Raw genomic sequence first — 287,648 nt, 5'->3', positions numbered from 1 at the left:
TGTTCAGCGTCGCTCCTTATCAGGGAAATACAAATCAAAACCACACTCAGGTATCACCTCACGCCAGTCAGAGTGGCCAAAATGAACAAATCAGGAGACTATAGGTGCTGGTGAGGATGTGGAGAAACAGGAACCCTCTTGCACTGTTGGTGGGAATGCAAACTGGTGCAGCCGCTCTGGAAAGCAGTGTGGAGGTTCCTCAGAAAATTAAAAATAGACCTACCCTATGACCCAGCAATAGCACTGCTAGGAATTTATCCAAGGGATACAGGAGTACTGATGCATAGGGCCACGTGTACCCCAATGTTCATAGCAGCACTCTCAACAATAGCCAAATTATGGAAAGAGCCTAAATGTCCATCAACTGATGAATGGATAAAGAAATTGTGGGGGCGCCTGGGTGGCTCAGTCGGCTGAGTGTCTGACTTCAGCTCAGGTCATGATCTCCCAGCTCGTGAGTTCGAGCCCCGCGTCGGGCTCCGGGCTGACAGCTTGGAGCCTGCTTCAAATTCTATGTCTCTCTCTCTCTCTGCTCCTCCCCTGCTCATGCTCGGTCTCTCTCTCCTTCAAAAATAAATAAAAACATTAAAAAAAAAAAAAAGAAATTGTGGTTTATATACACAATGGAATTCTGCGTGGCAATGAGAAAAAATGAAGTATAGCCTTTTGTAGCAACGTGGATGGAACTGGAGAGTGTGATGCTAAGTGAAATAAGCCATACAGAGAAAGATACCATATGGTTTCACTCTTATGTGGATCCTGAGAAACTTAACAGGAACCCATGGGGGAGGGGAAGGAAAAAAAAAAAAAAAGAGGTTAGAGTGGGAGAGAGCCAAAGCATAAGAGACTGTTAAAAACTGAGAACAAACTGAGGGTTGATGGGGGGTGGGAGGGAGGAGAGGGTGGGTGATGGGTATTGAGGAGGGCACCTTTTGGGATGAGCACTGGGTGATGTATGGAAACCAATTTGTCAATAAATTTCATATATATATAAAAAAAGAGCATACCTGTATCCCTTGGATAAATACCTCGTAGTGCAATTGCTGGGTCATAGGGTAGTTCTGTTTTTCACTTTGTGAGGAACCTCCATACTGTTTTCCAGAGTGGCTGCACCAGCTTGCATTCCCACCAACAATGCAAAAGAGATTGTCTTTCTCCGCATCCTCACCAACATCTGTTGTTGCCTGAGTTGTTAATGTTAGCCATTCTGACAGGGGTGAGGTGGTATCTCATTATGGTTTTGATTTGTATTTCCCTGAGGATAAGTGACTTTTAGCCTTTTTTTCATGTGTCAGTTGGCCATCTGGGTGTCTTCTTTGGAGAAGTGTCTATTCATGTCCTTTGCCCATTTCTTCACTGGATTATTTGTTTTTTGGGTGTTGAGTTTGATAAGTTCTTTATAGATGTTGGATACTAACCCTTTATCTGATATGTCATTTGCAGATATCTTCTCCCATTCTGTCGGTTGCCTTTTAGTTTTGCTGATTGTTTCCTTCGCTGTGCAGAAGCTTTTTATTTTGATGAGGTCCCAGTAGATCATTTTTGCTTTTGTTTCCCTTGCCTCCAGAGATGTGTTGAGTAAGAAGCTGCTGAGGCCAAGGTCAAAGAGGTTTTTGCCTGCCTTCTCCTCAAGGATTTTGATGGCTTCCTGTCTTACATTTAGGTTTTTCATCCATTTTGAGTTTATTTTTGTGTATGGGGTAAGAAAGTGGTCCAGGTTCATTCTTCTGCATGTTGCTGTCCAGTATTCCCAGCACCACTTGCTGAAGAGACTGCCTTTTTCCATTGGATATTCCTTCCTGCTTTGTCAAAGATGAGTTGGCCATACGTTTGTGGGTCCATTTCTGGGTTCTCTATTCTGTTCCATTGATCTGAGTGTCTGTTCTTGTGCCATGGTGATGAAAATTTTTAAGCCTTTTTAATCCCCCCACCTTAAGAGAATTGCCACAATAGCCTTCAGAGCCACCCACTGTGTTGTAGATGAACCTTGAGTTTAATTTATTATTTTTCTCCCATCCCACCCTCAATACCTTGCTTATTATATGTAATTATATAAATAATAGATATTAATTGTACAGAATTGGAACAATTCATTAAAATGTAAACAGAGTAAAGGTCATCCAGATGTCACTGTCCTGAGACAACTGCCATTAACAATTCCCCTCCCACATTCTCCTGGTTCACAGGATTGACTGGGCTCAGCTGGGTGGTTCTCACATGGGGTCTCTTCTGCATTTGCAACCATATATTGCCTGGATCTGTGGTCATCAGAATGCTCATCTGGGCCGGAAGTCCAAATTGGCTCTCTGTCCTGGCTAGAGGTTGCTTAGCTGGGGGTGTTGGTTGGAACACCTTGGGCTCCTCAAAGCAAGAAACCAAGGTTCTGTGAAGGAGCCAGCTAGGAGTAGGAGCTCCGAATGACTGAGCTTCAGAGGTCTCAGGAGCCACCCTGCCACATTCTGTTGGTGGGTCCAGCAAGTCCATAAGGCAAACCTGGATTTGGAGTGTGGGCCATTACACTCCCCTTTCAGTGGGATAATTAGCAAAGGATCCGTGGCCATCTTTAACTTCCCACAATCATTATACGATAAATACGTGTTGAGCACCTGCTACATTCTAGGTGCTATTGTAAATGCCGGGGACACAGGGGCACCTGGGGGTTCAGTCGGTTAAGCTTCTGACTCTTGATTGCAGCTCAGGTCATGATCCCAGGGTCATGAGATCAAGCCTGCTGTTAGGCTCCAGGCTGACAGTGAAGAGCCTGCTTGGGATTCATTCATTTTCCCTTTCTCTCTCCCTCCCTCCCTCCCTCCCTCCCTCCCTCCCTCCCTCCCTCCCTCCCTCCCTCTCTCCCTCTCTCCCTCTCTCCCTCTCTCCCCCTCTCCCCCTCCCTCACACTCTCTAAATAAATAAATAAACTTAAAAAAATTTAAATAGGTGCTGGGGATACAGTGGTGACAAGACAAAGTTCCTGCTCATATGGAAATTATTTTTTTAAGTTTATTTGTTTTATTTTGAGAGAGAACACATGCACATGAGCAGGGGAGGGGGAGTGTTGTGCTGACAGCACAGAGCCTGGAGCCTGCTTTGGATTCTGTGTGTGTGTGTGTGTGTGTGTGTGTGTGTGTCTCTCTCTCTCTCTCTCTCTCTCTCTCTCTCTCTCTCTGCCCTTCCCCCACTCATGCTCTCTCTCTGTCTCTCAAAAATAACATGAAAAAAAAGAACATGAGGGTGTTGAAGACGTGATATGGGTTCAAGTCCCTGCCCTGCCAACCCGCTCCCTGTGTGACCTTGGCCAGTAACTTCATTTCTCTGTGCCTCAGTTTTCCCATCTGTAAACTGAGGAACTGAGGCCAATAATAGAACCTACTTCCTAGTGCCATGAGAACTAGCCCTTGTGAGCCTCTTGCTACAGTGCCCGGCACACAGTAGGTGCTTTATCCGTGTTTGTTGAACGAATGGACGTCTCCTCGAGCCCCTGCCGCAAGGAGTCGGCTCTTCTGTTGCAGGCGGTCCAGCCACCAAGTGCAGCCCTGGGGCACCCCCACCGCCCCAGGCTGGCCTGAACCAGTTTGCACGGGAGCCAAGCTGAAGCGGGTTCGCAAGCTGGCTGGTTCGCAAGCCAGGCTTCGAGGTGGTGAAAAGCAGGCCCGTGCCGCCTGTCGTCTGGGGAAAACTAAACGGACCTTCCCCTCGGGGGCCACAGCGATGCCTGCTCGTTCAGGAGCTCGGCCCCAGGAAGGCAGGCTCAGAAATAATTAACGTCTCACAGCCTGGACCTGAGCTTCCCACAGTCAGAGCTTCATGGTGACGTGTCAGCACCCACCCCCCGGGGCCGCGCAGCCTGGGCCTGGCTGGCCCGTGAAACAGGACCACCAGCCCCCACCCTTCCAGGCGGTTTGTGCTGGTGACAGCCCCTGGCCACTCTGCTGTTCAGCCAAGTGGCTTCCCTCCTGTGCCGTCCAGCCCCGGGGAAGTAGGCCAAGGCCAGCCTGGGAAGATTATTTGCAGGGAATTAGAGCAGGAGGGAGCAGGCTTCCGGCAGCCTTCCAACCGGTGGCTCGTCTGTAACGGCCATCTGCAAAGGACGGGGGCCACCTTTCGCTGAGAGCGAGCACTGACTGTGGGAAGAGGCTGTGAGGGCAGCCACCGTCACAGCCTCCCCCTGTGCCTCCCCCAGGACGGCTGACCAGTTCTGGGAGTGAGGAGATCTGAGTACTCCTGTCATCGCTCCCCGTGTGGCCTGGGGGAGCCACCTCCCCTTTCTGGGCCTCCTTTCCCTCCCCCGTGAGAAGAGCATGCTGGACCCGCCTACCTCTCCTCCTTGGGACGCCACCATTCAAATGGCAGGGGGTGGGTGTGGGAGCAAAGACCCGTTTGGGATTCCTGCCGGGTTGGAAGGCAACAGCACGGAAAGAGACCAAACTGTCACCGGTGGGGTGACAGGATTCAATGTGGAAGGAAGGCACGAACGAAACGTAGACGTGGATGACCTACGTGACCGTTACAGGACAAGAGTCTCCTCCCAGAGACGCGGAACACGTGTAACTAAACTGACTTCTAAGCGTAAATTATATAATCCCATAAAACAGATAAAATCAGAATTAATTAGATGCTTTGAATAATACGTATAGCTAGCATTTACTGAACGCTTATTCACCAGACATTGTTCTTTGTGTTTTACAATTATAAATTCACTGAATCCTCACAATGATACAAAGGCGGTAATGTCATAAGCCCCAATTTACAGATGGAGAAACTGAGGGGCGGAAAAGGTCCCAGGCTGACCGCGTAGTGGGGCTTCGGGGCCCACGGGCTAGTATGGCCCACTTCCGCCTCGGAGTAGCCAGAGTGACTCTTAGGCCAGAGCAAGCCTTGGCCACGGCGTCACTAAGGCTGGAACTGCTGAGCTGGCGCCCGCCTCTGTCACCCCTTCAGGGGGAAGAGTCGTCCACACCGAGGAGGGCAGGAAGTCCGAGCTTCGGACTGCCTAGCCTGTCTAGTTAGAAACGGAGGTTCTCCGGTGTCCTGTGCCAGCCCTGCCTGACCGACAACTCAGCTGTTGCCTGCTGGAGCCTAGAACCCAGGCCACGGCGCTTCCTCCCCGATACCCGTGGGGTCAGGCTGTGGGGGCTCCCCCAAGCCCTCTGTCCCCGTGTCGCACGCAGACCTGGTCCGACTCCAGGATCCTCACCCCACCTCCAACAGCACGTTTCCTCAAGACCCAGTAACCAGGGGCCAGTACCGGGCCGGCCGCGCGATGATCCCATTGGCGAGACGTCAACTCCTGCACGATGCAGGGGCCTCGAGGTTTGGGGGAGAGATTGTGGTGGGCACAGGTACTTAGGTTGGTTCCACGACTCAAAACTGACTTCAGGGGTGCCCGGGTGGCTCGGTGGGCTGGGCGTCCAACTCTCGATCCCGGTTCAGGTCACAATCTCGCAGTTCGAGGGATCGAGCCCCGCATCGGGCTCTGCACTGACAGTGCTCGGGATTCTCTCTCACTCCCTCTCTGTCTCTGCCCCTCCCCTGCTTGTGCACCCTCTCTCTCAAAATAAATACATAAGAAACTTTTAAAAAACTGACTTCAAGGAGGTCATGGCCTTTACCTGATTACCAAGACAGAGAGGACTGAACAACAGATGAATCGTTTCTCTGCCTCACACATGTGATTGCCAGTCCACACAGTAGTCTAGAACCTAAACACACTACCATTTGCATCAACTCTAAGGCTCTCTATTCTGCTAAGAAAGTGATGGGGGGGTGGGGAGGGGCAGGTAATAGTACTGGTGGAACTTTGACGTGCAAACCATTTTAAGACTCATCCTGATTTAGGCACGTGTATCCCAATGTTTATAGCAGCGCTTTTGACAACAGCCAAATTATGGAAAGAACCTAAATGTCCATCAACTGGTGAACGGATAAAGAAGATGTGATTTATATATACAATGGAATACTACTTGGCAACGAGAAAGAATGAGATCATGCCATTTGCAACAATGTGGATGGAACTGGAAGGTATTATACTGAGTGAAATAAGTCAGAGAAAGAGATACCATATGTTTTCACTCTTACGTGGATCCTGAGAAACTTAACAGAAGACCATGGGGGAGAGAAAGGGGGAAAAAAATAGTTACAAAGAGAGAGGGAGGGAGGCAAACCATAAGAGACTCTTAAATATAGAGAACAAATTGAGGGTGGATGGGGGGGTCGGGGAGAGGGGAAAATGGGTGATGGGCATCGCAGAAGGCACTTGTTGGGATGAGCCCTGGGTGTTGTATGGAAGCCAATTAGACAATAAATTATATTAATAAAAAAGACTCATCCTGATTTGCATGTGGGCTTCTTGGAATGGATGAAATATATAACCCCATTTTACAGATTAGGAAATCATGACCTTGTTGTAAGTTATGCACTCAAGGTCACATGGAAAATGAGGACAAGGGATTTCAGACACCTGTCCTGACAGCAAATCCTGCGTGTCTTCTACTCTGTGCCCCACCTCCCTGGGGGGGTGTAAGGAGAGGAAGTGGAAGGGCCAGCCTTGCAGACGGAGCTGCACAGAGATCAAGACCAGTGGCAGTTAACGGTGCAGCAGATATTTGCTGGCACCCCTTAGGAACCTCCCACCACAGTGACCTCAGATGGCCGACAGGAGGGGTGGTCACTGTGCGGCAGGCATGGTAAGGAAGGAATGCTCGAAAGGCAGGGCTGCAGGGCAGGACGAGGAGGGTGGACAACCCCTTCATCTTAACCTTCGCACTTACCGGCTGAGCGATCCCTGCCCTGCGCCCCATTAACGACTGAGGAAGCCACCTCTGGGGCAGATCGTCAAGGAGATGCTGAAAAACAACGCACTTGAAATATCATGAGGCACTCTACGAATTCAGGTTTCTTAATATTACAGGTACAAACACACAAACCTGGGCTTCTGTGTAGGGGCCATCTAGGCACGCAATCACGTTCAAAAGAAACCCCAGAACCAACTGGAGAGCTGTTTAAATCTTTATTCTCTTGAAAAATCCCAAAAAGGGATTCCCTGTCTGCCTTACTTGTCCTGAATGATGCAAGTTGTATCTATCACTCTTTTCCTTTTGTTTCCATGAATTCCCAAAACTTGAAAGAAAGGAAAGGGTGGGGCGCATGGATGGCTCAGTCGGTTGAGCGTCCGACTTCAGCTCCAGTCGTGATCTCCCGTTCCTGGGTTTGAGCCCCGGGTCGGGCTCTGTGCTGACAGCTCAGAGCCTGGAGCCTGCTTTGGATTCAATATCCCCCTCTCGCTCTGTCTCTCGAATGAATGAATGAATGAATGAATGAATGAATGAATGAAAAGAAGAAAGGGAAAGAAAACCTACCCAGCCCAATGGCTTTTCTCCTTTGTCTCAATTCCTCCCATTTCAGGATCTTACCTTTTTTTCTTGCATGCAGAATGCATGCATTCTCTGCCCTTGCAAATAACTGAGTCTTTGTTTTCTTTACCCTTAAAAAGTATGCAGTTCTATGGGGCTCCTGGGTGGCTCAGTCGGTTAAGCATCCAACTTCGGCTCAGGTCATGATCTCGCAGCTGTGTCCATGGGTTTGAGCCCCGTGTTGAGCTCTGTGCTGACCGCTCAGAGCCTGGAGCCTGCTTCAGTTTCTGTGTCTCCCCCTCTCTCTGCCCCTCCCCTGCTCACTCTCTCTCTCTCTCTCTCAAAAATAAACAGTAAAAAAATCTGCAGTTCTATCCCCATCAAAATTGGCACACAACTCCTAGGCCTGGAAGTCAAAGGATCCTTTCTTGTGGGGGAGTGGGGAGCATGTTAATACTTTTTGTTGTGGACATATAAATCATCATCCATGATCTCTTGACCTATCACATAATAACTGTGGGACTTGTGTTTGTAGAGTAAATATGATGGAAAGTATAAGTTCCTCTGGTGACTGAGGTATATTATATACATACAATCATATATGACGGGATTCCCTCCAAATTCTCCCTCACTAAAAAAAGTTGCCTTGTAACCAGGCCTTTACAAAATGTAGCGCGTTATAGGAAAATCTATTCTAGCTGTTGTTATTCCGAATGCTAAAATACCGTTTTGAGAAGATACATCAGCCTGAAAAAATAATCAGTTGATGCTAATTTGGGATGCTTATAAAGATCACCTGACAGAAACAAAAGAGGAGTGAAAGAGATTCAAATTTTTTTAATGTTTATTTTTGAAAGAAAGAGACACAGTGTGCACAGGGGACGGGCAGAGAGAGAAGGAGACACAGCATCCGAAGCAGGCTCTAGGCTCTGAGCGGTGAGCACAGAGCCCGAGGTGGGCTCGAACCCACGAACCGTGAGATCGTGACCTGGGCCAAAATCAGACGCTTAACCGACTGAGCCACCCAGGTGTCCTGGAGCCAAAGACATTTAACACAGATTTAATAGCCTTTAAGGGGAAGGGTCTTACAACTGTGTGAGATGTTGCTTTAAAAAGAAAACAAAACACACAACTTTAAAGGCCACTAAGAAGTAACGCATGTCACTGGGCACCTGCCCAGTCTCCACGAAGCTGTGGCAATCGGAACACTTGTCTCCACCCACCTTGGGCCTTCAGACCCAATTCAACATCACGCTGGGGAATGAGCTCAACCAGAGAGCCTCTGCTGAGGTACCGCAGCCCCTACACTCCGTCTCTGTCATGAGAACAACGGTCCCCCAAGATGTCCCTGTCCTGGTCCCCGGAGCCGGTGAACATGGGACCTTACGTGGCAAAAGGGATGTCACAGGGGTGATGGAGGATCCCGAGAAGGGGAGATGATCCTGGATCGTCCAGGTGGACCCAGGTCATCACAAGGGTCCTCGTAAGAGGGAGGTCGGAGGTCAGGGGAGAGGTGACAACGGAAGCAGAGACTGCAGTGACGCAGCGTAGCCGGGGACCACGGGCCCGGGAAGGCAGCAGCCTCTGGAAGGAAAGCAGACTTGCCGACACTTTGATTTTAAGCCAGTGACAGCTTGTGGAGCCTCTGACCTCCAGAACTCTAACCAGCGTGTGTTATTTTAAGCCCAAAAAGAGCAATGCAGCCAGTACTTACCATGTGGACGTCATGAATATGTATCCACAAGAGGAATTGCTCCCCGAGTCTCCGATGACCGGGTCATGCACGGTCTCAAAAGAGCCTGGGTCTCTTACCGGTGCCGGCTGAGGCAGTGAGCTCCCAGAAGATTCAGAGGAGAGAGAACAGAGACACCGATGTCCAGGGACTCCCCGCAGAACCTGAATAAAATGGCTCCATGAAACCTGAGTGGAAAAAGAGCAAATTTCTAAATCAGTATCACCTTTTTCATAATATGCTACTTTAGATGTAGGTGTGAACATTTAAAAAATATTACAAACCGGGGCTCCTGGGTGGCTCAGTCGGTTAAGCGTCCGACTTCAGCTCAGATCTTGATCTCACAGTTCGTGAGTTCGAGCCTCATGTCGGGCTCTGTGTTGACAGCTCAGAGCCTGGAGCCTGCTTCAGATTGTGACTCCCTCTCTCTCTGCCCTTCCCCAGGTTGCGCGCGCGCTCTCTCTCTCTCTCTCTCTCTCTCAAAAACAAACATTAAAAAAATAAAAATAAAAAATACTACAAACCTTTGACTATTTCTCTACAAATTTATATATTCAAGTTGGCCAAAAACATTGGCTTTTGGCTGGTTAGTTGCCTGGTTTTGTTTGAGGGAGTATTTTCACTCCTTTCACTGGAAAAAGGGGAAATTGCTTTCCATTTAGAGTTGCATATACGAACTGGGGCACCTACGGGCATAGCAGGAGCAGAATTGAAAGCCTAGAGTTTATGCGTTAGTGTGAAGGGGACTCAAACCTGTACCCGTCTGCCGTTTCAGGACGATGAATCCATCAGGCTTCTAGTGTTAGAGGCCTTCCCCATACCCAGGCCAGCCTCTCTGCATGTTTGTTCTTTTCGTGACTTGGAAGGCAGTAGTTGGAACATTCGAGATGGACCGGGGCGAGGTAAGCCCCTTAACAGTGTCATGAGAAGCATGAAGTTGTGAATTCCTTCTCTAGATCTTGAGAAGATTGTGTTGATTTTAAGAGGTGGGAGGGGTGAGAGGGGCCAGTTCAACTAGCATTGTCCTTTTCCTTCGGAGGTTGAACCTAGAGAGAAAATGTCCTAGCTTGACATAAAAGCCCGGCTTCCCCCAATGTCCTTCAGAGATGAAACTAGCAGAGCAGGGTGGGGCGGGGGGACCAGGGAAGACAGGCCCAACCCAGCTCCCCAGGTCCTGCATGGCCCCTGCCTTCACGGGAGTAACCAATGACGTTCTCTCTCTTGGGATTCAGCGTCCGAAGAATTTTCCAGATCAAGCATCAGCAAATCCTAATCTAACTTAAAGCCTGCCTCCATCCAATGATTCATTTTCTCTAACAGTCGGAAACCTTTAGGAACCCAAACTCCATTTGCTGTGCTCCCCACGGGGCCAGCTTAGCGTTTCTCTTATAGGAAAAGAAAAAAATTTTTAAAGGAATTTCATGTTGTATTTTGAAAAACTAAAAAAGGAAAAAGGAAAACCTCTGATTTGGCAACATTTCTGGCAACAATTCCCCAGAGAGGGGCCCCTGGGTAGCTCAGTCAGTTGTGACCAACTTTGGCTCAGGTCATGAACTCACTGTTGGTGACTTTGAGCCCCATATCGGGCTCTCTGCTGTCAGCACAGAGCCTGCTTCGGATCCTCTGTCTCCCTCTCTCTCTCCCTGCCCTCCCCCCACTGTGTTCGTTCTCTCTCTCTCTCTCTCTCTCTCTCTCTCTCTCTCTGTTTCTCTCAAAAATAAATAAGCATTAAAAAAAAAGTCTTTAGCGGTACCTGGGTGGCTTGGTCGGTTAAGTGTCCGACTTCGGCTCAGGTCATGATCTCGCGGTCCGTGAGTTCGAGCCCCGCGTAGGGCTCTGTGCTGACCGCTCAGAGCCTGGAGCCTGTTTGGAATTCTGTGTCTGCCTCTCTCTCTGCCCCTCCCCTGTTCATTCTCTGTCTCTCTCTGTCTCAAAAATAAATAAACGTTAAAAAAAAAAAAAGTCTTTAAAGAATTCCCCAGACAGTCTAGATTTGCCAGCACAGTTGACTAAGAATCATTTGGTTAAAAAAAAAAAATCCTTTGGTTGGCACAGGTGCGTGGCCTTTTGATTTTCAAGGGGCTTGTCCGTCTGTCCTATTCGATCCCACCCAACAGCACGGCCAGGTAGGCCTGTGGATCCATTGGCAGGCCTTCGAGTGGTGGCACTGATACCGGTCCACCTCCCGTTTGGCTCTAAATCATGCTGTCTGTCGCAAATGCCAGCTTGTCCTCACCTCACTGTGCCTCACACTGCTAGCTCCTCTCCCTCCCTCCCTGCAAAGCAGCACCTTTCATTTAGAAGAAAGTGTTCTTGGGGACACCGTCAGTCAACGGTCGGCCTCCTCGTGTCTTTCCTTCAGATCTCCTGGGGGGCGAAGGAAAGCCGTCTGGGCCCCAGGCTCCATTTCTCCTTCCAGGGTTGGCCCTGCCCTGGTCACCTGGCCGGTAGGAGGTGCTCAGTGATGTTCCCTCATGTCCCTCTTTCCATCCACCCCCCTGCTCCTGGGCATCTGTCTAATCAACGGTGTTCTGATCTATTTAAGAGACTGCCGTATCTATGTTCTTAAACATATATGATGTTCTTTGTATGTTTATTTTTGAGAGAGAGAGTGCAAGTAGGGGAGGGGCACAGAGAGAAGGAGACAGAGAATCTGAAGCTGGGGGGCTCGAAATCACTCACCGTGAGATCATGACCTGAGCCAAAGTCGGAGGCTCAACCGACTGAGCCACCCAGCTGCCCCAGATGTATAGGACATTCTTAAATGAATAATGACAGGGACTGGGCTTTATTTTCTCCCCCAGAGTGACCAGTCCAGCACTGCATATAGTCAGCCTTCAGTAAAAGAATGATTTGCTAGTGATTTACAGTAGACCCATTTTTGGGGGGACTGGAGGGTTAATATTTAGTAGACTAAGAGAAGACACAGTGTATGTTATAGGCTTTACTCATTTGCATTTCTAAGTTTTCTGACCACAGATTATTCCAGAAGCCACAGATTGTTCCAGAGTGGATAGGAGCAATTCCATAACATTACATAAGGTATGAATTGGTCTTAGGGTTATTTTTCTTTCTTTTTTTTTTAAATTTTTTAATGTTTATTTATTTTTGAGAGAGAGACAGAGCATGATTGAGGGAGGGGCAGAGAGAGAGGGAGACCCAGAATCCGAAGCAGGCTCCAGGCTCTGAGCTGTCCGCACAGAGCCCGATGCGGGGCTCAAACTCACAAACAGGGAGATAGTGACCTGAGTCTAAGTCAGATGCTTAACCGACAGAGCCACCCAGGCACCCCATTAGGGTTATTTTTCTAATCAAAGCGTCTTTCACTTGCTTTAGAAAGTAATTTCTCCCAATGGTGTCCTTTCTTGTTCCTCACAATTAACAAAAAAAAAAAAATCTGCTCTTTTATATTTCTCTTTTCATTCTTTGGGACACTCACTTTTCTATAGATAGTTATAGATGAATTAATATATTTCATTTCCCTCAAATTTTAATGTGTCTTCTTTAGATTCTATCCCCTACTTGAGGCTGAGAATAGGGAGTTAGATTACCCAGAGCATTAAAGATTTATCACCTCCATCACTCTTTATAGGACTTTTCTTATTTCTAAGGAATAACTCATTTGCTTAGGTTATTTTGCAGAAGAAAAGGGAATTATGGTTTTCTGAAGCCCTGCATGAATTTTCAAAACTCTGTAGGATGGTGAGTTTTTAATAACTCCAACTAATTACCCATTTAAAGATTAGAGGTGAGGTTGAAGCCTTTAAGCTTACCACCATTGAAAATGACTAATAAAACCAACTTATTATGAACAAAATGTGGTTTCAATACGAAGCAGGGGGGGGGACAGCCATTTGTATAAGCAAGATTTTCCCCAGTTCAGGTTTGAGATCTATAGTAAATCCACCTAACTAAGGGATGTTGGTTGCAAATGCTAAAATTACGTGAGTAGTTTTCCCCTTTGCTGAGAGCAGTGAGCTGAATTGATGTAATATTTGTTTTCTACCCACTGGGTTATAATGGTAATGAGGAAGGGGAGGGCCGTGAGGAGGATGAGAGCTATAGGGACCCAGAAAGGCATTCATTTTCCAGGTCTTGCTTTTATTACCTATCCCCCACGGTGTTTTCGATCCAAAAAAAAAATGGAATGTCATACCCTAAGTGCCACAAAATATTTGACATGGATGATAGAATCATAATGTAGAACAGGGTCTCATAACCCCACCCCAGGACCATTTCACAGATAAATGAGGATCAGGGAGGACTAGAGACTTGGCCAAGATCCCATAGAAAGTGGCAGTTTCAAGCCTTCCAAATCTCCAGTGTTCCTTCTACACTGACACTCCTCTGTTCTCACTCATCATACCTGTCATTCGTCTTGGGGCAGCCAAAGGGGGGATAAGACCCAAATGGTTGTGCTGAACCAGGTGTACATGTTCTTAAACATCTCAGTCAAAGCCATATTTAACATCAGAATTTGTCCAGACTTTATTATTTTTTTTTAATGTTTATTTATTTTTGAGAGAGTGCGAGCAAGGGAGAATCAGGCGGGGGGGTGGGGAGGGGGTGGAAACAGAGGATCTGAAGCCAGCTCTGCGGTGACAGCTGAGAACCGTGATCGTGACCTGAGCCGAAGTCGGATGCTCAACAGACTGAGCCAACCAGGTGCCACCAGACTTTATAGTTTTTTAAAAGGTGATGGATCTATACTCTGGTTTCTCTTCAGATCGTATAAATCTTTCGCCTTTTACTAAAAGGTGATGGATCCTATGTCGGAAATGAGATGGACAGTGACTACACTGTGAAGCCTTCAAAGACAGGGGTCCAGTTGTGGCGAGGGTAGGCAGTGGGGGAGAAATGAAAGCCAAGGGCGCTGATGCTCTGGAGGTGGATGCTCTGCGGTGGATGCTTCCACGCAGCTCTCTCTGCCTCCCTGCTCCTTCTCCCTCCTGCCACAACCTGTCTCGCCCCTCTGAAGCTCTGTTGCACACTGCACCAAGGGTTGCTGAGAAGAGAGGAGGTGAGACTTTACAGGTAACATCCATCACGGTTTCCCACCTAATTTTCTTTTATTAAAGATTTTATTTTTAGTTAATCTCGACACCCAAAGTGGGGCTCGAACTTATAACCCCGAGATGGAGAGTCATGCACTCCACTGACGGAGCCAGCCAGGTGCCCCCTCCCTCCTGCTTCAGACTAATTACTCGTTGAGGCAGAAATAAAAGCCTTAGTAAAATTCATTAACTGAACACTGGGAAAAATTTCATCTTTAATGCAAACCTGAGTTAGAATCTTCCCTTAACCGTCTGCATATACAGCTTCACCAAAATGGCACCATACCTTCTATATTACTCTGAAATTTATTTTTTGTCATTTTAGTATAACACAAACATCTTTCCAGGTCAGTATGTATCAACCTATCAATCAAAAAAAATTTTTTAAGTAGGTGTTTAGGGGTGCCTAGGTGGCTCCGTCGGCTAAGTGTCCGACTTCAGCTCGGGTCATGATCTCAGTTTGTGGGTTCTAGCCCCACATTGGGCTCTCTGCTGACAGCTCGGAGCCCGGAGCCTGCTTTGGATTCTGTATCTCCCTCTCTCTCTGCCCCTCCCCTGCTCACACTCGCTCCCTCTCTCTCTCAAAAATAATCAAACATTAAAAAGAAAATAGGTATTACCTAGTGTGTCTACACTGTGATCAGCTACTACTCCCTACCCACGAATGTTCAATGTCAACCAGGTTTACAATGCAAAAAATGTCCTAATAAAGTGCCTAGCCCAGTGCCTGTGGTATAGTGAGTCCGTGTGTCAGGGTCCCTATCTTCCTTTGCTATTGGTGCCTTCACAGTCAGAGTGTTAGAATGGAAGTTAGGGTTAGCAACTCCAAAGACCTGTTTAACATTTTGTGCATCTCAGCTTGCTGAGGTTGTAGGTTTTCCTTAGTTTCTGAATTTGCATTTGACACTAGTCCTTTCCCTACTTTCTCTCAAAGGTGGAGATCTCAAAATGTCGAATCTGTCTGGAGAGGCTCTATCAACAGCAGAAATGTGCTCCCGAAGTGGGACAGGTGAAGCAGCATGTTGCTGTGAAAGCATTTACAACAGGGAAAACATCACGTGAGTCCCGATTACGCACTAAGATGACCACTGTTTCTATTTTGAAGTGGTGGGGAGGAGGGCAAGTTGAAGCCCTGGGAATATACAGATCCTGGAGTTTCAACAACAGACAGAGAAGCATGGAGATTTCCTTCTCTGAAAGATAGGAAATAACACTTGTTTCGTGAACATCTCGACATCCGTGAATGTTCTCTACTCAATCCACGCAGCTGGTTCCTTCCTCTTTCCCGAACACCTATTTGTGGCTGCATCAGGACAGGACTCCATCCAATGGTAGTCACTCTTGTTGAAGTCTCAAATCTGTCCAAGAGGGGAATACTTTGAATATTCCAATCTGGATGCATATCCTGGATACGGTTCTTATTTACTAGCAATTGACACCCGGAGAGACTTAGGGGAGGCTTCACTTTCTCACCTACAGAGCGGGGATGACTGACTTGTTAGGTCGGCATAGTCGGCTGTGAGGATTCAATACAAGTAACTCAAGGCACGTAAGTGTGTGATACACAGGAAGTGTTCGCTACGAATCCTCTTTAGTCTGGGTCAGCAACTAAACAGAAACACAGATCCTCTCTCCCTAGTGTGCTAAGCAGTGCATAGCATACTCTTATCACTAGTTTGTTTCTGTTGCCCTTCATCAACTTCCATAGGATTGCCAATAGAAATTAATCCTTTCGGAGCACATGAGGGCTAAATATGCTGGTATTGGTCTCACTTTTTAGGAAGCTGAGGTCATGGAATGAAGAACTCACCTTGGGATGGCTGCTGGAGGATGATGTCCGTGGCTGAGTTCTGTACAGTTGCCACAATGGTTGTTTTTACCCACTGTGAAACGTATTTTAATAATTACTAGTAATGAGGTCATGAGAATGATGGCTCTAACAAACCTTTTTTAAAAATTTGTTCTGGCTCCCTTGGGTTGGTCAGGGTCAAATGTGATGTCACAAGATTGGAGAGAGAAAATTTAAAAAGAAAAAAAGTATTGTGCTAAGCGAAATAAGTCAGAGAAAGACAAATACTATATGATTTCACTCATATGTGGAATTTAAGAAACAAAACAGATGAACGTGGGGTGGGGGGAGGGAAGAGAGGCAAACCAGAAAACAGACTCTTAACTGTAGAGAACACACTGAGGGTTGATGGAGGGCAGGTGGGCGGAGAGATGGGCTACGCGGGTGATGGGCATTAAGGAGGGCTCTTGTGATGAGCACTGGGCGTTTTATGTAAGTGATGAATCACTAAATTCTACTCCTGAAACCAATATCGCACTGTATGTTAAAAAAAAAAAAACAAAAAACAGCAAGACAAAAATATACATACAATTCACCCAACACTGGAAACAACTTGGATCCATTCTGTTTAGGGGTTGGTAGTGGGTACTGACGCTCTCATTTAGTGGTTGAATGTTGAAAACTTAACTCCTCTTTTCCAAAGAGGCTTTACTGCACGTCGAGTACATAAAGCTGGGTCACTTTTGGGAACCTGAAGAGTGGCATCTTACCTGACAGCTTCTTGGATGCTTGTTGCCTTGTATTTTCCCAGTAATAAGCGCTACTGCAGGTTCCAACCTATACCCTTAGTTCCTATTTGCTATGGTTCCCAGGCTATTCAACAAGCTGATTACTAGGGTCTTAACTCAAGAGGTTACTGTCCTTAAAAAGTGGTATTTTGTAATCGTAGCTCTTTGCCGCTATATGCTAGTGTTAATATCACCATGATGCACGGTTTTATGAATTAATCTGTCTGCACTCCAGATTACAGAGAAAAATTGGAAACCATCCAACAGTTGGGAAGAGCTAAACAAATAATGATACAGCCATATGACGGACTATCTATAGCCATTAAAAAGATATTTATAAAAGGGGAAGTTTTCTCTAAAGGCACAGTGAAAACTTGTATACATATCAATTATATAAACATTTCATCTTTAAAAAGATGGAAAGAGGCCAAACTAATAAAAGTACTATATTTTGTAAAAGATTTTTTTCCCTCTGTGCTTTTCTATACCCTCTAAGCTTTCTATAATATGCATTTATTCCTTATTACAGAAGAGAGTTAAAAGTGTAGTGGGGGGTGCTGAATGAAGGCCTCTAAGCAAGCTTTTACCAGAATGTAGCAGGACATCACCATCTTTATTTTGAACAGTATATTAGCAATTGGAGAGTCCATTAGTCTATTAGTAATATGGCCCTAAGCCACTACCCTTTTTGGCAGCCATCTTTATACTCAATTTAGAGTCTAATAAAATGCCTTTTTTTTTTTTTTTTAACCTAGAATTCTAGGCTTTTTCTCTCCCTTATATATTTATGCACCTGGTTTACAAACACAGGTGAAAGTCCATTTTGTTAGATTTTGCCCATGGTCCAAATTGTCAAGATCCCCGCTGGTACCTATTCTCTGTTTTCTCATACAAGAGCTAGTACTTCAGGCAGCAGGTCATTTGCAAAGTTTCTTAACCTGCTGCCAATATCCTCAACCAGGAAATTTACAAAACGTCAAGGTAAGGTGAGGACAGAGTCTGCTAATTCGGACTGGCACATATCCATCAATGACCCTTTGCAAATAGCTTTGGAAGGGTTAGAAACCCACTTGACGAAATCCCAACCCAACCCCCATATCTCCCTCTTGTAAGTATTAGGTGACTTTTCAGAATCAATATATAAGCATTCCTGGATAAATATGTTCCAAGTTTCTCATGCTCATTTTTGACCAAGGGATGCCTGTTTTCTGTAATTCCATGGGGAATAGCATAAAGTTGGCAAAAAAGACAAGAAAAGATTCAGTATCTCTAGATGAATGCATTATCACTTTGACCAAACCAGAAAGGTTGCCTTATTTAAATTAACCTTAGTAAATGTCTAAAAATGTCTTAGCTCTACATTAGGTCCTATGGTATAAACCACACCGTTGTTTACAGGAAACTGTAAAACATCAGAAGTTCTTTTTGTTGCTGTTGATTTATTGAGAGAGACAAAGACAATCCCAAACAGGCTTCACACTGTGAGAGCAGAGCCCAATGTGGGGCTCAGTCTCACAAACCGTGAGATCATGACTTGAGCCAGAATTAAGAGTTGGAAGGTTACCTGAGCCACCCAGGCACCCCAACATTAGAAGTTACTTTAAAGGAGTCTCATCTAGAAGCCGAAAGGATAAATATTAGAGAACCTTTTTGTAGTTCAAGTGACATGGTAGAAGAACCCAATTCACTACTGATCAGGTATGTGGCTTTGAATAAGCCATTTAGGAACCCCTCCCCCAGAGCCGGTTTCTGTATTTGTAAAAACAGAGGTGATGCGAACATTTAGGGTTGTAATAAAAGAGTAAACAAGGCAATATATGTGAAAGCGACATTAAAAATTGTTAAAACATATTAAGGTGCTTACTATGTGCCAGGCACTCTGAGTGCTTTGCCTGGTTCATATCACTTAATCCTCCTACAACCCTTAGAAACAGCATCATTCCCATTTGGGCTCAGAGATACTGCAGGTTTGCATGTAGACAACTACAATAAAGCGAATATTGCAACAGAGCAAGTCAGATGAATATTTTGGTTTCCCAGTGCACATAAAAGTTACGTTTACACCATACTGTAGTCTATTAAGTGTGCAAGAGCATTATGTCTAAAAAAACGTACATACCTTAATTAAAAAACACGTTATTGCTGAAAAAAATACTAACCATCATCTGAGCTTTCAGCAAGCTGTCATCTTTTTGCTGGTGCAAGGTCTTGCCTCAGTGTTGCTGGCTGCTGACTGATCGGGGCTGGGGGATGCTAAAGGTGGCTGTGGCAATTTCTTACAAAAAGACAATGAAGTTTGGCACATCAATGGACTCTTCCTTTCCCTGGAACACTTAGAGGCCACTGTAGGGTTATTAATTGGCCTAATTTCAAAATTGTTGTCTCTCAGGGAATAAGGAAGCCCACGCACACAGAAAGAGATGGGGGAATGGCCAACTGGTGAGGCGGTCAAAACACACAAAACATGTAACATATATTACATGTGCACTCCTATATGGATGCCATTCATGGTGCCCCCAAAAGAATCACAATGGTAACATCCAAGATCACTGATCACAGATGACCATAACAAACTGAACAGAAAAGTTAGAAATATTGCTAGGATTACTGACATGTGACACAGACACAAAGTGAGCAGATTCTATTGGGAAAATGGCCCCGAGAGACTAGCTTGATGTAGGGTTGCCACAAACCTTTCATTTGTAAAAACACAGTTAACGGCAAAGTGCAATTAAGTGAAGCACGATAAAACGGGGTATGCCTGTATAGTTTGTTCCAATATAAACCGACTGGCCCAATCCACACAGGAAGTTGTGCCATAGGCATTTGAAGCCCTGGACTTTGGAGCCTGTGCGCTTAACTACCCCTTCCACAGGGTGGGGATTTGTTGTGTTTTGCCTACCACGATCCATTCTTCTACCTTGTGGTTAACAGCCCTTAGACTCTTGTGGAGAAGTCTCCCCCTGTGTCTCACTCGGTTAAAACTGACAACCAGGGTGCCCCTGTCTAGCCATAGAGTCTGAATGTAACCAAAGCCAGGCCAGCGATGGATTTCCCTCATGACTTTGTGTGGTGAGGGGCCCAAATTGTAGCTGACTCATGCCCTTAGTGGTGCCTTGAAAGACTATTGGGTCTGTTGCCTGGACCCTAGAGCTATCTGGGGTTTTTGTCCCAACAAACTGTTTTCTTAAGGTAGCCAGAGAGTTTCTTTTGCTCATAACCAAGAACTCTGATAATAGATCAAAACCAGCACATACTATAATGCCTGTTATGTGTGAGACTGGAGGACTATGGCTTCAGTTTCCTTATCTGTAAAATGGGGTCGTAACAGGGCCACTGCACCCGTAATCATCATGATTAAATGGGACAATGCATGGAAGGTTCTCACTCGGCAAGGTATCTGGTACATAGAAAATAGTGTCAGCAAGCTACTATTGCTTGTTTTTTTGTAAAACAAAAGCAAAACAAAAAAACCTCTTGAGCAATTATTCCCATTAGGGGAACTAGATCTCTAAAATGGAAATAATTATGCCCATAGACTCCATCTTCCCACAGGTAGGAATAAGTTCTAATAATTATTATACAGGCTCCCACGTTTGTTACATAACTGGACTCCATCCTGAGCTTACTAAGGAATCATTTGTCCAGGGGCACAATATTATTCCTCCTACTACGGATTGTGAAGATTGAAAAATAACTGACTTTAATAAAAGAACACCTCAGCACTCAGTATAGTGAACTTGGTCCTGACACTCCTAAAGCTTAAGAGTTAAGGGGGTGGATGATCCAAATGACGAACTGACAGGCAGGTTTTTTTTTTTGCAAGGACAGGTATAAAACAATATGAACACAGAAATGAAGATCTTTAACTGCTAACGTGTTTTAGCTCTGAGGGCATTTGGATTCGCTACCGTGTGGTACCCTCCCCGCCACATCCATTGTCCCCCTCAAGACTGCGGCCCGACTTTCTTCTTCCTCACTCTCCTCCACTGACCCCACGCCACAGCAGTCATCACTCTGACTTAACCAGCGTAGAAAGTAATGCGGAAAATATTGTAGCAGAACAACAAAGACAAAACAGCCGAACTAACCAGTGCTATTCAAAGTAGAAAACTTTATCTGTGTTTCTTTCCCTGTCACTAGACCACCGTGGGAACTGGAGGGCAAGATCTGCAGTGGCAGTGCCATCTGGGCCAAAGGTGCCTTCTTTAAAATCCCTACCATGGGGTTCAATCAGCAGGAGCCACCACAGACTTGGAAGGGAGGAAACTCAAGGCGCAGCAGCCCTGTGCAGGGGAGCAGGGGGTGGGGTGGCTCGGAGGAAGGCAGCCAGCCCTGTGGTCAGGAGATTGGCTAATCCCAGGGGGCAGTGAATCTAGTGAGGATTATGGGATCCCCATTTTTTACTACAGGGTAAAGGAGGTATAAATATGGAAAGGGGGAAACCAGAACAGACCTCGTGGGAGAGCAGAATACATACAGATGGGCGGATGGGGAAAAAACATAGATGTATATTTTCCCTACTCTCTGCTCAGGGGACCTAGTAGCAATGACAGCACAGTGAGTGGCAATGAGCACAAGTCAGCACCCAGCCTTGTTCCTAAATACGATTCTCCACTAAACTAAAACAGGACTCTGGAGAAACAGCCGATCGCCGATCACAGGATGGGGTAGGAATAATACAAGATAGGAAGTACTTCAAAGAACCACAGGGAAAACAATTATGGAGCCATTATGGAAAACAACTGGAAGTTCCTCAAAAACTTAAAAATAGAATCACCATATGGCCCAGCAATCCCACTGGACACGTTATCAGAAAGAACTGAAAGCAGGATCTCGAAGCGATATTTGCATGCCCATGCTCATCACAGCCATGAGTCACAGCAGCAAAGTGGCAGGAGCAACCCAAACACCCGCTGATGGATGAGGGGATGGAGAAAATGTGGTATATCCGTACAATGAAGTGTGCAGCCTTAAAAAGGAAAAGGAAGGAAGGGAGGGAGGGAGGGAGGGAATCCTGTCACATGCTATAGCATGGATGAACCCTGATGACACTATGTTCACTATGCTAAGTGAAATTAGTACCAAAAAAGACAAATATTTTATGATTCCACTCACACTCTAAAGCAGTCAAAATCACAAAAACAAAGTAGAAAGGTGGTTATCAAGGGCTGGGGGGAGGGGGTGGAGCTAGTGCTCAGTGGGAACGGAGATTCACTGCTGCAAGATGAAAAAGTTCTAGAATCTGTTGCACAACAATGTGAATATACTCAACACTACTGAACGGTACACTGAAAAGTGGTTACGATGGCTAATTTAATGTTTTCTCTAACTCTCTAACTCTCTCTCTCTCTCTCTCACACACACACACACACACACACACACACACACACAAAACCTGAGACTGTGTCAAAGAACACAAGAGCCAGCTTGAAAGTGCTCCCACCAGCCAAATCTAGGGCAACTAGAGGATCAGAATAAATCAAGATAGTTTGTAAATTACAAAACAGAATCCATGTTCCATACTAATATAATAAATAAAGAGACGAATGAATGGATGCTAAGTAAATACATAAACAGGGAGAAGATCAGGTGCTTATACCAGAATGCCAATTTCCTGAAGATGCAGGAGTCTGATTAGAAAGCCGCCATTTGGCAAGGCCTGATTCAGCCAAGAGGCATCAATGGATGCTAAAACCAGAGGATAAAAATGTATACAAAACAGGTATTGATATAGTCTCAAAGTGGCTCCCCACAAGACACTAATTCCTCATTAACTAAGTACAAATACTTATTAACTTCACAGTGAAAAAACCTTGCACACATAACAAACTATTAAAAACTAACATCCCTGGTAACGGCAAAAATTGACATGAAGCGCCTCCTGATATTACAAAGAGAACACAGAATCGCCTCTCTGGTATCCTTGCCAAAAATTTGGAATCCGATTCTAATCACGAGACACCAGACAAACCCAATGTGAGGTTTATCCTACAAAGTAACTGGCCATCACTCTTCGAAAAATTTCAAGGTCCTAAAACAATTTTGTTAAAAAAGGAAAAACTGACGAAGTACTCCAAACTGAGGAAAGCTGGAGGGAAAACCTAACTGAATCCATGCATCGTCACGGACTGGACCCTGGGGCGAAAAGGAAAGGATTACGATAAGGACATTTTTAGCGTAACTGGTAACATTTGAATGGGGTTTGTGGATTAAATGGTAGAACTTTATCAATATTGCTGTCCTGGTGCTGACAGAAGTACTGTAGTTACGGCTAAAGAGACATCGTAACTGCAACTTAGTATAATAACAATTAAAAAATTAATATGTATATATAAATAGAATAAGGTAAATACTGCAAAATGTTAACGGGAGAATCTAGAAGAGGGATATGTGGGATCTTTTAAATTATTCTTGTAACTTTTCCATCAGTTTAAAATTATTCCAAAATAAGTGAAATAAAATATATACAAGTGATCTTTCAGCTATTAGAGATGTATTACACTGGTTTTTATACTACTAGAGATATCTCTGTTTAATGCTTTCATTATCTCAGGTAAAAACTACTTTAAAAAATGGCTGAAATAAATGTGAAAGAAGCTTTTTTTAATGGGCAATAATGTAGATATGAAATTCTACTCGACAGTTAAAAACTCAGAATACTCTGAATCCCCTTACCTCATTAAACATGCTTCTTTCTTCCTATAATAGTTTATCTCCTTGAAAAAAAAAAAGTCACATATATGAGATACTGAAAAACCTTGAGAATTTGAATCCTGTACATTTAGGATAAGTAATTTTTTCTCATAACTGATAAAGGATTTACAGTCTCATTAAAGACTTATGTCCTTTGATATTTAAATATGAAATTTAACCTGAACCATGACTTACATTGGAAATTAGAGTATCTTTATGATTTCTGATATATTCTACTAGTTTTAATTAGAGTTTGGGGTTAAATGACTGTTTAATATAAAAAAAAAATCTCCTATGGTAGCAAATGTCTGTCTAGACAAGGCATTTTTTTAATCTTTTTTTTTTTTTTTTTTTTCCCCCATCATTTAGAGTCAAGTGGTAATGTCATTTGGGCCAAGACTGCAAGTTGTTTCTAAAATAATTTACATTTCTCATAAGCTTGGTAAATGAATCCAAAAAGAAATGAGAGCTCCCAAAATATTAAACACAAGACCAGCAGCAGCACCCTTGGAATACGAACACTTTCCCACAGAGATCTGTTCAAAGGGCTTCACTAGGGGCAAACACACAATTTAGCAGTGCCTTAAAAAAATTGTTAGAGGGAGAAAAGGAAATACGATGAATTGGATATTGGACATTACCATCAACAAAACCTCAGAAAATGATGTTAGGTCTTCATGAATCCTTCATATATTCTCCACTGGAGATTATCAGGCAGAATCAAAAATTTGAGCAGGACCCGTGGAATCCATGAACAATTTCATGAAAAAAGCGTATATACTTTTGGTTCTATTCAACTACAATGAAGAGAAAGTTAAAACCCTCCAAACTTCTATTTTGCTCCTTGACATCATATTTTGACTTCAAGAATTAAAATGAAACAGTCTTGAGCAACAAACGAAAAGCACCAAGAAAGAGAGGGGTTGGGGGCGGGGGGAGGAGGAGGAAAAGGACAAAAGCAAAGCTACCCTCGCTTCCAGCAAAGTCCTAGGTTTATTTATTTTGGTCATTTTGGTATTTTCTCATAGACACAACTGAGGTGGTCAAAAGTGAGAGACAATCAAAAGAAGAAGAAACACACCCTCCTCCATCCATGCTCAGGGAGGCAGATCTGAACGTTCCTTCTTGCTCCCACCCCATCTGCACTTACACATTCATTCTGTAGTTACCAAATGGCTAAAAGAGGGGGCTTGGGGGTGGCCAGGAACAACCACCACCAAGACAATTAACCTCTCAATCACTGGATTGCTAGTCATAAGTGGTCATCGGTTCATCAATATTTAAAGGACGATAACCCTGAGATAAGCCACCAGAAACTTACAACCAAAGAAGAGTATAGAAGGTAACACCCCCCTCCCCTTTACTGGCCATCATATAGAATGAAAATGAAGCTCTCCCTCAGCATGCTACTGTCCTAGGTTAACAGGTGCTGGGCGCTGTTCTCAGAGCAGATCAACTGAACATATTAACCCAAAGCAAAGTGAACATACACGAAGGAACTGAAACACAGCAATGCAGAAGAAAAAAAGTAGTTGAAATTTACAGCTTGCCATCTCATAGTGTTATGGTTGGGACTGTGGAATTCGTCTAGTTCAACACACTTATTTTACTGTTGAATGGGTTCTAGATCCATTCATTTAGTACTGAATGAATAGACTCTGTAAGGCTGGGTCCCACTCCCTCTCTGGCCTGCTATGAGGCTCTCAAGCAAATCCCTTCCCTTCCCTTCCCTTCCCGAGGCCCATTCATTCAATACTAAAATAAGTGAATTGAACTAGATGAATTCCACAGTCTCTCTCAGCCATAACAGTTAAGATTTTAAGTTATAAATTTCAACTACTTTTTCTCTCCCTATGGCTTTTCTGCAGACATTGATAAGCTGATTCTAAATTCACACTGACACACAAGAGCACCAGAAAAGCCAAAACAATCTTCAAAGAGAACAAAGTTGGAGGACTCACACTTGCCAATCTCAAAACTTAATACAAAGCTATAAAAATTCAGACAATGTGGTACCAGAATAAGGATATATACAGATCAGTGAGATAGAATTCAGAGTCCCAGAACACACTCATACATTTACGAGCAACTGATTTTCAACAATGGTGATAATTTGATGAGGAATTGGTCTTTTCAACAATTGATGCTGGGACAACTAGATAGCCATGTGCAAAAGAATGAAATTGAACCCCTACCTCACACAACGTATAAAAATTAGCTGAAAATGAATCAAAGATGTCAATTTAAGAGTTTAAACTATGAAATGCTTAGGAAAATAATAAGTATCAATCTTTGTGACCTTGGATGAAACGACGGTTTCTAAGATATGACACCAACAGTACATGGAACCAAAAGGAAAAAAACAAAAACAAAAACATAAATCACAATTCATCAAAATTAAATAAAAAATTTTGTGCTTCAAAAGGACACAATCAAGAAAGTGAAAAAGAGAATAGGAGCAAATGTTTGCAAATCACAAATCCGATAAGGATTTCGTATCCAAACTATATTTAAAAACTTATAACTCAACAATAAAAAAGAAATAACTCAACTAAAAACTAGACAAAGAATCTGAACAGACATTTCTCTAGAGAAGACATACAAATGGCCAATAAGTACAGAAAAGATAGTCAACATCATTAGTCATTAAAGAAATGCAAATCGAAACCACAATGAGACACCTCTTCACACACCCTAGAACGATTAAAACAAAAAATAAGGTGAGTAACAAGTGTTGCTGAGGATGTAGAAGAATTGGAATCCTCACACCCTGCTGGTAGGAATGTTAAATAGTACAGGCACTTCGGAAAATTGTTTGGAAATACAGTTTGGAAAACTGACAGTTTCTCAAAAGAGTCACCTATCATTTATCTAGCGATTCTACTTTTAGGTATCTACCCCCCAAAACTGAAAACACATCTCCACACAAAAAAACTTGTATAGGAACGCTTATAGCAGCATTATTTATAATAGCCAAAAAGTAGAAACCACCCAAATGTCCACCAATTCGTGAATGGATCAACAAAATGTGGTGTACCCACACAATGGAATATTATTCAACCATATAAAAAATGCTGATACATGCTACAGTATCAATGAATCTTGAAAATATGCTAAGTGAAAGAAGTCAGACACAAAAGGCCACATTTTGTATGATACCATTTTTATGAAATATTCAGAATAGGCAAATCCACAGAGGCAGGAAAGAGATTGATGGTTGCCTAGGACTAGGGTGAAGGAAAAAACGGGAAGTGACTGCTAAGGAATGGGTATAGAGTTTCTTTTGAGGGAGAGGAGAATGTTCTGGAATGAGCTAGTGGTAATGGTTGTACAACACTAAATATACTAAATGCCAATTAATTATATACTTTAAAAGAGTATATTTTACGGTACGTGAATTAGATCTCAATTTTTTTTTAAAGGCCCTCGTTAGAAAATTGACCTCTACACTTCTGTTTCAGAACACCTACTGGTTCATGAAAACAAAACAAAAAAACTGTAATGAAACTTGACATTTATAATCTCATTGTAACAAATGCTACAATAAAATTTCTTTTAACCAAATTATCTATACATATAAGCTGATGGTCCACTTGTATTTATTTTGCCTTTAAACAAAGATCTGAAAAAGTTCTCTGCGTTCATGATATATCTACAGTCCTTTTTAAAATTTATACTTTTCTTAAGTAACCAAGGCTGAACAAATGTCTTCATTTTAGAAAGTTTAGTAATACTGTCATCTAGAAACAGGTCAAAGTCTTGCTCTTGCAATGACATTAGTTAGCATAGCCATCTTCAAGCAGTATTTTAAAATTTAATTCCTTTTCAAAGGACAATAAAAAGGCTAAAGCAAGAAACAATTTTTCAATATCGGGAATGCAATGTAATATGTATAACCAGATGCTTCAAGCCATGTAACGAATGCAGACTTTTTTTCCCCTGGAATATAACTAGGATTCTAGGCTTACTCTCTTCAGTAACAAGAATTTAAGTGAAAATTTTTCAAAGCTCTACAAAGAAAACATACTCTTCACCGTCATCTTCTGTAATGTTGTTCTGCATATCTGGTTTTCAGGATCAGAAAACTATAACTTTGCGTTAGTTAGCACTATAATCCACAGTAAATTTTTTGTAAGCTTTGAATGAAATTTTAATTCTAGTCTGGTATCACTGGGTGGTACTATACATAGATCCATATAAGTTAAACAAGAATGATCCTTCTAAAAACGCTAAGTATGAAGAGGAGGGCTTAAAGACTTAGGAAGTAAAGATCAAGGACTGCCATGATCAAGTTACGCACTGAAAAAGCATCAACACGTTACAATCGGGCAACACGATTTTCATTTTTAAGTTCAATGAGAATTGCATATATTCAGCTTTTACTCTTAAACACAAGTGGTTTATACTACGTGAGGGCTGCTAGCCCGAAGAAAGACAGGAACACGAGAAAGGATGACCTTATCCAACTTCAGTATTATTTTCGTAGCAAGGTTATAAAATCCAGCCACTGCTTCAGCAACCCTAGGGAGGAGCAAGCCTAAGAGATGAAAACATTTACACCTTTTGATTAAATTATACTATTACCTTATAAAAATAGGTGGTTCAGCATTTGTTTCCTTAAAAACAGAGCACTCAACAGTTTCCGATAAAGTAACCTAGCTGAGAGCTAAGATGTATCTAAATGCATACATCAAGGATTTCTTTTGCATTATATATATTCAAATGATGCTGTTATAATTCATACCGAACAACAAAATCTTGATAAAACAGGAAATGGGAGAAATAAAAATTGATTCCTGACCCAAATGTGTACCAGCTCAGACTTGAGTGAATACCCAGGAAATATAGGCAGGGATAAGGAGATATGCCCCAACTGCATATCAGAATTCCAAAGAAAAGTCTGAGCGTACACTCTTTGTTTTTTTTTTTTTTTTTAAACACATAGGCCTCAAAAAACCGTTTCATCAGTTTTTTTTATATAGCACACATCTTTTCTAAATAATTCTCACTTTTCATTCCAGAAAACATAAGAAACTGTTTGCAACAGCTCATGCAAACATGTTTCTCTAAGGCCATGAGCTGGTTTGCTAAGTTGCATTGTTTTAGTCAAGTAAAAAGCCCTTCTAGAATAAGGGGTCTATAGAGGAAACCAATCATCTTCAACTCTCCGGCCTGCACACTTGTTAGAATCTCTATCATTCTGAAAGTCAAAAGGTAGAATGCTCATTTGACCATTAGCAAAACGAACTCTATTTACATTTTTAAAAAATCTAATGCATGTTAAATTTTTCTGGCATTTCTTTTTTGTATGTTACAAAACAAAAAAGCAAAAGCTTAGAATAAGAACCCTTTTCTCTTAGAAAGGTCAAACAGACACTTCTTGACATCACGTTCTTTACACAATGGCATACTGTTCATATAAAAGGTCTCTTATCCTATAAAAATCTTGACAAAGGCAGCCTTCTAATCCAATGCGGCCAGTTTCCGTCTAGAAAGTTAAAAAAAAAAAAAAAACCTTTAGTACATTTCCTATTCATTAATATGCAGATATAATAACCAAAATATATTAATTAGATTATTTGATGCTTGGTCTGGAAATGGGTTGCTCTGATTCACAGAATATGGATCTCACATTCAAGTCATGAATTTTACATAGACATGTAAATGTCAGAGGATTCAAATAAAAATTTACAATGAAACTATATATCATTTCTTTGAGAGCCACTTTTATAAGCCTTCAAGGTCATCATTCATAATGAATATAAATTATGGATCTCCAGTTTGTGAAATTACCAATCAAGAATTACAGAATTCAAAAGGGCAACACATCAGAAGGCAGCATTTCTTCAATTCATCCCTTATTAAAAACACACTTACCCTGCGGACTGCTACTTGATTGTTGCAAACAAGCACGCCCCCTACAAATTCAGCTTGAATCCCCTCCCGTAAAAGAACTTGTTTGAAGTCTGACAGTCTTGGTTCGTTCATAAAAACTGACTGGTGTCCAGGAACCTTAGATAAGGTTAAAGGGAAAAGAATAACCTCAAAAAAAACACCAGACACACAGTGGTACCGAATAAAGTGAGATTTAACACATGATCTCTAAGATATTTTCTATGTTTCCCTGAAGACCTTTGACAGATCGTATCAAGGCTGTAAGTCCCATTCCAAGTTGTTATTCTGAATTTTCCCTCATTATTTTACTTAACATCACAAAGCCCTTCACATTTTCTGAATGTTTCCCAATCGATTTTATTAGTCATGCCTCACAGTAACAGAGAGACATCTGGTAAAGTTATGTTCGTCACTCACCCACTTGCCTGAGGGGGTCAAGGAGAGTGCCAGGAGGCAGAACTGAACCAAAAAATTCATTTGCCAGATCCTCCTCCTTCATTTAGTGCAGAGGAGAGTTCTCCCCTGACCCCAGCCTCACCTTCCCTTCTCCCTTGAGGCGAATGCAGGGTATGCCAGGGGCTTTGGACTCAGAAAAACAAGCGGTTCAACCTAACGCTGCTACTTGGAAACTGCCTTGATGAGCACTAGCATTAGCACAGTAAAAAGATTCGAGTTCTTGCCCCAATCTCAAGAGCATTACTAGAAGGGAGTCCAACAACAGAGGCTGTGTTCTATTCTTTATTGCACAGAAAGGCTAAAGAGGCCCCTGCATGAACACGGGCCTCTTACTACACAGTTTTCACACCGCTGTAAGTTAATTACCTGAGATCTCTGCTAACTGGATTATCTCTTGAGAACACGTAAACACTAGATTAAAATTATAGCCATACTTAATAAAAGATTTCTAACTACATCGAAACCAAAAGAGATTTCAGCGGAATTGACAACACACGAAAATAGGAGTACAGGAGTTCCACCGTCTTAGAAAACTACAGCTCTCCTGACCGGAAGCAGGTATGCGACGTAATCCTCACAACCAAAATTTAAATACTGAGGGGCGCCTGTGTGGCCCAGCTGGTGAAGCGTCAGGTTCAGGTTGAGATCTCACGGTCATGGGATCGAGCCCCACGTCTGGCTCTGCCCTGAGCGTGGAGCCTGCTTGGGATTCTCTCTCTCCCTCTCTCTCAAAATAAAAAATAAACGTTTAAAAAAAAAACAAAACAAAATTTAAATACTGAAAAAAATCAGTTACAAAGCAATCATGGATCTTACAGTATTTGTTAAACATTTCCTTTAAATTGTTATCAAGCCCTTGCCGTCTAGGACACACACACACACACACACACACACACACACACGCTCAGGCATGCAAACATATAACCATATCTTGAGTCATCTTATTTTTAAAATTCCAAAATTAGCCTACATTGGACACATATTGTAAAGAGTCAGAAACATAAAAGCGCAATCCAAAGGGAGACAAATCAAGGAAGAGGCCGAAGCAGGACGTGCTTGTTACCTCATGGGGGGGTAAGGGCTCCAAAGTCGGAATGATCTCACTTTCTTCACCCGTTTCTTTTTCATCATCCCCAAACAGGCTCTTCATGGCCTTCTGTTGTGCCAGAACGCTGGAGTCCGAAGGAGCGTCCACCTGCATTTCCGAGTCTTCTCCATCATCCTTCAGTTCTCCTTCTTCTAAGATAACTCCTGTGTCCACTTTGGAAACTCTCATGTCTAAGACTCCATCTATCCAAGCTAATTCAGCATCTTTTGCCTTACAAAACTGAAGGGAGCTGACAAGTGAGTCTTTCAATCTCACCTACACATCATGCAAAGGGGAGGGAGACACATAAAATCCTCAGAGTATAAATTAACAACAAAATATAACCTGTTATAATTATTTCCTGACTCTGGTAATGTGTGTTAAGATTCAAAAATCTTTCACTCACCTGATCTTCACCGTGACTGGTAAGGAACTAGTGACCCATGAGATCATTAAGACCCCTGTCTACTTTCCAAAGTAGACACACTAGGCCCTTGACTGCACACTAGGACCACATGGCAATTTCTTAACATACGTGTTAATGCCAGGGTCCCACCTCCAGTGATTCTAACATAACTGATGAGACTAAAACCAGAGCACTGAGTCCCCCTAACACCCCCAAAGCTCCCTAGATGGTTCTCATGTGTGGCCAAGGTTGAGAACCACTGACAAGTCTCACCCATCAGCCCTTGCTGCTGCATCAAGAACACTGAATTACTTCTGTTTCCTCCATTACCACGAACCTCACACATCCATATTCTTGGACTGCTGCTTCCTCTTGTTTTGTCCAGAGTAACTTTTCTGCCTGGTGAATTCCAATCCATTTTTTCCAACTAAATCTAGACATCATCCCTGCTTTAACTGACACCAACTCCTGCTACCAGAAAAAAGCTAATCTCTCCTCTGTGCTATTCTCGTTTTTTGTTTTTGTTTCTGTTTTTCTGTATCTGCTTCCATTTTTTTCAAGTATGAATAGAACCTTGACATCAGTGAATTTTTATAAAACTTCTGAATTCTTGAATACTCCCCATTCCCGTCACCTCTATACTTTTGCAAATGTTCCCTCTGCCTGGAATACCCTTTCTCTCTTTCCCTTCTCTACATTACCCTGACAACCCATCAAAACATGTTAGGATTCAGCTTAGTTATCACTTCCTCTGGAAAATCTTTTCTAAACCTCCAAATCTGGGGCAGTGTCTCCCTCTTTATTCACAACATCCTGTGCTTTCTCTATCAGAGGCATAACAATGTGATAAATGCTCTTTCCTTGTTATAAGCCCCTAACACCTTAAAGACTAGAAGACCTCCTAAGACAGGGGACCACGTCTATCGCACTCACCCCTGTACTCCTAATGTACCTGTCCTAATCTGCAACAATAATGTATTTATTTCACATGGCTCGGGTGCCAGCACACTTACCTGGTAGATGTGAGTTTCACTAGTGGCATCAACTGTTTCGTGTAGCTTTGGCATGTACACCTTAATATCTTTCCCACCAAATGCACGGCAGCACTCGGCAAGATCTTGACTGGCCTCTGGTGGTCCGTGGACAATGATCAACTGTCGTGGTTTCATCTGATTAATGATCTTTTTAATGGAATCTCCATCAGAGCGTCCTTCATAGTCTATGTAAGTAACCCTAGCTCTGTAATTAGACAGAATTATCCGAGCTTATTTTTCTGATAATTTTAAAACCAAGTTATTAATGGCTTTTATAATCAGGAAAGAAATGTACACAATACATAAAATGAGGATTTGAGGAACACACATGTTACAGTGTTAATATGTATGTGAGGGGGAAGGGTTATGGATTTTTCAGTAGGTATTATTAGAAAAAGTGGCTCACTATATAAAGAAAAATAAAACCGATTGCTGACCTAATGCCACAAACAACAGCAGGTGAGCTGAAGCCATAAAAGAAAAATGTGAAGATTTAAATTCAATAGAATAAAATGTAAGAATTATGTTTATGACCAGGGACAGGGAGGGACTTCATTATATACAATTCCAAACACGATAATGAAAATATTTTATTTTATTATTTCATTACATCAAAATTAAAAATTTTTTTTTTAAACAAGGTAGACCCTGGACCACTCATATAAACAGATAACAGAATGGGAGAGGCTATCTGCATTGTCTGAAACCAAGCAGGGGTAACATCCAAAATGTACAACGAACCCCTGCACATCAGTAACATAAGGGCAACAACCCCTAGAGAAAAAGACATGAAGGCCATAAACATGGGACTTCATAGACAAGAAAACAAAAAAGGTCCCAAGCATTTGAAGAAGATAATCAAACTAATAATCACTGTAAGACAAACTTAAACAGTAGTGATATGTTATTACTCTATACCTACTGGGCTGGAAAATGTTAAAGAGTTCAACAATGCCAATGTTGGTAAGGAAACAGGGTTGAAAGAAGCCTTCTGCTCTGCTAGTGAAAGTATAAACTGATACAGCCATTCTGCAGAGAATTTTGTGACACTGTTAACATGCATTATTTAGATAACAACCATAGCCCATAATATATGCTAAATATCACTGGACAAATAAACTGCTTTGCTATCTAAAGACTTAAAGAAAAATCCAAAATGATGAATTACTGGTGTTACTAACTGTACCAAATAGAAAAGGAAAAAGGTATATTAACCACTTCAGATTATAATAACATTTTTCAGACATTAGGGCACTAGAAATGTTTAAGTCAAGGAGTATATTTTACAAAACAAACACTTCGAAAAATTAAACATGTGCTACTAGACTTACAAAGTTCAGAATGTTTCTTCATATAAATGTAGAGTTTAATGTTAAACCCCTACCTCAATACCAATTCAATTGCATTGGCTTTCAAATACCATTAATGAAAACAAAATGCCACCATGCTTCACAGACCTTTGCAGGGAAAAAGAAATTAAATTTTAAAAGCAACAACTTACTAGAGGATATTCAGAAATTTCACATTTGAAACAACGTAAATTATATAATTCAAGTTCTTGAAATTTTATCTCGTAACCTAGTTTCAAAACGCGACAAAAAGCACTTACTTTATTTCAATAGACTCTGTTGTAGAAATACACTTAGTGGGAACATCAGATAGATCCTGATCCATGGGTTCATCTCCATTTGTCAAGCCAGATTCCAATTTGCTTTTCTCTTCTTCAGTTGCTTGAAGTTCTGGCACTAAGAAATCCTCTGGTCTAAATTATATAAGTCTCTAATTAGAGCACTAACAAGCAAGCTAATATTAGATAATATATGTACTTAGTAAATGGCATTAAGTTTTAGGCTCCTCACATATCTCAAGATTTAAATACACAATTGATCCAAAGCTAATGCAACTTTGTAGTATCAATTACCAAATGACTGCATCTATTGTGTTTTTCCTGACCACTGAGGAATGCTCTTCAGAGCGTGCTTTTGGGCTAGTTAAGAGTCCTAGATAGACCATTAGGAGAGCTTCATGGTTATCAAAAGTACTATTACAACCTGGCCTTGCATTTATTTCGATCATCCTTTTTCTGTTTCTGTGGTTTCTCTTCCCAAGTCCCACTTCTTATAAATCTCAGGCCTCTTTTGATTTCCTTAAGAGCCCCAGTTATCCTATCCCTGCCCAAAGATGACTCCCCACTGGCACATTACCAAGAAGACTGAGATACAAAATCATGAGCTCCCTCAAAAGCCTTTGCCTTTATTTCAACAAAGCACAAATGCATCTATCTTCCCATGTTCACTTCCAGTATCAGAGAGAGTTGTATGTTAAAATTTAAAAACAAACTTAAAAATGTTCTCTCTAACCCCCTGATTGTCTACGCCCCACCCCCCAAATCTGCTCCCACTCCTGAGAATCCAGGCCCCTGTTACCCAACACCTAGACTATTATAGGAGCTTCTCAGACCCTGGAGTCCAACTTCTCCACCTATAATCCACATAATAACAATAGTAGTAGCAACCACTTAGAGCACGCTCACTAGGAGTCATGAGTCACAAGTCAGATTCTATGCTAAATGCCTTAAAAACACAATCCCATTTCATTCTTACCCCCACTTTTCAGATAAGGAAATTGAAAACTGAATATTGGACACTAATTAAGTAGAATAAGTAGAATGGTAAACAAACTCACCAATGTTATTTAGATCGTTATTTTTCCTCTCCACTATTTTAGAGGACCAAGTAGACAGGGGAATTTTCCTAAGTAAGTCCAAGAATGACCTAGAATCCACTATATGCTTAAGAGAGCATTACGGGAAGTACAAAGAAGGCACCAGGGAGGGACCTAGACTGTACTGGGGTGGCAAGGAAGAAACAGGAAAGGCTTCCAGAAATTTGTAAGGCCAGATTCAACCGCCTGGAGACCTGGGACGGGAAGATGGAACAAAGCTGAGGGAGGAGCATGTGCAGGAGCACGACGTGGAGAAGCCAAGCAGAAGGAAACGGAGAAGGCTGGTACCACGACAGCAGAAAATGCTCAATGGCATGACAGAAATATACAGAAACATAACAGAAAAGTCGGGAGAAACCAGATTATGAAGGACACCATGCGTCACGCTAAGGCATTTGACATTTGCCTGCAGAGCAATGGGAACTATGAGGGACCTTTACACAGGATAGCAGTGTTTTCAAACTTGGATGTGAACACGTAATTTCAGTTGTCTTCCAGTAGTGGCTGTAAATTTGGTAGACTTCCCATGATTCCACCCATGCTATCTCACATCCCTCTTGGAACTAAAATGTGTACAAAACTGCTTGAGATGTAACCCATTTCCCAAACTTCACACATCACAATCTATCAAAAATTCTCCCTATCCTATGTCTTTCTCCAATGCATGTCCCTTACCCTTTCTTTTTAAGGGGCAGGGGAGGGATTTTGGTCATCTTTTTGAACGTTTCACATACCTAAGTAATAAACCTGACAGTTTGCCTTTAATATTAATTCTCTAGGGGCAACTGGGTAGCTCAGTTGGTTAAGCACCTGACTCTTGATTTCGGCTCAGGTCATGATCTCACAGTTCATGAGTTCAAGCCCCTGTCGGGCTCTGTGCTGAGATCCCTCAGAATTCTCTCCCTCTGTCCCTCCCCCACTTGCATGCACTCTCATGCTCACGTGTGCATGCTCTCTTTCACTCTCTCAAACTTTAAAATACATATATAGGGGCGCCTGGGTGGCGCAGTCGGTTAAGCATCCGACTTCAGCCAGGTCACGATCTTGCGGTCCGGGAGTTCGAGCCCCGCGTCAGGCTCTGGGCTGATGGCTCGGAGCCTGGAGCCTGTTTCCGATTCTGTGTCTCCCTCTCTCTCTGCCCCTCCCCCGTTCATGCTCTGTCTCTCTCTGTCCCAAAAATAAATAAACTTGAAAAAAAAAATTTTTAAATACATATATATTTATTCTCTAGATGTTCCTCATCCTTTCTATTTTTATGTTTCAAACTATACAAATCCTCTGTGGAGTACTCAGAAACTATCAAAGCACATGACATGACCAGAAAGGCCAAATTTATCGAGTTCTAATGATACAGAGAGTTATACACCAAACAGTCTAATCTAGAAGAAAGAAAAACTTATTCACGTACTTGATAATTTCTCCATATTCATCCCATTTAATTCTTTCTTCTGGGGCAGGAAACATAGGATAAGACTTTTTAGCCTGTTTGAAGAAACTTCCTTTACGACTACCTTCACCTTTCATCATCAGGTCATGCTTGGTTTTATGAGCTGAGGGCTGGTCAATATCTTCCTCAACGTCACTCTCATCACTAGAATCTATGTCTGCCCTAAGAGGATTGTGAAACAGAGAAAGGTCATAAAGTCCCCAAAAGATTTTGAATTAATGTTTAGAAAATTATTATTCAATTAATTCAATGATAATATTATTGGATTGATAGTTTGTAAAACATTAACTGACAGTTAATAAATACTCATTAATACTAGCACTGAAAGCATCAACTACATGCAATTAAAAAAATTTTTTTAAATAACATAGTCACACTAAGGTAGATCATAATCAACGGAGAAAAACACACACACACAATACAGAGGAACAAAGGGAACAATGACAGCATTGTCTGAAACTGCCTGCCAGAAACAATGGAATGAAGTCTGTAAATTGCTAATTCACATTCCCAGTACATGTATCATTCAAATATAAATATAAAATAAAAAGAAATCTGACAGACCAAAAAAAAAAAAAAAAAAAAAAAAAAAACAACCCAGAAAAATCTGATGGAACTTATTGCCTGCAGATATGCAGCAGTCCATGAAACAAAAATCAGGGAGAAGGAAAGATGTACCATGGGGTAATATGTCTATACAAGGGAGGAACAAGAAATTAGAAATATGTGAGCAATATGGGGCGCCTGTGTGGCTCAGTCGGTTGAGCATCTGACTTCAGCTCAGATCATGATCTCACGGTTCATGAGTTCGGGCCCTGCATCGGGCTCTGTGCTGACGGCTTGGAGCCTGGAGCCTGCTTCTGATTGTGTTTCCCTCTCTCTCTGTCCCTCTCCCCCTCACGCTCTCTTTCTCTCAAAAATAAAAGAAACATTAAAAAAAAAATTTAAAAAAAAAGAAATATGTGAGCGATATAAGTCATTTAAAAAATCTCTTTAGGGGCACCTGGGTAGCTCAGTTGGTTGAGTATCCGACTCTTGAGTTTGGCGCAGGTCTTGATCCCAGGGTCATGAGACTGAGCCTTGAATTGGGCTCCAGGCTGAGTGTGGAGCACTGCTTAAGATTCTCTCTCTTCCTCTGCCCCTCCCCTGCTCATGCTTGCTCTCTTTCTCAAATTAAAAAAAAAAAAAAAAAAAAGCTCTTTAAAAACTAAAACTGATTTTTTCTTTTTTAACTGTGTTTTTTTGAGAGAGAGGGTGTGAGCATGGGGTGGGGAGTGGGGGGGGGGTGAGGTGAGGGAGGGAAAGAGAGAGAATCCCAAGCAGGCTTGGCGGGGTCAGCGTGGAGCCTGACACGGGGCTCCAACTCACAACCATGAGATCATGACCTGAGGTGAAATCAAGAGCCACCCTGGTACCTCGATTTTTTTAAAAACAAAACAAAATATTAGCACTGAAAGCACCCGGCATTCTAGCACCATTTAAAGATGTAACAAAAGTAACAAAGTCGACATAAAATTTAAATATTTTCAATTAAAATTTATCTTAGAAATAAGTTCTTAAGTTATATACAATTAACCATAAGCTTTTAATCTGTTTGAAAACAACTCACTCTTTTGACTGCTCAAGTTTTTTCGCAGCTTCTTTCTTTAGTTTCTCCTTTTCCAAGTATTCTTCAAGTTCTTTCCCTTCAAGCTTCACACGCTTCCTTAACTAAAGAAAAATAGCAAACAAAAGGAAATACCGTTATCAGGGGGTTCAGGCAGTGGGGTGTGAGACACAGTATATCTAGAAATTTATCATCTTACATTTGAAACCATTCAAGTTTCCATTACATGCAATGACAGATCCTATTCAGATTAGTACTAAAATTGAGCTGTTACATTTCTAGGATGGGTTTAATTTAAACTAGTTAAAAATCACCAATCGGGGGGACGCCTGGGTGGCTCAGTCGGTTGAGTGCCTGACTTCAGCTCAGGTCACAATCTCGCGGTTTGTGCGTTCAAGCCCCGTGTTGGGCTCTGTGCTGACAGCTCAGAGCCTGGAGCCTGCTTCGGATTCTGTGTCTCCTTCTCTCTCTGCCCCCCCTCACTTGTGCTCTATCTCTGTCTCTCAAAAATAAATGTAAAAAAAAAAAATTTAAATCACCAATCGGGGGGCGCGTGGGTGGCGCAGTCGGTTAAGCGTCCGACTTCAGCCAGGTCACGATCTCGCGGTCCGTGAGTTCGAGCCCCGCGTCGGGCTCTGGGCTGATGGCTCAGAGCCTGGAGCCTGTTTCCGATTCTGTGTCTCCCTCTCTCTCTGCCCCTCCCCCGTTCATGCTCTGTCTCTCTCTGTCCCAAAAATAAATAAACGTTGTAAAATCACCAACTGGAAAAAAAATATAGATAATATTTTTATAATTTTGATATAGGCCTACACAAGACATAAAACCCAATAGCCATAAAGGAAAAAATACAGCAACATGGAAAAAAAATACCTCACTGACATTTAAAATCTCGTAAAATTATAAGAAACTGAGAAAATTATTTGCAGCACTACATGACTATCAGAAGCTCTTTTTCCTAACAGCTCTTCCAAATCAGTTAAGATGATCAACATGTCAAAAAAAGGACAAATCCATATATAAGCAATTGACAAAATAAGAAAAATAGCTATGAAAAGATGTCTAATTTCACTAATGATTTCTGAAAAATGCAAAATTTTAAGAAATGTACACTACCATTTTTAAACCTATTAGACCTTAAATCTATTAGTGCTAATTACTATGTGGGAAAAGGGCACCTTCACCCACTATTACAGGAAAAGTTAGATAAACTATGTTAGAAGGCAATCTGCCAATGTCTAAACATAAAAATGTGTTTGTCATTTGACATAACACTTCTAGGAATTTATCTTACTGAAACAATCACAAGCGTGAGAAAAAAAGCACATTGCAGCAATGTTTGGAATGGTAAAAAACCAGACTCAACTTTAAAATCCATCAGCATAGGATGATTACATCCGTAGGTCTCTCAAACTTTTTGATCTCAGGATTTGCCTCAGACTCTTAAAAATTACTGAGAACCCCAAAGATATTTTGCTGTTGTTTTTTGGTTTTTGGTAGAGTACATTTATTAATGTCTACCAAATCAGAAATTAAAAGTGAGAAAATTTTTAAAAATTCATCTTTTCACTAAAAAGTAATAAAATCATTACACATTAACAGCCTATTTTTACAAGAGATAATTACACTTTCCAAAGACCCCCCACCCACCCCCCGCCGCACAAAAAAATTAGTAAAAAGCATGGCATTATTTTACATTTTTACAAGTCTATTTTGTAGCCCAATATAAGACAGCTGGATGCTCACATCTGCTGAATTCATTCTCTTGCAATATGTTGTTTTGGTTAAAGCATATGAAGAAAATGCAGCCTCACACAGATGTATAGTTGGAAAAGGAAAATATATTTAAATAGTGTTTCCAGGAATATTCTTTGATGTTACGTTAAAACTCTAACACTGCATCTGGGTGGCTCAGTCAGTTAGCATCCGCCTCTTGATTTCGGCTCAGGTCACAATCTCCTGGTTCATGGGATCAAACCCCATGTTGGGCTCTGCACTGACAGCATGGAGCCTGCCTGGGATTCTCTCTCTCCCTCTCTCTCTCTGCCCCTCTCCAACTCGTGCATGCACCCTCTCTCTCAAAAATAAATAAAAACTTAAAAAAAAAAAGGTTTTAAAAAAAATTTTTTTAATGTTTATTTTTGAGAGAAAAAGACAGAGCACTAATAGGGGAGGGGCAGAGACAGAGGGAGACACAGAATCCGAAGCAGTCTCCAGGCTCTGAGCTGTCAGCACAAAGCCTGAATCGGGGCTGGAACTCACAAACCACGAGATCATGACCTGAGCTGAAGTAAGATGCTTAACAAACTGAGCCACCCAGGCACCCCAAAACACTGGTTGTTTCTTAAAAATTAGGCGTAATGTGGAATCTGAAAGATACCGATAACTTTTTATAGTGTTACATATTAAAAGTGATTGATTTATCTTGCACTTTGAATGGATCTTTTATTTGTGTGCAATTTTGTACCTACAAGCTTTGGTTATTTGCAAAATACAGGTTCACCAAGTTACACGAATCTTATAAACCTTGACAATATTTTAAATATCACGTTTGCAAATATCACTACCAATCCTATCAGCAAAGCCTTCTAAGTTTACGTTGTCCATCTCCTGGTGATAAGCACAGCTTTCCAAAATTCTAATTTTCACTTGAAAGTTTGAGTTTTATTGTATTTAGGCAACAAACGCTGTCAATTATTTTCCTCAGAGTGACAAGCTCACCTCGCTCATCTCTGCTGGATACCCAAGTCTGAAGAGCTGTGTCATTATTTCAAGGAAAAAATGGCGTTCCAAGAAGAAAGCGGCCAGTGTAACTCACAACTCAGTTCCCCAACTAGCTTTCTTCAAGACAAACATCACGTATCAGCGTGCGGCATACCTGCTTTATGCACACTTCCCAGCCTGCCACCCAGAGTTTTAAAAACCTTTTACTGAAAGGGTTTAATAAAATTCATAACTTTTACTGCTTCATCGAGGCTATTCTTAAGTGAAACGGACTCTTCTTTGGAACTTCGGGCGTGTGGCAATGCGAAATGCGGTGACTGCTGTCGACTGGCGCCACTGCCTGAGTTTATGCTACGGCACCAGCACCTTTCCCGCCACCATTTTCACTTGGCAACATTAAATGTAGGCACAGTGAAAAGGCAAATAGCATCTTACCATTACTATGAGAAGTGGGGACTCCCTGAAAGGATCTCAGGCCCCCGTCCCAGGAGTCCTCACACCATACTTCTGAGAACCGCCAGATTCAATAATCACAGTACATATATACGCCTGCATTATTATGGAGTTACTAAAATGGATTAAATTATTCAAAAACATCTGGATGTTTATAATACACCCATCTATGCATCAGAAGTCAAGATAGTGGTTACCCTGGGGAGGGGACAGGAAGGATCGGGAAGGGAACGTCTAGGGTACTGGTGATATTTCTTGGTCTGGGTACAGGCTAGAGAACACGTACACCCTTAACATTATGTTGTACACCAATGGACATTTAAAAAACCTGTACTTTCCTGGCAAGAGTCAATATGTGGAAAGTGCCGCTATTATGCTGAGATGGGGAAGACTCAGAAAAGAGTAAGTGTGGGACTGGGAGCAGGAAGAACAGTAAGTGTTTCGGATATGCCCAAGTAGAGGGGAAAACTAACAGGAAACAGAGAGAGAAGAAATAGTCCTACAAGGGAGAAAGGAAAGAAGCCTGAGCATTAGTACCACTTACTAAAAAGTCAAAAACCTAACATTTCACGTTACAGCTCCAAATGTCCCCTTCTACGTTTTCCAAACTCAAACCGCTTTTAATATTTTTATTAATTCCTCAAATGGCACATCAGCCTTAATTGAATTTCTAGTAATTATTATTTTCAGATTCAGTATTTCTTATCTGAAGAAACTATTTCAAGTATTTCTGAGCCCTTTTAAACTTTTTTTTAAAAACCTTTGTGTTTCTAAGCTATTAAATAACCCAAAGGACTGTGTGTACTTTGATTTGCTTGTTCTGACTCCTTCCTCACCGATTCCGTATTGATAGTGAATGTATATGAGATTTTCGTTACTATTTTCGTACTTTCTTAAGTAGAGTTAAAGACTAAGGTACCCTTATCACTCAGCTTTTATCAAACTAAACATTCCTTAAAATGGTTACTAGGAAGGAAAAATAAAGTGTCATGTAAAACACTGCACAGCTTTGGCAGTTATCAACCCCTTCAGTATCAACTGCTATAAACTTTAGAGCTAATGATACTAGTTTTGGAAAACTGATAGATTTGATGAGTTGGTTATGAAGCAAAATAGCCTTTGGTCATTCGGCCAATTGTCTTGCTCCCATAACAGGAGATAAAGCAGCAAGTGCAGATACAGAAACAAGTTAGGCTATTCAGTGGGGAGAAGATAAGGGACTCTTGTCTGCTTCTACTTCTTAGCTAAGTTTGAAACAAGTTCCTGTGCTATGAGTGAGGGCTGAGATGGGCTGTGGGATATTTGGGGAGAAAGAAGGTGTGTAGCTATCTTACTGGAGTAGGACAAGGAATATCCTACAACATGTTGGGCTGGTGGTTAAGTGTCGGTCTGAGATGTGAGGTCATGAATGTGAAGGGAAATCTATCCACCCAGTGGTGCATTAACACTAGTAACAAACATAAGGTTGCCTGGGTAGAGGCATGGCCAAGCAAATGGTTTAACCAGAGTCACCGCTTTGCCAGGTGGTTACAATAAACAAGAGGCTAACAGAGTTAAAGGTGTTTATAAAGTAACAATGGACCATTAACTAGAAGCTGGAGCAATGGATAGTCAAAGTGGCAAGGTTCACAAACTGAAAGTCCCAATGGGACCAAAAAATTGCTAGCATGGAGTATTAGAGCAAGTCAGCTGTAAGATCAGAGTGGGATGCTTGAGGTAGAGATCTTTAAAGATAACCCGTAACAAGGTAAAGGGTATGACCACAAGAGTAGACAGCATGGTTGCGGGAAGGGATGGCTAAGGTGGATTGGAGGAAAAGATCATTAAGAAACGAGGTGTCAAGGAACTGAGAGGGCCAAGGACTTGGACAGATCACACATACGGAAGCTAGAGTCATCAAGAAGGCAGTCCTGAGTGAGTGGACAGGAAGACTGTGACCCAGGTTAAAGCCACCAATGAATAACAGAGAATGACCAAGAGATCAGGAAATATCAGAAGGGGTCAGTATACTGTCAAGTCTGATGGCATAACCCAGAGGGAAGAGAAATGGCTTGAAAGCTTTGAGGAAAAAGGACACCTACCCCACCCAAAGCGCATAAGGCGTGAAAGAGAAACAAAGAGCACCTACTTGGGAGGCCCACAGGCAAAGGAGCATATTAGGAAACAGCCAGATTTCAATTTCAATTAGGGAAAGGATGCGGACGGAACTTTTTTCACAGAGAGATTAAAAACGCAGCATATGTGCTACCTTCCGGGCACGGTTCCAGAGGATACCACGTAAGGGCTAAAGAATGACAATTTCCAATTAAGGAGCTCTGAAATTTGTGCTGGGAAAGGCTCTCAACTCATAAAAATCTGGAAACAACTTCAAGCTTAATTTCTGGTCACTGATTTTTATAAGCATCGTGCATAACGTGTCCCCCAAACGGTTTTACGACAAAAGTTCACATACAAGCGCTTACCTCTATTTCTGTTATTTTTTCGGAAGGATTATCAATTAGGAAACGTGCTAAAGTCCCAGGAGTAGTTCTGTAGGTTAGAATGATTGAGTTTTTAGGGTCCTGACACCACTGAATAAAGAGATCCCTTGAAAATCCACATTCCAGGTCGGGCTGGCTGGCAAGCACCACTTTAGGGCTCGGTACCCGGGCCAGGTCAGAAAGACCGTGGCACAGAGAGAGGTGGCGGAACTGAAATGGATTATTTCTTTTGTCTTCAAAACATCTCATCAATTTGTCACTCATCCATTCTACCTGGTATGGGGGGAAAGGATGACAAGAAGTAGAGAATACTAGACTGTAACTTCAGTGTCTTCTACAAAGCCGAAGAGTTCACGTTCTGCCTTTTTTTAAGTCTTTCCCACCAGTGGTTGCTTAAACTTGAACCATTTTGATAAGCAGCTTATTTTCTGCTCTGTTCCCCACGACGACATCCTCCCACCCCACAGTTCATCCCTAAAAATCCAATTCTGCATTATATCTCAGTTACACGTCACCTTAAATCTTACTGAGAAAGCAGAGTACAAGTTCTAAATAAATCTCTTACCCAAAATTTCTAGTTCAAGGGAAAGAGTTCATTCAGAAAGAAGGGAAAAATGGATTCTACCATTTATATCCTAGGAGGTATGTGTCCCCATTTCACAGAATGTGATACCACGCATTAGAGGAGAAACAACTTACCCAATCTGTAAGATGGGGACAAAAACAGAAGCTACTTCACAGGGTACATGAGGATTACATGAAATATTCCACATGAACACACAGTACAAGTGGTTCTTTTTTAGCTTTTAGTACCATTATCACCACCATCATCATCAACCTCTTTCACAGAAAAATAAAATCCAAAGGACAACTAAAACATTGCTTTCCATAAGCCCAATTTCTGTAGCAACCTTCTTTATTACAAAGGACAATATGGAAACAAACCTGGGACTTAGAAAACTCCACCACATTGTAGCTGACATTATTCAGGAGTGCCAGTGAGTAGACACCTAGCCCTGCATCTTTAGTTCTCCAGATCTGATCAAGGAGTTGAGCAAGTTCCAAAACTCTGCCTGCAGTGTCTACTGCTATTAACACATTTCCATCACCTCGAAGCGTTTCCAGGACATTTGCTAGAAAACAAGAATATACATTCTGTATCAAGCATAATAATACCTTGCTACAAAATTGAAGATGACTTCATCTCCACGTTTTTAGTATAAAGACTATAAGTTATAAATGAGCATTCAGGCCAAGTGCAAAATTAAAATTCCATTCACGTTATTACAACTACTTTTTTGTACATCCTGTGAATGTATCCTCATAGGAGTGAAGGACATTGCCATTAACTCTACTTTTTTTCACTGAAAAAACTGTAAATCAGTGGTCCCCAACCCTCTCCACCGAGAGTACACATGAACAATGACATTCAAGGGGTGCCTGAGTGGCTCAGTCAGTTAACAGTCAGACTTTGGGGGCGCATGGGTGGCTCAGTTGGTTAAGCATACGACTTAGGTCATGATCTTGCGGTCCGTGAGTTCGAGCCCTGCATCGGGCTCTGTGCTGACAGCTCAGAGCCTGGAACCTGTTTCAAATTCTGTGTCTCCCTCTCTCTCTGACCCTCCCCCCATTCATGCTCTGTCTCTGTCTCAAAACTAAATAAACGTTTAAAAACAAAATTTAAAAAGAAAAAGAGTCAGACTTTGCCTCAGGTCATGATCTCACAGTTCGTGAGTTCGAGCCCCATGTCAGGCTCTGCACTGGTGGTACAGATCCTGCTTGGGATTCTCTCTCTCTGCCTCTCCCCTGCTTGTGTGCTCTCTCTCTCTCTCTCTCAAAATAAATAAACTTAAAAAAATTTTTTTAAAAAGAAAGAAAATGACATTCGTACTCTACACCAGGGTCAATTATTTATAACTTTGTTATAAATGATTCCCAAATGTATACACACACATGCACACATTTATACTTTATGTTTAGACTTTAATCTAGAGCATGGAAATCCACTTTGAGATATTTGGTAAAAACAAACTCTAGCAAAAACAAACAAAAAGACATAAGAATTGAATAGGTGACTAAAACATAGGACACAGATTATGTTTTTAAGTAGGGCATGGAGCCCAACATGGGGTCTGAACTCACAACCCTGAGATCAAGACCTGAGCAGAGGTCAAGAGTCAGATGCCCAATCGACTGAGCCACCCAGGTGCCCCCACAAGTTATGCTTTTTAAATGGAGAGATGAAAACAGTGATTTCAAACGTGTAAAAGCAGAATCCATTTTTCTTGTTGAAATCTCATGCAGCTTATAAAAAAAGAATAAAAGGCAAAGCAGCTAGAGCCAAATCAGAAGCAACCAGGGATGGTCCGGAGGCTCCTCTTTAGAACCAAGACTACTAGAATGTAAGATACCCAACACCAAAATCAGTGGACTATTTCCACCCTCGTGTATCTCCTTGGTTCATTTTTTTAGAGTGTAAATGTTTTTCTAAATGATTTCTGTGAGCTCTTTATACATTCTGGCATTCCCCAGACACATACCAGTGAGTGCCAAATAGAGCTAGCTATGTGCTGAAGGGCAGGGAGAGGTCAATCTTTATAACTATCTCACAAAAGCTAAATTCAAAGGAACTAAAGCATCTTTTTGTACAAAATAATGATAAGATCACATAATATTTTTCCAAAAATACTAGAGTTAACCAAGCTCATATGACAAGAAAAGTGTTAAACAAAATAGAAAAAACAGTATTTCACACTACCATGCACTTCCACAGAGGACATTAGGTAATACATACTCAGAAGCTGTTCATCTCTCTGTTTCCTCCGAGGCTGCACATACGTAGCATTAAATGAATCTGTGATAAGCAGGGAGGGTCTGCTTAGCATTTCCAGGGAACATCCATTTAAATGGCTATAACAAAGTTGAAGAAGAGAAATATTTTATATCACCTCAAATAAACAGTAGCTTATCTCACCTAAAAAAAAGCAACTTTCTTTTATAAGATTTTCCTCTAACTATAAAAGTACACATGCTCATTGATAAGAAATCTAATATATTAAAAAAAAATTTTTTTTAAGGAAAATTAAGATCTTCCAGCGTACCACCACTCAGAGAAATCGATATATTATTCTGGCATATATCCTTCTAAGCATATAAACACAGTTTTCTATGCATATATGTGTGAACGTATTTTTTAAAAGTGTCTATATATTCAGTTCTATACCCTGGTTTTCTCCCATGACGTTGGTTTCTAAATCTATTTTTCTAACAACTGTAAGAACTTCCTACTGTGTGTTTTATTTGATCACTTCCCTTTATTATTTAGGTTACTTTTGTTGTCATTATAAATAATCTCAAAGAACATTTTGGCAAAAAGTTTCAATTGCATTTCTGATGGTTTCTTTAGGACACATTCCTAGAGATGTATTTACTACAATATACAATTGCTAACTGGCTTGCAGAAAGATTTAACCTTTTCTAGAAAGCTCTCCCTTTTCCAGAAAAGTTCAACCAGAAAGAATGAGCAACTCACACAATATTTCCTGGAAGAATATTACCATTTAAGAGTCATTTTAATGGTATGTAATTTTAAAAAGAATTATCATTTTAATTTTACATTATAACTTTTGTCCATTTTGTCACTGGCATCTTTTTGATTGGTTAATATCTGGTCTTCTACATATAAATGTCTTTAGCCAACTTGCTGCAAATATTTTCTCTATTTTATTGGTCTTATTTCAGACATTTTGAATCTGTATATAACTAAATCTATCAAAGTTTTCTGTTGTAACCTGGTCTGGTAAATTTACACTTACAAACGCTTTTCCAAATCAGAGATTAGACTCATGAATATTGTTTCATTTTCTATTTAATTTTAATCCATCTAAAATAGATTTGATAAGCAGTAAAAAAAAAAAAAAAAAAAAAAAAAGACACAAACTTTCCCCAAAAATGTCTGAATACCATTACTCAAAAATCCATCCTTTACTCATTAATCTGTGACTACAAAAGCCTAAAATTCATTACTTATATATCTCTAAATAGAAGATCCAGAAGATCTTGAGGCTTTTGTAATCTAATACAAAATAACTATAAACTTAATGTACAGAAATTACAAAAGAAGCCTCTACAAAACAATTTTATTGTAATGTGAATACAAAATGAAATATTTAAACTTACAACTACTATGTTCCCTTTTAAAGGGAGTCTGACTTCATTTTTTTTTTTTTAAGGGAGTCTGACTTCAAATGTAGTTATATGATAATTACTAACTTTATTAAAAAAAAAAAACACCCATCCACAAAGTTCCTTTAAATAGCAGGTGAAGTAGCATATAAGATATAATTTTATGTACAAAAATTAATCTCCTTTCCAACATCTCCAGGGAGATACCTGTTTTATAGAGTGGATATTTACGTGTAAATTTGTAAAATATATTTTATCTCTTATATCAAAGTTTTCCCTTACAGTGAAAATAATTAAGTTTGAAAACGTTCACTACTTGAGGCTTTTAAATAGTTCTAGATTTCTGGTTAAAAAAAATAATAACTTTTTAAGCTTCCCCCCAAAGAATGAAACACCACCAACTGCATCTCCGTTAGCCTTTGTCTTGATATACCTACATCTCCCTCTTGTGGTTAAAGTCAACTGCATAGACAATTTCTTCTTCTCCATCTTTGACTATTTTCCATATTGTTCCACCTATCATATGACCAGCTGGCAGAGGTGTGATAGACAAGCCATGTCCTTTACCTGTGTCAAAAAAATAATGACAATACTCAGATTTCTTTTACAATCCTAAAGAAAGCTCATTTACTTGTAAACTATTTTTAATAGCTAATATATACAGTGATACAACATTCCAAAGTAACAAGGCATACAATGAAAATGCAAGTCTCACTCTCCTGTCCCCCAGCTACTCCACTCCTTCACTATAGACAAACACTCTTGTCATATTGTTATGAATTCTTGCAGACCTATTGGTGCTTATAAAAAGTAGTATATAGAAATCAAGTTTAAAAGCCAATACACTATTAATTACTTAGTATGAATGAATACATTTGAATATTTTTTGTTTTTACTTATTTATTTTGAGAGAGAGAGAGAGCAAGTTAAGAGTGAGGAAGAGGCAGAGGGGGTGGGGGGAGAGGGAGGGAAAAAGAGGGAGGGTGGAGAGAGAGACAGAGACAGAGACAGACTCCCACGCAGGCTCTGCACTGTCAGTGCAGAACCCAATGAGGGGCTCGATCTCACGAACTGTGAGATCATGACCTGAGCCGAAATCAAGATTCAGACACTTAACCAAGTAAGTCATCCAGGCACTCCAAATACATTTGAATATTTACACTGTACACACAATCATCAAATGTTTCTCCTTCTGCTAACCTCTAAACTCACAGAGTAACCATTCAGATCTCATTATGGTAAAAAATCTATCCTACAGAAAAATTAAGCACAAGTAAAACTGTTGTGACCATTGTTATTTCTTGACTAAATCACCAGAGTCCACTGTTATGCCATTTTTTCAATTTCATTGCCAGGCTTCATACTTATGACAATCTTTAATACCTATCTCTCCACAGAGGAGAAATGTGTACTTAAGAGAGGACTTCCTGACCTAGTTACATAATAAACTTCTTAATATCCGATTCTAGAATTCAGTTATCTGCTACTATGCCGCCAAGGGACTGCATCTCCTTCAAGGCCTGAACACCACCTCCAGTCACCAGAGCGGCTTTAGCCCCTCAACCCCACTGTGAAGTCCTAGGAGGAGGATGCGGCCACATCGCCTTTGTGCACCATACACAGGAAACACTAAGTTTTCCCCGGCTGCATATGAAAAGGCTTGAGCTATTAACGTTTTGTTGCTATTTAGCCTGGACTATTTTAAAATCCAAACGACTTGGGAGAAGTTCAGCATCCATATCAGAACTAATCAGATGCTAATCTTTGCTTTTTCAGACCACAGGCCCTAGGATATTTACTACAAGTTCTCCCTGGACTTGTCAGCAGCTTAAACCCTGTTAGTCCAATTACTACTGCAGACATTCTTTTACCTTTCAAATTCACAATCTGAGAGAATTTTAACTGCTGTATTTTATCAAAGGCTGCATCCACATCGTCTAATGTAAAGAGCGTAAAGTCCTCTGTGTTGTGTCGAGACTAAAAGAAAAACACAAATAAAAGGTTAAAAATGATCACTGCAGGAGTATAAAAAGCTTTTTTTGACCGCTTCACTTACCTGGTAAAGATCATACATGAACATCTGTCCCATTTTATAAACAGGAATGGTCGCGTAGATCGCACAATTCAGCCCCAGCTTCCCGACAGCAGACGGGAGGGCACCAAGATGGAGAGGATCAGGATGGGACAACAGCACTGCATCAATCTGGTGAACATGCCTACAAGAACAGGATCAAAACGCTCTCTCCATTTCTCCAGACTTGTTTTGAAGAGTAAAGACTATGCTGGGGTCAAAGAGGAAAACTAAGAGCTAAAGTTACGACACCAATCAAGTTCAGTTATTACTACCCCCATGTTGCATAGATATCACAAGTATGGAATATGTTGCACAGAAACAGGTGATGTCTATACACATCTTTTTTAAAAAAAGGAAAAAGAGGCGCGCCTGGGTGGCTCGCTCAGTCGGTTAAGTGTCCGACTTCAGCTCAGGTCACGATCTCACGGTTCCTGAGTTCGAGCCCCGCGTCGGGCTCTGTGCTGACAGCTCGGAGCCTGGAGCCTGCTTGGGATTCTGTGTCTCCCTCTCTCCCTCCCCCATTCACACTCTGTTTCTCTGTCTCTCAAAAAATAATAAACATTAAAAAAAATTAAAAAAGGAAAAAGAGAACCAGTAGACACACCACACAGAAGCTGATTTTCATTGGTTATCTTATATGCCATTAATTTAGGTTGAAGAACTCAACTTGAAATTTCAGAAATTGTTCATTCAGAAATGGCCACACGTTTATTATGGATTTTTGCCTCCGCTTTTTAGCATGGTGCCTGATAGCACATTCTCTACAGTGAAACTTCAATTAATCAATAAAGCACATACTCTCACTGACAGAGAAAATTAGGAAAAAAAAATGTTTTGCTACAAGTTCTAGTTTCCAAATATTTCAGTCCCCTTTCCTTCCATAATTAATATAACTGAAAACATAACTGAATTTTTCTTTGATGGATCAGTATTGTTTTATATCACATGGTCAGTATTCTGGGCACCAATTCTCAGTGTAGAGCCTCAAAACACATAGAAAGTAAGCAAATGTGATCTGATGGCAGACCTTCCACAGGGAAGGTTTTTTCCTCTTCAAATTCTTCTAAACCTAATCTTCTCTAAAATTAGGGTGCAAAGATCTCTACTGGGACCCATTAGCCAAGTAACAATTAACCTTTTACTGAATCTCAATAAACATAGCTCATAATACAATCAAAACTTTAAAAATGAAAACAGTCGCTTTTTGGCTCTTTGGCATGCAAAATCAGGTCTTTTAGTATAAATCAGAGCAAAGAGAACATACACTGGGTCACATCAAAATGGTATCATGGTGTAGAAAAGAGAAGTTGATTTAACTGAAGTCTAAAAATAGGAGAAGTAACTTACTTCCTCAGGGAGTCTATAATATCCATAGAAAAGTGCTCATCCCAGCCACAGTCCAGGAGAAACCTAAACTCGTCAACTTGCAGAAGATAGCAAAGAGCAGACTCTTCCTGAACCCCCGAGAGGGTAGTTAATTTGATAATAGATGTCATTTTTGGTCCCAAAACAACAATCTAAAAAGTTCTTTTAAAAGAAATAAAAATATAATTAAACACACATCATAGTCTAACACACGTAATAGACAAATTAACATTGTATCAAGTTTCTAAGTGATTAAAAATTCCATAAAGAGAGAAAGCAAACACATTAAAGACCTACTTCCATCACTGCTAAATTTGAAAGCACAAACATGACGTTACACACTCTTGTTGACAACGAGTCCTTCAGTGGCTCCTCAGTGTGGCTTAATGAAAAGCAGTGAACTTTAGAACCAGTTTCAGGTCTGAAGCTACTACTATGTGGGTCTAAGCAATTAATTAACCTCTCCTCACTTATGTATGCCAGTCTAGAAACATGAGTATTAATAATTCACATAAAAACGATGTGGAAAGATTTCAAATAATGTGTGAATTACACAGACTAGAGAACACCAAGTTCCCCAATAAATGAATGTATAATGAATTAACGAACTCATCCTCCAAGGTGACTTTGTGCTTCCTTTATTTTGCTCTGTGATGGCAATGATTTCACTGCATTACAATTAGTTTCCATGTCTTTCTCTCCTATTAGACCAGTGGTCCTTAAATAAACAGGCATGCTTGAGGATCTGATAAAAGTTTTGCACTCTTTCTTCTCCCCTCAGTCGTCAGGGAACAAACAAACAAGGCACACATACTCAAAGAAATCCACGTACTTTTCAGGGAGTTTAACGTTAAGAACACTTGCACTGGAGAGTCAGCAACTACAAAAGACAGATGTAGAATCTTAAGCTTGCAATTCCTGAGAGAACCTGACACACAGTAAGCGCTCAACATATATTCGATGGAATTTACGTCGAGATGCCTACCGTATGAATTTCAAGGTGTAACATGAACACATCTATTGGGATTTCAGACCTAGAACTGCATGCTATTAAACACATGTGACAGAAACACTGATTAGCAAAGTACAGCTCCACGGCAACATTTCAGATCTTAGCTCCTCACACTACATTAGTCTTCCCTGGCCAACTGTGCAAGTTAGGAGAGGTCACGCATACCTGATGGCCTCTTACCAGCTGCCCAAGGTCCTATCAACACACTAAGGTAAACTGACTGTCACCTTTCGTGACAGGCTGTCAGGAGGCTAATCCCACCTCATGTCATCTTTCCTCTCGTCAGTCTCAGCCAAAGATCCAAGACTCCTGGGTCATCCATGATCACTGACGTGCGCATCTGCCTGTCAGATCCAATCCCCTACTTTCTATCCCTCCCAGGTCCTTCCAGTACGTTCTCTGGGACGATGCCGCTCACACTCATCTGTCACCGCAGCTTTCTCTGAAGGTCCTCTTCACCGGGTAACCTTCACAGAAACCGGTTCTCCTGCCACCTCCCCGCAGGGTTTTCTTCTTCTTCTTGCACCCCCTGTGCCTCGAAAGCAGGAAGTATGCGTTCCTTGCTCCTCGCTGCAGCTCAAACCAGGTCTCCTCCTTCCTCCTTCAAATACTCCAGTCCCACGGAGCCTCACGCCTCCCAGCGGGCTATGAGCCTTCCCTCTCTCCTCCTCGCTGCTGACATCCGTTAACCTGACCTCATTCACAGACGACTTTCATTCCTGACTTGGTCTTCTTAGTAACTTCACTCCTGAATCTGGTGCCTGCCCTTCTCCACTCCCATAACCCTGTGTCACGTCAGCCACCCACCACTAAAGGTATGCCCTAGACCTCTTCACCCGTGAGCTGCACCATTTCCAAAATCTGACCTTCCAGCATCTCCCTCTCTCACTACTGCTTCGCTCACTCAGCAATCCCACTGCAGAAATCCTTCGGCCTCACCGAATCCCTCATCATCCACCAACCATGGTTTCACCCCCTCCAGTCTCCATTCACATCCCTACCATCAATCCACGACCCATCATGAGTATCTTGCAAATACCATCACATATCTCACTGCTCTAGTCCTTCTTGGTACCAACCTGGCAAAACCCCAACCCCGACCGACTCCAATCATTTGCTCTGCCTATTCCAGGAACTATATGTTGCCGGGGGGGCGGGGAGGGGATGGGGGTCAATCCCACAACCGTGCTACCTGCTCTTTCAGTTCATGGACAAAGGTCCCAAGGAGGCACTAAGCACTACCCGCCAACCTGAGTTTTCTTAGCTGGCTGACCACCTCTGAGACTGCCATTTGACATCTGCTCAAGCATCATGCACTGCCCCCTCCGCTCTACTATCAGTTCATAATCCCACTTCATTCTTCAATTAGAAAATAGAAGTCATCAGACAAGAATTCGTTTTCCAATACCAAATCTATTAATGTATCTGCACGTACACTGTTGTCTCCCATTACGTGAACTCAATAGCCCTGCTCCCTATGAGTAGTCTGGCTGCCATTCTCATTTACCTTCTAGAGGACCGAACTTCTTCAGCCATTCCCTTTTCCCCACATCAAACCATGTATCACTGATGTGCCACTCTTATTAGCACACACAGATCCTCTAGAATTTCCCAATTTAAAAGAGCCCTCTCTTAATCCTACTATCCCCGCAAGTAGTCCATCATTTCTATGTTCCCCTTTCATCGCAAAAGTTCTCAGAGGATTTGTCCACATGTGTCTCCACTTTCTTGCCTCCCATTCAGACTACCAAACCTGGCATCTTTGTCTACCAGCCCACTACTAGTGTGTTCATCAAGGTCACTGGCAAACCTCTACGCAATTTAAGCCAATGGCATTTCTCGGGCTTCCACTGACAGAAACTGTGGCAGCATGCGATAAACATAAGTGCTCCAGCCTCCCTGAAATGCTCTCCTCCCTCTGCTTCTGTGTCACCTCCATCCTGGTTCTCCTTGTATCTAACTGGCCACTCTCCAATCTCCTTTGCTATTTATTTTCTTCCACCTCAAATGTGGCAGTGTGCTTCAGCAGGACTTTTTTTTTTCCAGGTAATCTCACCAGTTCCACAGCCATAAATATCACCTGATCTCTGATGGCCTCGTCCTTGAGTCCTTCCTTTACTTTGTATCCCACATCCGATCTATCACTAAGTGCTGCATTTTTACCTCCATTCTATTTCTCAAACTTCCCTTCTGTCTCCACTGTCACTAAGACCTCTAACTAGTTTGTACGTTTTCCCAGTCTCAAATTTATTCTGAGATGGTTTTTTAACAACCCTAAAGTCCTTCCCCAACTCAGTTATACCCTGTGACATCACTCTACTTCCCTCAAAATGCTTACTGCTCTCTATGCCTGCTAGTTATTTATTTACTTGCTTTGCCCATCCCTGTCTGTCCTCCTCATCCCCGCACTAGACTATGAATTCCATGAAAAAACAGACCTTGTCAGTTCTGGTCACAGTTATCCTCCAATGTGTCCACAGTGCCTAACACATGGGGGGTAGGGGGTCAACAAAAGCTTAAATGAATGAAGTATGGCTAGTGTTAAATGAGCTTAGTGAACTGGCTACACCATCAACAGTTATCTATTCTTATGCATTTCCCCTTGCTTGGGAAAGCTCTTTGAGGCTCGATCCTTTTTTGTGTCCTTACTATATATTATCAGCACATGTCTTAAACACATAGTGGTTGTTCCATAAAGAATTGATGGAACAAATAAGTTAAAATTAAAAATATGTGGACTTAGCATGTTCCTATTTGTAAGGCATGAGAAGTACAAAGACATTTATTCTCCATTTGATGAAAAACATTTATAAATACAATTTGGGGAAGGAAATAAAAAAGTTCTCCCTGCCAAAAAGCTTCCTGTACCGCAAGTATATTAGTGGCCTAAGAGAAACTCTTTTTCTACTCAAATCCACCTTCACTTACACTTTATTTAGATTACAAAGTGGAAATAAAGTAGCTTGCAGACAGAAGTGAATGAGTTCATGTGAAAGCTTTTTGCAGACAGACCCAGGTTTCAACAGGTGAAAAGGTATTTTTAATACAATTGCTTATACTGTGGCTATATCTTTACTAGAGACATTCATCACTTACTATATGATATCTCAGTCGCATATAAGATGAAACACCATGAATTCACGGGAAGAGTTCTTCATAAATCTAAAAAATAAAGAGAGTCTGCTAAATGTGGTGTAACAGATTTACTTCTGTTTTTAATTATGGTGTTTACCTTCTATGTCATGCCCTAAGGTGAACACATGAGCAGCAGCAAGTAGCATAAGAAATGATCCTGTTTTTAAAAAGAAAACCTGTCCTAATTTTTGGAAGCTGAAGCTTACATAAAACAAACAGAGATAATAAAAGTCAAAAATATTGTACCAAATCGGTCACAATCAGGGGCTAAAATACGCAGTTTAGGAAATAAGATTTTAAAAACTGACATTAGCTTATGTTAATGAGAATCATAAAAGAGGTGAGATCTTAAATTACTCGTTAAGGATGGGCAGGCCCCGAGAGACAAAAACAAAAGGTATTTCAAACAGGGGAATAACATGACCAAAGGCACAAAAAATGTACAGAGTGTTAGTGGAAAAAGCAGCTGGGCACACTTTCATATAAGCAAAAAAATGAAAGAAAAATTCTAATGAACAGAAAAGGGCCAGATAAAGGCCTTGGACTCTGGATCTAGTTCTTCAGGCAACAGAGAAACATGTTAAGATCCATTATCAAGTAAGAGGACATAATACAGGAAATTCTGTATTTTAGGAAAATCAGTTGGTATGGATGATTGATTAGGTAAGATACAGAGAGCAAGGAGATGAAAAGGAAGAGTATTTAGCAAACTACTTCCTCCTTTCGACTTTGCTGGTTCTATTTTGAGACTAAATGCCTTTGGTCTCAAATGTACTTTGTGACTATATGACCTGAATTCATTAGTTCTTATCTAAGTAACCAAGGCTTGAAATTCTACATGTTTGATTCCTTCCTTTACTTTTTTTGAACAGTCTGTTACCAACTCCTGATTATTTTTCTTAGCCTCAAAATGCTTTCAAATGTATTTCAAATCCCTTTCCATCCCTACCACCAGTACCTTAAAGCAGGGCCTCATTACCTTACATTTGGGTTTCTCTGTTTCTCTGCCTCCAGCCTTTGCTCCCTTTCATCTCAACCTAAACGTTACTGCCAAGTTAATTACCCTTTGCTCAGAAACCTTGGAAGGCTTCTTACTGCTTGAAAAAACAAAAACCTGAATGCCTTAACCGGCAGTGGAGGGCGCCAGCTCACCACTGTGTCAAGACCCAGTTCAAATCCCACCTCCTTACAAATTCCTCTATCATTAGTCTAGACTGCATCGGCTCTGCCCAACAAAAATATCATGCAAGCCATAAATGTAATTAAAAATTTTATTCACAGCCACGTTGAAAAGTTGTGGGTGAAATTACTTTTAATGTATTTTATTTAACCCAATATATTCAAAATATTATCATTTCAGCAGGTAATCATTATTAATAAATTATTGAGATATTCTACATCGTTTTTCTTACCAAGTCTTTGAAATTCAGTATGTATTTTATATTTACAGCATATTTCAAATCAATCTAACCACAATTTCAAGTGCTCAACAGCCACATGTAGCTCGCGGCTGCAGTAACAGCACCAGGTCTAGACTCTAAAACCCATGCTTTCGTCTGTAGAGCACTGTGCTCTGCCACTCCTTAAGGTGCAGGCTGGCACCATTCTATTCTGATGTACATGTCTTAGGCTTGTTTTTTTTTTTTTTAATGTTTATTTATCTTTGAGAGAGAGACAGAAAGCGCACAAGCAGGGGAGGGGCAGAAAGAGGGAGACAGAGAATCTGAAGCAGACTCCAGGCTCTGAGCCGTCAGCACAGAGCCTGATGCAGGACTCAAACTCACCAACTGCGAGATCATGACCTAAGCTGAAGCTGGAGGCTTAACCGACCTAGCCACCCAGGTGCCCCATCTTAGGCTTGACTTTAATGGTATCACCAACCATTTAGTCCCTTGGCCCAAAACCTCTGGAGTCACCCTCCCTCCACCAAATTGCTGCCACCAGTTGAATCCTATTCAGAAAGGTCTCTCCAGGCACCTAGGTGGCTCAGTCGGTGAAGCGTCCAACTCTTGATTTTGGCTCAGGTCACCATCTCACAATTCGTGAGATCAAGCCCCATATTGGGCTCTGAGTAAATAGCATGGAGCCTACTTGGGATTCTATCTCCCTCTGCCCCCGCCCCCCCGTGAGCTCTCTCCCTCTCTCAAAATAAATAAACTTTTAAAAAAATTGTTTCTTTCACACGCATTACTATCCTACTTCAATTGAGGCACACATTACCTTACCTGAATGACTGCAATTTCCTCTTACCTAGTTTTCCTATTCCAAGTTGATTCTCTATACAGCTGTCAGAGACCACCGTGTGTGTGCGTGTGTGTGTGTGTGTGTGTACACACACACACACACACTCACGCCCTTTCCTTGTGCAAAGTACGTGCACTGGCTCCCCTCTAACTACAGGATAAAGCCTGAACTCCTTAGCTGGAAATCAAGGTCCTTCACAAGTGGCTCTCAATCTCACTCTTCCTTCGCCAACCACCCTTGCACTGCATGTTCCGGCACATTTATCTTCCCACACTCCCTCAGCGCGCCAAAACTTCTCAAATCTCTGCATCCAGGAATGATCTCCTCCGGAGCCTAGTAAATTCCTTGTGACCCTTCATGACCCAGCTCAAATAGCTATTCCTTTGTGAAGCCTTTTTGGTGGCCTCGGGCGGTTTATTTTCATTTAGCACAAACAGCACTAAGAATGTTTGTTGAATGGACGTTGAATGTATAGGCGAAGAGCAAAACTGATCATCTTTGTATCGCCAGTATCAAGCACAGCACTCAAATCCTAACCTAACCACAGTACCCTAACCAGGTCATAAATTGCTTCCTTGAGTCTGACGGACTCATTCATCCCAATTACCAATTACAGTTACTTGCTCTCTCAATAACGACCTTGCATGTTGATGACAACCAAAAGGAACTACACAAAATCCAAGGGAAAACGAAGGAATCTGGGTTGGCCTTTGAACTCACGTGGTACAAAAAAGCCTCTTCCTGGTTAGTTCAGAAAAAGAAGCGGCTTCTTAAAAAAAAAAAAAAAATCACAAGGGTTGCAAAATAAAAAAATTGGGGATGGGTAATTGATAACTCAGGTTCGGCAGGTGGCAGGAGGCCACACTTGCCAGTGTTAAGGCCGGTGTGACCTCCAGTTTACTTAAGAGCTAGTAAAACAGTGACGGTGGAAGCGCTCGAGGGCAAAGCGAGGGCTGGGAGGCTGGGGAGGCTGGGGGGCGCGAGGCGCGGAAGGCCAAGACAATTTTAATAAAGCATGGTTAACATCTTAAAAGGTCCCCGGAGTCGATTAACTAAAAAGGACGCCTACTTCGTGCCCAGTGCTTAGCAGTCTCGTGGCCTTTGAACCCGAGGCCACGGGAAGACCCCCAGCGAGGAGTCCAAGAACACGGTAACCACGAAGCCAAAGCTGGCGTCAGATTAACTCCTCCAACGCCGAAAAACAGGGCAGAGGAAAACAGCAAAAAACAAAAAAAGGGGGGGGGGGGGCAAATAGGAGTGAATCGTACGGACTGCCACAAAGACCGGGAGCTCTAGACCCCTGGAGAAATCACTTCTCTTTCCCTCACTGAGCACTTCTGCCAGGTCTGGCCAAGACAATCGCAACCGAAACCCCAGGAGCACGTCCCCAGCAGAGACCCGGCCGGAGTTGGAGCCAGGGTCTCCCCTGAGGGCCGAGGGCGCCCCCTCCCCCACCAAAGGGCTCACTCCTTTCCTCCGCCCTCACTTGCCTCGTCAGTCCTCCCCCAACGCCGTCCACTGCCCTTCCCAACCCCTAGTCGAATCCAGGTTCAAGAGCGAGAAAAGCTGATGCTCGCTCAGCAGCACCCGTGACGATCAGCCAGCAGAAGGCCCCCCGATGGCGGCCGCCATTTTGAAACTGGAGGCGAGCCGCTAAGGCGGGGAAGGCCCAGGGCGATACCATCTTCGAGGGGTAGAGACGAAGCTGTGGGAAGGAGATGGCGCTTTACCCCAACAAGTCCCGTCATCTTGCACCGAAGGTGTAGTTTTATAAAATTTATAATGTGTGAAAAGCTAAAATAAATACGAGAAGAGTCAAACATGAAAAGGAAGAAGGGGTTAGGTTTCCCACCGCCACCCCTCTCTTCGAGCGGGCGTGGCGAATGGCAGGTCCCAAGGCCGCAGCTTCCGCCGGCGCCGGTGGCTGGGCTCGCCTCTGCCCTGGGTCGTGGGGTCCTTTTTGGCACCAAGGCCGCAGGTGGGTCCCGGGTCCAGGAGCGCTGAGGCGCCCCGTTGTGTAGGCAGGGAAGGTCCACCTCTAGGAAAGCCCTCGGCGGCGGTACGTGTAGGCGGGGGGGGGGGGGGGGGGGGGGGGAGGAGAGGTGGCTCGGGGCTTGCGAGCGGTGGAGACGGGGAAGGGAAATGGGGGTTTCTTCCCGGGGACGGCTGGGCTTCCGTTTTGCGCCTGGCGGCTTTTGGAAAGGGTAGTGGGAGGCTGTCATTATTGGAAAACGTCTTTAAGGGATAACCCGGTGACCGCCCTTGGCTGGGCCGCAGAGGTTACAGGCCGGGGTCGTACTCCAGGCTCAAGGAGGGAAGCCGCTGCTTCTCTGCCAGCATCACATATTCGTCCAGGTTTCAGCGTTCTGTCTCCTCGTTTGCTCTAGATCGGAAACCTCGTTCTCTTCCAAATCGCAAACCTTCTTGAGCCGGCCATTGCGCGCGCGTACACACACACACACACACACATACACACATACACACATATATCACTTAAAAAATGTAATACTGCATTTGTGTTTGGTTTCCAGGGTGGATATGTCATTAAGACGTTTCCAGATCTCAAGCAGTTCAGTTTCTCCATGCATCCCGCACTGCTTTTCATCATATATATGGTTCAAAAAAATGTCGATCTAAAGTGCTGTGGGGACCTATTAGAGATTAGGATTTCATTTTTGAAATACCTATTCATTTATATTTTTACAACGTAAATTGGCTTACAAAAATGCATACCAGATTCAGTTTTCTTTTTGGAAGTTACGCGAGAAAAATTGGGTTGAAGAAAAAGTAATGTTAAGAAAAATAAGATAATCCTGAGTGAGGTCGGTCTAAATGTTTACCTCTAGAGTTACCTTAACGGACAATAAAGCACAAGTAGCTTGAACCAAGGAGCCACCCTGCCTGAGTATTAATCCCAGCTCTACCACTTAACTGCGTTTGTCACATTATGCAAGTTGATTGTCCCTGGATTTCCTCATGAAAAAAAATGTGCCTCCTACATCGGGGACATTAGTGCAGACACGCATAGTGTTGTGAAGATTACATGAGGTTAGTGATGGTGAAAAGCAGTAAGAACCGTACCTGACAGTGCTATATGAGTCTGCTCTTTCTAGAGGTAGGGCAAAAAATTTGGAACATTGGTAACAGAGGACAGGTGATAAGTTAATGATTCCTTGAGTCTGTAAGAGAAAAAACAATTCGTTTTTCTTAGGAATACCATAGCAAGTCCCAGTTCTAAAGTAAAAGCAGAATTTTTCATGAGTCTTCCGTGGAAAGAAGACAGTACTAAGTGCAGTGTTCTCTTGGTCACCCATGTGGATGTCACTCTTCATCCAAACCTAGGCTTGTTTCATTGGAGTCTGTCCCAGGACCTCACTGCTGTTTGTCCATCACTGAAAGCCCTCTGTGGTCTTGGGCCCATGACCAGAGCCTGTCTATACTCCACCTTCTAGCCATTCTTCCGGGAATCATTCTAGCTCACTCTTAGGTCCATAAATCTTTGTCCTCCCTGGTCATCCACTCACAGTGAAATACAGAGGACAAATTATGTTCAGTGCCACTGCTCCCAAAGTCCATTAGATAGATGATACAGGTGTAATATGAAATGCCTGTGGGACTAAGATTTGTCATTTACCTCCTAGCAATAGAATCATGGTGGCTGGACCCAGTTCTGTATTTTGAACATACAGAATCCTTCCATCGACCAGTCTTCACCTGTGGAATATATGTGAGAGCCTATATGGAGCCAGGGCCTCAGAGGCTTGTCTCAGAATCTTCTCAGATTCTCAGAGTAGAGCCAGACAAAATACCTACTTGCCCTGTTGGAAGAATGCCAACAATAATGGCTTATAGCCCACGGGTGGCCATGGGCTTATTTAAAACAGGCTCGGACTGAGTCATCAGGCATTTTTTAAAATGCAAACACTATCTCGGGGTGCCTGGGTGGCTCAGTGGGTTGAGTGTCTGACTTCAGCGCAGGTCATGATCTCGCGGTTGACGAATTTGAGCCCCAGTTGGGCTCTGTGCTGACAGCTCAGAGCCTGGAGCCTGCTTCAGATGCTGTGTCTCCCTCTCTATGCCCCTCCCCCACTCATGCTCTGTCTCTCTCTGTCTCAAAAATAAAATAAACATTAAAAAAAAATTAAAGGGGCGCCTGGGTGGCGCAGTCGGTTAAGCGTCTGACTTCAGCCAGGTCACAATCTCGCGGTCCGTGAGTTCGAGCCCCGCATCGGGCTCTGGGCTGATGGCTCAGAGCCTGGAGCCTGTTTCCGATTCTGTGTCCCCTCTCTCTCTCTGCCCCTCCCCCGTTCATGCTCTGTCTCTCTCTGTCCCAAAAATAAAAAAAAAAAATTAAATGCAAACACTATCTGACTCTGCTGTGCTGTTAGGCTTGACCCCTGTTAAGAAATTTGAGGCATCTGTAGCAACAGGTGACAATACATGAGAGCTTGATTTTTACAGAGGCCTATCTTGTCTGGTATTCTGCATTTTCCTGCTTTCAAAGTTACATTGTTTGATTAAGGCATGTATTATTCCCATATTTGATTGGCTCAAGTTTATAAAACAAGGGGCTATAATTTGGTGGGCACTTGGTCAGATTCACAAAAAGTGCTTTGTATCTAAATGCAAATAATGTTACTTAAGGCACAATGCTAAGAGAGCCACCATCTTCTAGAAAATAAGATGAGGTTACCCAAGAACTATTTGCATCAAATTAGCTAACTAAATCAATTCTTTACAGGTTTTTCCAACCCCACCCAGAAGGAGGACCAAGGAGTCTCTATTTTTGATAAAGACTCCCAGATGGTTTTTAGTTTTTTTTTTTTTAATATTTGTTTATTTTTGAGAGAGCATGAGCTGGGGAGAGGCAGAGAGAGAGAGAGGGAGACACAGAATCCGAAGCAGGCTCCAGGCTCCGAGCTGTCAGCACAGACCCCGACGCAGGGCTCGAACCCAAAAACCATGAGATCATGATTGGAACCAAAGTCGGACACTTAACCGACTGAACCACCCAGGAGCCCCAGGGCTCCCCAGGTGCTTTTGATGTGCAGGCAAGTTTGAGAATAACAGCTGTAGACAATAGACTAAAACTTTAATGCCTAAACTATATATATTTTAAATACCTCATTTACTTTACATAATTTTCCAGATTGGTGATATTCAGACTGGAACCTGCTATATGTAATATTACACCTTATTAAATAGAGTATATAGTAATTGTGCAGCTTTTACTTCATGGCCATTTTCTAGCCCAGTGCCTTTAGATAGTGATTAAGTTTGAGAAATATAGTAATAGAATGTGTAAGTATGAGAAACGGTGTCCTAGGAGGAGAGGCAGGATCCAGTCTACCTAATCCTAGCAGTTTCGTGCTAAGTACTTTTGTTGGCAGTAACGTGTTCTCTTACTAGGGTATTGTCCTATGCCTTCTCTGCCATTGTATATTATTTATTCATTTTAGATTCATATATAGGCTATTTTGAGTTCATCTTTAGGTACACATTTTTACAGAAAACTGACAATGCAACTATGTTTTTATGGAATTAATGCAAATTTATTTTCCATTTAGTAGCTTCTAGTTCTATTCTTCCTCTTCTACCTTTTAGGAACTCTTAGAACTTAAAATCCCTTAAGTGCCATGAATGTCAGTTCAGGAAGAGATCAGGAATGTCAATTCAGGAAGAGAGGCATTGTGATCTAATAGAATACAGAGCTTTGGAGCAAACCTGAATTTGAATTCCAGCTCTGTACTCAATTTTAGGTTAAGGTGTTTTCTAATCTGTAAAATTAGGATAATAATAGTTATTTCATGTTATATATAAGACTATATGATGGCTCCGGTACCTAGTAGTCGTTCTCTGAAAGTAAATTCCCTCCTGCCCATATCTTTTATAAAATCACTGATTGATATTGAGATCTACCATGACATTTTTTTAAATGTTTATTCATTTTAGAGAGAGTGGGGGAGCGGCAGAGACAGAGGGAGACAGAATCCAAAGCAGGCTCCAGGCTCTGGGCTGTCAGCATAGAGCCCGATGCAGGGCTCAAATTTAGGAACGGCAAGATCATGATCCAAGCCGCAGTTGGACACACAACCAGCTGAGCCACCCAGGCGCCCCTAGCATGGCATTGTTGAATGTGGTTATTTTTTTTAATTTCTCTTATATCTTCATTTACTTTCAAAAATTAGTTTCAGCTTTGTGCTGTAGCAGTATCGCAGCTAATGGGGTTTATCCGAGTCACAATTACTGCTAAGTCAAAAATTAGTCTTCAATATTTATAGCTTTATCTAAAGAATTTGGTTTTTGGCATAATAGTATAATTATATCTTAGTATTGTAAGAGGTCCTAAAAGATTTTTTTTGGTCTTAAAAAGATTTTACACATGTGTAAAAGTTTTAAGTTTTAAGTTAACAGTAGGAGGATGCAAATACTCAGCTTTTACAGGTGGAATTTTTTGTACTCTCCATTTCTCTGCACGGTACCATATCAGATCACTAGTGGAACTAGAAAAAAAGTTAATAAGTTGATTTTAGTGCAATGCAATTCTTAAACTTTTTTTTTTTTAAGTTTATTTTTGAGAGAGAGAGACAGAGTGTGAGCGGGCAAGGGGTAGAAAGAGAGAGGGAGACAGAGAATCCAAAGCAGGTTCCAGGCTCTGAGCTGTCCCCACAGACCCCGTCAGGACTTGAATTCATGAACTGTGAGATTATGACCTGAGCCGAAGTCGGACCTTTAACCGACTGAACCACCCAGGCACCGCATAGTGCAATGCAATTTTTATATTAACCATTGTCACCTATATAATCGTCGAGTAGATTTTAAGTTGTATACTGCATTCTGATGCTGAGCAAATTTGAAGAGGCTTATTATGCTTTTAACATTTACTAAATTCAGGATTAGCTCTCTGTTTCAGATGCAATTAAAAAAAATTTTTTTTTAATGTATTTATTTTGGGAGAGAGACAGAGGGTGTGTGCACGAGTGGGAGAGGGGCAGAGAGAGAGGGAGAGAGAGGATGCAAGCAGGCCCTGAGCTGTCCGCACAGAGCCCAAAGTGGGGCTCGACCACACCAACAGTGAGATCATGACCTGAGCTGAAATGGAGTCAGAAGCTTAACCGGCTGAGCCACCCATGTGCCCCAAAATGCAATTTTTCAAGATATTTCAAAGGCAGTTATATTTCTGCTCATTCTTCTTTTTTGTTGTTGTTTGGTTTTTTTTAGCATTCATGATGAACGTAATTCAGATTGTTCGTGACCACTGGGTACATATACTTGTGCCTGTGGGATTTGTCCTTGGATGTTATCTAGACAAAAAGAACGATGAAAAGCTAACTGCCTTCCGGAACAAGAGTTTGTTGTTTAAAAGGTTAGTTTGTACGTTTGTTTTAAACCAACAATTGGCCAGCTTTTGGTAATACTCTTTTTAATACCATGTGTGCCAAAAATAAGCAGAAAGGGTAAATTTTCCCCCAAGAACTTATATTCAAATGCTATCATTTTGTAGTATTATTTGTCGTTTAATCTTTGGATAAAACTGAGTGATTACCTTTCGAATAACAGATCTTCAGTTTATGAACAGGGTATTTCCGATGTTTGATTTTTTTTTTTTTTTTTTTTTTTTGGCATTCAGGGTACATTTGTAATATAGAAACGAAGTTTTAAACTAGCTCACCAAAGCCTACTTTAATGTGGCTTTCACATACATTATCAGACAGCATTTTACATAAACCAGAATGTAGCTGAAATATATGATACCAATAGTGGTTTGGTGCTGTGTTTGCAGCAACACTGCTGGAGAGCTCTAGACACGGTGGCCAAGTGATCAGAAGGCAGCTGACTGCTGCCTGGTCCCGTTGTGTCTCTGGAGATGGCTTTTTTGGCAGCAGAGAGGTAGTTAGCAAGGCAAGGTGCCTGCCACTGGGTGTCACCTAGGTGGGAAGAAGCTCCGGGGACCAGAGGCTTGAGCAGCGTTCACAGTCCCTATGTAGAGGGGGTCTATGGTTAGGGATTTCAAGAACGATCACATACATGAATTAGAAAGGGTTTAGAAAACCTCAAGTGAACAGAGGATAAAAGCTTTCATACAGACTAAGAAATTACGTTTCCTACATCTAGAAAAATGAAATTGAAGGGCTGGTAAAAGTTTAAAATCATGAGAGAACAGAATGGCTCTGTTGAGTCTATATAAAAACTTGAATGGGTCAGTTTAATAGAATATAAAATATTGAACTCATACTCTTCTTTTTCTCCCCCATGAAAGTTTAATTTATACCTTTTCCTTTCCTTCCTTTCTAATTTCCACACAGAGAATTGAGACCCAATGAAGAAGTCACCTGGAAGTAAAGGCTGTGACTGAAATACAGAATGTTCACATTTTAAAAATTGGGAGAGAAATAAAAACACATTCATTATTTAATTTAAAGTGTGATTCTTTTTATGTTGGAGTAATCTTCCACATTTCAAGTAATAGGCACACATAGCTTAAAAATAATTATTGAGCGCTTGATTATGCACATTGATGTTAAATTTACAGTCAGCATTTCATTTTCTTTTCCCCATTTTAGACCATAGCACTATTAAAACACATAGCAATTTTTTCCTCAGGTATTTTTCAGAAAAATGTTTTCAAATTATGTGCTTTAGAAGGATGACACTAGCTGAAAATTTTGGTGACCTTGAGTTTGGCAAAGACTTCTTAAATACAACACATAAAGCATGAACTAGTTTTAAAAAGTTTTGCTCTTCAAAAAATACTGTTCCAAAAATGAAAATGCAGCCATAAATTGGGAGAAACGTAATGTACAACAACTTATTATCTAGAATATGTAAAGAACCCTTCTACCTTAATAATAAGACAACCCAGTTTTTTAAAACAATTCACTTATTTTTTTAAGTAATCTCTACACCCAGTGTGAAGCTCAAACTCAACAACCCCCAGATCAAGAGTTGCACGCCCCACTAACTGAGCCAGCCAGACACTCCCAGCCCAATTTTTTTAAATGAGCAAAAGATTTTAATAGACACTTTACCAAAAAAGATAAGAGGATGGCAAATAAAGTACATGAAAAGACTCCCAACATCAGCAGTCATTAGGGAAATGCAAATTTAAGCCACAATGGTACCGTGACACACCTATTTGAATGGTTCAAGTTAAAAGATTGATGTATTTACCAGTGTTGGCAAGGAACTGGACCTCACACACTGCTGGCAGGAGCGTAACCTGGAGTTGCCAGTTGTAGCACTTTGGAAATCCAGTTGTGTGGTTTCAAATGAGAAAAACACCTACCATATGCCCCAGCCATTCCGCTCTGAGATACTCCTCCATAAAGGAGAGCCTACTTTCACACAAAGACTTCCATGAATGTGCATAGTCCAATATTAAAGATAACCCAAATGTCAATCAAGTCAATACGCTGTGTTAAACCCATACAATGGAATACCACTTGGCATTAAAAAAAGGAATGATCTAGAGTGCCTGGGTGGCTTAAGTTGGTTGGGCCACTGACTTCGGCTCAGGTCCTGAACTCACGGCTCATGAGTTCAAGCCCCATGTTGGGCTCTGTACTGACAGCTCAGACCCTGGAGCCTGCCTCGGAGTCTGTGTCTCCCTCTCTGCCTCTGCCCCACTCCCTCCCCCCCCCGACCCTCCCCCACTCATGCTCTAAGGTAAATAAACATTAATAATTTTTAGAAAGGAATGATCTAATGCTTCAACATTAATGAATTTCAAATTAATTATCCAGGATGAAAGAAGCCAGACAAAAAGCCTACGCTTTAGGGTTCCACTTATATGAAATGTTAGAAACTGTAAACTATAGTAACAAAGCAGATCACTGATTGCCTGGAGGCACAAAGTCCAGAAAAGGGTTAGAGGTAAGAATGACCAGGGAGGGGCAGCACCTGAGTGGCTTGGTCCATTGAGTGTCTGACTCTTGGTTTTGGCTCAGGTCATGATCTCACAATTCGTGAGTTCAAGCCCTGTGTGTCGGGCCCTGTGCTGATGATATGAAGCCTGCTTGGGATTCTCTGTCTCCTCTCTCTCTGCCCTTGCCCTGCTCTCTCCATCTCTCTCAAAAAATAAACATTAAAAAAAATAATATGAATTACAAGGGGGCACAAGGAAACTTTGAGGAAACTTTGCTTCGGATGGTTCCATGGATGTATACATGTCATCTGTTGTATTCAACTACCTCTTCTCAGAAAACATTTTGTTTTAGATAATACTGGATTTAGGAGAAGTAATATTACAATGAAATGATACTCCCTAATTAGCAATGATTCTTGTCAGGACTCAGGACACTGAATCTGACACACCTTCAATTTTAAAATGTGAAATGGTTAAAATTCCGTTAAGCTATTTGGTCTTCAGTAACAACAAAATGAACACCAGATTAAATTTAGAATATACGGTGTTCAAGAAGATAGAAATATCTGTGCAATCTCACTTGTTGACATAAAACTCCAATGAAGTAGATCAGAGACAATCTGAGTGGCCCAAGGTGGCATAAGAAGTCTACTAGTAGTGAGTCTGGTCTGCTGTCACACCAGCAACCCTCCTGATTAGCTCAGTAACTTCTCTCTCCCACTGAATTATCGTAATACTTTCCTTTGCCAATCAGTCAAAAAGAATTCATGCATTTATTCACTGCTCTGTACCAACCCTTGATACAAAGACTAAGACTCCTCTGCCCCTCAAAAGCTAATAGTTCAGTAGCATATAAAGTAATAGGTCCAGTATGGCGTAATGAGTGCATTCCTATAGGCATGTGCAAGGTATAGTGGCACAAAAGACTTCATTAGAAGACTCTGGAAATCAAGGGAAGCAGCTAGTGTGATGAGCAGGGGGAATTCTGGGAGATACAGCTGGACAGGTAGTTGGTCCAGGTCATTAAGTGCTTTTTAAGCCAGCAATGGGAAGCCACTGAAGGATTTTAGAGTAAGATTTGTGTAATTAGTATTTAAAGATCCCTCCCAATATAAGCTCCATGAAGATAGGACTGTTTGTTTCACGGTTACGGTCCTAGTGCCTGACACATAGTAGTATTCCATTTGTTAAAAGGAAGAAAAACTGATGAGATTTGCATGTTTGAGAGATCATTGACAGTACTATGAATCTTACCTATTGAGACTGGAATTAGAAGACCAATTCAGAAATCCTCAAACCAGGCTGGCTACACAACAGACCAAGAGGGCTTGAACTACCAGGAGCAATGAAGAAAGAGGGGAGACGGTGAATACACAACATTTGAGGACTGACCAATGCAAGGAGTGAGGGGGAAGAGTTAGGGAATCATGAATCATTCCCAGACACTTGGCTTCATTAATTCATTTGAAAGACATCAACGACCAAATGGTCATAAGACATGGGCCCTGCCATCATGACATTTATAGGATGTTGGGGAAGATGTATGGTTAAACCAACTATTATGATACTGTGTAAAAGTGACTGTGTATGATAGAGGCACATACAGGAGCTCAGAAGGGGGAGAGGGACTTCTAAATTCAGTGGAAAGCAGGGAACATTTTCTATAGGGTATAGTCATTGAGTTTTGAAGGATGATATGAGTTATCTTACAAAGTTAAAAGTTTAGGATGTGCTGAATAACAAGTAGAATTATAAGAATAGGAAATGCAACACATTTAATATGCAGATCATACACTGTTTCAATGGCAAAGCCAAAACCAGAACTTTCATTCTGACTCCCAGGCATCAGTCTTTTCACTTTACAATGTTCCCTATTAATCACATGCTCAACAGGTGGGGAAGCCCTAATGAAATGATTAGTATTAATTCAACATCACTGAATATTGCCGGGAGGATTTAAGAGGGAACGAAACAATGAGTCCTTCAGCATATTGTTCATCCTAGTAAGCAGTTACTCACTAGAGAGAGTTAAAGCATGTCCTTCCAAAACTCAAGTCCACCCAGAACCAAAGACCTTGTTTGGAAGTAGGTTCTTTGCCAATGAAATTAGTTAAAGATTGCAGCGTGAATTAAGGTAAGACCTAAATCCAATCATTGGTATCTTATGAGAGGACAGAGACACACAGAAGGAAGATGGCCACGTAAAGACGAAAGCCAAGGTTGGAATTCTGCAACTGCAAGCCAACTAATTAATAATGCTAGGAGCCTTTAGAAGCTGGAAGAAGGAAGGATTTCTCCCTGTGGCTTTGGAGCATGGGCCTGCTGACAGCTTTGTTTCAGACATCTGGCCTCAAGAACAACGAGAGAATACATTTCTGTTTATAGCCACCAAGTTTGTGATGATTTGCTGCAGTAGCCATATAAAATGAATATAATCACATTTTTTTTCTGAATAAGTAATACAATATAGTTCAAAAATCAAGAATAAAATTGTATACTGTGAAAAGTCTCCCTCCCACCCCTGCCTATTTGCCTAGTTCCCTTCCCATCTCAAACATGTAGGTAACCTCTGTGTCTCCTATATAGTCTTCCAGAGATTTGTAATGTATATAAGCAAAAAAGCAAACACATGTTTCTGTGCATAGACACAAACTTTCTTTTAAAAAAAAATCAGGAAAAAAAGTGGTTTGCATATTTTTTCACTTCGTGAGATCATGATTTGTTTCCCCAGTCAGTCCACAGTTCCTTAAGAACATACATGGACTGTTTCCCCAATATGGGATTGTGGACTGTGCACACAGCATCATCTGATAAATGGTAACTAAATCCTATCCCAGAGCACCTGGTCCTCACTGGACTCTCCATTTCCTTACCTCCTGCTGCCCCTTGTGTTCCTCTGAACCTGCACTCACCAAAGTCAACAATAGTCTCCATAGCAACACAATTTAGTGGAATCTTGCTAAGTCCTGATGTTGCCGGACCTCTTGGCAGCAACTGATACTGACTGCTCCTTGAAACGTTCCCTTCTCAGGGCTTTGATAACTTTACACTCCCCTGCTTTTTCCTCCCTTCTCTTCCACTACTCCTTCTCTACCCTCAAGATTCTGCTTTAGATCCTCGTCTCAAGCTCTTCCTTCTCTCCTAGATGATTTTATTCACTCCTGTGAATAACTCCCTGCTCTATAGCAAAACCAAACCCCTGAACTCCAGACTATCTATCTTTTAAAAAATACTTATTTATTGGAAGAGTGCAAGCGGGGGAGGGGCAGAGAGAGGGGACAGAGGATCCAAAGCAGGTTCTGCACTTACAGGCTGACATCAGCAAGCCCAAAGTGGGGCTCCAACAAGATCATGACCTGAGCTCAACCAACGGAGCCACCCAGGTGCCTCTATCTATCTATCTATCTATCTATCTATCTATCTATCTATCATCTATGTGCCCACCCATTACTTTTCTCATGGATCATAGGTTTGTCAAATTTAACATCTCTAAGAGGTAACCTCTATCTTCTCTTTCCCAAACCTTGCCCTTCCTCCTGCTCCTGCCACAGTGGCTGCCTAGGGCAGAAACCCAGACATCATCCCTAATGTTTCTATGTCCCTCACTTCCCACGGTTACCAAGTTCTGTTGAGTCTCCACGATTCCTCATAACAGTCTCCTCTCGACTGCAGGTCAGTACTTTAGTCCAAACACCATCATCTCTCCTAAGACTCCCTCAACAGCATCAGCTCTTTTCTGTAGCTAGTGATCTTTATAAAATGCAAATCTGAGCATGTCTCTTCTCCTTTAAAAACTGTATATAACTCCCTAACTGCCTTTAAAAGGCATACCTTCGGGGCGCCTGGGTGGCGCAGTCGGTTAAGCGTCCGACTTCAGCCAGGTCACGATCTCGCGGTCCGTGAGTTCGAGCCCCGCGTCAGGCTCTGGGCTGATGGCTCAGAGCCTGGAGCCTGTTTCCGATTCTGTGTCTCCCTCTCTCTCTGCCCCTCCCCCGTTCATGCTCTGTCTCTCTCTGTCCCAAAAATAAATAAACGTTGAAAAAAAAATTAAAAAAAAAAAAAAAAGGCATACCTTCCTGGGAGCACCTGGGTGGCCCACATTGGGTTCTCTGTTGTCAGTACGGAGTCGGCTTCAGATCCTCTGTCCCCCTCTCTCTGCCCCTCGCCCACTCTCTCTCTCAAAAATAAATAAACGTTAAAAAAATTTTTTTAAAGCATACCTTTCTTAATTTCAAGGTGCAAAATCTGCTTCTTCCCTACTCCTTCAGTTTCCTCAAATACCTTCCCCCCATTTTACTGGATTTTTCAGTTCCTCCAACTCATGCTTCCTCTTCAGGGCCAGAACACAGACACTAATAACAAGGTGTATGGATTTGGACCCCAGCGCAGCAACTTACCAGTTGACTTTGTTCACCCCTCTTTTCTTAATCTCCCTGTGCATCAGTGTCCTCATAGGTAAAATAGGGATCATAACAACACCTACATCAAAGGTTGTATTAAATTCGTTAATATATGCAAAAGTAGTTTAAGGAGAATAATGCCTACCCTACAGTAAGCTCTGTATAAGTATTAACTACATTTTTACACAAGTGCTAGGTGTTGGGGGATGCAATGATGTCTTTTTCTTAATCCGGCTTTCAGTGGGGGAGAACGAGAAAGATGTTAAATAATTAAATGCAAATATGATAAGCATAAAATACAAAGTGGAAAACATAAAAGAACATAGAACCCAGGTGTTCCTTGTCCAGACCCCTAATAGCCTAAAAATCCATAGCAATGGGTGGGAAGCGGAGATCCTCCAGACCCTAGGTGGCGCTGCAACACCCCCACTCCCCCGCAAGCTGGCCAGATAAAGGGAGATCGCAGGACGCGCTACACAGGTCACGTGCCCTCGCATTTACCGCCCCGGCGTTCACTAGCTCTTCGCTCCACGTGACTCACTTCCTCGGAGATGATTGGTCTGTGAGAGGCACGTGGGCAGGGGCGGCTCGAGGCGGGGCGGGACAGGGTGGGCGGAGGGGTGGGGCCGAGGGGCGGGGCTGGAGGGGGGTGGTTCGGCGCGGGGGCCGTTGGCTCCAGACAAATAAACATGGAGTCCATCTTCCACGAGAAAGTGAGTGTCCGCGTTCGGTGGGGAGCTGTCTGTTGTGCCGTGGCTGCGGTAGGGCGCGGTACAGCCTCCTCCCGCAGAGCTGGCGGGGGCCCGATCGCCCCCATCCCAGCCTCGCCGGGCGGGGGAACTTCGTAGGGATGGCAGCTTCACCGACGCCCCCACCGCACCCTCTGCCAAAGAGGCCGGTGCCCGAGGTGTCCGGGGCCCGGGACGCCCGGGCAGCTGGGAGGGAGTGAGGGCAGGGCCGGGGACACCGTGGGGGCACGGGAGTGCGGTGGCACCGAATGGGTTAGCTTCCGCGCTTCCCTTCCACTTTCCGTGGGCTTCACTCTCCATTCCCTTCTCCCCCAGTCTCTCTAGGTTCTAGTTAGTCACCTCTTGGACCCTTCCCTCGACCCTCCCCAACTCCACCCCACTCCCTCAGTCCCACTTCTGGCAGAATTAACTTTTCCTCCTCTGGGCTCCTCTGTTCTATATTGGAACCTCCCATACACTTAGATCTCCGGGGTTGTGTTCTTGTCCTCCTGCACCGGGTCCCTGAGCCTCCCTAGGGCGGGGACCTTGGCTCGTCCCACGTAGGGCCTGACACTTGGGGAAGTGAGGTAGGAAATCCTGAGCGCCCCTGAACAGGGAAGTCGTCACAGGAGTTTTTGTTACGGGATGTCTAGGTTTCGTTTCTTTTGGTAGTTGCATCTTTCCGGATCAGGAGGCCAGCTTCCTTATTAGTTATCAGGACTAGACTAGAATAATTTTGTTGTCGTTCACCTAGCCTGTTTTGCTTTTATTCTTTACGACCACGCACTTGAAGATACGATTGGTGGCATGTGGAGAAACAAGCTATTTGGGTGTGAGTGAAACCTTCCCCAGGACAACTTTGGCACATGATAGATACATTGTTTCATAATAGTTTCGTGTTTGGAAAGGATGGTCGGGGAGGCTTTTGTTTAGTAGGAGCAGCAGGGTTTGGTTTTGTTAAATACTTGTAAACGATCATTTATCCATTCACACAAAGCCATCAAAGACAAAAGAGACACAGGATGGATCTAAACAAGTTGTTCAATGGAATGCTTTTCTTTATAGAAAACATTTTAGAACGTTTTGGCACTGGAGTAGACCAGTTTTTATGTTGGGGGGGGGGGGGGGGAGGAAGGACTCCTGTAGTTACCACTAATCTTTTGACTTGATTGACGTGGTTGATGAATCTTGGACAAGAGAAAGTTAGTTGCCTGGCTAAGGAGATTGAATGAAGAGAACCCTCCATATACATATTTTTATTCCTAATTTTCAAAAGCTTTGGTATAGGACCAGATGTTTCAAATGGAAGACTTTAAACTTTTTCCACACCACCTCTTGAGAGTTACATATTTTTACAGATATTGATTGACAGCCATTGGCACTGTTGGGATAGATTTCAGTGAAGGTAACTACTAAACCTAGGTGGTTTAGTAGCTGGGTGCTAGCCTCATAAAGGTCTACTTTTCCTGAAAGAAGTCAGTCTCGATTATCAACATCTGTGTAGGCTTAAAGGTACTTACAGAATACATTTATCCTTATCAACTTATATGTACTTAACAGATGAGGGCTTTTGAAGTTTTTTAGGCATATTTCAAGAGTATGGAAAATACCTATAACCACAGGGCCCGTCGTGAATCTCATACACAGTCCATTCTGGGAATGTTTGAGCTTAATATGCCGTTTTTCAGCACCCTCCTTTCCCCGTCTGCCGCATACATATGACCTTTGTCAGAGCACCAGCGTTGGCCGTAAGGAAGCTGTGTATGTAGAGATGCCTGCCTTGCAACTACTTCCTCTGGGAATGTTGGTTTCCCCATTTTCACAGTGGCGCCACCTTGAGTGCCCTTTGTTAAGTTAGGATGTAAACTTAACAGTTGTCCTGTGGTATATCCCCAGTGCCTAAGATGGTGCCTAGCACATAGTTGCTCAATAAATATTTAAGTGAATTAAGAGAGTTTCTTGAGCTTCTAAGATGTGTATGGTGGTAGTTATCTAAAAGAAACCATTTTTCTGTAAGTATTTTAGGCTTTGCAGGTCACATACTGCCTCTCACATGTTCTTGTTTGTGTGTGGGTGTGTTACCCAACCATCTCAAATCATAAAAACCACTCTTAGCCACCGGAGCAGGTTGTATTTGGCCTATTGGCTAGAGTTTGCCAAGCCCTAACAAACCCTCGTACTAAATGGCCACTAACTGCCCGGTGTTTTGGTGTTTGTTTTAGTTCTGATGTCTGCTTTCTGTCATTTCTGTTACCATTTCTATTGCTAACTGCTCTTGGTGTGGGCACAGTGCCATCCAAATTGGTACTTTTAATGTAAATTGAGAGTGTAGCCACACTTGTTGGGATTGTGTTTAAAATTAACGAAAATGCCAGAAGATGCTGAGCTTTGACTTGATGCTATTCATTTGGCCTTTTTGTGATTGTTGGTTTCTAGCTGTCTTTAGGATAGTGGAGGTCTAGGGACAACCCAATTCCAAATGAGTGGCTCGAGGAAGTAATAATAGCACAGACTTCACTTCTGCCTGAGTTTGAATCCCGGCTCTGCTATTTACAATCCATACGATCCTGAGCAAGTTACTCATTATCTCTCCGTGCTCCAGTTTCCTCCTCTGTGGTGTGAGGATAATGAAGTGTCCACCTCAGTTATAAACACTTGGAATGCTTCCTGGCACATGTACTATGGAAGTGCCGGCCGTTGTTGTTACTCAGATACTTGTGTTTGCTGGACCTCGCCATAGGGGGTGAGAGCTTAAGCATCACTGAGATGAGATGAAGAAGTAGTCATAGGTTGATTGTGTGGGCACTTTAGGCCGATCCTGAGTGCACCTGAAGGTTTGTGCCTGGTTTCCGTTGTAATCAGTAGTGTCTGTGGGAATTTGAACTCGTTGCACGTTGGTCCTGAAGACTTTAAGGACGGTGAGAGAATGATTTGGTTACACTTACCCTCTGTGTAAGTGTATTTTATAAAACCCTCTGTGGTTTTGTAAAATACCTCGGTAAAGCTGAACATACAGATTGTTCATCCTCTGATCCCAATACAAGAAGTCTGGGCCTAAAATCATGGCATTTCAATGCTACTGAACTTTGACCATAGCACATATGAACTTCTATCCAACTTTGGTTAAAGCTCCACGAGGAGGTGGGTGGGGATAAATTGGTGGGCTGGGAATGGATAATATTAGGTGGGGCACTTGTACAATTTTTTTTTTTGGTTCATGTAGAATTTGATTCACCTTGTTTAAAAAGTGATTTTAAATTTGGACTGAACAATTTGTTTTCTTCTATTAAATCATATTAGAAGTACAGAACTTGCTATTTCCTGTGACAGTTTACTTAGACAAAGTTTGATATCAAGTGCTTATTTTTTTGTACTTCAAAGCTAGGTTTTTAAATTATTTTACGGAGATCGAGCGGAGAATCGAGGCAGAGGGAGAGAGAGTTTTCCAAGCGTGGGACTCAATCCCACAACCCAAGCCAAAACCAAGAGTCAGCTGCCCAAGTGACTGAGCTACCCAGGCACCCCAAAGCGAGTTTTTTAGAGAGAGAATTTTTTATTAAATAGCTGGCTTCACTATTTCAATATATGTGTTAAATGTGACGACCATAGTTTGAGAGCACCAAACTGAGGCATGTAACCTGACAGCCAGACAGAAAATTTGCATTAGGACTTTTCCCAGAAAATCGGGTGTCTGGTGACCATAGTAGGAAGTTTTTGGGGCTCCTGGGTGGCTCAGTCGGTTAAGCGTCTGACTTCAGCTCAGGTCATGATCTGACAGTTGGTAAGTTCTAGCCCCACATCAGACTCTCTCTGTGCTGGTAGCACGGAGCCCCCTTTGGAACCTCTGTCTCCTTCTCTCTGACCCTCTCCTGCTTGCATGAGTTCTCTCTCTCTCTCTCAAAAATAAATAAACATGGGGTGCTCGGGTGGCTCAGTCATTTAAGGGACCAACTCTTAGTTTCAGCTCAGGTCATGATCTCACAGTTCATGAGTTTGAGCCCCACAACTGCACTGTACTGACAGTGCAGAGCCTACTTGGGATTCATTCTCCCTCTCTCTCTCTCTCTTTCTCTCTCTCTCTCTCTTTCTCTCTCTCTCTCTCTCTCTCTCTCTCTCTCTCTCTCTGCCCCTCCCCTACTCATGCGTGTGTGGCCTTTCTTTCTCTCTCTCTCTCTCAAAATAAATAAACTTTTAAAAAGTTAAGTACATAAATAAACGTAAAAAAAGGAAGCTCTTGATATGTGAAATACCTGTATCTTAGCAGAGTTGTTGTGGTTGTTATTTGAACTTTTTTAACTGTAACAAACACACGTTAAGGGTACACACACCATAAGAGTACCGCTCAGTGAGGTCTCACAAAGTGAACACATGTGTAAATAATTCTTAGATCAGGTAACAGAATATTTATTTGCTCCGCTTAGGCCTTCCTCCAGATACTGTCCCTCCACCCCACCTTCACCCTTGTGAGGGTGATCACTGTCCTGAATTCTAACGTCATAGATGAGTTTGGCCTGTTTTTGAGCTTTTATAAATGGCATCGTACAGCGGCTGCTCTTTGAATCTATCTTCTTTAACGTTGATTCGTCTGTGTTGTTGCAGGTCGTTGTAGTGAATTCATTCTCATCGTCATGTAGTTTTCCCTTGTGAAAAGAGCACAGTTTACCCATTCTGTGATGGGCATCTGGATGGTTCAGGGTGGGGCATTTCCAGTAGTAGTGCTAGGAACATTTTATATGTGTTTTGATGAATGTACGTTTACATTTCTGTTGTTGGCATTATGTACCTAAGAGTGGAATTGCTAGACCACAGGGTTCGTATATGTTAAGCTTTAGTAGATACTCCAAATAGTTTTCCAGAGGGGTTGTACTAATTTGCATGTCCACAAGTGGTATTTTGATGTCTTTAATCTCCAACATTTTAGCCATTTTGGAGAGCGTATAGTAGTAACATACTGCAGTTTTAATATATCATTCCCTGATGGTTGATGACGTTGAGCATCTTTTTGTCTGTTTGTGAATACTTGTTTGTCTTGCCCGTTTTTCGGTAGAATATAAGTAGGATGGCCGTGTATTCCTTCAGTTCACGTTGTAGTGTTCAGAGGAAGTTTCTTTCTAGAGGTAGGAATACAGTAGAAGGAAAAAGAGGTGGAGACACTTTCTCTTGCACTATGTGGCTGTGACTTCAGGGATACTGTCTTCAGCTTCAAGATACTTCTATACCAAAATATGAAGATAAGCTTATCTTGGCCCCCTCCCTATCTTGCGCTCAGACTCTCTCAATGCTGCCTTCTTATTCCATTGCATACATATACCCTGTATCATTTTCTGAAGCTAAATTTTGTTCCTAGAACCAGGAGAAATATGTGTCTCACCAGGTGTTGCTCTTTGGAGTCACCAAAGAGTTCTGTGTCACTCTTGAGTGACAGAGCAAATCGTACAAGGTAAGACAGGCTGGGTTAAGGCATAGACTTTAGTGGAGGAAAGGAGAACTTAGAGGGTCAGGGTTAGTGGGAGAAGAAAGTATTCTCATCTTCTGCCATCATTCCACAGAGGCGTCTGTGTTCACCCGAAGGGATCTCCTTCACCAGTGAGTTTCCCTTCTTCCAGGGCAAGTGTGGGAAAGTGACATTGTTGTGGGGAGCAGGATGATAAGCAGACTGTTCAGGGCCAGGCAGCCGGGATTTATTTGTTTTTTTAATTTTTTTTAATGTTTATTTATTATTGAGAGACAGAGAGACAGAGCATGAGCGGAGAGGGGCAGAGACAGAGGGAGACACGGAATCCAAAGCAGGCTCCAGGTGCTGAGCTGTCCGCACAGAGCCCAACGCGGGGCTCGAACTCACCAACTGTGAGATCATGACCTAAGCCAAAGTCGGACGCTTAACCGACTGAGCCCCCCAGGCGCCCGAGGCAGCTCGGATTTACATTTGGGGTGCCAACTGTGTGAGGGCCAGCTGCCCAGCAGCTGAAGACCCTGGGGCCCATGGGAAGTTGTACTCCCTCCACCCCCCCAAGGATACGAAGCCAGTGATGCCTCCTTGGATGCAGCCCTCCTTGCTGGCTCGTTCAGAAACGAGCTCCAGGTGTGGTTTGGGGAAGTTTTGCTTGTTGTACATACTGCATAGACATTTTGTGCAGAGCTCCCCGAAGAGAACCTTGGTTCGGTTGGCTACAGGTCTTCATTAACGTCGAGCGGGATCTTTCCTACCTGTATCAATTCTTGAGATACTTTTGTTCATTGATTTGAAACTCCTTGAATAAGCATTTAGATCGATAGATTATCTTCAAAAAAAATTTTTTTTAATGTTTATTTATTTTTGAAGGAGAGAGAGACAGAGCGTGAGCGGGGCACCAGCAGAGAGACAGGGAGACACAGAATCCGAAGCAGGCTCCAGGCCCTGAGCTGTCAGCGCAGAGCCTGACATGGGGCTCGGACTCAAGCCGTGAGATCGTGACCTGAGCCGAAGTCAGAGGCTTAATCGACTGAGCCACTCAGGCCTCTTGATCGAGTAGATTATCTTGCTAAAAGAACACACATGTTCTAGGGATTAAAATTTCACTTACAGTGTTAGTAATTTTCCATGGAACCTCCAAAGAGATATATTTTAGGTACTGAAAATGAGAGGTGCTAATGTTTTTATAGAGTAGTTTCTAGTGAAATGTGAAATTGGGCATATTTGTAGAGAATGCTGTTTGTTTATATAAGTCATTCTCAAGTTTTTGATCATAGAGCTAAATAATTGTAGTTTCCTTAATGGTAAAATTATAAAACAAGTGTTAAATGAAAATTCAGGTACTTCCATAAATCATTGCTGTTGAAAGCCAAAAAGGCTCGGTTTGGCTGCGTTAGTGATTAAATTCCTCTTGAGAGGAAGATACCGTACAAGTCTGTTCAGCAAATCACATTTGAATTTTTTCTTTTGAAAATATTAGCAAGAAGGCTCACTTTGTGCTCAACATTGCTTGAATAACCTATTGCAAGGAGAATATTTTAGCCCTGTGGAGCTGTCTTCCATTGCCCATCAGCTGGACGAAGAGGAAAGAATGAGAATGGCAGAAGGAGGAGTCACCAGTGAGGACTATCGCACTTTTTTACAGGTACTGACTTTCAACTCACCGAATCAGGTTCTGAAAAAATGTGGGTACCCTTTAGAAAAGGATGAAGCCTTCTTCCTATGGGGATCTCACTTGTCGGTTATAACTATGCTCTTGACTTCATAAACGGGACCGCGCAAGATGTTATTTTAAATATGCACACCAATGACGGTTTCTATCCTTCTCTCCCCACCCTCCACCCCCGCCTCAACGACCCATCCGAAATAAACAGCAGCCCTCGGGAAATATGGACGACAGTGGTTTTTTCTCTATTCAAGTAAGTGGTTAGAAGCATGTACTAAGGGCTGTTGATGTCCGGGCACTGATCGCGCTGAGGATGTGGTCGATACGCATCTCTTCTCACAGCATCTCTTTTCACGGTCACTGTAATGATGTGACCTTCAGCGGTCCTTCTAGTAGATTGTGTCTAAGAGTGTAAGATTATTAAAAAATAAAAATAAAGCCATAGAACACAAGGAAAAAACTGGGGGGAAAAAGTGTAAGATCACACTCTAGAACACTAGATTTTTATAGAGATAAACATGAAAATTAAGATTGTAGAACCTTCATTTTAGAGTAGGGCGTTTTGAAAGAAGACTATGTAATTTACATTTGGATGCTGTTAGCCGTAGTTCCAATAAGAGTATTTCAGACTTGCTACATCTTGGATAAATTTGAGAAAATGCAGCACCTCACTACCTTCCATTTAAATCCGCGTACCAGGACTGGAGTCCTTTATAATGGTCTGTGGCTTTTGCTTTCTTTCTTTTTTTAAACTTTCGGCTCCCCTTGAATTCTGTGGGTGAATGTGTATGTACTTGTGAGATTCTTTTGCCTTATCCATGGGTCTTTCATTCTAACAGCCGGGAGGTATATCCAGAGTTCTTCCAGAAGCTCTCTCGAGGAACCTGTTCCGTCCCCCTGTATTGTCCTCCTGGACCCCTCATTCAGTAGCCTCTCCGTCCAGCACTGCTCCACACGGGCGGTACCTGGTGAGAGCTGCCACAGCGCTAGAGGAGGCTCGAGCGGGCCCTGCGCTTGCTGTGGCCTGTTTGTGCGACACTGGGACGCTGGTCTTGGTGCCTGTTCACGTCTGCCCCCTGCGTTGTGTTCACTGTTTATCTGTGCTAGCTGGCACCTGGTTCACTTGCTGCTCTGTTGGCTGCCTCGGAGGGCGGAGAGTGAATTTTCAGAAATGTCCTTTTTTTCCCCCCAGACAGTTGGAAGTAATCAGGCTTATTTATTTATTTTTTTCCTACAAATTACAAACCCATGATGATAGTTCAAAGTCTGAAAGCTTCAGTTTAAATTCCCAGGAAGAATCCATTTTTAATAGACAAAATTTTCATCACTACTGACATACCAGATAGTGAGTTGAATATAACTTTTCTAAAGCAGGACCCGGAGCAGCCAGATTATTGTGTGTATATAGTGGACTACTTTTAAGAATAATACTTAGGGGCACCTGGGTGGCTCAGTCACTTAGGCGTCCGACTTTGGCTCAGGTCATGATCTCACGGCTCATGGGTTCGAGCCCCACGTCGGGCTCTGTGCTGACAGCTCAGAGCCTGGAGCCTGCTTCGGATTCTGTGTCTCCCTCTCTCTCTCTCCGCTCCTCCCCTGCTCATGCTTTGTCCCTCTCTTTCTGTCAAAAATAAATAAACATTGAAAAAAAAAAAAAGAAGAATACTGAGTAGAATATACATCTGGATTTTTGAGACAGTTTTATCTTGGAATTATGTGGTTCTCTGGAATGTTCCAGAAACCTAGTGTAAAAAGGACTCTTTTATAGGTACTTTTTTCTTTTATGGATTCAGTGATGTATTTATACACATACTTTTTAAAAAGCATAGCCTTCTAGGGAAAATTATGAAGTACAGTTGTTTATGCAACTAACATGGCTGTGCTACTTAATTTGGAATTGAATGGTTTAGCTCATGAAAAGTTGCTTTTTTTTTTTTTAAACAGGTTATAAGCAATGCCTTGAAGGTTTGGGGTTTAGAACTAATTCTCTTCAACAGTCCAGAGTATCAGAGGCTCAGGATCGATCCCATGTAAGCTTTTATTTTGCTCTTCCACATTGCTTTTTCTAAACTTGATTTTTAAAGTTATAATTTCTTAAAGAAGCAAAGCATATTTTGAATGCTTTTGTCTTGCTTTATGTTCCCTGTTTCATTCCCTCAGAGTTCGCTGTGACACCTTTTGGGGATGTCCGTGCACATCTGCCCATTAACTCCCCTCCTCCCTTCGGTGTCAGGCAGCACAGGACTGATCCTTAAAGGGTGTGTGGTGCCATCATTCTTGCATGTGGCATCACTAACCTGCAGAGAGATTTCTACTGTTTGGGTTTTGGTTTTGGCTTTGTTTTTAATGCTATTTTGTAATTTCTCAAAATCTGTGATGCTTCACTGTAAGCACAATCCTAAACTATCATGTTTTATATAATACTTGCTAGTAGATAAACTAAATGAATGTGAACTCTGTTATTTCAACTTAATATTGTGTATGCATTTTTTTCCTTTTCTAGAAATGAAAGGTCATTCATATGCAATTACAAAGAACACTGGTTTACAGTTCGAAAATTAGGAAAACAGGTAATGTTTCTCCTTTTGTCTTTTTTCTCATTTTGCCCTCCATTTGCAACTAAAATGTAAAGGATCGATACCTCACGGATGAAGAAATTTACCAGTAACGTGTGTGTATGGTACGGTTTTAATCTTAATGGAAATTTTCTCTTTTCAAAGACAGTAGCAGTTTCCCTTATAGGTTTATTTGTAACAACCATGCACAGTTGATGCTTGAACGACATGGGTTTGAACTACATGGGTCCACTTATCCGTGGATTGTTTTTTACAGTACAGTACTATAAATGTATTTTCCTTCTGATCTTCCTTTTATTTTTATGGTTTTCTTAGTAACATTTTCTTTCCTCTAGCTTTATTGTGAAAGTAAGTATATCATAGGTGCCTGATTGGTCGATAGAACATGCAACTCTTAATTTCAGGGTTGTGAGTTCAAGCCCCACGTTGGGCATGGAGCCTACTTAAAAAAAAAGTATACAGTACATATGCGAAATGTGTGTTAACTGTTTACATTAGCAGTAAAGCCTCCAGTCAACGGTAGGCTATTAGTACTGAGTTTTTTGAAGAGTCAAGCTATACGTGGATTTTCAGCTGTGCCAGGGGCCAGCACCCTTAACCCCCACGTTGTTCAAGGGTCAACTGTACAATTTAACTACATAAGAAAAGCTTTCTATTTAATACAGTACAGAAGGGGTCACTTTTAGTGAGTTTTTATGGGATAAAAATGTTCTTCCAGTTAACTATGACTTTATAGATTTGTTCTCGGCATACAGTAGCGTCATGAAGCCTGAAATAGCATCCAGCATGAATAAAAAGTTTTCAGTCATGTTTGCTTTAGCATATCAAGATTATCCACATTCCAAAATGTCATGTAATACATAAGGCTTCATAAAATCTATGTGGATATGATACGTACATTTACATAAAACTCTAATTTTTTTAAAAGAACACGGAATGTGTCTTGAACAAGCCTTTCTTAAGATCAAGAAACGTACCTAAGGTGTTATTTTTTAAGATAATTACCAAAGATCTTTGGATACATGACACTATTTTGAAACAATTATGTAAAGTCCTTTTTAGGGGCGGCTGGGTGGCTCAGTTGGTTAAACATCTGACTCTATTTTGGCTCAGGTCACGGTCTCGCTTGTGTGGGTCTGAACCCCACATCGGGCTCTCCACCGATGATAGTGTGGAGTCTGTTTGGGATTCTCTCTCTCTGCGCCTCCCACCCATACACCCTTTCTGTCTCTCAAAAATAAATAAACTTAAGAAAAAGCCCTTTTTATTAGAATTTTGAATCTTGGGGCGCCTGGGAGGCTCAGTCAGTTAAAGGGCCTACCTACCAAGGGCCAACCTGAGCTTGGTTTCAGCTCAGGTCATGATCTCTCGGTTTCGTGAGTTGGAGCCCCTCGTCAGGCTCTGTACTGACAGTGCGGAGCCTGCTTGGGATTCTCGCTCTCTCCCTCTCTCCCTCTCCCTCTCCCTCTCTCTCTGCCCCTCCCCCACTCACACCGTCTGTGTCTCTCTCAAAATAAATAAACTTAAAAAAAATGTTTTGAATCTTGGAAAGAGGAATATTAGAAATGGTCCAATATAAAAAGAAATGAACTTATTGATACGTTCAGCAACGTGGGTGAACCTAAAAATAATTATGCTGAGTGAAGGAAACCAGATACAAAATACTATGTACTGTAAGGTTCCATTTGTATACAAGTCTAGAAATTGCAGACTAATCTGTAATGACAGCAGATTAACCAGCTGTTGCCTGGGGATGAGGAAGGTGAGGAGCAGCGAGAGAGGAGGATCACAAGGGCCCTGGAAACTCTCGGTGGTGGTGATGGTTTCTTGGGTGTACACATATGTTAAAGCTTCAAATTGAACACTTTTAAGTATGTGCAGTTTCTCGCATGTCAGTTATAGCTCCACAAAACTTTTGGAAAATAAAATAATACGAAGCAAAAAGGAAAATGAAATCAAGAATGAGTGCACTGATTAAATCAATAAAAGATAATTCAAAAATAGAAACCCTGCTATTATGTTTTAAGTCCTTTTAAGTCCTGTGACCCGATTATTTCTAAAGGTCCCTCCTGAGTTGTACAAAGAGCAAGTAAGGAGGTGCATTGCAGTAGAGGCTGACCTGAGTGGGGGTCAGCTCCAAGGAAAAAACAGAGAGGACACTGCCGAGATTATTTAACCTTCGGCTTTTATTTATATCTTTAAAAAATTATGATCAAGTATTCTTTACCTTTCCTGTATAATCATTGGATTTTTTTTTTTAAGATCTGAAGACTTAGGTTCCAGAAGTTCCTTTGGTGATTTGCATGTAAACTTGCATCATTATTTTGAGAGATTTTACAAATTTTAGTTTAAAATTGAATTTTCACATTTTAAATTACTTAATCTTTTATAAATACAAGAAATGTCCAATTTTAACTTATTATATTTGGCTCTAATTTATATTTTTGTTTACAGTTATGTTTTTCACTGTACACTCTTTTGTTAGAGGTCCTTGTATTATGAAAAAGATGACTGGAAACTTTTTTTTCCTATTTATATTTTTTAAAATTCCAGTATAGTTAACATACAATGCTATATTAGTTTCAGATGTACGTGTAAGTGATTCAGCAGCTCTGTACATGACTCAGTGCTCATTACAGTGAGTGCACTCTTGGTCCCCTTCACCCATATAACCTGTCCTCTACCCACCTTCCTCTGATAACCACCAGTTTGTTTTCTGTAGTTAAGAGTCTGTTTTTTGGGGCGCCTGGGTGGCTCAGTCGGTTAAGCATCCAACTTCGGCTCAGGTCCCGAGCTCACAGTTTGTGAGTTCGAGCTCCGTGTCAGGCTCTATGCTGACAGCTCAGAGCCTGGTGCCTGCTTTGGATTCTGTGTCTGTCTCTCTCTATCCCTTGCCTTCTCACACTCTGTCTCTCTCTCCCTCAAAAATAAATAAACATTAAAAAAAATTTTTTTTTAAAAAGAGTCTGTTTTTTGGTTTGTCTCTTTTCCCTTTGTTCCTTAAATTCCACATATGAGTGAAATCCTATGGTATCTGTCTTTCTCTGAGTTACTTCACTTAGCCTTATACTCTCTAGATCCATCCGTGTTGTTGCAAATGGCAAAATTTAATTCTTGTTTACGGTTGAATAATATTCCGTTGAGAAAGAGAGAGTGAGAGTGTGTGTGTGTATCTCCTGTCTTCTTTATCCATTCATCTATTGGTGGACACTTGGGCTGCTTCCATAATTTGGCTGTTGTAAATAATGCTGCAATAAACATAGAGGTGCATGTGTCTTTTCGAATTAGTGCTTTTATTCTTTGGGAAAATACCCAAGTAGTGGAGTTACTGGATCGAAATGTAGTTTTATTTTTAAGTTTTTTGAGGAAACCCCATACTGTTTCCGTACTCCATACTGTTTGCATTCCCACCCACGGTGCAGGAAGGTTTCTCTTTCTCCACATCCTTGTCAACACCTGAGTCTTATGTTTTTGATGTCAGCCATTCTGGCAGCTGGGAGGTGATATCTCATTGTAGTTTTGATTTGCATTTCCCTGATGGTGAGTGATGTTGAGCATCTTTTCATGTGTCTATTGGCCATCTGGGATGTCTTCTTTGGAGAAATGGGTGACTGGAAAAGTACTATATAATCTCTGTCAAAATCCAGGAAAAGTAGTTGGTCATGATGTTGACAGTAACTTTGGAAACTTTTGTATCTTGTGGGTTACATTAGGAATCCTATAAAATAGTGACTAAGTGATTTTAATTACATGTGACAGTGGCTCAGTGATCCTTGTAAAATCATTTGGCGGTTTTGAATTCCCTTCCTGGAATGTCTACTTTTCTCACAATTGGAATCTTTTGGCCAAAATTACCAGTAGTGGGAAGACTTTGTGTTGGTTTCATTTTTCTTCAGTATAATGTGATTAGGGTTTTGTTGGGCTGATACTTTGAAAAAAGATTTGATTATACCTATCAATAAAGATACTTTAAAGTAGTATCAATTTCTGTACTCTTTTTTGGGGTGGGAGATACAAAGTTTATGACTTAAAGCAAAATTTTATTTTATTTTATTTTGTTTTTTAAATTTTTTAATGTTTTATTTATTTTTGAGACAGAGAAACAGAGCATGAGTAGGGGAGGGGCAGAGGGAGAGGGAGACACAGAATCTGAAGCAGGCTCCAGGCTCTGAGCTATCAGCACAGAGCCCGACGCGGGACTCGAACTCACAAACCGTGAGATCAGGACCTGAGCCGAAGTCGGCCACCCAACCAACTGAGCCACTCAGGCACCCCAAGCAAAACTTTATTTTTAATTAAAAAAAATTTTTTTTAATGTTTATTTATTTTTTGAGAGAGAAACACACAGTATCCGAAGCAGGCTCCAGGCTCTAAGCTGTCAGCGCAGAGCCCAATGCAGGGCTCAAACCCACGAACCATGAGATCAGGACCTGAGCCGAAGTCGGATGCTTAACTGACTGAGCCACCCAGGCACCCTGCAAAATTTTATTTTTAAAACATTTAATACTGGTAAATCTGCAACATTTATTTCAGTTTTTAAAAATCATATTATTAAATTACTTTTTAAAAATCTTGGTTTGACATGTTTTCAGCGTTTAGATAGCCTTAGTAAGTTTAGATGGGTTGTATTTATTCTTAACATATGGAACTTCCCTATTACTTATAATGTACATTAACTTAAATACTTAAAATTTTTTTCCAGTGGTTCAACTTGAATTCTCTCTTGACGGGTCCAGAATTGATATCAGACACATACCTTGCACTTTTCTTGGCTCAATTACAACAGGAAGGTAAATAAAGACTGAAATTTTTATAATATTGTCTTTCAAAGTAGCTTAATAAAACCAGCTCTATTAGATGTAAGTATAACAATACTGTTTTTATGGCAGGGGCAGTGAAATCATCTTTATGTTTTTCTTGGTGAACTGTAATCTGTGATTTGGATGATACTATCCATCCAGTTAGAGTTTTCACTGACACTTGGCCCTCCCCTGAGGTTGCTCCTGCCTTAGCAACCCCACTAAGTAATGGCTCTTGTTCCTTCCAGACCCCACGGACTCCATGGCCAGGCGTGGTGGGTGGGGGTATTCTTCTTGCTTCTTGCTTCTTGCTTCTTGCTTCTTGCTTCTTCAGGCCACTGTTCTTGCCTAAAGACTCCAGCTTCTCTAAAATACCTGGCACGAGAGTAAACTCTACCTCCTGCTCTTTTCCATTCACCTGTGATCCTCTTTTTCCATGGAATATTTTAGGGTCTGACTCACTGTTTTCTCTCAACTTGAACTCTTCATCATTGTTAGTGATTTCTACACAAAAATCCATCCGATTCCGTACATTTTTATTTTCAAAGACCAGTTTTTTCATCTTGCCTTTGCCATTACCAGCAACGGTATCACCTTCAAATCCCAATTGCAAGCATTTTAGTCTTTGACAATTGCCTATTTTTATACCATATTTTCTCCGTTTTCTGCATCCAACAATTCTTTAAACCCTACCCAAACATTCCCCTTATATCCTTGCTTCCTGTCTGACCCTGCTTATTTCTGTAACCCATCATTATAATCAATCTGATGCGTTTCTCCACTCCTCTTTCCTTCCCTCTATTATACTTTCATGACAAAATGCCAGCCCTGGTTAAAACTAGATCTTGGGCTTGTCCATTCCTGCATCAGAGCAGCTGAACATGGCTACGTAAAATGGGGTGACTGATTTTGCTTTAAATTTATGATGACAAATTTCAAATGATCCTTTAGGGCTACTTGACCTTGCTACTGTGTTTTCATAGTAAGGTCACTTGCCACTCTCCAAGATGGTTATTTTCCAGTTCCTCTCTTCAAATCTCTAACCACTCACCTCTTCCTGACCCCTAGCTATGACCTTCCTTTGTATTCTGACAAAACAGAAACAATGAAAAGAGGGGCACCTGTGTGGCTCAGTTGGTTGAGCATCCGACTTCAGCTCAGGTCATGATCTCAAGGTCTGTGAGTTCAAGCCCGGCGTCGGGCTCTGTGCTGACAGCTCGGAGCCTGGAGCCTGCTTTGGATTCTGTGCCTTCCCCTCTCTCTGCCCCAACCCACCTGCATTCTGTCTCTGTCTCTCTCAAAAATAAATAAACATTAAAAAAAATTTTTTTTAAATAAGCAACGAAAAGAGAACTCCATCTTTATGGCAATCTATCGATGTGCCTGTATCCCAGCCTGTGCATCGAGCCTATTAAAATAGGTGAATTGTCCCCTGCTCCTGACCAAGACCAGCCTGTCCACTTTGGGGCTATATCCCAATTCCTCTCACCTATTCAGGATCTTTGCTCTTGCTTTTGTCTTTTCTACTTGCCTGCATGGTCACTGTCCCCCTCTTTCTGTATTACTCCTATCAGCAGAGAAATAAGAAAAAGCTTCTCTTTACTCCAGGAAAGAAAGGCCAGCTGCCTCCCATTTTTATGTTCTCCTTAGAGTCCCCTCTAGTGTGTTGTCTCCTGTTCTTGAACTCATTCCAGTTACATTGTCATAGCCAACATTTCACCAAAAAGTTGCCTTCTCAATTCATCAGTGACCTCCACATTTGTATTCGGTTCTCAGTCTTCTTTTTATTTGACCTCATCTTGAGGGTGGAGTTGAGTATACCCTCATGTAGAATAGAACAAAACTTTTTCATTGAAAATTTCAAACAAATAAAAAGTAGAGAAAATAATGTGATGAATTCTCATGTACCCTTTACCCAGCTTGAACAGTTATCTCATGGTCAATCTTATTATACACATTTTCTTCCCCTGCTAATTTTGAGCATCTTATTTTCTCTGCAAATTTTTTAAAATTAAATTTTTAAAAGCAAACACTCTTAAATATATATATGTGTGTGTGTGTGTGTGTATATATATATATATATATGTGTGTGTGTGTGTGTGTGTATACAAATATATGTATATCCACAGTACTATAAGCATGCAAAAAATTGAGCCACAGTGCTTTAATAACATCAAATACCCAGTCTGTTCAAATCTCCAGTCTCCTTGGTTGTGTCTTAGGATTTTTACAGTTTAACTAGGTTGAAATGAGTTTCACTAATTGCATTCATTGATTGATATGTTTTCCAAGTCTAACTGTAGGTTTCCTTACATCTTTTTTTCCCCTTGATTTTATTTATTTATTTATTTATTTATTTATTTATTTATTTATTTATTTATTTATTTTGAAGAAAATGGGTTGGGGTGCCTGAGTGGCTTGGTCAGTTGAGCGTCCAACCCTTGATTTTGGCTCAGGTCATGATACCATGGTTAGTGGGTTCGAGCCCTGCCTTGGGCTCTGCACTGATGGTATGAAGCCTATCTGGGATCTTCTCTCTCCCTCTCTCTCTCTCAAAATAAATAAACTTATAAAAAAAAAAAAACAAAACTGGGTCATTTGTTCTTCCCCACACTCTGAATTTTGCTGATTACATCTTTATTTTGCTCTGAGCCCTGAATACCCAACAATCTGGTCTTTAGAACTGAGGCTTAATCAGATTCAGGTTGATTTGGGGGCAGGGTGGGGAGACCTTGGAAAACTTCACAGATGGGGTGACACTTGACATCTGGTTGGCTCTCTTTTTGTGTTTTGAGCAACCACTGATGATCGGTGCCTGGATCAATTATTTCATTCAGGGTTGCAAAATAGTGGTGTTAGATTCCCATGATGTCTTCACATATTCGCTGCATACTTTTATACAAATAAACTTTCATCAGTTATTTGGTTCTCCTGAAGTATAGTTCATATAGGAAAAGCAGAATAAATATTCTTCCATTTTATAGGTTTTTAAGATGAGTTGGTTTCATAGTGCACTTCCTCCAAAGATAACCAGTTAGCAAAATAAAAAAGGGGGAGGCGCATGCGTGGCCCAGTCAGTTGAGTGTCCGACTTCCGTTCAGGTCATGGTCTCGCAGTTGGTGGGATGCAGTCAGTGGGTCCGAGCCCCACATCAGGCTCACTGCTGTCTGCACGGAGCCCGCTTTGGATCCTCTGTCCCCATCTCTTTACCCCTCGCCCATGCACGTGCGCTCGTGCTCTCTCAAAAAAAGTTAAAAAACATTCAGAGATAACCTGTTAGTTTGGAGGTTTTGATTTGTGATGGTAAACTAATCCATCAAAACGTAGTTCGTGTGTTTCAGTCCATTGTGATTATTCATATCGATACTCAAATTGTGCCACTTGCATGAGGGGGTACCTTTTGAAATTGACTCCTCAGTTTCTGAAATGACCACTGTAGCTTTTTGAAGGCTTTTTTTCTCATAAGACAAGATGTTTCAGGCTTACCTTGTATGTTTCTTGCCTTAACTTTTAATAATGATGTGTAAAGCTCAGTCTGGGTACTAGCGTGCTTATTGCTGCCGGGTCGGTTGTCTGTCATGTTGTTCTTTCCAATTCACATTCAGGGTGATAGTAGTTTTACTTCTTTGATATCACATTCTAATATGTTTTTTCTTTCATGCCTAAACTTCTGTTCCTAAGTATATCCTTCCTTTTTGAAACACTATCCACACTTGGCTTCCAGGCCACTATGCTCTGGTTTTCCTCCTATCTCACTGGCTTCTTCTTTCAGATTTCCTTCTGTGGATCGTACTCTTGCCAATTTCTTATGGTTGGAAGTGACCTAGAGACAATCCTTGGACAATTTCTTGATTATGAGCTGTCCTATTATTATTTTTATTTTGCTGTCCTGTTATTTTAAATATCATCTCTAGGGGTGTCTGGGTGGCTCAGTCGGTTAAGCGTCCGCCTTTGGCTCAAGTCATGATCTCACGGTCCGTGGGTTCAAGCCCCGTGTCAGGCTCTATGCTGACAGCTCAGAGCCTGGAGCCTGCTTCAGATTCTGTGTCTCCCTCTCTCTCTGATCCTCCCCCATTCATGCTCTGTCTCTCTCTGTCTCAAAAATAAATAAACATTAAAAAAAATTTAAATATCATCTTTAAATAAAATCTACGTGCCCATAATTCCTAAACTTTTATCCTCTGCCTACACATCTACCCTGAACGCCAGACTCCTGGCTTTGATGTCTCCACTTGGGAAGCATTTCAAACTGAACATGTCTGGAAAAAATTTATGTCTCTTTTCCCTATATATGTTGTCCCTCAGGTTTTCTGTTTTGGTAAGGTTCTGTCTTCTTGCACTCTGGTTCCTATACGTTATATTGATAAAGCAGCCCAGAGTGCTTTTTAAAAAGTGTAACGCATATTACAGCACACCCTCTTACCACCCTTTGGTGTCTTCCCCGGCATATGTCTCAAATAAAACCAGAGGTATTTACTGTGCCACCTAACCAAGACTGAGTGTCTGTTCTTCATGACGCTCCTCACGGACTGCCATGGTGCTGGCACATTTACTTTAGGGTCTAGAAACAATTTTACTGGCGTACAACGTTCTAGACCATCTGAACTCTGAGCACATTTGTTCTTGTTTAAATAAAGTATATTAATCGTATTATGTCTTGTTGAAAAAATAAATATTAATGTGCTGTTTTGTATTTTTTCCATTAATAGTTCTTTTGTTCTTTGTTTCATTATCTTTTAATACTCACAAAAGATATCCAGTAATAAGTACCAAAGCTTAAGAAAAATTTATGGTAGAAAAGCATAAATTGATCAGAATGACTTAGGTATAGTCTACCCATGTTCATTTTTTGTGTAGAAGATTTAGCTGGGAAAACTCTGGCTTTCTAGGATGACATTTATAAAAAATTCACTGAATCAGTATAATTCTTTGAAAATATGAACCACATCATCAATACTTTGGCTAGATTTTGAGCATTGGTTTCCCAGCTCCTATAATCAGCAAGGAGGTGTGTGTGTGTGTGTGTGTGTGTGTGTGTGTGTGTGTGTGAGAGAGAGAGAGAGAGAGAGAGAGAGAGAGAGTATGTGTCGGCGGGGCAGCTATTTCTATAGATTGTTCGTTTTACCAGAGACCATGCTTGGTCTTGGAATTGGAAGAGCTAGGACCAAAACCCTGACAATCTGATTCCGAATTCCTTGCTCTTCCCCACTCCTTCACCCGCCTCTCCGATACCGTTTAGTGAGCAGAGTATGTGGTCACAGGCTGTTTTGGTAGGGGCCCTTTGTGGACATTATGCCATTTATTTCTCACAGTCACCCTGTGAGGTGGCTGTTCCCATCTTACAGACGAAGGAAGTGGCCCAGAGGCTTTCAGTAGTTTGTCTGAGATCAGCGAGAGTCGGGATTTGAACCCAGGTCTTCCTCACTCTTGAACTTGTGTTCTTCCCACTAGACTGTGCTGCCTTTCTATCTGCTATCATTTTAAATCTATTTTTAATCTCTTACTGGCTGTTTTCATTTATTTTTGCCTTTTTTTTTCTTTTTAGGTTATTCTATATTTGTTGTGAAGGGTGATCTGCCAGATTGTGAAGCTGACCAACTTCTACAGATGATCAGGGTCCAACAGATGCACAGACCAAAACTCATTGGAGAAGAGTTAGCACAGCTGAAAGAACAGAGGTGAGATGAACCCTGCAGTAGGGAGTATATGATAGTAGTTCATATTTCATTATAAGAATTACATTTTCTTCCTTCCTTCCTTCCTTCCTTCCTTCCTTCCTTCCTTCCTTCCTTCCTTCCTTTTCTTCAAGACTTTATTTTTTTAAGCAATCTCTATACCCAGCATGGGGCTCGAACTCACAATCCCAAGATCAAGATCATGCTCTACTGACTGAGCCAGCCAAGTGCCCCAAGAATAACGTTTTCCTGCTTACATTGAATGTGTGGTCCTTTTATTGTTGGTGATTTTTTTTAGACCTTTTATATTTTTAGTGACGTTTATTGGTCCAAACTTGAATTGACTATTTGAATTTACTTAGATGCACAGCACAGCACAGTCTTTAGGTTGTTAGATTATCTGCCAGAAAATGTGTAATTTTTGACTTCTATAAAATCTTTGGGGACCCCTTTGGCTCAGTTGGTGCAGCATGCGATTCTTGATTTTGGGGTTGTAAGTTCAAGCCCCACGTTGGATATAGAGGTTACTTAAAAATAAAATCTTTTTTAAAAAATTATTTTAAAAATGTTTTGGTTTATAAATATTTCTGTTTTATCTAAAATAGAAGACTGGTCTGCAGTTACCATCAGTGTTATTGTTCTTTAGAGTTCAGAAAACAGATCTGGAACGAGTCTTAGAAGCAAATGATGGGTCAGGCATGTTAGACGAAGATGAGGAAGATTTGCAGAGGGCTCTGGCACTGAGTCGCCAGGAAATCGACATGGAAGATGAAGAAGCAGATCTCCGCAGGGCTATTCAGCTCAGTATGCAAGGTACAGACATTCGGCCGCACCTTCATTTGTTGTTGAAGGATTGAGTCAGATCATCTTTAGTTCCCCCGGAAGTCAATGTACTGTTGGTAGAAGTTCTTTGACAATTACTCTAGAAGCAGTGACTATGGACATACGACAATCAGCTGTTTGTTTAGTTTTCTTGTAATGTAAATACCTTTTAACAACCTAAGTTATATTAGGATTGGATATGTTTTTAGTCTGGTTTTTCCGTTTGGTCAAAAAACTATAGTAACAGAACAATAATAACCTGGGGTTAATCTTTGTGGGCAAAAGTGGGGGGGGGGATGGGAGGGGGGCTGGGGGGGCTGGGGGGGGGCTCTTACCCAGACTTGCTATTTTGTAAATGTATGCTGTTGGATACAAAAGGCCTGGGCAGAAAATATTTCACAAGTGTAACACTTAGTGGCCATGTACCTTACAGCATAAGCCCACTTCATGGACCCACCGTGATAGTGACATAAACTCACTAGCAGAGGAGAGTGAAGATGTCTCCCCTCGGGAATCCAGGCAGCGGGAGTTGTCTGGCAGGTAGCTCAAAGAGCTTACTGAAAAGTATGTGTGGGTTTTTGGCAGTTTTGTTTTCATCTAATTAATGTGGAAATTTGCCTTCTATTTTCTTTCTTTTTTTTTTTTAACCTTTATTTATTTTTGAGAGAGTGAGAGAGAGACAGAGTGAGCGCAGGGGAGGACCAGAGAGAGGGAGACGCAGAATCTGAAATAGGTTCCGGGCTCTGAGCTGTCAGCACAGAGCCCAGTGCGGGGCTTGAACCCACCAACTGTGAGATCATGACCTGAGCCGAAGTCGGACACTTAACCGACTGAGCCACCCAGGCGCCCCAAGCCTTCTATTTTCTTAATGAGATGATTCAATGGGATTTCTTAAATACCTAAATAAAATTGAGGTTCCATTACTATGAAGGTTATCCTTTTTATCTTGTGTGTTGTCCTGAACTTCTCACACCTCCTGGCACAGCTCGGAGTGCTTCATCTGTGCGGTCCCATTTTTGATTAGTAGAGTCCTGCTGGATTAGCCCAGTAATGGACAGACAACAGCTCTTTATAATTTTAGATATTTTTGTGTCATTTGCTTTTCTTCCCACCTTATTTCACAATCTTGGCAGGATCTCTGGGACACACACTTGAGCTGTTACAGCATGCAAATATCGTAGGAGATCGGAATATAGAGAATGGGTTTACAGTCACCCACTTCTCGTTGCTTCTCGTGGAAAGTGCTGGGGCATTTCTAGTAAGTTAAAGAGGGCAACACAAGTGTGGTGTTGATGGCTGTCCCTAATGGGTTGGCTGTTGGACTCACATCCTTACGTCCACTGTGTCACAGATGGGTGTGGACACAGGTTATATTTGAACTGCCTTATTCAGATTTGTCCATGAGACTTTCTTCTAGTTACAACATAGCACAATATTTTTAAGAAAAAAACTTTTGTGAAAGCTTGCTCAAAAAGCATAAACATAGCATCGCTTGAATTGGTAAATAAAATGATTGCTTTTTTTGTTCTGTTTTCTTTTCAGGTAGTTCCAGAAATGTGTCCCAAGATATTCCACAGACATCAGGTACACATCTTACTTCAGAAGAGCTACGGAAGAGAAGAGAAGCCTACTTTGAAAAGTAAAGTAGTTGGTACAATATTAAAATTGCATATTTAACGTGTACTTTGTCTGTTTTGTCTGCAATCTCTACATATAGAGCTTTGGCTTGAACTATTTTACTTAAGATTCTCTCCTTTTAAAAGATTGGTTACTACCTGAACCCTGTGAACATCTGAGTTTTGTTTTTAATTTAGAGCAAATAAACTGAAATGATACGTAGTTTTAGGGAAAGTCTTTGCCTCAATACTAATTATAGGGTTTATATGAAATAGGGTGAAGGAAACCCAGTCAAATGTAAGTCATCATACGAAAATGGAATTGGACCAAAGCAAGAACAATGCCTTTGGATGTGCTTCTTGGTGACCTGAGCAACCTCGCAAAGTTCTGCTGTCAGTTAACAGGGAAAACAGCACTGTGGTCGGGGAGCACACGCCCAGATACAGACGGTGGTTAATTGTTCTTCTTACTGCCACTTCAGGGGTTACTGCGGGCCTGTCCGCATCAGGGACATGGGGCAAACCATAAATCCTAAAACCTAAATCTGTCAGTGCTCTCAAACTAGAAAATAAAAATTATCATCCTTTCCAGTAACTACCATTCACAACTCGTCTTCCCTTTTTCTTTTTTTAATGGGGAAAAAAAAAAGAGGTTACAAGGTAGTATTTAAAGAGACTGTGCAGATCCTCGGATCCCAGGTCAGATACCAAAAGTCCAGCAGCTGAATCTGGCCTGTTCACTGTATTTCATCAATTCTGAGATGTATGTATTTTCCCAGTTCAACATCTCTATAATTGAGAAGCATCTCACAATCATAATTGGCAGTATTAGTGGGAGCTGAAATGGTGGAGCATTATGATGGTGTAATGAAGATAATATTTACCTTGTTTTCTGTTTTGTTTTGTTTGTTTAAGTTACAACTCAGAAGTATATGAAGGAAAGTTCTGATCAACTGACATCCTCTTAATGTGAGATATTTCTAGTCTTTATTCAGCAATATGTTAATGGATTTAATTATATATAAAATTTCAAAATTGTGCTTATTAGTGCTTTTCACTTCCTTTCAAATTTTATTTTATTTTTTTTTTAATTTTTTTTTCAACATTTTTATTTATTTTTGGGACAGAGAGAGACAGAGCATGAATGGGGGAGGGGCAGAGAGAGAGGGAGACACAGAATCGGAAACAGGCTCCAGGCTCCGAGCCATCAGCCCTGAGACTGACGTGGGGCTCGAACTCACGGACCATGAGATCGTGACCTGGCTGAAGTCGGACGCCCAACCGACTGCGCCACCCAGGCGCCCCTCCTTTCAAATTTTAAAGTGAACTTTTAAATTCTTTAATTATGATAAACTTCAAATATCTATAAACGTAGAGAAACCAGCATAATGAACCCGTTTACCCATTGCTCGTGTTTAACAAATGCCAGCACGTGGCCAGGCTTGGTTTTCTGTGACCCCATCTCTCATGCATTCCACTCTCCCACCCCCAAGCTGGGATTATTTGGGAACAGATCTAAATTATTGTATCATTTCATCCATTTTTTTTTAAATATTGCCAAATGCTGTCGTCACACTGTTAATAATTGTCATATGATAATTATTAATCATTCTGTAATGTCATCAAATGTCTAGTTAGTGTTAAAAAATAACCTAAGGGGTGCCTGGCTGGCTCAGTCAGTGGAGTATGCGACTCCCATGTTCGAGTCCCATGTTGGGTGTACAGATTACTTAAAAATAAAATCTTAAAAAAAAAAAAGTGAAACTAATTAGATAAAAACTTACATTTGAGAAAATTTATTTTAAGATATATCAAAATCAAACAATCCTAACTTTTGGTGTGCCTGGGTGGCTCAGTCGGTTGAGCATCTGGCTCTTGGTTTCAGCTCAGGTCATGATCTCATGGTTTGTGAGTTCAGGCCGCACATTGGGCTCTGTGCTGACAGCTCAGAGCCTGGAGCCTGTTTCAGCTTCTGTGTCTTCCTCTCTCTCTGCCCCTCCCTCCCCTGCTCATGTTCTGTCTCTGTCTCTCTCTCAACAATAAATAAATGTTAAAAAAAAGTTATATAATTAATAGTGCAGTGAACAATCCTGTACTGATGCCATGCCTCAAATTTCTCACCATTTCTTCCAGTTATTCTGAGGTTTTTGGGTTAAAGGACAGAAATATTTTTTAAGGTCTTGGTATGGATTTCTAAACTGCTTTCCAGAATGGTTCTCAAATGGTACTTCTATCATGCGTATTTCACATTCTATTTTTTGCCAGAACAAATTGGTCCAAACAGACGTACCTTATAGACAAACTGCAAGATTCACAAGTAGATCTAAGAAAAGGAAGACATCTTTAAAGTAGAAAAACAAATCCCTTCTTTACTTAAAAAATTATTTTAGGTTGGAGAAGCCTGGGTCACTCAGTCGGTTGAGCATCCAATTCTTAATTTAGGCTCAGGTCGTGATTCCAGGGTCATGGGATCGAGCCGTGCGTGTGGGGCTCTGTGCTGAGCATGGAGCTTACTTAAGATTTTCTCTCTGTCTGCCCCTCTCCCCCATCATGTGCGCATGCTCTCTCTCTGTGTCTCAAAATTAAAAAAAAAAAATTTATTTCTTTAAATGTTTGAGCATCAGTGGGGCTCCTTCCTGGTTGGAGGACAGTGGATTGGGAAGGAACGTGGGCAGTGATGGTTTCCAGCTCCAGCGGCATCCTCTGAGCCTGGCCTGACCTTCGAAATATCGGTGGGAATTTGAGAACTAGAGAATATCTTATAGAGTCACAAGTTGCTGAGAAGAGTTCAGAACGAACTTCTTGGTGTTTCTGTCCACCATTGCGTAGCATCCAGAGTCTTGTTAGACTCAGTAGTAAAGGAGCTGAGGAACAGCTGTAGTTTCAAATATTAGGCCTTTCACCAGAATTCCCGATTATTAGGCCTACAGGTTCTCTCTAGCTTCTGTCTCTGGGAACTTGTCTCTAAGGTTATCGCGCTCTTCCCTCTGACCCTCTCCAAACTGACCCTGGTGCTAACTGTTATTCAAACAAATTTTGAATTCAAATTCAGGGTTTTGGTTTTTTTTTTATTATTCAAATAGTTTATTTTGTTACACATTCTAATAGTTTTTTTTTCTTATAGACTGTTTGAAGCTTCATGCCTAATGTAGTAACCGCCATATTCGTGCTTGATCAAACAAAAATACTGTTTAAAAATCTACCTGTTACAAAGTCATAGTTTATGAATGAGTGTCAGGCAATGTTTTCACAGCCGTATTTTTTTTTCCAGTAGTAATCTCTCAATCCATTTTACCTATTATAAAAGCCCAAGTGAATCTCTTACTACACCAGCAGTGTCAGTATAAAACCTACCGCATTCACAAGTTGAATTAGTGCGTGTACAACTGTTGTGTAAACCGTAAAGTATTCCACAAATGTGTTAGCATCATCGTCTTCTCTAAGTGTAGCTCTGAAATGATGCAGATTCTCTCCTTCTGTTACTAAAAAAGTGTTACCCAACAAAGAGGCAGTTACTGGGCATTGTTTCCATGGTCGCGGATTGCTATGATTTTTTTAATTGTCTAACACCTGAGCCACTGCTTCGGTGGCACGGCATAATGCGATTCACTTTAAGAAACAAGATGCTAGAGGTATTTTGAGCAGAAAAGGTTTTAATACAGAGACTCAGGGCTTACGCAGTCTTAGGAAGAGCAAGCGGGCGGTGCGGGCCGTAGCCAGGCTTCCAGAATTCCACAGACCAGCCTGTTGGAAGAGTGCAACCAACCGCCCCGGTTGGGAGGATGGGAAATCAGGACACGGAGTTCAAGAACACGTTGCCATAGCTGTGATCCTAGGGTCTGGAAGCTTGCCACCACGGTTGCCTAGACATGGAAACAGGAAGTCAGCCCCCACTGCGGCTGCCGGGAAGCCGCATCCTGGGACCGGCTCCATGACTTGACTTGCCCGCAGAGAACCACCAAAGCAGCAGGAAGATGGTCGTGCCTCATTTCTGCGAGCGCTCGGTTGATTACCAGCATCCTAGCTGTACAGTGACCTCCGGTGGTGTTTTTAGCTTTCTAGCCTCTGATTCTGAGGGCACATTCGAAGACACAGAGGGAGTGGGTACTGATTTGCTGTTTGAACATGTTGCATCTTATTGTGTCAGCAAATATGAGAGGGGTCAGGACTGTTTCAAGGCTGGCAATTCCTTTACTTCTCACTTTTCATAAATTTAAAGTAGATGAAGACTGTCCCTCTAAAGCTGCTGTCTCACCCACCACTCTCTTGTGTTCTGACATGTTGGCTTGGCCGGAGGGGGAAAAGGGCGGGCGGAGAGATCTGATGTGCCAGGATTGATTCCTCCTGCCTTGCAGAGGCGGACCCCGTTACCGGGACGGACTGCTTTCTCGTGCACACCCTGTTGTCGGGATGGGCTGCTGGGAACCTGCCCTCTTGTGCACTGTTAGCCACGCACGCCTGAGAGTAAACTGAGGCAGACGGCAATATGCTTGGGTTTTCTTTGTTGCTCATATTTAAAACAGAAGACTGAGACTCTGGAAGACATCGTGTGCTATTCTATTTGTAGAGTTGCTGGCAAATTTAAAATTCTGGTTCCTTTAAAAATCCTTCTATGCATTTTTTGAAAGCTGTGGCTTCTCACTGCAGAGTGTCAGCTGTTTATGTTTTTTTTTTAATTTTAAACATATTATGTATGTATTATGTGAAATAATTTTGAATTTACTTAAAAGCAGAACTAGTTCCCAGAACTCCTTATACTCACCCAAATTCCCTAACTGTGGACATTTCTGAGGAATTTGAGAATAACTTGCAGACATGACTTGCCATTACATTTCAGTACTTTAGTGTATATTCTTTAAGTACAAGGGCACTGCCCTACATATTTACATCATAACTATCGTGTTTAAATGTTTTCAAACGTGGATTTTTCTGACGTCGTTCTCCCTTCTGCAAAAAATCCAGGGAAAATTTATTTTAATATAATAGATGGTACTGCAACTTGATAACGCATCTTAAAAAGTTATTTTAACTTCTTTCCCTTTATCAAGTATTTGGTGGATGCGTACTGTGTGACGGGCAGTGTTTTAGGCACTTGGGAAGTGAGATAAGGTTTGTGCTCTTGTTAGCTTGAAGAGGGAGACAAACAAGAGTATCAGATGGTGCTAAGATGACGCCAAAATTGAAAGGAAGTGAGGAGATAGTGAGAATGGCTGCTGGCGGCTGTATGTGGGCTGGTCAGCAACGGTGTCTCTGAGGACATGCTGAAGCTCGGAGCTGGACAGCAAGAAGAAGGCAGCCGTGGGAAGGTCATGTTAACTGGCATGGTAATTTGAGATGCTTAATGTTCTCAAAGGTGCTTATTTCCAGCGACTTCCAACAATACTAAGGATCTGTAAGTCAAAACACCTACCTGCCAGCGAATGCTTTTGCTTATGTGTTATTTCGCGGTGAAAATCTTTACCTATTAATTTGATAATTCAGATTTTATATCTGGGTCTCCTAGGATCAGCACTGTGCTACTTTTAAGTAATGTATATCAGAACGATTGCTCTGGCCTTCTTTTGTGGAGGTCATGACAGGGACTCTTGTTTCGTGGAACCATTTAGTTTCCATGCACAGTTTTTCTCGTGCCATATTTATTCTTCGGGTTTGGGTTTTAACATACACTCACCTTCACATGTTTCAGGCAGCAGCAGCAGCAGCATCCACCAGCACAGCTTTCCCACCCACGCGAGAGGCCAACCACAAGTTCAGGTGCACTGGGCAGCGATCCAGGTATGCCTCCCTGACTGTGCTGTGTTTGACACGGGCTCCATGTGGTTTTTGGCTTGACAGGCTTTTTTCTCCCCTCTTGAATTACACTGAAATTCATGTATGAATTTGGAATCTACTAAATTTCCTCAGATTAAGAAGCAGGCAGACGAGAGCATTCAGTGGATATGTTGCTTTAAAATTCGAAACAATACTTGCGACTTCACAGTAATTAATACACCCTCCAAAAGTTCCTCGGAGCTAAAGAATATTGGTAGGGGGAAGATACGCTTTACCACCTGGAAAACTGAAAACGCCCAAATGTAGTCTAAATAATAGGAAATCGAGAGTTAGTGATCAGGCCTTGGTTTAATAGGTCTTAAACTTTGGTCAGTTCCTGGTAGTACCAGTTGAGTAAAAAAGCAACTATGTGACAAAGGCCTTGTAAGCAGAACATGTGAAGAATTCTCAAAACTGAAATAAGAAAACTCAAGGGGCAAAGGATTTGAACAGATACTTCACCATGGGTGACAAATAAGCATGTGAAAATACGATCAATATTAATAATCGTTAGGGAGATGCAAATTAAAAAAATTTTAATGTTTATTTACTTTTGAGAGAGAGCGAGCGAGCGAGCGGGCATGAGCAGGGGAGGGGCAGAGACAGAGGGAGACACAAAATCTGAAGCAGGCTCCAGGGTCTGAGCTGTCAGCAACACAGCCCAAAGTAGGGCTTGAACTCACAAACCATGAGATCATGACCTGAGCTGAAGTCGGACATCTGACCGACTGAGCCCCCCAGGTTTCCCTGGGGAAATGCAAATCCTTATTATAAGAATGGCTTCATAAAACCATAAAAGTGACAATACCAGGTGTTAACTAGGATCAGGGTTGCCATGACACTCCTATACTGTTAGTAGGAATGTAAAAGTTTGAAAAATAGTTTAGTATTTTCTTATAAACTTAAATGTGCACTTAACCATGTGATTCAAAGGTCCCGCTCGAGGTATGTAAGCAAAAAAAAAAGTAAACTTAGGTTCACAGGAAAACTTGTATGTGAATGCTTAGAGCAGCTTCCTACTTGTCAAAAACTGGGAGCTACCCAAAAGTTGTCCTTCGGCTGGTGAATGGATGCATGTCTGTGGTACTTGGAAACCACGGACTACTATTTAACAATAAAAAGGGACGAACTGGTGCTTTTCCCGATTCCTCCTGCTATTTACAGCTAACAACCACGGACACTTACATCAAAAGAACATAAGAAAATTCTGAAAGCTAGAGGAGAGACAGACTGCTTAGGGGGCTCAGGACCAGAGGGATCACATAGTGGCATGTGGCCTGGGTTCTCTCTGCTTCACACACCCTGGATTTGGTGAAGAAGCTATGGCACAGACCCAGTAAGCCTGCTCTGTGTAGTCAAAAGGGACTGTGGAGCAAGTAGAATCTTTTATATAATCTTTTATATAATAAATACTCTAGTCCAGCCAAAGAGGATCATAAACTGGCCTTATCGTCACCCCACCACATCAGCACGGGCCAGGTGGGAGCATAGACTGGCATCCCCAGCTGGCAGGCACGAGCTGAATGTCCCACTTGCCTGGCCAGGATGGTGTGGCCAAGTGAGGAACTGGGATTTTCATTTCCTCCAGGAGAGAATGAGGGGCCCCTTCCCATGGGGTCTGTGGTCACAGGGAGCCTAGACTTCCACCCAGCCATATGAGGCGTCCCTCTGGTTTCCCGCAGGGTAGTTTCAGGGGGACCTAGTGGAGAATCCGGAGGCAGTGATTTGAGGCAGTAACGAGGCCACACCCACAGTGTCGCTGAGAAGCAGTCCGGAGGCATTCCTACCCTTCCAGTCAGGGAGATCTTAATGGAGGACAGTGGGGAGCCAGAAGTCCCACGTGTGCACAGCAGTCGTGATCGCACACACGCTCCCCCTCTCTGGCCATAGCAAGGCAGCAGCACCCTCTCCCCCACTGGTACTGTGTCAGAAGAGGCCTGCTGGAAGAGAAGACCCAGTCTTGTAACATGCAACATAGCAGATGTCTAGGATTTGATCGGAAGTATTTATCATACCAAGAGCCAGGAAAGATTCAGTTTGAGAAAAGACCATTCATCGACACCACCACCCAGATGACACTGACGTTAGAATTCATTAATCTCACAAGAAGTTTTATTTTATTTTTTAATTTTACTTATTCTGAGAAAGGAGAGAGCATGAGTGAGAGAGGGGCAGACAGACTGGGAGGGAGAGAATCCCAAGCAGGCTATGTACTGTCAGTGCACAGCCTGACATGGGGCTAGATCTCACAAACCAGGAGATCATGACCTGAGCTGAAACCAAGAGCTGGACACCTAACCGACTGAGCCACCCAGGTGCCCCTCACAAGGATTTTTAAAGCGGCTATCATAAAAATATTATACTGAGCAATTGTGAACATGCTTAAATGAAAAAATAGCTTCAAGAAGGAAGATATAAAGATGAACTAAATGGAAAGTTTAGAACTGAAAAATAACAGTACCTAAAATTTAAAAATGTAATGGGTGGGGCGCCTGGGTGGCCCAGTCCGTTAAGCGTCCGACTTCGGCTCAGGTCGTGATCTCGCGGTCCATGAGTTCGAGCCCCGCATCCGGCTCTGGGCTGATGGCTCAGAGCCTGGAGCCTGCTTCCGATTCTGTGTCTCCCTCTCTCTCTGCCCCTTCCCCATTCATGCTCTGTCTCTCCCTGTCTCAAAAATAAATAAACGTTAAAAAAAAAATTTAGGAAAAAAAAAAGGCTTTATTATAAAAAAATAAATAAATAAAAATAAAAATGTAATGGGTGGGTCCAAAGGTAAATGGAAGGACAGAGAATCCATGAACTTGAAGACGGAACAATAGAAAGTACCCATTCTGAGCAACAGAGAGAATTAGACTGGACAAAACAAACAAAGCCTTGGACACCCGTGGGACCATAGTGGAAAGATCTAAGGTGTGCATCATGGGAATCTCGGGAGATAAGGAGGGTGGGCTGAAAAATGAAAAAGTATTTGAAGAAATGATGGCTAAAAACCCCAGCTTGGGCAAAAGATCTAAAACTCCAGATTTAACTGAGAAAACCTCTAACAGTTAAGCCCAAAGAAATTTATGCCAAGACATGATAATCTAGCTTTTGCAAACTGAAACAAAAGGAGAAAATCTTGAAACCAGCTAGAGACATCTTGCCTGCAGCAGTTTGCATGACAGCAGATTTCTCATCTGAAATCATGGAGATCAGTAGGAAGTGGCATAACATTTTTCAAGTGCTGAAAAGACACTCTCAACCAAGAATTCCCAGTGAAAATTTCCTTCAGGAATGAAGAGAAAAATTAAGAGAATTTCTCACCAGCAGACCCACCCTACAATAATGGCTAAAGGAAGCTTTCTAAACAGAAATGATAAGAGAATTCATCTGGGAACCTCAGAAAGGAAAAGAACAGTAGAAAGAGTAAAAATATGGGTAAACAATAGATGTTCCTCTCCTTTTGAGTTTTCTAAATTATGTTTAATGATTGAAGCAAGAATTAGAACATTGATTTGGTGTTTGGTGTATATGTAGAAAATACTGGGAGAGTAAAGGATGTAAAAGGAGGTGAAGTTTCTACATTTCAACTATTCCAGCCAGTCTGGAAAATAATTTGTCAATTTCTTTAAAAACTGAACAAGTACTAACCATACAACCTGGCAGTTAGACTCCTGGGCGTTTATCCCAGAGATATGACAACCGTCCATGTAAAAACCTGTACACAAATGTTCATAGAAGCAGCTTTATTTCTTACAATCAAAAACCGGAAACAATCACACTGTGCTACAGGAAGATGAATGGTCAAACAAACAGTAGTACACCGTGGAATACCACTCAGGACTAAAAACAAACCTGCCGTTGATACATGCACCAACTTGGATGAGTCTCAAGGGCATTATGCTGAGTGCAGAAGAAAATCTCAAAAGATCTCATTACAGTGTGATTCAATTTGTGTAACATTCTAAAAACGACAAATGTGTAGAGGTGGAGAACAAATTAGTTGGCTGCCTGCAGTTAGGGAAGGTCGGGGCAGAGAAGTGGAGAGCAGGAAAGAGATCTTTGTGACACTTGAACAGTTCTCCATCCTGATAGTGGTGCTGGTGGTGACACAAAATCTTACACGTATGATGAAATAGCACGGCACGACACACAACTTTGTACCGATGGCATATCCAAGTTTGGGTTTGAGCTGTAGTTACATAGGATTTAATTATTGAGTTTAATTGTTGAGTTAAAAATTGAGCTGAAGTGTACACGGGACCGCTCTGAACTATCTTTGCAACTTCCTGTAAATAAACAATCATTTCAAAACAAAGTTTAAGGAACAGATTACGTATATATACAGCTAAGTTCAATTTTCTTTCACAGCATAATGCCCTTGTTTTGAAATATAGAATAAATGTATTTTGGGGATTGACCACACAGGGGCAGCATAAGCAAATTTTGGAGGGCAATGGAACAGTTCTGCGCCTGGGTGGTGATGGCGGTTATACAGCTTTGTGTACTTGTCAGAACTCGTAAAACAGTAAATGAATGCATCTGACTTTATGCAACTATTACAAATCAAAATAGGCAGTTGTAGTGGTCAGACCGAAATACATTTTCTAGGAGCTTACCTTTTTTTTTTTTTTTTTAACGTTTATTTATTTTTGAGACAGAGACAGAGCATGAACAGGGGAGGGTCAGAGAGAGAGGGAGACACAGAATCTGAAACAGGCTCCAGGCTCTGAGCTGTCAGCACAGAGCCTGACGCGGGGCTCGAACTCACGGGCCGCGAGATCATGACCTGAGCCGAAGTCGGACACTTAACCGACTGAGCCACCCAGGCGCCCCTAGGAGCTTACCTTTTGATGACTTTGAGAATTTTCCCGAAATGTCTAAGAGATAACACTTGTTTTCTTTCCCAGCAGGAGATGCTATGAGCGAAGAAGACATGCTTCAGGCAGCTGTGACCATGTCTTTAGAAGTTGTTAGAAATAACTTCAAAACGGAAGGGAAAAAATAATAGCTTTTACAAATCATTTAGACCTTCGTACTTTCCAGCATTATCCTGGGTGATTACAGCATAGACGGTCCATTTTAGTAATGTGTCCAAGGAACAACGTTCAACAGAGGAAATAAGGCTTTAGGCGGTTTGCAACAAAAAGATGAGAAAATGGAAAAATGTGTCAGTTGTAGGACTAAATAACGATCCTCCAAACACTAGCCAAAGAGGCATTTAGCAATTAAAGACATTGAAAATGGTTTTCTAGAGGTTCCTTTTCTTTTTGAGTGTGCAATATCCAACATGTCTAAAGTTAGGGCGTTTTTCTTGGATCTTTTTGCAGACCAGCTAATTAGCTCTTGCCACAGAACTTTTTCCGTTCGTTTTCTTTTCATCCTTTCTGGTCTGGTCGGTTGGCTCGCTTTTCATCATCTCTTAGTTGCTTTTATTTCTCATTAACCAAGTTAACCTTTTAGGAGTGTCTTTTCTATGTTGATAGGAGTAACGGTTCCAGAAGGATTAGCTGCTTTCCCTCCAATCACGTGGCGTGCCCTTGGATGTTTTCTCCTGTTACTTTCTCTGATCACGATTTCTTTGGGACGTGGTTGTCCTTACTTTTCTACAACTCTTTTGAAAGCTGGTCATCTTTCTTGAGGTTTTGCTTCCTAAGCCCTCTAAGATGGGATCATTGTTTCGTGATTCTGATGCATTCCTCAACTCTGAAATCAACTCTGCACGAATATTTGAGAAGAAATGAGAATTTTTTAAATATGTGAGCACATCCTTTTCCAGATGCTTTATGAATGTCTTCTCAATTATGTCAGACCTTTGCAGCTTTGCTGTAACCCTTTCTCTGGCACCTTGATATTTCCTTGTGTTCTCCAATTGAGAAAAATAGGAGAAGCACGGTATGCAAGCAAGTTTCATTCTGTGTATGATTTAACAAATAATACCCACCATGAATGTATGAGAGACAAAGTCTGGCTTTTGATTTACTTGCAGTTTCATTTTCTTCTCTTTTGTGCCCGGAGCTCTCCGTTCTGTTTACAGTGGAGTCACGGAGCGTAGATGTCTGCTTCTGATGTACATCTTGTAGCAGGATAGATAGCTTGCCAGAGATGATGGTCTGGAACATGAAAATAATCTACTAACAAAAATACATTTAAATTTATACTGTGATTTGACACTTGCATCTTGTTTAAGTAGCTAAAGAATTACAGAAGTCACACAGTACTTACTGGGTCTGTAAATACGAAAGTCTTTAGTTTTGATAAACATTTTGATTGGGATGCACAGAGTTTGTTTCTGGGTCAATATAGTGGTATGATTTTGGTGGAAATTAATTGTCTGTCTGAAGTGGACATTTCGGATTCCGTCACTTATTCCCCATCCCTCATTCTCCATCCCCCTTTTGAAGCTCTTTTGAATGTTGAGTTGTTCATAAGCTAAAAGTTAGGAAATTTCAGCCGACGGCTTGGAAAATTAAAGGATGATATGTTGCCATGACTAGTGTATGGCTGTACACATTTTATCAGGGACATTTTTTTGATCTAGGATTTATGGCTGAGTTGAAAAGAGACGGGAAAATGACTTTTTATGATTATGAAGTAGCTTTTTTTTTTTTTTTTTTTGGATAGAGACAGGTTTTCTTTTTAGTCATTATTTTGTGCCAAATAAAGTTTTCTGAAGTTTCCCTTGCAAAATTAGACACTTTTACTTTAAAATCTAAAGTTTTCTTTTGAGAATCGAAACGTTTTCAGAAGAGTTATGAAACTTTAGAACTGTAAGAGACATTGGAGTTTAGTACTGCTCTCTCAAGATCTACAAACCAAAATATTTTAAGAGTGACCATTTCTGCCATTATCCCCAGTATGCTTGTCCTGTTTTCCATGGATATTTGGCTTTTATGTTTTCCCATTGAAAAATTACATTCGACTTTTCATACGCTTAAATGGATGAGCTACCTAATATAAAAATGAGTAAAGAAATATGCAGAAAGTTTTAACCTTAGAGTTTATAAAGTTCTTATATTACACACCTTTATTAAAGCACTTAAGGAGATATAGCATGTTGATCTTCATTTAGGGATTTTTTTTCTTTTTTTTTTTTTTAAGCAGAGCTGAGCACACACTGGATACATTTGTGAATGTGTTTATTTAGTTAGTTTCTTATGAATGTTATACTCGGCAGGCAGATCCAGAATGACTAGGGAACTGCCAATTTGTTTGAATTGGCTTAAACTTAATTTAGATTCCGTTTCTTAATCGATTGGCCAGTATGAAAAAGATGCCAATGCCTGTAACTACAGTATCAGAAAACTTAGTTATACAAAAGTATAGTTCACACATCAGGAACTGCTATTTACCGGAATCATCCTGCAAGAAAGTCAGAAACAATGAAATTCACAAAAACTGTCCTGCTAAGAACTCTATATAAAGCTTTCCATTCTGTTTTGCCAATTGGGAACACCTTAATGTTTAATATTTAAACTATTGGTATCATTTTTCTAATGTATAAGTTGCATTACCAGGATAAAATACCTACAGTGGCTATGCTAGTGTTTAAAGTTTAAACAAGTTTTGGAAACACCACTTTCATATTTTGAGAGGTTATGGATTTAATAAGTAGTTATTTATGTTTTTAAAATCACAGTAGTTAAAAAAAATTCACAGCAGTTAACCTCTGATCTAAAACCATCAGTAAACACTTTTTGCAGTAATTAACATAACAAATATGTCAATAATGTACATTGTTTGAAAAGATTTCTGCAGGTAAACTCTATTTTAACTTTTAAGATCTTGGTCAAATAATTTACAATTCACAGAATATGTAAGGAGGTGCTTTTTTTTTTCTTTAAAACTTGATTTTTCTTAATTAAGACTTTATTCATGCCAAAGTTAATACGGAAAAAAGCTCAAAACTGGTTGAAGATCATTATAGGTAAAACTACCAATAGTCTGTGTTATTTCACTTAAGTTGAATAAAGTAATTTTTATTCCTGTCAGAGCCTCAATTACATTTTTAATGTCTGCATGTTTGATACTCCTTAAATAGTATCATGCGAGTGCCAAGATTTATTAAATGTCTTAAAATTGGCCCATTGGATCCATGCAGATTCAAAAAAGATTGAGTCAGTGCATAAGCAAAGTATAGTGATAGAAATTAAAATGTCTCCAGTTGAAATAAATCTATGTTTTTAAATTCTCGAGAGGACTCAATAATCAATATTATGATGATTTCCTATTAACTTTATTTGCAACTGGGAAGCCCAGCGGCCACTATTCTAAATTGTTGTATCTGAGCCCTAACAAGTATGGAGATATTGTATATGTGATCTTAATTAAGAAAAACCAGATTGGATCAACTAATCATTTCACCAGTGTCGATCATTTTTTCATATTTTCAAAAAGAAAACTTTATTCCTGGTCTCTTCATAAACCAGTGTTTTTTGCTAAAGAAAGGAACTGGCTTCTATTTTAAAGTCTTACGTTAACAAAAATATTTTGTTCATTTTGCTTTCATGAATGAAAACATTGATATGGCTGGTTAATTCTTGAATTTTTATTTATTTTTTTTTTTTGAAGAAAATCTGTGCTATTTTTGTTCCCCCCAAATGTTCTGGTATTTTAAGAATTAATGCTAGTAACATCACTTCTAAATTTACAGTTATTTGGCTCGCATGTTTAATTAATAATAGTGTATCAGTAAATATCTTAAGACCGGATTCATAGACAAGGAATGGGAAGCAATAGTGAAATATATGTGGAAATTTCTGATTCATTTAGGAAGCGCTTCACTTGTTTCTTGCATAGTTCAAAGGTGAATGTTTCCAGGAATTTTTTAAAGTTTTTTTTTAAAAGAGAAAAACGTACATTTGAATGTGAAAAATAGAATTTCTACAACACTGGACTACTAGAAATAACTTTTTAAAAATTACTGTTGTGTATAAATTATTTGAAATTCAAGTACAAAACACCCCCGAAAAAGCATTGTCTTTTGGCCGTGACACAAGTGCACTGAGGCACTGCCGTTTGCTCAGGACCCAACTCTGCGGCCCTCGGGGTGTGTTCCTCCCTCTTGAGCTCTCTTGCGGTTACTAGACACACACAGGCCTTCCTCTCTGGTCCTCGGAAAAGCCGGGCTTCCAAAGCACTGTTGAACACTGACGGTTCTCTTGTTAATGTGGATGTTCAATGAGTTGTATTTTAAATATCAAAGATTATTAAATAAAGATAATGTTTGCTTTTTTATTTCTGCTTCCGTTTGTGCTGATTGTTAATTCCCAGTCTCGCTATGCAAAGTGTGGCCAAGGGACCAGCAGCTTCTGTACGCCTGAGGGCTTTTTGGAAATGCAGAGCTTCAGGCCGCAGCTACTGGGTCAGAACCTGCGGGTCACAAGATCCCCCAGGGAATTCACAGAGATTCAACTTCGAGAGGAGCTGTTTTGTGGGCTGCTTGGCACTGACGCTCAGTTCCAGCTAACTGCTGCCGAAGGGCCCGTTATTACGGGATCCTCTGGTCTTTTCCAAGGGATGCTAAGAATTCCAAATTTTTACTTGAAATCTGATTTTTAAGTGGTTTCTCAATTGTTTTTTAACCTTGAGGGCCAAACAAAGCACATTAAGAACAGTTTTTAAGAGTACTGTTTTTTCTTCATTTTATCCAATTCTAGACACCAGAATCCAGCTGTAGTGATGGGAATCCCCTTAGACCTATGAAGAATTCTAGAATCCTCAAATCATAATGAGGGCGGTATATCCATTTCATCCTTAATTACGGTTGGGTGCAAATGTTGAAATATAAAAGTTTCAAATTGATCACGTACATCTTAGCAAAACTTCATAGCTTAATGCTTAGAAGGACCATTTCATTGAATTTGGATGCCACCAAATGGCTCTGATCTCACCAACACCTACTTGTGGGCTCTAAGAAATACGTTGATTCAAAGCTAAAACTTTATATATCAGCTAAAAACTTTATCTTTTAGGGGCGCCTGGGTGGTTCAGTCAGTTAAGTGGCGACTTTGGCTCAGGTCATGATCTCACAGCACATGGGTTCGAGCCCCGCATCAGGCTCTGTGCTGACAACTCAGAGCCTCTGGAGCCTGCTTCGGATTCTGTTGTCTCCCTCTCTCTCTGCCCCTCCCCTGCTCACACTCTGTGTCTCTCTCCCCCCAAAATAAATAAACATTAAAAAAAATTTTTTAACTTTATCTTTTATAAAGGGAATGTGAGGGTTGTCTTTATCCTGAAGATTTGCATGTTTGAGGACCCTTTAACCATTTTATATCTATGTCACCAAATGCTCACAAGTTCATTTTTTTTTTTAATTTTTTTTTAAACGTTTTTATTTATTTTTGGGACAGAGAGAGACAAAGCATGCACAGGGGAGGGGCAGAGAGAGAGGGAAACACAGAATCGGAAACAGGCTCCAGGCTCTGAGCCATCAGCCCAGAGCCCGACGCGGGGCTCGAACTCATGGACTGCGAGATCGTGACCTGGCTGAAGTCGGCCGCTTAACCGACTGCGCCACCCAGGCGCCCCTCACAAGTTCATTTTTTAAGTAATTTGGGTCAGGCTGACCTCTGGACATTCCCCCTTTCCACACTGTGGTTCTAGCAGGCCTCCTTATGGGTCTTCAAATAATCTGTGCTCTCCCCACCCTCCTCCGCCCCCAGGGCTCTACAACATTCTCCTTGCCCCCTTCCCTTTGCTGTTTTCATATTCCTGCCCCTGAAGTGTGTTGGCCATCCCCTGCTATGAGGACTCTTTCAACTGGGACTACCCACCTTTGCTGTGCCATGCTCTCCCCCAAGATTGTTCCAGTTCTTTCTGTGTCAGGAACCACCGCTACCCTTTGTCTCTGGCTGCTAGAGAGAAATAATTGCTGTGGCATTCATTCACCCATTCAACAAAACATTTGTGCACTTCCCATGTGCCAGGCATGGTTCTGAGTTCTGGAAACAGTCATGAACAAGACACTGTGCCCTCATGGTTCTTGCATTCCGATTGGCTGTTAGGCAGAGGAAATCTTGACCATCTCAGAGCTGTCACAACACGGGCAGGGGATCTGCGTCATTTTACATACTACTAAACAAGGTTGTTCCAGCTCTCTGGGCACACACGCGGTGGGGGCTCTGGCAGCTTGGAGGCAATCCTCTCTGACAGACAGAAATGGGTGCTGGTTGTTGGGAGCAAAAGCAGCCCAGGAAGAAGTACGCACAGAAGCGGTAAAGGGGTGAAAGGACCAGGAGGGGCCACTGGCGATCTTCTGCGATGGCATCTATCCAGGCAAAAAGTTAGGGTCTGATAACCACGCACGAAGGGGAGAACAGACTTTGAGGAACAATTAGCAGTCACTGCCAGGTGAGGCAACAGCAAAAGCAAGATGTAGCATTTTGGGGGAAGATGGAAAGTTGATACAGGAATGAGCATAGCCAAGGAAAGGAAATAAGGAAGTTAAATACGATTTGTTAAAGAGAAGCACACCCAACAGTACACACTAAAGAAACAACTATCTTGAAAGGTGGGGGTAGGATGTGGACTGAAATCAGGAGGATTAATTAAAGGTCTCTGAAAATAGATTCCCCAAAAAGAAGGCATTCATCAATTAAAACAAAACAAAACAAAAAACCTTTTAAAAACTGGCAGAACTAAAGACATGGCTTTTGAAAGGGTCTGCCGAATGCCCGACATAATGAACGACACTACAAACAAACTCATCATTAATTTCAGAGCATCAGAGGTAAAAAACAAGGCACAGAGAATAATCAGAGAAAAATAGAGCAGGAAAACACAGAGCTCTAGGTAGAGAGATTGAGTCTAAGCAAATAGAATTCTTGATGCTTTCTTGCACATGGAATTAGGAGCATGTTTTACAATGCTCCTGATGCGTTCTAGAAGGACTTGCAATTCTGTAGTAACAGAAAAATGTGCAAATTAAAAATAAGGAACCTGATGGGGAAGGGCACCTGGCTGGCTCAGTCAGAAAATTATGCAACTCTTGATCTTGGGGTCATGAGTTCAAGCCCCATGCTGAGGGTAGAGATGACTAAAATAAATAAATAAATAACTTAAAAAAATATGGAGGGGCACCTGGTTGGCTCGGTCAGTTGAGTGGCTGGGTCTTGATTTCGGCTCAGGTCATGATCTCAGGGTTCATGAGATGGAGCCCCACCTCAGGCTCTGTGCTGACAGCGTGGAACCTACTTAGGATTCTCTCTCTCCCTCTCTTTCTCTGACACTCCCCTGCTCATGCTTGTTCTTTCTCCCTCTCAAAATAAATAAATAAACATTTTAAAAAATATGGAACCTGTTAACCTCAGAAAAATAGAGAGTTGAAAAAATTTTTTAAATGTAATCTTTTAAAAATTTTATTTATTTTTATTTATTTTTGAGAGAGACAGAGACCGAGTGTGAGCAGGGAAGGGCAGAGAGAGAGACACACACACACAGAATCCGAAGCCCGCTCTAGGCTCTGAGCTATCAGCACAGAGCCTGACGCGGGGCTTGAAGTCACGAATTGTTAAGATCATGACCTGAGCCGAAGTTGGACGCTTAACCGACCGAGCCACCCAGGTAGGTGCCCCATCTTTCTTTTGTTTCTTTTTTTTTTTTTTTTAAGAAATGTAATCTTAATACAACCACTTGGCTCAGTGATGAACAATGCTGATGTGGTTACATAAGGTAAACATCAGTTACCAATTTACCGATAATTACCTTATCACTGTCTTCGAGCTCAAAGGAAATCAGAGGTAGAGGCTAGTACAAAAGTACTAAATCTCTTACTTCCCATAATAGAAAGTCAGTAGACAATGTCTAAAATTAATGAGAAAGTGGCAATTTTAAGCATCATTTATTTAGAAATTCAGAGGGAAAGATCAGACTGATACTTAAAAGTCTGCTTTAAAATGTGCTTTTGTGGGGTGCCTGCATGGTGCAGGCGGTGATGCGTCCGACCTTGATTTCAGCTCAGGTCATGGTCTTGATGAGAACAAAGACAAGAAAAGTGTATTTTTTTTCAACGTTTTTTATTTATTTTTGGGACAGAGAGAGACAGAGCATGAACGGGGGAGGGGCGGAGAGAGAGGGAGACACAGAATCGGAAACAGGCTCCAGGCTCCGAGCCATCAGCCCAGAGCCTGACGCGGGGCTCGAACTCACGGACCGCGAGATCGTGACCTGAGCTGAAGTCGGACGCTTAACCGACTGCGCCACCCAGGCGCCCCAAGAAAAGTGTATTTTAAAGTAAATCTCCTTACAGCTTGTGGCCCCCTGATACCTGAGACACACAGTGCGTGACATTCCTCAAGAAGTTCACGGCTGCCTTACTGTCTTAATGTTTACACTTCACTAAAAACTAAAAGGTCCTGTAAGACCCTGACTTCAGCATACAAAAATTCCTTAGTAACCTACGTTACCTCTACCCCCCTCCCTCCACAAATTAAACTACATCATCAGCCACCCCTCCCACTTGCAAGTACAGCTCTTTCTGCCCACGGGTCCTGTCCCTGTGCTTGAATAAAATCACGTCTTTGCACCAAAAACGTCTCAAGAATTCTTTCTTAGCCATTTGCCCATGAACCTCAGTTTATAATTTCATCATTTTGGTGCCTTTACATGGGGCTTCGAGTCTTTTTATCTGGACTCTGAGTCTCAGTGCGAACTTGGTGAGTATTTTCTCTCCTCTTCCTTTACTCTCACTTCAGGGGCTTTTCAAGGAGTGTGGTCTCATTGGAACACTTTCAAGTCGAGTGCTCAGGCTGCAATCCTCCAGCCTGTGGCTACTTACTGTATGGGGAGGAGAAAGCCTGCTTTTTGGCTGGACGTTAGTACCCTGGCCAGAATGGTAGTAAGACCCAGAAACTTGATGCCCCCTCTTTCTCCCTGTCCTTATACAAAGCTGTCTGTCTTTTGGGCACGGGACGGCCACCTAAGTCACTAGGACGGCTGCTAATCTTAAAGACTCCCTTGTGAGGTTTCCTCCTCATTGGCCTAACGTGATCCCCTCCACCTCTGGTCTAGCGGCTTCTGGCCGAGGGGCCTCCACCGGGAGCCTGCTGAAACCCGTACCGGACTGAATTAAAACCCAATCGGGGACCATTTCGTAGGGAAGTTGGCTGTACAGACTACATGTGTTGGAATGTCACTTAGAAGTCCACATGATGGACTTCTAACTTTACTATTTTTCATCAGTGTCCCCTACTCACTACTGAGGTTACCAAATTGGATAATTTCCTCTTGTAAAACTTTGAGTGTTTTTTATGGGTTAAAAACAGCACGGCCTTCACGGCAAGGCATGGCATAGCCTTCAAGGCAAGGCAAGGCACGATATTTCACTCCATTCACCAGGCACCCATTTGTAGCCCAGGATGCAATGGGGCAGGGTAGGGGGGACGCCGGCATCCCTCCTGTGGGGTCTTTATGTTGGAATGGTGATCAGTAGCAATTATATTCGAAGGACACCTCTGATTGCCTTTGACAGCTGGAACCTCTAAATATCCTGTGTGGGATGCTACCTGGGAATCAGGGGGGATTTTTTGGTCATGGACATTTTCCGCTTTTCTAGGAATATGAGATCTTCTTCAGTCCCCAAGGACTCTCCCTTGGGATGCCTTTTAACCCACTGGAATCAATTTGGATTGCAAGATCCAAGGGAAAAAAACAAACCCTGATCTTCTTTAGTAATATTGCCTGGCCTCAGTACTCCTTAGAAGATGAGGGAAATGGCCCATTAATGGAACATTAAACCTTAATACAATCTATCAGTTACATCTCTTCTGCAAGAAACAGGGCAAATGGACTGAGGTACCCTATGTCCAGGCTTTCATGGCCCTACATCAGGATCCAGACCTGCCTCCTGCAGAATGCGTCTATCCACTAGCGAGGTTAACAAACCCCCATCTGGACATACTGGATGATGAATATCTAAACAGACCCATGCCACCTAACAAATCTGGAGGAATTACTGGCCAGTCCAAACAAACAGGACACTGGCCCTGTCACTAGCCCCCTTCTTTATAAGCCCCAAGACCCCTCTGCTCCCAGCCCAGCTGGACACACTAGGAGTGGAACTCCCTGTCTCCCAGGAGCTTCACTAAATTTGGATCGTATCTTCTTAGGGAGGTTGTTAATAGAGAAATGGGCACAATTAGAGTCCAGGTCTCATTCTCGATGGCCAATCTGGCTCAGATAAAACAACAATTAGGACAATATTCCGAAAGCCCTTCTCAATTTATTGAGGGCTGAGCATTTATTATATTTGATCTGACTTGACAAGATATATATATCATATTAACTTGTTGTTGGACCTGGGAGTAAAAAAAAAAAACAAAACAAAAAAAAAAAAAACCCATATCTGGACAGGGGCTCAAATGCAAGCTGGTGCAGCCACTCTGGAAACCAGTATGGAGGTTCCTCAAAAAACTAAAAATACCTACCTATGACCCACCAATTGGACTACTAGGCATTTATTCACGGGATACAGATGTGCCGTTTCGAAGGGACACAGGCACCCCCATGTTTATAGCAGCACTATCAACAATAGCCAAAGTATGGAAAGAGCCCATATGTCCATCAATGGATGAATGGATAAAGAAGATGTGGTATACATATATAATGGAGGATTACTCAGCAATCAAAAAGAAGGAAATCTTGCCATTTGCAACTACGTGGATGGAACTGGAGGGTATCATGCTAAGTGAAATTAGAGAAAGACATAAATCATATGACTTCACTCATATGAGGACTTTAAGAGACCAAACAGATGAAAACAAGGAAAGGGAAACAAAAATAATATAAAAACAGCGAGGGGGACAAAACAGAAGAGACTCATAAATATGGAGAACAAACTGAGGGTTGCTGGAGGGGTTGTGGGAGGGGGGATGGGCTAAAGGGGTAAGGGGCACTAAGGAATCTACTCCTGAAATAATTGTTGCACTAGATGCTAACTGATTGGGATGTAAATTTAAAAAATAATAATAATAAAACAAGTTAAAAGAAAAAAAATGTTCACTGATGAACTGGCAAATGAGAGACAGGGAACGTTATCCAATAGGTGGCGCTGCTGTCCAAAACACCGAGCCACACTGGAAATACCAAGAGAGTAGACTGGGAAGGGAGAGATGAGATCATATGATCACTTGTTTAACAGAAGGAATGAAAGAAGGATTCTTTAAACCTGTAAACCATGATAAAATTCAAGAAGTTACTCAAGGAACTGATGAGGATCCAGCTCTATCTCAGGGCCATTTAATAGAAGCCATCCATAAATAAACAAATCTGGATCCAACCTCACCTGAAGGAACAGCTATACTAAACACGCATTTTATGTCAGTTGGCACCTGACATCTGCTGAACACGGACTAAAATGGCTCTCAGCCCTCAGACCCCCACCCAGTGCCTACTAGGGGTGGCCACCGGAGTCTTTAGTAATAGAGATGTGGTCTTAAAGCAAGAAAGGACCAGAGAGCTAAACTGCAGGGTAAGTACAGGCTCAAATATTGGTTGCCACTATCGCATATTCCCTACAACATCAGACTAACCAGGGGTCAAAGAAAAAACCGGTATCAGACAAAGAATCAGGTAAGTTCCCATGCTATGGGTGTGGCCAGACTGGACATTGGAGTAAAGAATGTTCCAACAGGGGCACCTGGGTAGCTCAGTCAGGGAAGCATCTAACTCTTGATTTTGGCTCAGGTCACGCATGATCTCGGTTTGTGAGTCTGAGCCCTGTCATAGTTTGTGAGTTCAAGTCCGGCATCAGGCTCTGTGCTGACAGCACGGAGCCTGTATGGGATTCTCTCTCTTTGCCCCTCCCCTGCTCCTGCACTGTAGCCGTCTCTCTCAAAATAAGTAAATAAACTTAAAGAAAAACAAAAAACAAACAAACAAAAAGAATGTCCAAACAAAGGCTCTCCCCCGGGGCCATGTCTTATCTGTAAAAAAACAAAAACAAAAACAAAACAAAAATAAAATAAAAAAACAAAAAAAACAGTGACATTGGAAGAGAGGAAGGCAGGAACTCGCTTCCCTGCCTGAGAGCAGGAACCAGAGGAGGAGGCATGATGGGGCCCTGGGGCTGGTCTGGCTCCCTTTGACATCAAGATGACTGTGCCCCGGGTTACCCTGGATGTGGAAGGTAAGTTTGTCAATTTTCTTATTGATATAGGAGCCACTTTACTGTGTTCTTATTCAGCACTCTGGCTCTACCTGTTTTTCTAGCCATAAAATTGTTGGCATAGAGGGGGAAACTAAAACATGCCGCCAAACAATGCCTTTGACTCGTAAGTAGAAGACTGTCACTTGGTAGCTCATGTTTTTCAGTCCTTCCATCTTGTCCCACTCCATTACTTGGATGAGACTTACTGTATAAACTAGGAAGCAGGTTTGCTCTTACTAAAGAAGAGGACAGCTTGTTCTTTTTTACATCTGGGGAATTAAAACCTTATTCTGGTATCCCTTCTAATATCTGGAAGGAAGTAAATTCACAGGTCTGGGATTGCGATGTCCCAGGATGGGCTCTTAAAGCCCAGCCAGTTAAAGTGACCTTAAAGGACCCAGGCATTATACCTCTTAAAAAAGCAATACCCATTAAAACCTGAGGCAAAAGCTGGGTTACAACCACCTATTGACAAATTTCTCAAACATGGTATTCTCAAACACCTTGTCAATTTCCTTATCACACTCCAGTTTTACCAGTAAAAGAAGCCAAGTGGTACAAGATTTAAAAGCCATTCATCCCAAAGTACCAAATCCATATACCATTCTCACCCAGGTCCCTGGTGATCCCAACTGGTTTACAGTACTTGGTTTAAAAGACGCCTTCTTGTGCATCCCTCTAAGTGAGCAAACACAGCCACCATTTGCTTTGGAACGGGCTTCACCTTCAAACCCAAAGGCTGCTCCATTAACTTGGACAGATTTGCCCCAGGGGTTTAGAAAAAATTCTCCTTTGTTCAGGGCCACACTTGGCAAAGACCTCCGTGGAACCTCCTCACCACGAGGGACTATAATTCAATATGTGGATGACATTTTAATCTGTAGTCCCAGTAAAGAAACGTCTGATAGTAATTCTACAACTTTACCTAACTTCTTAGCAGACAGAGGGTATTGGGTCTCCCCTAAAAAGACACAAATATCTAGACAAAAATTGCAATATTTGGGATATGAACTAACACCAGGACATCGTACCTTGTCTACTGACAGAAAAAATCTATATTAGTAGCTATATTAGATCTTGGACCCCCCCAGCTACAAAGAAACAGTTCTGCACTTCCCTGGGTATGGCAGGCTTTTATCACCTGTGGACTCCTGGATTTGGGGTCTTAGCCAAACGATCATATGATTCAATTAAAGGCCCCGAGGAAGAACCTTTACTCTGGACAAAAGCCCAGCAGACGGCCTTTCAAACACTAAAAACTAAACTTTCAACAGCCCTGGCTTTGGCTCTACCAAATTTAGAAGAACCTTTCACTTTATAAGTAGCAGAAAAACAGAGACAAGCTTTGCGAATTCCTACTCAAAAATTAGGAAATGAGAGGGCGCCTGGGTGGCTCAGTCGGTTAAGAGTCCAACTTCGGCTCAGGTCATGATCTCACAGTTTGTGGGTTCAAACCTCGTATCGGGCTCTGTGCTGACAGCTCAGAGCCTGGAGCCTGCTTCGGATTCTGTGTTTCCCTGTCTTTCTGCCCCTCCCCTGCTTGTGTTCTCTCTCTCTCTCTCTCTCTCTCTCTCTCTCTCTCTCTCTCTCTCTCTCAAAAATAAATAAACATTTAAAAAGTTAGGAAATGAAACAAGGCCAGTGGGATATTTTGCAAAGTCACTTGGTAGTGGAGCTCAAGAGTGGCTGATTTCGAGCAATATCTGCCACAGTCCTCCTGGTAGAAGGAGCTTCAAAACTTACTATAAGACAGTCCTTGACAATGATGACTCCACATCGGGTTCAAAGTGTTCAGAGACCAAAGGCCACCAATGGATGACGGGAGGCCAACTTACTAAACAGGAGGCTATACGTTTAGACACACTGGAAATAGTACTTAAAACCTCTCAGACTTTAAATCCAGCTACCCTTAAGCCTGGACCTGACCATCATACTTCTCTGTTAGAACATAATTGCTCAGAAATTACTGATCTTATTTATTCTGGCAGACCTGAATTAAAAGATTCCCCTATTGAAAATGCAGATGACAATTAGTTGACTGATGGCAGTAGCATCCTGGATAATGGAGAAGGAAAAGCTGGATATGCTATAGTTAGTTTAATCAAGACCATTAAGGCAGAAGCCCTTCCAATAAATACTTCTGCTCAAAAGGCTGAATTAACAGCACTTACCTGTGCTCTTCAAGGAGCAAAAGGCCTCTGAATATGCTTCCCCAATACTACATGCCCATGGGGCAATCTGGAAAGAAAGGGATTATTATCAAGCCATAACTACCCAATCAAATATGGGCCTGAAATCATTACTCTCTGTGAGGCAGTACACCTACTTTAGAATCTAGAGGAAATAATTTGGCAGACCATGCAGCCAAGCAGGCAGCACAAAATAAATATTAAGTCTTATACCAGTTTTGACTCCAGTAAAGTCCATAGTTCCAGCCTACTCAGACCAAGAGGCTCACATAGTACAGGAATGGGGATATCCAAAAATGCACAGGATTGGCTTGTTAAAAGGAAAAATCTTTTTTTTTTTTTTAATTTTTTTTTAATGTTTATTTATTTTTGAGAGAGAGACAGAGCATGAACAGGGGAGGGGCAGAGAGAGAGGGAGACACAGAATCTGAAACAGGCTCCAGGCTCTGAGCTGTCAGCACAGAGCCTGATGTGGGGCTCAAACTCACGGACCGTGAGATCATGACCTGAGCCGAAGTCGGACACTTAACCGACCGAGCCACCCAGGCGCCCCAGGAAAAATCTTTATATTCAAAAATAACCAATGGAAGGTAATAGAGGGTTTACACCAGGCTACTCATTTGGGCAAAAATGCCTTAGAACATATAATTTTAAATATATGTATTTAAAAATTTTTTAAATGTGTATTTAATTTTGAGAGAGAGAGAGAAACAGAGAGAGAATGAGACACAGCATGAGCAGGGGTGGGGCAGAGAGAGAGGGAGACACAGAATCCCAAGCAGGCTCCAGGCTCTGAACTGTCAGCACAGAGCCCGATGTGGGGCTTGAACTCACAGACTGTGAGATCATCGCCTGAGCTGAAGTCGGATGCTTAACCAACTGAGCTACCCAGGCACCCCTAATTAAAAATATATTTGATGGGGTAAATTTAACAACCACAATTAAACAGGTCTGCCGATCCTGTATTGTTTGTGCACAAGTAAATCCAGAAAGCGCAGCTCACCCTCCTCCACTTTTGAAACTGGTCCAAAGGCGTGGAACATATCCAGGAGAGGACCGGCAGCCTGATTTTATACAAATTCCTCCTTGCAAAGGCTCTAAGTTTCCACTAGTGTTTGTTGATACTTCCACTGGATGGATCAAGGCCTTTCCTTGTAAAAGAAAAGGCCATGGAAGTAATCAAAGTTTTGTTGCGAGAAGTTATTCCTAGATTTGGCTTTCCACAATCCTTGCAAAGTGGCAATGGTCCTACTTTTACTGCACAAATAACTCAACAAAAAGCACAGGCTTTAAAAATTAAATATTTTCTATATTCAGCCCGGCATCCACAATCCTATGGGAAGGCAGAATAAGCTGATCATGCTTTAAAACAGGGCGCCTGGGGGTGCCTGGGTGGCTCAGTCGGCTGAGCGTCTGACTTTGGCCCAGGTCATGATCTCGCGGTCCGTGAGTTCAAGCCCTGCGTCGGGCTCCGTGCTGACAGCTCGAGAGTCTGGAGCCTCCTTTGGATTCTGTGTCTCCCTCTCTCCCTCTCAAAAATAAATAAACATTAAAAAAAAAATTTTTTTTTTAAAAAAACAGGGCGCCTGGGTGGCTCAGACAGTTAAGCGTCCAACTTTGGCTCAGGTCATGATCTCCTAGTTTGTGGGTTCAGGCCCTGCATTGGGCTCTGTGGTGACAGCTCAGAGCCTGGAGCCTGCTTCAGATTCTGCGTCTCCCTCTCTCTCTCTCTCTCTCTGCTCCTCCCCCTCTCAAGCTCTCTCTCTCAAAAATAAATAAACATTGAAAAAAAATGTAAATGACACCATAACTAAACTTAGTTTACAGAATGAGGAAAATTGGGTTATTCTCTTGCCACAATAGGACTTCTCAGAATGAGAGCTGCTCCAAGGACTTAGCCCTTCTGAGTTATACAGAAAGCCACTTCTCACAGTGGACTTGTTAGATGAGGATTACCATGCTCTATTAAACTCTTCACTCGAGGGGCTGGTCTAATTCATAAGTTACTTAATGAATATACCTAACACATGCCTCCAAAACCTGACTCAACTGTAACTGAAAGTCCACCCGTGTAAGCTCCAGAGACATACATGGTTTATTTAAAAAACTGGAAATCGAGGACAGCAGGGGACTTAAATCCAAAATGGAAAGGTCCATATTGGGTCATATGTATTTGCGCTGCAGTAAAATTAGAAGGACACCCTTCCCAGAGTCCTATACCTAGAAGAAAAGCTGTACCTCCTTCGCAGGAAACCAATGAGCCAACTAACATGCCTTCTTACTCCCGTGAACCTGTAGGAGACCTCAAGCTCCTCTTCAAATGACAAGGAAGGCTGTATATTTTCTCTTTGTTCTCTGTTCACCTATTTGAACTGACAATTCCTTTCTACAATGGACACAGCATTACGATGAGCTACAAAATCAAACCACTTATTGGCTATGTGGAGCCTTGCCCGTGTCAAGTACATCCAGGTTACCCTGGTGGGTTTCCCCATTACAGGGCACTGATTGGCACTCTCTACATACTTATACTTCAGAAATAATATAGAATGATACCCTGTTTAGTGATAAATCTATCACTGATGGGAATGTTTCTCCTTGGCTCATGATCAGTAAGACATGGAATTTACCAGGACGTTCCCAGATTTTCTCAGACCCTCAAACTATTAAAATATTAACTGACTTTGCAAGCCCACAAATTGATGCCTGCCAGTGAGTGTCTTAAGTTATGAAATCCTACTTATTGCTATAACTGAGGAGGGTATATATCAAATTTGGGATACATATTTATGGCTCACACCCACTACTGGACAGCTCAGTCAAAAGGCACTTTTATGCTGGGGACAAAGAAATCATACCCATGACACCTGGGCAAACGGCACATGACATCTAGCGTGGCTATCTCTAGAAACATGCTCTTGGACCATTATACTCCAGGCTGACTGGTTTGCTTCTGTTTGAATACAGCCACCTGGAGTCAGATGGCTAGCTCCAAACAGAACCCACTGGTTATGTGGAACTAATCAATGGCCTTGGCTTTCTCCGGGGTGTATAGGTCATCGTACCTTGGTTTTTGCCTGGATTCATGGGCATGTTAATAAAACCATCACTACCCTGGCTAATCTTCCCAATTTAAAACAAAGATGGATATGGTCTGTTTTTCATTGGCATGATCACTAGCATCCACATTTGCACCATCTGCAGGGTTAGAAAGTATAATTTGGCATGTGGCAGCCCTTAACAAATATACCATAAAGGCACCCAATGATTCACAAACCAGCATCTCCTTACTCAACACTGAAGTTGCACAAATGTGCAAAGCAGCTCTGCAAAACAAATGGCACAGGGAGGCACATGTGCCATTATTAAAACAGAATGTTGTGTATACATCCCAGATTATCATAAAAATGTCACAGGACTACTAAAAGATATGAATACTCAAATTGAGGCTCTACAAAATCCTTCCCTTTCTCTTAATGACTGGTTAAGTTTCTGGTTTGGAGGGAGGACTAAGGTAAACTATTAAGGGTCTCTTCGTTGGACTTCTCATTCTTATAGCCACTTTATTATTTTTTCTAATATTTGTTTATTTTTGAGAGAGAGAGAGAGAGAGAGACAGAGTGCGAGCCAGGGAGGGGCAGAGAGAGAGGGAAACACAGAATCTGAAGCAGGTTCCAGGCTCTGAGCTGTCAGCACAGAGCTCGATGCAGGGCTTGAACTCACAAACCACGATCATGACCTGGGCCAAAGTCAGACGCTTAACCAACTGAGACCCAGGGGCCTCAACTGCTTTAATTCTAATATGCTGTTTTCTTCAATGTTTTTTTTGTTTTGTTTTGTTTTGTTTTTTGCTTGGTCCCAAGACTCCATCACTACAAAAACTGCAAGTCAACAGATGATCCTTTCTACTCAAGGAGATTCATGTATCCAATCCACCTTGGATTTGGCTGCCTCTCCCTTTCTTAACTCCCACATCCTTAACTGACCAATGTTGACCCATAGGTAGGAACATCTCTACGCCCCTATTCAGCAGGAAGAAGTTACAGAAGATAAGGCCTTCCACCCCCAGCAACCTTAAAGATTTAAGGGTCAAAATTGTTCAGTGGGGGAAATGATGAGGAGAAGAAAGGCAAGAAAAATGTATTTTAGGTAAATCTCCTAACAGCTTGCAGCCCACTGATACCTGAGACGCGCAGCGTGTGACATTCTTTGAGAAGTTCATGGCTGCCTTAATGCCTTAATGTTTATACTTCACTAAAAACTGAAAATAATGGTATCTTGACAAAAGCCAAATATTCAAGGTCCTGTAAGACCCTGACTTCAGCATATAAAAATTCCTTAGTAACCTGCGTTACCTCTACCCCTCTCCCTCCACAAATTAAACTACATCATCAGCCACCCCTCCGACTTGCACGTACAGCTCTTTCTGCCCACGGGTCCTGTCCCTGTGCTTGAATAAAATCACGTCTTTGCACCAAAAACGTCTCAAGAATTCTTTCTTAGCCATTTGCCCATGAACCCCACTTTAAATTTCATAGTTTGGGTAAATCAAGCCCCACTTCAAGCCCTGAGTCGGGCTCTGCACTGACAGCACGGAGCCTGCTTGGGATTCTCTCTCTCTCCCTCTCTCTCTGCCCCTCCCCCACTCACACACACACTAATGTTCTCTCTCTCTCTCTCTCTCTCTCAAAATAAAAAAAAAAACTTAAAAAAAAAACCTCAGGGGCAAGATAAATAATATTTTAAAAACATTAAAAAATCAAATGGGTTTTTGCTTTACGCTTGCATAAATAAACTCATTTAGATGGTTTCTCACAACAAAGGAACTGTTATTTCTAGAGAAGTATCGATGATCCCACCTCTTGAGAAACAGAAACCAGGTTTCAGCTGATAGTGTTTTCATTTGCTTTTTTTGTTGCTAGCCATTGAGGTTTCAAAAATCCAAGGTTCAGGGGCGCCTGCGTGGCTCAGTCAATTAAGCATCCGACTTTTGATTTCGGCACAGGTCATGGTCTCACAGTTTGTGAGTTCGAGCCCCACATCCGGTTCTGTGCTGATATTGCAGACTCTGCTTGGGATTTTCTCTTTCCCTTTCTCTCTGCTCCTCCCCGATCATGTTTTCTCTCTGTCTCTCTGCAAAAGAAATAAACATTTTTAAAAATGAAAAAAGAAAATCCTAGGTTCAGAATTTCAGCTGAGCAGCCTAGACCTCATTGCCTGGAGCCACTCACATTTATGGGCTCCTGTGTGGGGTTGGTTTTGCTACTCAGTTGTGTGTTAGCTCCAGGGATATTTGGCAGGAAAAGGAAGCGACATCGTCAGTCCAAACTTCATCAAACTTGGATGTCTTTTGACTTTTTATGATAAAACATTTCAAACGTATGCAAAGTAAAAGACTAGTATAGTGAACCTCTATGTACTCATCACCCAGCTTCAGCGATGATCAATTCCTGACAATTCTTATTTCATCTGCCCTGCTCCCATTATACTGAAGCAAGATCCCAAACATCATATCATGTTATTTATCAGAATCATTCTTAAAGTCTCTTGGGCCATAGTTCACCCCACAGGAAAAAAAAAAATCCCCCATAAGAAACTTTTAGAAGATAGCTTTTTGTGTTAATTACTTAATAAATGATGTAAAAACATGTTCATTAATTGCACTCTTTCATTAATGGCAGTGTCTTTATGGCATGACATGAATTTACAGGACAGCGCTCCAGAGAATTTACAGCTGTAGGAAACACAGGCTTGATTGACACTAGCTAAACTTTTCGGTTGTCCAGAAACCCACTTAGGTCCTATGTTCATGTGACTCATCTCAAAGCAGTTTCCCACTTCAATAATGGCGCCCCATCCCACTCAGTAAAAGCTAGAGTCCTTACAATGGCCTACCAGGCCCTATGTGATCTCTGTCCTCCCACTCCTACTTCTTGGTCCTCATCCCTTATCATCCTTCCCCACCCCACTCTGCTCCAGCCATCCTTGCCTTTTTGGTAATCCTCTAACCTGCCAAGGATTCTCCTGCCTTAGGACCTTTGCATCAGTTGTTTCTTTCTGCCTGTACTGCTCTTTCCCAGATACCCACATATTTCACTTTGTTTTTCCTTAAGTAAGCTCTAGGCCCAATGTGGGGCTTGAACTCACAACCCTGAGATCAACAGTCGCATGCTCTACTGACTGAGTCAGCTAGGCACCCGGATATATGTCATTCTCTTAATTACTTCAAGTATCTGTTTAAGTATCACCCTATCAGTGAAGCCTTTCCTGACTGCCTTCTATAACATTACGAGTGTCCCCTCTCCTCATATCTTTTCCATATTATCCTTACCCTGTGTGTGTGTGTGTGTGTGTGTTTTCTTCAAGCAGTCACCTGTCTTATATTTACTACATTTTGTTTATCAGCTCTCCCTTCCCAATGGAATGCAAGCTCCAGAGACCAGGGACTACGTATGTCTTCTCCTGCTGTATCCCCAGTGCCCAGAATAATGGTAGACATACCAACTCTCAGGTCATCTGTGTGCTACATTTTTGAAACTTTACATACACTTAAAGAGAACTCACCAGGCACCAGGCACTGTTCCGAGCACTTAAAAACTATTACCTTATTTAATCATTCTAACAACCCCATCATTCTCCATTTTACAAACGAGAAACTGACGCACTGAGAGGTTAAGTAACCTACCCACGCTCATACAGCTAGTGACAGATCCAGGCAGTCAGGTCCCAGAGTCTGCATACCTAGCTCTTCAGCACTGATGTCTTCCAAAAAAAAAAAAAAAATACACGGAAAACATTTGATAAACACCTCCGGAATGGGATGCAAATTCTTCATTTAACAGCTTTTAAGGTGGTCTGCGTTTTAAACTTCATGGGTTAAATCGGCTTCTTGAACAAAGCTCTTGGTATATTCAAGAACGCAGGGTTTCAACTACGAGCTGTAAAGCTACCAGGGAAAATCACTACTATAGAAAGTAACCAACATGTTTTTCCTGCACGAACAAGAGTTCGCAACCCATCCTTTTTACTTGTGTATCCTTAACTCCTACCCTAGTGTCCGGTACAGAGCAGCCCGACAAGCTGTAGAAGAAGCGACACAGTAACCGATAAGTAAAGCCTCTTGCTGCACAGTGAGCGACCCCGCAAGTGCCCTTGCGATGCTGAATTCGTGGTACAGTTAAAATTAAACACTCAGGTTTCACCGACACGGGGGGGGGGGGTCCAGGAGCTTTCCGGGCCGCTCTGGCTTCGAAAGGCACCACTCGCAGAGGGCTCTGCCTGAAGCTCAGGTGCAGGGAGCAGCCGCCACTGCGTCATCCCTTGTTCATGAGACCACACCCCCAGCGGCCAAAGCCTGTGCGCTACGTGGAGGCTGACCTTGCCCTGGCCGGCCGCTTTCGGTCCTCCGCGATCCCACGCTCCCTTGCGCCAAGGACGCGTCCGGCGGCTCCGCAGAGCCCTTCTATGCCACCGCGGCTCCTCTCTATGATCCATTGCCGCGTTTAGAGTGGGTGTCATGGCGGTCGGCGTCGAGTTGGCAGGAGTTGCCTTCGGAACTGGGGAAAGTCGCTAAAGCAGAGGAAGAAGTGGCCCAACCCGGACGGTGGGAAGTCGTAGGAATGAGCAGAGGCCTCGCGGGGTTGACTATGGCACTGGAGGCGGGCCCCTGTTAACGTCCCAGGCCAGGCCTCTGCGTTTCTAGGCAGAGTCGGGCCGTTGGTGGGAGCCCCCCGAAGCCGGCGTTGCTTAGGAACCCCTCATTGTGTTGTCGAATCTTGAGTGTTTTGATATGGACTAGCCTCGCGAAGGCGGTGGTTCGAGGACATCTGGCGGGGTCGTCCGACGACGCTGGACCCTTTGCTCGGAGCGGACCGGGTCGTTCTCTAACCTGCAGCGATGTCGTCCTGGCTTGGGGGCCTCGGCTCCGGCTTGGGCCAGTCTCTGGGTCAAGTCGGAGGCAGCCTGGCTTCCCTCACTGGCCAGATTTCAAACTTTACGAAGGATATGCTGATGGAGGGCACGGAGGAAGTGGAAGGTAACAGCTGGAGCGATGGGAGGGAGGGTTTTCCTGGGACCGTGGGAGCTCCCGTTTGGTTCCCGCTTCCATCCGTCAGGAGTGTCACTCCCTTTTTTCTTTACACTTTTGCCTCTTCTTAACCGATTTTCTCTGATGAAAGACCACTGGGGTCTGGGGAAGAGTTCTGGTTGAATACTCTGTATACCTCAGAATGAAACTGTTCCTGCATCGAGTAGTTTATTTTTGTTTGGTTCTTCCACGCCCACCGCTTACTTTGCCTTTAACTTGGGGGCGGATCTGATCTTGATCCTTTTCCTTTGTATTGACTCGGTTAAAAAGTATCTGTGCCTCACACATAGTCACTGTATTCCTTCGATTTTTAACAGTTGAAGCAACTCATTAAAATATTCACAGAGTCTTAAGCCCTTTCTGACTTGAACGTGTTGTTAAAACGTTCCAGCTGAAATGTATTTTTGTGCCTACTGACCATTCCACCCATATTTCGACAGTAAAATGAGGAAGATAGCCCATTTGGGCAACTTTCGCTCATTTTTGAAGTCCTTATTTCGCTTTACTAATGAAGAGTGACCCAGAGTTACGTGGTGATCGATAGTTATGTTAACTAATATTTTGATTTCTTGGTATTCTTTCCGAAAGTAGTATTTAGATCTAAAGAGTACTTTAATTTCAGTGTAGGTCTGCCTCCAGAGAGAGGATGGGCTGGTTTTTTGGATGAGAGCACTTCCTTGGATAATTTTATTTCTTATAAATTAATAAACTAGCATTCTGGTTTAACTTTTTATCCTGATTTAATCGAGCCTTTGTGTTTATTGGGTTGAAATAAACCCAATTTTGATAAATTGATAAAAAGAAAGTATATTTAGAATTTCTGCCTTTCTACAAGGGAGAAATTTTGGAGAGCTGCAGAAATCATTTTACTGCTTGGAGTACACTTTGGGTGGGAGGTACATTAGGTGGGACAGGTTGGGGATGAAAGGGAAAGGAAAGGGTCATGTGACTTTGAAATTTAGAACCGAAAAGGGCTGGATAACAAGGGAAACGACTCTCATTGTATCCTAGTTAGGGGAAAACAGCTGGCTATTCCTAGAAAATAGCATCCCCTCTGACATGACTGTCCTGTAGGCTTAAGGCGGAATTCATTTTGTTCTTCCTACCAGATGTGGTTCTGTATTCTCAATTTTAATGGTTTCATCATCTGCCCAATCTCCTACACACGAAGTCTTTGTCACTTTTATTTTGCCTTTCTTTTCCATCTCCTGTTTCTAGTTGGTCATCAAATCTTGTTCATCCTGTGCCAGAATTGTTTCTTATATTTGTCCTTTCCTTAATTCTCCCTTTTTCTCTATTTCGGTAGCGCTTTTCTCTCCCTTGTACTTTGTCCTTCCCATCCCGTCACCCGTTTCTCCCTCCTCCACTCCTATTTTCTGCGTGTTGCCAGTTTTCTAAAACATTAAGTGCTTTAAAATCTTTTAGCTCTGTTCCTTACAGGATAAAATCCAAACCTCTTAGTCTTGGGACACTGGAAACCTAGCCTCGCTATGATCAACGTCCCTTTTCTAGTCCTAGCTGTTACGTCCTCTTCTCTTCACATTGCTGTACGTGTGCACGCTTACATACACATGCGCGGTTTGCTTGCTTGCACCCAGAGCGTTTGCCACATGGAACTTTGTGAACTACCTGCACAACTCCAAGCCTCTGCCTGGAAAGCCCTTCCTTTTCTACTTCCTCCTCTACCCTCCTTTGCCTGGAAAACACTTTTTTCCGGTATGACTCTGCTCATGTGCCCGGTACTTGGTGAAACCATTTTCAGTCCATGGCAGGTAGGCGGAGTTGATTGCATGCCATCTGTGTTTCAACATAACTTTGTGGATCTCTCTTGGAGAGCACTTACCACTTTGGGTTATGATTTACCTCTTTCCTTGATGCCCAGGGTACGGATTATATTTTATTTACCCTTATATTACTAGTATTTGGCTCCTTCCTTGGTACATAGTAGATGCTTAGTAAAAAAAAAAATTGCTGAGTGATTAAAAATCTGCCAAGTTGCTTAATGCTTCTCTTATTTTCCCTTTCTATTAAAATAGGACTTGCTTGGACCTAATTTACTGATTTTGTAAATCATTTAAAAACAGGGCCAGTTCACGTATCCATTTAACAAGTAATTATCTACCTTGTGCCAGCAGTGAACAAGATAACAGTTCGACAATAGCACTGTTGGTACAGCTTGAAAATCCTCCGTATTTACAATATCAGAAAGTTGCTATTGTACCAAAAACTGTACTGATTTATTGAGGCTTAGGAGTTGGGCTTTTAAATTAGACATGGATAAATTCCATTTTCATGCATTTCAAATTGTGGGATCTTTAGCAAATTATTAAATACTGTAAAACCTTGGATTGCGAGTAACTTGTTCTGAGTGTTCGCAAGACGAGCAAACATTTGTAATAAATTTTAACTTGATAAAAAAGCAATGTCCTGCACCACGAGTAGTACGTGACGCTGGATGTCACATGATCACAACTGAGCCATTGGTTCTTGAAATTCACTGACATACAAGTGCTTTGGATTACAGGCATGTTTCTGGAATGAATTATGCTTGCAAACCAAGGTTTTACTTACTTAACCTCTGTAGGCAGAGTTTCCTTATCTGCTAAATAGATAAAATCATACCTACTATGAGGTTAGGAGGATTAAGTGAAATGAGTGTAAAATGCCTAGCAGATGGTAAGCATTAATAAACAGTAACTGTTATTTTTGTTTTCCCTCAGCAAGGAAGAATTTTTTGATCTGCACAACGTCTCCCCTTTATTCTTAAAAAGGCCATGATTTTTTTTTTTTTTGTGGGTGGAAGGGGAGGAGGGCTGCATAAACCTTTTTTTATCCCTCTTTGAAACAATTGCTGCTTCTAACAATGACCTTCCTAAACAGACTAGATTATAATTTGTTCTCTTCTGAGTAGCAATTAGACAGTCCTGTCAGAGTTTCAAGCAAGATGTATAAACAACCACAGAAGCAACCGCACCTGGTGATTTTCAAAACAAGAAAAGTGGGTTTGTCATTGTTTATTGGATGTCACTTGTATTTTCTTTTGATTTAAACTGTAAATCAGAGAAGTTATTTCTATAGTATTGAAGTGCTGTGGCTGATGAAAAACCTTACTGCCTAGGAAAAAATCTTAACTGTGTGGATGGTGAATTTTTGGGAGCATCAACAGTGCCATTTTGATACTGCTGGCCTCTGACTCCCTGTAAAGAAAAATTTTTTTCTTCATTAAAACTTTTTTTTAAAGTAAACTCTATGCCCAGTGTGGGGCTTGAACTCAGCGACCCCAAGATCAAGAGTTGCATGCTCTACCGACTGAGCCAGCCAGGCTCCATCTCTGACTCTCCTTTTAAACGAAAATGTACAAAAGCAGACTGAGCTCCTTTGCATTTTAAATAAATTGTGCCCGTTTTAGTTGAAATGAGTGTTTTAGTGCATTTTTATTCTTCATTTATAGGTCATTATTGTTTTTACAGTGTTGGGAGCAGAAGTTGGAAATAAGGCCTAAACCCTAGTTGTGTAAGTTTCATCTAAAATTATACTAAGCCGGGCGCCTGGGTGGCGCAGTCGGTTAAGCGTCCAACTTCAGCCAGGTCACGATCTCGCGGTCCGTGAGTTCGAGCCCCGTGTCGGGCTCTGGGCTGATGGCTCAGAGCCTGGAGCCTGTTTCCGATTCTGTGTCTCCCTCTCTCTCTGCCCCTCCCCCGTTCATGCTCTGTCTCTCTCTGTCCCAAAAATAAATAAACGTTGAAAAAAAAATTTAAAATTATACTAAGCCAACAGAGAGAGATTGAATTTGTCAAACTCAATTATCCATATAAAATTTTAATGAATACCTCCAAGGGGGAAATGTAGGTGTTCTACCTAGGTGCAGACAATAGGCGAAAAGAGTAACTTACATGACGATAAAGAACATTTGTGACAGTAGGAAGTTGTGGTAAAAATCAAGTGATATTTGTCTTTTGAATTTGATCCCAGATCATACCATTCTGATGAAAGCTCAGTGAAATCTCTGTACTTTAAAATGCCTGTTTATTCACATGGTGTTGATCATATATTCAGTGTATGCTGTTTCTTTCGTAGCAGAATTACCTAATGCTAGGAGAAAGGAAATTGAAGCCATTCATGCAATCTTAAGATCAGAGGTAAGGAAAATTAAAGACTATTATTGAACTTAGGTTTTTCTTTTTTGAAGGCATGACAGTGACTCATACTGTATTTCAGTTCTTTTTACTGCACTGCTTACCACTTTTATCTCTTCCCCTTTATCTCAGGTGTTTTTCAGTGTTATCTTCTTTTAGATGAAGAATGTATGTTGCTGCACTTTGCTATTTTATATTCCTGTCTCTGCTTCTCTATGCTGGATGTAGGAAAACAGCCACGTGTAGACATCATGGTGGCAACAATTGATCAAGGAGTTACCATGTTCTCATAGCGTGCTCAGTTACAGTAGTGCATTTGTTCAAGTATCATGCAAAGAATGCAATTCTGTTCGTTCTAGACTTCTCTAATTTGCTAACATTAAAAGAAGTGTGATATCTGTATACAAAGAAGTTACGGGTATAGGTATACCAAATTAATCTCACCATTTCTTTTCCTGTTGTTAGTGCCTCATGGTGACTACCTCCGGACATTATACTTAATGCGGATGAGGACAACTTGGGAAGGGTTCAAAGGAAAGCCATAAAGAAAGTGAAATGATTTAAAATGGGATCTATTGTAAAGTACTAATGACACTCAGCCTTTGGATAAGAATGGTGAGGGGTGAGGGTGTTAAGCACGTTTTCCTCTTTGCTGAGTCCATAAACAGAGAAAATTGAATTTAAAATATCAGAAAATATTTACTGACAAGCACTAGTAAATTCTGGCCCAGGATACCGAGGCGAGACTGTGGAATTTGGAGGTAGAGAGATGTCTCAAGAGGGACTATCGTGGTATTCTGTCTCAATAGAATATGGCAGTTTGGTGACACCTGAGTCCTTAGCTATAATTGCCTAATAAGTAGATGCTTCGGTGACAGATGAACTTAATAGCTTCTTTCTTTGTACGGCCAAGATAGGAAAGTGTTACTGTAATCCCTGAAGAAATCCTTACGAAGGCACTCATTAGTACTGGCCCACCCAGAAAAATTAAATGGTAGAGTTGTGTTTAGTGGCATTAATTTAGGTAAATTCACCCATGTACATTTGGGGGAAAAAGTAAATATAGTTAACCTGCTTAGTGAATGTCTGCTCTTTATTCAGCTTGAGATCAGAGAGAGAAAGATCTTGTGTCGCTCTGTCAATCTAAATTCTAATCTCTCATAGGGTTATCGCTGGACTATGGCGAGCATGATTCTAACATTCAGAAATATTTTTGAACAGGGAGGGGAACAAAACATAAGAGACTCTTAAATGTGGAGATTAAACAGAGGGTTATTGAAGGGGGTGTTGGAGAGGGGAATGGGCTAAATGGGGAAGGGGCACTAAGGAATCTACTCGTGAAATCATTGTTGCACTATATGCTAACTGATTTGGATGTAAATTAAAAAAATAAAAAAAATATTTTTTATATAACGCATCCCCAGATGAAAGCCACCTTCCTCATTTGCTGCTTATTCACAGTAGCATGAGCTGCTCAAATACTAGAGGAAAAGAGACTGTTGGAATTCCCAAGGGCTTTGTTTTCTGAGGTGATTTTGATCCTTGCCATGTGTCAGCACAAAAGAGCTTCATACTCTAACCCCTTACTTGATTGTGCAATAAGAGATTAAGGTGGAACTATGATTGAAGCCAGCAGGAAACTAAAAATACAAAATTCTATTTAGAAAGTTTTAGTATAGACAGAGGGTGTTGTGTTTTCCAGAGGAAATTAGATTTGCTTACAGACATTAATACTTAAAGTGGACTGAATTAGTTAGATTTCTTCAATTTAATTCTCTGAGCCAAGAAAAATAGGCATCACAATTCCCATCTGGATCCAGTGAACTCTTTATTTTTTATATTAAATTATTTTGTGAGTAATTTACAGAAGTAGGAATAAGGTGATAATGAAAAACTTTATTACAAAAAATCAAAAAAAATTTTTTATGTTTATTTTTGAGAGAGAGAGAGAGACAGAGTGTGAACAGGGAGTGGCGGAAAAGGAGGGGGCACAGAATCCGAAGCAGGCTCCAGGATCCACACTGTCAGCACAGAGCCCGACATGGGGCTTGAACCCACGAACTGTGAGATCATGACCTGAACTTAACCGACTGAGCCACCCAGGCGCCCCAATTAGAAATTTTTTATTTTTATTTTTATTTTTTTAATGTTTATTTATGTTTGAGACAATGCGAGAGACAGAGTGCAAGCAGTGGAGGGGCAGACAGAGGGAGACACAGAATCTGAAGCGGGCTCCAGGCTCTGAGCTGTCAGCACAGAGCCCGACGCGGGGCTCGAACTCAGGAACCATGAGATCACGACCTAAGCCGAAGTCGGATGCTTAACCGACTGAGCTGCTCAGGAGTCCCCCTGATTAGAAATTTTAATAAGAATATAGCAAATCGATATTTTCCATATGTTTCTGGTTTTGAAAATATATACTCAAAATAGGCAGTGTTTTTTGAATGTAGTCGGCTGCTTATTAACTCTTGTGCATGAACTGAAATGCATCTTATTTGTAAATACTGGTTCCAGATTTCAGTTGTATCTGTAATAGAGTTTAGTTGATCATGACTTCTGGTTCTTCTTGACTTGTGTCATTAAAACCAGTTTTTTGTTTTTTGTTTTTAATTTTATTTTAAAGAGAGCAAGAACCCGAGTGGAGGAGAGGGATAAGGGGGGGGGGGAGAGAGAGAGGAGAGAGATCGAGAATCTCAAGCGGGTTCCATGCTCGGTACAAAGTCCAACATGGGGCTCTCGGTCCCACGACCCTGGGATTGTGACTTGAGCCAAAATCAAGAGCCGGATGCTCAACGGCGCCACCCAGGTGCCCCCAAAACCAATATTTTTGACGACTTTGATGGCTCATGATTTTGTTGAAGAGACGATAGCTATCATCTTTGCTCCATAATTACAAAGCCAATTTATAAATACTAATTAGATTTATAAATACCAATTAGAATGATCAGGCTACTGAATTTTTTCCATTTTTATGTCTTTTTCTTCCCAGTCACCTTTGTATACACACTTGCCTGCAGCATTTATCAGTGTATGAACTATATCAAGTAAACTTCAGTGTACAAATATCATGTATAATGAAAGAATTTGGTCACATATCCATTTAGCAAAGTGGGATGGCTCAGGTCCTTGTCACAAAATATTGGGAGATAAAATCATTTCCTATTGAATGACTAACTTGCTGAGAACACCATGTTTCTTTTTTGTTCTTAGAAATATATTGTTCACTCATCAGTTCTGGGGTTTGAGAAAATTGTTCTAGGATATTGTTATTTGAAGACTTGGTTGGGATTTTGCCTCTACAACCTGTTCACAACCATTAGACTCTGGAGAGCTATTTTCTGTCTCTTCACATTTATCTTCTGTGTTGTCTTAATAATTGTGAAACGTTTTCCTCTGTCAGTTTTCTTCTCTTTTTTGAAATGAAAATTCTGAATTTGCAGCTATGTTCAATGAAAGCAAAACACAACAGAATAAAAGAGACACCACAAAGTTGGTGTCTCTAGCTTTTTCTTTTTAAAAGATGATGTAATGCTTTGGACACTGCAGTCAGAAAACTGGTTATTTCACTAATCACTGGGTGATTCTGTCAGTCTTCTCTTTTCCTATTACATAAGACTTTTTTAACCTAGTTGAGAATAATTGATGAATAATGATAAAGAAAAGTTTTAGGATGATAAAAAAATCAAAATGTTTCAAGTACAGAAAAAACAAGGTCATTACAATCTCATGAATGTTGTTAGATTTTTAAAGGGCCCGATATCCCCTTATGATAATGACAAGATAGAATGAGATTTAGTTAGTTATAGATTTTATTTTTAAGTAAACTCTGTACCAGTGTGGGGCTCGAACCCACAACCTCGTGATCGATAGTTGCACACTCCACCAACTGAGCCAGCCAGGTGCCCCAAGTTTTGTTTTATTTAAAAAATAAGTGGGGCGCCTGGGTGACTCAATGATGTTATGGTTCACAAGATCAAGCCCCATATTGGGCTCTGTGCTGACATTGTGCGCCTGCTTGGGATTCCGTCTCTCCCGCTGCTCCTCCCCAGCTCGCTCTCTGTCTCTCTCTCAAAATAAATAGATAAACTTAAGAAAAAAATAAGTAAATTTTCTCTCTTTGTTGGCGGACATCTAAGAAAGAGTAAAAGTCATAAATATCTGTCCTTACGCATAGTTAGGACTGCTCAACAAAGAAACTCACTGAGTAAAGTTGGTTCCGACCTTGATGGTGTAACAAGGGTTGATCAGGATGGAATAATTTAAGGATATGAGAATGTCGTAGATTTCAAGGGCAGAAATCATAGCCAGACTTTAGAAAGGGGCTGCAGACAGAACTGCAGACCACCAGGGATTTGTCTCTTATTTTTACTCCTCTTTGTTCTTCTTTGCATGTGTTTATTCTTCATCCTTTCAGACCAGCCCTCTTGGTTCCATATTCCATATTCTAGAAAATATGGCCACTGACAAGTGATATGTTACAGATCAGCTGCATGAAGAGAATCTGTCCTTCATGTACTCTGTCCGTCTTTGTGACTCTCATATGGACAGGGAGATGAGGGCAGAAACACAACTATTGGCCAAATTGGAAGTTTTCAAGTTCTCATTCTCACCAGAGTGCAACAAATAGCCTGAATTATTTTTATCTGAAAAATCCTGGAGTGGACTGTTATGAATAGATTTTGACTTCAGTATATTGTGTTGCTTTAACTACGCATGGTGTTTTCATGTTAAAAGATTACAGAAAGTCACACGAAAGCAGCCAATAGAATAGAAGGTAATTAGTTGTGTGACTTTGGGGCCTGTGTCTTAAATTTCTTCAAGATAACCAAGATTTATATTAGATTTCTAGAGACAGACTCTCAAACTAGGGTTTGTGTGTGTTGTAATTTTTCCGTTGATTTACTCCTTTGATTTTCTCTGCGAATTCATCCAATCTCCCTGGATCATAATTTTCACATCTGTTGATGTAAGAAATTCCTAGACTCTAAGAAAACAGGTGACCTTCTCAAAGTGAAAAAGTCTTCACCTTCTATCACGAGCTTTTTTTTTCCCTACCACATCATTCACCTTTTTCTCCGTTATCATTGTTAACCCGTGTTTGTAGGTATTAGTAGAATTCTTAGAAAGTTATCTGTGATAATTTGTAAATTCTTTTGCAAAAAGTTTTAGTGTCCATTTATCTTGCTCCATTTATGTGCTTATTCATTCAAATTCAAGGAATGATAATATATAATGGTAATTTAATATTTGAGTACCCAAAATTTAATTAATTTTTTAAACATGTTTTCCAAAATCTTAAAAGACTATAACGTCTGGATTCATTGAATTAGAATATTTCATGTACTTTTAACTTTTCTTTTTTTTTAAGTTTATTTATTTATTTTGAGGGAGACAGAAATAGCACAAGCAGTGGAGGGGCACAGAGAACGAGAGAGAGAATCTCAAGCAGGCTCTGCACTGTCAGCACAGGGCCTAATGTGGGGCTGGAACCTGTGAGATCATGACCTGAGTCGAAACCAAGAGTCAGACGCTTAACTGACGGAGCCACCCAGGTGTCCCAGCTTCTAACTAGTTTTTGAACTGAGTCTCAGTATGCTTTTCAAATTGTTTTTTTCAGAAGTGCCTCAGGAACCTGGGGGACAGGCAGACAAGTAATAAGGTGCTTTGGCCTCCTGCCTGTACTTCAGCAACAAGTCTTTTTTGAAATGATTTCTATTAAAAAGTTCTATTTGGGGAGAAACCAGAAGTTGAGACGTGTAATCCAGTTTATTCGTTAACTTGACATATATTGTGTACTGTAGGCTAGACCCTGGATATGCAGAGATGGGGGAAGCATTGATCATTGGCTTTTTATTAGCAGAAAATCAAATAAGCAGCATTTTTTTTTTTTTTTTTACTTTGGTTCAGAATTTTGCATAATCTCTATTAACATGGCTATTGCACTTGTAGCTTTAACTGAAAGTGTACTTTAAAAGCCAGAATTCTGGGGGCACCTGGGTGGCTCAGTCAGTTAAGTGGCTGGCTCTGAGTTTCGGCTCAGGTCAGGATCTCACAGTTTGTGTGTTCGAGCCTTGTGTCAGCACGGAGCCTGTTTGGGATTCTCTCTCTTTCTCTCTCTGCCCCTCCCCTGCTCATGCTTACTCGTGCTCTCTCTCTCTCTCTCTCTCTCTCTCTTTCTCTCTCTTTCAAAATAAATAAACTTTAAAAAAATAAAAAAGCCCAGAATTCTGAGAACTTTTATATTTTATATCATTTTCTGTGTGAAGCAATATATTTTTCATGATGCCATTCACATAACTGTTACTAACATGTTTTACTTTAGTCTTTTTGTTGAAAATACTTTTTTCTTTGCTTCTAGAATGAGAGACTCAAAAAACTTTGTACTGATCTAGAAGAGAAACATGAAGCATCAGAACTTCAAATAAAGCAGCAATCTACAATTTACCGAAATCAGCTACAGCAGAAGGAGGTAAAATTTATTACAATTACTTCATATTTATTTCACTCTAATGTATTTAGGAGGGTTTTTGAGAGTTATAAATCAAGCTATATACAGATCGAAAAACATATTGAAACGGTGATGAAGTTAATAATCCCCAACTCAGTTTGATACCAGTAATTTAACAGGAACTCTAAGCTTTTCTGTTGTATTTATATTTTATAAGCTAGTCTTTAATTTCTACTTTCCCAAAGAGGAAAACTCTTTCAATAAAATATCTTTAGGCATCTGTTGCTTATAATTTCTGATTTTATGAAACCTAATTTCTCATCTATTTACTTTAAGTTGTCAATCAGCGTGATAATTGCTAATGACATTTTTTAAAAATGATTTTGACTACTAGTGTTAATATATATTGAATTGGCATTTGCTTGATTTTCCATGGGAAAATAGAATATTAAGTATGTTAAGTTGACTTTACATTGTTCTATAAATATTTTTTCCCTTTAGTTTGTTAGAAATGTTTATTTTGGAATTGGCTTATCTTTTCTTCGCAGTGCTGGTAATAGATATTCTGTAATTTAACCAGTGTTATCATGAATCCTTAAAATATAGATGATGTTTCCATATTTCATTCTGTTGAATTTTCTTCAGTGTTTAGTATGTAAATGGAATTCAGTAAATGCTCCTATTGAATTGAACTGTTTCTTGTTTTATCCAGATCATTTGGGCTCTCTTCAGTCTGTTGAGTAAATGTTCATTTCTACCATAATTTCACTGTATGAGTTTTTAAAATTTAAATACATTGTTTTTTAGTTCTTTTAGTGACATACTAGATGAAAAATGAAAGTAAGCCACATTAAAGATAATTATAAACATTTAAAGAAGAGGTTAAATTTCCAATCTGTTGGGAATTGATTTCATAAAATACAATAAAATTACTTCAAAAATAAAATGAATATAAAAAGGCAGAGTTACAGCTTCGAGTTAGAGCTGAAGGCCCACTTATTAAAAAGATTTAACAGATTATAAAATTACTCTGTCAAATTGCTTTAAAAGACTTTAGGCCTTACTCTTTCTATTCCTGTACCTGTCATGGACTGGTAGTAAACATTCATGCCTGTAGTCCACAGACCACACTTTGAGCAGCAGTGACTTCTAGGTATTACAGTAGAGCAGTGGTTCCCACCCAGGGGTTTACAGCTGAATCATCCATGACACCTTAAAAAAATACACATGTTTATGCCCTCCAGGAGATTCTGATTTTAGTGTCCTGGGAAGGGACCCTGGTATTGGCATTTTTCAAAAACTTTATAGGTGATTCTGATACTCACATCCTAATTGAAAACACTGCTGTGGAAAATTCAGCATTTAATTTTCTACTTAACTGAATATTAGAGGGCAAATTAGGCATTTAAGTTTAGAAATGCCTCTTTGTTAGAGCTTGCATTTTTTAACTCTACAACTTGATATGTGTCCATTTTATAGTCAGAACTTGCTTTGTGTTAAAGCTATGCTTGAAAAAATTATGAATTTCCATACTTTTTACCAGAATGAAAGATAATATGTGACTATACTTAAGATCTGCTGTTTTCTGCCATCATTATGATGTTCATAATCCCTAAAGATGCAATTCATGTCATGACATTTATGGAAAAATGAATGAAATACGTGCACTGCTATAAATTTCTATTAGAGAAGAGGCTCTGATGAGAAACGTGTTTGTTAATATATTTGACGTCATTGTGTTTGGTTTTTGTTTGTCTAATTGCTTGGCTTTACGTGCATAGAAATATTGTTGGCTGACTCCCAGTATCAGATTCTCCTCTTTCGTGGCGGGGTGTCTTCTGGAGTAGGTATTTTATAGAAAGCTTATCTCAATTCTCCCTATCTTACTCACTTTTATATTTTGAGTAATCTCTCACCCAAAATGGATCTGGCATTATGGTATGTCCCGTAATTTCTTTTGGACAGTGAGGTGGTATTGCCAACCCTCAGTCAAAACTCCTCTGTAGGTTTCAGTATTTTTGTACTATTCTTTCCCTGAGTAAAGTCAAATTTTCACCGGCTCTTTTTTGCCAAGGCTAAAGCAAAGGCCTCTTTCAATGTATGTTTTCCTAAGACTCACGGGCTAATAACCACAGGCTCACTGTGCTATCTAAGATTAGATTAATAAAGCATTCTTCCAGCTGTTGTACAGACCAGTAGAAAGTTACCTCTGATTCATGGTGCATTTTAAGTCTAAATTCAGCCATGATCAGTTATATAAGACTGTTCCAAAGATGCTCTAAGGAAACTTCTGATACGTAGGCTGATGCAGCTTTCATTTTCTCTTCACTTAGAGTTTGATAATACAAATAGAACCCTCGGAAATTGCCTGTACTACCGGATACATCGACAATAGTAAACCCGTGTTTAATTGAGAATTTAATTGCTTCAGTTAACATACGAGTGAGATTCTGATCTTCGCACTATTTGAAATATTATCTGTGCTTTAACTGGTAATCATGTTGGGTTTTTTTTTCATGTTTGGTTTTTAAATCAAAATGTGTGGTTAGGCTATTATAAAATACTAGGATTCAGTTGGTAGAGTTACCATCATTGGATAGTTTTAAATCATTATAACTTTTAATGTTATGAATCTGTAAAAAGATCAATGTGGTTATTTTAAAGTATGTTCTCTAAAACGCAGATTATAAATGTATAGGTAGAAATCAGCCATCTTAAAGCAAGACAGATCGCACTACAGGATCAGGTGCTGAAGCTTCAGTCAGCTGCCCAGTCAGTAAATTCAGAAGCTGGCCGAGTACCAGCAGCGCCTGCATCGTCTTCATTTGGTTATGGCATCAGTCGTCATGCTGCTGCTTTCCATGATGACGACATGGACTTTGGTGACATAATTTCATCACAACAAGAAATAAACAGATTGTCAAATGAAGTTTCAAGACTGGAGTCTGAAGTTGGCCACTGGAGGCATATTGCTCAGGTTGGTAAAATTGCCATGAGTTTTTGAACATTCTTAGTAAAGAGAGTGGTTCTGAATGTAGAACTTTTGGTATCAGAAAGAACCCCAGACTAGGAAATTGAAAACCTGTATTCTAATCCTGCCAGTGATTTTCTGAGTGATTTTGATCAGATCATCTTTCTTTCTCATCTTAGTTTTTTCCTCCCTCTATAAAATATTTGGAAGAAATTCTCAAAAAAGTTTAGAGCAACAGAACTATGTTTTAGAATAAAATAAAGGCACGTCGGGGTGTCTCAGTTGGTTGAGCGTCTGGCTCTTGATTTCAGCTCAGGTCATGATCCAAGGGTAGTAAGATCAAGCTCTGCATCGGGCTCCTTGCTGGGCGTGTAGCCTGCTTAGGATTCTCTCTTGTTCTGTCTGTCTCTTTATCTCTGTCTCTCCTTCCCTCCCTCCCCCCCTCCCTCCCTCCCTCTCTCCTTCCCCCACTCTCTCTGTCCCTCTCTCCCCCTCTGTTTCTCTCCCTGCTTGCACGCACCTCTCTCCATAATTAAAATTTTTTTTTTTCTTTTAAATAAAAAGTTACAAGTCCAGGACTTAAAAGAGATAAAAATGGAGTTGCTATGGTTGAACTAGCCATCTTTTCCCTGGGAGTCCCTGAGGCTTCTTTGACAGCAATGCCAGGGCTCCGAGATACCAGATTGAAACTACTTGCAGAGATGTTCTCTGAAGTTCCTTTATCGTTAGTTACGTGTAAGGTGAAAATTTGATCATTGGTATCATAAAATACATTAAACTATTTTGTATTATTTTTTGTGCAGTAGAAATTAAATCTTTGCTATTTGGACAGTAAACTTGCTTTTAAGGAACACTTTCCATCTTATATATCAAATTTTATATACTATTGATATTGTCAATAGACGTGAGACCCGAAGTAAACGCGAACATTGCACATTTGGATTTAATTTCCTCAATGTAGAGAAAAAGTATAAAAGTAAAGAAATTGTTTCTTTTTGTGAGTGTGATCTAGTTATATAAAGGAGAAACCCTACCAATTATTTTTTTGCTTCTCAAGTTGCTAGACATTTCCCATACCCAAAATACATCTTAGGATGATCAGCTTGTCCATTTTATCTTTAAAAATGTAGTAGCTCTTAAGCTACTATAACACTGTAGATTCCCTGTCCTACCTTCAGAGATTAGGATTTTGTAGCTTATTTTAGGGCCTTGGAAATTGCATTCAAACTGTAAATACCCCAGGTGATTCTGATACGTATTTTAAGAAACATAAGATTTCATAGGGAAGAGGTGTTTTTTGAGTATGTATATATAAGCATATCTTGAATGTTTACTATATTACCTATAGTAGGATATCATGGTGGAAAAGGCATAATTGGGATCTTTCACAGGACTTAATTTTTCAGCAAGGCATAGTAAAACTTGTGTTATATTTTACAAGATGTTTGTATATATGCTATCCTAATATATATTAATCTTAGTAACTGTGTGAGGTATTTATTACCTCTGTTTTACAGGTAAACAGAGTAAACGTTTAATACACATATTGTCACAGTGAGTAAGTTGTGACTCAACCAGACATCTTTTGACTCTGAATCCTGGAGTTTCTGGTATACTTTGTTCCTTTTTTTATCCAGAGAGCAGCTTTTTGTTCCCTAACACACTGTATAGTAAATGTTAAAAAGATAAATGAACAACATTCAGCTTTGAATGAGAAGAGAAAAATCCAAAAGTTCTTTTAATTGTTAAACTAAAGGTTGTTCTGTATTGGGGTAGAGATCCAGGTAAAATCATTTTAGAAAGATTTTTGCTGGGTTGTGATTAGAATTAATGTTGGATAACTTTCCATTTTGAAACATTTTCTTCTAGGAAGCTGTTTGATTATCAAATTTACATTTTGTTAAGCTAAGTAAAATATTCTCTGGTGTTCTCCTTCTTAACAGTTATTTTGTAAAAGTGTCTCCCTAATTAGTTGACAGACTCTTGAAAATTATCTTTTATTTGTTGTGTATTACAATTGGACTGGGTTCTTCAAAAGTGCTTGGCATTCTTTAATCAGAATTTGGGAAATGCTCCCTTTTTTGAAAGATGTCATTTAATAAAATTAATTTGTGACTTTCTCTTTTACAAGAAAATCAATACAATTATTTTCTAATTCTGTTTTTCTGATCTAGACTTCTAAACCACAAGGATCAAATAGCTCTGATCAAAGTGAAATCTGCAAACTGCAAAGTATCATTAAGGTAAGACAGGTTGTTGGAACAATGGCTATTATACATCTAAAATTGGCTTATTAAAAATATATGTCTAAATTAATGGAAGGCTCAGTTATAAAGCTAATTATATAGAGTATGATTGTTTCTTTTCCATTTCGTATCTTCTTTCTTTATGACAGTAAGGTGTATAAAAATGTCTCTTCAAAATTGTTTGGTTTTGAACATTTATTTTTTTTAAGTATATTTCATTAGTCTGTACTAGTTACTATATCTTGTAAAATGGTCTTTATTAAAACAATTCCAAGGTTGCTGAAGTTTTCAGGGTTTAAAGGATATTGACAAAATAAAATGCTAATACTATTCACTGTAACTAATTATTTTCCTTTAATGGTGGAATTTTGCTAGTTTGTGTCCATTATTATTTCATTCAAGAAAAATTTTAGTTACATAAAATTATCATATGGCACTGAATTGTTTTTAGTGTATAAATTATTGTCAGATATAGAATTTTTTAGTTTTTGGTTTTATTATTATTGTAATACTAACATGGGTGGGTTCCCAAGTCAGACCTGTGTTTGAATCCTGCCTCTACTATTTACCAGCTGTTCTACTTTGGTCAAGTTACTTAATCTTCCCAAGCTTCCATTGGATCCTTAGTACAGTAGATTTCATAATACCTTCCCTGTAGGATTGTGTTAAAGTTTAAACGTAAAGCTCCTTGCCAAGTGCTGGCACTGAAGTAAGCGCACAGGATTAAGGAACAACCTTACTTGTCTTCTCAGGAAGTAGAAGCTAATTTATAGATTAGGATTCTTGGGTCACAAGCAACAGAAGTCATTACTGGCAAAGTAAAGCAAAAGAGGATTTACTGGAAGGACCCAGGTTAGTCTGTCCACAGGATTGAAAGAAGTATTGAGCGTTTTGGTCTTAGGATGGACAGGATTGGGAATAGCATTGGGGATGGACAGGATTGGGAATAACATTGGGGATCTAGAGAGTGGGACACAGTGGACCAACTTTTCTGGGTGTAGCTATCACAGTGCTTCTGGTCCAAATAATTTCCGTCTTTGAAGGACTCTGCTCAAGATCTGGATTCCTAGGAGAGAGACTGGTGGTCTCAACTTGGGTAGCAACATGCCTTGGTTAACAGTTTGGGAGTCCCATCAAGACTGGTGGAAGGAAGGGCTGAGCAAGAGATGGGATAATAGGACACCAGCTACAGACTGAAGGTTGGCACTGGCATCGATGGGATATGTCACTAGCAAGAGAAGCTCATGGTCACAGATATGAAGAAAAAAAGATATTCAAATTGTTCTTAAGACCCAAGAAAGGCAAGGGTAGAGTCAGAATTGTCCAAATTTGGAGGCTGTGTTTAAATTCTCTTCAACCATAGTGTGTTCAGAGAATTATTCTTAATACACACTTCTGCACAATGAGATAGCTTAGGTGTATCATTGATTATAAATGGGGTTAACCTTGTTTTTATTTTTTAAGGAACTTAAACAGAACCGAAGTCAGGAAATTGATGACCACCAACATGAAATGTCAGTGTTACAGAATGCACATCAACAGAAATTGACAGAAATAAGTCGTCGGCATCGAGAAGAATTAAGTGACTATGAAGAACGAATTGAAGAACTGGAAAAGCTGTTACAACAAGGTTGTTAGTTTTTATTAACTTAATGTATTAGATGATATAATTAAAAGACCAGCCTAGTAATGTGTGATCAAGTCACTGACGTAAGCTTGGACTAAGTTCTAAAGAATGAGTGAATGACTAGTTCTGTTCACCTGCCGGAAATTTGCAGTGGCATCGCTATTATCAGGATTATGTGGAAATTGGGCCACCTGCATGGCTCAGTCGGTTAAGTGTCCGACTTCAGCTCAGGTCATGATCTGATCTCAGATTCATGAGTTCAAGCCCTGTGTCGGGCTCTGTGCTGACAGCTCAGAGCATGAGTCTGCTTCAGATTTCGTGTGTGTGTGTGTGTGTCTCCTCTGCCCCTCCCAAATAAGTAAACATTTAAAAAAATTTTAAAAAGGAAAGATTATGCAGAAATGGAAAGGTCCATTTGCCTTTGTGACAGATAGTTACAATACATAGATTTCTTTGTATTGTTTGGTGGTGTTACTTTGGTAATAAATGATTAGAAGTATTTTCACTCTGGGGCACCTGGGTGGCTCAGTTGGTTGAGCATCCGATTTCGGCTCAGGTCATGATCTTGCAGTTCGTGGGTTCAGGCCCTGAGCTGACAGCTCAGAGCCTGGAGCCTGTTTCGGATTCTGTGTCTTCCTCTCTCTCTGTCCTTTCCCTGCTGACACTGTCTCTATCTCTCAAAAAATTAATAAATGTTAAAAAAAAACTTAAAAACCAATAGAACTATTTTCACTCTCTTTTAAATTCATATACATAGGCTTTTTAGTAGTTCATTCAAATAATATTTTTCCTCGACTGTTTATTTTTAAAAAGCTTTATTATGAGGGCAGCTGGCTGTCTCAGTCAGTGGAGCATGTGACTCTTGATCTCAGGGTCATCAGTTTGAGTCCCATGTTGGGAGTAGAGATTACAGGGGAAAAAAATCTAAAATAAAGATGCTTTATTATGGTAATTTTTAAAAAAAGTTTATTCATTTTTGAGAGGGGGGGAGGGGCAGAGAGGGAGACAGAGAATCCCAAGCAGCCTCCACACTGTCAGCACAGAGCCCAACGCAGGGCTTGAGCCCACAAACTGTGAGATCACGAACTGAGCCAAAAGCAAGTCGGATGCTCAACTGACTGAGCCACCCAGGCGTCCCTATTGTAATTTTTTAAGACTTTGTTTTTATAACAAAATTGAGAAGGAAGTACAGAGATTTCCCACATACCCCTGCCCCCAAACGCATGCCATCCCTACTATCACCATCACTTAGCAGAATGGCACATTTGCCACCAAAGATGAACCTACATTGACACATCACGATCCCTCAAAGTGCATAGTTTACCTTAGGGTTGACTCTTGGTGTTGTACATTCTGTGGGTTTGGACAAACTTATGCACATATTCATCATAATATACAGAGTAGTTTCAGTGCCCTAAAATCCTTTCTCCTCTGCCTACTCACCCCCCACTTGCCCTCCCCACCAGTCTTTTTATTGTCTCTATAGTTTTGCCTTTTCTAGAATGTCACATAGTTGAAATCATACAGTATGTAACCTTTTGAGATTGATTTCTTTCACTTAGTAATGTGCATTTAAAGTTCCTCCATGTTGGGGCGCCTGGGTGGCTCAGTCGGTTGGGCGTCCGACTTCGGCTCAGGTCACGATCTCACGGTCCGTGAGTTCGAGCCCCACTTCAGGCTCTGGGCTGATGGCTCAGAGCCTGGAGCCTGCTTCCGATTCTGTGTCTCCCTCTCTCTCTGCCCCTCCCCCGTTCATGCTCTGTCTCTCTCTGTCTCAAAAATAAATAAATGTTAAAAAAAAAAAAAAAAGTTCCTCCATGTTTTTTCATGGCTTGATCCCTCACTTCTTTTTAGTGCTGAATAGTATCACATTGCCTGGATGTACCACAGTTTATCCATTCACCTCCTGAAGGACCTCTTTGCTTCCAGGTTTTTGTAGTTATGCATAAAGCTGCTATAAACATCATTGTTCAGGTGTTCATGTGGGTAAGAGTTTTCAGTTCCTTTGAGTAAATACCAGGGAGTGCAGTTGCTAACCATATGGTAAGGGTATGTTTCATTCTGTTAGAAACTGCCAAACTGTCCTCCAAAGTGGCCCTCCTGTTTTGCATTCCCACCAAGAGTGAACGAGAGCTCTTTTCCACATCCTCATCAGCATCTGGTGTTGTCCATGTTCTGAACTTCGGCCGTTCTAATGGGAGTGTGATGGTATCTCGTTGTCTTAACTTCCAAAGATTTTCAGGTTCTCACGTCTGTTCAATCTCGTAGCTGTATATAGCAAGCTACTAATCTCTTGGTAGCTGACATTTGCTGTCCTTGATTTTCTGTTCATGTTCTAGGTGGCTCAGGAATTGCAGTCACTGATCACTTGAAAATCCATGAGATGCAAAAAACTATTCAGGATCTACAAACTGAGAAAGTAGCGTCTACAAAAAAAATTGAAGAACTTGAGGATAAACTAAAGGACATAAATACAAAATTATCTTCTGCAGAAAATGACAGAGATGTTTTGAAGAAGGAACAAGAACGCCTGCACATTGAAAACAGACAGATAAGGGAAGAGTGTGAAAACTTGAAACGGGAATGTAGTAAATTGCAGCCTGATGCCGTGAGGCAGGGCGATGCTGTGACAGGAAGAGAAGGAATCCTGTCGCAGGGTGAATCGGTGCAAGAGGAAGTGCTCAAACTGCAGCGGGCACTGTCTGGTATAAAATGTTTGGAACTTATTGATGATGGGTGTTTTATTGCGTACCAGTTGTTTTAGAGGCACACTGAGTACTGTATGGGAATGGAGGAGTCATGGAAATGACTGTGTAGAATTTGAATCCAATTGTTGGTTTCGCTTCAGTGCCATAATTAACGGACAACAAATAGGAATTTTCTACTAAAAAGGCTTCATTCCCTGCCTCATCCTTAAGTATTTACAGGGGACTCATTGCTCTAGGAGGCAGTGTAGATTTTTGGGAAATGTTTAGTAGCTGTTTATTGGGAGGAGGTGTGGGTGTATTTCTGTTAATCTGTGTAGAACCAAATACTTTCTGGAACTCATTAGGGTCCAGACCCTCCAGTTAGGGAATGCAGCCTTCCTTTTTTAAAATTCTGTATCACCTTTTGAAATGATGTCCTGTATCTAAGCAGACACAAGAGTGATAACCATAGGTCTTTTATCATTTTCCATGCTGAAGCTGGTACTTCGTTACCATACCTGTGTTCTGTGTTAGAAAAAATAAGTTATTGAATGAAATAGGCCAAACACCAGTATTCGTTCATGCCAGGAAAACATAATAGGAGCTCTTTAGCTGCAAAGATGTGTTTTATTTTGCATTTTTGTCTTCTCACAGTATAAACTCTCACATTATGAACTGATTGATTCTTGCTCTGGAGGGTGTTTCTAGCCCTTGGGTGCTCTGCTCCCCGGATCCCCGCCTCCAATCTGTCTCACTTGCCTAGTTGTTTATCCTGAGTGCCTGACCTGGATGACCAACTCTATAAATTCATATTAAAGTTAGGTTCAGGGTCACCGTGTCATCGTCTTCCTCCTCCTCCTCCTCCCCCTCCTCCCCCTCCCCCTCCCCCTCCCCCTCCTCCCCCTCCTCCTCCTCCTCCTCCTCCTCCTCCCCCTCCTCCTCCTCCCCCCCTCTTCCTCCTCCTCCTCCTCCTCCTCTCCCAGCCTTAGTGATTGGTGGCATTTACCAGTTCGCCAAAACAGAGAATTTGAAGTCATCACCTAGCATATCCTGAAGGTTCTATTTCCTTAGCATCTCTGGCTTGGTACTCTTTCAGAGGCATTCTAGGGTTTCTCACAAGTGCCTCCATTCTAGGAGCTGCCAGGAAGGCAAAGAGAAGGCTGTTGACTAGGGATCTAGACTTCTTTCTTGTTTGACTTCAGAGTATCTCTGCTCTTTTCAAAATAAATGTATCTGTTTATTCCACATATTGGGTGACTCAGATGAATTCATTTGCTTTAAAAACAAACCTACTGCCCTAGTCCTTCCTCTTTTTCCAGTTTCCATGCCACTGAATAACTTCAGCCGATCAATTTTCTTTTGCCTGATTAACTGTAGTAGTTTCTTCATGGAGCAGAATAGCACAGTAGTTAAGTACATGACTGTGCTAGAATCCAGCTCTGTCACTAATTCAGTGACGTTGGGCAATTTAATTACCATCTCTATGCTTTTGTTTTTCCATCTGTGTAGTTGGGATAATGATACTATTTTCCATAGTTACAGTAGTAGTAATGGGGATTCTCTGAGTTACTACCTGCAGAGTTCTCTCTAGAACAGTGGCTATCCCGTAGTAAGCATTACAGAAGTGTTAGCTGTTATTATTTTCTGGTCTCCATGATTCCTTGAATCAGTTTTTTTTCTTTCTGCAGCAAGGATGGTTTTTCAGAAACTCAAAACAGTTTACTTCCCTGATTGCAATACTTTGTGGCTCCCTTGTGAACTTCAGGATAAAGTCTAAACCTCATACTTGACATAAAATGCCTTTCATGATCTGGTCCCTGTCTCCCCCTTTAATTTCAGTTCTTCCCATTCTCCTCACGTGCTAAGCGTTAGCCGTACTGAACTTTCTATACATCTCCTTAAGCCGATGATGTTATTGTCTATTAGGTCTGTCGCCTTTGCATTTGCTGCTCTGTGGAGTGTCTCTGTTTCTCTCTGCTAATTCTTAAGTACATTACAACTCATTGCAGGTATCGTATCTACTGGGAGATACTATGCTGCTGCTTTCCTAGCCCTCCTCACCCCTCTCCCACCCCCAGATCGAGCAGGTGTTTGTCCTTTCTGCTCCCTGTAGCACCTTGCGCTCCCTGTATCATACTGTACTGTGGTCACGTGTTTACTTGTTTGTCTTTCCTCTGAATAGAAAGCTCCCTGAGGGCAAGCAAGGACTAAAGGTTTTCATCTGGTTGTCTAGCAACTGACCTCACAGTAAACGTTCAGTATTATCTGAGTGAACATTGAATAAATCACTTCAGCTGGACTTAAAGTATTCTGTCTTTGTGTTCTTCCAGAACTATTTCTATATATGGATCTATCCATAATACCAGCTTGAACGGCCTTTCTGTCTGTTGTCATGTCCAAGTCACTTTATTTATGTTTTTACTGTTTGTTTATTTTTGAGAGAGAGCGTGCGCCACATGAGCAGGGGAAGGGCAGAGAAAGAGTGAGACAGAGGATCTGAAGTGGACTCTGTGCTGACAGCAGAGAGCCTGACATGGGGCTTGAACTCAAGAACCATGAGATCATGACTTGAGCCAAAGTCAGGTTTTTAAATGGCTGAGCCACCCAGGCTCCCCTGTCATTTCTAAGTCACTGTAAACATTGAGAATTGGGGCACCTGGGTCGTTTAGTTGGTTGAATGTCAAACTCTTGATTTCGGCTAGGTCGTAATCTCACGGTTTGTGGGTTCAAGCCCCATGTCGGGCTTTGTGCTGACAGTGGAATTCTCTCTCTGCCACTCCCCTGCTCACTCTTGCGCTCTCTTGCGCTCTCTCTCTCAAAATAAATAAGTAAATTTTAAAAAATAAAGAATTGAGAGATTATTGTATTATTGTGGTATAAATATGTATTCTTATTTTTAGCCATTTCCCCTCAATCTCAGTCCTTTTACTCTTTCCTGTACAAAAGCTAATCAACTCATTTTGAAACATTGTTATTAGTGTTTTTATCAAGGCAATAACTTATGACTCATCCAGATATGATTATACTTATTTCTTGTACTGTTTCATAGAATTACATTTTAATGGAGCTTCTAACTGGCATTTATGTTATGAATTCTATAGTATAGTCAAATAGAAATGTAAAACAACAAAAATACATTTCAGTAAGTACCATTAGGGTTTGCTGATTGTGCTTATAAATACACTTTATTTTAAATGAGCTTTATTTCTGAGTTTATTACATAGGAGGTAAGAAGTTGAAGTATTTTAATGTCAGATTCTTTGTTTTTGCAGATGCTGAAAATGAAATTATGAGACTGAGTATTTTAAACCAGGTAAACTAATGCTAAGAGAAAAACCTTCTGGCTTTTATCGAGAAAAAGTATTTTGATTATTGTAGTTGCTTGTTTTGTGTTTTTTACAAATTCACGTGAACTTATCCTGGGAACTTGCATCTTAGTAATTTTACGTTTGTTGATAACGGTAATTTTTTGAATCATAAATTGTCATCATTTTAAAGTTACATAATTGGAAAATGCAGGTATATCACTTTCAAGATTAATTTGACAGACATTATATTACATATATGAGTGGAAGCAGATTTCCCACCAACCGAGGAATGCATTTTGATTTCCCTTAAGGAATTTAGAGTTGTTTCTAGTGCTAATGATTCCAGGTTAATTTGTAAATGTATTTATGTATTATGTATATTTTTGTATGCTTTTAAATTAATTAAAAAATATCTATAAGAATGTTTGTAAAATGAGTGACTGACTTTAGATGGTCTAGTGTTGTATGCTTATAATTTTTATATATCACTAGAGAAATGCTGAGTTGAAATGCACACTTGTATGGCTTGCCTACTTTTTTATAAACTTGAAATTTATCTGAAAACTCTGTTTTAACATTTTGTAGGATAACAATCTCACTGAAGACAATTTGAAACTTAAAATGCATGTTGAAATTTTAGAAAAAGAGAAGTCCTTATTGAGTCAAGAAAAGGTGGGTGCGATAAAAATGGGACCAGAATTAAAATATTGTGTGTATTACAGATCAAGCCAAGGGCCAGTTTATATAAATGGAGCATTTAGGTCTTGAGAGGCCTTAGAATAAAGCTGATCTCATTGATGCTTGTCAGACCAGGTTCAAGTACTTGGGCAAGGTTCAGAGTATGAGGGCTGGCCAGGGTTTACGTTTACACACAGATAAGCCAGTAGGCATACAGATATGAGCAGAAAAGATAAAGGCTCTGTTTTGGTTTCTGATGAAGTCCTGATAGCAGCAACATACACAGGTGGGTCGCGAGCTTGGACTGGCATCTTACGGAAACCGTAGCTGCAGATACGTCCCAGAACGTATCTGTTGTGGACAGGAGTTTCTTAGTGGTGAGAGATAAAGGGGATATAATCTCACTGGTAGAAATAAGGTCTTTGTGTATATTGGAAGCAAGGTTGGAACGAGGTTCTATAATGAACTGTTGGGTATCGGGAGAGGTATTTTTATGTTTGTACTACTTGGGGGTAGTTCCTTGGCTAAGGTAGGTGTTTAAACAGAGGATAGTTGTCGGCTGGTATTAATTTATAGGCTAGTGTCTTAACTCAATTTAAAATCTTAATTTTTAAAAGGTAACACATACTCACTGATGTACAAATATGGTAATTCATACCAAAAAACTTTAGACAGTACAAAGGGAATATCCTTTCCACCTCCCTTGGTTGGCCTGTTTTCCAAAGGAAGTCTTTCTTAACAGTTTCTCATATGTCCATCCTTTCAGACTACACCTAAGTATGTATGATTATTTAAATGGATTTGAAAAAACTGTTAGCATGCTATACATACATTCATGTATACCTTAACATGTTTTCAGCGTCCTTCCACATTAGTGTATAGGCAGTGTTTCTCAAAGGGACGTTTTGGCATGTAGACAGGAAAATTTTTAGCTCTGTGTACTGTCGTATGCATTGTGGGGTCCTTGTCCCCCCCGCTCTTTCTACCCACTAAGAGCCAGTAGTGTCTCCCAGTCTTTTTTTATTTCTGTATTATATATATAATTTGTTTGCTCTTTTCTCCTCCCTTTGCATTCTGTTCTTTCAGTTACTCCTTTCTCTAATTGGCCCAGGTATACTTTGTAGTTTGCAGATCTCTGCACATACCTGATAGGGTCTGTGACCTTCTCTTGATATTTTCGGATTCTGCAGCCGTTCCTGGTCCCTCTTGCTCCTTTCTTTCGATGTTAAGTAATCCTTCATAATATTTCCTTTCATTATCTCTGATAGGGATCAACTCACTGCTTAAGAATGCTAGGCCAGGGGCGCCTGGGTGGCTAGGTCGGTTGGGCGTCCGACTTCGGCTCAGGTCATGATCTCACGGTCCGTGAGTTCAAGCCCCGCGTTGGGCTCTGTGCTGACCGCTCGGAACCTGGAGCCTGTTTCAGATTCTGTGTCTCCCTCTCTCTCTGCCCCTCCCCTGTTCATGCTCTGTCTCGCTCTGCCTCAAAAATAAATAAACGTTAAAAAAAAAAAAAATTAAAAAGAATGCTAGGCCATACTGGGGCGCCTGGGTGGCTCAGCTGGTTAAGCATCCAGCTCTTGATTTCGGCTCAGGTCATGAATTTACAGTTCATGAATTTGAGCCCTGCATCAGGCTCTGTGCTGACAGTGCAGAGCCTGCTTAGGGTTCGCTCTCTCTCTGTCTCTGCCCCTACCCACTGGCTCTTGTACTCGTTCTCTCTCTCTCCCTCCCCCCCCCAAAATAAATAAATAAGTAAATAAACGAAGAAACAAACTTTAAGTTAAAAAAAATTTTTTTTTAATTGCTAAGAAAGAAAAAAAGAATGCCAAATGTAACTGCAAGGCTGTGTATGTTCATAACGTCTACCTAAAAAAACTTTTTGTGGTTCTCCTGATTGACATATAAATCTAGAAAGACAAGAGAATGCTATTTTCATCAACTATAGTTCAGAATAAACTTTTGAATTGGAAGAGAAATGGGAATCATGAGGCAGCTGTTCTAGTCTAGTTTTCGCTGAACTCCTGGTAAGGTATGTATAGTCTATTTGTAGAATTTTGAGATTCTTACTTTAAAGTAGATTCCATAGAAGTTTTATTTTTCTTGGGTGCCTAGGTGGCTCATTGGGTTAAGCGTCCAGCTCTTGATTTTGGCTCAGGTCACGAACTCACAGGGTTCATGAGTTTGGGCTCAGGTCACGAACTCACGGGGTTCGTGAGTTTGAGCTCAGGTCATGAACTCACGGGGTTCATGAGTTTGGGCCCTGCGTCAGACTCCATGCTGACAGTACAGAGTCTTCTTGGGATTCTCTCTCCCTCTCTGTCTTCTCCTCCCCTGCTTGTTCTCGCTCTCTCAAAATAAATAAGTAAACCTTAAAAAAAAGAAGTTTGAGTTTTCTCTATCAATGAAAGAAGATTCTAAAGTTGTTGTACCACAGATATCATAATCTAAGGTTGAAAGTGTTGAAGCGAAGAGAACTGTTCCACTTCTGGAGTTTGGGAGAAAAGCATTAAATACCAGTAGAACAGAATACAAGATATAGTTTAAAAATTGTAGATAGATCTTTAGGGATGTTAGGCTTGCAAGAGGGGAACCTAGTCTGTGTTCAAGTTAGATGGGAAAAGAAGGAAGGAGTCTACTTTCTTGGATGATACAAAAGTTTCATGTTCTGACAGGACCCCTTAATAAGGGTAATTCCTTTTATGAGGCAAAAGAAGCCTTTTGTGTTCTAATTAGAGAGGACAAACTTTAGGACGAATGAGCATTGAATTTTATAGATGTTTATGTAGTTTGTGGCTATTGGTGATTGGCCGCTAGGGGAAGGAAGTGCAGAGGCCCAGAAGATGTGGGACGTTTTAAAAACTGTGTGTGGTGGGAGGGAAGGAGCAGACAGAAGAGAAGACAGCAGTGGGGGGTGGAATCAGGAAGGCTCCCAAATGGGAAAGTTTTTGGGTAAAGAGGAAGCCGGAACTGGAAACTTAAACAGCCATTCCATCTTGTCCGATGTTATTTCTGATCTTATAGAAATATCGGCCTGAAGGTGCACATAAAATTGCACGTGAGGGAAGTCTGGTTTGTTGAATTTTCTATATCATTGCTGAAGTGTTATTCAGTAATGTTTCTGACACAGGCATCTGGGAATAGATTCCCAAGGGTGGGTGTGTGTGTGTGTGTGTGTGTGTGTGTGTGTGCGCGTGCGCGTGTATGTAGATAGGTAGATATAGATGCATAGATAGAAGTAATCTTTTGGTGTTTTCTTCCAACTGACAGTGTATGTTGTTTTTTTCCCTTCTTGTCATTTAAGGAAGAACTTCAGGCATCACTTCTAAAATTGAACAATGAATATGAAGTAATTAAAAGTACAACTGGAAGAGACATGGATTTGGATTCCACATTACACAATTTAAGGCTGACTTTGGAGGCAAAAGAACAGGAACTGAGTCAGAGTCTTACCGAGAAGGAAACACTGCTAGCTGAGCTAGAGGAATTAGACAGACAGAACCAAGAAGCCACACAGGTACATGATGTTAGAAACAACGTGCTAGCACATTGTTCTCAGTAGACTGAACACTGGGGTAACAGGCAAAAGCGATGGGTGTGATTTAAATTTGTGATTTAATCGGTATTTTGCTTCATTGATAATCTAGTCATAGCGGTTGGCAAACTTTTTCTGGAAAGGGTTAGATAGTGAATATTTTTGGTGTTGCAGGCCATTTAGTGCTCTCGGTCGTGCTCCGCTCTGCCCTTGTGGTATGTAAACAATGAATGTGGCTGTGTTTCAATAAGACTTGATTTACAAAACCAGGTGACAGGCCTGATTTGGGCCCTGGGCTGTAGTTTATTGACTCCTGCTTCAGTGTTTTACGAGTTGAAGATGAACAACATATACCATTTACCTTTGTTGAGATTTTTTTAAAAAGTATTGTTTTAAGAAGGATTAGAAATATCTGAAGATTATTCTTCTATTATTTATGACATTTTACAAAATTTTCTTTAGGTGACCAAAATGAGAGAATGCCATAACGTTACCATGCAAATTATTTTTTTTTCAGCACGTGATTCTGATGAAAGATCAGCTATCAAAACAACAAAATGAGGAAGACAACATCATTAGTAAACTGAAAAAAGATCTAAATGATGAAAAAAAGAGAGTCCATCAACTTGAAGTTGATAAAAGGAACATGACTAAAGAGTTGGATGTGCAGAAAGAAAAGTTAGTTCAAAGTGAACTGGTCCTGAATGATCTGCACTTAGCCAAACAGAAGCTTGAGGATAAAGTAGAAGATTTAGTAGATCAGCTAAATAAATCACAAAAAAGTAATTTAAATATGCAGAAGGAGAACTTTGGACTTAAGGAGCATATTAAACAAAACGAGGAAGAGCTTTCCAGAGTCAGGAATGAGTTAACTCAATCTCTAAATCGAGACTCTGGCAGTGATTTTAAGGTTGACTTACTTAAAGAAAGGGAAGCTGAAGTCAGAAGCTTAAAGCAAAGTCTTTCAGAAATAGAGCAGCTCAATGACAATTTAAACAAAGTTGCCTTTGATCTCAAAATGGAAAATGAAAAGTTGGCTTTAGCGTGTGAGGATGTAAGACGTCAGTTGGAGGAATCCATTGCTGGTAGCAATCAGATTTCTCTGGAAAGAAACACTATTGTGGAGGTTCTAAAAATGGAAAAAGGACAGTTAGAAGCAGAATTGAGTCGGGCTGAAGAGAGGCGGTTGGAAGAAGCCGATAAGTGTGAGCAGATGATTAAAGAACTATCAAAGGCACGTGATGTGAGTACCTCTGCTTTGCAGCTGGAACAGCAGCAGTTAATGAAACTCAGTCAAGAGAAAGACTTTGAAATAGCAGAACTCAAAAAGAACCTTGAACAGACGGATGCTGATTGTAAGGAAACGAAGGCAATTTTGTCATCTAGTCTAGAAGAGCGGAAGCAATTGACACAGCTTCTAAGCGAGAAGGAAATTTTTATTGAAAAACTTAAAGAAAGAGGTTCAGAGCTTCAGGAGGAATTAGATAAACATACTGAGGCCTTAAGAAAAAATGAAGTTTTAAAGCAAACCATAGAGGAAAAAGACAGAAGCCTTGGGTCCATGAAAGAAGAAAACAATCATCTGAAAGAGGAACTGGAACGACTCCGGGACCAGCAGAGTCGAGCTGCACCTGTGGCGGAGCCTAAGCCCCTCGATAGCGTCACAGAGCTCGAGTCGGAAGTGTTGCAGCTGAATGTGATAAAGGGTAATCTCGAGGAGGAAATAAAACATCATCAAAAGGTAATTGAAGATCAAAACCAGAGTAAACTGCAGCTGCTTCAGTCTTTAGAGGAACAGAAGAAGGAAATGGATGAGTTTAAATGCCAGCACGAGCAAATGACTGTCACACACACCCAGCTCTTTTTGGAGAAAGATGAGGAGATTAGGAATTTGCACAAAACAATTGAACACATCAAAACCCAGTTGCATGAAGAAAGGCAGGATGTTCAAACAGAGAATTCTGATCTGTTTCAAGAAACAAAAGTACGGAGCCTCAATATAGAAAATGGCGGCGAAAAGCATGATTTATCTAAAGCTGAAACGGAGAGATTAGTGAAAGGAATAAAAGAACGAGAATTGGAGATTAAGCTCCTAAATGAAAAGAACATATCCTTAACGAAACAGATCGATCAGCTGTCCAAAGATGAGGTGGGGAAGCTAACGCAGATCATCCAGCAGAAGGACGTGGAGATACAAGCTCTTCACGCTAGAATTTCTTCGGCTTCCTACACCCAGGATGTCGTTTACCTTCAGCAGCAGCTGCAGGCCTATGCTATGGAGCGGGAACAAGTGTTAGCTGTTTTGAGCGAGAAGACCAGGGAAAACAGCCAGCTGAAAACAGAATACCACAAAATGATGGATATAGTTGCTGCCAAAGAAGCAGCTCTTGTGAAGCTGCAAGATGAAAATAAAAAACTGGCCGCTCGATCTGAAGGTGGTGGTCAAGACATGTTCAGAGAAACCGTGCAGAATTTATCACGTATCATTCGAGAAAAAGACATTGAAATAGATGCCTTGAGTCAGAAATGCCAGACCCTGTTGACGGTTTTACAAACATCCAGCGCTGGTAACGAGGTCGGAGGTGTCAATAGTAACCAGTTCGAGGAGCTCCTACAGGAACGCGACAAATTGAAACAGCAAGTCAAGAAAATGGAAGAGTGGAAACAGCAGGTGATGACCACGGTCCAGAATATGCAGCACGAGTCCGCCCAACTTCAGGAAGAACTGCATCAGCTTCAGGCACAAGTTTTGGTTGACAGCGATAATAATTCTAAGTTACAAGTGGACTACACTGGCCTGATCCAGAGTTACGAACAGAATGAAACCAAACTCAAAAGTTTTGGGCAGGAATTAGCACAAGTTCAGCACAGCATAGGGCAGCTTTGCAACACCAAAGATCTTCTTTTAGGGAAACTTGATATTATTTCGCCTCAGCTGTCCTCGGGATCATCGCTCTCTTCCCAGTCAGCAGAGTCTCTTCGAACAGTCAAGCCCGACCCATCGAGCGAGGCTTCTACACGAGAGCTGGAAGAACTAAGAAAATCACTGCAGGAAAAAGATGCGACAATCAAAACGCTCCAGGAAAATAATCACAGGTTGTCCGATTCGATTGCTGCCTCCTCAGAGCTGGAAAGAAAAGAACACGAACAGACTGATTCAGAAATTAAGCAGCTAAAGGAGAAACAAGATGTTTTACAAAAGTCCCTTAAGGAGAAAGACCTCTTAATCAAAGCCAAAAGCGATCAGTTACTTTCATTGAATGAAAATTTCACTAACAAAGTGAATGAAAATGAACTTTTGAGGCAGGCGGTAACAAACCTGAAGGAGCGCATGCTGATTTTAGAAATGGACATTTGTAAACTGAAAGAGGAAAATGAAAAAATAGTGGAAACAACCAGGGAAAAGGAAATGGAGTATCAAGCTTTACAGGAGACTAACATGAAGTTCTCCATGATGCTTCGAGAAAAAGAGTTTGAGTGCCATTCAATGAAGGAAAAGGCTCTTGCTTTTGAGCAGCTACTGAAAGAAAAAGAGCAGGTGTGTTGGGGGTGGAGTTTTGTAGGAGAGAATTGGGGGGGAGGAGGGGTTCCAGCGGGTCAATTGGCTTCATTGATAATTGTCTTTGAAGGGGAATGTGAAGTTGTTGATTGAGAAATACTCCTCTCAAGCTCTTGTGATTCGTTCTAAATGAATTTTTCTCACAGGTACCTGGAGGGTTTCTCCCCCAAATTACTGTGTCTCTCCAAATATGTTTTAGCAACAGGTGAATTTAAGTAGGAAAAAAAAGAGCTTAGTAGCAATTAATAATTTTCTTCAGAAACCAGAACTGTGGAAATGACTTTCCCATCTCTTCACCGCCAGTGACTCGTGCTTTCTCTACTGACGGGTGTGTGTGCCCAGTGAATGAGCATACACGCACATACTCATCCTCTCTTGAGGGATTTTGGGATCTGGGAACACTTTGTTGTTCACGGGGTAAATTTGAAGAGATTGTGTCTTTTGAATTCTTTTAAAAACATTTCTGATAAACTTCTTCTTTCAGAATACCTTGATTATTTGAGAAGTTGCCAAGATAGTAGAGTCCCGTATGCCTCAAACCCGGTTTCCGTATTTGTTAACATCTTGAGTTACCATGATACATTTGTAACAACTAAGTAACCAATTTGATGTATTATTACCAACTAAAGTTCATACTTCATTAGAATTTTTTTCCCAAAGTCTTTTTTCTCTTCATGATGCCACCCAGGCACCGCATTATGTCTAGAGTCACGCCTCCTCAGGCCCCTCTAGACGGTGACAGTTCTCAGACTCTGTTTTTTGATGACCTTGACATGGTTAACTATATTTCAGAATTATTTAATGAAGAAAATGTCTCTGTATTTTTCTTAAAGTGAAAGTTACTTTCTTTCCAAAAGGGCAAGACTGGGGAGTTAAATCAGCTTTTAAATGCAGTTAAGTCGATGCAAGAGAAGACCGTTAAGTTTCAACAGGAGAGAGACCAGGTCATGTTGGCCCTGAAGCAGAAACAAATGGAAAACACTGCTTTACAGAACGAGGTATGCTTTCTCTTTAAGGAAACCGTGATTTAAGCAATAAGCTTAATAACTTTTAAGTAAGAAAAGCAGCTAAAGCAGCATGATTTATCCATTAAAATTAATTTCTCTCTTAGATGATTCTTTTCTAAGTCTTCCTCTGATGTGCTATGGTCTGATTTTGATCTCCCGGAGTGCATTTTATTTCAGTTTCCAAAAGTGAAAACCATGGCATATCTTGGATATAAAATAAAATTTTCCCATTGGTGCAACCACTGTGGCAAACAGTACGGAGGTTCCTCAAAAAGCTAAAAATAGAAATACCATACGATCCAGTAGTCCACTACTGGTTATTTACCCAAAGAAAATGAAAACACAAATTCAGAAAAGATACATGCACCCTTATGTTTATTGCAGCATTATTTACAATAGCCAAGGTACGGAAGCAGCCCTAGTGTGTCCACCGATAGATGAGTGGATAAAGAAGATGTGATACAACACACACACACACACACACACACACACACACAGTTGAATATTACCCATAAAAAGGAATGTGATCTTGATATTTGCAACAGTGTGGATGGACCTAGAGAGTATAATGATAAGAGAAATAGGTCAGATGCAGAAAAGAAAGTACCATGTGATTTCACTTATGTAGAATCAAAAAAACAAAGCAGTGAAACAGAGTCATAAATATGGGAAACAAACTGGTGGTTTTTAGAGGGGAGGGACGAATTAGGTGAAGTGGATTAAGAGGTAAAATTTTCTAGTTGTAAATAAGTCACAGGGATGTAAAATACATCATAGGGAGTATTGTCAATAATATTGTAATGTATGGTGTCAGATAAGTACACTTACGGTGAGCAGAGTAGAATGTAGAGTTGTTGAATCGCTGAATTATACACTTGAAACTAGTATAACATTGTTAAATACACTTCAGTGTAAAAAAATTAAAAATTTCTCACCCAAAAGGTATGTAAAAATGAGATTTTTACTGAAAAGGCGATCTGTCACAAAGAACCCAGTACTTTGCACAATTCCATTTCCATTATAGCCACAGGGGATGAGATCTTACAAAGTAAAACTTCCAGATGAGTTTTCAAGGTGAATTTAGACTTTTTTCTAATACAAATACATCTTACAGTATGAGAAGTTAGTATATAATTGATAGACTGCAGTAATGGGCAGAAGATCTGATAACAAAGTGGCTTGTAGAGGGGAAAGGGGAACATTTTATAGAAGAAAAATAAAGACATGTCCTCTGCCTAGGTTCAACATTTACGCGACAAAGAATTACGCTTAAACCAGGAGCTAGAGAGATTGCGTAACCATCTTTTAGAATCAGAGGATTCTTACACCCGTGAAGCTTTGGCTGCAGAAGATAGAGAGGCCAAACTGAGAAAAAAAGTCACAGTATTGGAGGAAAAGCTAGTTTCATCTTCTAATGCGATGGAAAATGCAAGGTAACTTTTCCCCTTCATAGCACTCACGTTAACTGAACACTTCTTGAGCGTCAGGATTAGTAAGCATTTTCCCTAGCTTACCTAATTTTGTTCATACAGAGACATTATCTCCATTTTACAGATGAAGATACAGAGGGTAGAGAGGTTTAGTAACCTGCCCAAGGTCAGGCTCAGAGTATGTGTGTGGGTTTTACACTAAGGTGTGGAACTCTTGACCGTATCTGGCATTCAGACCGCTCTCTCTGAATCTTTCTTTCCCCCTTTTTTTTAAAAAAAAAAAAACAACCAAAAAACCAAAACATTTTATTTTTTTTATCATGATAAGTGTACTAGCTCTCTCTGAATCTAACTATTGAGATAATTGCCTCTCATCATTTTAGGAGTTTAGACTTAAATTCTGACTGATTTTAATTAGCTTTGTCAGGCTCCCAAAGAACTAATTTGATTTGTGTGATTTTATTCTTAATCAAATGATCTAAGGTTGAGCAGGTTTTGGATATTAGAAGGGAGAGAGTGAAAGAAGTAGCAGGGTGAAGAAGTAGGTCAGTATGAATTAACTCTTGGTTTGTTAGAAATTTTCAGTTACTAGGTCCCTCCGTACTTCTGTTTTTATCCAAAATTTTATTTTTGCTAGAATGCCGTTTATTATAAAAGGTTTTAACTCAGAAGCTGCCAGGTGGAAGAGATCTGTAGGGTAAGGCCTGGTTTCTCTTGGGAGAGACCTTCTAGCTCTCTCCCAACAAGCACCTCTCTCCACATCTCCCACCGCTCATCAGCCCTCTCTTTGTGAGTTTTTACGTAGGCCTCATTACATCCGCATGATTGATTCCCTGCTTAACATATTTTAAAATGTTCTTTCTCTCAGTGAAGTGTGGGTTGTTTTTTTTTTTTGTTTTTTTTTTTCTTCCTGCTTATTACCAAAACATATTTTCCACTTCAGGGAAATCTCATAAACCAAAAAGATCATAAAGTCACTGTCCCACCCACCCAGAGATCATCCTTTTTTTATGCTTTCGCATGCTTCTTGTACATGTGTGTACATATTATATATGTATTTTTAAAACAAAGTTGAGATCATACTATTCATACTGTTTTGTAACCGTTGCACTTAATAATATGAGTTAAACCTTGTTTCACAAAGCACATGTTTCTGCAATACCATTTTATGGCTACATCATATACCATTATTTGGATTTTCCATAATTTCTTTAATCCAGTCATTTATTATTGGACACTTAGAAATGTTTCAACTTTTCAAAATTGCTAAGAGTGCTGCCATGATATCCCAAGATAGGTATTTTTGTGTTGATGACAAATGAGTTCCTTAGCATAAATTTTGAGAACTGGCAGTTCTGGTTCAAAGGGCGTTTTTAAAATTTTTGAGATGTACTGGCAAATAATCTTCCAGAAAATCATGTCCATGTATATTTCCATTAGTGGTAAATACATCTTCCTTCCTTCCTTCCTTCCTTCCTCCCTCCCTCCCTCCCTCCCTCCCTCCCTCCCTCCCTCCCTTCCTTCCTTCCTTCCTTCCTTCCTTCCTTCCGTGTATGATGCTGAGGGAGATCTAAGGAAATCACAGATTACCTCTGTCTGTGAAGAGATTGTAGGCCAGTAGAGGCAACGCTTTGAGACGAACTCCCCACCTTTGTAGGGAATACTATTGTACTTTTAGTTTCAGAAAGACTTACTTCAGATGAAAACTAAAACAATGAGTGAACATTTGTGCATGTGTTTCACATTGGCAGAAATGGGAAAACATCCTCAGACTATAAAATGGATAATCTTTGAATTTTCGGGCCCTTATTTTTCTCTAATTAAAATAGTTTTGAGGGCATGTGGGTGGCTCAGTCAGTTAAGTGTCTGGCTCTTGATTTCGGCTCAAGTCATGACCTCACAGGTTGTAAAATTAAGTTCCCCCCTTTGGGCTCTGCACTGGGCTTGGAGCCTGCTTAGGATTGTCTCTCCCTCAGGGCTCCTGGGTGGCTAAGTCGGTTAAGCATCTGACTTCAGCTCAGGTCACGATCTCATGGTTTGTAAGTTCGGGACCCATGTCGGGTTCTGTGCTGACAGCTCAGAGCCTGGAACCTGCTTCGGATTCTGTCTCCCTGTCTCTCTCTGCCTCTCCCCTACTCACGCACGCACATACATGCGTTCTCTGTCTCTCTCTTTCTCTCAAAAATAAATATTAAAAAAAAAGTTCCTGAATGTTTAAAAAAAAAAAAAAAGATTCTCTCTCCCTCTACTGCTTGTGCACGTGCACGCTGTCTCTGGGCTGTCTGCCACCTTAGCCTAATTTCGCACTGTCATCTCCATGCAGCCAAAGTGTCTTAGTCCTTTAGTTAGGGCTACCGTTTTCCTGTTTCTTCTGCTTTTTCGTTTCCTGTTCCTCCACCTGAAGAGCGGGCCTGATTCCTAACACTTCTGTTAATCCCACCTCTTCAAATGGCATTTCCTTCATGAAAAATGCTTCATTTAGCATCCCACTCCTCCAATTCAAAACCAAACCCTGGTGTGATGTTTTTCTTTTGAATCGGCATAGTGCTTCGTTTGAGTCTTTGGTAGCACACTTGTATTTTACTTTAGGGTACAGGTCATTGTTGACCCATCTTCTGTCTTCACCCATCCAGTGGAATGTTAGGTCACTGGGAGTAAGGATGATGCCCTTTATTTTGTACCTTCCCGCAGCACATGTTCTTACATGTAGTTTAATAGATGTTCAGTAGTACTTGTTGAATGAGTGACTCAGATCTATAAACCAGATTGTAGTATTTTGAGCCCTTACCTAACTATAGTAACACCTGGTATTTATTAACTTTTTGAGTGACATCATGGCTCATCTCATCCTTAAAATCACTGTTGAGTGATATGCTAACCAGCAACGTTGCATAAAGTCCGGGAACATCTGAGGGTAGAGTTCAGTCTCCTAATTATTAATTTACTACTCTTCCCACAAGGGGGTGCAGTTGTGTAAAGTGGGCTCTAAGGGACTGCTCTTGAATAAGAATTTTTTAACTGGATATTAAAACCCCAGGAAAGGCTATTGCAGTGTTTTGTTTTTGTTTTCGTTTTTTTGTAATCATTATACGTCGAGGAAGTACATCAATGACCTAAGCCTGGGGTAGGTGCTACATAAATCTCTTCAGAATCTCCGATTGATTATTTGTGGCGGGGGTAGGAGTTGTTTTATTTAACGTAAGGAGAAAGAAAGACGATAGTAAAGGGAATTAACTCGTAATCAGAAAATTTTGTCAATGGGATAGCCTTTGGGAAGTTGTGAGTTTACCATAAGTGCAAGTGTCAAAAGCCAAGGAGGTGTCAGAATCCATTGCTTGTTGGGTTGGAAGCTGGACAAAATAACTTCCAAGGCCCCCTGCAACTTACAATTTTATGGTAAATTACATCTTAGAGTTTTAGCCTGGAAACATGAAAGTTGCAGGCTATTTGTAAATTCTTATTATGCTGGTGTTTCTTGTTTAGTCCAGCTTATTTGTAAACTTTTATTATACTGACGCTTCTTGTTTAGTCCAGCTTCTAATCTTTAAAATGACTGCCATTTGTTCAAAGTCATTTTCATGGGAAGAATGAGTGAATGAACAAAACAGGGAGAACAAAGATCAGAGGGACTCTTCAAGTTTCTTTGAAATCTAACATGAGTTTAATGCAATAAGATGTCAGGAGGGTCAGATTCATAGAGACAAAGTGGAATGATCGTTGCTGGGAGTGGAGAGTTACTGTTTAACGGATGTGGAGCGTCCCCTGGGGAAATGAAGTTCTAGAGATGGTGGTGGTGATGGTTGCCTAACAGTGCGAATATACTTAGTGCCACTGAACTGCACGTTTAAAAATGGTTAGGGGCGCCTGGGTGGCGCAGTCGGTTAAGCGTCCGACTTCAGCCAGGTCACGATCTCATGGTCCGTGGGTTCGTGCCCCACGTCGGGCTCTGGGCTGATGGCTCAGAGCCTGGAGCCTGTTTCCGATTCTGTGTCTCCCTCTCTGTCTGCCCCTCCCCCGTTCATGCTCTGTCTCGCTCTGTCCCAAAAATAAATAAAAAACGTTGAAAAAAAAAATTAAAAAAAAAAAATGGTTAAAATGGAGGCACTTGGGTGGCTCGGTTGGAAGTAGGGAAGCTGTTTTATGTGGTTAAACAGAAACAACTTGACTTGCATTCTTTTTGTTTGAAGCCATCAAGCCAGTTTGCAGGTAGAGTCCTTGCAGGAGCAGCTGAATGTGGTCTCCAAGCAAAGGGACGAAACCGCCCTGCAGCTGTCTGTCTCTCGGGAGCAAGTGAAGCAGTACGCCCTGTCGCTCTCCAACCTGCAGATGGTGCTAGAGCATTTCCAGCAAGGTGAGTTGTGCGGTCAGGCTTTCAGTGAAGATAAATTATTGTAGTTCCTGGGAATTTGGGCTTATTTTGGTGCTATTTTAAAATAGGCATGGGGAAGTCTTTGAAAGGTTACCCACTTGTAGGAGGAAAAAATAAGTAGCCGTCAACAAGTCAATGTAGACTTTTTACGGTTAGGCCTGGAGAACATGAACTCCATATGGTAATTATTAAAAACATGTTTTGGTATCATATCCGTGAAGGTGAGAGTTGGGGAAGGATGAAGTCACATAGGAAGGATGATCATGTGATGAAGAAAGGATCACTAGAAACAATGCTTAAGCCTTGAAATACTGGTCAGAGGTTAAATATGCTTCAGAGAATTAATCATTGGGAATCACTGATTAGCTTGTTCTCAGTCATTCATCTCGACTTTGAGGTAACTACAGTTTCTAGTCCGGGTGGAAAATACTTTTCTGGAGACACGATAGCTATGACCAGAGAGCAGTTTTATGCTGATAACCAAATATGCTGTTTCATATCTACCCACCATCCTCAAATGTACCTCCTTTAGGTCCTTCATTGTACCCATCCGTTTGTTTATTCATACATTCAGCAGTGATTGGCAGTGAATTAACTGCTAGTGAGGGGCAGGTGACTAGGGGATATGAGGCTTATGAAGTAACAGGGGTTATAATTTTGTGCCTAAGTACACCTTTAAATTCATACATATGTAGATCTTCAGGCTTACTCATGGTTGAAATCTTGAATTTTATTTTTTTATTTAAAAAAAAAATTTTTTTTAACATTTATTTATTTTTGAGAGACAGAGAGAGACAGAGAACGAGCAGGGGAAGAACAGAGAGAGAGGGAGACACAGAACCCGAAGCAGGCTCCAGGCTCTGAGCTGTCAGCACAGAGCCCGATGCGGGGCTCGAACCCACGAACTGTGAGATCACGACCTGAGCTGAAGTCAGTTGCTTAACCCACTGAGTCACCCAGGCGCCCCGAAATCTTGAATTTTAAAATAAGAAGTATCTAGGCCGGCTATACCTAACTAGAATGGACATGTGTACAGAGTTACATGGCCATAGAGAAGGCTTTGCCAAGGAGAAGGTATTTGAGTGGCGTTCTGAAAAGAGGGAAGAGTTTGCATGATGGACAAAGTGGAGAAGGATTTATGGCAGAGTAAAAACTAGGGCATATATAATTTTCTTGTTGAGACATTTGAACTGTTTTTGTTGAACTGTTAAAATTGCAAGTGGTTTGGGGGCACCTGGGTGGCTCAGTCGGTTAATCGTTTGCCTTCAGCTCTGGTCATGATGTCACGGTTCATGAGTTCAAGCCTCGCATTGGCTTCTTCGCCGTCAGCACGGAGCCCACTTCAAATTCTCTGTCACGCTCTCTCAAAGATAAATAAAAGTATATATGTTAAAAAAAAACTTTTCAAGTGGTTTAAAATGCTAATTTTATCACATAATTGCCAAATACTAATGTAACTTGTTTTTCTCCTTAGAGGAAAAAGCTATGTATTCTGCCGAACTAGAAAAGCACAAACAGCTTGTAGCTGAATGGAAGAAAAAGGCAGAACATTTAGAAGGAAAACTGATGTCATTACAGGTTGGTCAAAATAATTTTCTCTTGTATGTATTATTATTCATGAACAATTGTAGAGTTTTTGTTTTAGAAATAATCTCCTAAACAGTTAATTTTAGTAAATGTTGTTTGAGTGGCTACTTGTTACCCTATGTTTTGGCCTAATGATGGATGGGCTATTCAGGGTTTTCTCCGTGTGACTTAGAGTTTAGAGGAGACAAAACACATGTAAGATGATGGGAATTTTTATTTGTATTTATTTTTACTTTTATTTATTTATTTACGTTTATTTATTTTTGAGAGGGAGAGAGAGAGTGAACATGCAGGGGTGGGGCGGAGAGAGAATCCCAAGCAAGCTCCGTGCACTGTCATTGCAGAGCCTGATGAAGGACTTGAATTCACGAACCATGAGATCATGACCTGAGCCGAAGTCAAGAGTCAGATGTTTAACCAACTGAGCCATGCAGGCACCCCAAGATGGTGGAAATTTTAATTTTTTTAGCATAGATGAATGTTTTAGGGGACGCTAAAAAAATTAATCTACACTTGTAACTATAATTTTCTTTTTTCAACTAGATGCATTGAGCACTTTATTTCACATGGATTAAAATAATGTAGATTATCCTTTAGATCTTTTTCTTTTGCAGCATAATCCTTTAAAATGTCTTTTTTTTGGGTGCCTGGGTGTCTCAGTCAGTTTAGCATCCGACTCTTGATTTTGGCTCAGGTCACGATCCCAGGGTCGTGGGACTGAGCCCACATTGGGCTCTACTTTGAGCGTGGATGGAGCCTGCTTAAGATTCTCTCTCTCTCTCTCTCTCTCTCTCTCTCTCTCTCTCTCTCTCTCTCTCTCTCTTTCTCTCTCTCTGTCTCTCTCTCTCTTTTTTTCTCCCTCTGTCCCTCTCACCTGCTCACATGCATGTGTGCATTCTCTAAAATAAAAAAATAACAATAAAGTATCTTTATTAGATTTCATATGTACAAGAATCATATATAAAATATAGATAAAATGAACCCCCATGAAGAGAGATGACATGAAAGTGATTTACTTTAAGAATTTAAGGTGAACTTTTCTAAGTTATAAGTAGACTTTGTTGATAGCTGGTGGAAAGTAATAAGATTTGTTTACCTGTTATTAGTAGTAAATATGTTGTTCAGGTCTATTAAATTCCTAATAAAAGAAGACATAAAGTTTTGAAATTTTTATTAATTACCGAGTGGCTGCAGAACAGTATTTAGATAATACATATACAATATCAGAATAGCAATACTGCAGATAACCCCTTGCCACCCGGTAGAAGGAAAGAAATGTTGTCCTTGGAAGTTCCTGATGCGTCCTCCGTATCTCCTCCCATCGTTACTACTTCAGAGAGAACCACTAGTCCAAAACGTTATGCTTAACACCCCTTGTTTTTCTGTATGGTTATCACATATGTTTGCATCTCCATGTAGTACACTGTATGGTTTTGCATAGTTTTGAACTCTGTATAAATGCAATTTTGAAATGTATGTAAATTCAATAAATCTGCAAGTTGCTTTTTTTCACTTAGTATTCTATCATATTCATGAGTTTTAGCCATTTTACTGTGTGTTCCTGTGGGTGCATGGCTTATTGTTTTCACTGCTGCATTTATTGCATGAATGTATAATTTATTTACCCATTTTACTGATAAAGGACATTGCCATTATCTGCTATCTTATCTGTGTCTTGATTGCAACTGCTGAGTCCTGAGACATGTGTGGGCAGTTTCAACTTTATTCTGTCATGGCAAGTTATTTTCTAAAGCAGTTGTGCTAGTGTATTCCTACCAGTGGTGCCGGAGAGTTCTTGTTTTGTGTCATTAGCAACAGTTGGCATTCTCAGTATTTTTAGTTTTTGCCAATGGACTAGGTGGGAAGGGCTGTCCTCCTGTGGTTTTAATTTTTATTTGTCTGACTGCTAATGAAATCAAGCATCTTAAAAAATTTTTTTTTATTTTTAAGAGTGAGCGGGGGAGGGTCAGAGAGAGAGAGAAGCGGGGGGAGGGAGGGAGGGAGACACAGAATCTGAAGCAGCCTCCAGACTCTGAACTGTCACCACAGAGCCTGACGTGGGCTTGAACTCACAAGCTGTGAGATCATAACCTGAGCCGAAGTTGGGCCCTCAACTGACTGAGCCACCCTGGCGTCCCAAAATCAAGCATCTTTTAATATGTTTATTGGCCATTTATGCTTACTTCCTGGTCAGCTCATTAATACATTTAAACATATTTTATCTAACACTTTGAGTTGTTTCCAGTGGGTCCAGAGAATCACGTCTCTGATAGTGTCAGAAGTCCAGATCTTTTTTTTAAACCAGCTTTATTCGTTTATTTTTTTAAGTTTAAAATGTAACATATACTTAGAAAACGAACAAAAACTACGCAGGAAGTAGTAAAAATAAGAGCTGAAATTAGTGAAATAAAACCCAAACAAATGGTAGATAATACATATACATGAAGTCTAAGTGTTAATTTTAGAAAGAGTCTTAGCATAGTTTTGAGCTTTAATAATTTCTTAAATAGAAATGCTATGGGGTTGAAAAATTATGGGGTTGAAGGTTTATTTAAATTTCTTTTATACTAAATTTAGTTTTGTGGATTTCAAATATTAAATTTTTTATTTAACATCTTTAGCTCAGTCCCTCTGTGTATCAGTTAGGGTTCAACCTGAAAAGCAGAACCAGTAGGGGGTGTGGGGTGTGTAACACACCCCCACAGTGATATATGTGATATGTAGAGGTACACACCTATGAGGTTTATTCTAAAGAATTGGCAGTGTGATTATGGGAGTTGGTAGTCACAATGGGAAGATCCCATCACATGCAGGCTGGAACCCACAGGCATAGGCCAAAGGTATTCTCCACAGATGGTCAAGAAAGAACATCACAAGCAGGACAGAACTCCATGGGGAGGGCTGATGTTGCAGTCTACAGCAAGAATTTTTTCTCCTTTTGAGGGAAGGCTCAGCCTTGCTTCAACTAGCTCAGTCAGGTCCACCCTGATTATTCAGGATAAATGCCTTCCTTAAATTCGGTTGATTAGGGGCTTTGATTACATTTGCAAAATACCTTCACAGCAACATCTAGATTATGTTTGATTGCATAACTGGGGGCTGTCGTCTATCTAAGATGACACATCAAAAACACTGTCCCTCTGATTCAAGAAGGTAAAAGTTGACCTGAAATTTACACGGGCGAGTACTCTAGATAGCCAAGAAAATTGTGTGAAACAACAGTAAGGAGGGGCTTGCTTACTAAATATCAAATACTGACTAGATGAGTAGAACAGAAGGAGAATCCAGAAATAGAGCTTAGGATACATTTGAGCATTTAAAACCAAGCCCTAAACTAATTTCAACTTCATGGAAACAGGATAGGTTATCCAACTGATACACGACGTTGCCACAGCTGGCTGTCTGTATGGAAGAAAATAAAATTGGATCTCTATCTTATACCATATACGAAAGTAAATTCCAATTGTATTAAAGCTTGGATTCTCAACTGGGAGTGGTGCTGGAAACCTGGGGCTGTTTTTGGTTGTGGTCTTCTGGCATTTAGTGGGTGGGGGCCAGGAATGTCAAAAGCACACCTATTGAGAAACACTGTTTGGAAGGTGTAAATATTAAAACAACTTTGCAAGGAAACCTGGAAGACCACATGTAGAGTCTAGGGGCAAGGAGGAGCCTAAGCAAGACTAAAGCTCCAGAATCTGTGAAAACAAAATAGGACATGTTTACTATAGACAGTTTAAACACTCGTACATGGCAAAAGGTGTTATGCAGTCAATAGACAAATGACAGATCTGGCAAATAATCCTTGTAGCACTGGTGACCAAGGGTTCACATCTACCCTATAAGGTGCTTTTACAAACAACAAGAGAAAGTTTAGTAGAGAAATGGGCAAGGTATGCAAAGAAGTTTTCACAGAAAAGCACCCCTGGGGGAGCCTGGGTCCTCGGTTCAGGTCATGACCTTGCGGTTCATGGGTTCGAGCCCCGCATCAGGTTCCATGCTGATGGTGTGGAGCCTGCTTGGGATTCTGTCTTCCCCTCCACTGCTCGCTCTCTGTCTCTCAAAGCAAATAAACATTTAAAAAAATTTTTAATTAAAAAAAAAAAACCTGTGAATTTCCTATAAATATGGAAAAATGCTCAAATTCACTAGTAGAGAAATAAAAATTAATAAAGTAATGACATGTCATTTTATACTCATCAGGCTTGCAAAAATTAAAAAGACCATTTGTTACATTTCTTGACTTTTTTTATATCTGCTTTTTGTAGTTTTTATTCTCTTCTTGTCGCTTTTTTTCCCCTTTGTCACCATACTATCTTTTAGTAGCATCTTACTTACTTACTAAGGGAGCTAGTATTGTGCTGTGAAGTACCAGTTCTGTCTTTGATACTTACTGTGTGAACTTGCCTGAGGTCACAGTGGTACAACTTCATCAGCTGAATAGAAGAGGGTTGATAGACTCTGTCCTCCAGCCGTGTAGTTTGTGAAGTAGTTCGTCCAGGCTGCTTTTTAACGAACTTCTCTCTTCCTCAGGAGCGTTTCGATGAAGCAAATGCTGCGTTGGATTCGGCATCGAGACTTACAGAACAGTTAGATTTAAAGGAAGAACAAATTGAAGAACTTAAAAAGCAAAGTAGGTGTTTTTTCTTTTCCTTTTTTTCCTGGCAACACTAGTGCTGAATCAGGTGTCGTCTTCTCAGAGGCACTGGTGCCGTTGAGTGAGACCAGCTTCCACTGGGTGTGACTTCTATTTCCATCTCCCGCGACCAGCTTGCTTCAGTTTTAATACGCTGCTCGTGAAACCAGAGTCAAAAGTTGGCCTTGCCTGTCCAGTTTAGTTTTCCTGGATGTTGAGGCAGTCCAGTTGTGTTGGGTGTCACCCTGTCGGTCATCAGGGGAAATGATTTTACTGACCTTTTTATGGTTAGGCGTCCCTGATCATTCTGTGTTCATCCTACCTAAAGCCATCGGACGTGTTAGGACAGTATTCTCGAGCCAAAGGGTAACTTCTTGTGGACTGAACCTCCGGCCATAACTAACCTTTTATGATTATGGATGATGCTTTACAAATAGACACTCATTTATATAATGGTGTGATGCTTATAAGATAAGCCCTGCCAGTTCCCTAAGGTGAGTCCTGTGCTTAGGATTGTCAGTTGGGCCTCAAGTAATCAGGGGGGGGGGTTCATAATGCTTTGTTGAGTCTAACCGCTGACTAAGTTGGCATCTCATCGTTCAGTCTCTGATTTAAGGGTTCCCGGAGAGTTGAAGCTATTCTAGGGCTGCCTGCAGGAGGTGGTGATCTAAGGTTATCAGAAAGGTGACCGTGGAGCCTAGAAATGTACCACCTTTGGGTATTTGAGTTGGGTGTGGTAGCACCAAGGCACGTAATTAAAGGAATTAAGTACCTCAGAATGTTTTATTAATGTAAAATAGAAATTAGAAATAGGCAAAATTAGGAGGAGATGGCACAGCAGAAAGAGACACTGCCGGCTGACAGAAACAGCGACTCGGCCACTAAGGAGGCAGGCAGGCAGGAACGACCGAAGCACGGGTACCAAAGGGCGAGCCAAGCCAAAGGAAGTTGTCCTAAACCTAACGACAGACAGCAGATGAGAGATTTTTAGGAATATAAAAGACAGGAAGCTACGTGATGCGAGGTCGTTGTCCTCAAGACAATGACTTCTGAGGCAAATCACTGCCGAACTGAAAGTCCTGTGTCTGCTCTGTTGAACTTGGCCAGCCTTGGAGCTCTAAATCTCATAGGGGGCGGGGCTGGGCAGCCAGGAATCAATTAAAGATTGAGCATCATGAACATTTTATGTAACATACACTCTTGTCACATTTAGTCTTATTTACTCTTCACAAGCAATTGTAAAGTAGGTGATACGAGTTCCATTTTATAAGTCAAAGGAACTGAGATTTGAACCCTAAAACTCTGATCTTTTTGCCCTTGACCAAAGCTCATATCTTTCCATGTTACTTTATTTTGTCCTGTCAGGAAGATGGTTATTTATAGTTTGATTTCTATTTTGTTCTGTATATCTCCGTCTCCTTTAAAGATAGGGCAGCATCCTCTATACTGTGCCCTACATGTTGAAAAGATCGCTCCTGTGGGAAGGCCATATTTATTGGGAAAATGCCAGAGCAATTGTAGCATTATCTGAAGACATACGGCCAACCCAGAGAGGACACACTGGGTACCCCAGGGATTGGCCAGAGAACTGACAGCTTAGGGTAGCGCTGGACTAATGGAAGTGAAAAAGCAGTATTCTAAGCCAACTCATTGGTCTGGGACATGCCAGTGCTGTATGGTATGCTGCTATGTAATATTTAAGGCCACATCCTCTTTTAGGTATCTACCTGAGTCATTTCCAGCAGATGATGGTAAGATTAAAGATTCTGTGTCTTACTGTAGTTGCTAAATAGTATGAGTCCCTGTGCTACTTAGGACTTGTTCAGACACTCACTTAAACTCCCAGTAGTAGAATATATCAGGTTCGGATTATATCTGACAAAGCTTGGGTGGCCTCGGTCCCTACTGATGTAAAAAGTTACAGTTACCATGCAGTCACGCAGTGTGAATGTGTAGGAACTTTGGACTCATTTTGTGTGGAGTAAATATTAGCTTCAGGAAAGCTCTGGTTATGCTTGAGGTCAGGCAGGTATTTGAGAGGTCAGGCAGGAGGCCAGTGTTGCACAGACGGGAAGGGGAGTGAAGAGACGGTTCTGTTGTGTCTTTAAGTCATTCTCGCCATTTACATTCTTGCCTCTTCTTAACAGTCTGTTTTCTTTTATTACCTCAGTGCTTAATATTGCTTTTCTATCTGTAAACACAAATGTGATTTTATTTTCTCAAAGCTGCACTCTTGACTTGATAATATAAATAAGACCTTGATTGGCTTGGTTGTTTCAAAAGAATCACTGTATATTTTCTTTCATAGATCATTAAGTACTTTAAATGTTGATTGATGTTGTAATACTGTACTTTATTTTTAACACAAAACTTGGCCAGACAGCGAAAATATTTGCCAGGAGAAACAATTTTGAAAAAGACAGATTGACTTTTGTTGCAAGAAAGTACATAGAGACTTGAATTGTAGAAGCAAAGCATTGTTTTATTTCTAAACATCTGTAGACTGATGATTAGTTGATACGCAGTTTCAACATTTAAACAATATTGGGAAACTCACCTTAAAAGTGGTATTTTCCTCAAAATGCTTGGTTATGTTCTTGCTACCAGAGATGAGATGATTCATTCTGGTCAAACGTATGAAAAGGGAGCTATTACGTATAACACCAGTATGAAAGCAGTAGGTCTTTGATGATTTCAGTCGTTCTTAGAGTCACAACTGTTAGTGCTAGGTACTTGCAACAGTAGGTTTAGGTTCCGGGTATTTGCAGGCCTTGTGTGAAATGTATGAAGGTGCCTTATCAGGCATTAAGTAATTAATGAGAACCGACGACTTGGCTTCATGTTAGATGCTGTGTGAGATGCTAGATAGGATCCTTTCTTCCAAGGAGTTTAGTTAAGTAACATGTAGCGTAGATACAGAATAGGTTCACAGAGTAAGACAGTGATGTGCTGCAGTGGTCATAAAAGAGTGTGTATTTTCTTCTCTAAGAATCTCATTGAGGGTCAAGGGCATTCTCTGGAGGAAAGGATCTTGAGCAGAGCCCTAAACTAGTAGTAGGGTTTCACCCCCAAAATGTAAGAACGTCTCTCTCCCTTGCCCTCCTAGTGTGACCCCTTTCTCCATAAAACAACATTGAAAGGAAACCCTATGATCCTATAGGTGCTATATTTTCATAGAGAATGTTGGCTGGTAGAAGATCTGTTGCTTTCCTTCTTTCTATAAATTGTTCTTTCAGCATTTTACCTGCAAGTGTTTTTGTTCAGTACAGTTCCAAAGACTTACTTTGCACACCATCCTGTGTTCCTGACTTGCAAACTTACGGCACTGGTCCTCTATGAAGCAAATAGGACGACAGTGTCTTTCATTCACTGTTCTGAACTGATCAGCGTTCAGAATTTCTGTGGAATTGTCAGACACGGGGAAGTGTGCACCTGGGGAAACCTAGACGACAGCTGAACTATTAAAAGATCTGTGATCTTGCTGTATTTATGGCCAGATTTGACATTTTCCTTCTTTCACTTCTTGTTCTCCACCTTCATCCTTGAGGTCAGTTCCTGCTTAAATGAAAAGATGGGATAAAATTGAAGTAGAAAGCACAAAATAGTTGTTGTTTTGATAAGTTATTCAGAAGGATGGTGAATGTTACGATACATGAAGAAAAAGGAGTTTTCATAAGCAATACAAATTTAGATTCTAGCGTTGGAAATATCTTTTGGTATGTCTGCCTGTCTATGGCTGCGCCTTAAAGGACCCCATAACTAAGTTTGTTTTGTTGGTGTGTGTGTTTTTAAACTATCTTTTAGAGCACTTTTAGGTTTACGACAAAATCGAGAGGGAGGTATAGGCATTTCCCATGTAACCGTTTTCCCTCCATTATCAACATCACTCACTGGAATGGTACTTTTTGGGTTTATATACCAAGGATGAACCTACAGTGACACGTCATGATCACCCAAAGTCCTCAGTTTACCTTAAGGTTTACTCCCGGTGTTATGTATTCTATGTGTTATATATTCTAAGGGTTTGGGCAGATGTCTAATGAATTACATCATGATAGTGTCAGAGGATTTGCGCTGCCTCAAAAGTCCTCTGTGCTCTCCACCTGTTCATCTCTTTCCCCCTCCCTCTACCCTCACCTCTGGAAACCGCTGATCTTCTTACTGCCTCCATAGTTTTTGCCTTTTCCAGAAAATTATATAGTTGGAAGCAGACAGTATGTAGCCCTTTCGGATTAGCTTCTTTCACTTAGTAATATGCATTTAAAGTTCCACAGTGTCTTTTCATAGTTTGAGAGCTCATTTCTTTTTAGCGCTGAATGATATTCCATTGTCTGGATGCACCACGGTTTATTTATCCACTCACTCACTGAATGAAGGACATCTTGGTTGTTTCCAAGTTTCAGCCATTATGAATAAAGATGCTATAAAGTTACGAGCGCAGGATTTTGTGTGGATGTAAGTTTTCAGCTCCTTTGTGTAAATACTGAGGAGTGTGGTTGCTGCAGCGTATGGTGAGAGCATGTTTAGTTGTAAGAAAGCGCCAGACTCTCGCAGAGTGGCCTCACCACTTTGCATCCCCGCCTCCTGCTCACTGGCGCCTGCTGTTGTCAGGGTTGCAGCATTTGGCCATTCTGATAGTGTGTGGTGATACCGCGTTATTTTCATTTGCATTTCCCTGAAGACGAATAATGTGGAACATCTTTTCATACGTTTATTTACCATCTATACATCTTCTTTGGTGAGGTTGTCAAGGGTTTTGGTTCATTTAAAAAAATTTTTAGGGAATTCTGGTGACTGCTTTTTAAAAAATGTATAAGTTGAGAATGGAAAATTACAGTGTGTAGTTGTGTGGTTTTTTTTTTGAAGGAAATCTAGAAGAATGTGTAAAATGAGTCCCAATAAACCTACTGTAATATGAAGCATAAAAATAGGTTTTAAAGCTACAAATATAAAAGAGATTTAAAATGTTTTTCATGGAACTACCTTTATGGTGCTAGATGGTAGAGTTTTTATTTTAAATAAAGACATTCCGTTTTCCAGGACATGATTTATACAAGAAAACATATAATGTCCTGTTGAACATAGGCCAAATACATTCCCAGACGCTTTGTTACCCAAACCTTTTGAGGGATTTCTTTATAGATGTTTTTGGCAGAAGTGGTGATTTTAGAGGAAACATATAAGAAATACCAGATGCAGTTTTCTGAATTGCCATAAATGGTTAAAAAGTTATTTGTGATGATATAAACATCTGGGGGTATACTAGACAATGCCAAGATTTTAGTTAAGAAGAAAGTTAGTATCAATTAGGTAAATAAGCCCTTTTAAACTTAATGGTCATATTTTTAAATGTGTGTTGTATTAATTCTTCTAAGTACAAAGGGAAAAGTATATTGTGTAGAGATGAGAATGTTTTGAGTTAATGTGTTTTCTGTATTTTCCCTCATATGGATGGGGTAATTCGGAACATAAATCATGTATTCTTTTTTGTCCTGTGTTCTGGTCTTCCCAGATCCTCTCCCTTCCTAGAGAAAAATGAATCAGTCTCGCATTTACTTCTCAAAAATTCATTGTTTCCTGCTGTGTACCTGGCACCAGGATAGGCACTGGAGAGAGAAAGACAGGGGACTGGTACCTTCAGGAGGCTTATAGTCAGCCACGAAGGGGAAGGTTGCACGTAATCACAAATAGGCAACAGATTTCAAAAGGAAGGAACAAGTCGTACTACTTGATGATGGTAATGTGGAAGGGTGGAGAAGGTACAGTATACCGGACCTCACCTGAGTGACTAATAGGTACAGCTAAGCAGGCAGGAAGCTGGGGAAGAGCGTTCTGGACAGAGGGAGGAACTCACATACCTGAAACTGGCTGAAGATCTGGTGACCGGTAACGACCAAAGGGAAGGCGGAGGTGGAAGTGGGTAGTTAATGTGGAGAAACGAAACTGTAAGTGTGGGTCACAAACACAACTTATAAACCGGGGGCCAAGTCATAATCACGTGAAAGCGCAGAGAGGACCAAGGAGAGACAGTGTCGAATCGGAGAGTTCCTCACGGAGGCTCCACCCGACTGTCGCCACGCAGGCATGTAGGCCCGGCGCTGCCAAATCTCCGGCTCCTTCAAGAGACACTGGAAATGCAGACTTTCGTGTGAAATATTCCAGTTTTCTATGTGACACTGAATTTAAAACAAACTGTGTGGGCTGAAAAAGCATTTTGGGGGGCCAGGTTGAGTCAGTGCTCATTTGCAACAGGGAACTTTCAGAAACGAGTTGAGGCCCAGTCTGCCGCTTAGCCTTTTGTCATTGTTTTCTATAGTGATGATGATACTCAGTAAGTGGCAACATTATTATCATGACTTGACTTTTCTCTGACAAAATTGCGGCCCTTTCTTTTGGGATTTGGCTAGTCTGTGTGAACCTTTTAACATGAAAATATGTAACTTGATTCACGGTATTGTCTTTTGAAGAACTTCTGTTTCGATATGGAAAAATGCAGTACAAATTACTTGAATTCACACTGAAGGATTGAGGAAGGGGGGTAGAGGGGGAAAATAAATTTGATCTGGTTCCATTAAAGACGTTTATATAAAAAAATCTCTTAAATGCACATGGTAACTCTAATTTAATTGTACAAATAATCCAGGAGACCTCAATGTTGCTATTTCAGTGTAGTCCAGATTCTGATCTAGTGAAATTCAAATTAGTGAGGTTATACTGTATTAATAAAACTCTTTTCCTGTGAGTTCATTGCGAGGAAGTGGAATTTCAAAAATTACTTTTCATTCATCAGTGAGTGATTACAGTTACGGAATGAGAAAGCACTTGCCATGTACTCTATCTAGACCTTAAAGTTCTATCATATGGTTGAAAAGAATGGAGTTAAAAGACAAAGCAGATGTAGTATGTCTCAACTTCACGTGTTAAATATAAGATTTCTTTAAAAAGTTTTCTTTGGTGTTATAAAGAAAATGATTGTATGTTAAGTTGACATTCTGTAATAAAAAGACCATCTAACTTCTAGCCTTTGCCTTAATTATATTTAATTAAATATTAAACAAGGAGGCTACGTTTCCTTATATTGAATTTCATGTATTAGATTTAAATTTATTTTTTAGGTAGTGTAGTGCAAGTAAGACACTAGACTCAGTTTATTTACCAACACACCTGTAAATGAAATAATCTAACATTTGTTTCTTCCTTCTCTTGGCTCCTTTGCCTTGGTTCAAAAAGAGGATAAGACAAAATGGAGGCAAAATTATCGATGTTAATATAACCAAACTGATACATTATTGGTATTGGTTAGGGGTAGGTTAAAAGATGGATTATTTTGTTATTTTAAGAAATCAGATGAATGAGTCCTAATGCTTTATATAGCACTTCACTGTTTAGAAAAGTCACATTTAATCAGTAGATTCAAAATCCTTTGAGATTAAGCATGCATATTTTACAAAATAGGCAACAAAGTCTGGCCCCGGTGACAGGGCCGTGGTTCCTATCCAGGTCTTATTACAGGACCGTGATTCATATATTCTCCTGACCTTCAAGTCCTGTTCCAATCACTTTTCTCAGTCAGGTGACTGTTAAAAAGTCTGACTTGAGTCTTGTCCAAAAGAGCTAAGTCATGCAATAGCCAAATGACTTTGTAAGGAATGTGACTTAATTTTACGATGTGCTGTGAAGATAGTATTACAGTGCAGTGTTACTCATCACAAATAAAATGTAAAGTTACAATGAGACGATTTGTTGTAGTCAGTTACATTTTATGTTCAATTTTGATGGTTAAATCAAGTGATGAAGACCATGGTGTCCTCTCTAGGCATTCACAGAGAAGAGGCTGTGATCTGGCAGGTTTGAGGATCTCCTATGCTTAGAGTAATTCTTCCCCTAAACTAGACTAATCTCACTTGCTTTATTGCTCAACTCTCCAGTGTATCCCCCTGCCTTTTTTTTTTTTTTTTATTATTGTTTTCAACTTCCAAAGAATTATTTTGGCATGTTAGATTATTTCACAGGGATATTATATTTGGCTAAAAACCCATTTCTGAATAACCGTTATTTTGTCTGCCCATATAAATACAGTTCTGATTTCAAATTGTGGTTTGAATTAGTGTTCAGTTTTTGTGGAGAAATCTTCAGGATCTCTGATGGGAGGAAAATAAGGGTGCCTCGAGAAAGGGAGAAGTCCATAGGGGCCTTTGAAGTCGGTATTGCCTTTCTGTCCTAAACCTTTCCTAGTTCGTACGGTTCTTCCAAGCCCTCCCCCAAAATTCTGAGGGTCTTTTCCTAGACTTGAATACCAGAATACATTGAAAGTACTACATGAGTTTGAACCGTTCCAGGCGTGCCTGCAAGCATATGCAGGGTTATCAATTCTGTCACATTAGTTTAGGACTAACTTAATATTCTGATGAGTTTGAGAAATTTTTACCCTATTATTTTGGCCATGAGGATGTTATGACCCTACCATTGAGAACAGAGATTTTAATCAGAATTATAACCATTCTTGATGAATTTTCATCAAGAAAATATTTTTGACTTGAACTTTATTAAGACAGATTTCTTGATCTGCTTTTTATAGAGCAAGGTTAAATTTTTCTAATTTTACTAAAATTTTAATCAGAATCAATTCTTTGCTTTGTGCATATTACTCTGAAGATGTCTGTCGTTCAGTTTTATCTTTCTTTTGTTTTTTTAATAAGAGACGATATACTGTAGTGGTTATATCCTGGTTATGCTCCAAAGCAGTGCTATCCAATAAAAATATAATGCAAGCCACATGTATAATTTAATAATGTTTAGTAGCCAGGTGAAGTTGATTTTAGTAACATAATTTATATATCCCAGTATATCCAGAATATTATAATTTTGATATATAATCAATATAAAAAATCCTTAATTTTAGAAAAAATTAGATAGGAGAAGGGAAATATGAGAGACGAGAAAGGCGGAGGTAAGCTTGACCTCTGGTTTTCTGCTACCTTTCCATAGTGGGGGAGGGTGAAACAGAAGACTGTGCTCATTGTTACTCTGGCTCTTGCTTTAGCTCATGAGTGAGACGATAGATTCAGAACATTGACACGAGATTAGTTTACTTACTGTTCATAGTTGAGAATTCTGTTTACATTCAGAATGCAGTGTTAGGGCCCAAAGAGTACCATGTGTTCATTGTATATATGTGCCTGTTGAGAATCCAAAATCTTTTACTGACTCAAACTTTAATAATAATCTTGTTCTCCCTCTCCCTCTCCCTCTCCCTCTCCCTCTCCCTCTCCCTCTCCCTCTCTCTCTCTCTTTCTCTTGTTTTAATGTCCAAGCTTAAATTCCTTACTGGTAAGACAGGAAAGGAAACGTTTGTAGTAGATTTTCCGAACACAAACTTTGCTTTTATAATATGGTTATGGCAACCATCTCTATTTTGGTAAAGTTAGCCTATTATATGAATTACATTTTGCAATTTAGATTTTTGCAATTTAGAAGGACCACAAGCCATTGCAAACAGTTAAACTGAACATTTTTGTATATGCGTTTGGTACTCTAAATCAGAACATTGGGCATTGTGCAAGGCAGAATGAAAACATAAAGCAGATGGACCTGGCCTAATCCGTAGGGTTCAGATGAAACTTTGAGGAAGTGACCCTAGGACCTTAGATATGGAGGTGCTGATGGAAAAGAGCTTTTCAAGTAGAAGAAAAAACATCGGTAGAGGTTGCATAGTTGGAATTGAGAGTCTGGAAGTAAACCATACTTTTATGATCTATTGGTTTTCAACAAGGGTGCCAAAAGAATAGTTTTTCAACATATGGTGCTGGAACAACCGGATGTCCACATGCTCAAGAACAAAATCAATCCCTTACCTCACACCGTGCGTGAGAATTAACTCAACATGCATCACAGACCTGCATTTTAAAGTCACAATTATAACATTAAAAAAAAGGGGGGGGGGTGCCTGGGTGGCTCCGTCGGTTAAGCGTCCGGCTTCGGCTCAGGTCATGATCTCACAGTCCGTGAGTTCGGGCCCCGCGTCGGGCTCTGTGCTGACAGCTCGGAGCCTGGAGCCTGCTTCGGATTCGGTGTCTCCCTGTCTCTCTGCCCCTCTCCTGCTCATGCTCTGCCTCTCTCTCTCTCAAAAATAAGTAAAAACATTTAGAAAAAAATAAAGTCACAATTATAAAACTCTCAGAAGAAAACATAGGAGTAAATCTTTGTGATGTTAAATTAGGCATTGATTTCTTAGATGTGACTCTAAAAGCACAAATAACAAAAGAAAAAATAAATTGGACTTCATCAAAATTGACAACTCTGGTAAATAAAAGGATACCATCAAGAAAGCAAAATGACATCCCACGGAATGGGTGAAAATATTTACAAGTTCTGTATCTGACAAGGGACTTGTATCCAGCTACTACCTGGAAAATGCAGCATAATTCAAAGAGTAGGTTTGTGGAAAGAGATCGGAGTCCAGTGTTTGGATTGGAGTGTTTCTCGGTTCGAAAAGTAGAGCTCTGCTGCAGAGCAGTCGCCTCTTCATTTCTTTCAGATCCAAACTTGTCATCTAACTTGGATAGGCATCTCCTTCAGCTCAAACTCTCCATTTCTCAGGTGGCAGGTATCAACACCCCATGGGCGTGGCTGAGCGTTCCTTAGTCTGGGGATCGTTGGCCCCATGGCACGGCCGGATATATGAACAGGGTACTCTTGTTGTAATTCTAGACTTTGCCTATAATACTGCTTGGATTCCAGCTGTTTCACGAAGATTTTACAGATTTTGCTTCCTTTTTAAATAAATGCGAATTATAAAGTAGTCGAGCATCCTTCTGAATTAGTCGTATAAGCTACAGTCATCTTGATTAGTGTGTTAGAACCAGTGATCTGAATTGTATTTTTGCAAGTTCTGTGCCTCAGAATACTTTGTCCTAGGAGCTGCATCCGAGCCATGCTCTTAGTTGTGTTAAATACTCTTCTTAGCTCACCAGAAACCAGTCCAGCCAGGAAAATGGAAAAAGGAAAATCTAAAATTGTCCTTTCCATTTCTTCCCATTAAAGAGTGGCTCTGGAAATGTTTTATACAAGGAAGCAGTGGTGAAAAATCTCTTTTTTGCTATTAAGTTTCTGAAGAGAATGAAACCCTTTTTTTGGTTTTTAAATTTTCTATTAAACAATTGATTGGGGGGGGGGGGCAGATAAACCATGTGAATTAGTGCACACTCTGGCTGCTAGGTAATCTCTATACCAGAAAGCCTGGTTTCCTGAACCAAGAAGAGATGAAAGTAATTGAATGTCACTAATTACAGTAAGTGTATGTATGCAGATTTTGCAGGAAAGATGTTATAAACCTCATTATATATTCATCCAGGCTATTTTAATCCGTTAACGACTCTCTTTATTCACATGTTTTAAAACAGATGAGCTCCGACAAGAAATGCTGGACGATGTACAAAAGAAATTGATGAACTTAGTCAACAGCACAGAAGGAAAAGTGGACAAGTATGCTCTGCCTATTAACTTTCATGTATTTTATGGAGATTACCTTTATGGTGAAAACAGCTTCTACATGTAGATGTTTATGTGTGATTAAGTTTTTTAAAAGCCTTTTCTTGTATGGTGATGAGATGTAGGTCGTTTTCATGAGGAGTCAGTAGAATAACTTAACTTCTCTTGGTTTTTAAAGACTTCTCCCAGCTCAAATTACTTTTCTCGAAACCATATGGAAGAGTTAAAACACCACCATAATATGAAGCACTTAGAAAATAGAAAGTTTTATTCTTATCATTCTTTTTAGTTCTCTTTAGCTGTCCTTAAATAAACATACCTTGTCTGAAACCTAGGTATATATGTAACATGTCATTAATGTTTTAAAGATTTAGATATTATTAGCAAATTTTTAATAAACGTGAGTGGGGAGGTATAAGTGTAACTGTTAAGCACAAGGAGTGTCGTCACCACTTAAGGTGGGGAGGGAGAAATCCTAAGTATATTACAGTAGAGTCCAGATAGGCACCGAAAGTTACTTACCTAGGCGCTGTCTCAGTTGATTGATTTATTTGTTGGAGAAAATGAGCGGGTAATAAATGATGTTTTAAAAGGTATCCGTTTTTTAGGTTGTTCGAAATATTCTCCATGAGACTTGTCAAGATTTTTTTTTAAGTACTTTAAAACGTTTTATCGTTTAGTGTTTTTTGTAACAAGTGCTTAAGTATAATTAAATATTCATATGTTTAGTGTTTATTGTTTGGGTACACTAAGTATTGGGATAAGTGTTGAGTTAGCTTGAGCTGTTTCTGCCTTTATTTTCACAGAGTCCTAATGAGAAACCTCTTCATTGGACATTTCCATACACCAAAACATCAGCGCCATGAGGTGTTACGATTAATGGGAAGCGTCCTGGGTATCAAGAGGGAGGAAATGGAGCAGGTAGCCAAACAATTGGAAGTCATTCTGAATATATTCATAATTCACATAGTGGCATCATTTAAAATTATCTTCTCGGGGCGCCTGGGTGGCGCAGTCGGTTAAGCGTCCGACTTCAGCCAGGTCACGATCTCGCGGTCCATGAGTTCGAGCCCCGCATCGGGCTCTGGGCTGATGGCTCAGAACCTGGAGCCTGTTTCCGATTCTGTGTCTCCCTCTCTCTCTGACCCTCCCCCGTTCATGCTCTGTCTCTCTCTGTCCCAAAAATAAATAAACGTTGACAAAAATTTAAAAAAAAATAAAATTATCTTCTTTACTCAATATTATGTAACTTTTCATTTTTCTCAGTAACGTGCAAATGGAACCGTTTCATACTATAGTGAAGAGGTGAATTTGTTCAGTTTGTATAGTGTTAGTTCCGTAACTACGTCTCCTATCAGAGGGCTGAAATTTTGAGACATAGCAGTCCTCAACTTTTACTTGAGATAGTGCTTGGGATGACTTTTTATTGTATTGGTAGCCTCTCTCAATAGGAAACATTTACTAGGAATTGGATTTGAAAAGCATAGTTTGCTACCATCTGAAATCATGTGAAAATAGTTTTTTCTTTTCTTGTATTGATAACATTTTTCTGTTTGAAAATAATCTTTCAGTTGCTTCATGAAGATCAGGGTGGTGTTACCAGGTGGATGACTGGATGGCTTGGAGGAGGATCCAAAAGCGTCCCCAACACACCTCTGAGACCAAATCAGCAATCTGTGCTTAACAGTGTAAGAGCCAATTTTATTTTTGCTGAATATGAGTGGTGCAGTGATTGTACATCACATTCATTCGCAAAAACCAGATTTCTTTTTTACGTTATTTTATTATACAGACCTTTGATTTTGGAATTGTGGAAACTGAGATCTCCAGAGAGATTAGCTTAAGGATCATAAGCCAGTTTAAATAATTTTATTGCATATATGTTTCGTTTTAACTTTTTATTTATATGGTACTTTTATTTTTCAAAGTACTAAGTATTTTTTTTCTTTGTATTTGATCATGCTGCTCTAGGCACACAGCCATTTGTCTTGCTACTAAATGACGAGATTCTTAAAGACAGAGGCTATGCATGTTTGTGTCCACCTAGTCCTTGAACACTTACTACCGAGCACCTGCTCTGTACCAGACTGTTGTCAGCTTGGGGGATGCACCAGCAAACCGGAAGACAAAGCACCTCCCCTCAACAGATCTACATCTTGGCAGGAGGAGGCATTAATAAACATGAAAACATAGTGCCTACTAGTCTTCATGAATATTGATAAATTGAGTAGCTCGGGCTGCCCGGCTGGCTTAGCGCATGCAACACTTCGTCTCAGGGTCATGGGTTTGAGCCCCACGTTGGGCATAGAGATTACTTAACTAAACAAAAACTAAAAAAATTTAAAAATAAAAACAATAAATTGAGTAGTAGCTCTGTGAATCAGAATGTGGAGTTTTCTTATTTTACTTTGTTTTTTAATAAAGAGGAAACTGATGCTAGGTGATATACCCAGAGTTGGTTGAAGATAAACAATACCCTATTTTAAATTGGATGGCATAAAGTTTGTTTTAAAGGAAAAGTCTACAACTACATTGTGTTAATCTGATAATCTTACTGGTGAGCTGCTGCTGTGTATTCATTGATTGGATGTTACTTTAGAAAAATATGACTATTTAATACTGTTTTCCATCAATATAGTGTTTCATGTCCATGTAAACAGTTACTAAAATGATTTAAGGCTTGATGTCTGAAGTGCCATCGGGTAGCTAATTATGACTGTGAGGTTGGTAACAAGTGTTTGATCAAACATCATTGATTAAATTGCTAAAGATCTTAATTGATCTGTAACTAAAGCACTAGTAGTTTTATTTGTTCATATAAACAATTGTTTCATTAATTGTTCATATTATAAAAAAATGATTCAGAAGGCATGATTTGTTTTTGATATTTGGAGTAGCTGGTACATTTTCTTAATTGTAGAAATATAATATATAATATATGTAATTTATAATATCTGCCTAATTAACCCAAATACTGTTTCCTTAGTCTTTTTCAGAACTTTTTGTTAAATTTCTAGAAACAGAATCTCACCCATCTGTTCCACCACCAAAGCTTTCTGTTCATGATCTGAAACCTCTGGATTCACCAGGGAGGAGAAAGGCAGTTACAAATGTGCCAGAGGGTTTTAAAGGTAAAACCAGATACTTACTTAGTTTTTCTACAGTTTAAAAAATTGAATGTTTAATATATAATTATGGTTTATAGTGATATTAACTAAATTTTTAGTGTTTCTGAAAATGTACAGTGACTTCTCCCAACATTCCAGTAAGGCATTAGATTTTGCTTCATATATTCTTACAGAAATCTGATGCTTAACTGGCTTGGATTAGCTTAAACAATGTGGAGTATTTTTCTTTTGTATATTGGAATAATTCTTCTCTCTGCATAAGCCACTTTGAATTCTTCTTGGAAGTGCTGGTGAACTGGTAGAGAATTCGGAAGAGCTGGTGAAACCTTTGCTTGGTCACCTGTTTTTCCTTCCTACTAAGGATACTTATTGCTAAATTAGAGTTAAAATGTTACACTCAATAACCAAACCGTGGTATGTTAATAATATTTATAAGAGCAGTACAGTAAACTGGCTTAGACATCCAAGAATGTATTGAAAGTATTCTTATGTGTTAAACGGTCTGCCTAGAAGCAAATGGTCTGGTGGTTGTATGATCTGTATGCATAGCTTTCTATCCCACTAGGTCATAAGGGTCTTATTTATATTTATATCACCTATTTTGGCATGCGTGAAATTTTCTTGAAAATGAAGTATAATCCATTAGACTATAAACAGATTCTTGATTAGAAAGTCTTTCTTTTATCTGAAGTCTACATATTTTAATACAGACTAACTTGTTTGCTAGTTGGACTATAAAGGTGTGTGTTATTATATACCCAAGTTCATATCACATCAGATACGTAAATTTGAATAAAATATTAAAGAATTTATATTCTGAAATTCAAAACAAATTGCCTTAAGTCATTTAGCTGACTGTTTCTATTTTCCTGAACTTTGATAAAAAGAGAAATGGTAAAATCTGTTTTGAGAAAAGGTTTGGCTTCTAAATTTAGTGAAAAGTCATCAAGACCTTACTAAAAATGCTTTCTTCCTGCTACACTAGGTTGTAGTGTCTTCACGTGGATTCCAAAATTCATTGCGGCAAGATCTCCTGCTCCCTGCTCTGCCCCTCCCTCTCCTCCTCTTTTCTTTCTCTCCTCCTCTCCACTTACCAGGCTGTGTTCCCAGCTTGGTTTGGATCGATCAGAGACCAAAGCTAGTGATGTTCTGAGCTGGTATAGGGTTTGCATTTAAAGAAAAGCAAGACTACTCTTTAATCCTGGATTCAGAAGTATGTGGCAAGGGTCAGAGCTTACTAAGGGGCACCGGAAGCTTTTCCAGAGTTTGGAAAGCTGTCATTCACACGGAAGTAAAGCTTGGAGACCCAGGCTACTTGATGATAAGTTGATTTGATGAATTTGTCTCAATGCTTTCTTTGTTCTAGAGGTTACTCTTCATTTGAGTTTCCCATTGCTGAGTGGTGCTTGTCTCTTAACAGTGACGTGGTTAGCGGTCTCGGGTAACAAAGCGGAATTCTATCCACCAAGACATCAGTGCATAAACAAATACCTCTTCCCATAAAAACTAGTTTCAGCCTAACTTTATAGAGAAATAATCTAAGGAAGAATTGTTTCAAACTTTTGAATGTTAAAAAGAGGAGGATCAGGTAACATAATGTATATCTTGTTTTTCTTTGGGTAAATTAATGTCAGATCTGATTGTTACCACTGTGGTGTTGGTGCCAGTTTTTTCATGGCCTTCATAATTATTGGGGGAAAACAAGTTCTCAAGTCTGTCATCTTTATGGTAAGTAGTTACAAAATTTGCGTGCATCGTAACATAGAAAACGCCCTCTACAAGGCGGTTCTTAAAGGAAATGAAGTTTATCAGTTATATAAGTGGTATTTAAGTGTCAAACAACAATGTTAATGCGTTTCATAAAGTATTAGCTGTATATATAGGTATTCCTATCCCTTCCCTGTTCTTTGTCCGTTCATCTCTCTTGCTGTCTTGTCTTCTTTCACCCTCTATGTGTCGTAGACTCTGCTTAGCAGATCCAGAACCCAGCAGCGTAAGAATTAAATTTATTTGGGGGCCCAATCTAGGAACCGAGAACACATGTACACCGTTAACCAAATCACATATAGGCGACTGAACAGCTTGTGTTTTATCATGTAGATGGCACAGAATCCAGATCTGGTAGAAGAACAGATGTGAATCCATTCCTGGCTCCCCGCTCTGCGGCTGTGCCTCTTATGAACCCAGCGGGACTTGGACCTGGTGGGCCTGGGCATCTGCTCCTGAAACCCATCTCCGATGTGTTGCCCACGTTTACACCCTTGCCAGTGTCACCCGACAACAGTGCTGGAGTTGTGCTGAAAGACCTTTTAAAGCAGTAGATGATTCCCAAGCCAGAGACAAACACGTGGCACTTTAAAGAAACCATGAACACTACGTGTGTGTACTTTATCACAAAGTGGCCTTTTGGAGAAAGTCATGTAATTGTTCGCAGTTGTATATTCTCTAAACTTAATAAAAATATTCTTATTGCTTTTAGAAATTGCAGGTGTCCCAGGAGGAAGTGTTTGCTATAATACATGCTGTTTTCCTTCTCTGATTTGACCTTTAATTTAAGCTAGAAACATTTTATTTTTTAATTTACAAATAATAAAAAAGATAAAGATAAACATTTCTAGTAGCTTATATCAGCTCTTTCCTTCTTCCTATGATTTTCAAGCTCATTTAAGTTAGAGACGCATGGTCTATCTTTTAAAGATAATCGAGAGACTTAGAAAAAGAAGAAGCGTCAGAAGAAAATAAGTAGCGGCTTTTCTGTAAGTGCTGAAACGTATATTCATCTTGAGAGGGCTCTGTGTCGACAGGCCAGCAACACGGTTGTCCCTGGGAGATTGTAGGTGTCCTGAGGTGGAATGTGTGTTTGTTTGGTTCTATGCAATTTTACCCCAGGTGTAGATTGACGTGATCACCACTACAGTACAGAGACCAGATGGTTTCATCAGGGGTCTCTCGTGCTGCCCCGCGATGTTTTATAATCGTGGCCACCTCCTTCCCCACGCACATCCCCTCCCAACCCCTGGCAACCACCGACCGCTCTCCAGCTCTGTAACTTTGGCACGTCGGGAGGGCTGTGTAAATGGACTCCTGCGGTATGTTGTTACCTTTGACATCGGCTTTTTTCACTCCGCGCACTTCCCTTGAGACCCATCCAGGTTGTTGCCCGTATGGGTAACTTGTTCCTTTTTGACATGAGTACATACTGCGGAGATAGGATTTAGTTTTATGAGCCAAGGTATCCTCTTAAAACCGTTTCCTCACACACAGACACACAACTTTCATGTGAGTGTTAAGTCACACGGCTGCATTTAGGTACCTATAATTAGCAATATCACTAAACATGATACCTCCTGCCTCTGTCCGAGGCGTGAAGGGAGAGGTACGCAGATCCAGTAGTTCTCCATTGTCCTCTCGCCCTCACGGTCACTGAAGGTAGTGACGTCACTGCAGCAACACCAGCACCAGGTGTTTGGAACTTAAGAGTAAGGGAGTAGGTCTTTAATTTTTTATAAACCCGTCGTAAGATTCAGTCCCTGACTTGGAAATTATATCAAGACGTTCATGTTTGTGTTAGTTGTTGAAGTTGTACATTTAAAGACATTTCTTGCAAATTTTGTACATTTCAGTATGTCTTTAACATAGAAACGTCTGTGTAACAAGGAAAGGTGAAAATAATACTAATCCAAATATGTAAATAGGCCTGGCTCTGGCCAGAGCTCAGTTGGATTGTTTGTAAATTTTGCTGTGATTAACTGTATACTTTGTGTACTGTATTTAGATTGGAAGATTGGAAGTCTTCGTGTACAGATGGGTAAAACTTGTTTCTCTGAAATGTGCAGTAGCTGAGACATTGCTGCTTCGGAACATCACCTGTCTCCTGAGCTAATGTATTTACACTGCCGTTCTTGATTTAGTATACTTTAAAGGAAGCTGTCGTCCAGGTTCTACGTTAGGACTGGGCGACTGCCTCTTGTCCGTTTTGCCCATTATTATTTGTTATGAAATTATTACCCTTGGGTTTTATATGATCTTTCCAAAGATACTTTCACTGGCCATCTTAAATTATTTGCTGCTTGCCATTGAAGTTTCATTTCAGTGTGGAGCATCTGAAATAAAAGTTTCTAAGTTAAAAGAAAAAAAAAGACACACGATCCTTCATTTTGAAGAAACAGAACATGCAAAAAAGCTTTGTCTTTTAATTTGAAAAGGAGATGCATGGTGCATATTTAAATAACATATCATATTTTAAATGCCTTTTATGACATTTTGAGTATTTCCTTCCCTGCTCAAAACAGCCTGGCCTCCCACCCCTTGTTTAACGTAAGTTTGAAAGCTGTTCTGGGTGGGTTGCATATCTAAACTTCACAGCATGACCTTACATGGCTGCTATTTAAATAAGTATGTGACCTTGTCCTCAAGCTGTAGTACCTAATGTTTCAGTTGTATCGCGGTTGAAACTATAGCTCACTGGTATGCATACTAAGTGTTTGTTGATCCAAAGCAGACTTAACTCATCCACTTTTCTGAAACGAAGTTGAGTCAGAGATGAACCATCTGCTCAAGGAATCTTCTTAGTAACCATACGATGATGATGAAGCATATCATTCTAATGTTAGCAAGAGGCCATTGCTAACAGTATTTTTACTGCAATATTTTAACTACAGTAGTTTTATTGTTTACTTCTCTGTAAACTTACTAGAATTTGTGGTTGAATTTTGCTTTAGCTGCCAGGCTTTCACAACATTCCTAATGGTTTTCAGCCACTATAATATGGTAGAAAAGCCATCCAGCCATTGAATTTGATTTTAATAGAGTCCTGTATCACGGTTGGTCGAGTTTCAGTCCCTGCCATTATTGATGTTTAAAAGAAAAAAATAAAAAACCAAAGGAAATAAGACCAGAACAACAAAAACATGGAGAAGGAATGACTTTCTTAAAACTAGTGAATTCCAATTTCAGCTATCCCCTGCAAATAAAGCCTCCTGTGTATTTTAACCTTCTAATGGTTAACTGAAAGGGGGACAAAAGACTCAAAATACTTATCCAGTCAGTAGATGGAAAACAAACTATGTCTTCAGGGATAGGGAGTGATAAGAATTAGTGGGGAAGTGCCATATTGCGTCAAACTTAAAGCATTTGAATCTGATTTTTAAAGCTAACAAAGGTTTTCATATATCAAAGTATTGAAAACGTCTTCCATCAACAAAAATTATCTTTAATTTTGTAAATATCAAGTAAGTATAACTGATATTTATTTTCTATATTCCTATGGAAAAAGTAATGGTATTTTAATGTTCTGACATTTGTGATTATTTTCCAGTCTTTGCTTTTTAACTTATTAAGATTTCTCTAATTAAAATTGATAAGTTGTCTTTTGGTTTTTAGGGAAATATCTAAGTGTGGGAAATTTACAACCCAACCTTAATATTGGGTTGTGTTTTATAGAGCTAAAGTCAATGCATCTCTGAATTTCTCAGGAGCACTGCAAGGCAAAAAAAAAAAAAAAAAAAAAAAATACTCCAAATAAAAATGATATATGTAAGTTGGCAATGTCTTTATCCACAATAAAAAAAATTTTTTTAGCAAACAGCTGCTGACTTTTTCTTTAGAAGGGAGAGAAATGACTTACACATGTTGTTTATAGCAGCAGTTGATGAACTACGGAAGCTAATGTCTTCAAGTGTTCCCCGGATGTGGCTGTTAGGATACTATGTGAGCCTTGGAAATGTTAAGTATGAACAATTTAATAGATGCTGAGGATTTTGTGTGGAAAGGATCTGAGAGGTTTTAGCCAGCCTTTTAATTTTCTTTCAGAGGTAATATGCTCATTTGGGGCTTGGTTTTTCTGCAAGATAATCAGTTATGTCTTCATTTTTCCTGAGATGTGGCACTTGAGTATTGTTAACTGTTCGTGTGATGGTAGTATTGGAAGAAGCATGGCTTTTATTTATTTTTTAAGATTTTAAAATTTTAAATCCAGGTTAACATATAGTGTAATAACAATTTCAGGAGTACAATTTAGTGATTCATCACTTACACATATAACACCCAGTGCTCATCCCAACAAGTGCCCTCCTTCCTTAATGCCCCTCGCACATTTAGTCCACCCCCCCCCCCCCCAACACCCTGCCAGCAACCCTCGGTTCTCTGTGTTTAAGAGTGACTTATGGTTTGTCTCCCTCTCTGTTTTTATCTTATTTTTCCTTCCCTTTCCCTATGTTCATCTGTTGTGTTTCTTAAATGCCACATACGAGTGAAATCATATATTTGTCTTTCTCTGACTTCTTTTGCTTAGCATAATACACTCTAGTTCCAACCACATTGTTGCAAATGGCAAGATTTCACTCTTTTTGATTGCTGAGTAATATTCCGTTGTATCTATATACCACATCCTTATCCATTCATCAGTTGATGGACATTTGGGCTTTTTCCATACTTCGGCTATTGTCGATAGTGTTGCTGTAACCATCGGGGTGCATGTACCCCTTCAAATCAGCACTTCTGTATCCTTTGGATAAATTCCTAGTAGTGCTATTGCTGGGTCATAGGGTATTTCTGTTTTTAATTTTTTGAGGAACCTCCATACTTTTTTCCAGAGTGGCTGCACCAGTTTGCATTCCCACCAGCGGCACAAAAGTGTTCCCCTTGTTCCGCATCCTTGCCAACATCTGTTGTTGCCTGAGTTGTTAATGGTAGCCATTCTGACAGGGGTGAGGTGGTATCTCAGTGTGGTTTTGATTTGCATTTCCCTGATGATGAGTGATGTTGAGCATCTTTTCATGTGTCTGTTAGCCATCTGGATGTCTTCTTTGGAAAAGTGTCTATTCATGTCTTTAAGGAGCATGGCTTTTAAAGTTGAGAGATGAAGTACTGATTTTGATTGACCCTTTCTTTGCGACCTTTAACAAAATTGCCTTGGCTATGAGATTGATTTTTTTTTTCATCTCTCAAATAACACCCACATAGTAAATGATCAAATGACACATTCATTCACAATATTAAATGAATACATGTACCACTTGTGGAAATGCTTTACAAAATCTATAGTTCTACACAGATGTTAGAAGTTGTGATTATTACTGCCCCAAAGTGGCTAAGAATATCAGGAGTGGGGTATTACTGAAGCCTAGGGTTGTTTCAAGAAGGTAGGGAGAGATCAAAAGTATGAAGTGCTTGCTGCACTGGGAAGATAAGTTTTAAGAATCCATTGGATTTAGGGACCTGGAAGTTGTTGGCTTTGAGTTTGAGCAGTGTTAGTGGAGTGGCAGAAAGAAAACCCATATTGTCAAGTGAGTTGAGTAGGTGATGAGCAAATGGAGATGTGTTTGTAGGCAACTCTTCGGAGAAGTCAGACTTTGAAGGGGAAAGAGGACATGAGTAGGCAAGGAGTGGGGTGGAGGGAGAGTTGTGTTAAGCTCAGAGGCTGAAGACAGTGTGGAGAGTTCCTGAGAAGGGGGAGCTGATAGAATCAGAACTCTGAGGGTTGGGAGAGAGGAAAGATGCCTTTATTGGACAGGAGTGATGAAAGAGCAGAGGCAGATGGCAGGTGCATCAGGGTGGAGGGAAGTTGTGGGAATTAGGTGAGGTTGGCAAGGAGTTTATCTGCTGAAAATGATGGGGTGGGGAGGGTCTGAGGCATGAGAAATCCAGTCAACTGGTAGAGACAGACGCGTGTCCAGATCACTGGAGAAGTGGGAGAGTACCAAGTGCTTGGGGGCTTCCCGGGCAGGCAGACAGGAGCAGGGGGAATGGTGTTTAAGCACGTGTTAGAGCAAGAGTTGAGCTCTAGAAGAAAGCAAGCTGGCAAATTAAATGTCAGATAAAAGTCAAGTATTTCTTCCCCTAACCAGTTCTCATGGGATATAAAATGTTACTAACCTGACCCTTGTTTTCCTGTCCTTGGGACTTAGGTCATGTGAACACATGATATATCTGAGGGTTTTACAGCATGCCTTTGCCATAATTTAATACATCCAGTAAGTTAATAATCCATTATAATTACAACAGTATTTGTTTTGGAGATAAAGGAAAATTGAAGAATGTTAAATAAATAAGACTTAAGGCAAATATTTGAACCTTAGTTGGTTTTCAAATATTTGAACCAATAACTTGGTTATTACTGTGCATGGGTCTTTCAGCCCTCCTGGGGTTAAGAAATGGATAATTTGCTCTATCATGATACTATAACTTTGATAATTTTCGTCTGTGACTGTTTTTACAAGAGTACTCTCAGCGTTAACTATTTCCAACACTCAAAAATTAAACATCAATTGAAAATATTGTGAACATAATGTAAGAGTTTGGTAAAGTTGCTTCCTGGATATCTTCGGTCTGTTAAAAATGTAGGTAAACAACACTGTTTTTTCTAAAATACACGGCATTTAGGGGCGCCTGGCTGGCTCAGTTGGTGGAGTGTGCAACTCTTGATCTCAGAGTCTTGAGTTTGAGGCCCATGTTGGGTGTAGAGATGACTTAAAAAATAAAATCTTAGGGGTGCCTGGGTGGCTCAGTCGGTTAAGTGTCCGACTTCAGCTCAGGTCATGATCTCAGAGTTCATGGGCTTGAACCCTGTATCGGGCTCTGTGCTGATGGCTCAGAGCCTGGATTCCTGCTTCGGATTCTGTGTCTCCCTCTCTGACCCTCCCCCACTTGCTCTGTCTCTCTTTCTCTCTCTCTCTCTCTCTCTCTCTCTCTCTCTCTCTCTCTCTCTCTCTCTTTCTCTTGTCTCTCAAAAATAAACATTAAAATTTTTTTTTAATATAAAATCTTAAAAAAATTTACATGGTATGTAGATACTGGACATTATATTGTGAGACACTTTGCTCTAGCAATGGGGAATCAACCCAGGGCAAATGGAAACACTTCCCAGAGGACAAGGTCCATCCCAGGTGGTGAAGGGAAACAGCATCTCCTTTGAAGAAAAGGCTTGGAAACAATGTAACTTAAATTTGCCTCAGGTCTCCGTTGCAGCTCCTTCCACTGAAGTGTATTTAAAGAACAGCGGTGTGATCGTGAGTTAACACGTTAATCCCTTTTATAAAAGGGATTTTCAGGCACTGGCCCTGAATAAAAAGAGGGTGATGGTGATGGAGTTCTAGACTAATGAGGTAGTTTTTTATTTTTGAAAACTTACATGGAATGTGCAGTCTTTGGAAATGTTTGGAATCATTTCAAAGTCATTTCCCTGAAGTATTTACCATACCACGTGCAGACTTAACTAACTAGAGGTAGTCTAGATACGTGTGTTCAACCACACCACTCTCCCTGCAATTGCCCTTGCCAACTGTAGCCCCCGTGTTGAAAAATATCGATGATGGTAAAAAATCAATGCTCCACAGAGCTACTTGAGAAATGAAGACTTCTGTTTTTGGAAGTCTTTTCACTTGTATTTTTTTTTTCCCTTTGGACATTAGTTTTACTTGGTGAAAAATAATTTTTTACTGTCATCTTTTAGTGTGTGTGTGTGTGTGTGTGTGCCAAATATTTCAAACACTTAAGAATAGACAATAAGGATATTTAGAGACATCTGGCTATGGCAGTGTGATGAGGTCAGCCAATAATTCCTCTCTGCAAAAAAAAAAAAAAAAAAAAAGGAAACAAAAATGATCAAAAAATAACCATTTTGGGGCCCTGGTAATTGACCAAAGGCAGGCAAGAAAACTGAAAATTGTTGATTTTTGAAAAACATCTAGAGCTTCAGATGAGAACCCCTGGAGTCTCTAGCCTTCCTGCCTGGGAAGGAAGGTTTGGCTCTCCAACCCCCCTCCCCCCCCTTCTCCCCAGTTTTCCCAGCACCAAGCCAATCATGCAAACCAGCAGCCTTGTTGCCTGAGGGGAGGGACTCACGGTGGGAGGTGTAGGCTGTGCAAAAACTGTGACTTGGAAACTGGAGAAAACTCAGCTTTGCTAGTCTTGAGATTGCAACTCCAGATAGGGCGAGGAGCCGACCACTGGACATATAGCAGGGAGACTCTGGAACTGAAAAAGCCATGGCGGACCTGGTCTTAGAGCATTTTTCACTCCACACAGGTCCGTCGGCCATGGATGGGAGCCACATGGGTTCAAGGTGTTTAATGAGCAAAGTCTCTGCTGACCATTAAGCCATATAGGGGCAACCTCGGGAAAGCAGAGCACGGGACAGAAATAAGAATATAAAAACAGCAGAGACATCACAGCTGCACTCTCCCATGGGGGAGACAGATTTCCTCAGTTTCAATCGAATCAAGTTTTAAATATCAGAAAAAATACAAAAGAATACTGTAGTGGCTACAATATAGTCCAAATTGTCCAGAGTTCAATTAAAAGAAAATGTGAGTAATACAAAGAAGAAAGCATGACCCGTGCTCAGGAAAAAAGCAGAAGAAACTGACCAACTGTTAAAAGTTCAAATGTTGGATTTAGTCCACAAAATCTTGCAAGCAGTGATTGCAAGTACAAACATTAAAGTACGGAAACAAAAAACTAAAGCATGTTCAAAGGATACAGAATAAACATTTGCATACTCATAACCCAGCCTTATCAAATCTTACCGTTATGTCATATATATATATTTTTTTAATTTCGTTTTGAATGACGGAGCATGAGCGGGGGAGGGGCAGAGAGAGAGGGAGACACAGAATCGGAAGCAGGCTCCAGGCTCTGAGTTGTCAGCGCAGAGCCTGACGCAGGGCTTGAACCCAGGAACTGTGAGATCATGACCTGAGCTGAAGTCAGATGCTCAACCAACTGAGCCACCCTGGCACCCTAACATTACGTCATAATATTTTCTAAGGAATTAAACTTTTTATTAGAGAAGATTTTGAACATACCCACGAAAGCAGAGGAGGCAGCAAAACGAGCCCATGTACCCAGTACCAGCTTCCATGATTATCAACTTGGTTCTGTCACTTCCGGCTTCATCTTGTGCCACTTTGTTCCTTGTTTTCATTTTGAAAGCGTTCTCGCACAGCATGTCTTAAAACTGTTACAAATAAGGAGCCAATTTTGTTACTTTGTGTGGGACAATGGAGATGATCGAATCGTGTCTGCTGCTTCTGTTCCTGAATTCTCCCACAGCGTGTTGTTAAAATTTGACATCCCATCTGGATACATAGGCTTGCAAAGGCTACATTTGGTGTTACAAGTCCTTTCTTTCATGCAGTATGATGACATATGTGACAGTCGTGTGTGTTTTTTATTTTTTTCTGGCAAAATTAAAAGTTGACCGGTAATATCGTTCTCTCTTTGAGGGTGTTGATTTTACTGGTCTGGTAAATTGAAGAATTTGGGAACCGATAATCTTATGTGGATTATAAATAGGAAATGAGGTCATTTGAACATCATGCCATCATAAAATTATATTATGTCTGCCCCTAAACTCAAGTCACTTTAAGTGTCAGGAAACAAATAGACAAAAACGAAATAGAGATGGCAAATAGCAGATTGCCATTAGCCATTTTTTGTGAGCATGACTCTGGGACTCCGTGGCAAAGGGTGTGCCTGCCTAAAGTCTTTTTTATGGTAGATATCCCATATTTTTCACATGGTTACATGTTTAAACCATAGCCAGTTAAAATAATCCACGAGAAAAGCCCAGGTGTTTTCACAATTTGCTGACTTTCCTGAGAATCCCAAGCATGTACAGAAAATTCTGACATCCTTCAACAAGTTCATTACCTTAAAGTACAATTAGAGACCCCATGTGATAGGAGAAGAAACCCTGAAAATCTGGGTTCCAATTTCTGTTCTGCCTCTAATTCTACGATCTTCATTAAATTAGTCTCTCTTGGCTTTTGTTTTTCCATTTGTAAAATTAGGGGGTTACAGTAAATGATTTATAAGTTTCAGGACTCGGTCACCCCCTCCAGGCAACATCCTTTTTAACATTCTTTTTTTTTTTTCAACGTTTTTTATTTATTTTTGGGACAGAGAGAGACAGAGCATGAATGGGGGAGGGGCAGAGAGAGAGAGGGAGAAAACAGGCTCCAGGCTCCGAGCCATCAGCCCAGAGCCTGATGCGGGGCTCGAACTCACTGACCGCGAGATCGTGACCTGGCTGAAGTCGGACGCTTAACCGACTGCGCCACCCAGGCGCCCCTTTTTAACATTCTTAAGACTGGTGGGGACTCTTCCTCCTGCCCTCCCTTGGCCAATGCAAACTTACTTCCACTATAGAGAAATGGGGCGGGGCGGGGGGGGAGTTCCAAAACTTCTATTGAGGGCCTACTGTGCGTTGGCACCTGCTGGGTACTTTTGAACGTATCTTCATCACAGCTACTATGTTGTGATTTTTGCCCCATTTTTTACAGCTGAAACCTAAAGGTCTCAGCAAAGTTAAAAATTTTACTTAGGGTCCTGTATTGGTCAGGGTTCTCCAGAGAAACAGAACCAATATTTTATTTTTATTTACTTATTTTTTAAATGTTTTACTTATTTTTGAGCGAGAGAGACACGGAGCATGAGTGGGGCAGGGGCAGAGAGAGGAAGACACAGAATCCGAAGCAGGCTCCAGGCTCTGAGCTGTCAGCACAGAGCCCGACGCGGGGCTCGAACTCACAAACCGCGAGATCATGACCTGAGCCGAAGTCAGATGCCTGACTGAGCCACCCAGGCGCCCGCAGAACCAATATTTTAAAAGCTCACTATATGCTTAACATGAACATGACACAGGGCAGAAACCATGAAGGATGGCATTGAGACATCCATATTTATTTACATAAATATGTAAAATGTATGGGTTTAAAAAATGTCATTAGATTAGGGGCACCTGGGTGGCTCTGTTGGTTAAGCGTCCAACCCTTGATTTTGGCTCAGGTCATGATCTCACGGTTTGCAGGTTCAAGCTCTGCATCGGGTTCTGCACTGACGGCAGGGAGCCTGCTCCATTCTGTCTCCCTCTCTCTCTGCCCCACCCTTGCTTGCTCTCTCACACAAAATAAACATTAAGACAACTTCATTAGATTAAAAGGCAAAAGACAAACTGAGGGAAGTATTTGTAACATAGATGACTTGGAGAACTACCTTTACTTTAGAAATAGAAATAGGCAAAGAAAGTAGAGAGAGCAAGTGATGCCCCTTAGGGTTTCTGGCAGAGGCTGCTGCTTGCCTTCTGATGTCTGTTCTCTGCTTTCACAGTGAGAGAACTCCAGATTTTTTAGGTGAATTGGTTGGTGATCTCTCAGGACACAGGCTACATCAGCCAGTGTCCCTTGTGGCTAGGTGCTTCTCTCAACTTCTATCCTGCTTCCTGAAATGTGAGTGTGATGGTGGTGCGCCATTTTGGACCCAGTAGAGGGAGGTCAACACTCTAGAGATTGCCAAGCACAAGGTAGTTGGAGCCTGAATCTCTCTGGTGCTTTAAAGGGATATTTTAAAGTTATTATTATTATTATTATTATTATTACCATTATTATTTTAGAAAGACACACACACGGAGTATGAGTGGGGGAAGGGCAGAGAGAGAGGGAGACACAGAATCCGAAGCAGGCTCCAGGCTCTGTGCTGACAGCTCAGAGCCTGATGTGGGGCTCAAACCCACGATCCGTGAGATCATGACCTGAGCCAAAGTTGGACGCTCAACCAACTGAGCCACCCAGGTGCCCCCCGAGGTATTTCTATCTAAAAAAAAAAAAATCAACACAAATCCCCACCACCAACAACCCCAAACCAAAAACAACCACTAGGATGGAGTCCTTTTGACTCATGTATTTATTAGTTCACAGAGAGTGAACTAATTACCTTGATGTGGTGCCTGATAAGTCAGGAGAGGAAATGGATTTGGAGAAAGAGCCCATAAGGAGTTGAACATTTGGGTCTGCAGAGCAAGAGAGATGCTAGGGATTGTGAGAGGGCTTTATTCAAGAGTCATCTGCATAATGCTGACAGTTTATGGGACCTATGTCTGAGACCAGTGACTATTCCCAGGACGGAAGTGGGAAAGAGTTGAGCAGCAGGATCTTACTTCGGGGGACTCTTTGGTTAGGGAGGAGGAGAAAGAGAGGGGGCTGGAGAAAATGCAGACTCATAGTGGGCAAGCCAGGATAACTTAAAGTCTTCAAGACAGGAGAGGAGAAGATAGGTCATTATGCTCAAATCCTTCAGAGGGTCAAAGGAACCATCAGGAATGGAGAAAAGGTCATTGCATTTGCCATGAGATCACTGGAAAACTCAGGAAGTACCATTTTGAGTGAATGGTGGGGCATGGCGGGAAGTCGGAGGGCTAAGGTGGGACTAGGTGGTGAGGGGGCGGCTGACACACAGAGGAGGCTGAGAAAGAGAGGAGGAGGAGATCAGGACTCAGGGGCATCAGGACAATAGAAATTCCCCCTCCACCATTTGGGAAGACCTGTGCCTTCCTTGGGCACTGGTGGTTATTCTAGTTTTCTGATTGTTTGGGGCCAAGTTTGGATAATGTAAGAAGTGAGAGCCTTTACGAATGCTAAGAAAAGAAGAAAGGGTAATGATGGGAGGGACCATGGAGTTCTAAGCATTTGTGGGCAGCCAGGAGGGAAGCAGCCATGTAAGGAGCAAGTCAGAGAAAGCAAATCTCAGTAACTGGAAAGAATGAGGGCCCTGGAGCCAAATAGGCTTGGTGTGGGCTGGAATTTGGACTGCTCATTGTCTACAGGGCCCTAATCTCCCTGGGTCTTTTCTTCATCTGCATAATGCAGGGTTTCCTATTTTACAGGGTTATTAAGGGGGTCAAAGGAGAGGGTTTGTGTGGAGTCTAGACATTCAATAACATCCTCTTCCCTGTTTTGCTTTTGCTTCCAGAAAGGCATTGTGATGTGATTATTTGGGGCAGTAAAACGTTAAACAATTTAATATTAATAGTCAAAATATATCGTTAAATGTATAATTTTGTGAATTTCCCCCCTAATTTTAATATCGTCTTTTTTTTTTTTTTTTTTTTAAGAAAAATAGCCCATCTGTCTTCCAATTTACGACACAGTGAAGATATTGACCCTCATTGGAGCCAGGAAGGTCCCCTCAGTAGGTGATAAACTCTCATATGTTCACTGCAATGTACATTTTGTGAGGTTGTTTCATCGTTGTGATTGTACATGATTCTGATGATGGCGGGAGGGGCAGATGTTGGGATTTCTATGTAGCAACGAAGAAAAGGAAAACCACTTAGGGAAGTGGTGATCTCTAGGAGCCAACAAGGGTCCCAGGGACAGGTAAGCTGGTGGCCTTCCACCAGTGGAGTGGCCCCAAAATGCTGAAGAAAGAGAAGTGGGTCGGTGCCAACCTGGACAGAGCACATCACTCCAGCACCTGTCTTGGTCAATTATTTATTCATAACTCTGATAAAGTCAAGTAAGTCACAGTCAGCAGATAACATAGTTGTCAAAGCTGGGGTGATACTTAATAATTTACATAGTAAAATTCATGTTGAAACAGATCTTGAGGGCCGCCTGGGTGGCTCAGTCGGTTAAGCGACCGACTTCGGCTCAGGTCACGATCTCGCAGTTTGTGAAGTTCGAGCCCCGCGTCGGGCTCTGTGCTGACAGCCCAGAGCCTGGAGCCTGCTTCGGATTCGGCGTCTCCCTCTCTCTCTGCCCCTCCCCTGCTCACGCTCTGTGTCTCTCTGCCTCTCAATAATGAATAAACGTTAAAAAAAAATTTTTAAAGAAAAAGATCTTGAACAGTGGATGAAAATTTAAGAGGGGCCCATGACAAACCTTGTTCTCTGTTAAGGAGGACTGGCAGTCCAAGGACAGGATGAAAGCGAAGGTGGTAAGCAGCCTGTGTATCACGGATTGTTTCTGTTGATGTCAGTTCAGTACGAGCCAGAAGGCTGATGCAGCCACTGGAGGAGAAGTTGGAGTAGGCAGCAGCAGGGTCATGTGACCTGTGAGGAGCTGCTGAAAGAACTGGGGGGTGCTCAGCCCCCAGGAAGGGGACACCAGCACTGGCAAGAGGTGGAGCTGTTTGCATGAAAAGAAGGTGGTAGAAGGTGAATAGCCCATGTGGAGGGGAGAATTAGGACCCATGGAGGCAGTTGCATATAGGGAAGCAGATTTGACTTCAACTCAAGACAGAACTTTCTAACAGTCTGAGCTGTTCAACAGATACCTGGGCTGTTTTATGAGGTTATGATTCTCTTTGTCCGTGGATGCTGATAATTTGCTGGTTACTAAAGATATTTTGGGGGGGGGGATTGTATAGGGTAAGGAATTGGGCACAGTGACACTCATGAGGATAACTCACTTTTATTTTATTCTCACATCAACCCTGAGAGGTAACTGTTATCTCCATTTTGCAGATAAGGAAACCAAGATGCAGAGAGGTGAAGTGATTCACTCAAGGTCACCCAACAGGTAGGTGGCAAAACCAAGACAAAGACCCAAGCCTTTCATTGCAACCCTAACTCTCTTCCCTCTTCCAAACTTAGAGTTTTAAATGGAAACAATCTCTGGTCCAAGACGGATGCCTGGAAAGTTTTGTTTTCAAGATCCTCAATTTGCTCATGTAGACAACAGGCATATTGATTTTCTCTCCCTCCTTTTCCTTCCAGAAGGTTGATAGTATGGGCACCCGGGTGGCTCAGTCGGTTAAGCGTCTGACTCTTGGTTTTGGCTCAGGTCATGATCTCATAGTTCGTGAGTTTGAGTCCCACATCAGTCTCCTCACTGACAGTGCGGAGCCTGCTTGGGATTCTCTCTCTCTGCCTCTCTCTCTCTCTCCATCTCTGTCAAAATAAATAAATAAACTTAAAAAAAAAAGAAGGTTGATAGAATAAGTGAGGCATAAGAACTAAGTCATTTAAAACTCTCCTACCCCCCAAATAGCTCTACATAAATAGAATATATGTGTATATTAAAGTAACTTCATATTTTGGATACGTAATACATGCTTGTGGTCCAAAATTCAAATTTTACCCAAAGGTGAGCAGGGGAGAGTGAATTTTCCTTTTAATTCTTTTCCCTAGCTGCCTACCAAACATCCTTCCTAGAAGACAAAAATGCTAACAGTTTCTCACGTTATCATTCAGGAAATGTCTTTTCTCTATATATACAAGCAAGAACTTGTGGATATATTTTTTTTCTCAAGTGGTGGCACGCTCTATACAGTTCTACAACTTGCTTTTATACGTATTGCTACATCAGATGAAGCTATGTGAAATCGCTAACATTCTGCCAGTTTGACTCTACTGGAAACCCTTCAATGTTAGCATGCAAGGAGCTGGTTTAGTCCTTTAAAAAAATGGGTAACATACATAAGACCCTCCAAGTCCTAAGCGTATACTGTGTAACCAGTTACCCAGATTGATAATTTGAATGTTATCAGCAGAAATGCCCTTCGCAATCACTACCTCCCTCAGAATTCTATATAAAAGGAGTCATCCAGTATGTATGCTTATTTACCTAGCTTTTATTGTCCGTTGCCTAATTGTCCAGTTTGGGAAGTCCCTTACTTTATTTAACCCTGTTGGTACCCAACTGAAGGATGTTAAGACTCTTTATAAACTTTCACAAGCGGGATCAGTGAACAACCTTGGAAATCTCTACACCCAACGTGGGGCTCAAACCCACGACCCCAAGATCCAGAGTCTCGTCCGAGCCAGCCAGGTGGCCCAATAAAATGTATTTTTAAAAAATGTTTTATTGGGGTTCCTGGTGGCTCAGTTGGTTAAGCATGTGACTCTTGGTTTCAGCTCAGGTCGTGATCTCACGGTTCATGAGTTCTAGCTCCGCATCGGGCTCTGTGCTAACAGTGGGGAACCTGCTTGGGATTCTCTCTCTCTGCCTCTCTCTGTGCCCCTCCCCACTTCTCTCTCTCTCTCTCTCAAAATAAATAAATAAACTTAAAAAAAGAAGTAAGCAATGTTTTGTTATGGGAAATTTTCAACATACACAAAGTAAATAGGAGAGAGTAATGGACACAGCTTCAAGAACTATTAGTATTCTGCTATTTGTTGTTGAATGCACTCTCACTTTTATTACTTTTTGAAGTTTTTGGCACACCTGGGTGGCTCAATCAGTTACACGTCCAACTTCAGCTCAGGTCATGATCTTGCAGTTCCTGGGTTCGAGCCCTGCGTCGGATCTGTGCTGACAGCTCAGAGCCTGGAGCCTGCTTCACATTCTGTGTCTCCCCCTCTCTCCGCTCCTCCCCCACTCACGCTCTGTCTCTCTCTCTTTCTCTCTCTAAAAAAACAAAAACATTTTAAAAATTTAACATTTTTATTTTTATTTAAGCAATCTCTAGACCCAACCTGGGGCCCACACTCATGACCCCCAAGTCGAGGGTAGCATGCTCTTCTGACTGAGCCAGCCAGGCTTCCCTGAATGCATGTTTAGAGTAGGATTCCATTTATTTACTAAAAAGATTGGCCTCTGGGAAGGCTAACTATGTAGGCTTTGGAGTCTCAGCTGTCTCAGTGAATAGCCGTGTGACCATGGGGGAGTTAAGGAACCTCTCTTCATCTCACTCTACTGCGACGGAGATACTAATCCCTACTGCATGGAGTTAAGGTGAGGAGAAAGGACTTCATCAGTGCCTTCCCAGCTGTAAGTAGGGCTTTGTTGAGGGGCCCATGGGGAGACGCAGGGAGGAGAGGAGCAATCTGGACTACTGCCGATGCAACCATCCTCTTTCATAGACTAGTGTCTTTCAGAAGACTTCATTCCACAGAAAGATTCCAATGCTTAAAAACAGAAAGAAAGGAAGGACTAGTTTGCAACCACTGATACAACGAATGTAAAACACTTAACATCGTGCCTCTTGTTCTTATCCATCATGCTGCTTTCCCTGTCCTTTTTTGTCTTCTCAAATCTCTATTTCACTCGTTAAAATCATTTTCGAGTCGAGGATTTTTTTTTTTTTAATTAAAAAAATTCCCAGCTGGATTGAGATGTCACATTGAGGACGTGTAAGGTGCACGGTCTCTGGATATTTTCACTGAAGTCAGAACATGCCCCTCCAGAATCAGGGGGTGAGGGCGGGGCGGGGCGAGCGTCCTCGCGAAGGTTTGCGTTGCACAAGCTCCTTGTCTCCCATTAGCATCGGCCAGATCCCATCCTCCTCTTCTTCCCCACCCCGCCGTGCTCTCCACCCCTTCTTCTGGAAAACCGTGAGTCTCCTGTCGCTGCTCCCAGGCCTCCGCTTCCCTGGGTCTGGCTTCCCAATACTTGATAAGATTCTGGTCCCCGTCGCCGTGCTTGTCGTGAGTTCAAGGCATCCGTCTCCCGGAGGAGGGGCGTCCCCAGGCCACCGCCCCCAGCCCCCCACCCCCACCCGCCACCCGCCACCGCCTCGGCCTGACCGGCCCCAGCCGGGCAGGGACGTCCTCGCGGGGTGGGAAGTAAAGGGTCAACAGGCCCTCCCAGCCGCCCCCCCCCCGCCCCCCTGCACTTGCCCGCCAATCGCCTCCGGTAGAGATGCGGGGAGCCCGAGTGCGGCTGCTCCGGCGGGGCGCGGGACAGGGCTCTCCTCCCAGCGCTGGGTCCTGGCAGACGCCCCAAGATTGTTGTGAGGAGTCTAGCCAGTTGGTGAGCGCTGTAATCTGAACCAGCTGTGTCCAGACTGAGGCCCCATTTGCATTGTTTAACATACTTAGAAAATGAAGTGTTCATTTTTAAAATTCCTCCTCCAATTGGTTTAATGCTGAATTACTGAAAAGGGCTAAGCAAAACCAGGTGCTTTCTCTGTGGGCTCTCCAGTGGCTCGGAGCACCCAGGCTCTCCCCTCGTCCTCCCCACGACTGGCTCGTCCCCCTGGAATAAACACACCGGCCAGCCCCACGCTCGCTCGCTCGGGCCCAGAGGGAGCTGAAGTTCAGGGCCGGCTCCGAGGTCCCGCGCTGCCAGCTTTCTCGTTTCCCCTTTGCCGCTCCCGCTCCCGCGTCTTGGACATGCCAGGATTAAAAAGGTAGGTCCCCCCCGCCCCCTCCCCGCTCAGGACTTTTTCCTCCAGGGTCTGGAAAGCTTACTGAAAAACCCGAGGGGTGGAAAATGGCTATGGCTGGGATTCAGGCTGTGTCAGGATGTTGGAAAAGGCATTAGCTAGTGATGCAATGATACTGTTAATTATAAAAAGCTGCGCCTTTGTAATTAACATCTTGAAGCCTTCTTTCGGGAGTGGGTATTTTATAACACGGTTTCAGAAGTCCGCGTCCCGGACCTCGGAGCCCGACTCTCCTTTCTTTTCCCAACGGGCAGCCGTTTGAGGATATATATCTGTTTCTGAAGTTGGGGGGCCAGTTGCTAGTTCGCTAGCAATTACTAGCAATTACTTTGTCGCATTGGCTGTTGGACAAGCGGCCGGGCTAGCTGGACATCCCCACCTTGGGTTTGCTCTATGTCTGTGTGGGATTCACAAAGGGCATGCGACCCAGAAGTTTCAAGCCAATGAGAAGCGGGGACTACAGACAGAAATACATGTAAGCAAATGTTTTGCTGTTCTTTAAGGAAATTGCAATTCCAGTCAAGTAAGCCTTCAACCTTGAAGAACTTTAGATTATATCTGCACAGTCTTTTATCTATGGAACTCTTGAAAATGTGGCTTGCTTTAGACACATGAACTGTGTGTGTGTGTGTGTGTGTGTGTGTGTGTGTGTGTGTGTGTGTGTGTGTAAGATGCCTGTCCTGGCCACCAGCACTTCTGTGACAGACAGCCCTGAGATACCGTTGGTCTCTCTGGCTTTCCTTGCAGTTTAGGCTGGTGCACAAAATGGGTGGACCCACCTGATGTTGAAAGTTCCGGGGACCAGTTGGGAACCTCAGAGGCTCCCCTAGAACTCCTATAGTTTTTCGAGTGTTCTGGAGTTCTTCGTGACAAGGTGTAACTATTTGAGAGACCGTGGGAGCAGAAGGGCGTGGGTTCTTTCATTTTCGGAAAACCCTCTCGATCAGCCTGGAACTGACTTGGCCCTCAGGACCTGGCGGTGGCTCTCCCAGGAGGCTGGGCTGCAGGCTGGACCTCTCAGAGGAGCCCTGTCCCGGAGCTGCCCTCTGGCCAAAGGGAACAGGCAGGCGGGAGTAGGGGGAGAAATGGGGTTAGCATGGCTTTTCCACTCGCTCTTGGAGCCCACTGCATTCAGTCAGCCTGTTCTGTCTCCAACATAAACGAGACAGGGTTTTATAACCAAGCGAAAGGAAACTTCATGTGAAGAAACAGGAAAACATTGAAATTCATAATATACAGCTTGGAAAATAAATTTGTTATTGTTCTTTCATTCCTTCCAGATATAAATCTGGCCGTCGCAAATATCAAAAAACCCTCGGATTTGGCTCTGCACTTTATAAGGTCAGAGCTGTCTCCGGCGTTCTAGAACCTGGCTCACACAGGCACTTACACGAAATGAAAGCGTGTGGACTCTCAGGGTCTTTATTCTTTGGATCAGGGACCAGAGGAAGGAAGCGGGCCTGCGTCTTCTAGCACCACATCAGGGTTCTGTTCCCTCTGGATGTCACCTCAATCCTGGGGCCCTCCAAGTACCCAGTGTTGCTGATTGAGATGGGCCTTGTGTCATGGATTGAGTGAGCTTTGTAATGTAGCGAACATTCTTTTCATGAAGGGAGCGATTTTAAACAGGAGGTGTATATGGATAGGAGCAGGTCTTCAAGATCACCTCCTCCAGGAAGCCTTCTCTGACCTTCCTGTCTCTGCTTCGAGCCTGGCTGTTATGGTGCTCTCTGGGTGTTTCTCCCAGTGTCCCTCTATACAAAGCGTAGAGACGTTATCGAGTGGTTCTACAACCAGCTCCCCACGGTAGCGACTGAGTCATAGTTTTGGGAGCTCTTCCGTCTAGGGTCTGTGTTGGCAAGTGGTGGTTGCCCAGAGAAATCACTATTGAACTAAACGCTAATAGCACTAATAGCAGTAAATAAAGCTCTTCACATACACTGATTTTTTTAAAAGCCATTGTAACCATTTTTAAGCATACATTCAGTAGCGTTAAGTACATTTCACGTTGTGCAGTCAATCTCTAGAACCCTTTTGATCTTGCAACACTGAAACTCTGTCCTCAAGAAACGCTACCTCCCCGTTCCTTCTTCTCCTCAGCCCCTGGCACCCGCCATTCTGCTCCTTGTTTATATGATTTTTAAGTTTTTTTTAATGTTTATTTATTATTTTTAAGAGAGGGAGAGAGAGAGAGAGACATACAGAATCTGAAGCAGGCTCCAGGCTCCAAGCTGACAGCACAGAGCCCGATGGGGGGCTAGAACTCACAAACTGTGAGATCGTGACCTGAACTGAAGTCAGATGCTTAGCCGACTGAGCCACCCAGGAGCCCCTGTCTCTAGGATTTTGACTGTTCTACGTCAAAATGGAATCATACTGAATTTATCCTTTTGTGACTGGCCATTTCACTTAGTATACCGTCCTTAAGGTTTATCCATGTGGCAGCAGGTGTGAGACTTTCCTTCTGGATATTTATCCAGATAATCCAGATAATATCCCGATGCGCATGTTGTTTACTCATTCATCTGTCAACGGACTCGTGGGTTGTTTTCTCCTTTCGGCTGTCGTGAATTACCTGCTATGAACATGAGTGTACATAGAACTCTTCAGGTCCCTACTTTCACTTCTTTTGGGTGTTTCCCCAGGAGTGGAATTGCTGGATCATATGGTGAATCCATTTCTAATATTCTGGGGCGCTGCTCCCGCGGCTACAGATTGCATCATCTCCCCACCAACAGTGCCCAAGGGCCCCAATTTCTTCACGTCCTTGCTAACACATGTTTTCTGCTCTTTCGATTACAGCTGTCCTGATGGATGTGAGGTGGTATCTATTTTGTATATTTTTTAAATGTTTGTTGGCTTTGGGGGGGGAGGGGCAGAGAGAGAGGGAGACAGAGAATCCCAAGCAGGCTCTGCACTGACAGCAGAGAGCCCGATGCGGGGCTCGAACTCACAAACCGTGAGATCATGACCTGAGCCGAAGTCGGACGCTTCACTGACTGAGCCCCCCGGGTGCCCCACTATTTTGTGTTTTGAAAGCATTTTGGTGACCACGATTTTATCGGATAGAAGCTTGTGGGTGATGAAGGGTAGAACTCGCAAGCTCAGAGAGGTTTGCTGGCTTGTGAATGGAGAGCCAGCCTGACCCGGGGCTTCCAGACTCCTCCTCCCAAGTGTTGCCTCTGTGTTCATTCTTCTCCCAGCTGCCCAGGTGCCCCAGCCCCTCTTCGCCATCGGGGCCCGTGGGACACATGCCCTGGGATGAGGCGACTTTCGCGAGACCCTTCTCTTCCATAGAAACTCAGGTGCTCCACATTGCAGTTTCCTTGCATCTTTTGAGGCTTGTTCTCTCTGTAACCATTTCGGAATAAAGACGTTCAAAACTCAGGCAGATCTCCTTGTGTCAGAAGTGAAGACCAGGCTGCTGGTCAGGACTTAGTGTGTGCCACAGCGGTGGGTTTTAGAGTTTTGTCTTTGAAGCAGCGAAACCTTTTACTAAAAAAAAAAAAAAAAAAGTTATCTAACACATTATCCCAACATATGAAGCCAGTAGAAGGATGGTTCTGTCTGGGGCGCTTGGGGGCATCTGGAGTCCACTTTGACCTCTGGAGCACCATATATAAGCACCCGGTGGAGTCACCATTGCAAATGCACGGGCAACATGAGACCCATGTTTATCCCCAGACCTTGATTCTGGAAGTTTCTTGGGCATTGACATACCGGCTTTTTGCTCTGCAGGCTACTCACCGTTACCATTCTGGCTCTCTGTCTTCCGAGTCCCGGGAATGCACAGGTATGATTTTTATTTTGTGTATTATCTAGAAGCGTGCTAAAAATCAGGGTGAGGGTGTCCAGCCACGCATTTCAGAATCCTAGGATTGTGGGGCTGGGAGGGGCTTTGCAGTTCACCCAAGCCGAGCTCTGGGTCGTACAGAGTTCAAAGCCGGGCTCAGAGAAGTTGACGCTTGCCCCAGGTCGTACTTTATAGATGGCAGGGCTGGGACCTCAGTGTCCTGATTCCCAATCCAGGACTTCTGATCGGATCTGCTGCCTTATTTGTGTCCCTTGGGTCTCGATTTATGGTAAATGTTAAAAAGTCAAAGGTGCTGTAGTCCTTGAGGGCGGTGGTGCCCACGTGAGTCTCTGTGTCTCCACAGACCCATTTCTGGCTGGAGTAGGTGGGCAGAGGACCCACCTCTGGGCGGAGCCCCCTGGCGGGAGTGTGGAGGGTGGCGGAGTCAGGCCCCGGAGGCCTGTGGCGCCCAGACTTTATTAAGCCACATTTGTGTCAGCCTTTGAGAATGTGGGCACATCCTTCCTGAAAACCCAGAGCAGCCTCTTTGTCTCTGGCTCAAGGCCTCACTGAGCAGGGCTGAGGGCCCACAGGCAGGTGGGGGAATGTTCTTTCCCTTCCTGTTAAGAATTTCGAAATGGATTCAGGCTATTGGGGATGGAAGGGATCTAAGGAAGAGTCACAGAGACTTAGATCTTGGGAGGACCTTGGAGTCCTCTGACCCAGCCTCATGGTGACAGGTGGTGACATTCAGGCCCGGGGAGGGTGATGGTCCCAGTACTGTGTTTACTGGGCTTTGGGCACCTGGCATACATCAACACCTCCGGTCGTTACAACCACCCCGAAGTGAGTACTGTTGCCCCCAATTTAAAGGTGAGGATGTGGAGGCATCGAAAGTTGTATGGTGAGTAGCGGCTGGAGTAGGAAGTTGAAGCCAGGCGGGCTGGCGGAATCGAACCCCCCACTGGTGCTTAGTTGGTGATCCAGGGCTGGACTTGGGTCCCCTGGTTTCCCAAGCTGGACGGCACAGCCTCCTGGCTCATTTGCTCCTTTTCTTTTGCCCCAGGGACCTAACACTCCTGAGCCCACTCCCATGAATGCCAGCCAAATCCATCATCCCCACAAACCAGCCCAGAGCTCAGAGAAGCCAAACCCCTGAAAGTTCAGGGACGGCCAGGGACGGGGTTCCTGTAGCCGGAAACATTCCTTTTCCCTGTACTCCTATAAAATGTCTGTCTCCAGGGTCTTCCCCAGAGGCCTACTGTCGGCCCCCGTGACACTTTCCGAAGTTCAGAAAGTTGTAACTCAAGTTGCCCGTGAAAACCGCACCCTGTGGGGACTGTTGAGATCTATTTCTAGAAGCATCTTTGTGTAATTGTCTTGCTGAGATTGAAGTGGAGAGATTTCCCCAATTCTAGTTTTCGTAGAAAACTGACTGCCTCACTGTGTAGTGTTTAGGTTAGAGGATTAGGTTAGGGCATCTCACAGGGGGCAGGGCACCCACAGCGGGCCTGGAGGAGAGGAGGTCGGATGGCACCCAGAGGAAGAGAGTGATTGCCCTTAAAAGCAGTCCTATCCATTCCCAGAAAGATGCAAACACGGAATGTGGCTCATCATCAGGCAGATTAGGTGTGATTATCACTGCTCTTCATAACTGGGGCAGGAAATGGTCCCAGATCTGCTAAAATTGGGAGTTTTGAGGCAGTGGCGTGTGTGTGTTGGGGGGGGGGGTGGCGGTTAAAGGGGAATGCTAAGTGTAAAATGATTATAAGAAAATACTCCAAGAAGAGCGGGCAAATAGGTATTATAATACAGGTGTTGGTATTATGGATGCTTTTTTTTCTTTACTTCATTTCCTGAACTTTCTGTGATGTCCTTGTAATACTTTTATAGTTAAAAAAAAAAAAACAGCCAAGAAATTGGCCTTACCTCTTTCTCCTCTCTCCTTTCCTGCAGCAACAATGCACTAATGGTTTCGATCTGGACCGCTCGTCAGGACAGTGTTTAGGTATGAGGCCACTGAGGATCCTGTGCCGGGTGGGGCGTTCAGGGACAGACTGATTGCCGGGTTGTTTCCTACCCAGCTGTTGCTCGATGTTATCAAATCTGTATTGGCCTGGATTATGGAAGAAAACAGGGCCACAGAATGCTTGAAGTCAATAATGCCCTTCTATCCATCCTTTTCTGTGTGCCCAGCCCGGGGCTGAGGCCTGTGGGGGGCGAAGATGAGCGAGAACTGGGCCACGTCCCCGAGGGGCTCTCCGTCTGTATTCGTCCGCTGTGGCTGCCGTAACAGATTGCTACAAATAGAGTGGCTTGAACGACAGAAAGCGATCTTACAGCTCATCTGTAGATCGTTATCTATATTATTTGTAGGTCAGAAGTGCTACAGGGGTAGCACTTAGTAGATCCTGCCAACTTCGAGGGGCCAGGAAAGCTTTTCCCCTTTCTGGAAGCTCTAGGGGAGAATCCTTGCCTTTGCTCATGTGTGTTGTTGGCAGAAATCAGTTTCTTTCTTCTTTTTGATTTTTTTAATGTTTATTTATCTCTGACAGAGAGAGAGAGAGAGAGAGAGAGAGAGAGAGAGAGAGAGAGAGAGAGAGCATGAGTGGGGGAGGGGCAGAGAGAGAGGGAGACACAGAATCCGAAGCAGCTCCGGGCTCTGAGCTGTCAGCACAGAGCCCGACGTGGGGCTCGAACTCACGGACCGTGAGATCATGACCTGAGCCGAAGTCGGATGCTTAAGTGACTGAGCCACCCAGGCGCCCCAGTTCCCTTTTTTTTTTTTAAATTGAGATATGGTTGACACCTAACGTTGTATGAGTTTAAGGTGCACAACTTGATTTGATATGCTTCTGTATCACAATATGATTACCACCACAGCATTTGCTAACGCCTCCGTCACAGCACGTAATGACGTTTCTTTTCTTATGATGAGAATAAGATCTGCTCCCTCAGCAGTTTTCAGGCATGCAGTTCAGTATTGCCCGCTGTCCTCCCAGTGCTGCACGTGACTGTACGGGGGCACTTACCCATCTTCTTTGTTTGTCCCTTTCCCGGCCTTCTCCAGCCCCCAGCCCTCGTCAGCCCCCATTCTACTCACTACTTTTATGGGTTGAGCTCTGTTTGATTCCACACGTAAGTGAGATCACGCAGTGTTTGTCTTTCTCTGTCTGACTTAATCTCACTTAGCATAGCGCTCTCCAGGGCCATCCATGTTGCCGGAAATGGCATGATCTCCTTCTTTCTCATGGCTGAATAATATTCCATTGAGTGTGTGTATAAATGTGTGTGTGTGTGTGTGTGTGTGTGTGTGTGTGTGTGTGTGTGTGTGAAGCTATGTATCTGGTTATAAACCCACCTTTGTCCATTCATTGCTGACAGACACTTAGCTCGTTTCCAGGCCTTGGCTGTTGTGAATAGTGCTGTGGTGAGCACAGGAGTGCAGACATCTCTTTGAGATTCTGTTTTCATTTCCTTTGGATAAATACCCAGAATTGGGATCGCTGGGTCATATGGTAGTTCTGTTGCTAATTTTTTTTAATGTTTATTTATTTATTTTGAGAGAGAGAGAGAGAGCACGCACAAGCGGGGCAGAGGGGCAGAGAGAGAGAGAGAGAGAAAGAGGGAGAGAGAAGATCCCAAGCAGAATCCTTTGACATGGGGCTCAACCCCATGAACTGTGAGATCATGACCTGAGCCGAAATCAAGAGTCAGATGCCCAACCAACCGAGCCACCCAGGCTCCCCTATGTTTTAATTTTTTAAAATATTTTTGTAAATGTTTATTTAGTTTTGAGAGACAGGCAGATTGCAAGTGAGGGAGGGGCAGGGAGCCAGGGAGAGACAGAATCGAAAGCCGGCTCCAAGCTCTGACTTGTCAGCACAGAGCCCCATGTGGAGCTCGAACCCACGAACTGTGAGCGTTCATGACCTGAGCTGAAGTCGGGCGCTTAACCGACCGAGCCACACAGGTGCCCCTGTTTTTAATTTTCTGAGGAGCTTCCATGCTGTTTTGTGTAGTGGCCGCACCAGTTTACAGCCCCACAGAATTAAGCTTCTGGTGGTTGTGGGACTGAAGGCCCTGTGTCCTTGCTGGCCGTCAGCAGAGGACCTTTCCCGGTTTCAAGAGGCCTCCTCAGTCCCAGCCTCATGGTCCCCTCGCCCATCTTCAGAGTCACCACCGTGAGTTAAGTCCCTCACGGGCTCTGGGATCTCTTCTTTTCCCATCGTCACATCTCCACATCATCAACCCTTCTCGCCTCCTCTTCTTCCGCTTTTAAGGACTTAGGTGATTACACTGCGCTCACCCACGTAATCCCTCCGTCTGAAGGTCAGCCCAGCTGGTTAGCAGCTTTAATTCCACCTGCTGCCTCATTCGCCTTTGCCAGGTAACCTGATACAGTCACAGGTTCTGAGGATTAGGATTGACATTCGGGGGCTATCCTCCTAGTACATCATCTAGTGGGAGAGGCAGACCCAGGCGGGAGTGAACTCTGTACATGGTGGAATAAAGCCATTGCAAAGTTAAGGTGACAGCAATGGGCCCTGCAAAAGTAGGGGAGGGAGTGAGGTCTTATGTCAGGGGTCAGTAAAGAAAGCCTTCACGGAGGCCACACTTGAATTGGGCACTGACGGACGAATAGGATCCCGAGAAACCGCATTCCAGGTGAAGGAACGGCAGAAGCAAAGACCAGGGGTGGAAAGGACGTTGAGTATAGCATAGTTTGTTGTGGGTGGAGCATAGCATATGTCAAAAGATAATAAGGCAGCCCCACCTGTCCCCACCTCCGGGATGAATTTAGCTTTTTAATTACATTTGATTGAAGCCAGATCATTTGTCTTCCCTGAGCTCACGTCAGCTGAGAACCGGAGGGGCGATAGATGGTTCCAAAAAATGACGAGTGGTGAGAACCCTGGAAAATCTAGGCTTGCACTTTGAGTCCAGGTGCTGGGGGACAAGGATGGGCCAAGGGGTGAGAGGGGGCAGCGGCCATTTTTTTCTGTCCCTTCAGACTTACGGAGGGTCTCAGGCCTACAGCTAGAGAATGGGGCAGCTGAGCCTCCACATTACCCTTTCCTGAGGTGAGAGTTGGGGTGCGTTTCTCGGATGAGCCGGCTGGGGTGAGCCGTTGGGACCCAGGCGTCTTTCCCCCAGCCTCTGTTCCCCCATGGAACGACCTCAAGGATGGTGAGAGGGCCCAGCGTGCGGGTTCAGGCAGTGGGCTGCCCGTGCTAGAGCCAGAGGCCAGGCGTCCCCCGTGCCAGCCTAGCGTGGCTTTCTAGGGAACCTACTTCCTGCTCCGGGCGGAACACCAGCCTGGGCTGGAAACGGGCCCGTCTGGTGGCCCAATGTGAGCTGACTTCCAAGTAAGCCTCCACTTTCTTAACAAGTGACTAGCTCTCAGCCAAGCCTTGTCTTCCTTGATGCAAGGGACTCTCTCCCCTGCCCAGCTGTCACTTGGAGTTGAAGTGGGAGCAATGATTAGGTCCATCGTGGTGTTTCCCGAGCGTCCTATGGGCACATGGGAGGACCAGAGATGGTTTTAGATGGTACACTCACAGATAAAACACTCTTTATTTTAGTGGTTATATATTCATTGCTACTGTCACCTTCTATTTATGTTAATTGATAGTGTTTGCTTGGGTTTTGTGGATGTGGTCCAGCTTGTGATGTGGTCTCTGGGTGACACTGGCCAACTTGATTCAATTTAGCCAACATTTGGGAATGCCTGCGGTGATGAGCCACCGTCTGCCCTCACTGTTTGGGAGCAGGTGCTGGGGTAAAGAGTGTTTTGGGGTCCTTTGCTTCAATATGCACCATGCACGGTGTGGCCAGGGAGCCACTAACTCTCATCCTCTTCTGTGGCCCTTCCAGACATTGATGAATGCCGGACCATCCCTGAGGCCTGCCGAGGAGACATGATGTGTGTTAACCAAAATGGCGGGTATTTATGCATCCCCCGAACAAACCCAGTGTACCGAGGGCCCTACTCGAACCCCTACTCGAACCCCTACTCAGGTCCGTACCCAGCAGCGGCCCCACCGCTATCAGCTCCAAACTACCCCACGATTTCGAGGCCTCTCATATGCCGCTTTGGATACCAGATGGATGAAAGCAACCAGTGCGTGGGTGAGTATCCCAGCATCTCAGGCTCCCTGTGCCCTGTGCTCCGGTGAAGTCCTAATCCGGCAACGATGAAGTCCTAACCCATCAAACAATGACTTCCCTTCTACAAAGTTCCTTCACTCTTAGCGGCCTGTGTCTCTGGGAACCCTCCCAACCCTAGTCACGTGACAGTTCTCCAGAAAGCCAATTTGTTTTTTCTTGATTTTCGTCTATCATCTGTCTAAAGACCAAGCTTATGTTTTCTCTGTCCAATAGTAAATGCATCTGGTCTAATTCAGTGAATCCCAGAGAGAAGATCTAGAAAGACCATCACTTTCTCTTCAAACACCCCTCACCCTTGAATGGAATGTATGCTCTTGAAATAAAAGAAGTCTCGAAGGCCATGGCTAACTGTTCTGGAAAGAGAGTGGGTTCCTTGGGTGGGCGCCCGTGTTCTTTTGGCTAAAATGAGCCTCAGTTATGGGAACTCACAGCAAGAGTAGACCTCTGCGGGGAAGGCAACACCACATGCCAGGAGGCCCCAAGGGGGTTGGCAGGTGGTTGAACCCATGCCCTCTTTGGTGTCTGTGGCCAGTGTGGTCTTGGTGAAGGGTTACCTGGATGGTAGCTTTGATGGTTGGACCAAAACCTTTGTAACTGCTTTGTAACCGCTTCCGGCTTTGGTGGATGGTCTAGAGGGATGATGGCTCCAGCCTTTTCTGATCATGGACCCCATATATAAGATCTTTTTGAGCCTGGAGCCCCATGATATGCGTATTACATATCCTAGTATACTAATATGGTTTGAAGAGTATAAAGCATACATTAAAACAGAACATTTTAGAGGATGTGATAAAAATAAGTGTGCATTGAAGTTCTAGTACTTTCTTCCTATACCCCAAAGCCTCAGGAGACCACTGGTGTACCTAGTGAGACTTTTATTGGTCCCATTTCGGGGCTCGGAAGTATTGAGCTGTCAGAGAAGTTGTGCTGGTTATTTGTAACGTCTTCTATACGTTCATGGAAATGAGCGTCCATGTCCATCTGGATGCATGGAAATAGTATGCAAATGAGTGTCTTCAGAGCTGCAAGGGGAAATTGGATACACCTGGACCCAGACTTCTCCATTCTTACTGGTCTCAAGGGACGTGTGTGTGTGTGTGTGTGTGTGTGTGTGTGTGTCAGAGAAAGAGAGAGGGAGGGAAGGAAAGAGAGAGAGAGAGATGGGGGAGAGGGAGGGGAGAGCTGGTTGATGGTCACTCTGAATATAGATGAGTGGGCAAAGGCAAAGAGTACGGGTCCCAGTCGAGCCACGGGCACGGTTTGGTGGAGGGAGTGGCATGCACTTCCTTAAAACGAGCAGAACCGTTGTAACTGGAAAGGACTTCAACAATTAACTGCAGCCTCCTCGTCTTACAGGAAAGGGAACAGGGACTCCAACAAGTTAGTAATGACACAGGGAGGCTGGGAGTCCACTGGCCTGACTGCCAGCGTACGCTTTCCTAACTTGGCCGCACGAACTCTCTTGTCTGGTAGAAAAGAAATGGTTCCAAAAGGAAATGTGCAGAAGGAGAGGTTGGGGGGTGGTGCTCCTCCTCCAGGATGTCCTGTGGGGCCCGATGCGCCAAGTGCCTGGCTTTGACTTGTAGTGAGGACGGGGGCACAGTAACCCACCAAGGTGCTCCAGGATTTCGGGAGGCGGCCTCGGGTGGCTGGGATATAGGGTGCTCTGCCTGACGTCTGGGGCAGGGGGGCGGGGGGCCGTGGAGGCCCCTCTGTGGAGCAGCTGGGACTGGTGCACGGCCCCCTGAAGTGGCCCCCTCCCTCCCACGGACCTCTTTCCAGGATCCCAGTGCCCTTGAGAATAAGGACATGGCTGGGAAACCTATTCATCGCCTGGTCCCTGTGACGTCATGCAGTTTTATGGCTCCCAACCTGTCACACGGGAGATGCAGAGCCTTCATAATGGCCCTTTTGTAAAAAGAATAGAATCAAGGAGCCCTGGCGAGGGCTGGCACTGGGCCCATCCATTTCCAAAAAGTTCAGCATTTATGCATTCATAAGTTCTGAGTTCTTTCTAACTTCCCCTCCCTCCACCCCACCGTTTCCTGATCTACAGAGGTCCTTCTGGGCATTGTAAGAGGTGGCGTCCCAGGGGAGAGGGCGAGAGAAGGGGTGGGGAAGGGAGGCTGCTTCTGCCCACTGTACCCTCCAGGAACAAGAATGCGAGAGGTGGGCTTGAAAACGGGCCAAGGGGAGACACTCCAAGAGGGGACATTGTCAGTAAAATTGGAGGAAGTGAGGACACAATTCTCACCTCCTAGAAGAGGAGAATGTAGGTCTGAGCTTGGGGAGGAAGCGTCATCAGGAAGAGCTGGGAAACATTTCTGGACCTTTGGTGTCCTAGGAGGGAGGACAGCCTCTCCAAAAGAGTCTTCTCTTCCCCATCGAGATGAAAATATATTTTATAAGAGTGATCACCGGTAGCATCAGTAGTAACAGCAAACACTTCCACCGTGCTGCATGCGCTGTGAATATTTACATATGCATTAACACGTTTACTCCTCACCTCCACCCTGCCTGGTAGGACTGTCATTCCTGTCATACTGGTAAGGGCCCAGAGCACAGACAGGTTAGGAAATCGGGTCAAGGCAAACGGGGATGAGCCAGGATTTGAAGCCATTCAGGCTCTGGATGAGGCTCAGCAAGGTTAAGGTTGTTTAAAGCCTCCCAGAGAGTCTATGTTGGAGCCCTGATTAAACATGAGGGCTTTCTCTTGCCTTTTTTTTTCTGTAATTAAAAGTTTTGTCTTATAAAATCCTGAACCTAGACAAAAGCACAGAGAACATAATGAACACTTACCTACTTATCACTCAGTTGCTGTAATTCTCAGCACGGACCAGCCTTGCTGGTGTTTATTCTCCCCCAGTGGATTAATTAAAGCAAATGTCAGGCATCGTATAACTCCATCCTTAAATACTTCAGAATGTATCTCTAAGAGATAAAGATTCTTTATTTTTACTTTTTTACTATTTATTTATTTATTTATTTTGAGAGCGAGAGAGAGAGGGAGGGGAGGGGAAGGGCAGAAAGAGAGGGAGAGAGAGAATCCCAAGCAGGCTCCACACTCAGCGTAGAGCCCCACACGGGGCTCGGTCTCGTGACCGTGAGATCCTGCCCTGAGCCAAAGTCAAGAGTTGGATGCTCAACTGGCTGAGCCACGTAGGCACCCCTTGAGACAAAGATTCTTAAAAAAAAAAAAAAAGCCACAAGGCCATTATCAAACCTACAAAAATCAACTTTAATTCCTGTTTATCATTAAATATCCAGGTGGTCAGATTTCCTGGGCCGTGGCATAAATGTCTTCTTTTCTGTTGGTTTGTTTGAATCAGATCCAAGTAAGGTCTACAAATTGCATTTGGTGGGTAATATCTCTTAATCTTTTTTGTTTGTCTTGCTGCTTAGTTGAAGAGGTGGTTTGTCCTGTAGAATTCCTTACATTTGACATTTGGCTCACCACGTTTTTGTAACATGTTCCTTCATCCGTTCTATTTTTCTGTAAACTGTTAATAGATCTGGAGACCTGATCCAGTTCAAATTAAATTTTTTTGGCAAACCGCTTTATAGGCAACACTCTGATCTTTTGTCCCCTTTATGCCCTGGTTGCTCCTCATAAACTATAAGACAATCTGCTTAAAACACAAGTGGACAGTTTCACCATGGCTTCCCTTTTCCTGAGTTTTGGACCCATTTTCAAAGAAGTGGGTTCCTCCCTTGTGCCCAGATTGGACTGTGACCTGTTTCTGCAGGCCAGACAGGGCCAGGCTCAGTGTACAGGTCTCCTGTGCCCTTGAGTTTCCTTCTTGACTTCTCTCTTTTGGGTTCTGCTTTGGAGGTGACTAGACCCTGCTTCTTCTGGAACAAACTTTGGCCGCAGATTTGAGTCCCCCAACCCCTAGCTGTGAATTTGGATCACCCGGGACACTTGTAGACTGAACGGTGACCCATGAATTGCAGCCCATGAGACAAGAAAGTTTTTTGTGTCATCCAGAAAGCTGGCATCTTGGCTTGGGGGTGCTCGGCCCTGGAGCCACCTCCACGAGGGTGGTGGGACTCATGGCTGGTTGGGATGTGTCCTCCAGATCCTGGACCCTTGGGAGATCGGTGGCCTGCTTCTCTAGCGATGGAGAGCCACATGGACATGGTTAGTCGGCCAGGAGACCCCTGTGCTGCTGCGGGGAAGTTATACCTACCTGGGTGCACCCCAGACACAGACAAAAGGTAAAATCAAACACTAGTAAGGGTTCTGAGCTGGCCAAAGGACCTCGTAGAAGCAGACTGGGATGGGGTTGACAGCGTGGGTGCCGAGGCCTTAGGAAGAGGGGAGCTGGGCTGTGGAGCCGGGGCACCCAGGATTTGAACCCTGACTCAGCAACCTTCCTATGATAGTGCACTGCCTCAGACCTTTGACCAAGGTCCCTGAATGTGGATGTCACTTGTTTATGTGTCGCCACTGGGGCTCGACGTGTCACCTCTATGGGTGGACATTCTTGGTTCTGGCTTTGCCAGTTAACTTGGCTTCGTGGCAAATTTAGGGACTTCGTCAGTGACTTCACCATGCTCATGAAATGTTCTGCGACTGAGCTAGCAGCCTTTTCCTGGAGCCGTGCTACCCCAGGGACTGCAGGAGATCTTCTGGTCATTTGTGAAATTAGGAGCAATGCCTTTATTCTCCCTCCTGGCCCCGGGGATTTCTCATTGATCAAAGCGCACGAGCAGGCAGGTAGGGACACATATGGATCCTTCTGGAAGATGGATGGTGCTAGCCTGAGGCTTTCTCTTGAAGGCCAGCCAGTTTTTATTCAGCCAGTGTTGAATGTAACCAGTGTAAACAGAGCATCTATTGGTGCCAGGCTCTGGTCTGGGCACCAAGGGGACAGGGTGTCTGGGCACGGCCCTGGGGCTGTCTCCAGGGCTTACTGTCAAGGAAGGGAGATTAGATGCAAAAGAAGTGGCTGAAATACTAGGTGTCCTGTGATAGGTCTCCGAGACGTGTAAGAGAAGGCAGAGATGGGAAGGCTGTGCATTCTGGAATGGACAGGGCTGGAACTTGGACATCAGATGGGCCTTGATTTCCACCCTAGTTTGGCTGCTTCCTGGCTGTGAGACTTGGGTCTCAGTTTCCTCATCTGTAAAATGGGCATAACAAGGTCTAACTTGCAGAGAACATACAAAAATACCTTGTCCCGTGTCTGCACGGAGTATCACATGGTTTGTGTTAATCAGGAAAGGTTCTAGGCTCTTGAGATGATAACCTATAGGAAGATTCATAGAGTCTGAATTCTTTAAAGAGCCTAATTCCTGAAAACCTTTAAAATGACCTAAAACTGAGCTTTGTACATATCCACCTTGCAGACTTTTCGGGACTTTGCCCAGTTCGGCCCCTTATGAGACTTCAGTCAGATTCTGCTTCCAGATGCCAGCGAATAAACCTAGTTATTTAAACTGTGAAACAAAACAATGAGAAGTCATTCCAACATGACGTTTATTACCAGCAGATAAGACAAGGACAAGAGCACACAGAAACTTCACTTAGCTCCCAATGCAGGGGCTCCTGCAGGCTATTCTTCCTATTTTTTTTTAATGTTTATTTATTTATTTTGAGAGAGAGAGGGAGAGCATGAACAGGGGAGGGGCAGAGCAAGAGGGAGAGAGAGAATCCCAAGCAGGCCCTATACTGTCAGCACGGAGCCCGACACGGGGCTCCAACTCACGAACCGTGAGATCGTGACCTGAGTCAAAATCAAGTCGGACGTTTAACCGACTGAGCCACCCAGGTGCCCCATTCTTCCTCTTTTTTATATAGGCTTTTATGTAGGGCTGTAACGTGAAACCAAGTCCTCAGGGATCAGACCAGAAGGAAAATGCAGGAAGCACAGGCCACTTGGTTTTTCAGCTGCTGAGGGCACTGGCATTAGGCTGGCCCGGGAAGAAGGGGGGCCAGGATTGAGGCAGGGGCTCCACAGTTGGGTTTGCTCAGCCGTCCTTGTGAAGCAGGCTTCAGCAAGTTTGTTCCCCTGACTTAGGCTGTCCCTTCTCGCTTCGGGTCTTTCCCGGTCGTTGGCTGGGACAGTGAGCAAGCAGCAGAGCCTCTCTGAACCTCAGTTTTTCCATCTGTAAACAGGGGATGACAGTACCAACTTCGGTAGGATATTTGTGAGAATTAAGTGAGACATGCATATAAATGGTCTAGCGTGGAGGCTGGCGTGTGGTGAGGGCTAGTAACACTTACTTACTACGATGATTGTTTTCATGATTTCGGATCTAATCATTCCATTATGAATTCTCCTGCTTCAAATCCCTAATCCTGTTATTCTGTTAGCGTTTGTTATTTCCCCTGGGAACTAGGTTTAATAGTGCATGACTTTCAGAGGGTTGAGGGTTGGATTCTAGCTACTTTTTGGCATGAGAGGCCTCCGAGGAGACCTAAGCAGAGAAGGGACTCTGGGAAGTATCAGGACAGCTCTTTTCCTGGGAAATGCAGGTCTGCCGTGGGGCCTGAGGTTCCAGATTCCTCATAAGCCCTTGGGAGACGCTGCTGGTCCCAGAACCACACTTTTTTTTTTTTTTTTTTTTTTTTTGCAAAGCCTTTTTTGCAAAAGCTTCCTTCCATCTGTCTATTCTTAGCTAGGACTGCATTTAAAGAAATCTTAAAACTTAATTTTTTCAATATAATTCCCATATTGTTTGAATTTCTGTTTAAAAACGACCCTTCCCCCCACCCCCCAAATTTTTTTAAAGGCTATAAAGACCATGTGGTAAAGGGACATTTATAAAGGACATTGATAAGAACTAAATAGGGGTGCCGGGGTGGCTCAGTCAGTTGAGCGTCCAACTCTGGTTCAGGCGATGATCTCACAGTTTGTGAGTTCAAGCCTGCATCGGGCTCACTGCTGTCAGCATAGAGCACAGAGCTGATTCGGATCCTCTGTCCCCCACTCTCTCTGCCCCTCCCCCACTCATGCCCCCCTCTCAAAAAATAAAACATTAAAAAAAAAGAAACACGGTATTTATACATCACATCATAGCTGTAGCAGTTATTCTGAAGCATGTTGAAATATTTGGCATATCTTGAAATTTTGTTCTCACTTATTGCTACTTCAAAATTGTACAGGGTATTAGAGCTGCTGTCCAATCTTATTCAATGCACTGATAAGGAAGCGTATGTATTACTATCTTACACATCCATTTAAAAAATATTTTGATAAGCCTTTCAATGTAATTGGTCTCTTTTGCAATCCTGTGAATTTCATTGCATGCAATTCAAAGCATCCTTCTGAGCAGGGGTTCGTGGGCTTCATCAGTCTGTAAAATGGGTTCATGAGATACACACAAAAGGCTTAAATTCCTTGGATGAGATGATCTCTCAGGGTTCCTCCAATTTGAGGATGTTCTGCTTTTCCAAATCTTCCCAGTCCTTAGGAAGATAGTCTGGATTTTCCGTTAACTTGTTCTCGTCCAGATTGCTCAGTGATGTGGCCCCCTTCTCTATGTCGTGTTTCAACCAGCACACGTGCTCAATGACATCTGGCAGGACTGTGTCTCTTCTCCATTTGTGAGGGAGTCCCTCCCACCTACAGCTGTCACCGCCTTTGGGAACTGGCCCTAGTCCGCGGCGAGGTCCAGCGCACTGACCGGCCTCAGTGCTGGGTGGGCACCCACAGTGGGATACGCCCAGCCCTCGGTGCCTTCGTGTGGTAGGCACTTCCCCAGTGCCCGGCATAGCAAATTTCTCAATGACCTACAAATTTGTCTTGGCTCTCACCTTATGTTCCTTGGTCTGGTCCTATTTCTTTCAATTATGTTCCATGCTGGAATTAGCCAGTTGTGTGTGAAAAGCAAGTGGTATTGCAAGAGGATGGAAGAAGTATGAACTTTCAATAGTCGGATGATTCAGCTTTGCTCTTGATGGTTCTGGCCAAGGTGGGTGCACGACCGGGTCTCCAGACAGTGCCTGCTGGAGGACAGGAGGGCGCAGTTACCTGTCAGGGCCAGGGCTGAGCAGACCATCGAGCCGTGTGTGTTTTAAATTAGTGGGAGGTGCATGTTATGGTGCTGCTATAGAGGGGTGATGTGTCCAAATGTGTTGCAGTGGAAGAAGGTGGTTATATCTTTTATCATCAAGGCTAGATGTAGATTTCTTTTTTTCTTAAAGTTTATTTATTTTGAGAGAGAGAGAGAGAGAGAGAGAGAGAGGGAAAGAGAACACAAGTGGGGGAAGAACAGCAGGAGAGGGAGACAGAGAGAATCCCAAGTAGGCTCTACACTGCACACAGCCTGACTCAGGGCTCAAACTCAAGAACTGTGAGATCATGACCTGAGCTGAAATTAAGAGTCGGATGCCTAACCGACTAAGCCACCCAGGTGCCTCTAGGCTAGTTGTAGATTTCTTTTCAAATATCCTTTAAAAAAAAAAGTTTATTATTTTGAGAGAGAGGGAGAGGGAGAGGGGGAGGGGGGCTGGGTCAAAGAGAGAGGGAGAGAGAGAGAATCCCAAGCAGGCTCCATGCTGTCAGCGCACAGCCTAATGTGGGGCTCACACCCATGGACTGTGAGATCATGATTCAAGCTGAAATCAAGAGTCAGACGCTTAGCTAATTGAGCCACCCAGGTGCCTCTCAAATATCCTTTTGATGGAAGTGGATTGAACACCACTGGCCAACTCTAGAACAGAATCACTCGTATAGGTTCTGTATACACTGGCGGCTTCTGTTCATGTTCTTTTATCTGCTTGTGTGCATGGTGTCGAAAGGGCATCTGTGGCTCCTGTCCCTACCCCAGCATGAGGCAAGAAACAGAGTGATTTGGGAGCTCTTTGTGCTATCAGAAACGGATTAAATGACATAAAGAAACAAAAATATCATATGGATGCAAAACCTTAGTTTTATAGAGAGCATGTGCACGAGTATAATGAAACTGATTAAAACAATACGTTAGCAATCACATTTAATGTTATTGACCACAGCCTCATGTAAATATCCTCTGAAAGGCTCAAGTTGTAATATCTGCTATTGGGGAAAGAAAGGAGATGTTTAGTTTCTCGAAGGACCTGGAGGGAGAGGTTCGTTAGGCCAAAGAGCAGTGGGAGATAGTCCGATGGGGGGGCAAGAGCATGGGCTGTAGATTCAGGTATTTGGGGTTCAAATCCCATCCTTGTGCCGTTGTCCAGCTCAGGGTGTTAAACCCTTTGCATGTCCTGTCTACGAGATGGGGTAATAATACTTCCCTTGTGGGGTTGTTTTGAAGCTTATTAGCAGAGGATATGCCGAGTGTCTCATGGTCAGGTGTGCTCCCTAAACAGTCCCGGCTGTCACTGCCTGGACCCCCACCCTCCCTGTAGGAACAGCACCTCTGGGTGCTTCACATCTTACCAATCCTCGCCCAGGCACCGGGTGAGACAGCAGGCTGCTTGTCCCAGGTGGGGAAGTTTGAGGAGGGAGCATTGAAGGGGAGGGAGGAGAGGGGCTGCCTTTTAGATTATGACCACTGACACCTCCCCCCTTCTCCACCCTGATTCCACTGAACCAGGGAGGCTGCTTCCTTTTTTTTTTTTTAAGTTTATTTATTTTGAGACGGGGGAGGGGCAGAGAGAGGAAGAGAGAGAATCCCAAGCAGCCTCCGCACTGTCAGTGCAGAGCCTGACGCTGGGCTCGAACTCATGAACCGTGAGATCGTGACTGGAGCCCAAGTCAAGAGTTGGACCGAGCCTCCAGAGAGGCTGCCTTTGATCCCTTCTCTGGGGCCCTCTCAGCTCTGGAAGTGCCAAGGAGTGACATGGGTACATCTGTTCTCTGCTGTCTGGCTGCCAGCTTCTCTGGACACGTGGACATGTAGACAGAGGCGGACTCCAGACCACATGGCTGGCAGGCTGTGACCGGGGCAGTGCTGGTGGGCCGGGCTGACCCCTCGTCGGACAACCTTCCCCAGCAGGCCAGCTGCCCTCCTTCTTGGAGGCAGAAAGTTCACGGGCTCCCAGCAGCCCCCAGGTGTGTGACAGAGGGCGGGCAGGTGCCTACGTGCCCTCATCAGGACGTGGGTGGGGGAGGGGGTTGGGGGCAGTGGATGCAGTAACTGGGGGGGTGGTGCTGGAAGGTTTCCTCAGCTGCAGGCATCACACCAGGAGCCACTGTTTATCCACAGCATCGGGCAGGGTGGGCGCTCAACAAGTGATTGTCGAATGAATGAATGAATGAATGAGCGAAGGACGAGAGTGTGAGCACTGTTAAACCCAAGCAGTGAGAGGGGAGCCTTCACTCATTTCCTAACTCAACCTCTCATCACTCACTCGGGGCACACCCCTGAGCCTGAGGCTCCTGTTTGTCTTGGAGGCAGAGAAGCATGCCTGGGGAGGGGTCTTGGGGCCATCTCCTTGGGGGCTGGCAGGGAGAGGACATTCACAGGATTCCTTCCCTCCAGAGGGCCTCAGACATCAGACTGGATGTCAAGGACTGACCTCCCATTCCCCTCCGGCTTGTCGGAGCTGGGCCAGAGGGGAGATGGGGACAGCCAGTGCTGAGCCCTGCCCCAGGCAGCCAGCATCCACAGACTCCGGGGGGACGGTGGGCGGGTCAGGGCCGGGGGGACTTGTCAGTGCCGTCTGACTTTCCTTCAAGCTCAGACATTTGCAGAACCCCAGCCAGAGTTGATTTATGAGCTTCACATATTTCACAGGTCTTAACACATCCCCCAGGAATCAATGAGGTCAGACAGAACAGACTTTGCATCCGGAATCAGTATGAAATTGGCATTGTCAACAGTTCCCATGGGAAGCAGGGGATAATAATTGGGGGGGGGGTTATATTAAGCAATGCAAAGACACAAAAACCCAGACTCTGCTTCATTCCCATTGGGGAGGAAGACAAATCATCTGTTTTCTGCATCTGAGCTGGGTGAGGGGTGGCCATCTCTGCTGTGGTCACTGTGACCACAGTGAAGCATGATAAGACAGGGCCACCAGTGCAAGTGATGAACTCAGGGCGAACTTAGCAATGACTACAGCCTCCTGTACTGTGTACCCTGGCTCATTCTCCATAACTACGATAAATAGACGTTTGTGATTATTTATTTAGCAACCCTGTATCCAGCAGGAACTTGTTGTGATTTTAGCACCTGATAAATATTTGTTGAACACGCAGGAAAGCTTATGCGGTGAATCGTATGTGTAGGATTCAAATGAGCAAGGGAAATTGGTTACGTCCCAGTTGTCCAAATAGGTTCGCCTGTCGCTCATGGACTTTATTCATTTGTCCTTTATGTGCTGGGGTCTGTGCTGGGCAGCCAAAAGATCAATCAGGCACCATCACTGCCCTGGGGAGTGCACACGGTGGCCGGAAGTTGGGGTGGGATGGTAGTGGGGTAGGAAATGGGGAGCCCAACACATACTAGTCAATTATCGCCTGATGTCATGGGACAGCATCCAAAGCAGGTTAGCAGTGCTGTGTTGTCCTGGCTGGTGGTCATAGAAGTCTTCCATAAGGACAGGTGCAACATAGCTGTGCATTCATTTGATTGAATGGACGCTCACTGAGCACTTCTGTGTGCCAGGTGCCAAGTGCTCAGAGGGTTTGCAAAGATGAATGAGCCTTGGTCCCTGCCCTCAGGATCTCGCAGCTGAGTGGAGGTGAGTAGGGGTTGGGGAGCGTGGCTGTACGTAAATCATCCGAGTCTTTACACGAGCCAGAGTGTGAGAAGTGGCGAAAGCACCGTTGCCAGGTGCTGGAGGGGGAACAGGATTTCCTCTCTGGGAATGGAAGTGATGCCATTAAGAGCATCTTTGGAGGATGGAGTGGGGTTTTCATGTGGGAGATGGGAAAGGGCTTTCTGGGTTGAGGAAACAGCACACGTGCAGACGTGGTGGCGGGAATACCGGTGAGGGCCAGCCTCGGTCATGAGCCCGTCGGTCACCCGCCCATTCTTGATACCCAGTGTGGCCGCAGCGTGGATGTGGGTTGGGGGTGGGGCAGGCATGGAGTGAGAGATAAAGCTAAGAAAGTTGGCAGGAATTAGACGTGGGGGCCTTGAATGCCTGGCCAAGGGCTTGGGCTTTATTCCGTGAACGGGTTTTTGAATATGTGTGTGTGTGTGACTTCTGTTTGAAGAAGCTTCCTGGTTTGGGCACCCAGTGAGCTGGGGTCTATGACCTTAGTCCTACAACAAGTTCAGTGGGCGGTGGTGGTTCCAGTCCCTTCTCTTTCTGGGCTCCACTTCCCCATCTCTACGAGAAGGCCTGGAACCCAGTCTCTAGGGCTCTCTCTAGCCCTGACCACTCAGGAAAGTGCTTACAACAACCAGGTGAAGGGTGGCTTTGGAAGCAGGTAGATTCTGAAGATAGCATCTTTTCCATCCGAGGCAGTGAGTTTTTTTTTTGTATTTCATCCAAGCTCCAGAGACTGCTTACAGGGCCGTCTCATAATGATGTCACCTCCACATTCTCAGAGTCCTGGTTGGAGTTTTCCTGTAAGTTTGAGGCAGAGACGAGCCTTTTTCCGAGTCCCTCCAGAAAAAGGGCATCCACGGACGGCGATGAAATCAGCTTTGACCGTGATGAAAGCACGTGGCCTGGTTCCGTAAGAAATCTGGCAGTGCCTTTGTAACACCTGGGGAGAGTTTGCAAGCAGCTGGGGTCCAGCACAAGCTCCTCATGAAGCCAAGCGTCCTCTTAGACTGACCAGTGGGATGGAAATGTGAGAGTTTCACAATCAGGCCTTTCTGGGAAATCCCCCACCTCAGCCCTCCGAAACAGACCCTTTTTAGAGAATCATCTCAATCTTACTTAGCTCCGGAGAGCAGGCGTTGGCCAGGGACCAGGTGGCGCTGGCTTGTGGTCTGTTGGCTTCTCACTGTGGGAGGCTGGATTCTGAGGTTATATCCTTAATCGACTCCCTTAAATGTGATAATTCCCACTTGAACACCGCCTCTTGCTTTTCCAAACGCTTTCCCATATCCACTAACTCACTGAATCCTCCAACAGCCCACTAGGCAGGCTCGATGTTGTTTTTCCCCATTTTACAGACGACTTGGAAAGGCTCCGTGACTGTCCCAGTATCCCCCCGTTTGCCCGTGGGAGAGGCTGACCGAGTGCGGGCTTGCTGACTTTCAGACCCAGCTCCTCCCAGAAGATGTTCTTTGTGGGTTGTGTTTGTTTGTTTGTTTGTTTAAAGTGTTTATTTAAATTCCAGTTAGTTAACATACAGTGTGATATTAGTTTCAGGTGTATAAACAGTGATTCAGTGCTTCCATACTCACTCTCCAGTGCTCATTACAAGTGCCCTGCTTAATCCCCGTCGCCATTCTCACCCCCGCCCCCCCACCTCCCTCCCTCTGGTAACCACCAGTTTATTCTCTATAGTTAAGAGTTGGTTTCTTGGTTTCCCTTCTTCTCTCTTCCCCCCCCCCCTTTGTTCACTGGTTTCGTTTCTTAAATTCCACAAATGAGTGAAATCATACCGTATTTGTCTTTGACTGACTTACTTCACTTAGGATTATGCTCTCTAGATCCATCCATGTTGTTGCAAATGGCAAGATTTCATTCCTTTTTATGGCTAATGTTGCATTGTCCATATGTACCCCACCTCCTTTATCCATTCATCAGTTGATGGACGTTTGGATTGTTTCCGTACTTTGGCTATTGTAGATTATGCTGCTAGGAACATCAGGGTACATGTATCCCTTTGAATCAGTATTTTGGTATTCTTTGGGTAAATACCTAGTAGTGCAATTGCTGGAACATATGCTAATTCTATTTTTAACTTTTTGAGGAACAGCCACAGTGTTTTCCAGAGTGGCTGCACCAATTTGCATTCCCACCAGCAGTGCAAGAGGGTTCCCCTTTCGGGGCGCCTGGGTGGCTCAGTCGGTTGAGCGTCCGACTTCAGCTCAGGTCATGATCTCGCGGTCTCTGAGTTCGAACCCCACGTCGGGCTCTGTGCTGACAGCTCAGAGCCTGGAGCCTGCTTCGGATTCTGTGTCTCCCTCTCTCTCTGCCCCTCCCCCGCTCATGCTCTGTCTCTCTCTCTCTCTCTCTCTGTCAAAAATAAATAAACATTAAAAAAAAATTAAAACAAAAGAGGGTTCCCCTTTCTCCACATCCTCGCCAGCACCTGTTGTTTACTGTGTTGTTGATTTTCGCCATTCTGATAGGTGTGAGGTGATATCTCATTGTAGTTTTGGTTTGTATTTCCCTGGCGATGAGTGATGTTGAGCATCTTTTCATGTGTCTGTTGGCCATCTGGAGGTCTTCTTTGGATGGGATGCTCTTTGTTATTTATAGGCTACGCTGGCCTCCTTTCTCTTCTTCAGACATATCAGGCTCTTCCCTACCTCAGGGCCTGTGCATTTGCTGTTCCTTCTGTTGGAACTCTCTTCTGGCTCTTCACATTACTGTTCGTTCTCCTCTTTTAGGTCTCAGCTCAGTTTAAATGTCACCTTCTTAAAGAGCCCTTCCTCGACCGCCCGGTCCAAAGTAACCCTGCACTCACTCTCCATCACAGCCCTTATCATTATTATCTGTCACAAACCTGAGTGTGCACAGAATGATCTGCAGGACTTCTTTTTTTTTTTTTTAATTTTTTTTTTAATGTTTATTTATTTTTGAGACAGAGAGAGACAGAGCATGAATGGGGGAGGGTCAGAGAGAGGGAGACACAGAATCTGAAACAGGCTCCAGGCTCTGAGCCGTCGGCACAGAGCCCGACGCGGGGCTCAAACTCACGGACAGCGAGATCATGACCTGAGCCGAAGTCGGCCACTTAACCGACTGAGCCACCCAGGTGCCCCAAGATCTGCAGGACTTCAACCAGATTTCTGAGTCCCACTCCTAGTGATTTAGTAGCTTTGAGTTAAGTCCTGGACTTTTAAGTGATGCTGATGCTTCCGGTCTGGGGACCACACTTGGAGCACCACTGATTGATGACCCACTTTTGATTAATTAATTAATTGATTAATTTTTATTGAGGGGTAACTGACAGCATTATATCAATTTTAGGTGTGCAACATAATGATTCCCTATTTATATCGTATCCCAATAAGTCTAGTTAACATCCATCACAACAAAGTTACAGCATTTTTTTCCCCATGATAAGAATTTTTAAGATCTACTCTCTTAGCAATTTTCAAATATGTAATATGGTAGTGAGTCTAGTCACCATGCTGTATATGACATCCCCGTGACTTACTTACTCTGTAAAACTGGAAGTTTGTACCTTGTGACCCCTTTACGCATTCTGCCCATGCCGCTCCCCTGCCCGTGGTAACCATCAATCTAATCTGTTCTCTGTATCTGTGAGCTTGGGTTTGTTTCATTTGTTTGTTCTTTCAGATTCCACAGATAAGTGAGATCATGGGGTATTCATGTTTCTCTGACTCATCTCACTTGGCATGATGCCTTCATGGTCCATCCATGTTGTAAATGGCAAGATTGCTTTCTTTTTTATGGCTGAGTAATATTCCCCTGTATACACACACATGCGTGCGTGCACACACACGTCTTCTTTGTCCATTCATCCACCGATGGGCACACAACTTGTTTCTGAGTCATGGATGTATTTATTGTTTTATTATCTGTCCCACCTCTTACTTTGTTTCTGCTGTACCCCTAGTTCCTGGCCTGTCATTGGTGCTTGACAAGTATTTGTTAAGTGAGCGTTGACTGAAGACTTTGTAGTCTCAGTAAGGGAGAAAGTCAAACACTGACAGAAACCCTGGAATTGACTTAGTCAGATCGTGTCTCCTCTGTTACCTTTTTCTTGAACTTTTTTCATGCTTGAGCTTTTTCTGTTTTAAGTTTTTTAAATGTTTTATTTATTTTTGAGAGAGAGAGTGTGAGCAGGAGCAGGGAGGGAGAGAGAGAGAGAGAGAGAGAGAGAGAGAACAGAAGATCCAAAGCGGGCTCCACGCTGACAGCAGCAAGCCCGGTGAGGGACTCAAACTCACAATCTGTGAGATCGTGACCTGAGCTGATGTCGGACGCTCAACCAACTGAGCCACCCAGGTGCCCCATGCTTGAGCCTTTTCTAAGGTCGATATTAATTTTAGTAAAGATTGCACGGACAATTTTCATAAATTCCCAGGTGAACGAATTGGACTCTCTGGGTTCAAGGAGGGTTGTCAGAAATCCAGCCAAAAGCCATGGGACATCTGGCCAGGTGTGGGTCTCCAAGTCTGCCCCTCTTGGTGCTGTGCTTAAACCTTGACGCTCACCTCACCTGCCATCAGGTGGGGAAGGGCTCACGTGTCCTCACTCTTCTGTCTTAAGACAAATAACAGGAGAAGAAGCTGCAGTCAGGGCAAATGAGGGAGTGTGGGTTGTAACTGTGGCTCCAGGCTTTCTTCTGTGATGAGCAGATTGGCACAAAGGGAAGCAACCTTGATCTTGGGCTTGTCAGCACCATGTTCTAACAAACTAGGGGGCCCAGCCAAGGCGCCACAGCTGTGAGCCTCTTGGGAACTTTTTGAGTAAGTGAATTAAAATTTTATGACTGATTTGCACAGAACACTTCTCATAATTCCCAAATTGGTGCTTTCAGAACCCTCAAGTGTCTGAGGCCTCCTCCTACCCTTTAGTTTCAAAAGAACAAAGCTGAGGCTTTGCCAGACTGGAGTTAGGTTTTCAGGGTAGCATTTGATCTTTTCTGGCAAGGAGAACTGGAGATGAGATCTGAGGTGGTTATAGACCCCCCTGAGGGTATCACTGTGACCAGAAGAGTACTGACGGTGGGTTTGGTTGACACTTCACCCTCCAGTTGGGGGCAGGGCTCTTTCGAGGACCCACAGGAAATGGGGTGTGTGTGCGTGTGTGTGTGTGTTGGGGGTAAGTTGCCAATTCTTTTTTTTTTTTTAATGTTTATTTATTTTTGAAAGAGAGACAGAGTGTGAACAGGGGAGGGGCAAAGAGAGAGAGAGAGAGAGAGAGAGAGGGAGACACAGAATCTGAAGCAGGCTTCAGGCTCCGAGCTGTCAGCACCAAACCCGATGTGGGGCTCAAACTCATGAACCGTGAGATCATGACCTGAGCCGAGGTCGGATGCTTAACAGACTGAGCCATCTAGGTGCCCTGCAGGCTGCCAATTCTTGGGGAGACCACCGCATGGCTGCCCTGGGTACAACTAAGTCTGCCCAAGGGAGTCAAGAAAGTCTACGCACAGAAGGGACATCTGTGGTTCAGTTGGGACACCTGGAGACCAGGGATGAGATGTGATTTGCCCAGGGTCACCTCTCATTTGCAGAACTGGGATAAATCCCAAAGTCTTTGGATTCCTACTCCCAGGGAACGACACTTAGCTGTGGGAAGAGGCTGGATACGGAAACTGAGTGACTTTGGGCTTCATCCTCTTTAAGAGAAGGGCGATCTCTAAGATTAGATACTCATGTGGTGAGGTGCTGGGGGTAACAAATGAACGATGCAGGATCTCAGCTCGACAATGTTGGGATCTCTGATTCTGTTGCCTGTGTTCACTTTTATATTCTAAGCAGTTTGGTCAGGCTAGTGTTTGTCAGGATAAGGTGAGTGAGGGCATGAAATGAACTATCTTTTTAAAATGAGCTCATGGCAGAGGCCTCAGCTCCCTTAACCAGAGTCTGGTTTCACAAGAATTTGCCCCCAACCAAGCCGCATGGACAGGTAAGCTTAATCTTTGTAAGTTATAGAGCTTTGTTCTTTCCACATTCGCGCTCCATAAAGAGTCGTAAATAGAGCACATTTGTCTGCCAGCATTCATTTTCTCCTTCTGAAGATGGGGGGAGTAAAAAGGCAGGAAACCCTGGTACATCAGCAGGCAGGCAAGCCACAACAGGGTTAATAAAATAGAAAGTATTAAGACAACAGTAGATAGTACAACTTGGCTTTTAGCTCTCATGAGGAGGGAAGGCTTGCCAGGATTACATTCCAGTGCAGCCTACTGACCAAGAAGAGTGTATGGGGTTCTAGAATCAAGTGCAGTGAGCTGTATGCACACACTGATAGGGTCTTATCAACAAGAACCCTAAGAACAGTCAAGGGAGGAGGAGGACGAGGTGGTCTGCTTCCCTTGGGGAGGCTGGGTGGCAGTCTCCGGTGTGGGAGATGTTCAGGGACAGAGGGAAGCACACAAAATGTATGAGTTTAGTTGGGCTGTCATAGCAAGTACCACAGACCTGGGGTGTTGAACAACAGACATGTATTTTCTCACAGTTCTGGAGGCTAGAAGTGCGTCAAGTCTGATCAAGGTGTCAGCAGAGTTGGATCCTCTTGAGGGCTGTGAGGGAGGGATCTGTTCCAGACTTTTGTCCTTGGCTTAGAGAAGGCTGTATTCACATCATCTGCCCTCTATGTGTATCTCTGTGTCTGGATTCCCTCTTCTAATGAGGACACCAGTCACAGTGGATTAAGACCCACCTAATGACCTCATTTTAACTTAATTACCTTTTTAAAGACCCTCTCTCCACATCCAGTCACATTCTGAGGTACAAGGGGTTACGACTTCAATATAGGAATCTTGAGGGACAAAATTTGACTTCAGCATGTGAATTTGGAAGGGATACAATTCAGCCCATAACATATGACAGAGTCCTGTTCCTTCAGGAGGATGCTTTGAGGACAGAGACCACTGGAATGCCATTCTTTTTTCTTATCCTTGATGACCAGCCCATACATGATTTCATCTACCACCTCATCCATCCCAAGCCCCTTGCGGTTTCCTCCCCAGCCTACTTTGCGTTTCCAGAACATTTTGCTTGTACCTCTGTTGGGGTATTTATCATCATCTACCTTAGACTTAATTAGAAATGTGTCTGTGCTCCGGGTCTGAAAGCCCCATGTCTTAGATACCTTTGTATCTCTCTCCTCATCCTTTACTTCCTGTCTTGCATATAGAGCATGTTCAATATCGTTTGTTGATCTTGTTGATGGGTCAGCTGTCCGGGAACGTTGGGTAGTAAGTGGTGGATACACAGAAAGATGTGGCTGTTAATACAACAACAACAACAACAACAACACGCCTTTCCTTAGATTCTGTGCGCTCATCGACAAAATCAAGCTCCTGGATTTATAAAGAAAAGAAGCTCTTTCTGCCTTTCTATCTTTGTGTGACCACAATGGGTCAACGGAGGAATCTGCAGACTGGACGCTCAGCATTCTTAAACCCCCAGAGTTCAAAGAGAATGACTCCTTTGGCCAGTCTTGAAGAAACTCTTCAATCATTTCTTGAATAATGGCATTCTTTGGGCCCAGCTCTATAGATACTCCTCCCTCCACCCCCAATCCGGTGACCTTCTGTCCCCTTGTTTCTTGGCTGAAAGTCTGAGTCTGCTGTAAAGAGCAAAAGCAGCTTCAGCGGAGCGAGGGGTCCTTCCCACGAATTCATAGCCACACACCCCAGAAAGCCTGACTGTGCAGAAACAGCTGGGTTTTGGCAGGCTGATTTTGAAAAACGACGCTAATGATTTAAAGGCACTTTGTTCCAGAATGGGGTATGAAGGGAGAGGAATGTACTGTCAGATAAGGCAGGTCACCTATCTTGTTAAGAGAAGACTCGTTTGAGGGTTTGTTTTGAAGCGTGTTCCCCCCTTCCCGCTTTGACTTTCCTCTAGTAAGACTTCCCAACTGGCACCTGGGAGATAGGTGTGCCTGGAGATTGGTCCCTTCAGCTTCGAGGATGGTTGGCAGGGACTTGATGGGGTGCCTGAATCCTTGGACCAGCCACCTTTGCTCTCCTGGTTGTGCCTTACCCATTTCTAGAATGTTCCCTGTGCCTTGACATGACAATGGTTGGGAAAAACTACTTTATTTTTTAAATTTATTTTTTATTTTAGAGATAGAGGGCATGCAAGCAGGGGAAAGGGACAGAAGGGGAGAGAGAGAGAGAGAATCTTTTTTTTTAAGTTTATTTATTTATTTTGAGAGAGAGACAGAGAGAGAGAGAGGGAGAGAGAATCCCAAGCAGGCTTCACACTGTCCCCGCAGAGCCCAACTCGGGACTCAAACTCACGAACAGTGAGATCATGATCTGAGCTGAAATCAAGAGTTGGATGCTTAACCAACTGAGCCACCCAGATGCTCCAGGAAGAACTGCTTTAGACTGATGTGTTCTGCAGAGATTTTGCAGAACACAGCAGGTTTCTCGATATCTGCTTTTTAAAATAAAACACATTCAGTTATTACTCTTGGTGCTCTGGCTTTTGGCAGTGACTGCCAATATCAGGACTTTGTGGTTCAGTAAAGCTGTAGGGCAATTTGATTATACTATGTGTATTGACTGTGATCGCAAGTAACAGAGATCCAGCTTAAAGTGGTTTAAGCAAAACCAAAAAAATAATAACATAACACATATGCATGCATGCACACCCACCCCAACATGCCCATATACTTTATTTTTTCATAACTGAGAAGGCCGTGAGTGGAATTAGCCCCAGTCATGGTTGGATCGAAGGGTTCAAGTGATATCATGTGGACTTGGGTATTTTTCTGTCTTTATCTCCTGTCTCCAAATACAAGGGTTTCTTCATCCTCAGGGAAGGCTCTCTCACGAGGTAGCCCCTGGCAGCTGCAGGCTTTTGTTTGATCAGTTTAATAACCCAGAGAGAATGCCTCGATCCCTAGAACTCCAGCAAAAGGATGTGGTCGGACTCTGGCAGCCAGCTTGGCTCATCACTGTGACCGGCAACATGTGGGGCTTTGCCTGCATCACAGATCCATCCTTGGAGCCAGCAGTGGAGCTAAAGCAACCTGGGACACATGTGCTGCAAGTGGGGAGAGGGGGCTCCTCAAAGGAAAATCAGGGTGCTGTGACCACAGGACGGGAGCTTGGATATCGAGTGGGCAAGAGCTGTGCCTGGGAGCCGCAATCCTGGCTTCTCCATGGAAACCGAAGAAACAGACGACCGTCGATTTGTTCTGAGCCAACGGTGACAGACAAGGAAGGACGTGCTCAGCAGCTGATTTAGACACGTCTGTGACACCAAGGGATGGTCACCAGTGAAGAAGGAAGGGGCCTGGGATTGTCGTCTGGGCTACCCACCTATCCTCAGGTGTGCAGGTGCCCACGCGGCCCCTCAAAGGCAACTAACTCCTCCTTCAATTAAAAATTGCTAGAGAGATAATACCACGAATCCTCTTTATAGAACTATCAGGCTTGGGTGTGTCCAGGTGGCTCAGTCGGTTTAGTGTCCAACTTTGGCTCAGGTCATGATCTCATGGTTCATGAGTTCAAGCCACGCATTGGTCTCCGCGCTGACAGCATGGAGCCTGCCTGGGATTCTCTCTCTCTTCCTCTCTCTCTGCCCCTCCCCCACTCGTGCACTTTCTCTCTCTCTCTCTCTCTCAAAAAAAAAATAAATTAAGAAACTTAAAAAATAATAAACTAAACTTAAAAAAAGTAAATATCAGGCTGTTCCAAAGTTTTGAGTCAAGAAATGCCTAGTGCCATGCTTGAATCTTTTGTGCCGCTGTCCTCAGGAAAAACAAAGAATAAAAAACAAAGAATGATAGATTCTTACCATGTATAACCACCACCACCACCACCACCATCATCATCATTATCATCATCCACATCAAAGCACCTGTGTGTTTCTGATCCCATTTTATTTTAATGTGGTGATACTTTCCTCTAAATGCCTATGCTCACACGTGCGTTACTATTGGTCCTTCTTTATCCCCCTGGCCTCTTATTGTAGTAAATCTTGGAAACAGCTTAGACTTTCTTGTCTGTAAGATGAAGTAATGCCTCTCTGTGAGGATTAAAAGAGAGAATGAATACAGAGCATATGACGACAGAAGGTGCTCAAAAGATAGGATGCGTGGCTGTATGTAGCCATATAGTCCCCGAGAAGTGTTTCATTAGACTCGTTAACTTCTGCCCTTTAAAAAAAGTCCCATTGGTCACTTACAAAGTGCAGGATTGCTTCTAAGAGCTTCTGAAATTGGGATGATGGCCCAGGGATACACCACTGCCCATGACCGAGAAAGAAATCTTAAGCAATTGAATAACGCTTTTCTGAAAATGTTAGGAGTATAGTACTGAGAAATCAGAAATAGACTAGAATCTTCCCTGCAAGTGTTTAATGGGAGAAGCATCCACAGAAAGACCTCAGGGCCAGGGCCAGGATATTTGGGTCTGACCCTAGTCCTGCCCCTCACTAGCTGTGTGACCTCAGACAAATGTCTTAAACTCTCTGACTCTCAGTTTTCTCTTCTGTAAAATGGGAATAACAGCCCCAGCCCAGCCTATCTCACAGTATTATCAGTGATGCAATAGAGTCTCCAGTTCTTATAAAATCTATAGGACTAGAGAGGCAAACCAAGAAACAGGCTCTTTTTTTTTTTTTAAAGATTTTATTTTTAAATAATCTCTACATTCAATGTGGGGCTCGAACTCACAACCCTGAAGTCAGGAGTCATGCTCCACTGACTGAGCCAGCCAGGCGCCTCCAGACTCTTCACTGTAGAGAACAAACTGATGGTTACCAGAGGGGAGGCGGAGGGGGTGGGTGAAATAGGTGATGGGGATTAAGGAGGGCACTTGTGACGAGCACTGGCTGATGTGTGGAAGTATTGAATCACTATATTGTACACCTGAAACTAATATTACACTGTATGGTGACTAACTGGAATTTAACTAAAAACTTAAAAAAAAATCTACAAGACTAATTTCTTCCAGAGCATTTGAAAAAACTGCTCCATTATTTATCAGAATGTATTATAGCTGTTGTCAGTCTGTCTTAGTAAACCACGAGCTGAATTGTGGAAAGGATGTGTGCAATATTTGCTAGAGACACAAAAGTATGCATAGCACATGCAAGTCAGAAGCTTATTAACCATGCATATGGGAGAAACCAGCAGCCAACCTAAGAACCTGTGGTCTTCTCCACCACCCCCTGCATTTCCTTCCAAGGTCTTCTGAGGATTATTTCATTTAACGTTATGCTTCTAAGATTCCCATCCATGTTGCTGTGTGTAGCTGCAGTTTACTTTTTCCTTTGTATGTTTCTTCACTGTAAGGCTCTCCTATACCACAGTGTATTGACTCACTCCTTTGTCAAAAGACATTTAGGTGGTGTTTAGTTTTTTCTTATTACAAAGAATAATGCTGTGGATATTCTTCTGGATTCCATACACCTGTGCTATAAGTTACGGGATTTCAACTTTACAAAAGAACGCTTTATTGTTCCTCGAAATAGTTATACCAGTTTACACACTAATCAGCAGTGATTAAGAGCTTCTTTTGATCTACGATATCACCAACCCTTGGTATTGACAGACATTTTTTTTTTTTTTTTTTGCCAATCTAGTAGTTGTAAAATGTTTTATTCCTCATGTTCTTAATTGCATTTCCTGGGCCACTAATGAGGTTAATCATCTTTTAATATATTCATTGGCCATTTGTGTTTCTTCTTTTGTGAAATTGTCCGATCATATATCTTTTGCCCATTCTTCTATTGGCTTCTCTTTCCTTTTTCTTTTCTCTTGTGATTTGTATGGACTCTTTATATATCTGGATACTAATCCATTCCCAATCGTATAGGTTGCAAATATTTTCTCCCAATTTGTGGCTTATCTTTTCAATATCTTTATGGTGTTTTTTGAGAAACAGACATTTCCAATTTTAATGTGGTTCAATTTATTAATCTTTTTTTTTTTCATTTTTAAAAAATGTTTATTTATTTTTCAGAGAGAGAGAGAGACAGACAGACAGACAGAGCATGAATGTGGGAGGGGCAGAAAGAGAGAGAGACACAGAATACAAACCAGAATGCTGAGCTATCAGCACAGAGCCTGACATGGGTCTCAAACCCATGAACCATGAGATCATGACCTGAGCCAAAGTCGGACGCCTAACTGACTGAGCCCCTTATTAACCTTTTCTTTCATAGTTAGTGTTTTTGGGAGGGCTTGTTTGAGAAATCCTCCCCTACCTTAAAATTATAAATATATTTTCATATATTGTCTTTTAAAACTTTCACATAGAAATCTTGAAGTTGTTTGGATTTAAAAAAAAAATCGTTTTGGATTTTATTTGTGTATATGGTGAGAAGCCAAATTCAATTTCGCTTATCTGCATATGGAAGATGACCAGTGACCTCAACACTTTTTGTTGAATAGTCCCTTCTCTCTCCATTGCTTTGTAATGGCTCCTGTTTTACCTCTCAAGTCCACACCTGTTGTATTTTTCTGTTCTCTCTGTTCTTTTCTATTGACAATTTGTGCACCACTACGACTCAGTGTTCATTATTATAGCTTTAAAATAAGTCTTATTATCTAATAAGACAGGTTCCTCCACTTTGTTTCTTCCCTTTTTACCGTCTTTAATATCTTTCAGTAGGCTCTTATAATTTTCTCCAAACAAGTATTGCACATATTTGTGCAAGGAACATTCATTCCTAGGAATTTTATATTATTTGTTGCTATGTTAATGATATCTTTTAAAGAATTCAGTGTTCCTTTTTGTTGTTAGTATATAGAAATGCTATTTACTTTTGAATATTGAACTTACATCCAGATGGATTGTGAAATTCTCTTATTATTTCCAATCATTTGTAGAATCTTTTGGGTTATTTTGACAATCACACTATGAATAATGGGAATTTTGTTTCTCCTCTAATTTTTATACCTTTAATATATTTTTCATGTCTTTACTGGTTGGTGCCTTTAGAATAATGCTGAATTTAGGTGGTGACAGTGGGCATCCTTGTGTTTTTTCTGATGATATCAGAACTGTGTCTAGTGATCCCTCATTAAGAATGAGTTTTGCTGAGTTTTATTTCTTTTTTTTTAATTATTAGTGGGTGTTGAATTTTATGAAATGCTTTTTTCCTGCAACTATTGACATAATGATATGCTTAAAAATCTGCTTCTGTAGGGAATTTCATTAATAGATTTTCTTATTAAGCCACCTTTCATTCATTCCTAAGATAATCAACTTAGTCATGATAAAGTATAATTTGCTTAAAACATACTGCTGGATTTATTTGGCTAGTATTTGTTTAGGATATTTTCCTCAATGATTATATAATAAAATGGCTGTGACATTCCTTTTTAAAAATTACTTTTGCTGGGTTTGGTATCAATGTATTACCTTGACAGAGTGAGATATTCTTCCTTTTCTATTTTCTGGAAGTCTAGAATGATCTATTAATGGAAAATTTGTTAGAATTTGCCTAAAGATCACCAGATCTCTTGTTTTTGTTTTTTGGCTTTTAATTGTTTGGGGTTTTTTATGGGAAGATTTTTAGCTTCTGATATAATTTCCTTAACAGTTATAGGACTATTGGAACTTTTTATTCCTTCTTGAGTCAGTTTTGCAAAGTTATGTTTTTGTAAGAATTTGTTTAAATTTTCAGGTTAATTTACACGAACTTTTGGGGGGGCATTCTTTGTATTATCTTGTAAATCGCAACTAAATCTGTAGTTCTGTTGCTATTTTCATTCCTGGTATTGTGTTCTTTTCAAAAACTATCGAAAGTCGTATCCATTTTATTAGCCATTTTCAAAAAACCAACTTTTGGCTGTGTTGATCTCCTCTATTTCTTCTTTCACTTTTTGCTTTGTATTTAATTAATTCCTCCTCTTTTGTTTATTATCTTCTTCTTTCTAATTTTTTGGATTTCTTTGTTCCTTTCCAAACTTCTTAAGCTGGACGCCTAGCCCACTAATTTTAAGCTTTTCTTCTTTCCTAATGTTATTAGCATTGAAGACTAAATTCTTCTCTCTGTGTCCTACAAGTTTGGATCCATAGCATTTTCATTGCCATTAAGTTCTAAGAAATTTCTGATTTATTGTGATTAGTTCTTATGGCTCATGATTTATTTAGTGACGAGTTTTAAATTTTACACATTTGTGGGGCTTGATTTATTTTTTTGGTATTGATTTATACTTATTGCATTGTCACTAGGGAATATGATCTGCGTGATACTGATTTCTGCAAAATTTGTTTGGAACATGATTTATTCACTGTGGTATCCACGGCGCCTCCCATAATGCCAAGAATGTAGAAATTGTTTGGTAAATGTGCTGATCTAATGAATGACAGATGAATGTATGTCTAGTGACCAGGCATTCAAGGAATTACCTCTTTCTGCTTAGCCAGTTTGTCTGTTCCATATTCCAAAGTAGCCTTGTAAATAAGCACCAAAAATATAATGGCCCTCCAAAATGGTCTTCTACCCTATTTGCTCCCTCCTCCTGTGGCCTAGAAAGCAGACACTGAGTGGGTGGGTGAAAGGCTACTTGCAGAATTGGTATCATGAGACCATCAGGGCTAGTCTTAAATGTAATAGCACTGGATACTTGGTTTTCCATTTGTGTCTCTTGTTACCTGGAGGAAAGCATTTCCTCTCTGATGGTAAGAGTCTCTGAAAATGCATGTAAAATGACATTTTCTGCAAGGAAAATTCTTATCTCATTGAATCCCTGAAAGTAATTAGGCATGATACCCCCATTTAGGAAGTGGAAAAATGGATGTTAAACCTAGTTAGTGGTGAGAGTTTTTGAGTTCCTGATCTGTACTTTTTGTTCTATACACCGACCATCTCCACCTCGTTAAAAAAAAAAAAAATATTTATTTTTGAGAGAGAGAGAGAGAGAGAGAGAGAGCTCATCCCAAGCAGGCTCCTCACTGCCAGAGCCTAATGCTCGAACTCACAAGCCATGAGATCTTATTCTGAGTCGAAATCAAGAGTTGGAAGCTTAACTGACTGAGCCACCCAGGCACTCTATATCCACCTCATTTTTATTCCTTAAAACAACAGACAGGTAACACCTTGGACTTACCTAAGAGAATATAAGTAGATAAAAACATTTGAGTGAATTCTGCCTATAAAAGGGCATTTGAAGACAAAGAGTGAAAAGTACATATCCATTCTACACTAGCCAATATATATTGGTTAAATGAATGAATGAATGAATGTACATTCCTTGTTTTGATGAGTACATTTTCTCCTTTTAAAAATCTTTAAAAAAATTTTTTTAAACTTAATTTTTTTCACTTTCTCCTTTTTGAATCAATACCGCTTTGGTGTATGAAGGTGAAGAGAGTGAATCATTACTTTCTCTGTCTTCCTAAGCTTTTGAGAAGCCTTTTGAAGATGCTTATTAAACAGGTCTTGAAAGAATTGTAGAGGGAAATATTAGAACATTCTTATTTTGGAGTAAATCTTAGGAAAGCTGGCAATATTTATAGATTATAACAAGATTCACGTATTGCAGCAACACTCACATATGACAACTGTGTTCATATACTGTAACAATGGTTGTGCATTGTGATAACGTTTATATTGTAATAGACACTTGACATGGGGTTGACCAGAAAGTCAATAACTCAGTTGTGCTCCCCATACTTTTTAAGTGGCACCAGGTGAGAGGCCCTTCCTCATTCAGGTCACCCTCTTACCTTGAGTTTTCTCCCTCCTTTGTAATAGTCTGGTCTACAAAGTCATTGTCCTTACTTTGCATGCAGAGGCAAGTTGTGGGCATCTCCTAGCCTTGTTTATGTCTTTTCCTCTTGTGTCCTCCAGAGGGCCTCCTTAGCTCTGCATAGGTAAGAGGTGTTGACAGTGAGTGATGACCATAGGAAACTCATCTGGAGCATAGAGGATTCAGATTCATCAGCCTTTCCAGATAGAAGAGACCTCAGATCTCACTTTTCAGAGGCTGAGAAAGACTTACCTGAAGGATACCATTGAGCTATGGAAGGTTCTGGACTAGAACCTGGCTTTTGATCCTTCTTTTCCCTTCCTTTTAGGAGGTAGACTCCTTCCCCAACTTCCCTTTCTTCCTCTTCCTACTTCTTGACACGAAGCTGTAACAGTTAACCTTGACCCAGGGCCATTCCTATGCTGGGCACTGATTTAAAGGCTTTCTTTGCGTGGGATCCTCACAAAACCCCAGGAGTTGTGTACCATGGGAAAAGCCAGGAAACCAAGGCTTTTGGGGGCTAGAAGCAAACAGAAAAACAAACAAAAATACTTGTTTAGAACCACACAGCCAAAAACAATGGGGCAGCAGGATTTGAAAGGGATCTAACCCTAAAGCCTGTATCCCCACCAAGCTGTGCTTTCATTTGAACTGGGTTACTAGAGGTCTGAGATGCACGATGTAACAGTCTTGTTCCTGCTTCCCTGCCTCCCTCCTTATCTCATCTACATTTCCATCTTTCTCACTCTAGCCCCTTTCTCGGGATTCTCTGCTCCTTTGCAGGGAGACTCAAGTCTCCATTCCATTGTGGAGAAGAGGGCTCCAGAGCAGATGTGGGCTCTTGGGGATGAGGGTTAAGCTGCTCAGGAAACTGCCATGTGCTTCTTCACTGAGATTTTATTTCACATCACAGTGGACTATGTCTTTGGGTAGAAACAACCCATAAAATTTAGAATGAAATCCAGTGAATAAATATGCTTTGATTTATAGGTATTAACTTTTTCACTGAGGCTAAAACATATAACACGAAATTTACCATCTGAAACATTTTTGAGTGTACGCTTCAAGTGGTAAGTATAATTCACCTTGTTGTGATATAGTCCCCAGAACTTTTAAATCTTGCAAAACAGAAGCTCTGTACCCATTAAAAATGAACTACCCATTACATTCCCCTCTCCTCCCAGCCAGTCTCTGGCAACCACCCTTCTATTTTCTGTTTCTGGGAGTTTGACTACTCTAGATATCTCAGAAGTGGAATCATTCAACATTTGTCTTTTTTGTAACTGGCCTTTTTTTTCACTTAGTGTAATGTCCTCAAGGTTCATCCATGTTATAGCAGGTGTTGGAATTTCTTTCCTTTTTAAAGCTGAATAATATTCCATTGTGTATATATGCCACATTTTGCTTATCCATTCATCAGTGGACATCCGGGTTGCTTCCCCCCCCCACCTTGGCTATTGTAAATAATGCTACTATGAACATGAGTGTGCAGACATCTTCTCATGACCTTGCTCTCAATTCTTTTGTATATATACCCAAACACGTAATTGCTGGGTCATATGTAATTCTATGTTTAATTTTTTGAGGAGCTACCATACTGCTTTCCATACTGTCTGCACCATTTTACATTCCCACTAGTAGTGCACAAGGGGCCGGATTCTCTACATCCTCACCAACACTTGCTATTTCCTTTTCCTCCCTCCTTCCCCCTTCCCTTCCTTCCTTTCCTTCCTTCCTTCCTTCCTTCCTTCCTTCCTTCCTTCCTTCCCTCCTTCCCTTTCCTTCCTTCCTTCCTTCCTTCCTTCCTTCCTTCCTTCCTTCCTTCCTTTCCTTCCTTCCTTCCCTTTCCTTCCTTCCTTCCTTCCTTCCTTCCTTCCTTCCTTCCTTCCTTCCTTCCCAATCAGTGTAATGTGAGCAACTAGTTTTTAAATGAATATTCTGTGCCAGGCACTATGTTTAGAGTAGGAGGCTGCAAAGTTCAATACAGTGTGGGTCCTGCTTTTGAGTCACTTGGTCTTGTGTTTGAACTAGTCCAGTGTTTCTGCAAGTGTGAATACTTGTGCCAGCATCAGCTGGGATGCCTGTTAAAATTACTGACTCCTGGGACTCTCTCTAGAATTCTTGAGTCAAGAGTTCTTTTGACTTTTAAAAACAAGACTCACAGGTGTCCCTAATGCACACCATTGAGCTAATAGTTAATTTAGCTGCACATTAAAATCTGTCTTGGACCTCCCCAGGGGTTGTGAGTTATCTGGTCTGGGGTGGGCTTCTATAATATATTTTAAAGTTTATTTATTTATTTTGAGAGATAGTGAGAGCAAAAGAGAGAGAGAGAGAGAGAGAGAGAGAGAGAGAGAGAGAGAGAGAGAGAGGCAGAGAGGGAGAGGGGGAGAGAGAATCCCAAGCTGTTAGTGCACAGCCCTATGTGGGGCTTGAACTCATGACCCGTGAGATTATGACCTGAGCCAAAATCAAGATTCAGACATTTAACTGACTGAGCCACCCAGGTGCCCCTTTGTATAATATATTTCAGAGCTTCCCAGGTGATAAAAATGTACAGATTGGCTTAGATGATTCCTAAATTCTTTGTAATATTTTTGGCAGCATTTTTTGGTTCAGCCAATACTGACTTTCTTTTTGTCTATGCAAGCCTGCAGGTCAGCCAGGGTGTGAGGGTTGAGAGCAGTCTGGGCTCAAATACAAAGGCCCGAGTTGTGTCCTGAACCATCTGTACTTACTATCAGGATAACCTTAGGGAAGTTCCCAGACCATGAGACGGTGGGATCATGGAAGAAAGTCTTTAAGGAAGAAGAGGGAGGTTGACTGTGCCAAATAAGGCTGAGAAGTAGCGAAGGATGAAGACTAAGCCATTGGATTTGACATTGTGGAAGTCATTGGTGACCTTGGCGAGATAGTCCGTAGTGGGATTAAAAAGCTGGAAGTCTGATGGGAGTCCCTCCTAGAGAGAGGGTGGGAGGTGTGGAGCAGAGCAGTGATTGAAGACAACTTCTAGGAAGTCTGTGGTAGGGGGCACAGAGAAATGTGGTGGCCCCAGGGAGTTACATTAGGCCATTTATTTTTATTGTTTTTTTATTAGAGTTTCCTTCATGACTGCTACTAAGTCTAATGAAAAAAGCATTTACCAACCATTTAGAAACAGGGACCACAGTTTTTTGGGCTCACCTTATTGTGTGTGTGTGTGTGTGTGTGTGTTTAATACGGAAGTCAAATTGTTCTGTTTAAACTAACTCAGAAAGCTCATCAAAACATAAAACTTAATGGGGGCGCCTGGGTGTCTCAGTCGATTAAGCATCTGACTCTTGATTTCGGCTCAGGTCATGATCTTACAGCTTGTGATTTTGAGCCCCCTGTTGGGCTCTGTGTTGTCAGCACAGAGCCCCCTTGGGATTCTCTCTCTCCTTCTCTCTCTGTCCTTCCCCTGATCTCATGTGCACTTTCTTTCTTTCTTTCTCTCTCTCTCTCAAAAAAAATTTTTTTTAATCCATAAAACTTAATGCTAAGTTTTGCAGAACTACAAGGGCTAGGACTTTCTTAGCAGTCAATTGAGAGCCACAAGTACCCACATGTGGGAGAGGACAGCTGTGTTTTCATTCTTCCTCTCTTGTTTTTCCTTCCTCATTGTCTCTTCACTTTTTCCTTTTATTTCCCCCTTTCCGGTTCTTTCTGCTCCCATTTCTTCCTCCTCCTGCAGCATCCTTAGCATGGCATGTGACCCTTTTACAAATGGGCCCTTGTCCCTCATCCCCCTGCACTCTCTGCGCTCACCCATTTTAACTGCTCTTGGCTCCCTGAATGTGCTGTGCCTCTCGCGCCTCTGTGCCTTTGCACACGCCGTTCCTCGCTTACTTTTTTAAAGTTTTCATTGAGGTGTAATTGACATATAACATTATATTAGTTTCAGGTGTACAACGTAATGATGTTGTATTTGTGTATCCTGTGACATGATCACCACAAGTAGTCTACTTTCCCTCTGTCACAGTTACATAGTAGGCAGTGCAATGTTATTGACTATAGTCACCATGCCCTACATTATGTCCCCATGACTTGTATATTTTATGACTGGAAGTTTGTCCTTCTTGATCTGCTTCTCTCATTTCATCCACCCTCCAGCCTCCCTCTCCTCTGGCATCCACTAGTCTGTTCTTTGTATCTATGTGTTTTGTATTGTTTGTTCACTTGTTTTGTTTTTTTAGATTCCACATATAAGTGAAGTCATGTTTGCCTTTCTTTGACTTATTTTACCTAGCGTAATACCCTCAAAGTCCGTTCATGTTGTCACAAATGGCAAGATTTCATTCTTTTTCATGGCTGAGTAGTATTCCTGTGTGTGTGTGTGCGTGCGTGTGTGTGTGTGTGTGTGTGTGTGTGTGTGTACCTTAACTTTCTTATCCATTCATCCACTGATGGATACTTGGATTGTTTCCCTATCTTGGCTATTGTAACTAGTGATGCCATGAACAGAGGGTTGCAAATATCTTTTTGAATTAGCGTTTTCATTTTCTTTGGATAAATACCCAGAAGTAGACAAGGTTCCTATGTTAGCTCTATTTTTAATTTTTTGAGGAGACTCCATCTTATCTTCCGCAGCGGCTGCACCAGTTTGCACTCCCACCCACAATGCACCAGGGTTCTTTTTTTTCCCACATCCTCACCAACACTTGTTATTTCTTGTCTTTTTGATAATAACCATTCTGACAGGTGATAGCTCATTGTGGTTTTGATTTGCATTTCCCTGATGATTAGTGACGTTGAGCACCTTTTCATCTTCTGTGTTTCTTCTTTGGAAAAATGTCTATTCAGATCCTCTGCCCATTTTTTAAAAAAATCAGATTGTTTATTTGCTTTTTTTTATTATCGAGCTGTATGAGCTCTTTATATATTTTGGGTATTAACCCCTTATTGGATATATGATTTGCAAATATCTTCTCTCATTCAGTAGATTGCTTTTTTTTTAATTTTTAAAAAATTTTGTTGATGGTTTTCCTTGTTGTGCAGAAGTGTCTTTAAAAAAATTTTTTATGTTTATTATTTATTTTTGAGAGAGAGAGACAGAGTGCAAACAGGGGAGGAGCAGGGGAGGAGCAGAGAGAAAGAGAGACACAGAATCTGAAGCAGGCTCCAGGCTCTGAGCTGTCAACACAGAGCCTGACAGGGGGCTTGAACTCACAAACTGCGAGATCATGACCTGAGCTGAAGTCAGATGCTTAACTGACTGAGCCACCCAGCCGCCCCAGTGCAGAAGCTTTTTTGTTTGTATAACTCATTTTTTAATTTTTGCTTTTGTTGTCATTGCCTTTAGAATCAGATCCAAAAAAAAAAAAAATCACCAAGAGCAATGTCAAGGAGCTTACCATCTATGTTTTCTTTTAGGAGTTTATGGTTTCTGGTCTTACATTCAAGCCTTTGATTTCTTTTGAGTTAATTTTTGTGTATAGTGTCACATAGTGATCCAGTTTCTTTCTTTTCCTTTTTTCTTTTTGCATGTAACTGTCCAGTTTTCCCAGTGCCATTTATGGAAGAGACTGTCCTTTCCCTGTTTTCCTCCTTTGTCATAAACTAAATGACCATGTACATATGGGTTTTTTTTCTGGGTTTTCTGTTCTGTTCCACTGATCTGCGTGTCTCTTTTTATACCAGTACCTTGTCATTTTGATTACTATAGCTTTGTAATGTAGTTTTAAATCAGGGAGTGTGATGCCTCCAGCTTTGTTTTTCTTTCTCAAGATTGCATTGTCTATTCAGGATCTTTTGTGGTTCCACACACATTTTAAGATTGTTTGTTTTGTTTTTGTGAAAAATGCTATTAGGATATTGATAGGGATTACTCTGAATCTATAGATTGCATTGGGGGATATGGAAATTTTAACTATATTAATTCTTCAAATCAATGAGCATGGAATATCTTTTCATTTTTTTGTGTCTTCTTCAATCTCTTCCATCAGTGTCATGTAGTTTTCAGTGTGCATGTCTTTTATCTCCTTGGTTAAATTTATTCCCAGTTATTTTATTCTTTGGAATGAAATTGTAAGTGGGATTGTTTTCTTAATTTCTCTTTCTGATAGTTTGTTGTTAGTGTATTAAAATACAACAGATTTGTGTATATTTATAGTGTGTTCTGAAGCCTTACTGCATTTGTTTATTAGTTGTAGTAGTTTTTTCATGTGTGAAGTCTTTAGGGTTTTCTATATATAAAATCATGTTGTCTACAAATAGTGACAGTTTTGCTTTTTATTTTTCCATTTGGATGCATTTTATTTCTTTTTCTTGCCTAATCGCTTTGGCTAGGACTTCTAATGCTATGTTGAATAAAAGCAGCAAAAGTGGGCATCTTTGTCTTGTTCCTGATCTCAGAAAAAAAAGCATTCAGCTCTTCACCATCGAGTGTGATATTATACGTGGGTTTGTCAAAAATGGCTTTTATTATGTTTATTATGTCACATTCCCTCTATGCCTGCGCTGTTGAGAGCTTTTATCATAATGAATGTTGAATTTTGTCAAATGCTTTTTCTGCGTCTAGTGATATACCATATGATTTTTGTATTTCGTTTTGTTAATGTGGCGTGTCACACTGATTAATTTGCAAATGTTGAACCATGTTTGCATCCCTTGAATAAACCCTATGTGATCATGGTGTATGATCTTTTTAATGTATTGTTGAATTCAATTTGTTAATATTTTGTTGAGAAGTTTTACATCTATGTTCATTAGGATTATTGGCCTGTAGTAATCTTTTCTGTGGTGTTCTTTTCTGGGTTTGGTATCAGGGTAATTCTGGCCTTATAAAATGAGTTTGGAAGTGTTCCCTCCTCTTCAGTTTTTTGGAAGAGTTTGAGAAGGATAGGTATTAAATCTTCTTTGAATGTTTGGTAGAATTTACCAGTGAAGTCATCCTGACTTTGTTTGTCAGGAGGTTTTGGATTACTGATTCAAACTCCTTGTTAGTATCAGTCTATCCAGATTTTCTATTTCTTCATGATTCAGTCCTGGAAGACTGCATGTTTCTAGGACTTTATCCATGTCTTCTAGTTGTCCAACTTGTTGATGTATCATTTTTTATAGTAGTTTCTTATGACCTTTTGTATTTCTTTGGTATCAGTTGTAACTTCCCCTCTTTCATTTCTGATTTTATTTACTTGAGTCCTCTCTCTCTTCTTAGTGAGTCTATCTAAAGGTTTCTCACTTTTGTTTGTCTTTTCTTTTTTTAAATTTTTTTTTTCAACGTTTATTTATTTTTGGGACAGAGAGAGACAGAGCATGAACGGGGGAGGGTCAGAGAGAGAGGGAGACACAGAATCGGAAACAGGCTCCAGGCTCTGAGCCATCAGCCCAGAGCCTGACGCGGGGCTCGAACTCACGGACCTCGAGATCGTGACCTGGCTGAAGTCGGACGCTTAACCGACTGCGCCACCCAGGCGCCCCTGTTTGTCTTTTCAAAGAATCAACTTTTAGTTTCTTTTTTTTAGTACCATTTCTTTCTGCCATGACCTTTATTATTTCCTTCATACTATTAGCTTTGGGCTTTGTTTGTTTCCCTTTTTGTAGTTCCTTTAGGTTTATTGGGGGAGGGTCACAGGGGAACTCCAGGCCAGTGTGCATCCACCCCTGGGTTTAATGGGATGGGGCCATAACAGAGCCTACCTACTTTTTTGGGCTAATTCCTATTCATTTGTATTAGGGTACAAGCTAGGCTGCTATAACAAAAAGACCTTCAACATACTAGTCTAGATAAGAGAGAATTTACGTCTTCCCACATGGTATAGTCCAGAGGCAGGGACTGGTAGAGGGGATGGTAGAGTGTCTTGGCCAAACTCAACATGTGGTTCTTACTTCTGGATCCAATGTGGCTGCTCTAGCCCTCACCATCACACCTACATCCCAGAGGGAGGAAAAAAGTGACAAAAGGACCCCACGCTCATTATTCTAAAGCGTGACTCAGAAGTTGTTACACATATTTTTATTTATGTTTCACTGGCCAGAGTTTAGTCACATAGTCACATTTCACTGTAAGGGAAGCTGAAAAATACAGTCTTTAGTTGGGAGAATGGATATCGGAGGACAGTATCCAATTGTGGCAACCTCTGCTACATCATCTGTCTAGATCCACCCAAATATCTTCTGTTCCAGGAAGCCTGTTCCTCCTGGACGGGACCCCATTCATTGCTCTAGCTATGAAACCGACCATACTGAATTGGAATTATCTGCTCCCGTAACTATTCCCTACTAGACTGTAAACATATGTGACCCATGTCATTTATCTTTGAATGCCTAGTACCTATAGCAGTACTGGCTCGTGGTGAATGTATGTGGCATAAACGAATCCTGTTTAGCTTTTTATTGACCCTGGGACTTGGGCACTGTGCTCTTTGTGGGGAGGTGCTAAAGTGGTCTGGCAAGTAAGTTAGTTGGTTGGCCCCACATGTAGCTCCTTCATCTCATTGCCTTCCACACTAAAGCAATCCAGAATCTGCTAGTGACCACAGAAGGGTGGATGTAAAAGGATAGCCCCTATTCCACTGGCTAAGTAAACAAGCAATCCTGAAAAGTGTTCAATTAGTTCAAATATTTATTTTAGTCTCAAGTGATATAATTCAGCTCTTACAAGGCCAAAGGGTGGTGGGAAACATGTGTGGCTACTTCAGGTCTGTGCTTTTTGGGGTGGGGCCCTCCTTTCCAGACTCTCAGGATATGTGGCCCCCCTCAGCCAGGAGACAGCACCCCTAGCATACTCTCCCCTATGGTCACCTCTTATTCTTCTTCCTGTGCCCTAAGGTTTCACTTCCTCTTGACTTGTAGCCTTAACAGTTATTCTCTGATGCGCTGGGCTTGTCTGTTAGAGATGGGGAACCAGGTGGAGGGGTGGGGGCAGGAGAGGAGACATAGTGGGTTGCTCCCAGGATGACATGTCCATATTCTTAATCACCTATTGGCCTATTGCTTGTAATTTGTTATGTTGAAGGAGCCATCTGTTACTTCCCTCCCTTGTCCTGGGGTTTCAGGAATAGATGTGTGTGAAGGAACCATTTCTCTGCATCATCGTCCAGTGTCAAGACCTGCCCTCACCTCCCAGATTTGGGACACTCCCAGTTATATGTTCTCATAGCCTTCTGCAATGCCCTCCACACATCTGTCTCTGTTCAGTGTCAGTCTTCCCCATTAGCCTGCAAGCACTAGGGGGCAGGGGTAGTGGCCCCATTTCGGAGATAAGAAAGCAAATGTCAGAAGCTGTAGCAGGGTTCCTGACCTCAGGTGTGGGGAACAAAACACATGCAGATTTCGTTATCGTGTTCTGAAAGTGACCTGGCAGGGAATGTGTGTTGCTGACGACAGACTCATTCCTTGGGGTGAGTTTGCACACCTGGGTATTCTCATAGGCAGCCAGGCTGAGGATTTTGTCCCAAGCCTGAAAAATGGATAGGATTTCCTGGTTGTCCCCTACGAGCTTGGTGCCCATTTTCAGGCCAGAATGAACGTGTATCTTTTCCCTTCTCTGGTGTTCCTCCTTCTTGTGATGGTTAAAAATGAACTTTGTCCTTGACCAGACATCCAGCTCTCTAAGAGGAAAGAGGAAATGTAACTTACTCCATTGGGCCAAGCGCATGGTGTATCAAAGCCTTTAGAGGTGGAGAACGCTCTCAAATCAGCCCTGGGCAAAGACTGGGATGGGAATAAAGCCCCAGGCACTACAGGCTGAGGCCTAAGGCTCTGCCGGAGTTGAAGCTGGATGCCAGATATCCTTCAACCCGTGGGAATGAGATACAAGTCACCAGAAGAATGGATGGTGGAACTGGTTTCCTCTGATGCCCTGTGGTCTGACTTTCCCCTCTTGCTTTCAGGAAACTCTAAGTAAACGAAGTACCTTCACTCAAATAGAATTCATTTCCATACTTTCCATCATGCTAGGCACTGCGCTGGGAGCTTAAGATACAGATGTGAATAAGACCCAGTTCTGACTTTCAAGAAGCTCGTGGTTTAGTGGAGGGAGCTGGGCCATACACAGCTAACTATGTAATACAATATGAAGTGCTATAAAGCTAGATGTTCTTAGCACATGTTTGAGTATGAAAGTAGGCTTCATGTGCTATGTTGCTGAGGTGCCAAAAGAAAGCTCTGACGTTTCTCAGGAGGCGATATAAAATTTTGAGGAGTATAGCCACATGATCATTTTTGTGTCTTGGATGGTTCTGGAGGTTGCATTTAGCCTGCTGTCGAGGGGGAGAGACTGGAAGCCTGCAGACTAGTAATGAAGTTATTTTGATCATTCAGAGAAAAGACAGTGAAGCCTTGAAGTGTTTGAGGTGACATAAAGAAAGAGGAGAATTTGAAAGATTTCCAGAAGGAGAATTGTGTGAGAATAGGGAGTTAGGGAAAGATTGTAGGGATGCTTGAGGTTTCTAGCCCAGGATACTAGAAAACAGTGATGCCCTTAACTGAGACAGCATTGGAAGAGGTTCAGGGACAAGGAGATCATGGACTGTGACACTGAGGGTGACAAGGAAGTCAGGATGTGGGGTAGGAGTAGGCTCAGAGGGGACAAGGAGGAGGAGACTGTGGGAGGACACAATGGAGATTTTAAGATTCAAGAGCTGTGATTCCTAGACAGTGGAAAAGGGATGGTCTGCATTGGAGGAAAGACGCCGTCCTTTCTTCCTCTCCTTTTTTTAAATGTTTACTTATTTTTGAGAAAGAGAAAGAGAGACACAGAGCATGAGTGGGGGAGGGGCAGAGAGAGAGGGAGACACAGAATCCGAAGCAGGCTCCAGGTTCCGAGCTGTCAGCAGGGAGCCCCACACGGGGCTCAAACTCATGAACTGTGAGATCACGACCTGAGCGAAGTCGGGCGCTCAACCGACTGAACCACCCAGGTCCCCCACCGTCCTTTGTTCTAACTGGCATCTTTTGCACTTTTTGTCATCGCTTTAGGGGCACTATTTCTAAGAACTTAGTGAATATTCAGAAAATTGAGTTTACTCCTAGGAAATCACGCACCCCCGGCAAACTGAAGCGGGGAAGAACTTTGGAAGGCGCACAGTGCTTTCGCCCAAGGCATCGCAGCAGTAGGCGCTCCAGCACTTACAGGGTGGAATTGAATCATGGATGTTTCTGTACACCAGGAAAGCATCCTGCCTGGCTTCGACTGTGCTACGAACTTGTTTAATAAGACTCTAAAAATCACAATACTATAGTAACCCGCAGGGTTGATCTTAGAGAAATATCCAGCGAGGAATTGTTGGCTTGATATTTGAACACTTAAATTCTCTCCTAGCCTCTCTTGAACAGCCTCTTAAACTCTGAGCAGGTTGCACGGATACAGAACGAAGCGCCCTGGGCCAGCAGCAGCATTGGCATTGCCTGGTTGCATGTTAGAAATGCAGAATCTGCCAGACTGGAACCTGCATGTTAGCAAGGTCCTCGCTGACTCGTACGCACATCAAAGTATGTGAAGTGTTGGTCTGGTGTGGCAAGTTCCAGACGTGGTTTTGCACTGGAATCACACAGCTTACTTTAAACAGCTTTCCAAGCCTCAACCCCAGGCATTCTGATCGAGTCAGGTGATTCTCTTGGGTAGCTAGGTTTGGGAACTGCTGGCTTGTACGGGTTCAAAAGTCCTTCTCTGTTGATGGGCAAATGGCACGAATTTTAGTCTGTGGAAATCTAGTTTGAGCGCCATGTTTGTTTGGTTTACAGTCATGGTAATAACTAAAGCCTCATGCCCTTTAAAAAAAAAAAAATACCACGTCTAGGCTGGTAGTAAGCAGTCTCGGCTCCTTACTGTCAGGACAGTCTGATGCATGGCAGTCAAGAAGGAAGATATGTGTCATCCCTTGCTTGGTCCCTGCCCCCCACAACTGCAGCGACCATTCATACGTTGGCAAAAGGTGAATGGGCTTGGCCAAGTCACTGCCCATTTTGAAAGCAGCTAAAGTCAGCTGATGTTTTCCAAGCACTCTGATGAAAATAATTACCCAAGACCAAACAATATGATCTCCATTAGTTGCATAGTTGTTTTTTGTTGTTTTTTTTTTTCCTGTAGAAGGTCAGAGCTAGAAGGGGCCTTCCAGAACTCTCCTCCCAGCTCTCACTTTATGGGTAGAAAAATAGAATCCACAGAGAAGTTGAAACCTGCCTTCTAGCTGGTTTCATCCAAGAGGAAAGGATTTTTTGTCGTTTAGAAAAACGGAGCACGTATTTGTTGCCTAATTAGAGGCGCCATACGAGCAAGCTTTGTATTCTAAGCTTAATACCAAGCATTGGGAAAAGTGCTGTAAACACAGAGAGATCTGGTTCCTAACTATTGCCCAGGACCCATAAGACACATGGAGTGCAGATGTCCTTGGATTTCAACAAGCGAGTTCTCAAACGCTGAGGTCTTTAATTAAGCAGGTGTTTGGGAAGTAGGTCCTGTGTAGCTTCCAGCCTTGGCTGGGCTTGTCTTGCTGAAAAATGGCACTGACCCAGCCCAGCAGCAGGCCTGAAACTGGCTTCAATCGGAGGCGTAGGAATGTGCCATTGTTATTTTCTTTCTTATCAAGCCCCATTAGCTTGAGCAAGGAAGGAACAAAAATGGGCTGGGAAAACATGTTGTTTCACTGGGTAAAAATTTACTACCCAGGAAATGATTTTGCCATTTCCAAAAAAGGCCTTTGAAAAGGTGTAGTCTTCCAAACTCTTTTGGACGATTTCTCCCAGTGTCACCCAGTGAGAATGTTTCCTTTTGGCTGATGGCCGTTCTCACACAAGAACAGAGACATTCCTCTGTGGTTGTATACACAGGTTCACAAGGATGACCCATTGCTTGTCCACAGTATTGGAGAACAGAAGACATGGAAAGAAGGAAGAGTCGTAGATGGTGTAGAGATTGGTCATAGTTAGCTGTGGAATTCAGCAAGACACAAAGACCCCTAGGCTTCTGGACGTCTGTGATTATGGAGTCATAGATGGACCCACAGATGCCAAAGTGCAGAGGTGGAAGCTGAGACCCCATGAAGGAACGTACCCTACCTTTTTTCACTCTTGTCCCAATCGCCTGCCATGTGTCTACCAGGGAGAGGTCCCCGGCTGTGGCTATGGTTGAACCATTGGGCTAATCATGTCTTACTGAGCCCTAGTGCTGTCATCTTGGTGTCTTTGGTGGATCCCAGAACAAAGCCTGTGGAGGCAGGAGCCATGCTTCCCCGCTATCTTTCACAGTTGTTAGAAATAGCGCCTCACTTAGGAAACTAGAATTTCCTGGGCACCTGCTATGTGCCAGCCAGTGGTGATAGGACCTGTGCACAAATACTGTATTTAGCAGAACACCTGAGGATGTGGGAGACTAATGAACTTGCTCAGTAATACTTAGTTATCAAGTGCAGGAGCCTGGATTTACATCCAGCTCTGCCTCCCCCCGAAGTTATTTTTTTACCCATTAGCCCTTTCTGGGGAGGTCTCGGCCCTTTGGTCTTTTTTCCTCTTCGGCTTTAGTGCGGGCAGAATGGCTTAGGAAATGTTCTCCCCGTGGGCATGGATGAATCGTTGGGTTTTGTTTAGTTTTGTCTTCCAGTTTTTTAAAAGACCTTTAATTTCAATTAGAACATGTACTATGAACACAGTTTAAGTATTTTCCCTTTAACTTTTAGGAATAAATGTGGAAATGTAATAAATATACAACAATGAATAGCTGGCATACATAGGCATATTATTTAATGTTTTTAATGTTTATTTACTTTTGAGAAAGAGTTGGGGTGGGGCAGGGAGACACAGAATCCCAAGCAGGCTCCAGGCTCTGAGCTGTCAGCACAGAGCCCGGCGTGGGGCTCGAACCCACGAACTGTGAGCTCATGGCCTGAGCTGAAGTTGGACGCTTAACTGACCGAGCCACCCAGATGCTCCCATATGCATAGTATTTGTACACAAACCGATTTATTACACAATTTATGGCAGTACATTTAGCCTGTTATGCGTGCCTTTAGATCTCATAACCTGTGAGTTAACACTAAGAGTTCTGGCTCCTCCTCCTGGTGTTTCTTGAGTCAGCCTGAAGGAGCGCATTCGTTTTGTCATTTGGGTCGTCTGCCAGTGGTCTTCTGATGTCTTGAGGTCAGTTCCTCCATCCGCTTCCTCGACTCTACTTGGCAGACATCCTTTATTCACGCTGTCTCAGCACACCTGCCCACATGAAGCTGTCTGGCTGGGGACGTGGGACATAGTTGGCCATATGAAGTCCTCAGTGAGTGTCCCTAATATGCGGGCCTCTGTCCTAAGGCCTGGGAGCCCAGTCCAGCCTGCAGCCTCCTGAGAGGGGGTCAAAGGGGTGACTGACTTTGGTGACTTTCCCAAGTGAGCAGTTGTTTCAGATTGAGGATGTTTTCATTGAAGGCCACTCCAGGGATGTCGGAAGGAAGAGGGGACGGCTCGGACAAAGCTGCATGGGTCAGCAGAGCTGTGCCACTCACTGCAGAGGCCAGTTGCTTCCCGGGCAGGTACAGTTCTGGGCTTCAAACTGCCGCCAGGCTCTGGAGAGGTGAGCGAGCTCTCTCCTCCAGTGGCTGGGGCGCGGGCTGCCTGGACAGCGGTGGACGTTGCCCCGCCTGGGGAAGGACGAGTCACGGTTGATCTGGTGGAATCCTCCTGGTGCCCAGGCAGCTCCCAGGGAGCTGTGGACCAGGCCACAGCTCCCAGGAGTGAGGCAGAGAGTGCACAGAGGCCTCTAAGCAGAGTCTCCTTCCGGGAATGACGGGGCTAGAGGGCTCTACTCAAGGCCAGCTCTCCCAAATAGCCTGGAGGTTTGGGAGGACACACACACACACACACACACACACACAGCCACAGCAGAAAAAAAGAATGAATGAGTGAATGAGTGAATAGATGGCTGAATGGACCCGGCGTTCTTTCTTAGGAGTCTCTTCCTGAATATCACACAGGAAAGGAAATAGCAGGCATGATTCGCATCCGCGGATAATGACACTTTACTCAGGTTGCTGTAACTTGTACTTTTCCACTGATGCAGAAAAGGAAGCTTTGCCAAAGAATGTCCTTGGAGTGGTTCAACGTATTTTTCCTTCTGTTATTTAAGTCAAATGTATTTAATGTAAGCAATTCAGCTGTGAGCTGGAATGTGTGATGAGTCTTTCAGCCTCGGGTGGAACCTCACAGCGAGAACATTCTAGTTTCTGCTCCGCCAGGTGTGTAAACCGATGGGGGTTTTTGGTGGGGTTGATCGTTGATTGCCTTTAAAGTACATACACACCGAAATGGTCTCATCGGCCGCTGGCTGGGGAAACTTGTCGGGGCTTAAAGGCATTGGTGTTCATTATTCGTGTGTTCGTTCATTCATTCACCAGATAATTACTGAATATTTACTATGGACACGGCATTACACCAGGTATGTTCCGAGCGTATAAAGACAAGACGCACCCTCCAAGAGCTCCAGGGATTTATGGGGTTCTCGAAAATACGTATGTATTGACAATCCACTCAGTGAGCGAGTGAAAGTTGAAAATACAGTTTTTCGAATGTACATCAACAGAAGTGGAGCATCACGAAGTTAATTCTTTAACCCAGTAAAAGTGGTGGAGTTGCTTTTTTTTTCCTTTTTTTTTTTTTTTTTTTGTTAAGACAATGAACTTTAAAGAGGTAGTTTCAGGCCAACATAGCTGCGGATGCCCGTGTGCGTGCCTGCGCATGCGCGCGCCTGTGCGCGTTCAGGTGCCGCGTGCCCTTCTGAGCCGTCTGGTCCCCTGGCGACTGTCCGGCTTCTCTCTGCGGGGAGTCTGCCGGCCCATTGTGTGCGTCGCGAGCCGCACAAACACAGAGTCTTGGGAACTTGCTACCACCAAGTCTAATGGCTCTTCTCCCCTTGGGTCTCGCTCACCCTTTAATCCCCTCAAGGCAGGAAAAAGAGCGCAGAATTCCTAAGGCGATGTTGTTCCCAGGGTACAATTGCCATCCATCACTCCTCGCCAGAAAAATGTAAATATGCACTGGCCGATAGCGGCATTATTTATTATCATAGTCTTCGATGCGGATTTGTGCAGGGGTGGCTGCTCGCCAAGCATTATTCGCTGGTTTCCCTGGGAGGCTTTGCTGGGTGGGCAGAGCTGGGGGTGGAAGGGAGGCCAAGGGCAGAGGCATGAGCTCCTGCAGCCAAGAACAGCTGGGTTTTTGCCACGGAGGCTGCACATCGTCAACGTGTTGGGGTGGAGTGGAGGCGGCCACCACCTTGGAACCAGGTTCTTGGAGGCCGTGGCGTTCAGCGGCCTGAAGCCTGAATCCATGTGATGCCCAGACACCTGGCGGGCTGGGGCAGGGTGGGGATCGATTGGTGTCATTGGGGTTGACTTGTCGCAGGTGGGTGGTGGATTACGGTGGGGTCGCTTGACCCTGAGAAACTGTTGCTTACCTGGCTGAAGGTTTCACCGAGTCCGTCGTGCCCACTTTCCGCCCTTGTAGCCGGCAAAGCTCTGTCCTACACAAAACCCTGTCCTCAAGGAATTCACACTTTGGGGCCCTAGGCGCCCCCCACAGTCTGCAGTCTGCAATGTCAAGAGGCAGCCAGTTTTCCTCTCCCCAGCCCTTTTTCCTCTTCCCAGTCAGCCAGCTCCCTTCTGAACCTGCCTGGGCCTGGGTAGTATGACCGCTGCCATAGCTGCATAGAGGGATTTGGAGTCAGGTGGGAAGGGAGCTGGGCTCAGCTCTTGGCTTGGTACTTATCTGCTCTATCAGTGCAGTTTTCCCATCTGTGAGATGGGCGTCATGAGGCCTCCTCATAGGGCGATGGTGAGAATAAATACGGTAGCGTATGTGAGGTGTCATATCTGCACATAATACAATACACACTCACACGACATATACAGACTACATTTGCCTTCTACGTATGTACATGACGTACACGCATGACCCACGCCGACTACATGTGCACACGACATACGTAACATATGTATACCACATATGCACACCGCACGTGCTCGGTGAGTACCTTTTAATATTATTTCCAACCGTGCGTGGTCCCTTTGGAGGAGGCAGGGGAAGATGCGGATGAGCAAACCCCACGTGCAGTAATAAGGGAAGCATACGGAAGGTGCCCTGCGAAGGTACAGACAGGGAGGGGAGGTTGACCGAGGAGAGGGGTTGGTGCTGGGCCAGGCGGATCCAGGGCGCTCGGTGGATCCTGTGCCGGGAATGAACAGATGAATGTTTAGGGAAAGTGTCCTTCTCCAGATCCAAGTGAGAGTGTGGCGTCGGGAGCGCTCCCCCCTAAAGTGCAGCGCGGGGACAAAGGGCAGGAGGATTTGTTGCAGTTATGACAGTTTTGAGTGCTGAGTGTGTACGTCGGAGGTCTTGAGGGATGTGACCGTGGATGTCGTTTGCTCTCTAGGCTCTGAAGCGCTTGATTAAGGAGAAGGGGCTGACTGCCCACTGCCAGACGGACAGCCATGGGCATGTAGCCATGCAGGGAACTCCAGTGCTGAGCCGAAGGCAGCAAGAGATCAGTCTTAGGAGCTCTGGAGCGGAGGGAAGGCCGGAAGCCTCCGTGAAGCTTCGTGAGGGTGCAGGAGCCCCAGGCTGAAGGATTTTTGTGGATAGATACAATCAAGTGGTTCTACTACTAGCTTTTTTTGGCGGGAGGTGTTGGTTTTTCTTCTGTTCTCAGAGGTGTTTCTCACGCAGGTACACAACAGACCCCTGTTTAACACATGCATGAATAAGCCTAAGACAAAATGTGTTTCTTTTTTCTTTATTGATTTAAAAAAAAGGTTTTTTTTTTTAGTGTTTATTTATTTTTCAGAGAGATAGAGAGAGACAGAGTATAAGCAGGGGAGGAGCAGAGAGAGAGGGAGACACAGAATCGGAAGCAGGCTCCAGGCTCTGAGCTGTCAGCACAGAGCCCAGCGTGGGGCTCAAACTCACATACCCTGAGTTCATGCCCTGAGCTGAAGTCAGCTGCTCAACCGACTGAGCCACCCAGGCACCCCTTTTTATTGATTTTGTAAATGTTTTATTTATTTTTGAGAGAGTGCAAGTGGGGAGGGGTGGGGAGAGGGGGACAGAGGATCGGAAGTGGGCTCTGCACGGACAGGCTGACAGCGGCAAGCCCGATGTGGGGCTTGAAGTCACAAACGGCGAGATCATGACCTGAGCCAAAGTTGGACGCTCAACCGAATGAGCCACCCAGGTGCCCCAGACAAAATGTGTTTCCAAATCAAGTAAGTAATGGTTATTATCAAGGTGACCTGCTTTCAGAAAGTGATGGGACAGGATGTCAGAAGAGTCCCCAAGGATGTGTGGTCTCTTCTTGGCTATTTTCTTTCGTGGATTTCTGGGGAGAAGACTAGGTCTACTCCGTCCAAAAGGGTCAGTGTCTCCTAATGGTATCCGTCAGGGAGATGCATCCTTTCCTTGGATGTAACTCATGGACATTATCACCTTCTTCCCAGAAGGACAAGCAAGCAGCTGGCAACTCTGGTGGCTCCAGAGCTCTGGATAAACGTAGGTGACATTCTTTGGAATATGTCTGTGTTACAGATGTGGACGAGTGTGCAACGGATTCTCACCAGTGCAATCCTACCCAGATTTGCATCAACACCGAAGGAGGGTATACCTGTTCCTGCACCGATGGCTATTGGCTTCTGGAAGGCCAGTGCTTAGGTAACGGCTCTCTGGGGCTCACAGAGACTCTTGGAAGTGAATGGTTGCCAGGGGTACTGTGAAATGGGGGCCTAACTGGGTGGTGCACGGACAGTGGGATTTTCTTGGGGCGGGAGAGGTAGAAGGCTATTCAGCTCGCGTGTAGCACTGCCCGTTCAAACCAGTTGTGATCATCATGGTCAAATGCCATTATCGGAGTTTTTGACTGTAATGTTTAAGGGCTCGTATTCATTTTACTTAGACCTGCCTCCTGCCTTCAGGAAGTTTGTGGAAGTGAGGGTTATTCTATTTTAGTTAGAAATCCTGCTAAGGGAAAGGGAACACTTCTTAGTCACAGAAATGTTCCAGGTCTCAAATGTGGCTCGGTAGATTCTAACACCCCCTCCCAATACCCACCCCACGAGTTGTGGTCTTTCTACTCTTAAGGACTCAGTCGTCACCAATTGAGAATTTTGCCCCTTGCCATTGGCATCTGCTCTATGATCTCTCTGTTTATTTTTACTGGAGGGTGATTTTCTTTTCTTCCGCTCTGGTTTTTTGGTTTAGCCAAGTGAATGAATTCATAGCAATCTCTAGCTGTCACTTCAATTTCTATTTCTAGGGTGTGATTTCTATGCTGTGTTTTCTTGGAAAAGCCCTACCAGTTTAAGTTCTCTAAGACACTGTTCTGTTGCCCAAAAGTCAGTCCTGGAGGAGCTGAGAAGCAAATCCAAACAACATCATGGAAACAAAAAAAAGAAGAGGGTTCTTTTTTCCAAGACTCTCTTGATTAAGACTTGAGTGTTGGTCTGCTCTAGAGCTCTGTCTGCAGCATCTTTGGGGCCGATAAGCCAGACTGGACTTGGCTTGTTCTCTTTTCCAGCCGTGCACCAAAACGCTGGCAGCACATGGCATTTGTGAATATGAGGGTCGCTGTGCGTTTTAACCAACCTCAGCTATTCTGGAAAATTTGATGCCACTGATTTGAACATAAGCAGATCAGTGTGAGTGAGTTATTTGTACAGGAACTTAATATGTCGACTCTCAGAGCTGGAAGGGATGTTAGATATTATGTCATCCAACTTTTATAGAGTTGGAAACTGAGACTCAAAGAGGGGGAACGTTTTGAACAAGGCAAGTTGGGTCTAAAATCTGGCTCCTCTCAGGCCAGTTTTTTCCGTCACAAGGGGGCGCTGGAGAGGCCCAGGTGATGGGAACACAAGCCCCGTCCTAGAGCCCTTAGGGCCAGGTAACTGGGACATTTATCTCCTTGGGAGGGCTGTTCTCTTCCACCAGGGCCTGAAGCTTAGGGAGACATGCTCCTGGGGGCCTAACGTGGTGCCACATGTGCAACCCGCTCACACTTCACATCTGAAGTGAAGGCCTTTCCTAATTGTGGTTGACCTCATGCCTCCTCCTGGCCAAATTCTTTCTCTTTCCAAACCCAAGTTCCACAGTCATATACCATCCATTCTGTGCACCTTTGGAGACATTGCTTTTGCAGAAAAATGAGGGGCTGGGGGCTGCCTTTCCTCCAAGGTACCCCTGGGCAGAGGATGCCCTCCCCACTCCCTAACCCCCACCGCTGCCTCCCTGGCCTTGGCGGCGTGTCCCAGTGCACCCTGGGAAAGCTGGGCCCAGCAACTGCCCAAGTCAGTGTGCTTTCCAAGCAGGATCTGCAGCGCTCTCCATGGGCAGTGGGGTGGGCCAGGTTAGAAGTCGCTGCGACTCAGAGATGACTCAATCACAAGGGCAGGGCACAGGCTCTGAGGCGGGCTGAACAACTGAACAATAGGTAAGATGGAGATGGGGTCCTTTCTGGCAGTAGGTGGTAGAAACCAGGTACGGAGACAGATTCTGGGCTGGTCTCCAGAGCCCTGGATGGACAATGGTTCCAAAGGAACTGGGGTCCCAGGAGAGAACATTTGGGGGAGGTGGGGGTAAGTAAGGACCAGTTACGGCTACAGTCAGATCAGCTGGTCCCAGCAGGTATGGTATAGGTGGGGACTTGGTCTCCACCTACAGGCTTCTTTCAAGGCGTCCCATCTCGCAGGAGGGAATTCTCCTGCCCATCAGCCCATTAACTTGGAGTATTGGGAAGTGCTTTCCCAATGACATCAGGCTCCCCATTGACTGGTACATGTCAGCAGGGAGGGCATACTGCCCAGCTCTGCTAAAAGGATCCATTCACCCACGGAGCCGCTTGCTCAGGAAAGGCCAGCCATGGCTCGGAAGGGGCATGTTTATCCAGAGTTTTATGTCTGCTCTGGTGCAAGGAGGGGATCCAAGGCGAACTCTGGCATCCTCGTGTTACTGGATTCACAGGTCTCCAGACGGCCCTGCTGCCCTGCCTTTCCTGGCCTACACTCACTCTTGTTCCTGAGAGGGAGACAGAGTCATTGTGTTTTTTTTTTTTTTTTAAGTTTATTTATTTACTTGGCAGGGTGGGCGAGAACGTGGGTAGGGGAGGGGCAGAGAAAGAGAATCCCAACTAGGCTCCATGCCGTTGGCTCGGAGCCCGATGTGGGGCTCGAACTCACGAACCATGAGATCGTGACCTGAGCCGCTATCAAGGGTCAGACGCTTAACTGACTGAGCCACCCAGGCACACCGAGACAGATTGATTGTTAACAGAGCTGGCAAACAGCCTATGGGAGCGAGGCTATGGATTCCTCTTACACTTGAAGCCAACTTGTCTCTTCCCAGGGCAGTGGGAGGTGGCTATAGAATCCTAGATTTGATTCTCCATGTTGGATACATTTTAGCATTGAATGTTGGAGTTGGATAAAAATCTCGGAGCTTGCCTTGCCCCACATCCCAGCCTAAGCAGATATTTCTTCTATAGCTTTTCAGGTTCAGGTGTTCATGGGACTGAGATGGGGCAGGAAAGGTTAGAAAGGTAGATTGAGCCTTAGCCCCGGAGGGTATCACCACCCCCAACACTCAGCCGGTCGGTACTGTCTTCTCTTTACTTCCCCTTCCCTTCCCTTGGCGGTCCTGCTCCAGGAGAGATGGGCCATAATGATGCCAATGGTGATGCCGGGTGTGGCACTGGTGATTGAGGAGAGATGTCTCACCTTGCTGGCGTTTCTCCTTCCAGACATCGATGAATGTCGCTATGGCTACTGCCAGCAACTGTGTGCGAACGTTCCTGGATCCTATTCCTGCACCTGCAACCCCGGTTTTACCCTCAATGAGGATGGAAGGTCTTGCCAAGGTAAGTGATGCAGATGATAACTTGCACACGATGCAAAGCACTAGACGCTGTCTTCTTCGGAATCTGACAGTTTACGTGGTTGGCGCATATTCCTACTTGGTGTCACCGTGTGCCCCTCCTGGGTGCTTACAGAAACCTGAGATCCCAACGGAGGTTATGGGAAATATCTCAAAACGTGCTCTGAGTATGGCTGAGATTAGAACCACGGTCATCCATCAGTTGGGGCTTGTGCTTTCATGGATTTGCTTCTCTCTGTGCGTCTACTTCCCAGAAGTTGGCCTGCCAGCTTTCCAGGCTAATCAGACATTTTCACGCACGTCCGGTGGCCTGAGTTCAGTTCCTGATGCGCAAGGGGGGATGATGATTTCCTCCTCCGACGCAGTGTTTCGCACAAAACCGGAATGAAACAAAGGCATTTTCTGGGTTTTATAGGATCCCTTCAAATACTGATAAGAAAAACAAGCTGCATGCCTACTGCAGTTTCTTCTGCTCAGGAAGTGACTGGGGGCCCAAGGCCCAAGGAATTAGCGCAAGTCCTGCCCGGCCCCCGGCCCCGCCCTGGCCCCCACCCAGGCCTCCGGTCCCTGGCAGCTGCCCCTCCATCCAGGGTGGGGGCGGTGCCGGGGCCTCAGAATGAGGTCTTTGTTTGGAGCCCGCCACCAGGTTTTGCAGGGCCCATGTCCTTGTCACACCACTTGAGGTCTGGCGGGCAGGCTCCTGGCCAGCTAGTCGGGGGATATCATGTTTCCATTCATTTAATCATATCTAAATCATTGAGTAAACAGGAAGGCCTCAGCGCTTAAAGGGTCTGATCCTGGATTCTTTGTAAGCCTTTCTCTCCAGAACTGGTTCTGCTAATTGTTCCAAGAAGTCTCGGCTGTGTTCCTCTTGCCAGGGGAGGTAATTTTCTCCCGACAGAGCAGGGGCCCTTCTCTCCCACCGGAGCAGAGAGCAGGCCGCCTGGCTCCCTTGCCGCCGCGACGAGTGACATAAGGCAGCCGCGGGCTTCTCCGTGCCCAGACCGGGGGGTGGTAGCGCCCGCCCAGGTTTCCCCCAGAGGCTGGCAAGGTGCATCAGCATCTCGTAAGGAACAGCCGGGCTCAGCAGAGCCAAAAGGGCCTCTCAGGGACAGGCCTGTGACAAGGAGCAGATAATACACCTGGCACGTGCCAGGTGCCGTGGTGTGGTAAAGCCTGGACACGGGCACCCAGCCACCGGGATATTGCATCAGCAGGGGCCACGGGTGTACAGGATGTTACCTACGCCATTGAGCTCTTGTCCTGACGCCTCACGCAAAGAAGGCTGCTGTGCGCTCTTCAAAGCAGTGACGCCTCTGTTAACCTCACTGAACCCCGGCAATAGCCTTAGGGGACAGGTACGGCAGGTGTGTGTGGCCATGCCTTGCAGATGAGGAAGTCGAAGCTCAAAAACGTGAAGCCACTTGGCCCAAGTCACGCAGCCAGGTGGTGGCAGAGTTGAGAGAACCGAGGCTCCAGCCTTCCCGTCCAGCAAGTCAGAGTGGGGTGTGGCCTGCTCCACATGATTCACAGGGGCACTTGTGCATGTGTGGATCCTGGGGGCTGGCAGGCAAGTGCAGCCGGGGCCCAGGGGGCAGCGTCCTGTGGGCCCTGTTGCTCTGCAGAGGCAGCTGAGAGTGCAGGAGGACAAGACCCGAGCTCACTCGTAGTGGCGTGGTCAGCGAGTGGCCGGGAGCCAAGGACGCCGGCCCTAATACTCGGCGGTGCCGTCCTGCCTGGACTCGACTCAAAGACTCACCGCCATGGTGTTTCCAGGCTGCCGGGGCACAGAGCCTCCAAGCTCTGTTGGGGAGAATGGTACCTTGTGGACCCTCCCTGCAGAGCCCTGTTTTTCCCCCTCTGAAAGCTCTGAGGATACCAGGAAGCAGGCGCTGTGTGGGCATGGGATTAGCCCTCCCCGTTAAGAAAAGCCTTTCAAGCTGTTGCCGATGAAGGCTTTTCACTCTGAAAACACTCAAATCTCTATTCAGAGCCTTGAGAGGTTTACCTGGACTTCGAAGGGGATAGAAATGCTCTCAGCTGGAACTTTGGTCATTGGCATGTCGGGCTTGGGAGAGGGTGTGCTTAAATCAAGTCAGCCAGTGCCAGTGCAGAAAAGGGCTCCTTCCTGCCCCTCCCCTCACCCCGATGAGTTGTGCAGAATAGTTTGTTGATATCATGGAAAGCCCTCTGACTCAAGTTCCGGCTCCAGCTGTGCTCCTGTTAGCTTGGGAACTGGGGCGCATCTCCCAACCTTAAAACAACCTTAAAATTGTTGATGTATAATTGGTGTACAATAACCTGTGCTATTAAAGGTTCGTTATTCCATTACCTTTGATGTATGTATCCCCCCCATGCAGCCATCACCACGCTCAAGGTGATGAAATATTCTATTATGTAAAAGTTTCCTCGTGCTCCTTTGTGGTCCCTTCCTTAACCCTCTGAACCTGTAACATGGGGCAGAGGCCCCAAAGCCAGGTTGTTGTAGGGATTCAGTAAGTGTGAGATCTGAGGACCCCGCCTCTAGGTAACTTATTACCTCCCAAATGCCCCATCTCCAAATATAGTCACATTGGGGGTTAGGGATTCAAACTATGAATTTGGGGGAGGGACATAATAAGGTCTGTAGCAATCACAGAGTTATTATTAGAGTTGTCATGGTTATTTACCTGTTTACTGAAAAGTTTAGAGTCAGTAGTGAGAGAAGAGGGAATCGGTGATATAATGCGGGAGATGAGAGGGCAAAGCAGATATTGCCTGGAAATTCCTGTGGGTGAGCCTTGGGGAGTAGACTGACTAGGAGGGGTGTGTGTGTACATGCATATGCATGGATATGGTGTATGTACAAGTTGTTTCTGCCCTTCCCAACTTGTGAGCAAGGAGGGGCATGTGGATGGAGACCCTGGTCCTTCGGTGAAAGCTCTGGGGTCTGAGCTCTGAATGTGAGAGATCTTGGGTGGAGATACTTGGCCCCTGTGAATCTGGTCTCCCAGCGCCGGTAGATTTTGTTGCCGGTGCATTTTCTGCCTGGTCATTGGGGATGTTCTGTTGTGGGAATGCTCAGTGACGTGCTTTTCTTTTCCCGTAGATGTGAACGAATGTGCAACTGAGAACCCATGCGTGCAAACTTGTGTCAACACCTATGGCTCTTTCATCTGCCGCTGTGACCCAGGATATGAACTTGAGGATGACGGTGTTCATTGCAGTGGTAATGGGCTTTGGCATTTGGAGACTTCCATCTGTATTAGGGGTCCAGGGGTTGGGGGGGGTCAGAGGACAAGGGCTTCCTTTACAGGTGTTTCCTCTCATTTCACAGACACATATCCAGTTTGGGGACATTTCTTAGTGCGGTGGGGTCACAGCCACACAAAGCAGAGATGAGTCACTTCCTGAAAGGTGGAGTAGAGTCCCCTCCCTTGTCATTTGACCCCTAACGCAAAATCTGACGGAGCTGCCTTTTAGGGTCTGACATGGGGTTGAAGAGGGAAAAGAGTGACCCAATGTTGTGTGTTGGTTTGAAGTATCTATCCCTACCCAGCACTGACAAGTCCTGGGGATCGCATACATCGTACTTGTAGAGTGAAGTGACTTGGAATAATAGCATATCTCCCAGGGTAGGGTTGGCAGGGACACTGAGTGAATGAGATCATATACGTAAGTGAAAATGCTTTGCGAACTTCTAAAATCTCTACAAATAACGAATCAGTTCCTAGCTCCAGGCCTGGCACATAGCACACGTACAATCAAGAGTCCTCAAATCAATGAAGGAATGATTGAATGTTGAATGAATTAATTCTTAACAATTTGTGAGAACATAGATGTGGTGACTTTGCTGACCTTTTACAAATTCCTTCCAAGACCCAGAAGCTACGATTCTCTGCCAGGGCTTTCTTGCGGACTCCATTACAATTTTCTTACTAAAACCTTGTGACAAGAAAGTTGTAAACTCTTGCAAACTCCTTGAGAACAGGGATGACATTTTACTCCTATAAATCCATGTAGCATCCTGCACAGAGCCACGTATGTGCTCATTCTTTTCTTTCGTTCTTGCTTCTTTTTCTTCTTTCCTTGTTTTTTTGGTAAATACTGGATTAAAGTAAACTCCATTGCATCGACTTTTGGCATCATGAGCCGCTGTGAATTAGCACGGCTCAAATTAACGCTGCTTCGCCGTATTCTTCAAAATAAGCGAACCATACCCTAGGGCGTGAAAATCTTTTTGTCCCACTGAATGGAAAGTTTCCTAATCCCGGGTTTCATTGTGACAGGAACTGACCCAGGTCATGAATGGGACTTGTGTGGTAGCCTCACTGAGGTCCGGGGTGTTCTAGGGACAGAGTGCTCTGAACAAACGAGCAACCTCTCCCTGGGGCCCGGAAAGCCAGAGCCGTGAGGAGGCAGTTACAGAGAGCCTCGGACGGATTAAATGTCAGTCCCAGAAACTAATAACATACCTTCAGGCATGAAAAGCTACTTTCTTCCTAGATTTCAGTTCCTCCTATGGCACTCCTTGGGGGAATCTGGGCCAAGGGACTAAGAGGGAGAAAGTTTAGCATCATGAGATGGGATTAGTTGTTTCTCCAAAAGTCCCTGCACATCCACAGGTGTATACTGACCATCTCTGGAGGGGGTATGGTAGAGCGGCTGCAGCCAGATGGAGCTGGGTTCAAATTCCAGCTCTGCTGTTTAGTGCTTTCCTTGGCCACGTCACTCATGTGGTCCTAAAGATTAAAAAAGCTGGCGGCAAGGCACCTGGGTGGCTCAGTCCATTTCAGCACCCGACTTCAGCTCAGGTCATGATCTCATGGTTTGTGAGTTCGAGCCCCACACCAGGCTCTCTGCTGTCAGCACAGATCCTCTGTCCCCCTTGCTCTCTGCCCCTCTCCCACTGGTTCTCTTTCTCTTTCTCTCTCTCTCAATATAAATACATAAACTTAAAAAAAAACAACTGGTGTACCTAAGCATCGTTCCATATTAATTTATTTTCTCTGTCAGTGTAAGAGACTTCTGGCTTTTCAGAGAGTTTACATCCTCGGTGGTTTGGCAGGGATTTTCAGTTGACTCATTTTACCCTAAATGGCCGTCTTCTCCTCCACACTCACCATGAAGTGCCCACTTTCCCAAGACTTAGAGTGACTTCTGGCCACCTCAGGCTTTAAGGTTGGCTCGGGATAACAGTGGGACACAGGGATTTTGTTTTCTGTCCCTTCCTACTTATCCTCTTCCTTCCTTCCTTCCTTCCTTCCTTCCTTCCTTCCTTCCTTCCTTCCTTCCTTCCTTCTTTCTTTCTTTTTCTTTCTTTCTCTTTCTTTCTTTCTTTCTTTCTTTCTTTCTTTCTTTCTTTCTTTCTTTCTTTCTTTTCTTCTTTCTTCCTCCCTCCCTCCCTCCCTCCCTCCCTCCCTCCGTCCTTCTTCCCTCCCTCCCTCCTTCCTTCCTTCCTTCTTTCCTTCCTTCCTTCTCATTTCCCCCCAGGAACTGTGACTACCGGTGCCGTCACAGCTAGTGTGGCCCCTCTGTACAGCACCAGCCCTTTCCTGGCTGTGTCCCTTTATCTCTTGGGGACTTGCTAAACTGAGCTAATCCTGGAAACCGTGGCGGGTTCGCATGAGTGAAAAACGGCCTCAAGGGTGCTCCTGGCCAGAAACCAGGCTTGGACTTCAGCTTTTTTGGTGGAGATTGGAGCCACAGCCCTAGTAAAGTCTGGGGATTGCAGACCCCAAGATAAACTGAGTGAGCCTATTAGGGACCCTCCCTAGCCAACAGGAGGTGAGGGCACGTGCTGCCCTCTCCATCTGCCCTGGGGCCAGTCCTGCTCAGGGGAGGCCCCCGACCTTAGGACCCCTCAAATCCACCAATTTTAAGTCCTGAGTGGGATCGCTCAGGGAGACACCACAGCATGGTGTTGACCAGTGTAGGAGCCGGAGGCTGGCTGGCTGGCTAGCTTCATGTCCGAGATTTACTGCTTCCTCCTTACGTGTAAGTTGTTACCTAACTCGTTAGTCAAGTTACCTGACTTCGGTAAGCCTCCATTTTTCCTCTGTACAATGTAGCTAATAATAACACTTCCTTCATAGGGCTGAGGTGAGGATTAAATAAGATGAGGCATGGGACACTGGCTGGCTCGGTCTGCGGGGCGTGAGACTCTTGATCTTTGGGTTGTGAGTTCAGATCTTTGGGTTGTGAGTTCAAGCCCCACATTGGGTGTAGAGATTACTTAAAAGTAAAATCTTAAAAAAAAAAAAAATAGTAAGATGAGACATGGGAAGGATTTAAGCCAGCACTTGGTGCATAGCAAGCGCTTGACAGCTTCAGGCTTTACTCCCGCCTCTCCCAGAGGTATGAGCAGAATCTACTGTCTGTTGTGATGGGCTGGGGCCCGAGGCCTGGGACCCTACGAGGTCCCCGGGGGAGCAGGGGTGGGGTGGGCTGGGGCGGGGCGGACAGAAGCACGTCCTACCTCATGAACGTGCTTTAACTTTCCACATGCACATCTGGTTCTGCCGGCTCCCAGCCCACTGCCCGAAGACCCCTGGGAGAGCTGGGAAGGAGTTGTTCCTCCTGCGACGTGAGAGGCTTAGGCGACACCAGGATTATCCCGAGGTGGGGAAGCCGCCTCGTTTGCCCGGACACCCTCTCTGGGTCATTCCGGCCACCGGCGGTCTGTGAGCGAGAGAGCAATCCGAGGACATGTCACATGGGGAAGCTGGTGAAAGCAAGTTTTCGGGAAACAATAAATGAAAGAAAAACATGTTTTCTTTGGCGCGCTCGACGAACGAGGCTCAGATGGGGCTCTGCTGCCAAACTCCGTGTGTGAGGAGGGCTGGCCCTTCTAAGACGCCCTCTTCTGCATCAGCTAAGACGTGTTCGATGGCTGCTCCTCCGTGTCGCCACCTCTCTGCAGCCCGGGAGTGGCCCAGCTCCAGGTTCCCACACGCCGACCACCTCCTGAGGCAGGCGGGCCAGCCAGGGGCCGTACGCTGGCCCACCCCACGCCCCTCCAGAGCTTTCTCTTTCAAGGAGGTCTTTGAACACAATGAACTTCCGCCGTAACGCGCATCCCCCGGCCTCCCGGATGTGTCCCTTTGAGTTGGGGTTTTCAGAAGCATATTGCTTCTCACCTTCGGGGTGATTAGAGGGCGATCAGCGCTGGTAAGGTTGCCCTTGCAGAAGGCTGGGGGCCAGGGAATGTGGGGTTTTGGGGGCTCTGGGGGAAGAGCTCTGCCGGTAGAAAACTCCGATGGGCAAAAGAATCCCCCCTTCAGAAGTGAAAGTTACATGTACCTGTTGGGCAAAACGAGTCGGTGGTGAGTAGATGACGTAGCTGAGCCAGAGGGAGGAGTGATGGAAGCTCGATGGAGACAGATTTCAGCTCCCTGGGGGAAAGAATCTTCTAGCAGCTAGAGCTGTCCCGTTGTTGGTAGGCTTCCTCAGTAGGTAGTGAGCTCCCTGTCACAAAGCTGTCATATGCATCAGGAGCGTGTGGGAGTCGGAGGAGACAACCGCTGAGCTCCCACGCCCAGGTGGCCTAATTATAAACAGCAGGTGTGACTTGTCACCCCCAGACATGGACGAATGCAGCTTCTCTGAGTTCCTCTGCCAGCATGAGTGTGTGAATCAGCCCGGCACGTACTTCTGCTCCTGTCCCCCTGGTTACATTCTGTTGGATGACAACCGGAGTTGCCAGGGTAAGGCTGTCCAGGGGGACCTGGCTGGGGGAGGTGTCAGGTGGGGCTGGCTCAAGGGGTCACCTGGAGGTCTTCACCTGGGGGAGGCGGCACGGATGAGGGCAGGAGTAGGTTCCGGTGGCTCCCAGAGTGGCAGGCTGTGGCCAGGCTGTGTGGCCCACCCCCACCCCCAGGCAGATCTCTGCATCCCCAAGACTCCTTGTGGCCTGGCCCCCTTCACGGACCACGGTCCAGCCCTTCTCATGGGCCCCGGAGGGCAGCCCAGTTAGTGTTTCTCTACTGATTTCCTAGAAAATGGATGGCAGGGGAACTTCACACATCAGACTGCTGTGTCCCCCAAAGGGTCAGGACCCCCAGATGGTGAAGGGGTAGGTCTTACTCTTTAGATTGGCCACTTGGGCTGATTCCCAGCCTCATGGTCACCCCGTGGGGCCAATGGAGAGGCTGGTGGCTGAGCCGTTGACCCATTTCAGCTCCTTGAATCCACCTTACTGGAACACCAGGCAAGAATTCTCCATAGCCAGGGCTGGGCAATGGAAATATAAAGTCAGCTACAAAGAGGAGCCATACAGCAATAGAAAATAGGAAAAATTACTTATAAGAATGTATTTTATTTAATGCAATACATCTACAATATTATCATTCCAACATGTACTCTATGTAAGAACTTTTGAAGAGATACCACTTTCTTTTTTGTACTGCGTTGGCAAAACCTGTGTGTATTTTCCACTTCCAGCACATCTCAGTTCGGACTAGCCACCTTTCAAGGGCCCAGTAGCCACACGTGGCCAGTCGCTATCGTGGTGGACAGAGCGGTTCTCTAGTAAAGACCCAGGCCGCCCCACCCCCCGACACCTGGCCAGGAGCCCAGCACCTTGGAAGCACTGTCCTGCTTCAGCCCCTTGTCTACCCCTCATTTCAGATATCAACGAGTGTGAGCACAGAAACCACACGTGTAACCTGCAGCAGACTTGCTACAATCTGCAAGGGGGCTTCAAGTGCATTGACCCCATCCGCTGTGAGGAGCCTTATCTTCGGATCAGCGATAAGTAAGTCATTTGGGAAATGGGAATGTGATGAGGGGTCTGGTTCAGCTGCCTGTGTGGTGGGAAAGGAGGGTGCCCCTGCCAGGGAGTCAGGATACTTAGCCTCTTGCCTGCTGGGCACACACGGACACACACACACCTTCTGTCCTTCTCTCTTCCTTTTTTTTTTTTTTTCTATTTTTTTTTTTAAGAAAGAGAGACAGGGGCGCCTGGGTGGCGCAGTCGGTTAAGCGTCCAACTTCAGCCAGGTCACGATCTCGCGGTCCGGGAGTTCGAGCCCCGCGTCAGGCTCTGGGCTGATGGCTCGGAGCCTGGAGCCTGTTTCCGATTCTGTGTCTCCCTCTCTCTCTGCCCCTCCCCCGTTCATGCTCTGTCTCTCTCTGTCCCAAAAATAAATAAATGTTGAAAAAAAAATTAAAAAAAAAATAAAATAAATAAAAAAAAAAGAAAGAGAAACAGAGCGTGAGCAGGGGAGGGGCAGAGAGAGAGGGAGACCCAGAATCCGAAGCAGGCTCCAGGCTCCCGGCTGTCAGCACGGAGCCCGGCGCAAGGCTGGAACTCATGAGCCATGAGACCATGACCTGAGCCGACTGAGCCACCCAGGCGCCCCGGGCCCTCCTCTCATTCAGTCACACAGTTTCCCCCCTGAGCAACACCCACTCCTTGCGCTGGAGACAAAGGGATGGGTCAGACACACCTGCCGTGGCCTCTAGGAATACAGCATCTAAGAGCAATTCTTGGCTTACCCGTGCGCTTCCTGCTCTGAACAAAAACTGGACGAAGAGGACGAAGCAGGGGCAGGCGGGTCCGTTACGGACAGTTCGGCTTGTTGCTCAGAGCCGTGCTTCTAGCCACCCTTTGGTGTCTGGTTCCAGGGTCCTCCGTGGCGGAGCAAAGTATCCACTCTCTCTGGTTGTCTCTGGGGTCCTCCAGGCCGCGCTTGTCTGGAGCCAGGGAGTCGACGGCTTCAATGACAGCACTGAGCTCGCGTTGCCCGTGAGGTCCCTGGCGTGCCGCTGCAAGCTGCCTGCCTCCAGGACCCGTTTCGGCTGACTCCAGCCACCCCCTTCCAGCTCATTTCCTCGTTCGTGGTCCTGTGCTCCTGCCAACCTGAGCAGGACTCGCCCTCACCTTTACCCACACCCTGGAACGTCCAGCCTCCCGCCTCTCACGCACCCATTTTCTGCCATATGGAAGGCATTTCTTCCACCGCCACAGGGACAGATCCGCCCCATCTTCCAGATCTCAGCTCCAGTGCCATCTCCCCCAGCTGTCTGTGATCCTCCTCAGCTGCCAGCCGTCACGCCCTCCTCCGGGCTTCTTAATTTAGGAGGCAGTTCTCCTTCTGTGTGACACGTGACATTTTCAGGGGCCATTCGGGCACCCGGGACAGTTTGACTTGGCTATTTGGATCAGCCTTCAGAAAGCCAAACTTTACAAATGATTTTTATACACCCCTCTATCAAACGTTAGTCGAGCTCTTATCATGTGGCAAACAGTACCAGGCATGATGGTTTTGCTCTTATGCTAGTGGAGGAGAAAGGCATTCAGCCGGTTGGCGCGTAAATGAATGCATAATCGTAGATTGGGATGGGTGCTGTGAGCAGGAGGAACGGGAATTTATAAAAGGAACATTAGGGCTGGAGCTGGTCTAGACTGGGGAGTCCAAAAGCTCCTCTGAGGAGACGTCATTTGGGCTGGGATGGGAAAATGAGTCGATGTTGGCAGAGACTGGAAGAGCAGAGGGAACAGCATGTGCAAAGGCCACAAGGCGGTGGTGAACTTGACGTCTTCAGGGAACGTCTTCAGTGGCTGCAGCCTAGTGAGTGAAGTGGGCAGTGATCTGAGGGAAATTGACAGAGGCCAGACTTTGTTCAGTTAAAAAAAAAATTTTTTTTAATGTTTATATATTTTTGAGAGAGAGAGAGAGACAGAGCACAAGCAAGGGAAGGGCAGAGAGAGAGGGAGACACAGAACCCGAAGCAGGCTCCAGGTTCTGAGCTGTCAGCACAGAGCCTGACACGGGGCTCGAACTCATGGACGGTGAAATCATGACCTGAACTGAAGTCAGACGCTTAACCGACTGAGCCACCCAGGCGCCCCAGACTTTGTTCAGTTTTTACTCAAGTTATAGGGGGTGGCCCCTGGAGGATCTTCAAGCAGGACAGAGACAGAATCTGATCTTTGTTTGAAGACGGGCACTCTGGCTGCTGTGTAATGGATTGAAGGGAGAGGGACCTATTAGGAGGCCATCACAGAGGTCCAGGAGAGACACGGTGGTGGCCTGAATGACAGTTCTGTGACAGAGGCGATGGTGAAAGGTGGTTGGATCTGGACTATATTTTGGAGATCGAACCAACCAGTAAGTTTTGAAGATAGATCAGAAGTTTGGGGAGAGCAGCAGAAACAAGACAAGACTGACTCCTGGTTCCGCCCAGCAAGGCACATATCTATAGACCTCCCCATTCTCCTCAGCTCTGACTCCTAGAAGGGAAGTCTCAGGGATGAGGTGAGAGATGGGGGTGGTTAGGGAGAAATCAACGGGGTGTCTACAACAGGCATTCCTTGGTAAAGAGAGTCCATGATTTCATATGATGACAACACTGTTACTAGTCTTTCAGATTAGCTGCTCTGTATTAGAGATATTTGTGCCCGTGATTTATTTCTCCTACTAGAAGGTGAACCATTCGAGGTCAGGATCGTATTTATTATTGCAGTTCCAAAATGTCTGATGTTGTGCCTTAAACATAGTGACTTCTAACTTGTTTGTCAAATGGAAAGATTAAGTCACGTTCTACCCAGACTGTGTTAAGTGCCATCGAGAATGTACAAGGACCCCCCAAATCCTGTCAAGCTAAATGGCATTTCTCACTTTTTAAAATTTCTTCATGAGTGTGTACGTCTGGGGAAGTGAAGGGCTGTGTGACCAGGGACGCATTTTGCCAAATAAATACATGACAAATGTGAAGCGCATTAGAGAACGTGCCAGTGTTCTGAAAGGCAGACATCTAAGGTTTATATTCTGGTAGCCACAAGATCTGATTGGTCAGAATAGGCCATTCTCTAGGAAACAGCTCACGTACACGCTGGTGAGTTTTCACACCAGACCCAGGAGCAGAGAGGATCTCCAGTGACAGCATTCAGATGATAAAAATGGGGTGGCCTCTTTTCAACGTTTTAAGTGAGGAAGTAGGTACAACGAGCATCTGGAAAGGATTTATCGCGTTCTCAAATGATTTCCCTCCCCAACAGCCGCTGTATGTGTCCTGCTGAGAATCCTGGCTGCCGAGACCAGCCCTTTACCATCTTGTACCGGGATATGGATGTGGTATCGGGACGCTCCGTTCCTGCTGACATCTTCCAAATGCAAGCAACGACCCGCTACCCTGGGGCTTATTACATTTTCCAGATCAAGTCTGGGAATGAGGGCCGAGAATTCTATATGCGGGTAAGAGGGCATCGTCACCGTCTTTAACGATGCTTGTGTTGTCTAACCTGGCACGTGCTTCTAGGAACAGTTCGGAGAGCAGCCAGGAGGGGCGGGTATGAAGAGAGAAGAGGGGGTGGGTGGGAGTCAGGACGTCGAGGTTCAGATTCCTGTTACTTTCTAGATGGCTTTGTAAAAGATGCTTTTCCCCCGTGGGCCTCAGGACCCTCGTCAGTGCAATGAGAAGTTAGGCCAAGATGCAATCTTCCATCGTTTTCCTGCCTGGAGGAGTCACTCACATAGCCAGTTATCCATCCACTCATCTGAAGGTATTTATTACCTACTTCGCACTTCCAGAAACTGAGAATATAGCAGTGAGCACAGCTTCCCCAGATCTCTGCCCTCCCGGCACTTATGTTGCGGTGAATATGAAAGCGTGCCTCACGGAAGTGGGCCCCACCTGTGTTGTGCAACTGTGGCTCTTTACATTTAAATGAATTGTGATGAAATAAGATTAAAAAGTAGCACAAGCCACATTTCAAGGGCTCAGTGGTCACCTGTGACTGCTGTATCGGCTCAGATAGAGAACCTTTCTATCATCGTAGAAAGTTTGATTGGATAGCACTGACTTATCCACATCAGGAGAAAATTTTAGAATACACATCCTAAAATGTATTTGCCCCTTCTTTTTTTAAGTTCATTATTTTGAGAGAGAGCACAAGCTCGAGCCGGGGAGGGGTAGGGAAAGCATCCCGAGCGGGCTCCACGCTGTCAGCACAGAACCCAACGTGGGTCTCAAACTCACGAACTGCGAAATCATGACCTGAGCCACAATCAAGAGTCAGACGCTCACCTGACTGAGCCACCCAGGCGCCCCTCACTTCTGTGTTATACACGTATAATCCCGCACCCTTATGTTATTGCATTTCATCTCCTGCAGCCCTGGGGTGAATGTACCTCTTTGGATACCCCCGATGTTTTTTACATTTCAGTGTGAATGTGGGCACTTGTCCAAAAAGTGGATTCCAGAGCTTCCTCTCCGGAGACTCTATCTCAGAAGACCGTGGTTGAGGCCTAGGGTATCCACTTCCTGTGGTTACTATGACAAATTACTCCAACTCGGTGGCTTAACCCAACAGAAATTTATTTTCACAGGGTGCTGGGAGCCAGAAGCCTGTAATCACGTTCACCGAGCTGAAACCAAGGTGTCACAGAGCCATCTCCCCTCCAGGGGAGAAGCCATTCCTTGCTTCCACCAGCTCCCGTCACCTGCCAGCATTTCCTGACTTGTGGCCACGTCACTTTAGTCTCTGCCTCCAGTGGTCACACTGCCTCAGGTTCTGTGGGTGTCAACCCTCCCTGTCTAGCTCTGTGTGTCACATGTGATCGGATTTAAGGCCAGCCCACATAATCCAGGATAATCTCCCCACAGCAAGATCCTTAACTTAATCTCCTCAGCAAAGGTCCCTTTTCCTTATAAGGTAACAAGTACAGGTTCCAGGGATTGGGGCCTGATACCTTTGGGAGCCTTCAGCCCACTATGCCCAGGAATCCGCATTTGTAACAAATGCAGCTTGTGGTCCTCCAGGGGCATCGTGGGGGAGCTACGGGCCCATGGAAGTTTACCCACTTTGAAGGGAGCCGGTCGCAGTCCTGTGAAAGGACCCTGTATCTGAGGTCTCTACCTCCCTCTCCCTATCTCCTGGCCGAACCTTCCAGTCCTTGCTTCTGGGGCTGGGACTGTCTAAAAACAGGGACGTCTCAGAAGCAGCGGTGAGAACAGTTTAGAAAAGGTTCCAGGGGCTGGTATCATGCCTGTATCCTCACTGATAGTTTGTGGCAAGACCCCAGCGGGACCGGGTCACATGTGTGACACAGTCAGCGGAGCCAGCATCTGTAGGCCAGTGCAACAGGGTCAGAGGCTTTGGAAAAAGATGGACTGAGTTGAAGGCAGAGGAACTTCTGTGAGATGAGAAAGACAGAGCTGTGTTTATGTCTGTCCTTTCTCCGCTGTCCAGCAGAAACCCATATCTGTGAGCTGCTGTGGCCTTGCTGCCCTCGGGAGCACAAGCCTAGCCCACCGGCCTCCTGCAGTTTGGCCTCTGTCATTTGTACAGACACAGCGGGTCCCAATCATAGGGCACAGAGATGTCCCTTTGGGGGATTTAAAATTCCATCACTGATTCCACCTGCCTCGCATTTTCCCTTTAACCATGCAGAAAACAAGATCCTCAGAAGGTGGCCTTGCCTGGGTGAGGTGTCGCTCACTGGAACACCACCTGCTAAAATCCCTATAGACCCAAATGTTCCCCGTGTGGCTGGCTTGTAGAAGCCAGTGATGGCGGGGGAAGAAGATTGTCCTACACGTGGCGTGGACGGGAGGGAGGATCCTTCCTGGAGGCTTCCTCTGGGACTCAGGTTGACACAGCCCCTGGGGGACCCTTGAAACCCACAAAGCCGAGCTGTATGCTTGTGCCCTCTCAGGACATTGAGTTGGGCCCTAATTCTTTACTATTTATTCAGAAGAGGATGTCAGGACTCTGAGGCTGAAGGAACTTAGGGACAGGGAGGTGGCTCCTGGCATCTCTCCTGGCTGCACCCGGGAAGAGAAAACAGGCTCCGTCTGGGCGCCCTGTGAAGCCACGGGCATGGGGCAGGAAGACAAGGAGAAAGCTGCTGGACAAGGTGGGTCTTCCACACGTCCAGCCTCCAAGGCACGGCCCCATCATCAGGAGGCCGCACATCGTTGTTCTCTGCGGGCTCCAGGGCCAGGCTGGTCCACTTCATTCGGGTTCTACAACTCACCAACTCACCAGCTGTGTGACCTTGGGCCCATTACCTAACCTCTCTGGGCCTCAATTTCCACATCTGTAAACAGGGGCTAATAATAGTATTTACCTTGGGATTAGATGAGATCATCTGCTTAGCTCAGTGCCTGGAACACAGAATGACTGTTTTGATCAAACAGGTAGGATTTGGCAGAGGTAAAACATTCAGTAACCTTTTTCTCACCTTGCTGGCTCCAACCTGTGCACACCTGGGTGATATCTAGGTTAATCCCTCGGATTGACAGGTTCTTTGAGTTACTATTGAATTGTCTCCTTCTCATATCAAGTCTAATAAGCTGGTTTCAGTGGAAACGTCCACCTCTCTGTCCCTCACTCAGTGTTTAATGTTTCTTCCCTTCCTTTGCTTAGGGGTGGGGTGGGGGTGGCCCCTGTGCCAGCTTCCTCTTCCCCTCCCCACGCTGACCGTGCTGTTTTAGGCTCCTTCTCCAGGACTGGGTGCGGGGGTGCAGATAACGGAGGGGAGCGTTAGGGTGACGGGACCGGGGTCTTACTGGATTGTTGCCAGTAGGGCCCCTTGTTGGCTATAGCCGCCCCAAACCTTTGCACCCTCTTTCCAGTGCTGTGTCTCACACAGACTTCCTGTGGGTGGGGAGGGGCCGCTGTGGCCTCGGCGGAGCAGGTGCACCAACAGGCAGGTCCCCAGCACCTCCTTACATCACCATGGTTCAAGGTATCCGGGCTGGCTGTCGTCTCTAGACTTCTCCACTGCTCTCTGTACTCTTTCTTCTTACTGTTTATTTATTTTTGAGAGAGGGAGAGAGGGACAGAGCGTGAGCAGAGAAAGGGCAGAGAGAGGAAGACACAGAATCTGAAGCAGGTTCCAGGCTCTGAGCTGTCAGCACAGGGCCCGACGTGGGGCTCGAACTCACAGACCATGAGATCGTGACCTGAGCCCAAGTCGGACGTTTAACCGACTGAGCCACCCAGGCGCCCCACTCTCTCTCTCTCTGCAGTCTTAAAGGACCCACATCCCTGAACGGTTCTCTCAAACCGCCCTCTTGCTTGAGGTGGGGGCTGGTGAGTGTCTTGAATGCCCCATGATGTTGAAGGTGAGAGAAACAGGTCTGGCTGGGCCACCGCTCTGCAAATCCAATATGGCAGCTACAGGAACCACCTGGAAGGCAGCAAATCCTATACAGCGCTCGGCATGTACCAAGTGCTTTCCATATATCGCTCCCTTCATCCTTCTAACAGTCCTGTGATGCAGCGCCTGCGTGACCGTCCCGATTTTATAGACGTGGGCACCGAGGCACAGAGAGGCTGAGGGACGTGCCCATGGTCTCACAGCCAGGAAGCAGCCAAGCAGGATTCGAACCTGGGCAGGCCGGTATCGAAATCCATGCATACACTTACCTTCTCTTTAGGATGTGGGGTCAGAAATTGAGATAACAGGAAAGGGCTGCTCCAACATGTAGTAATAGTAGAAGGTGTTCAGGAAGGGTTAGTTACTTTGGACTGATAGCATTGTTTCTGCTGTGACGGCTGCTGTTTTCAGGACGCTGTGAGCTCCTGGGCTCTGGAGCTGGTGACAGGAGCATCATGCAGGAGGTGCGGCTTGGCGGCCAGAATTCAGGTTCTTCCACGCGGAAGGTCACTGATTGTGTCGCGAGCACACGGCGGGCAAGCCACACGTGGCCCCGTGCACACACAGGCACGTGTGCTTACACACACGTGCCTTTCACAAACACAGTTGGCAGCCTGCCTCACCCTGAGCCCTAGACTGGTGACTGGCCTTGGCCAGGTGACTCGAGGACGCAATTAGGGCCGGAAGGAGGAGCATATTTACTCCATGAGACATGTGTGGATCAGGTGGCAGGTCCCCGGGCAGCTGACCTGCTGGCTGCGAGTCAGACGATGCTGTCCCACAGGCTGACTTAGAACAGACCCCCGCACGTGTCCGAGCAAGGCCAAGGAAACACACATCCGGTGGTCAGTTTGCACCTGCCACCATTGCGGTCGGCTGCACGGGTGCTGGGCACTCGTTCTTCTTCCGTCACCAAACATAAATTCAGCACCAGGACGTATGCAGCCTTGGGCCAGGCGCCGAGAGTTCAGGAACAAACAGGATGTGACCTCTGCCCTTGAGGAGCCCACCCTGGTGGGGAGAGGGGACAAACAACCAGGCAAACGTTGACAATGCAAAGTGGCTATTCTTCCTTGGAGTAAGTGCAGTGGAATGGTCTGGAAATTCAGATGTACTGAGACCTTGTCATAGGATGTAGCGGTCAGAGCAGGATTGGGGGGCCAGTGTGCTAGTTTGGTGACCTGATGTAATGTATGTCACCTACTCACACTGTAGGGTATGGGGATTAAATAAGAGATGTACAAAATAGCCCAGTGCCTGCTTTCATACCCACTTCCCCCGTCATTGCTTCGTACCAATGACCACGAGCCTTGCAGGCCTCCCTCCCAAGGGCTGCCCACGGCTCAAGGTCTTCAGTCCTTGGCCTTTGTTCATGCAAACAGTGAAAGCTGGTGAGATATTCGTATACGTAAATGCCATGGGCATTTCCCTGTGTGGCTTTCCCTGTGTGGCTGTCCCTGTGTGGCCAGCACTGCTGGCCCAGTGCTCTCAAGTTTTGCAAGAGTTGACAAGGAAGTCTGAGCGATCCTCTGTGTAAGGACGCACCACTTGCGCTGATGCTGACGGGAACAGAGGGAGTGGATGCCAAGAGGAAATTGCATGGCTGTCAGGCTATTGATAGTCCAGGGGACAGGGGAGGTCCCGGTACCTGGCTGGCACCTGCCTGCCCGTCCCGCCCTTGTCGTACTCTTGGGGATGTCGGATCTTTATGGGGAGCCCTCCCTTTATGGAGACAGATAAAATACCTGGTGTGGCTTGAACTAGGCCAAGTGGCTTGATTTTGCAAGCCTGTTGCTTTCAGTTTCTGGGCACAGCGCTGGGCTCTGCGGCTTACAGGGAGCGATTGTCCGGCCGCTCCGTGCTCTCTCATGCTACTTCCTCCCCAGGAGCCCGCTCTCTGGCCACTGCCCTGACCCATGAGCATCTCTCCTAAAAGATGGTTCCAGGGAGAAGAAATGAAACACACAGGAGTCTCTTCTGATAATTGTTGTGCAGTGAAAGAGGCCTGGGATTTAGGGTCAAGCCGCAGCCCTCCCCTTACCTGTCATGGGTGACCCCATGTCATGACTTAACCTCACTGGGCCTTGGTTGGCTTAGTTATAAAATGGGAAAATAATGAGACATACCTTTAGTAGGACAGGCAGGGTCCCCAGACTGGGTCCTGTGCTTTTAGATCAGCACTTCTCAATTATTTATTTATTTCTTAAAAAAATTTTTTTAACTTTTATTTATTTTTGAGAGAGAGAGAGAGACAGAGTGCAAGCAGGGAGGGGCAGAAAGAGAGGGAGACACAGAATCCGAAGCAGGCTCCCTCTGAGCTGTCAGCACAGAGCCCGATGAGGGGCTCAAACTCACGAACCGTGAGATCATGATCCGAGCTGAAGTCAGACGGTTAACCAACCGACTGAGCCATCAGGAGTCCCAGCCATTCTCAATTATTAATGTACCCGCAAATCACCTGGGGATTGTGTTACTACAGATTCTGGCTCAGGAAGCCAGAGGTGGGGCTTGAGATCCTGCATTTCTAACCTGCTCCCTGGTGATGTTTGTGGTACTGGTCCAGGGACCACCCTTTGAGTAACAGAACCTTTCAGCGCTTTTATAAGGATTAAATAAGTGCATTGCTGAAAACTGTGCCTCCCACGTGGTAGATGCTCAGTGGATGTCAGTCCTCCCTCCCTAGCTGCTCAAAAGTTTTAGAGAGAGATTCAGTGGAGGGAATCGTTAGGACTACAGCAGTAGGGTCACAGAGTGCTGAAGCTGGAAGGGACTAGAGTGTCTAATGGGAGCTCCAGCAGGGACTGTACATCAGAACCAGTTTCCCCAGGCTTCATCCAAGCACCCACTTGAGCAGCAAATCTTGGAATGGGTCCCTGGAATTGTTAGTTTAAGAAAAAGTGTTCTAGGTGCATTGGCAGCTGTTGACTGGAGAACTACTGATCTGGTACAAACCCTCATTTTAATTTTTTTAAATGTTTATTTATTTTTGAGAGAGACAGAGACACAGTGCAAGCGGGGGAGGGGCAGAGACACACACACACACACACACACACACCTAATCCAAAGCAGGCTCCAGGCTCTAAGCTGTTAGCACAGACCCCGACGAGGGGCTCGAACCCACAGACTGTGAGATCATGACCTGAGCCAAAGGCAGATGCTTGACCGACAGCCACCCACGTGCCCCTACAAACCCTCATTTTAGAGGATGAGACCCGGAGAAGCGAAGTGACAGCCCTGTGACAAGCAGTTATTTCCATCAATTATTCATTCTTTCATTCCAGATCTATTCACTGAGCACTGACCGTGTGCCAGGAACCGTGTGCCAGGTTCTGGGGACACTCAGTGGTGAAAAACCTGACCCCCGTCCTCGCTCTGACAGAGCTCGCAGTCTGGCTGGGACTCAGACAGCAGACGTAGACCAAGTAGGGTGGACGGCGATGGAAAGTAGAGTGGGTGCAGTTGGGGGAAGCAGAGAAGGCTCCTTCAGGAAGTGACATTTCGGGTGGGACCTGAAGGGTCGGCAGGAAAAAGCCGAGTGGGACGTGGGCAGAGGCCAGGGGAGAGCGTGGCGTCAGGGGATGCCAGTTCGACTGCAGTGCTCTGGTCGGGGGGAGGGGAGCCCCGGTGGAGGCTGCCGCCGGACCACCCGGCCCTCTGCCCTGGTGGTCGTGTGGGGCACCCCGCCTCCCGACCGACCCACAGCTGTCCCCAACCCTCTCTGCTGTTGCTCGACAGCTTCTGGAGTCCGGCTCACCTGCCCTGTTAATGCCGGCCAGCCTTTCTCTAACCAGTATCCCCGGTTCTGTCCACAGCAAACGGGCCCCATCAGTGCCACCCTGGTGATGACACGCCCCATCAAAGGGCCGCGGGACATACAGCTGGACTTGGAAATGATCACGGTCAACACGGTCATCAACTTCAGAGGCAGCTCCGTGATCCGACTGCGGATATATGTGTCCCAGTACCCGTTCTGAGCCCCGGGCTGGGGTCTCTGACACTGCCTCTCAGCAGCACCCAGGGACAGGAGAAGAGAAGAAACGAGAGGGAGGGTGATATGGGACAGATGTTACGCTTTTCTGGCTGACCGCCTCCCGAGGAGTCGGCCCCGAATGTCCTGACGCTGCCTGTCCCCTTGTAGACCCGTCGCTCTGAAGGACATGCTTTCCCCAGTTCTTACGACGCAGTTATCGAAAAGTATTATCAGCGCCCTGACCTGAGATCGACGGTGATTTTTCAAGGCCTGTCAGTTTATTTTCATATTTTTCGAAGGAAATAGATTAGCTTCGCTGGGGTCTGAGTCCGCGTTCAAAGACTGTGAACGGCTTCCTGTCACCTCTTCCACGCCTTCTTGCTGTCTGTCGCTGATTGCTTCTTTGCCGAGGCCCGGATTGCTCACGGGGACGCGGGGTGTAGCTAGCTGCTTCTTGTATGCACAGAGAAGGCTGCGGAAAGAAACCACAGCAGGATCTAAGGGTTTTCACAGAGTCTATTTCAAAACATGTGTGGTATTTTCAGCCACGAGAGAAGGTTTAGTTGTCCTTACATTTGTATAACTGTCTAATCCTTTCTTGTGCATTTTGAGTATTTTTTTTTTTTTAATAACTGGTAGAATTCCTTAAGAAGGCCTTCAGACACATGTTATGTTCTGACTTCCCAAACCCAGTCTCCTCTCCATTCTACCCCGGTGTTTTCTTCGAGGACCCCCTACTCATGTTTTCTTTAGAATTTTTACCCAACTGGGCTGGAAGGCAGAGGTCTCTAAACTGATTAAATATTTGAAGAGATCTTGTGTTTGGTTCATTTTGACATCGTAGATGATTCAGCGTGTGGGGCTGGCTCTTCTTTGAACCCGTTTATTGTGCACTGGTTTGAAAACTCCCTGGAGAGCTCCGTGGTCCTTTATAACTCAGGTACCTGATGGTGAGTAGGGGGCAGAGAAACGGAGGTGGGGAAGGTAAGAGGAAGCGTCAACCTGAATCCTGTTTCGTTCATTTGAGAACAGTTGTTCTTTAACTGTTCCCTCTGTCATGTAGATTATTTCCAGGTACCCTTCCAGAGCCGAAATGTAGTCACCTTACTTTATAATCAGTG

At 43.0% G+C, this 287,648-nt stretch overlaps 5 protein-coding genes, 1 long non-coding RNA gene and 1 pseudogene across 34 annotated transcripts; 5 read left to right on the top strand and 2 right to left on the bottom strand.

Annotated features, from left to right (window-relative positions):
- Positions 1–26,554: 26,554 nt before the first annotated feature.
- Positions 26,555–59,382, bottom strand: CPSF2 (cleavage and polyadenylation specific factor 2). Of its 2 annotated transcripts, XM_003987928.6 has the most exons (16): positions 59,223–59,382; positions 55,450–55,515; positions 51,324–51,503; positions 49,959–50,118; positions 49,774–49,879; positions 48,340–48,469; positions 46,512–46,627; positions 44,663–44,850; positions 43,700–43,990; positions 38,067–38,167; positions 36,419–36,619; positions 33,896–34,048; positions 32,266–32,491; positions 30,823–31,122; positions 29,286–29,420; positions 26,555–28,896 (listed from the first exon to the last, which is right to left on the bottom strand). In XM_003987928.6, the coding sequence occupies exons 3-16, from the start codon at positions 51,470–51,472 to the stop codon at positions 28,804–28,806; spliced, it is 2,349 nt and encodes a 782-aa protein (XP_003987977.2). In that variant the 5' UTR covers positions 51,473–51,503; positions 55,450–55,515; positions 59,223–59,382; the 3' UTR covers positions 26,555–28,803. The 2 variants fall into 2 exon arrangements, with proteins under 2 accessions (XP_003987977.2, XP_019689092.1); XM_019833533.3 differs by lacking the exons at positions 55,450–55,515; positions 59,223–59,382 and adding an exon at positions 52,174–52,201.
- A 156-nt stretch (positions 59,383–59,538) lies between these two features.
- On the top strand, positions 59,539–66,148 carry NDUFB1 (NADH:ubiquinone oxidoreductase subunit B1). 2 transcript variants are annotated; one of them, XM_003987965.2, is made up of 3 exons: positions 59,539–59,710; positions 64,954–65,098; positions 66,039–66,148. In XM_003987965.2, the coding sequence occupies exons 1-3, from the start codon at positions 59,554–59,556 to the stop codon at positions 66,073–66,075; spliced, it is 339 nt and encodes a 112-aa protein (XP_003988014.1). In that variant the 5' UTR covers positions 59,539–59,553; the 3' UTR covers positions 66,076–66,148. The 2 variants fall into 2 exon arrangements, with proteins under 2 accessions (XP_003988014.1, XP_044916353.1); XM_045060418.1 differs by having other exon boundaries at positions 59,652–59,791.
- On the bottom strand, positions 63,772–71,552 carry LOC123386187. Its single transcript, XR_006599935.1, has 3 exons — positions 70,471–71,552; positions 68,852–68,930; positions 63,772–64,235 (listed from the first exon to the last, which is right to left on the bottom strand). It is a non-coding gene; the product is annotated as an uncharacterized LOC123386187 (long non-coding RNA).
- LOC111561017 lies at positions 63,925–64,054 on the top strand (annotated as a pseudogene).
- A 1,085-nt stretch (positions 71,553–72,637) lies between the features above and the next one.
- On the top strand, positions 72,638–110,358 carry ATXN3 (ataxin 3). 18 transcript variants are annotated; one of them, XR_006599933.1, is made up of 15 exons: positions 72,770–73,555; positions 78,073–78,165; positions 78,275–78,311; positions 79,658–79,822; positions 80,052–80,096; positions 81,788–81,873; positions 82,347–82,413; positions 87,122–87,209; positions 92,764–92,896; positions 93,540–93,706; positions 95,258–95,354; positions 96,247–96,300; positions 98,840–98,842; positions 101,018–101,106; positions 106,035–106,119. XR_006599933.1 is itself a non-coding variant. In XM_045060411.1 (14 exons), the coding sequence occupies exons 1-14, from the start codon at positions 73,533–73,535 to the stop codon at positions 106,127–106,129; spliced, it is 1,191 nt and encodes a 396-aa protein (XP_044916346.1). In that variant the 5' UTR covers positions 72,763–73,532; the 3' UTR covers positions 106,130–110,358. The 18 variants fall into 18 exon arrangements, 14 of the variants coding, with proteins under 14 accessions (XP_006933123.1, XP_006933122.1, XP_019689091.1 ...); XM_045060411.1 differs by lacking the exon at positions 96,247–96,300 and having other exon boundaries at positions 72,763–73,555; positions 106,032–110,358; XM_045060413.1 differs by lacking the exon at positions 96,247–96,300 and having other exon boundaries at positions 72,764–73,555; positions 106,035–110,358.
- Positions 110,359–127,956: 17,598 nt separating this feature from the next.
- Positions 127,957–189,992, top strand: TRIP11 (thyroid hormone receptor interactor 11). Of its 5 annotated transcripts, none has more exons than XM_011283457.4 (21): positions 127,960–128,491; positions 132,623–132,681; positions 139,037–139,147; positions 141,825–142,103; positions 144,272–144,340; positions 145,808–145,973; positions 148,310–148,675; positions 151,930–151,970; positions 152,551–152,637; positions 155,948–156,160; positions 156,696–159,716; positions 160,595–160,735; positions 161,984–162,177; positions 166,362–166,525; positions 168,018–168,121; positions 172,661–172,760; positions 184,166–184,247; positions 185,060–185,174; positions 185,825–185,941; positions 187,240–187,384; positions 189,482–189,992. In XM_011283457.4, the coding sequence occupies exons 1-21, from the start codon at positions 128,353–128,355 to the stop codon at positions 189,700–189,702; spliced, it is 5,934 nt and encodes a 1,977-aa protein (XP_011281759.2). In that variant the 5' UTR covers positions 127,960–128,352; the 3' UTR covers positions 189,703–189,992. The 5 variants fall into 5 exon arrangements, with proteins under 5 accessions (XP_044916345.1, XP_019689082.2, XP_011281759.2 ...); XM_011283456.4 differs by having other exon boundaries at positions 132,620–132,681; XM_019833523.2 differs by lacking the exons at positions 187,240–187,384; positions 189,482–189,992 and adding an exon at positions 186,225–187,046 and having other exon boundaries at positions 127,959–128,491; positions 132,620–132,681.
- A 16,305-nt stretch (positions 189,993–206,297) lies between these two features.
- On the top strand, positions 206,298–287,341 carry FBLN5 (fibulin 5). Of its 6 annotated transcripts, none has more exons than XM_019833519.3 (13): positions 206,298–206,435; positions 207,025–207,232; positions 211,007–211,061; positions 213,018–213,069; positions 216,939–217,193; positions 263,131–263,253; positions 266,333–266,449; positions 269,555–269,674; positions 274,029–274,151; positions 275,074–275,200; positions 278,450–278,645; positions 278,848–278,953; positions 286,370–287,341. In XM_019833519.3, exons 2-13 carry the CDS (start codon positions 207,216–207,218, stop codon positions 286,639–286,641), a joined length of 1,563 nt encoding a protein of 520 aa, XP_019689078.1. In that variant the 5' UTR covers positions 206,298–206,435; positions 207,025–207,215; the 3' UTR covers positions 286,642–287,341. The 6 variants fall into 6 exon arrangements, with proteins under 6 accessions (XP_019689078.1, XP_019689079.1, XP_019689080.1 ...); XM_019833520.3 differs by having other exon boundaries at positions 206,393–206,528; XM_019833521.3 differs by lacking the exon at positions 206,298–206,435 and adding an exon at positions 210,071–210,089 and having other exon boundaries at positions 206,737–207,232.
- The last annotated feature ends 307 nt before the right edge of the window (positions 287,342–287,648 follow it).

The sequence above is a fragment of the Felis catus genome, chromosome B3 (assembly GCF_018350175.1).
Source record: "Felis catus isolate Fca126 chromosome B3, F.catus_Fca126_mat1.0, whole genome shotgun sequence".
NCBI lineage: Eukaryota > Metazoa > Chordata > Mammalia > Carnivora > Felidae > Felis > Felis catus.
The sequence above is the reverse complement of the archived record's forward strand: the minus strand, read 5'-3'. Positions and strand labels throughout refer to the sequence as shown.

Excerpts from the sequence above, each read along its gene's own strand:
- CPSF2 (XM_003987928.6), bottom strand. The coding sequence starts at position 51,472 with ATGACATCTATTATCAAATTAACTACCCTCTCGGGGGTTCAGGAAGAG. Across the intron at positions 36,620-38,066 it reads AAACTTGAGCAGTCAAAAGA|GGCAGACATAGATTCTAGTG; the intron begins GTGAGTTGTTTT and ends CAATCCTCTTAG. Across the intron at positions 28,897-29,285 it reads ATCAAGTAGCAGTCCGCAGG|ACGGAAACTGGCCGCATTGG; the intron begins GTAAGTGTGTTT and ends TTAACTTTCTAG.
- NDUFB1 (XM_003987965.2), top strand. The coding sequence starts at position 59,554 with ATGAAAAGGAAGAAGGGGTTAGGTTTCCCACCGCCACCCCTCTCTTCG. Across the intron at positions 59,711-64,953 it reads TTTTGGCACCAAGGCCGCAG|CATTCATGATGAACGTAATT; the intron begins GTGGGTCCCGGG and ends GGTTTTTTTTAG. Across the intron at positions 65,099-66,038 it reads AAGAGTTTGTTGTTTAAAAG|AGAATTGAGACCCAATGAAG; the intron begins GTTAGTTTGTAC and ends ATTTCCACACAG.
- ATXN3 (XM_045060411.1), top strand. The coding sequence starts at position 73,533 with ATGTGGAGAAACAAGCTATTTGG. Across the intron at positions 73,556-78,072 it reads TGGAGAAACAAGCTATTTGG|AACCAGGAGAAATATGTGTC; the intron begins GTGTGAGTGAAA and ends TTTTGTTCCTAG. Across the intron at positions 101,107-106,031 it reads TGCACTGGGCAGCGATCCAG|CAGGAGATGCTATGAGCGAA; the intron begins GTATGCCTCCCT and ends TTTCTTTCCCAG.
- TRIP11 (XM_011283456.4), top strand. The coding sequence starts at position 128,353 with ATGTCGTCCTGGCTTGGGGGCCTCGGCTCCGGCTTGGGCCAGTCTCTG. Across the intron at positions 151,971-152,550 it reads GACTGAGTATTTTAAACCAG|GATAACAATCTCACTGAAGA; the intron begins GTAAACTAATGC and ends AACATTTTGTAG. Across the intron at positions 160,736-161,983 it reads ACACTGCTTTACAGAACGAG|GTTCAACATTTACGCGACAA; the intron begins GTATGCTTTCTC and ends TCCTCTGCCTAG.
- FBLN5 (XM_019833518.2), top strand. The coding sequence starts at position 207,688 with ATGCGACCCAGAAGTTTCAAGCCAATGAGAAGCGGGGACTACAGACAG. Across the intron at positions 217,194-263,130 it reads TGAAAGCAACCAGTGCGTGG|ATGTGGACGAGTGTGCAACG; the intron begins GTGAGTATCCCA and ends TCTGTGTTACAG. Across the intron at positions 269,675-274,028 it reads TGACGGTGTTCATTGCAGTG|ACATGGACGAATGCAGCTTC; the intron begins GTAATGGGCTTT and ends TGTCACCCCCAG.